This window comes from Falco cherrug, chromosome 9 (genome assembly GCF_023634085.1).
Source record: "Falco cherrug isolate bFalChe1 chromosome 9, bFalChe1.pri, whole genome shotgun sequence".
In the NCBI taxonomy this organism is placed as follows: Eukaryota; Metazoa; Chordata; class Aves; order Falconiformes; family Falconidae; genus Falco; species Falco cherrug.
In genome coordinates, this window is record NC_073705.1 from 10548278 (window position 1) to 10755375 (window position 207098).

The following is a 207098-nucleotide window of genomic DNA, read 5'->3' on the forward strand; positions in this document are numbered from 1 at the left end:
TTCTAATTTATTCTATTTTAATTTATTCTATTCTATTTTTTTGCTAGCTGGGTAAATATTTGTGTTGGGCACTGTGCCCTGGGGCTGTGCCCCAGCAAACAGGCCGGCCCAGCTCCCACCTGCCGGGCCACCCCAGTGCCACGTTGATCTTTGGGTGTCTCTGCTGCAATAACACGGCCCCACTGCAGGAGCAGCCCCACCACAGGGACATCCTGGGAAGGAGCCAGCCACCTCCCCAAAGGGTTAACAGGAGGGGGTCCAGGGGGCCCCCGGGTTCAGCCCCACGGGTGCCACCTGCCAGGAGCCAGGTCTGCCACCATGCAGCCCAAAGCACCCCACAGCTGCGACCCCCCTTGGGGGGCCAGATGTGAGCAGAGCACACGCCACTTCTCTTTTGCTTTTTTTTTTATTTATTTCTCTTCCAAAGACCCCCCTGGGGCACAGGCGCCGGGGGGGTCACCTTGGGGCCGATCTGCAAGACCCCAGGGCTGCATGGATGAGCAGAGATGCCCAGCATCTCTGGCATCGAGGACAGCTCAGCAAAAAGCCCCCTCCCACAACCAGCTCTCCCCCCGCGACGCTCCTCTGCCACCGCAGACACCCAAAACACCAGATTCCCCCCCAGCCAGACCCCAGGGGAGGGTGACACCCCCCGGGCCGGGAGCCCACTGCTCCCAGAGCCATGGTTTCTCCCCAACAGCTCCAGCCAGGCCCCCCCACTGCCCCTGGGCTGTCCCCCACCCTCATTCTCCCCAGCCACTGAGGGAAGTGCCCACTCAGATGTGCTGGGCTTTACGCTTCTCTCTGGGAGCGGAGACTTTGTTTCTCTCGCAGCATCCCTTCCTCCTCCTCTCTCTCCATATGGACTCTCCTACACGAGGAGTCATTTGAGAGAAAAGCAATTAATACTCCCCGTGCGATCCACCCGTGTGATGCTTCTAGCCCCATCATGCTTTTCATCAGGAAAGTTATTCTTCATTCACTAATTGCCTCACATTATCGGGTGCAAAATGTCAATGTGCAGCTCTGCGAGGAGAGGGGTGGGTGGCACAGCAGCGTATTGACATGCTAGGTGATAACACAGGCGTGGAGGAGGAATTATTTAAAACAGTTACGGGGGGGTGGGGTGGGGACAGCGAGAAAAAAAGAAATTAAAAACAAAAGAGAAAGAGCCAGAAGGAGAGAGCATCCCAATCCAACCGCTGCATCCAAATGCCTGGTCCTGCCTGCCCTCCACCCCGGTGCGTTCACTGGGGTTGGGTGGCCGTGGAGCTGGAAGGGCACCGGGACCCCTCCGCCAGCTGCAGAGCAGGGGGGATGCTGAGGCAGAGGCCCCACCACCAGGCACAGGGACAACCAGTGGGATCCCACCCGGGAAAGGGGAGCCCTGGTCCTGGGGACTGTTCCCAGCCCCAGCACGGATCAGTTCTGTGGCTCTGCAGAACTTGCAGCCGTTGCTCCATCTCCCGCCAAATGGCTACAAGACCGTCCTCCATAACAAACCACTTACAACGTGTAGTTAATAGAATAAAACCCAAAACACTCTCCTTCCTTCCCCATCGGTTATTTTTTTCTTGCCCTGCTATTCTTTAACTCCAGAAAGTATTTCAGGGCACAGTGTGTGTTGTAAAACAGAGAATGGGGGGCAGGGGTTTATTTCTGCTGTGACACTGCTGGTGCTGGGAGCAGTGTCAGCCCCCGGGCTGAGCTTCCTTGCCCTCCGGCAGAGCACGGTCCAGATTTGTCCCCCCGCATGGCAGGAGCCTGGCCGGTTGGATGTACCTGGGATGCTGGGAGCTGGCTGCCTTTGGGACAGGCGGACATCCAGGCCAGGGGCTGTGTTGGATCTCTGCTCCCACACCATACCAGACAAGACTGTTTCACACACTCTCTGTCAGAGGACAACTATCTGTGCCAGAGCCCAGAGGGGCTGATCCAATCCTCCTGTCCCTTGCCTGGCACATGCATACAGTGGCATCGTGTCCCTGGCCAGCCCCAGGACCACCCAGCTTCCAGGGACACATTTGGGATGCTGAGATCACCACACCTCCCTCCCTTAGTACTTCTTTCCCGTGGCTTCCACACACCCCACCTCACTCGTTAGTCAGCCACATCCCCTCCTCCTAACGAGGATTCATCTGACTGCAGTTTCCAGCTGCGGCAAAGCCTGCCTCTTCACACTAGATCAAGAGTCTGCTTTTATCCTGCATTTTCTCCCCATGAGAATACATCACAACACAAACCACCTCTTCCTTTTCTTCACAACAAGCTGAGTGTTCTCTCTCCTCCCCAAGGCATTTTCTTCAGCCTCTGCATAATTTTGGGGCTCTCTTCCCACTCTCCCCTTTCCAGCCACTCACCTGAGCACCCACTGGGGATGCTGCCCTTCCCCTCTACTCTTCCAAGATAAAGAGCAGTCAAACTTGCTTCTCTTTGGAAACTCTTTTAGGTCTTACAGGTCACAGCCAGCACTACCTTGTGATAAAGATTTTTTTCATCCCAGCTGCCATGATTTAACATCGTCTTTCATCCCTGCAGGCGCTCGGGCAGGGGGCTGTGGGTACCTGTCCTGGGGCTGTCACACCTGCCCTGCACTCCCAAAGCCGAGGGGGGCAGGTGGGGGGAGGGGGGGCAGGGTGGTGATTTCAGCAAAGGCACCCTTCTGCCTCTCGGGTGCATGGGTCTAGCTGAGCTGCTCCTCCCCACATTCAGCTGCAGCGGTCCCCAAAATGCCACCGATGCTACCAGTCCTCAGTTCCCAACAACTGTCTTCTTAACAAAAAATAAAATTAACCAGGATCTCACATACCTACTGCGACACCGTGCCTCCTCCTCTCGACCCCCTCAGCACCCGTGGGTCTGCTAGGAAGCCCCTTCAGCATCCCGGCATTCCCGGCCGCACCCTGGAGCAAGAGAGCACATGTCCCAAGGGATGTGTCCCCCCGGGACAGGGAGCGTGCAGCACGCCAGGGAACGGGCACATCCAGGGATGCTGAGCACCATTTGCCTGGCCACGTGTGGTGTGTGCACCCACATGAGCTCTGCAGAGTGGAGCCAGCCTCGGGGAGCAGCACAGGGGGGGCTGGGGCGGGTCTCCTGGGAAAGGCAAACCCCCAATCCGTGACCCCCCGAGGGCTGAGCATGGGGGTGGCCGTACCCCCGGCAGGTCTTGGCCCTGGCTGCCCAAGGAAGGGCCCGGCACAGGGTGGCGGAGACCCAGCTCTGCTGATTTAGTGTCTGGGAGAGCAATAAATAAATGTGTGGGAGGCAACAGTGGGATGAGTCAGAGGCAAGAGAGAGAGAAAGTCGTCTTCTGCGGAACGTGGTGCCCGAGTCCAGTGTGCCACAGTGCTCTAGAGCCAAGTGACGATTCCCATCAGGGGGTGTCCTTGTCCTGCTCAAGCTCCCCGATAACCCCCTGACAGGAGGGCAACAGGGAACAGCCCTACTAGCAGGAGCCTTGGCCACGACTGGGGGGCTGCAGGCCCCTCCCCATCCCTGGGGCACCCCCAGGTCCATACAGCTGGAGCACGGCTGGGTCCATCCAGCACCATGGGAGGCAGAGAGGATGGGCTGGGGCATTGCGTGAGCCCCAGGACGTGCACTCAGCTCCTGTTCCCCTCCACAGCCTTGGGCAAGCTTTGCATTTTTGGGTACATCACACACAGGGGTACACCCCCAAAAAAAACCCCCAGCACAAGATGCTCCCCAGAAGCAATGCTCCAGCTTGCTGCTCAGCATCACTGCCACTACCGAGCAGCCATGAGGTCAGGCACAGCAATGCCTGATCAGCTCCCAGCTGCAAATATTGTCAAAGCATGCACTGAATTTAATCAAAGCGCAGCTCGATTCAAGATTCCAACGCTTCGGATGTTGTGCATGTCAAATGAATTTCATGCAAAATGCAGATTTTCCAGGCATAAATACAGCCTGCATCTAACTTCGGGGAATGAAAGGGCAAGGCAAAGCAACCTGCGCAGCACACTTTGAAAAATAATTAACAAGGGGGAAACTTCTGGTCCACTGCAAAATAGGCAACTTTTCTGTCAACTTGACATCTTGGCAGAGAGACACCTCTCAGGAACCAGCTCAGCCCAAGGGCTGGAGCCCCGTGGTCTCACAACCTGACATTTTTCACAAGCTCATGCTCTCTCCATTCAGCTTATATTTAGCTTGGTATTTCTGAGCCTGAATGCAGCACTTAGAGAACACACAGAGGCTTTAAGCTGTCTTTATCACGGAATATAGTGGTAGTTAGTTGTCAAAGCTGTCATTAAACTCAAGAAGTAATAATCAAACATACCCATACAAAAAGATAGAGCTCTGTAACTCTGAGAGTGATGTATGCAAAGAAAAAATGAATGCTAGGAACTTGGCTATAAAAATATGTTTTTAACCCAGTCAACTGAGCCATTAAATAGGAAGAAAAGACACCCTCATTTGTGTACTGGGAGCAGCTAATCTGTCTGGTGTATCAGCGCTCTGGTTTGGCAGCTTGTTTTTAAGTTTTCTACTAATAAGACCCAAAAGGGATGTTAAATATCAAAAACCAAATGGATGCACCCTGTGTAACTCTTACAAACCCTTCTCTTCCGTCATGTCCCAAGCTTCACAGAGAACTTAAGGTGAAGAATTGCCTGCAAGAGCTGAATCATAGCTTCACGTCAAAACATTGCTATTAGGTGACTAAGGCCAAAACAATTGTCTCCTTTTATTTATTGCAGCTGATGCTGTTACTAAAAACCAGGCAGGTCCCTTGGCAGCCCCTTGCACTATCTGGTCCGCGTACACCGGTAAACCACTGTGAAAGGCTGGTTGTAAATAGAGGCGACCCTTTGGTCAAGGTCCAAAACACCTGGGAGTGCTTTGCCCTCCCACAAGCATCCCAGCTGGGGGCCACAGAGGGTGCTCTGTGACAGGGGACATCGCTGACCCTTAAAAGAAGCAGCTAGGCAAGGACACGGGGAGTGCCTCACGGAAAGAGCCTGTTGTGCAAGGAAAACCCACCTTCTCACAGATGGGCTACGCAGGCAGGATCTGGCACATCTCTGGAGCAGGAGTCGTCGAGCAAAGATTTGAAAGCCTGCCTGGGATGGACCCAGGTTTTGGGAAGATACTGGGAGCAGGGGGACTGTGGTGGGGGTGGAGAGGGTTATCCACCCTGCAGGGAAGGACAGCGCGCAGCACGGAGTGACCGCACGGCCACCTGGGGCAGGCAGAGTTCAAGGTTTTTTTATATTGGAGCAAACTTATATTGGAAAAACCAATTTTCACTGGTTTTCCCCAATCCACCCGCCCTCGCCTGCACCAGTGCCTGGAGAACGGTGCGTCATCCAAAGCCTTCGCATTTTCATGAAGTGGAGTCGAGCAGAACGAAACAAGCCGGGCTCTGCTCCCCCCTTCCAAATGTTCATAGCGTTGCGAGGGAAACCAGGAGACTTTAAGAGACATTTTAAGAAGCTGTGGGTACGGCTGCTCCCCTGCAGCACGTTGCACCACAGCTGCCCGCCCCACAGCTCCAGTCCTAGGCTCATCCTGCTCAACAGCATCTCCCAACGCCCTGTGGGCATCATTGCTTTTATCTTTGGATATCACGGGAGTTCAGGGCCCTGTCCTCCCCAAAAAACCAATCTCAAACTCCAAACATCCTTCAGTCTAAGCACTCACTGTTCATATGCCAGTCAGGTTGTCTACAGCGTTATCAGTACATCACCGCTGCCGTAATGAGGTTTGCTCGGACGTACAATTTTAAGGAAAACATGAAAGCGTTTTACATAAAGCAAATTATAGCCCCATGGCTCAGAAAAACCTGTTTTCCTGGTTGTTTCCCTGATTTATAGCCATAGGATTTTTCAGGGCTTAAGTGGAGCTGTAGGAGCAGCACTGCTTTCCCCAGACTGACCTGACTTCAGCCACTCTGGGGTCCTGAATTGACTCTTCTTGGAGTGAATTCTTCTGGGAATTCTTGGATCTCACGGAGCAGGGTGAGATTTTCCCTGAACGTGTTTGACTTTATCCATCTGAAAAGTGAGATAAGATCATCATAAGCTGCTGTGCTTTACTGTTGCCCAAAGCCTGGGGTTTCAAGGCGATGGAGGGATCACCCCCAGGCAAACCCCCTGGAGCTGGGGGGGTTTGTGGCACCCCCAGATGAGTTACTTTACCCTTCAGCAGTCTTTTTGTTTCTCTTCCTCCACTTCCTCCCAGTGGTACTCAGCCAGACCATTCAGATAAACAAAACCCCACATCCAAGAGCTGCCTGCATCCCGGCTGTGGTTGGACAGTGTTAATCTTATACACCCCATATCTACGGCTGTTTGAAGTTCCTGCCGCCACCACAAAGCAGTGCTGAAGAAATGACTTCAGAAGTACAGCAAGCACCATGCTGTGCGTAATTGCAACAGGGATGATACACATGTGGGTTTTATTATTATTATATTATTATTCTAAAAATGCACAATTTTTAAAGCAAGTGGTTTCAAATGCTAGTGTTTATTTGCTTATTAAATGGTTTAGATGGAGACGGAGCATCTTCAAAGGAGGAATTTTTTTCCCAGGATGGGTATCTGGGGCTATAGTGCTATATTATTGTACATTAAAAATATTTCCTCATTAGCTTTTTATTTCAGAGAACACATTTAACTGACACTTCCCATGATCACAGCCTGCCAAGCTTCAAAGCACAACTTCTGCAAGGATTATAATGATTGTGAGGCTGGTCCAGATGAAGCTGTAGCCCAGCTGACACACAAGCTCTGTGAAAGGAGTTCTTCCGAGTTTTGGAGAGCCTAAAGCCCAGGTCCACATTGGGACTTGCACACTCTGTGTGTCTGGGCCATCTTTCAAAGGGACACTATGTACTCCCAAGCTGTGACCACACTTTGGGGACCTGGTTTCTCCTGTCATTCCAGCTGCTCTCTACATCAGTGCAGATTACCCAACATGCATGGGAAAGTGCTCCCCACACTGCCACAGAACCAGGGGCAGGCACTGGGAGAGCTGGGGGGCTCAGCCACAGCTGGAGAATTAACCCTCCATCACCCCAAGCCAGAAATCAAAGTTCTTCTCCATCTCCCTGGGACATCTGGCTGATACAGGTGCAGGAGCGGTCTGGAAACTAGGACCATGCATGGCAATCAGTTAGCTGAGGGGAATGTGCTCGAGCTTGTCTAGACAACAATTAACATGATGGGGCATGTTTGCAGAGCACAGGGGAGTGGGAGACGGATGGCGCCAAGGTTGGCACCAAGGAAAGGTAACACCTTGCGGTTAATTGATGGTAGTTAACCACCAATCAGGGATTGCCTAGGATGCAAGGCTTAGCTTCAAGAACCAATCTGTTTAAAACGCGCAGCTTCTGAAAGTGTATAAAAACTCGTGCTTCTGTACAATAAATTGACATTTGCTTGCATCAAGCTGCATCCCGTCTCTTCATTCGCCGCATACAGGCTCCCCTAAGGATGCTTCAGGGAGGACTGCAACAGTCAGAGCATCACACCCTCGCAAGGCACACAGCTAAGGCAAACCACAGCAACGCTGCATTCTCCTTGCGCCCTTTCACCCAAGGATGCAGTTAACAGAAATGCATCCTTATCTATGAGAAATATTTTCAAAATGAAAAAATAAAAATAAAAAATCACCACCTCTCTCTCTGCTTTCACACAGAGGCTGGAGTTCCCATATTTGTGCTGAAGGAGGCTGACACCTCCTGCCACAATTTGCCCATCAAACAGCATCAGTGCCATCATCCGCCCCTCCAGCTGCCCAGGACCCACGAGCCCTGCTCCCCCGTCAGTGCTCTACGGGCCCCACGGCTCACAGCCCTGCTGCCAAACCCAGCTCTCACCCCTGCTGACACCTCCATCCTGTTTGTGGTGTCTTTGGCACTTGCCCCTCCAGCACTTCCAGTCCCCCGCGGCTCCCCAGCCCAGGCAGCTCCAGCACAGCCCGCGGCTGGGCCAACATTAACACGTGGAGCCTCTGGCACAGCCGAGGCCACCGCCGAAGGCAGGAGCCCGGCCAGGAGTAGATCATCGCTGCTCTTCACTAGGACACGCAACCACCACAAAAGCATAAATACATACAGTCATTTAAAACCACAGGGTGACACTGTGTGGACAGAAAGCAAAGGACCCTCCAACACAGCTTCTTACAGTTCACAGCCTCGCTTCACTAAATGGATGCGAGAGCCGTGAGAGGTGGGGGGGACGCAGCAGAATGTCCCCAGCCTCCTGGCCACAGGCCCTCTGGCTGAGCACCGCCAGCTCCCTGCACAGCCCCTTCTTCTTCGCGCCTGGCTTCAAGGAGTCAGCCTGGTACTGACCGATGCCCTCTGCTTCCTTAACTCTGGAGCAATCAAGACAGCAGAGTGAGGCACCTCACCTGGAGCAGGCTCACAGCTCCTGCAGTTGCAAGCCCAGCACAGGGGGGGCCTCTTGGTACCCCTCTCCCCACATGCTAGGGACAGCCGCAGTGCCCACAGCCTTGGGGCATTCTCCGTGTCCGTGGGGACCTCACACAAGGCAAACCCACAAGTTCACACCCCACATCTCCATCTCAGGAGATGCAGAGTGCTCAATGTGGGGGTTACCTGCCATGGACTGGCGAACCGACACCAAAATGGCACAGCTGTAAAAAAGAAAAGCCCAGAAAAACAGCAACAAACGGGCAGAGCTGGCACCGACTTGCAACAGCACTGGGGGGACCCCTTTCACCCAGCGAGCACTAGCAGTCGCTTCACTTATTTCTCAGATGCCCAAGCCCAAGTGCCAGAAATTAATAAAGGGAACGGCTAGAGTTTTGCTCGCTTTGTGTGTTACGCAGCTGCAATGCGATCGCTCCCTGGGATCATCTTTCCCCCCACCCAGGCGGTTGGAAGCCGGTGTCTGGGTACTGGGCAGTAACTGGATCCTGCAGACCCAGATACAGATGCTGTCCAGCAAGCCTCTGCCAGGGAGAAACTGCCTCCGACGTTAACGTGGACCCCGCCGCAGGGAGAACTCCTGCTGCCATGCAGGTGAGTGCTCGGGCTCGTTACTCAGCTGCAGCACAGGGGCTAGCACGATGCTGCACCCGCACGACAGCGGCGATAACAGTTTCCCCACCAGCTCCTTACCCTGCCAGCTTTCACATGGTGCTTGCCAAAAGCTCTCCTTTGAGGACACATTAACATTATAGGTCCTCATCTCAGGCCTCCAGTAACAGGTTAAACCCAGAAAATACTAATTGCAGGTTATTCCTCAGTACTTCCATGCATGGATGCACAGAAAGAAGCCTTCTCACCTACAGCATAGCAACATCCTTCTCAGTTTGGGATCTCGCTGTGCCACAAGAATAGGGTTGCTCAGGTTTCTAGGAGGAAAAAGAGCCTTACACTAATAACACAAAGACCACAGTCTAAAAGTCGTAATTTTTTTGCATTAATATATTATAAAAGGAAGGAAAGCTTTTCTGTTCTAGTAGCAAGAGAATTCAGTGTCCATGTCTGCTCTTCCCCAGCTGACACTCTGCAGGCTCCGGACTCACCAGTGGTGCTTCATTCTCTTTAACTTCTTGCTTTTCCACGTGCTGCTTTTCGGAGCAGATTTACTGGAGGAATACTTCCTGCGGTCATTGCCTCTTTCTTACACCGATGCAAAGGCTCTTGACATTCGGGAGAGGGCCAGGAAGCTAGATACGGATCCTCTAAAGGCCAATCTCTCTTACACGGTCCGCAGCGCAGCAACATGCTCCGACCAAGAGATATTTTTGCTCGTTCTTGTCTGCAGTAGCCCAGAAAACAGGACAAGGCGCAACGTGATCAGGCAGACGTGGGGCAACGTGACAGACACCCGAGGTTATGCTGTCCTGACTCTGTTTGCTTTAGGAAAGCCAGCTTCAGTAACCACCCAGCAGGAGATCAATGAGGAGTCTCAAAAGCACAGAGACATTATTGAAGGCAGCTTCATCGATTCCCCCGAGACACAGACACAGAAGATGTTGATGAGCGTGGAGTGGATGGTGACTTTCTGTCCCCATGCAAGGTATATTCTTAAAACAGATGAAGACGTGTTTGTCGGTATTCCAAGTCTGGCTGGATACTTGCTTAGCTTAACACAGCTGGAGGACATCTACCTTGGGAGGGTCGTTCATCAAGGAGTGCCTGACAGAGACCCGGCGAGCCCTGGCTTTATTCCCATCCATCAATACCCAGAGGAGTTCTACCCCGATTACTGTGACGGGAGCGCTTTTGTCATGTCCCAGGACGTCGCTCGCAAGGTGTATGTGGCCACCAAGGAGGTGCCAGTTTCAGTGCCCCCCGATATTTTTGTCGGGATCTGTGCTAAAAAAGCTGGCATCGCTCCCATTCATAGCTCTCGGTTTTCTGGGGAAAAGCACATCAGCTACAATCGATGCTGCTATAAATTCATTTTCACCTCTTCCAACATGAAAGAGGATGAGTTATTTAAAGACTGGAAGGAAACAAGTGACGGGAACGATTGCTCATTACTGGAAACTTACTATGGTCTGGTGTCCTGCAAGGTTTTGACCTATGTTGATAAGTTCAAACAGTTTAACTTAGATATACTGAAAAATGAGGTTCTTCATTTCATCAATTAAGTTTTAACTTCTGCAAAGGAAGTCTAAATTTTCTTTTACCAGCTGTTTTACCTGTTAATATTTAGTAATAACGATCTCCTCTCAAGGTTAGCTCTCTTCCCTGCAACAGAAAGTGGATTCTCAATGCTATAGTGTGTTACAGCAGGAAGGGATGAACTGTATGTACTCTAGCTACTTAAGTACCTACAAGTGAATGCATACAATTAAAAAAAAAAAAAAAAAAAAAAAAGTACTCCAAGAAACTTCATCCGTATCCATCCAGTGTTTTCCAGACTCCTGAAGTCCCCTACCTTATGCCAAAACTCCTTCTGCATGTTGTATCTGAGTGAGGCATCATCTCCTTCAAAATTGTTTAGTAACAGAGGGGAATTTTTCTGTCCACAGCCGGGAGCTCTGAGCAGCCTGTTTTACAATACCAGGGAAAATACAGAACAGCTTAGAATGGCAACAGACATTGAACCACCATGGGAATTGCTTAGGTAAACAGCCCGGGGAGATTCTAGGAGAGAAATCTAACTCACTTGTGAAAGAATCTTGTATTTCTGTCAGTCATGGCATCAGAAAAACACCCAACACAAGCAGAAGCTTACTCAATGCCGAAACATTTTTTTTTTTCCCCCTCTTTAAGCTCGTAATTTAAGTAGCTGCTCCACTTGTTTCTGTCTATGAAACTGCTGAAATAGAGATGCTGTTTTCCCTGTTGGTTGTATCATTGATAACATTAGTTACATGTTTTTCCAGTTATGATTATCTGTATTTCAGAAATCATGGTGCAGGGCAGGAGCAGTAAAAGTGCACAGAACAAACAGTAATTAACTGCCAATTAATCATTTGAAGGAGGCCAGCAGGTGACTTTATTTTGGCCTGAGTGTACCCGAGACAGCATTGGACTCCAAGGTCTGCGCATGAAAGCCATGCCAAAAGCCAGTGTCCAGAAGTTAGAGAAACTCTGAACAGAAATAGAGGAATAATTGGGTTCAAGTGTGAGGAAGCGTAGTTCAGTCTACCTGCTAAACAATTTGTTTTCTTGAATGTAAAATTTGAATCAATATTAGAAGTTCAATAAATGCTATTTGATTTCACCGCAGATCATTCAGCTGAGTGCAGATATGACCAGATACCATCATACGGCCTTTGTAACACAGGAGGTCACAGTAGATGATTGGGATGGTCCCTTCTGGCCTTAACACCTGTGAGTAACATTATGCTGGAGAACAGCATCAGCAGTGAAGTCAGAACAGATTCACCAGCACATGGGCAACAACGACCTTACTCTAAATATAAAAATTCCCCAAATTAGGAATCAGTCACAGAACACAACCCACCCATGCCTACGTCCTCCAGATTAACTCCCCCGTTTCAGCTCTTTCAGCAGCAAAAAGGCTAGGTGGACAGACTCATTCTACAGCTGTGACAGACACACATGGGAAGAGACAGACATGTACCTTCAAGAGCCCCACCTACCCTTCCCGCTGTGACCGAAGGAATTGGAGGTATGCTCTGAAGGCTCCACAGTTCTTAAGTACCAAATTATGCTGCTTGTTAACCAGGGTCAAACGAGGAGTTGTCATTTTGGGTTTTTTGGTTGGTTGGTTTTAGTGGGTTTTTTTAAACCAAGTTCATCAAGTTCAGCATGTGACCTCAGTTTTCCTTTTCCATCATTCCTCTTCTGTTTTTTTCCCTCCATTATCCCCACCTGTTAGTTTACAGGGGGGGGAGGACAGGTACAACACACTTACATTTTTTCCATTGTATATAAGATACACCAGCAGCACCATATAAAACCTATGGCAATATACAGGATTGGTAGGGAACAACACATGAAAATAAGGGGTAAGCGCCTGATCAATTAATCAGAATGTTGAGCTCAAAGCCCAAGAAAATAAAGCATATGTGCATATATAAAAAAATCCCTTGTTTGGCATCTCTGTGTATTCTAAAATATTGCATTTGGCAAACGTACCATGCAAAGCAGATGCTAAAGACTTAGCACACAGAGTGGCTTTCAAAAGCAACAGCTGAAAACACACATGGAAGAGACTCATGAATTGCAGAAAAGGTTTACATATTTATTTCTTTTACTGAGAATTTAGTATACAGCTCATACAGAGCTACTAGCGCACAAAGCCACCTCAAACAACAAAGCTGAATTATCCAATACAAGTGCAAACTAAGGACTTCTATACTCTTTTGTTTCTTTTTTAGTGCTTTCATGGGTTTTCTGGATGCAGGATTCATGAAGCTTCTGTGCTCTCTCTGTTCACAAATGAGACACTGCATACCGCACTTCTCACTAGCAGATGTTTATTATGCATATCTAGGATGAAAGCATTAGCAGTAGCGTAATGTTGGATGACAATTTTTGTACATCTTGGATCATAAGCAACAAGGTAGACCACCTGCGTTCAGATAGTGTATTAAACATCAAGGGATCTTCCCCAAATACCCTGCTCCTCTGAGCCCACTCTGACTCCGCGCCAGCGATTTTTGGCAGGCAATGCCATCACCTCTGCTGCAGCTCAAAGCTGCTACAAGGCAAGAGGAGAGTTACTACATGACTAGATCATCCTGCTTCACTTCGCAGAGTGGGGACACAGGACGAGTGCTTTCCACAGCGGTATACCTGACTTGGCACACTACTACAATAAGCCCAAAAGTAATTTCACTTCTTATTTTGCTCCCCCCAGCTATTCCTCAGATCTGCTTCTTACATCCTCAACAAAAATAATAAAAACCTTTTGTATAACATACATTATGGTCTCTCTTTATGGACAAAGACACATCAAGTGTCACTAGAGTGTCCAACTAGTCTTGTTTCTCATCTGCAGCTAGCTGACCATCTTCAAAAGATTACAGCTTCATAGGGTACTACATTTCCATACTCCTAACTCAGTTCATGCCCTTAAACATGAAAGCTTTATGGTTTTACCCTTTTATCTAACTCGGGCAACTAAAATGGCATTTTCAAAACAACACTTAAAATTAAAAAAATTTATCTCTTAAAAAATAGCGTAAACAATTTAAGATTTGGTTCTGAAGTAGACTTGTAGTGCTATGGCTCATGCTCCTTTCGAGCAAGTAACCTGAGCTGCCATACAAAGTCGCAGTCAACAAGGGAGACAAAGCTCCCAATTTGGTTTTATACATTAGTGTGCACTAATCTTGTTTTTAGAAGGGCTAAAAGCTTTTTCTTCATCCTCAGCATAAAATGTAAACAATATTTAGGTTTATTTATTCAAGCAAGACTCACATTCAGCAAGTTGAAAATATAAGAGAATCCAGTTCGTACTCCCTCATGTGGACAGAACGTTACTAACTTACTCTTACCAACAGTTTCTGACAAAATATGACTGGCTAAAAGAGCATTTTCCATGCAAGTGCCAACTTTGGCAGATATTAAACATTTAATAAAGAGAGACACTATGGCAGCATGTGAGGTTACAAACCTCGAGGTGTTTGTGGTTATTTTTAATTGAACTGTAATCTACTGAGAAAACACGATAGGAACTCCAAACCCAAAAACTGTTTAACCAAACAGTAGTAACTTCTGCAAAATAAACACAGGCAGCAGTTGATGAGTGCTTACTGTGGTTACTTGTCTCACAACAGTACGCAGACAACTTCTGCCATGACATTCTATGGGAAACTACGCTGTGCCCTATAGGGTTTTTATTTGCTCTCAAGACTCTCATTTCAAATAGAGTCAAAGTGCTTCAGATTCCTTTGAACAGACAACTTAGAGAGACTCCAGTGTGGAGAGTCTTTACACCTTTTATCTTAACATCTATTTCAGTATCACTGTTTGTAAGAAGGGGAACCAAGTTATCAGTGACATTACTCTGCTCCTTCCACGGCTGTAGTAGAAACTGCCTTAACATAATAAGGGCCTTCACGCAAGTAAGCCCTAAGCCTCAGGTAATACTGATTTCCAAAAATTTCCGCAATCGTTTTAGAGTTTACAAGGGCCTTAACCAGTTCATATTTGGCATCCTTCGAAGCTTTGTCAGGCTCCACAGATCTGTCTACAATGTACTCCACAAACCCTGGACTGTCAAGCATCAACTTCTGGGCCCATGGTTGATTTGCAATAGCCTAAACATGAAGGAAAAAAAAAAAAAAAAAAAAAAAGAAGAGGGGGGAAGGGGAAACACCTCATTTTAAAAACAAATGAAAAAACAGTTACATGGTAGGCTGTTATGCAAATAGCCAAGGAACAGAAAAAAATTAAATTGGATATTTGTTCTACGAATAGTTACACACTCAAATCAAGCAGCAGGGTTTAACACTGGAAAACAAGTACAGCTCAGTGCTTATCTTTAAAGTCTTAAGTGAATTATCACAGCAGTGCCTCTGACATTTAAGCAGCACCCTAGAGCATAGCTTGTGCTTTTGTTTTCATTTTGTATCTCTCCAATTTACAAGAAAATAAGCATTAAAAACATGACATGTCTGCTGCATTATTTAAATGGTGAATGCAAGTGGGGCACAATGAGAAAGGCCTTATTTCTGACTGCTTCAGGGCTTCAGCAAGAAGTCTGTGGCATTCACTTAAAAATATCTGAGACTGAATGGCAATACAATTCACTATGTAATCTTTGAAAACAAGAAGTACTTACAGTAAAAACCCGCAAAGCCCCGCAGTGCAGATCAGGGAACGGTTGAGTACTGATGCTCCTGAAGAGTTCCAGCGGCTGGCTAGACAAGGATGTGAACCATGATTCAGTCATCCTTAAAAGGTCTTCTGTCTGCTGCTCTGGCTACACTCACATACAAAAGTGAAAGAGTTTGATTAGGATTACGAAAAACTTTCAAGTTTTGAGTGTACGTTCAATAGTTAAGGAAGTTATTCAAAACAAACTCCTGGCAGATTAAACTGAAATGGTTTAAATTCTCAACTTATTTTCAGGAATGAAGAAATGGCCTTCTGTACTTCATTTAGCTTGGAGGACAGATTTAAATAAATTGATCTTGATACAAAAGGTAAGTGCTGTGCTGCAGTACAGCTCTGCAAGACAAATGAAAACGGCTTACTCCCTCACTTGGAGCTATGCTATTAAAAGCAGATCACTGGATCTAAAGAACATATACAGGGATTAGAGCAGTTTGCCACTACTCCTTTAACGAACAAGAATATTTAAGTGTTTAGTCTCTTTCCTCACCAATGTCTCTTGACTTTGTGTTTTATAAAGAGATTTCAGAACACCTGGCTTCTTACAAACTCAAACTTTAAGCAAACAAATAAATCAGGGAATTTCAAAATAGCGAAGTTAACGATACAGAATACTAGAAAGCTATCACTACTGCCTAAGCTAGATGCTGCAAAAGGTCTTCACACAATTAGTCAGATGCACAATAATTTCATTCTTGTAGACGTCAAAGAAAAAAAAGAGAGAGACAACAAACCAAATCACAAAAAACTTACAGGCAAATAAAGAAGAGCTGAAATTGCATCCAAACATCGAAGTCGTAACTCTGTGGGGGCATTCTTTGCCTGGTGCCCTATTCTGCTTAACAGATTTTGAAACCTACTTCCTTTGAAAATAAAAACAAAGTGCTTTTAATTAATTCAGACAGACCTCTACAGGAGTAGAGTGTTACCTGTCAGTAACATTATACTACATTAACTGGCACAGTGTTGCACATTAAGCCTGAGAAAGGCAACTTCTTGATCCACTCCAATAAAAGCAGCGTAAGATTCTCTTTGCTTCATATGGATCTAAGACTGGCAAATCCAAAGCTTTTATGTTAATTCTCCAGACTATTCAAACATTTCCAAAAAATTAAGTTGTGTCAATTGAGTTACCTTGGGAAGTATGGACTTAAGTACACTTGTAATTAGAAACCTTCAATCCTGTTCTACAATGCTCCAGTAGCTACCTGCTAATAAAGGTTTTCACTTCAAAACCAAAGGTTGGACTAGCAGCAAGAAGTCTAGCACATATTTTTCAATCCTCTGAACAGTTTTGTAGTAAAGAAGAACAATGCTGTCTTTATGGAAAGCATCATTACATGAAAGTTCATGGTTTTCTAATTCTGGTGAGAAGGTCATGACATCAGTAGACCCAGAGGGATCCAAAATATAACACAACTACTGATGATTCATATGATGCAGCTCACTAGAAGAGAATGATTCTAATCACGCTTGTGATACCAGAATTCTAGCTGCCAGTCGTTTTGCACTGCCATGCCTGGCAAGAGAGTTTAAAAAAACGCTTTATCTGGTATAGCACAGCTATTCAGACACCCTTGATTACTCGATAAATAAATAAATACATTTTTCAATTCCTTTCTCAATTACACCAAACCAATTCACTCTTGTATATTATGACATACTGAGAAAGTTTTATTGGGGGGTGGGGGGAAAAAAAAAAAAGCTACTAACTAGTTTTCTGTAAAACCTGTTTGCCTTCCACATTTGATCCCAGGATTCCTAGTGTGTCCACAGCCACTCCAATCATGGTCGGATCATGACTTTCTGCCATTTCAAAGACTTTTTCCATAAATACAGGGTACCGTTCACAGATCTGCTGTGGACTATCTACAATAGCCAGATTTCCAAAAAATTTAATAAATCCTGAGAGGAAGAAAAAAAGAAAAAAAAAGAATTCAGAATGAAGGAACAGTAACTAGCAATGGCAAAATTAAATATACATTAAATTATTAATATTAATTCAGCATCATAAACAAACTTAAGTCTGAATACTGTTTGTGAAAGGCATCACAGTAAGGACAGAACTAAGGAACAAGCCAATATTTTGGAAGTTACTTAAATTCATGATGTAACAGCTGCCTTTTTTAATTCATAAAAAAAAAAAGACTACAATAACACAAACGTAAAACCTATAGTACAGTCTCTCCAGATCTTACATGTACTACCACTGTTAATGAGTAACGTTACTCATGTGTTAGCCTATCCTTCAGCATTTTTTGTAAACACCCAATAGACACGTTCTAACAGTCAAAGATTCATATGAGCTTTCAAAACAGAGACTTAACAGTCCTCTCAGTTTAACTCCTTAATAAAAGGAAGCAGTAAACACTGGAAACAAGAAATGCATGGTCTAACCTGGTAAATAGAAGCCTGAGAAAGGATCAGACTCCGCACCAACAATGATGTTTGAAATTTTATCGATAACTCCTTGTTGAGCAAGATACTGACGCCCATGTGGGGTATGGGCCAGTGAAGTCACCATCTCTATACATGTAGCTCTGTAACAGACAAACAGTTATTTTGGCCTATTTCAGATGAGGTTTTGCAGTACTCTAAGAAAAACAGGTTTTCTACCCTTAAGACAAAATCCAAACAAACCAAAAACCAACTACCCTAACTGTCCAATGCTCTGCCAAGCTCACTCAGATATCTTACTTAAGGATACAGCTAGAAAGAATTCTCAAGTGTTTATACCACAGCCCAGCATTACAATTATAACAATATACTGAGGAAAGTTCACCTTGGTTCTCAAATTTAAGTATACAGTATTCTACATTCCAGACTATTAAAGAAGAGGCAGATAAAGTGTTCCACAAGAAACATACAAAAATGTGTTTAAAGAGTGTTATGTTAATACCAAACATCAGAGTTTTAACAATAGGGGAAATCTCATTGGCAAATTGACTACCAACATACCTGACCAGCATATCATCTCCAGTCAGCTCTCCAATTAACTCTGATATTAATCCACTGTTTGCACAGTAATTTAGCGAATCTGCTGACACCGAAGAAATCTCAACAATTAACTAAATAAAAGCATGGGGAGGGGGGAAGATTGTTTAAAAAACCATAATGATAACAATTCACAGTAATGACCAAGTCTTCTAATGCTAGCTAACCACACACACACACACACATATATATATATGAAATACAGAATTTCATTATTTTTTCCATAATTAACCTAAATGTTTGCTTCAAACAAGTTCATAAGGAGTTCCGGAGTTGACAGCACATGCATTTGATTTCTATTCACAGTCATCTTTTCTTCAAAGGATCATTGTGGCTATCCCCATTAAGGTCTAGAATAGCTAAACTGTATTATTTCTCCTTTGCCATACACAGCTAGACTGGCACACCTGGCATCTCTCTCTGTTCCTCCCTCCGGAAGTTTCACTAGCACTTCACATCCAAAGGTGGAGTGACTACCGCAGCTTCCAGAGAAGCAAGTACTTTATTACATCTTTAGTAACTGTGTAGCTCTTCCAACGCCCTAGGCACCACAAGTTCAAATACAAGATATAAACAGTACTTCACATTTTTGTACCATAAACTAAGAAAGAGAAGTTATGACATTATTTGAGGGCCAACACTGCTGTACTCTTCCTACTCCTTTCTAGTCTTGACAAAATGTAGGCATAAAGAAAAAATTTGTAAAGCAGTAATGAACACTAATTTGAAAGCAAGCCATAAAATCCAGATTGTAATTCAGAACTACAGTCCAAGAGAACTGCATTATCATGCCATTCCAATGCTAACATGGATCACATCCCTACCTCATATACTCTGTATCGAACAACATCGTTTGTTGCCATGACATTTTTCAAGTCACTCAACAAACTGCTCACAAATAAAGCCTCCAAGCCATCTTGCGTCTGGGCTATTCTTGAGAGAGACTTGATGGCCTGGAAGCAAAACCAAGAGCTTATTATTAAAAACAAACAGCAAAACCAAAGAGAGAAGAAAATCCAAGATGACCGGACTTAGTAAAGAATGTTGAAACTAGCACATTAAATCAAGTTATACATCTAAAACTGTAATTGTGTTCACTTTTCCTTTACAAGAGCTAGTAACGGTTACTGTGATCAAAGTCTCTGGCATCAAATTCAGATCTATGAGTTCACTTTGGCATCAACAGCTACTGGAAGACAACAATTCTAGGTAAATTTTCTATCACATTTAAGTAATTTCTGGGCTTAAGGCACCTATATGCTTAAAACATCTCTCAAGCAACACAAGCGCTCTTTTCTTTATAAAGAGTAGAGGCTGTCATCAGACACTAAAAAAAGGCGTTTTGTGCACTGCCTACATCAGTTTGTAGAGGAAGAAAAAAAAGAAAGCAACGCTTACTTCTTTAGCCACTGCTATTTTCTCTCCACCGATGCAATTTATTATCTGCCGTAATAGTTCAGGACTGTTGAGAATTTCTGTAACAGCATCTGAATTTTCCACAATCCTCCCAACCTAAAGAAATGATTAAGTATAGAAAATAACATTAAACCAAAAACTTTTTGCACAATAAGGGCACAGTGGAAAAAGTTCCAGACAGACAAAATCACCATCTTTGAAGACACTTAAAACTCAACTGGACAATACCCTAAGACACCTGCTGCAAGCTGGCCACAGTTTTAGCTGGGGGCTGGACATGAAGCCTCTGGAAGTCCATTCCAAACCACAACATTGCACAATTCTGTCTTTTTAAATCAACACAGCAAGTGTCAAGTTACTACCTCCTATTCCTCTTCAGTGCTCCCACAATACTGTTCAAAGTATCCTGAATATCAAGATGTTGCTGCAATTAATTCTTACAGCACCTGCTGTATTCTTACGGCACCCACTGTCAGTGCTGGCATAGAAAGCTTTATCCAGAAGACGTGACAGATTCATTTACAAGATACTTCTGTCAAGACATAGTTTTATACGTTGTGTTTAACAGCCACGTCATGAAGCACTGCATACCAACACATTACACGGTATTTATCCAAAATTGCATAAGCACCTAAGAGCACAATTCCTGCAGGTAACACTTGATGTAGTGCTTCTATCACAAATTAAGACATGAAACAACAGTAACTGATTAGGCCTAACCCAACCTGGCTCAAGACAGAGCTCCATCCCCTCCTCCCGGAGGAAAACCCTGTACCTGAGATATGGTGAGGATCTTCACGGAGTCATCGGGGTGGAAAAGCCCTTTCTGAAGCTCTTCTCTGAGGTTCTGAATCACGTAGACCGGGTCCAGGGCCCGCAGGAGCCTCTCCAGGATGGAAACACACGCAGACACTTGCTCCCTGGATGGGACAGAGAGAAACCCAAGCCTTTCAGGAGAAGGACGCCGCCAGCGGCTCGCACAACTTCAGCTGTGCCAGCCCCCGCCCTGAAGGAGGGCAGGGAAGGAGACGAGGCAGCAGCAGGAGCCACCCCGCTCCGGGGGAAGGGGGGAGAGGAGGCGGCGGGGCCGGGCCAGGCCGCGACACCGAGCCGCCGCTCACCGGTTGTTGACGCTGAGGAGGGCGAAGAGCGCTCCCAGGTGGTCGTCGCTGAGGCGGGCGCGGAGGGCCGCGGGGGGCACGGCCTGCACGGCGAGCCGCAGGGCCCGCAGCTCCTCCAGCGGCGCCTCCCGCCGGGCCGCCCGCTCCAGCAACTCCACCACCGCCTCCGCCATCTTGGCGCCGCCGAGAGAACCGCGAGAGCCCGCCGCCCCTAGCAACCGCCGCGCCGTCGCCAGGGGCCCCCTTCGCGTCCGTCACGTCTTAACAAAATGGAGGCCGCGGCCCGCCCCCTCTTGGTCCCGCCCACCTCGCCGTCTGATTGGGGGATGTGCGAAGGGCGGGGTTAGAGCGGGAGGGGCGGGGTTAGAGCGGGAGGGGGCGGGGTTAGAGCGGGAGGGGGCGGGGTCCCGCGTGAGGGGCGTGGGGGATGCTGGGTCTGCGCTGCCCGGGGGTCCGGGGTCAATGGCGGTTTTGCGGAGGGGGGCTGGGGGCGCTGCGGCGACGTCCGCCGCCGACCTGCCGTGCAGCCGTGAGGGTCAGCCGCCGGCCCACCGTGCAGCGAGCCCGGGCAGCGCCGGCAGGCAGCGGCACTCCGCGGGCCGTGGGGAGCAGGGCCCGGAGGGGCAGAGCGCGCCCACCCAAGTGGGGACCAGGGGGTTTCCCCTGGCGACGTTGAGGTGGCTGAGCTGCCCCCCTGGCTGGGAGGGTTTGCAGTGCCGGGACCCCCATGTGCTGCCTCACACCGTGGGGACAGCAGGGCTGTGCTGCAGGAAAACACGGGGTTCGCTGCTCCCACCCCATTTTCAGCCCGTGGACAACAGGGGAGACGCGTCCCCCAGCAGCTGCCAGGACCATGTGAAAGCCCCGGGGGGGGGAGGGGGGCGCGGGGCGGCTGCCACCGGGCGTTGAGGCCCAAACAACCCCCCAGCTCCCTGGGAGTGTCTATCCAAAGAGTACGGAGCCCCAACAGTATTAAATCGGTGAAAATAAGTCTTTTTATAGATGTGAAAATCAAGGCAAGCGTGCCAAACAGCATGGAGAAGTGCCTCGGAGCACCTGAGGTGGCACTGGGGGGACCCCAGCACACCCCAGTGCTTACATTGGAGGGAGGGGTGTCCCCAGCAGAAGGTGAGAGGTGTCCCCAGCAGATGGTACGGATGGTTGTGATAATGGCACCGGTGCTACTGGGGGTTTTGAGCCCACTTCTGGGGGTGCCAGGCCCCGGCAGCTGCCCACCCCAGCTTTGCAGGCCGGGCTGTGCTGGGTTCTAGGGTCGGGGTGACAGGGGAGGGCTCATGGGGACAAGGGAGCGCCGCGGGGACACCGTGCTGGCCCACCAGCCTGTGCATCAGCCCAGCGCTGGGGCAGGCGGGTACCAGCTGGCGAGGAAGAGGAGGAGGAGTTACTGCTCCCTGCGGGCAGCTTTCCCAGGCAGCCATCCCAGCTGGGGGCAGAGCAGGTGGAGGGACAGAGGGGACCCAGCCTCTCGGCCGGCTGGGGGGATGGAGTGGCTGAGCCAGCGCTGCCTGCTGCTGCCCGCTGCCCAGGGCTGCCCCCGACCCAGCCGGGGCACCTTGCTGCTGGTAAGTGGGAGCCCTGCGGCGCTGCCGGGGCTGGCTCCGTGCTTGGGGTGGGGGGACACGGGTGACACGTTGGGGAGCGCGGAGGGTGTCAACCCAAGCCACCGTGGAAACGCCTCCGTCTATAAGGGAACCTCTGCAAAAGCAAAAAAGACCATGCAGGAGGAATGTACTCTCCGTCTCCAGAAAGCAAAGCAGATTTCTTAGTAGTTTTTTTCCACTTGCGCTGAGGAAGCTCGCAGCGTAGTCTGCCGCTAGTTGTGTTTGGGTTTGGTTGGGGTTTTTTTCTACAGAACCTCATCAAAACTAGGCAAAAAGTCCTAACATGGTAATTTAAATTATAAAAGCAACTAAAGCTGGTTTTAGTTTACCAAAGGCAAAACAAATATTGCAGAAGTCTTAGTGACTCCAAACTCAACTGTCATTTTGCTGGTCAGTGCTTTTCGGTGAAATACTTAAAATCTCCCAGCAGGTTTTTTGGTTTTGTTCGCTTCAACATTCAACAGTCGTGAGTTTATTTGGTTTTCCAGGTAGGAATCCTGAAGTTTCACTCCTTCACTTTTGCACCATCCCTTGGCAAATAGGGAGCTTTGTCTTTCTTTTCAGAAAAAAAAAGGGGGGGGGGAACACCCCAAAAAACAAGGGAGTGGTCACTCTTGTACTAATATTCAATCACAAATGTTTCTGAGGATTTGCTCATCACATGCTCATACACCTTCCAAGAAGATTAATGATTGACATGCTGAACAGGTCGGATTTAATTTTTTTTTCTCCTGAGCAGGAGCATGATTACATTCTAATCTGGAAAAATAGGTACACCAGTGTATCTCTGTTTGGCATGTAACTGTGTGAGTAGCTTCAAGGATTTGTTGCATAATATTTGTTAAATGGCTTGGTGGAAAAAAAAGAGCACAAAAGAAGCTCTAAAATTATTATGAGAAACCTTGTGATGACAAAGACTATTTCTTCAAATGGATTGGAAAAGAGGAGAGAACCAACACAGCACATCAGTCATTTTCCAGACAGAAAGGAGCTCCTGTCTTTGTGGTGACAATGAGAGATATTTTTTTTTTTAATTCGATCTTTTTTAAAAAAACAAACAAACTCTGACATTGGCCCTGTAATGGGAGGTTTTTCAGAGGACAAAGCAGGGTGGAAGTAAGGGGGGGAAAAGGAATATATTCTTAGACTTACAAGCATGTTTTTTCTCACTGTAGTTGAATAAGGGCCAGATGCTGTTTATTTCAAAAACGAGACAAAAGACAAAGGGAAGAGCAGCTGTGCAGAGACAGCGAGCGCTGCAGCCCAGGGTGCGGGCACCATCCTTCAGCTATTACTCAGCACACCAAATTAACCTTGCTATTCCAGCAATGTCCCCACTGAGATAATTATATATTTTTACATGCCTGTGTTTATAGCACGTGAGCACAAAGAGCAGCTAAGGGGCTTGCCAGGAATAGCATCTAATGTACATCAAAACCAACTTGTTGCCACTGCAGTGCCAGCCCATGGAGAAAGCGTTATAGTTTTCTGCAGCTCCATCAGACAGAGACAGCCCTACAGACCTGGGCTGTGTGGTCTGCTAAAAGAAAACCTGTTAGGGTTTCTGTGCCCCAAAGGATCCAATTTCAAATAAGAGAAATGGGCTTAAAACCTGCAGTTAAGTCTTTCCTTCCCTTGCCTGCTGTGTGGGTCTGTATCATAGCCTGGGCGGGCTGCACAACATCTATCTGCAGAAGAGAGTAATCATCCCGGGCTGACGGGGCAGGACAAAAGCTCTCCAGGTCCCAGCACACACTGTATTACTGCAGGCTTCCCACAGCTCTGCTCCCGCATCAGGTCCAGCCCAAATCTGTTTCCCATGGCCATACCCCTACCCCTACCCAACACTGCTCTCCTCCTCTCCACATCCCCGGGGAGGCAGAAGGTCCCATCCCCACCGTTTCCCAGAGGGCTGGACATGCCTCACCCTGGGCACACAGCTGAAGGATGGCTGCAGGATGTGTCCTCAGCAGGAAAGATGTCCTTGGTGTGGGAGCCACGCCTGGTGGTTGCCTTCTTGCTCCTTTTTGCAGTAGAAATGCATTTCAACAGAGACCATCAGTGACTGACCTCCTTATTTTTCTTCAGAAAGCCAGTCATGGCTTCTGGGACCTTGCAGTGGGATCTGTAACCGCCGTTAGTCTGGGGGGTGACGTCCCGCAGCAGGGACCTGGGGACCTCTGGGCTGATACAGCCTCAAAACCTGACCCTTTCCTGCCCCAAGCACTTGGCACAGTACTAATTGGCCCCGATGGAGGGGAACGAACCTCCCTATGAGCGTGTTTTCACGTACATTACAGCTAGCATTACTGTGATGTTGAAAGAAGATTGGAGACTTCCCTTGAGCCACAGGCAACGTAAACGCTTGGGCTTACAAAATGCACTATGTCACCTAACATCGACACGTGTTTTGCCGTTAGGTGGTGACTCTGGCTTTGCTGATGTACCCGATGCTGAGGAGTCTCGCTCTGCAGCTGCACTCCGCTGTCACCGGCAGCTATGTCCCTGGGACCCACTCCATTGCCTTCATCAACTGCCTCAACGAGCAGATTGCCAAGGATATTGCCAGGTACAGAGACGCTTCCCTTGCTCGCCTGCTCAAATTGTTCGAAAGCAGCTTCTTGTGGAATAAAGCTTTGCCTTATCCCTCGAGCGGATCGGTAGTTCTCTGTACTTGATACTTCTACCTGAATGGTACTCCTTTTCTGTTTCTGCTCTCTCTGTATCAAATATCCACTTACCAAGAGCTGTGCTTTCTAAAAGAAAGCTGACAATTGCCTCTGAAGTCAATGCCATGGTAACATTAAGCCAATTCTCAATTTATTCCGCTGCCTTTCATTTTCAAGACCTATTTTAAAGCCATGGCCCTAAATCTCAAGGTCCTCAGATGGATTAAGCCCCAGCCCCGTGTTCTCTGATCTGCCACAGTCTTTCTTCTTCTCTAGAACAACACAGACCACAAATTTCAGGAGAGGTGTCGGTAAAAGGTGAAAGTGGTCCACAGCAAAGACAGAACAGGCACTTGTGAGGTACCACCAGGAGGCCAGCACTCTGCTCACCAAGCAAGCTTCAGGGAATGAGGGCTCTACCTTGTTGGTTTGGGTTTTTTTTTTCATCTCTTTTAATGTATGAGATACTTTGCATGATATTTTGCATGCAGAGTTTCTTTCACACATCTGTCAGTCCCTGACTCAATAGATGGTTTGTTCAAAATACTGAAGCCATGTTGACTGGGGAAATGTTTATGATGGACCATTAAGTTTCCTGCAACACCTCCTGCACTGCTCTCCCTGCTACTTGCCAAAAACTCTCCATCTTCTGTAAAGTGTTCCCAAACAGTCATTCAGGAACTGACAGGCTACTGAAAGGGATTTTGTGTCACCTTAAATACTGCAACTGTATTAAGAAATTCAAATAGAATAATATCTGCACTTCTTGATGTCTTCTGAAAAAAGGAGTAACTGTACATGGCTGGTGAAAAGAGCCTCAGTTCTTGAAAATCCTTCATCTAGACGGCTTTGCAAATGTTTTCCACTCTTTGTTCCTTATCTTGCAGGGAAGGGAGAGGAAATAAATCACTCCCCATTGCTGAGATGTATGTACTTTGGTTGTGGTTTTACTGGTGGAGTAGTTGTTCCTTTGTTCCGGAATTTGGATGAATGAGCCATGGTTGTAGGGGATGACACAGGGCTTCTACATGTACTTTCCCACACACCTTTTTCCTGTGCTGTCATGTTTATTCTTCCTCTACATTGCTCAGCGGAGCACTCACTCTGATGGATCAGTCTGCGAGGAATTTTCCTGCTGGTTTTAAGGAAAATGAGCTCAAGGTTTGTAAAAGCAGACTACCTGCAGGTAGAATTCAGCATCTGGCTTGTTTGTTACATCAGTTCTAACCCAGTTTATCTAGATTACTAATAACTTCAAATGCTCAGAAAAAAAACCAAGTCCACACAGGAGACCTAGCCTCTTCCCTGTGCCTGCTGTGAACTGCATCTCGCATAACTTACCTATCAGCCAAGCAGCCCTTCAGCCTCCAGTTCTGCCTTAGATTTGTACATGTCATTTTCTTTGCTTTTCCGCTTATTAATATTTTATCTGTCTCAATTCAGAGCCTATTGTGAGGCAGGGACAAAGAAACACACATTAAGTGCCCAACCCAAAGATATCATGCATTATGCAGATGTTTTCCACAGATCACGTTCAGCTTCTTATAATGTTTCCCGTTCCCATGGTGGCCGCTTGTTTCCGCTCAGCTTGCTAGAACAAAGTTCAGGATCTCAGTTAGGATCACAGCTTATTGGGACAGAGCAGAAGCAATTAGAAGGTACTCACCCAAATCAAAAGGTTCCTGCGCTAAACTGACTTGGAAGTTGCAGGCAGCAAAAACAAAATGATTTGTGCCATGTGTTTGACATGACAAACGCAGCAGGGATATCTCCGCTCATGCTGCTGCAGTTTGTTGGTCTACAGATTAACTCAAGATGCTCTACAAGCATTAAATGCCTAGAACTGGCAACACATGGTGAGAGCAAACAACCCAGAGCCTCCTCGGACGGCTGTTTTCTCAGCTCGTGGTGCCTCTGAGCCGTCGGCTCCGTCCTATCTCCATCGCCTTGCTGGGCTTAAATGCTAAACCCGGTCCCACAAGTTAGGTGGGTCCAGGCACCGGTTCTCTAGCGCACTGCTGGAGCGGCAAGATGTTGGATGATATGGGGAAGGGCTGCTTTCCTCCCAGCACGCAGGCTGCTCCCGAGTCCCCCCTGTCCTGCAGCCCCACGAGGTTGCTCAGAGCTGCAAGGTATAAACCCTACAGACAGGCAGAGAAAGCAGAGCCGGTAATGCAGACGTGCAAAGGAGCTTATGCACATTCAAACAAGAGCCCAGCTTTCCTTAAGGCTCACAGGGCAGATTGCAAGGTATGATGCAGCTGGACATTAGCACCCTGGCTGGGGTATCTTCAGGTGACAGCCATGGGGGAGGCACCTCTTGTCCTTCTGCTCGTCTTGGGGAGTGTGCTAGGCAGCCACCACATCTGTCATATTTTTACAGTTTGTAATTTGTCTTTTTGAAAGCTAGGAGTTTCTTACAGTTTCGTTTGTAGTTGCCTATAGGATGTATCATACCCTGGATGAAAGGATAATAAATTTTTAACTTGCTTGGAGTGAAAAGCATTCTGGAGAGAGTTTGCATTGGAACAGTAGTTAATTGGAATGGTTTTAATTCTTCAGCTCACTAAGAGTTAATTTTTGTAGGCTGTTGAACCGAACCTTCCAATATCTAATAACTCCCATGTTCTTTGCAGTTCAAGGTCATCTAGAAGTTAAATGTTTACATTGTTAAAGCACTTGGTACAAAGTAGTGCCCAGCAAGGCCAGTGTTAAAGAAAACCAAAGGTGAAGTCACTAGCGCGGCGCCTTTAACAGAGCTGCCTGCAAGAGGGATAGGGCTGCCATCTCCGTGAGAAGGGCCCAGACATTGCTGTGGTCAGAAAACACAACATTTGACCTACTTCTTCTAAAAATCCAGCCTGAGATTGCTTCAGTATTCTTTAATCACTTAAATATCACTTCTGCTGGCAGAGCCAAGCAGCTCTGCAATAACAAATCAGCCCACAGCTAAAGGAGGCAGCCAGAGGGAAGGAATTTATTTGGGCTTCAGATTTCTAGGATGTTTTGGGTAGAAAAACCTTGATGTTGTTAATTTAACGAGATCCACATTTAGTCTGCTATGTGAGGAAGAGGCACGGTTTGACTGGGAGACAAACCCCTTTGCATCCGTCCCAGCCCCGGTTCTTGCGACCCCACGGCTCAGCCCTGGTGTCCCTGCAGCCAGATGGGCACGGGGCTGGTGCTGGGCAGGGTCCTTGCATTGTGCAAAGCACAGGTCCCTTGTGCTACTCCAGGCCAGGAACATCACCCAACCTTCCTGCTTAGCAGGGAGGGACAGCAGGAGGGTCCCAGAGCCGTGCCAGGCGGACTGAGCTGAATGAAGCCTTTCCAGCTAGAGGTCACCTTTGCCTTTGCTTTCTCAGGGTAATAATTAACTCCAAATCCCATGTCTCTAATGTCAAAGCTGCTGCTGGCGGTCAGGGGCAGCACAAGGGAATGTCCCCATGGCTGGGGGCAAGCACTGAGGCGCAGCGAGCTGGGGGCAGGCACTGACACCCCCTCCTCTCTCACCCAGGGCCATCATGGATAAGAAGCTGGCTGCCTACGTGAACATCCTGCCGAAGAGCTCAGCCTTGTAAGTCGGGCTGAATATTCCCTAATGGAGGAGGCAAAGCCAGGATCCCTGGGCGGGGGAGGGGAGGGGGGGGAGGGGGAGGTGGACATCCCGTGGGGAGGAGGCAGTTTCCAGAAGGCGACTGGGTCTGTTTGTTGTTACAGAGGGTAGAGATGATCCTCACCCGTGCAAAGTACACGAAGTTTCTTAAGGAGTGCAGAGGCTCCGACTGCCAGAGGGGACCGTTTATTTATTGGTGACTTGGCTACATGGAGAGCTAGCAAAGAGCAAGGTGATTTATGGTCCTGAGGACACGGCACTTGTTTTTAGAGGATCTAAAAAGAAGCTAAGATAGTGACCAGAAAAGGCTTTTACAGTATTAAGCAGCACTTTCAGGAAGGACGAAGTTATCTTTGACCTTGAACTACAACAAGCCATGCTCTGCAGGTATCCTCAGCCACCCATACAAAGGGTGTCAGAGGGGTTAAAGAACAAAGCCCCAAAACAGCCTTTTGCTCATAGCAGCACCCTGACCTAGCCCTGCTGGAAGCGGGGAGTGGGTCCCTATGCCACAGCCTCCCCACAGGAGGGTTTCCTCACTGTGCAGCCCCCAGGCTCTTCCATAGCCCAGCTATGAGGCTGCTAAAATAGGGAAAACCCAGTAATGTTCTTCTCCCCCTTATGCTTCATTCCCCACGAGCCAGAACAGCTGGAGCCAAGTTGCTTACCCACAGCCCTGCAGGTTTTTCCTCTGTGCCCGGTTCAGGAGACACCACAACGTCTCCAAATGCCTATTCATGCAGGGACCTGGCGTGCAGATGAAATCACGATGGCCTTCTGTCAACATAAATGTTTTGAAAGGTCATATCTGACTCACAAGAAGTACATCTCCTCTCCTGCAGGGAAGGAGAGGAAAAAAACCATGATGCTGTCGTGCTCAGCCTCCCAGCTACAGCCATGATACAGTCCCTCCAGGCACCAGCCCCCAGGCACGGCTTGGAGCAGGACCACCACCACACAGCACCCAGAATCACCCCAGTCCCACTCCTTTGCCTTGCCATCCTCCCTGGGCAGCTCTCCCAAGGCTGGCACAGGCAAGGAGGCTCTAGTCTGTAAATCTGGGGTGCTCAGTTATGTGCACGGCAGACTTTTGGGGCCAGCGATGCTTCTCAAGCACTGATTTGCAAAGGAGCAACCACAGGCAGAAAGCACCAAGCAGGAAAACTAACCCCCCTGGGGGCTTGGCATGGCTGCAGCCAGAGCTGTATTTGCTGATGCTTCACTTCTTTTAAATCTAGGTATTTCTGGAAAGGGGAACTGGAAGAATCCACTGAAATACTACTGGTAAGTGACAATTCCCCCCATCACGAAAATCCCCATCCCAGACTGCCCCAGCCAAAAGGGGCTGCAGGGTGGTTTAGGGAGGGTGGCATAACCTGCCCGAGATGTGGGACAGTACCCAGGGACCCCAAGTACCTGCCTGAGGGCATGGCAGTGGCAGCTGGGTGTAGCAGCCTGGCTCAGCCCCTCATGTTGCCACCACAGGGGGTATCCCCTGGGGAAGAGCCCAGGAAGGGCTCCTATTGCACCGCCAGCTATGTTGGATGGGTGCAGTGGAACTGTGCAAGCAGGATTGCTCCATCCCCTTCACTTCTCCCTTGTTTTTTGTTCTGTTTTGTTTCTTTTACTCTCCACAGTTAGTGAAAACAAGGACATCCAAAATAGGCGAATTGTCCAACTACGTCAGGTGAGGCTCTGGCTCTGCAAGAGCACTGGGTTACCAGTCCAAGGTAGGCTGCCATCTCCAGCTCAGCTTTGGGAGTTGGGTTCCTTGAGCCATTTCCCACCCAGGGCAGGTTTTACTCCTCCTAATATACCTTATGAGCCAGAAGACCCCAGAGGTGGCATGAGCAAAAAAGAGAAGGTTGGCAGGAACACCAACAGTTGGGCTTCAGCCAGCCCCTCCTTACTGGGTACAAAGAGGTATTCTCCTTCTCCTAATGCAGGTCATTCCCTGGCTGCCTCCTGGCAGGGTTTCCTGCATTTCCCAAGCACTGAGTGGTGAGTGCAGCCAGCTTCGGGCCAGGGCCCCTGGCAGTCAGCTGCTGGCTGTGGTAAACCCCAAACTCAAAGCAAAATTCTCACATGGCCAAAAGAAGATGCGGGTGCTTTGAAGTCAGCGGAGAGCGTGGTGCAGGGCTGGCGCGCACAGCTGGGAGCAGAGACCTCTGTTCCGCCGCGGGGCTGTCAGTGACACTGTTCCTTGGCGTCTGTTTCCACTTTAGATCCATCCATCCCTTTGAAATTCCTGAAATCATCAGCCTGCCTATTGACCAAGGAAACCCTCTCTACCTCAAATGGATAGAGGAAAGTGTCCCACCGGACTAAGAAGTGCAGAAAGCGCCTCGCTTTTGGGGAGACCAGGTGAAACCTGAAGCCACACCGGTCTCCCTGTACAGGCAGGAGTTACATGCACGTGGGGAGGCAGCTTATAGCTTCACGAGTTTGCTATAATGCAGAAGTTTGGGATTAGAAATTGCATTTGCACTCGAGACATCCCCTCCTTGGCCTGACCCTGTGCTCCAGGGAGCACTGAGCAGCCCGGAGGTGACGCAGGCTGAAGTGAGGAAGGGCTACATCCACCTAGGACTGCTGCAGAGGATACAGAGATGCTCATGTCAGGACACTGCAGCATTTGGGGGCTGTCTTAGGCCACCAGCAGCAAATGCTAGCTGGAAGCCAGGGGCTGGCAGCCCCTCCAGTGCCGTGCATCCCCACAGCCAGCACCTGAAACCCTGCCTGGCCCTCTGCTCCCCTGCAGTGGCTGCTGCAGCATCCTGCCCTGCTCTGCCTCCTGCTTCCCCAGCCCGCAGGCAGCAGGATGTGGCCAGGCACCCTGCAATGTGCCAGCTCATGCCCTCTCCTGCTGTCATGCAACATGCTGGTTCGAGTCTTACAAATTCCAAGGAAACAGCAAACTCGTGTTTTTTTCAAAAAAAAAAAAAAGTGAGCATTTACCAGGAGCTGCAAGCAGCGCATGTGCTGACCCTGCCCTACCTGCCGAGCCGGGGAGAGCCAGGCTGAGCTGGGCAGCATCCTCTGCCAGTTCAGGGAAACCAAGTGCTGGTGGGACCAGGGCATCACCCAGCTGCGGGGCATCACCCTGCATCCCCTGCCCACACCGAGATGGTGGCTTTCTACCCAGGCCAAGTTTAACCTTGGAAAGAAATGTTCATGTTGATATTTTAATGGGCTATAACTTATGGAACAATATTGAGTTACTTATGTGACTGAGAAGGGAATAAACGGGAAATTTTCTTACCTGGGCAGGCTCACGTGTTGTTGCAGTTTGCAGGCACAGTGTCCACAGTGAGCTGGGCAGGAGGAAGGGCCCATCATGAGTTTGCAGCGGCTCTCTCTGGCCTGATGCTGACCCACGCAGAGCTCCCGCCTGCTCATCTTGGGCTTATGGAGAAGTGGTACAAGGCATTTTGCAGGCATCAAGAGCTGGGTCCCTGGGCTTGCGTGGCCCCACCAACCACCAGAGGTAGCGTGGGGAAGGCTCACAGGGGCAGGAAAGGCAAGACAGGAGTGAACGTGGTCTGAACTCTGAGAGCAGGAAAGATTTTAGCGCTAAATCCAAAGAAACAGGGTACCAGCTAGGCACCTCATCTGGCAAAAAGGAACAAAGCACATCAAGTGAACACCAGCACCCCCAGGCCACACTGGCACCGCACCCAAAGCTGAGCTTTGCTTAGCCCTGTCAGTGCTATGTTGTGCAGTTATCACGGCAGCACAGAATGGTCAGGGTTGGAAGGGACCTCTGGAGATCTGTGTCCAAGCTTTAAGCTAAGGTTAAGTGGATGGAGGCTATTTGGGACCTCACCAGTCAGTAGGACTGAGTGAGGGCCACCCCCCTCTACAAAACCCATCACTGCAAAGGGTGTCCCTGTCCCCTGCTGTCCCCACACCTTTCACGGCTGCACCCACATTCCTCCCTTTGCATCCTTCTGCCGTTCTTGTGCTCCACAGCAGCACCTCTCCGGCCGAGGGCACACCTCACCTTGGCACAGCATGACCCAGCAGCACCAGCCGCATTGTGGTGGGCACTGGGCATCTGCCCAGGAGCACACACTGACCTCCAGCGCCCAAACTCAGTAGTCCTGCCACTACAAAGAACCAGCTATGTTAGAAAAAAATGTCTTTTTAATTGTACATCAGACATATTAATTACAACTTGGGTATAACAAGAGTTGGTTATTACAAGCAGCAACCTGAACTCATAAATTTTTAGAAGGTGCACAGACTCGTTATAGTATCTATTACAGCTAATGCAAAATATACTCTGCAACAAAAATATTTTTAAAGGCTCCACATTCAGTTCTCTGCAAGAGGCCAGGGGGAGAGGGAACAGAGAGGGAGAGCAGAGGAACCAGGGCCACGTGTTATGGGTACTGCCACAAGTGCAATGTCCATTGGCACATCCCACGGGAATAACCCTGCTCGGCCCTGGCACAGCTTTTGGCAGCCCCCGGCCCCTCCGGCAGCCACTCTGACAATAACAAGGGCTTCATAGGCACTGGTCAAAGGGAAATACTGAAATCAATCCTTTGGTGACAAAGCCAAGACAGGAGGGGGGTGACCTGGCTGGCTGCAGGAGCTGCACCCCTCCTTGCCAGGGATGAGGGGTCCTGGCAGCGCGTCTCCCAAAAGGATGGGGCCCCTCCAGAGATGCTCGTCCTGGGATAAGCTGAGATGCAGACCCTGAGGGTGCCAAGCACCTCTCCCCAAGGCACATCTGACCCCACTCGGCTCAAACCATCTCATGGCTGGAGCTGGATGGAGCCTTCTCCCCCGGACCTCACCCCGCACCAGCGGTCAACAGCTCCTCCATCAAGCACACCACCAGGCACATGGCACTGGGCAAACTGTCAGAAAGGAGTTAAAATGCTTTTTCCTGCTAAGCCAAATATTCAGGCTCCTACTACAGGACTGAAGCAGCTCGAGGCATCGCCACCTCACAGCTGTGCAAAGGCCTGGTGCCTGCTAGGGGAATTAACGCAACTGGCAACTCCCCTCCACACAGGGTGTCCCACTATGTTATTTTAGCAGTAGCTGAAGCAGAAGTTGATTTTTAACGGCCACACTTTGGCCTCTGGTTTGCAAACGCCACCTACTCTCTCATGCCAATTACACCAACAAATTTTTTTCGGTATATTTTCAATAAAACCGCCTTTTCAATCACCAGTCGGCAGATCCCACAAGCACACACAGGAACAACGATGGGGCTACAGGCACAGGGTGTGCTGACAGAGCAGAACCATGCACCCCCCCCAGCATCGCCACCCTCCATCCCCATGGGACAGCCATGTAGTGATAGGGGACAGACGAGGACAACATTAAATATATATATATATATCTTAGAAAAGAAATCTAACAAATATGTCTGACGATACTAGGTTATTTTTTTAAAAAAAAGACAACTGCTTTGCTCCTGAACAACCTGGCAGTATTGCTTTAGTTAAAGAAGGGGGCTGCTCCTTCTCTTCGGCAGACAAACAGACCCCCCACCCTCACAAACATCGACGCTACGTCGGGAGCAGAAAGCGCAATCGCTCTCCAGCGAGGCACAGCCACGAGGCCATGGGGATGGCCACGGGGACCCCAGTACAACCCTCTCCCCATGCCCCCACTGTCCTCTTCGGCCTTTTTGGTTTGTCTGCTCATTTGGCACGTTCAGAATGAAGATTCCTGGAGGAACAAAGGCCTCGGGCTCCAGTCTGTGAAATGCCCACGGTGGTTTTAAGGCAAGGGTGTATCTTTTGACTCATCTCTTCCAACACAATGATTGTCAGAAGAACAGGGAAATGGCACTGGTGCATTACCACACGCAGTCCAGGTCATGGGATGAGACCCCCAAAGGGGCTTCCCCAGGGGCACCCAGCCACGCTGGGGGGATCCTCTGGGAAAGGCCAGACCCACTCGCTGCTCTTACTGGCACTGCGATGGTGCCCTGGGTTTGGCCAAAGGCTCCATCGGGAAAGCGCAGCTGGGCCACGCTCTTTGCATATACATGGCCACTAAAATAATAATTGTTAACATAAAAAAATTACGGCAGCAAGGCTGGGGGCTTCACCCCTGGGCAGCACTGCCGACAGCGCCAGCTCAGGCACTGCCTCCACCCGCGGTGGATCCCGGGGAGCCGGCTCCAGCTGGGACCCCCAGCACAGAGGGGTCTCAGCCCTCCCAGCATCCCTCCTCTGCTTCACGATGAGACTTTCCCCATCATCCCTATCTCCTCTGGTTCGGCTCCGGGAAAGGTTTAGGGGCGGGTGGCGTTCAGTAAGGGGTCGTGCCTTCCCACTCCACCAGGTACTGCACCTTCCCCTCCAGCGTCACCCGCCGCGCCAGCACCTGGTACTTCTCGCCGCAGACCAGCCTGCCCGCCGCCCCGAAGTAGCTGCTGATGGAGGACTTGAGGTGGGAGAGCGAGGAGTCATCCTCGCTGATGCTCTCGAAGGTGTGGCTGTCAATAGCATCGTCCGGGCGGTCCGGGCCACAGGCTGCCTCGCTGCCCTCAGGGGTGCCCCCAGCCGGGCGCCTGCCCACCTCCCCACCTCTCCTCTTCGCCCCCACCGAGGCATAGGCTGGCACTGCCAGCTTGCGCTTGCGGCTGCCCACGGTCCTCCGGCTGTGAGGGAGGGGACAGAGGAGGGGTGAGGGCAGCACCCAAAAGGTGTCCCCCACCATGCTGGCTGTGCCCGCCGCCCGGCGAGCCTAGAAGGAGCACACCGGGAATTCCACTGAAACCAATGGCTCCAACCCTGCACAACGAGCAAGGCGGCGCTGCTTTGGGACCGCCAGCCCGCTTTGGGAAGCGAGGGGGAAAGGGTCCCCAGTGCAGGACATTCCTGTGCCAGGGCGCTGGGGCAGTCCCTTGTCCCCCTGGCCATGCCACTGGGACCCTTCTGGAAGGGGGCAAGGGGCACAGCCCTCACCTGGACTCGTAGGAGAGGCTCGTGGTGGCGGAGCCTGAGGTGCTGGCAGCATCTGTGGAGTCCACATCTGACAGGAAAGTCTGTCCCGAGCTGGCACTGGGGATGGGATGCAGCATCAGCCCCAGCCCGGAGCAAGGGGCACCCCGGCCCCCCACCGCCACCCCAGCTCTCCCTTCACACTGGGGTGTTGAAACCGCTCCCCCCTCACCACTCACACCCCCAGGCCCAGCCACACGGACCTTTTCAGGCTCTGAATTTCATCCAGTGTGAAGTCAAAGATGCTGGCCAGGTGGTGGTTGGTGCTCCAGGCGGAGGTGAAGTCACTCTGTGCCATGAAAACAAGCTCACTCGTCACCCCTGAGCGGCACGGTGCTGCCCACGGTCCCGGCGCCGTCACCCCCTGCCCTGGCACCACCGCGCTCCTTCCCACGGCCCCTGGGAAGCAGGCTTGGCACGGAGCATTTGCAAACCCCAGGGCGAGGGATGGGTGCTCTCTCTGCCTGCACAAGCCAGGGAACCTCGTGGGGAGCCCCAAGGATGGAGGGGCCAGGGGGGTCCCACTCGGCTGCTAAATCCCAGGATGGCTGCACAGAAGAGGGAGTGAAGGACTCACGCTGGGAATTGCATCCTCCAGCAGGAACTTGGCCCTCTTGCGCCGCGCCGCTCGCCGCTTCTGCTGCTGGAGCTGCCGGGGCAGCAGGCTGCAAAGCAGGGGGGAGCTGAGGCTGCCAAGCCATCCCAGGGGAGCATGGGCATGGGGTGCTGCAGCAGCGGGGGGTGCCCAGGCAAATTTGGCTGCTCACCTGTCTTTATGGACGTATTTGCTTTTTCCCCTCTTCTTCAGCTCGCAGGAGCTGCCGTCACCCATGCCGGGGGCTTTCTCTGGCAGCACCTTGCTAGGGGGGTTTGGAGGAACGCGGATCCGCAAGCGGAAGATGCATTTCTTCTTTTTAATTTCCTTCCCACACAGAAACCTGGGTGGCAGAGGGGAGGAAACAGCCCTCAGCTGGGGGGGGCCACAGGAGCATCCTGCATCCCACCCTGTCCCTCACCCCACCGTGCTGGGGGCTCACCTGCTTTTGTAGCTGTTGAGGGCGTTGAGGAGGTGGGGGCCGCGCTCGGAGATGGGGGTGCCCGTCAGCTGCGGAGATGGCAGAGGTCAGGCAGGGCTCGGTGCCCGCTGTGGTTATGCAAAAACTAAACAGACGGGGGAACCCGAACTCCAGGTTTCGGCTCCTGCCCGAGGTCAGGGAGGGAGAGATGCCAAAGCCCAGAGCCACACAGCCTTTGGCACCGGCGGCCCTCGGTGCAGGGCAGAACCGATCCATCCCGGCACAGTGACTGGCTTCCAGCGACCCTTGGCGTTAGCACTTCTCCTAGCTCTAGCTCTGACTGGGAAACTTGTCAGGTATGGCACCCAAACAAAGGGAAATCCCAGCACACAGAGAAAAGCGATTAAGCTAATTTTGAGCAGGAGCCACTCATGCCAAGTGCTGCACGAAGCAGGGTTTTGCAGAGATGCCCAAACTCATCGATGCAGGGCTGCTGCATGAGCACATCCCTTCCCACCCTTCACCCTCTGCCCATCCCAGCTGCACCCCAGCCCTGGGAAAGGTCCCTTGGCTCTGCCCAGGGTCCGTGCCCAGGGGCTGACACCATTCCCAGCTCAGGGAGCAGCATCCGCCATCCTCCACCGCTGACACTGCCCACTGGGGACACCCCACTGACACCAACCCGGAGCCAGGTGAACAGCACATGGGAGCTGCTGTGTGTTCCCAGTGGGTGCAAACACCCCAGGCCAGGTGCTCCTGCCCACCCAGAGGAACTGGGCAGGTGTTTTAAAGCTCCTTCCCTGCAGGGGACCAGCTGAGGACCAGCTGGCCACAAGTGAGCAGGCACTCCCAAAGCATGGCCCCCTTCCACCCCAGCCTCAGCTGCTGTAGGAAAGGAGGGTCCCATCCCTCCCAGCTGAGGCTTCAGGCACAGCTGGCTGCATCTTACAGCTTACATCCCCAGCAGCACCGGTGAGCCCAAGCTGTGTGTTTTTACCTTCCCAAGCTGCAGCGGATCCCAGTGATGGTTCACGAAAGCCAAAATCTCCTCAAAGTCAAAGTACTTCTTCTTGCTCTGTACACCCAGGTTGTAGAGAGCGAGATGGACAACATCCACCCTGCGGGAGCAAAGTGGGTGAGAGGGTCAGCAGCCTACCCTCAACCCGGCAGGATGGTACCCACCACGATGCTCTGCTCTGCCAGTGCTGCTCCGGTGCAGCCCCCAGCACAGCCTCCCAAAACCCACCCACTGGAAGCTGGGACATCCCCACACCTTGCAGCTGAGGCAACCCAGCTCAGAGGTGCATCCCAGGGGATGCCATAGCCAGGACAGCATCCCTTGAGCTTTGGGGAGTGGTGTGATGCTGCCTGAAGCTGGGGGGAACCCCAGACACAGAGACCCTGAGCCCAGGAGCTGGAGGACATGCCGCTCCAAGGATGAATGCCCAGTTTTCCAGCTTTTTAATAAGCCCCAGCTGTGTGCTCTGGCTGCAGTTAGGTACGGGAGCAGGATAGCTCTTACTCAGACTTACACTGTCTACTTAAACAACCCAATCTATCCAGTGGGATTTTACACCTGCATCTCTGAAAATGAAATCCATGCAATGTATCCTGCAGGATTTGCTTTATTCTTCTTCCAGCCTGCAGCACTGCTCCATGCAACATCCCTGAGCCAGCTGCATCCCAGCAGCTCATTAGCACCAGTAACAGGGCTGAGCACAAGGGGAACAGCAGGGAAAAGCTGGGCTGTTGGCGCTGTTAATATGCGTTATAAAGCGCTTTGAGACCATGAAGGTACGCTAGATGGTACCACTTGTAAACTTGTATTTAATCACAGAGCTTGATGACTTGTCACCGGATTGCCTTTCGCAGTTATCCCCTGGCTTAACGTGTCCCTTGGCTGCCGGACAAACAGTAGGTTTGGGGCATATGGAGAAACAGCTTCCCGGGAAACATGGAAACCTGCAGGGCCGGGCAGGAGGAGCTGCAGACCCAGGGCCCGTGGCTGAGCAAAAGCCCCAGCTCAAGGCTGGGCTGGGGTGAGTAGGAAACGCTCTGTGAACTCATGCTACTGATGCCCTGCGGCCACCCCGGCATGTCCCGAAGGAGCTGGGGATGTTTCTTACCATCTCAAGGGCAGGCGCTTGATGTATTCAGGTCCCTGGTTGCATACGGAGCAGAAAAACACATAGAATCTGGAAAACAGTGGGGAGGGAGAGCACTGGGGGTGGGGGTCATCCCCGCAGTCATGCAGGGCCTGGGGATGGGCTGGGGGGAGGACAGTGCTCCTCCAGGCGCCACCAGTGACAGCACTGCAGGGAGAAGCAGGGCTCTGTGGGATGGGGCCACCCGCCTGCTGCTGGGGTGGCTCATCCACATCGGTGCCCCAGCCAGATCAGGGAGATACAGGCTGGGGATGTGTCTGTGCATGAGCCCCCCGGGGAGGGAGATCCAGGCTGGGGATGTGTCTGCATGAGTACCCCCCTGAGAAGCCAGCTCCAACATGCAGCCCAGCAAGGTCTGGAAGGGACATACCTGTCTCCGAACATCATGGGGTCGCTGAGGCACTGGGTGCAGGCTTCGTGGAACCACTGCCGGCAGCGGTAGCACTGCAGCATCTTCAGGTACCACCTAGGGAGGGAAAGGAGGTGGGTGACAGCAAGGGCAGCATGTAGCAGCCACTGCCCCATTCCCCCTCCCAGGCACCGACCCCCCCAGCCAGGGAGAGAAAGTCCTAACTTGTACTTTCTGCAGCCACGGCAGTGGGTACAAACGATGTCTCCAGGAGTGAGTGGAGACCCAGGTGGCAGAGGCAGCGTGGGCAGCAAAGCCACTGGCTTGAGCATAGTGCCCTGCAAGCTGGAGACTTCCCTTTTGGGGGCAAAAAATCCCCTCCCTCAATCCCATCTTCCTTTTGTAAATGCCTTTCCCCACAAAACCGAGCACGATAACCCCCCAGCAGGCAGGGTCTTACTCGCCGGGGCCCCCACAGTAGCAGTAGCACTGCTGCTGGTTGGTCCGGTGCGGGGAGTCCCACTCGAGCAGGTCGGGGTTGTAGGACAGCACCATCTTGACAGCTTGCAGTGTCTTGGCAATGGCTCCCTTCTTCAGGGCACCCCCCTTCTGCAGGGGCGAGCGGGATGGGGGTCAGCGCAGCTGCCCGGGGGGCCACATCCTGCACCGCCGTGCTGAGGGCGGGTGGTACACGGAGCTGGCAACCCCGGGCAGCCCCACTCACCCGCACGGCCAGGGCAAATATGCAGCGGCGGCAGAACCACGGTGTCCCCAGGGGGCCCTCGCCACCACTCGCCACCGGGACATGGCACTGCTGGTGATAACCTGCAGGAGGGCTCGGCATCAGCACTGCCAGGCTGGCCGGACCCCCACCCCTGGGGGGGGTACATGGCCAACCCCAGGGTGATGCGCCCACACTCACCCAGCCCACACTTCCCGCAGATGAGGATTTCGTTCATGGGACCTGATGTCTTTCCCAGGCAGACGATGCACTTGGGCTCCTCCCCAGGGACACCGGCTGCGGGACAGGGATGGCAGAGTCGGAGAGACCAAGGCACAGCCACATCTCCATGGTACTGGGAAGAACCTCCCAGCACGGTGGTGGGAAGGGAGGATGGGGCAGCACTCACCATGCTGGATGTCCTTCCAGAGGACCCAGTACTTGGAGTTGTCCTCAAACGTGACGAGGCAGCTCTGCTTGGAGCCGCTCACCTGCATGGAGAGCGGGATGAACCACTGGGCATCACCTCCCATTCCCAACACTTCCCCATTTACCGTGGGGGACCAGCCCTGAGTCGGGTGCATTTGGGGTGTGACACCCAGGGGCAGGACATCAACCCAACATCCCCCACTGCCCAAAGACATGCTGCAGCCCAGGCCAGGACCCCTCCGAGCCACAAGCCAACCCAGGGAAGGGCACTAGCTACACCTTGGGTGCCCACATTACCCTTTTGGGTGCCCACATTACCCTTTTGATCTTCCCAAGGTAACAGAGCCCATCGGTCCAGCGGCACAGCACGTACTGCCCCTCCATCAGCTTGACCATGAGCTCCCGGCAGCTGCTGCCCCTCTGCACCGAGGCACCGGCCGGCGCGCGCTGGACACGGCCCGCGGCCGCGTAGACATCCCGGATGATGGGGTTAAGCTTGGCGGTCTCCATCAGCAGAGCCTGGGGGGGATGCACACACTCGTCACTGTCACCGTGCAGTCACCCACGCCACAAGGCGCCAGCGGCCAAGCACAGCATCCCGGAGGGTTATCCCCGGGAGCACCGAGCCTGGAGCTGGTTCAGCACCGCTAGCGGGGGGGGGCTCAGGACCCGCAGAACAAGTGCTGATGAGCCGGGTTTGTTTAAGTGGAATCAAAGGGATCGCTGCAATCTTTGCTGCTCTTGAGCAGGAATTAATTATAGAAACTTCTTAAAAAAGAAATAACCCCTCGGCTGCCTGGGCTCCCGCAGTGGGGCCACCCTGCCGAGTGGCACAGGGACACGGCGAGTGGCACAGGGACAGGCTCGGCCTCGCACAGGGCACCGCAGCCATAATACCTTGACAATTCACGTGGGTTTGAATTGACAATTCCCCAGCAGCTTCGCAGGCTCCCGAGCCACCGGGACAGCGGCTGGAAGCGGGTTTGCCGCGGAGGGGCTGCAGGGAAGGGGGCAGCCCCCCACCCCCCGCCATCCCAACGCGCATCACTGGAACGCCCCAAAAGTTGCTTTACCAGCCCCCCCCCCCCTCTTTGCGCTCCCGACACGGCCCCACGCGTGGGCTCACGCCGCCGGTCACACCGCGAACGCCCCCCCGTGCTGCGGCCACCCCCTGCCCGCGCCCTTCGCTGCCGTTTCCCGGGCGGGCAGGAGCGGCCAAACTTACGGTAAACCGGGAGCGACCGAGAGCAGGCGGCTGGCGGCGGGGGGGGGGCGGGGGCTGGCAGGAGCGAGCCGCGACATGTCCCCCGCAGCGCGCCCCGCCACCGCGATTATGAAAGCGGAGGCGGGTCCGCGCGCCCCCCCCCCCCCCCCCCCCCCGCTGCCCGGTGCCGGGAGCGCGCCCGGCGGAGGGGCGGCACGGGGGGACGCGCGGTCACGGGTGGGAGCTGCCACGCCGCTGCCGTGCCGCGCCGGGCGGCGGAGGGGAGCGAGGGCACCCGGCCACCCCCCGCCCCGCCGCAGTCCCCCGGGGCCGGCGGCACCTGCCGGGCGGGGGGCGCAGCGGGGGACGCAGCAGGCGGCCCCGGGAGCGCGGCCGCGGGCCCCGCCGCCATTGGCTCATTCAAAGGCGCTGCCGGCCCGGCCCGCCCGCCCGCCCGGCCGCGGCCCCGCCGCCCCCGCCGCGCGCCCCGCCGCCCGCGCCGCGCTGCCCTTACCGCCGGCCGCCCTCTGCCGCCGCCGGCCCGGCTCAGCGCCCGCCCGCCCGGGGCCCGCGGCGGGGAGCGGCGTGCGGCGGGGCGCGGGGCGCCATCTTCCCGCGCTTCCCCCGCGCCTCCCGCGGGCATTGACGTCCCGCTTATGCAATTAGCGGGGGCCGCCTCCGCCGCCTCCCACGGCCCCGAGCGGCGCGGCACGGAGCGGCACGGCACGGCACGGAGCGGCACGGCACGGGCCCGCGGGGAGCGCCCGGCACCCCCTGCCGGGGCTCGGCACGCGCCGGGGGGGGTGCCTGCCGCTGTCCCCCCCGGGGGTACCTGCCGCTGTCCCCCCCCGTGGGGTGCCTGCCGGTGTCCCTGCCCCACCGGAGGGTACCTGCCGCTGTCCCCCTCTGTGGGGTGCCTGCCGCGGTCCCCCCCCCCGGGGGGTAGCTGCCACTGTCCCCCCCCGGGGGTACCCGCCGCTGTCCCCCCCCGGGATATCTGCCGCTGTCCCCCCCGGGGGTACCTGCCGCTGTGACCCCCCGGGATACCTGCTGCTGTCCCCCCCCGGGGGCACCTGCCACTGCTCCCCTCCATGGGGTACCTGCCACGGTCCCCCCACCGCTGGGTGCCTGCCGGTGTCCCTGCCCCACCGTAGGGTACCTGCCACTGTCCCCCTCTGTGGTGTGCCTGCCACGGTCCCCCCCCCGGCGGGTAGCTGCCACTGTTCCCCCCCGGGGATACCTGCCGCTGTGACCCCGAGAGGTACCTGCTGATGCTCCCCCTCCCGCGTTGTGCCTGCCACTGTCCCCCCTCGTGGGGTACCTACCACTGCTCCCCCATGGGGTGCCTGCTGCTGTCATGTCCGTGTCCCCCCCAGGGATGCCTGCTGATGCTCCCCCTCCCAAGTTGTGCCCGCCACTGTCTCCCCTCGTGGGGTACCTGCCACTGCTCCCACATGGGGTACATGCTGCCCCACACAGGCACCATCACACCCCAGACCCCTCCGGGGCACACTGCATCACACCATCACCCCACCTGCCTGCCAGCCGTGCCCCCATGCACCTGGGGGTCCCCAAGGGCACCCAGGGCCAGCCCTGCACCCACCGTCACCCCGTGCCATACACAGGGACCTCCCTGCCTGTCCTCCCCCGGCCTGGCAGCTGCGGGCAAGAAAGTGCATCCCCGGGCCCCCCAGGATGGGGCGCAGGCAGGGGTGCCCTGCACGAGGGGCCAACCTGTGGTCCTCGGGATTCCTAGAAACGAGGGTTGCCTTTCTCTGAATCTCAACAGAGAAAATCAATCACTGAAAAAATGCTTTGGTCAGTGCCAAGAAGAAAATCTTGAGGATTTGCTGTTTGTTGGAAAGTGCTGCCAAAACAGAAATGTTTTCAGGCCTGCTAAGGCAGCAGAGAAGCTGAATCCTGGTGCAGGGTCTGGGCCAAGCGCAAGCGGAATCAATACGGATTTTATTGCCTGTAACAGATGAGCTCGGCAGCAGCACCGTGGGGTGGCTTCCTCAGTGCTGGGGTTCACAGCACACCCACGAAAAAGCCCCCCCAGGCATCAGGAATAAATGGCACAGTGCTGAAACGCCTTTTAAACACCTGCATGTAATTGTCATGTTATAAATAATTTTTTTTTAATCAAACTTTCCCATAAAACATTGGTGTCTGAGCATTCCTCGCACTGTGACCGGCCCTTGGCGACGCTGCACCCCTGAAGCTGATGGGGAATGCGGCTCCTGAGCGATGGGTACCGCTCCCCTCTTCTTTGCAGTTCCCCGTGTGCAAGGCAAAGCCGAGTGCAATGTGAAGATGGGGGCAGGGGGCGAACATGCCGTGCCATCCTGTACCTTGCTGTGCCATGCCATGCCAAGCAATGCCATGCCGTGCCAAGCAATGCCATGCCGTGCCTGCACCCAGCGGCTGGGCCTGCGTTTGCAGAGGTTTAGGCAGCTGAAAAAAATGGCAGCTCATTCCCCAGTGTGAAACACCACCCTTCACCTTCACAGGGAACCTGACGCATCTTCAAAATAGTCAAACGACCAAACTCTGTGGTGAGTCATGATGCGTCACCGCAGGATTAAAATAACTCTTGCACCATAATCTCCCCTTGGACAAACACCGCTGCTTGCTTCGCTGCAGTTGGTGGTGCTGGGTTTAACCCAAAGCGGGTCATTTGCTGCACTTGTGGGGCCGCATGCACATCCCAGCCTGTCTCCACATGGTGCTGGTGGAGCAGCTGATGGGGATGTTTACACCCCCCTCCCCAGCCACCGTGGTTTATCTTTGCAGCATCTTGGTTGTTTGCCATGGGAATGCAGATGATGTGACACATAAACACTGGATCAAGTTCACCATGGGCGTAAGCAGGGATAACCTTAGCAAAAACTCTCTTTTGCGGAGAGGGCACCCCAAACACGGCACCTGCTGATGGAAAGAGCACAGTAACATTGCCCTGGAATAAAAGTCCCAAACAATAGGAGAGAAAAAAAAAAAAGGCATTTCAGGTGCATCCTCTATTTCCTGACACAAATGAAGCCACACAATTGCATTTAACTCTGGTTTCTTTGTAGGTGCTCCTGCCACACCATCATCGAGCCTGGCCTCAGCTCCCGCTGCGGTGAGCAACTGGGTCTGCCTTCCTCCACTTCTTCATCTTCCTCCTCCTCCTCTGCACACACCCCCAGCTCTTCCTGCACACCCCAGGGAGCCAGGAGAGCCGCTGGGGGTCCCGTTCCTTTGGCACCATGTGAAGGCTTGTGGCCCCTGGCAGGCACTGGCACAGGGCTGGCGGCAGTGCCTACCGCAGGCGCAGTGGTCAGACACAGCTGAGGACCTGGTTTCACACCCATGGGACTCCAGGGACCTCGGTGGGACGATGCCTGGCACGCTGTGCTGGGGAAGAAGCACCCACCTGGGCCCATGCTGACATGCGTATGTCCATCTCATATCCCCAGCTGAGGAGACCTCAGTGCCCCAGTGTGCAGGGCCGGCAGAAGATGCTGACCTGCTCTCCGTGCCAGATAAGGAAGGAAGCCCCCATTTAAATCGAGTCATTAAAAGAAGACTATTCCATAAGCAAATAAACAAATGAGACCCCAAGCACCAATGCAAAGCTGGCGATCTTCCTCCCTCCTCGGCCAGGGAGCGGGGCCAGCACAGGTTCCCAAGGCAGGTCGCTCCGGCTCCTTCCCCACCACTGAATTTCCAAACAAACCCAGCATTTGCAAAATGACTTGAATGAAGCCCCAGGTAGTTAACTACTCCAACACCCCCTATTTTGCCCTTAAAAACTTTTTGTCGCTCCTCCACACCCTGCACTTGCAAAGGTGGGGAAGGTGCTCTCCTGCTCACATGAGGATGGAGCACCCGGAGCACCATGGCTCAGCCTGGCCGGGAGCTGGCCGGAGCTGTGGCTGGAGCAGAGCCTGCGGCATGCGTGGGGTGAGAGCTGCCAGTGCTGCCTTTCTTTCTGCTTTGAAAACTGCCCAGAAATCAGGTAGCTTCTTTTCACAGTGTTTTTCTTTCTTTGAAAACAGGAGTGGGAGGAGGGGTTGTATGTCGGCTTGTAGTCTTGGAGACTGGAGCCGAGGAATATTGAATGGAAACCCAAACATGAGGCTGCCTATGAACAGGCCTGATGTGGAGATAGGATCTGCAGAAACGACAGGCGCTGGCTGCAGCTGCTCCGGGGCCTCCTGCGCCGAGCGATGCAGGGCTGCAGCGTGGGGATGCTCAGCACAGCTCTTGTGTGCTGTTCAAAACAATCCACAAGCGCCATTTCCATCTGGAGATTCAGCTGGTAAAATAGGACACAACCATGCCAATAAAAGTAGATACCACCAAAGGAGCTTGAGATCTACTGACATAACGCACTCTCTCCTGGCCGGCGCTTCCCCTGCTCTGTGGATCTCTGCCACCTTTTCACTGAAACCACCTGAGTGACCAGCACAACCGAGTTAACCTCAAAGCAGCCATGGACAAGGTTATGAGTTCTTTTCCTGTCCTGAAGAAGGGCTTATAAGCCTACAAGTTTTCCTGTTTTTCTCTCAGCTTCATTAGTCAGGTCAAAAAAAATATTATCTTTCCCTACAAACCGTGTCCTTGGTTATTTCAGACCATCGTAGCTACAGAAGCACTATGCCTCTTTGCCAACCTAGTCATTAAACATGGAGCAACTGGTCCTGATTTAACTCACTAAAACTCTCTTTGATTTTTCTGCATCATTTGATTTGGTCCAGACCAAAAAATTAAAAAAAACCGACTTCAGCTGCTCATTTCCCCAGCAGAAGTGATTTGCTGGATTAGAGAACTCTTGATATCGCTCCGATTGCAGCTTCTTCCCCAGTTAAGTGTCATCCGTTTCCTTATCAAGACAGTTTAGTGGCTGAAGGTCTTGGAGACGAAAATCAGGCGACTGTTCCAGGAACACCAGAGCCTGGAGCAGAGCCCCATGTTTGGAAAGCGCCGTGGCTCAGTGCATTCCACACGGCCACGGTAATGCTCAATGCTCGTGCACTGTGGCACGGGGGGAGTTCGCTCTTGTTCGAGGCCTTTCAGAGAAAAGCGAGACACCCAAGAGCATATTCGAACAAAGGTATGGTTGTAATTAGCGTCAGAGCAGTTAAACCTGACATTCAGCTGGTTTATGCCAGCCGTGCCTTTAAAAAAGAAGAGCATTTAGGCATTGGGTTTCATGTCTTTTTATTGTTTATTTAGCATGAATTTCATCCGTATCCTCTTTTTTTTTTTAAACTTAACTTTCTTTGCGTGCTTCTATGCAATTGCGTAAGACATGAAGAGCTTGTAAGTGTTCTTACAGCTGTGCAGGTTTTATGTTAATGGAGCCCTTACATAGTTTTGACACAGATATGTTGTGTACACGTCTGCAGCTCCTAAGCACAGCTCAGAAACAACATCCCCCCAAAGAAAGAAAGAAAAAAAGAAAGAAAGAAAGAAAGAAAGAGAGAGAAAGAAAGAAAGAAAGAAAAGTGCATGTTGTTCCTGGGGAAAGTGAGAAATGGAGAGTGAAGATCTGTGTTTACAGGGGGATGTTTGTGCTGCTTACCCGGCTACAAAACTCCACTCAGCAAATGCCTGTTAGGGCAACTGTAATTAGTGTTCGAGGCAAATTTGGGCTGTGTCTGTGCAGTGCAGTGCTGTGCAGACAGGGACCCACCACGCCACCGACCACCCCGGGGTCCAGGGCACGGCCCCAGGGGTGGCTCTGGTAGCTCCTCACTTGCCTTGGCGGATTCTGCTTCCCGGCGCAGAGGCGATCGGTGCCAGCTCTTTGCTTTTGTTCTTCAGGAGCTGAGGTGAGCCCGGTCCTGCTCATCCAGCCCGTGATGCTCCTTCACAGGAGCCCGTGCCTCCAGCCTGTGGCTCCAGGGTGCCCCGCTGCTTTTCAGGCCCTCAGCAACCACAAAACCTTTCCATTCATTATAGAGAGCCTGCAAGAAACATGCCACTTTCACAATTTTCACGGTGGTTCACCTTGCTTCAGCTTCTTACCTGCTGTAAACGAGCAGTGCTTCATCCCTGTCCCATCCCGGGGATGGGGTTACATCAACGGGCCGTCTGTCCCACCAGCAGAGCTGGCAATGAACCTCCTCCCTTACAGACATTTGCCATCCAGGCCGGAGATGTGTTCCCATGTCCAGGGCGGGGAGGCACGGGCTGGTGTTGGTCACACCGGGATGGCCAGAGCCCCGCTGCGTCACATCCTTTCTCCAGGGTACATATGTGGCCAGTGTCGATGCTTCTGCTTCCCTGCAGCTTGTGCTGCTCTGGTGCGATCTGACCTCCTGCCATCAGTGAAATCCTGTCTGTGTGCGGGATTTGAAGAAAATCAGTGTGATCAGTCCTGGTAGAATCTCACTAGAGAGAAGCACAGAAGTGTCAGGTCGTTCGCTCTCTGCTGGGTGTCTCTCTCAGCCTGCACATGCACATACGCACACACATTTATTTTTGCTTCTCTCAGTGCAGACACATACACATAAATACTCTCTCTTGCACACACACACATTCACGTATTCTCTCCCACACATTCTCTTCCCTCAGCTCTCATCAACACATGGGTTTTACTCACATCCCCCCTCCTCCATCTGTCTCTCAAGAAAAACCTTCCTAATTATTTTTATGAAATAACAGCTCTACGTGGAAAAGGATTTTGCACAAAAAACTTGACAGTGGAGCAAAGAGGCAGCCGAGCTTCCCTGGGAAGTCAATTCCCACTACGATAAAAGCAGCTGATTAAAAACCCCCAGTGCAAAAGCAGCTCCACGGCCAGCGAGGACCCAGGAAAGCTTACACAGGTATGGAGCGACTCCGATTCCCCTGGCAACCAGGCAGAGCTGACCACTATCTTAATCCACAGTAATTCTTTTACAATCAGCTGCCGCCTCCCTCCCTGGCTGCGGTAGCCGGAAGAGGCTCTGGAAATCGGTTTGCTGTGCCAGATTGTGCTGCCATCACCCACTCTCACCTCCCCGTGCCCACATCCCTCTGGATGAGCCCAGCTGGTGGGGGGTAAAAACCCTTCATTCCAATTTTCCAGGCCAAAACCCCATGTCCTGGGTGCTGCACCTTCCATACAAACACACCAGCTTCCCCAGGCAAAGAAAAGCTGACCCTGTCGTGACGGCACTGATGTGAGAGCAGAGATGCTTTAGGGTTTGGTCCCAAAGGTTCCACCGAGATCCTGCAGGACCACAGGCAAGGCACCGCATCCTGAGCGCCACGGTTGACCATCGGCATCATCAGCAATTTGGGACAGGGACTGGTTATTTCTGGGTCACCGGGCAGCGCACAGCACGGCCGGGCCCCATGCCGGGCAAACCGGCTCGGTGCTACTACAGGAAAAATCAGTGAGCTGTTTCAATAGCAAACGGCTATCATCCTGTCCCCAAGTTGCTCAATTCCCTGTTTTCCAGTGAAAATAACACACAAGCCTTTTTTAAGGTAGTGAGCTTTATTTAGGAAATAAATAAAATTGTAAGAAAATATGAATGATTGTAATAAATACAGCACTTAAAATTACACAGCCATGACAAGTGTAATATTTTGAGGCGTTATTACTCCAGTGTGGTTACGGGGGCTAGGGCATTACTGGAAAAATAACTTTCTGTCCCTGAAAGAACATTTTAAACATGGAAGAGAGAAAAAGACAGAGAGAGACTGTGTGTGTGTGTGACAGCAAAGAATATTCAGTTCCTTCCCAACCAAACTTGATCGGTATTTCTTTATGGGGTGGGGCTTTTTTGACATTTGATACTTCATCACAACTAATTATTTTAAAGGATGCTGTCAAGATAGAAATCAGAGATTTGGCAAATCTCTTCATATGCTGGCAGTCAGGCTGGAGGTTAGTCCCAACACACAACACTTCACCAGCTCTGCTCGCCGGCTGCCGTTCCCATGGTTTGCAAAATGTAAGTGGACAGTTTCTCCTTTCCCTTCTCACGCAGTGGGCACAGCATGGTCTGTCGGCTTTGTGTTTTCAATTGGGACTTGGGAGATACCACGAAGGAGAAATGAATGAAGGAACTGCATAAAGGCCCTTCACTTGTACGTACACACCTGCCTCTGTCTGCAAGCTCGGCCCTTGGGTTGGTGGTACCACTGCTGTCCCACCCGTCCTGCGGAACAGCTCAAGCTGAGCTGCGACACAAGTTTGCTGGAAGTTCAGAAACCACTGCACCAAACCCCAGCTCGACTCCACTCATCCTGGTTAGCTGGTGGTTAAGCAGGGAACAAAGAGGGCGAGGCTCGGTGGTCTCTGGGAATAAGGCATAGCATTTGAACTTCACACACATCCAGATATTTCTGAGCTTGATTTGCTTATAAAAAAAATTAATTCCTTACCTCTATTTTTGAAAAAAAAAATAAAAAATTCTAGCAGTTACTTCTATTTTAGCATGTGAAAAGACTTAAACATCAGAGTACATAAAAAGAACTAAGCAATAAAAAAAAAGATCAGTATTTTCTAGGAAGTCACTTGCCTTGAAGGTTCAGGAAGCAACAGAACACTTTAAAACAAAGCTACTGAGGGGTCCTTACCATGACCTGGACTGGCAGCTCTGGACTTCCCAGGGGTTAACAACCCTCAGAGCTCAATATCTGAAATGGGAAAGTCAAACAACTCCTGAAATACCAGAGGTGATTTCCCCAAGGCACAGTGTAATTTGGTCACCGATCGCTGATGCAATAGAACGCCTCTTTTACAGAGCGCATAAATATAGGTCTAAAATAAATAGCAAGAAATAAATCATCCAGTATAAGGAATTCAAGCTACAAATGCTATCCACAACTCACTGCCTTCAAGGTCATCAATAGGCACAAACAGAGACACCCGATCTGTGCCTCAGGGGAAGGAATCTGCCGTTGTCCCTGGTGGGGGAACAGCCAAAATCCCACAGGATGGCTGCCAGCCAGCGCAGTCTGACAGGTCCTCGCCTCGTACCCCCGGGAAAGGGAGCGGCACACGCTGCAGGAGGAATGGAAAGCTCAGCTTCAGCCCTGGCACCCCAGAAACCTGCAAAGCCAAGGGTGCTAGAAGGGAGCTTGGGCCGCCCTCCCTAGGCAGAATGACACCCACACCAGGGCCAGGTGTGGCCAGGTGTGAGAAAGAATGGTGCCTTGTTCCACAAGTGCATCTGCGGGGTTGGGGGGTGACCGTAACCTACATCTAAAGCGGGAGTATCGGCTGTGCTGATGAAATAATCACAGTTCTCACTCGCAGTAGCGTACTCCGTGGGGCACTGGGCAAAGTACTCGGCATGCTCAGCAGTAGCTAACTCGAGCAGGCAGATTGCAGCTGATGTGAATTAACTCAGTCGAGCACAGGCTCAGGCTCTCTGATTTTGTGTGCACATGAAAACTAATACAAGGTCTCAAGCTGATGTGTGTGGGGTTTTTTCTTGTAAACTAATGAAATTCACTGGGTGATTTACCAGACAGCCATATTTCAAGTTATACTAATTTGTTTCTATAATGCATTTAAGGAAAAGCGTGTCTTCTTTCACATAGGCATATTTAGGTGACTGCAATTTGGACAAAGGGAGGAACATGGGACAGCCACTTGCAACATTCATATCATTCACTGGTCTCTGAAATGAAGCAGAAGTCAAGTCCGGGCGAAATGCATCAATAATATGTTCCCTGTTATTTTGGTCAAGCAACATAAATGTAACCTGAAAAACAAAATGCAGCAATGATGAGTTACTGAACTGAAAAATAAACCAGAAAATGTCAGAGACAGAAGTGAAAACGTGCTGCAAAAGCAGCTGGATGCTCTATCAATACCTAAATACAAATTACAACGAACGTTTTGCAACCTGAAAGGTCAGTTAATATGAACAAGGGAGACTGTAACAGTTTCCAGATGAAGTATTTAAAACTTTGCCACCCGTAAGGCAAAATTAAATAAAGTAAGGAATTATTTCTTGGTAGAGAACTGCACAGCCCAAAGACTTTTCTTTCCTTTCTCTCCTAACAACTTAAACCCTCTGAGTTTGGTTACAGTCATTACATTCATTCTGTTACTGTGGTTTGGAATCAAAAGGAACAGTTCAGTTGCCTGTACGCAAATACATAAAAGGCACAACCTAAATATCAGTATAGAATCTCCCCATCTCATTACTACTTTCATTAACTCACCGTTCTTTAGCTCTAAACGTGAAATGTATGTATTAATTTTTTAATCCAGTGAGGATTGAGAACTTTGATTTCTATTTTTGTTGGCCAGTAAATGGTGGTAAGGCTATTTGTACGAAAAGCTTACAGAACTATTACCACACAGGGGCAAGTGCTAGAACAGAGACAGAACCCTGTGCTTACTTCCACTGCTTTTCTAACCATCATTGCCATTATCAGACTGCACTTACAAAATGAGGGGAAAAAAAAAAAGATCAGGCTCACAGAAGACATCTATGGCACGTTTGAAGTAGAATTCTAACCGCACATTTCCAACACTTGTGCTTCAGGCAGCAAACCATAATCCCCTCATAAACTGATATTATCTATGTAAGATAGAGCAAGAGCCAGGAAAAAATAGGTCTCTGGCTTTAGCCCAGGTGGACACAGGCTGGGATATATCAAACACCAGTATTCTGGTGTCTGAAAATCCTGCAAGGCAGCACATGGAATGTCGGTAGGAGCAGCTTGCCCTGTGTAAAGTCACTCCATTCAGAGACAAATTATTACTCAGGATTGCAGTATAGCTAGCAGCCATCAGAGGGGAAAACGGGAAAGCACTGCCAACTTCCACTAAACTCCAGAGAAAACGTCCCCTTGTGTTCACCTGGAGAAGTGGGTTTATGCCGGGATCAGATATAAAAAGGTTGCCCTTCTTACCTTGTGTCTGAAAGGCCATGGGAGCAAAGCGTCATAGTCTCCTTTCATGACAACAAAGAACAGGGACACGTGGGTTCCTTTGCCTGTCCCGTCCCCATTCAGATAAACCCTCAGACAGACCTTGTATCCATACTTTGCAGTGTAGAAAGCTGAAAATCAGAACTCTTCGTTAGTAAAGCATCCTTTGGAAAAAAAAAACCCATAATGAGTGTTCTGGCATAGGGGAAAAGATAATGTATAATGGGTTTTGCTATCACAGAGATCAGAAAATACAAATCAGTACACTCTGGAGATTATAAGTGATGAAAATCCAGTGGCTGGAATACTTTTAGTGCCTCACACTTTGGTGAAAATTACCTATTATTAGACGCACAAGCATATTTTACCTAATCAAATTACTTTTCATATAGAGGGAAACTGCAGCAGAAAGCCAGTCAGTACCATCAGGCACCAAACTGGGGTTAGAAGAGATGGATCCAGCACATGTCAGGGCAAGTAGCTGCAGTGCAAGGCAAAATGCAAAACGAAAGCCCAGAACAGAACACAACTCTCTGGAAAAGCACATCACAGCTGCCCTGATTTAGAGGCAGAGAGCCTGACGTCTTTGCATAAACAGCATCTTAGTTTAAGGAGCTATTTTAAAAAAAAACTCCTGTCCACATGAGCAGAAAGAAGCACCACTCTAGAGAAATAAGTAGGAAATAAGTGAGTTTTCTAAAGGACTGGGTTCTGCTAACACACATATATGTCATGTGTTTTACCTGGTGAATACAAACTGACTGTTCTTCCAGTCACAGAGTCTTGTAACTTCCTGCCAACATCTGTTATTTTCCACAGAAAGACCCCGTCGTAGGAAGCTTGCTCAGAGAACAGAAGACTCTTATGAAGGCTGCTCAGGCCTGCATCCTTCTGCGTCAGGCACCGGTGCAACTCTGCAATCTAGAAAAAACAGAGCAGTTCTCAATCAACCCCCTCTCTCCAGGCTGTTCTGCTGCAGAAGTAGCAGAATTGTTCTGGAGTCCTCACATTCTGAAGGGTCTCCTTTTACTTTTTTTTTAAGTGACAGTTATGCGTTAATACATAAGGCAAACAACTGGATAGACGGTTGTTTGGTCCTCAAGGTGTAATGCTGCTTTAAGAGGATCAGTCAATTAAATAACTGTCTCGCTTGCTCACAGTCTGATCATGGCAAGCTCTGACATTCAAAACTCTCAGGAATACCTGGGCACCTAAACACACATTTAGATAACAAATATTTGAGATCCCCATTCAGAAATTTACCCAGAACACCAAAAGGATCCTGTAGATGTGTCCAGAACTTAACACTTCACAGCTCAAATTCCTGTGCCCATCCCTGTCCTGATCTCTACAGCACCTCTCACTATGTAAATATTCATTATCTATAGAACAAGCACACATCCAGTGCTTATCATAACTGTTTACCTTCAGCTCAAGGCCTCGTATTATATTTTGATCAAGTTCACTCTGTCTCCGAAAGGCTGTGATTTCCAAGTTAGAAGTCTCTACCTCTTTATTGAGCACCGCCACAATATTCTCAAACACATGTAGCTTATTTTCTAGCTCAGAAATCACTTTCTCTCTCACAAGTTGTTGCAGAACAGATTCATCTTCAGAAACAGAAGATCCAGGGAAACAGTCTACTTCCAGGTCCCCGTTGATTTCCAGCCCTACTGGGATCTGCAGATCAGAGATGCTTTTTCCTGCGCCATTCACATTCAGTTTTGGCTGTGGGATGAAACCATGTGCAGCTTTGGCAGCAGTGCACAAGCTTGCCTTCAGTTGCTTAATGTGCTGCAGCAGAAGCAGCATGTGGGCCCCAACTGCAGTTTTTTCATGCTCCTTTATCTTCTCTTTGCTTCCCTGTAAGAAGACAACACTGTCAACACACTCTTCACACAACTACTGTAACTGGCCTGGGGCCAAATCAAACAACATCCCCTTTAACTTCCTGGGAGAGACAGAGGTAGAAAAACTGCAAGATACCGTCCCAGCCACATAGCAGCCAGCTCTCAGAGGAGACACGGAGAGAGGGAAAGTAACAAGCCCTCTAATCATTAATAAGGCTATGTGTTCACATGTGTACACATGCTACACAAAAAGAACAATATCTGTATTAAATGGGATGCCAGGCAGAGTCCCAGCAAGATTCTCAAATAAGCCAATATTTAACACATATACTGTGCACAAAAGATGAGACATGGCAACAGACGCCAACTAAAATGCAAAGGTGACCCGTTACTGTTTTAAGAGGCGTTACCCTGAAGGGAATATCTGAAACAGCATAGAACAGCGTACCTGATAAGCCAGCACAATTGTAACAAACATCTATTTTTATCTGAAGTGAATGTACAGTGCAGGATACAGAGTATCACTGGCTGAACTGCACCTTACATGCACGGTGCGACCATGGCAGTTCCAACACCACCTCTGCTGGTCTACTAAAAGTGGGTAGACTTTTCCTCTTTTCCTAAAGATATTATTTAAATCAAGGCCTACTACCTCAAACACAAAAGGCTGGCTAGACCGAAGGCACAGTGCTGAGTTGTGCACCACTTGAGACCTTCCTGAAGGCAGCCATTTCACTCACCCTAAATGAACAGCCTACTTCAGAAAAACGACATCCATCCTTGTTGATTAAAGGTGTAGAGCGGTTCTGTTGGGAGAAAAAAAAAAAAGTAAACAAAATAATCAAACACCAGTTGAAAGGGATGCTTTTATTTACCTATAAACAACTAGGGCACAATCCCAGGAGCTACAAATCAGGTTAATTCAAGTCAAGGCATTACCGCAGCTTACATTGTCCAACCAGCTTTGAAAACTCATTGGTAAATCAATCAAGGGTGTGGTTGATTGCATGCTTCTTGCATGCAGCCTGGCAGTTAAATGTCCATCTAACATAATGATATAACATCATTTAACAAACCACAGTGATTCCCCAGTAACAACTTCTCATAAATAAGATGCCAGTAAGTAAAGTGGCCCACCACAGGGGGTTACACCATGCACACAGCCGCTCCAGCTCTCTTCCTCTTCTTAAAGAATTCACAGAAGAGCTGTGTCATGCAGCACGTCCTGGGAATGAACGGCAAAAGCTCTGACTGACTTTCAGATTTAGACCCCCTCCATAAGCAGAAGTGTGTCTCTCTAAATGCACTGTTATACAGCATACTCCTCTTTTGCTCATGTAGGTCTCCCTGGATATTTGAAAGGAAATAAACACTTCCCCACTTTTGTAAGATTAATTGAGAAGATAATTCAACAAAGTTAACTGTGAGAGCGGGGAAGAGAAAATAGCCAGCAGAGCTATGTTTGGGTTTAAAAAGTGCCTAGATACAACTGCCATATCTAAAGATGTTCTCAGATGTTTATTTAATCTAAATGAACAAGTGATACTTTTATTAACTGAAATAAAGCTGTACTGCAGTCACTCATCTTTTACCTACCTTCTCCTTTGCTGGTGTTTCTGTTTGCACAGGGTTTTGGTCCTTACATAAACTGTCTTCACATGAATGTTCCTGTCATTAGCACAAGAAGAAAACAATTCAGTACGTTATTAAAATAACTGAGCATCTTTACCTACCTAGGAGTCTTTGAAACAAAGCTTGTATTTGGGAATGCTATTCCCATTTTACAGAAATTCGGGAATTTGGCAGACTTTTCTACAAGAAAGTCTGTGTTATGGAAGAAAAAGTTTACAGTATGTTTCTTGGTTTCTTCCTGGAAGGTGTGGATTTAAGGAAGGGTAACTTCCTCAGGAGCACTACAAGCTCCCCATGGTGCAAAATCCTGTACCCCCGTCCAGAGAGTGCCTGCTCTGGGCCTCAATACACGACAGGCTGCAAGTTCTCTGGCTTCTTTTTAGAGGAAATAACGTTCAGAAATTTGGGACTGAAGCACATCTGCTAAAAGCAGCTACTGCTGTCCCCTGTACAATGAATTGCAGGCTCAAGAGGTTTCTCCAGCTATGCCTCTAAGCTGATTACTCTCCCTCTCAGCCCAGCAGGCATGCTCGGTGACGGATCTCCAGATGTGATACCTGTTAAGTGAGAGTACAAAGTGTGATCTTTCACTTACGGGGCCCAGAGCTTTTGGAAACTACTTACAGATGCTTTGCAAGGTTAACCATGGGAAATCTGATACAAGATTGGCAATGTACAGGTCTTGCCCAGTTCTAACCACAGTTATGTGCGTACACACACAGACAGACATGTATATATGTGATGACATGCAGGTGGATTACAGAACAGAAAGCAAACATACAGGAAACCCACATATAAACTCTTGCATTGACCTCACAGTCTGCTTAACATGCAGACCCTTCTTGCATCCTGCTTATTGACATTTTGAAGGCTGGAATCCAAATTTTCCATCACAATGTGCTAATGCAAAATGCATTACTGCTAACATGAGACTTCCTGCCGTTTCTGGCTCCAAGAAAGGTAAAGTAATCCTCCTGCCATTGGTTCATGCAGCTGTAAAGTGTGTATTCAAGACAGCAACTGTCAGCTTTCAGTTCATGCAGTTCAGGCGGGCTGTCTCTAGTATTTATAAACACCTTTCTTTGCATGCCAGTACACTTCCTATAGCAGTCTAGAAATTTTTTGATAAAGCCATTCCAGCAACCTTCAAGTCTCCCCTGCAAAGAGTCCTGAGGTTTCTCTTTTGATCCTCAGAAATACAGTGATAGTTTCTTCTCACTCTCTAACTCGTTCTTTTAATACCCTGTATCTTAGCTATTGCACAAAGCATGCCTTTATTTTCTTCCTTTCTGCTATGTGACTCCTTCAGATTACCGATTTCTTGAGGGGGACAGAGGTTGGTGAGAAGTTTATTTAAAATACAGAAATGCAAGCATCACAAAACCAGTAACTGAATGGCAAAGATGGAAAGAGTGAGAGCAGTGCACAAAACTTACTATTTGCTCCCAGAGAACTACAGATACATGGAATGCACACAAATAATCAAAATCCTTATGCCACGTAACTGCAAATTTAATAAAGCAGATCACGTAACCAGCAAAATTCTAATTCGACAAATACTAACTAAGGGAGGCACAGAAAAATCAACATCTTAAGGCAAATCCCCTGTGTGGTTGCCAAGGTTTCCTAGCCAGAAAATTAATTACATAATAGCTAACCAGAACGAGTGGGAGCAACACAGTTCTTCATCTCAGGCAAATGAAGCCTACTGAGGTGGATCTGCAGTATCACAGACCTCTGAAAAGAGAAAGGTGCTCAGGGAACACTTGCACAGCTCAGGTTTCCTCTTCCAGCCTGCCTAGTGCACTTACAGAAGGCTGAAAGGGATTAAGTGTTGCCACCTTCTGGTATTTACTGTCTCCCCGAAACATACACTGGATTTAACACTGGTAAAACTGTGCCTAGGTTCAGATATTCTTCTCTCCTGTAAGAGTTAGTAAGATATAAAGAGCACGTGCAAAAGCTTCCCAAGAAGTATGTGTTAGCAAAAGCACCTTATTCTTACCCTGGAAGGACTGTTATCCCCCTGTCAATTAAATCTCACAGCTCAGTATTTGGAAAGGCATAAATTCATGACAGTTATGACTTGCTAAGCTATCCACTGCTATTTACTTCAGGCTTTTTGAGATATTCACAAACCTCCTGCCACGTTGTAGGTCTTAATATTCCAGGACAAAACTCCAAGGCTGGCAATTACTCTCTTTAAATCATCTGGAGGGTACAATATTCATTATGCTACACCCCAAAAGAGTGTTGCCCCAGCAACATTTTCTGTTATAATAGAGCCCACAGGGTCTGAAGTTAGGTGTGGTAGGGATGAGAATGTTTTCAGAGCTTTCAAATGGAAACACACACAGCAGTGTTAGCATGGGGCATCTCTCATTCATGCTGCTATTGCTTTGTTCCAGGAGTTTTTAATTAAACATCCTAAACAACAGATGATATACCTCCATTATAAGGCTGAGAAGTGAGCCATGGAAGCTGTACCTCTGGCAATCTCTTCGTATAAGAACAGAGAATTTTCTATCATTTCTATCTGCCCCACCACACCATTTCCTTCTTCACCAACACAGAATAGTTTCCATTAGCTCCCTTTATGCCCTCAGACCACTCCCAGAATCTGGACCATGCTGCATCTACAAAAACGTGGGAAAATAAACAGCACCTTTTATTTAAGCTAAAATGAATGAATAAAGGCACTTAAAATCTGCAAGTCAGTAATGCATAACGTTGCCCTGCTATCATAATTTTGAGCATTGACTAAGAAAGTCTTTACTTTTAAGAAAAAATGCAACAGGTGTGGTAACATAAACTTAGAAGTTTGATGATCAACTACAAACTTATGAAAAAAAGAAAAAAATTGTTTTAAAGAGGATTTTGAGCAAATGCTGGGGACAGGCTAGTGTTACCCTGTGTATATACATATATGTGCAGGCTATATACACATAGATTTCACAAGTCCCTGTCACAACATTAGGAAACACAAATTAAAAGTCAGAAATATAATAAAATATACAAAATACAAAATTATAAATTAAACAAAAATATGTTTAAATAGTCACCGAGAAATCTGCGGCAGATTCAGAGTACGGTCTTCCCGGTCCACATGGTCACTGCTGCAAACGTGGAGAGTTACACCTAATAGAAATACTATCTGACAAAATCCTGCCTTATGAGTTTGTGGGCAGTTTTATTTTGAATAAAATTACAGCCACTTTCAAGATCTCTTCCCTGCCACTGTCTGTGTTCTGCTTCTTACCTGTCTCGTACTGGGACACGTGCTTTGAGACAGGAGCTAAAACATGGGCTGCCCAAGTCCTGGATGAGCACACAGATATTTCCCCTCTCTGTTGTAACATCACAAGCAAACTCTCAAACAAAGCTCATTTTTCCCTCCAACACATGCATGGAAAAATCAGCAAACGCAGGAAAACTAAATATTCTCCAAGTGCAATAGCGTTCACAAATCAGAATGAAAAGCGTCATGATCGATTATTTAAACCATTAATATAAAGCCCTCATTTGAAACGGAGAACTGTTCTTACTTGGTATTCACTGCTGGATAAGCTCCGCTTACACTTCTGACACATTGTCACATTATTAACACATCCATTTTCCAAATGATCTGCAAGTTTCTTTCTCATCACCATGTGTCCACAACCAGTGTGACAAGGGATTAAAGCATATTCACATAAGCTCTGATGCTCCTGGAAGTAAAAAGTTATAAACCAAAATGAGAACTGAATTTATCACATTTATCTATAAATAAGGGATAAAAATTAGATAAAAAAAAGGAAAAAATTACAAATCTATAAATAGTCTCCATTCTGCCAACCTATATCTTTGCTTTGCATTTCTTCTAAACTTAGGTAAAGTCCCACTCCACAACATTACTCAGATTACTTGTGAAAAATTCACCAACTTTACTGGGGCATTTTTGTCAATTCTTAACTTAAAAAAAAAACCGCAACAAAACTTTTGAAAAATTTAAATATGAGGTTTCCCTTGAACTGTCTCTTCTCTAGTGCTTTTGTTTGAAAATACCATGATCCTGGTCCCAGCTTTTTTCCTTGTATTAGAAGATCCCTAACTTGTAGCCAGGGCTTTTTCAGGGTGGTTTTTGGGGGGGTTTTTGTGGGGTTTGGGGTGGGTTTTTCTGAGCACTAAGACCATCCTGCTCTGTCTGATAGGATGAATATGGTTAGTCTGCTGACATCTTTGCATAGGATAAAAGAATGGACATCCGACGCCGTCTATGCAACAATTAGGACACAATCCTTACCTATGTTCAGAATAGCTTTTAAAACTTTTCCTTTTCAATATTTGCACCCTCTCTTCTCAACAAGGAAAAATATCAGCATTACTGCTTTCATAACATCCAACAGGTCTACTTTCAGATTCTTAAAAACACAATATTGCAATAAAAACTGTTTACTCTGACCTCTTTTCCTGAAGCTTCTGTAGACACTGTGTCACAACTGATTTTGTCTTTAAAGGGAGATGGCTGTCCCCTACAGAACAGGCTCAGAAATGCCAATTTCAATCACACGCCCAAATCTCAAATCAATTTTGCCATGTATTCATGCTGAGAGGGGCTCCAATTCTCAAAACCATGAAACTAAGCAAACGGGGTGAATTTTTCCTTAAAGAAGAATACGCTCAAACAGAAAATCTGTGCAAAATTAGCAAAGAAAAGGCAGCAGCACTTCAGATGCTTATCAGACACACAGTCACACCAGGTACACAGAGGACTCCCTGTAACAAATGCAGAAAGACCCTCTGTTCCTACACCAGAGGACCAAAATAGAGCTGCTTTAGTATCAGAATTATCTGCCTTTTAGTATCAGAATTATCTGCCTTTTTTCATTGTTCTAGTTTGCATAGCAGGTTCACAAATCTTGCCTATTTAAATACTTTACCTGGGGCATTTCACATCAGTCTGAAAACAATGGTGAACACGTTCAATCAATAGGAGTAATTTAAGCAGGAGGAAATTATTACTCTTATAAAAACATACTAAGGATACTGCCCATAACAATGTTCTGGAGTCGGATGTATTCTGGTCTAGCAAAACTGGCCTGTACTATCTTTGCATGTAAATAATAAGTAAACCCAAGGGAAAAAAGAATCATAGTTGATGTAAATTTGTGCAACATTAATTTCACAGTCATTCATGAAGTTCTGGATTTAGTCAAAGCCCTACTGAAGTTAATAGCGTGGGTTTAGATACCCTGTTGGCATAAATCATGATACCTTCGCTGATTCTAATCACGATGCTTAATTTGTGTTTGCTGAGAACTCAGTTTCATTGTCTTTCTGTCCCCACTCAAGTAAGAGTGCATGTTAATTTAGATAAACTGCCTTTAAACATACTTCAAAATTTTTCATGGTACCAGACCAACTGCATCCAAGGGTCACACAGTGTACTTTTAGTTCAGAAATCTCATTATTAATGGCAGCATCACCAAAAGCCTGGAAAGTAAACACAGTAAGGAAAAAAAACACTGGTCAGAAAGTACTCCAGCATGCATTCTTGACATAGGAATAAAGTGACTTTATCGAAATTGCAGATCTTGATAAATCCCTTATTATTTTTTTAATTTATTGTACTGCCATAAGACTCTCTAACCTATCAAGTTAATCTTAGTGTAGTAGAAGCCCCAATAATTATGAAATAATTTCTTTCTTACAGTTCAAGAATAAACTATTTGATGTGATATAATTTTCCTGAAAACAGGCCTAGCCAACTACAGCTATTATTTTAAGTTTCTTTTCACGGAAGCCTGAAATATGTCACATGCAATGAATGTGCTGACAGGACCCGAACTATAGGGTGCTGCCATGTGCCATGCTTAAAGAATGCGTTTCATTATCGGAGTCATTAACACCTCCTAAACGTGCTGCAGAGAGGACTTGAGACTGTTCTGCAGTGAGAGTACATTTCTCAGACCATGGCTGTTTCCATTTAGTATGGCACTGTGTACTAAAGAAATGTGAACCATATGTGAGTGGGGTTTTTTTTGCACTACGTAGATCTTTTCATTATGTTAACCATGAAGAACTGTACAATTACCATGTAAATTATGAAACACTACACACTTTTACTATTACATCTTGCACAATCAAAACTGACACAAGAACAAGCCCTATTAAAGTTATTGGCATGTTTTTAGGTACTCTTAAGTACACAATATGGAGGACTGCAGATTTCCCATGTAACAACACAGAGCAAGGAAAGAACTGGGGGGTGGGAAGCTTTAAAAATAGAGGCAGGAAAGCATTTACAAATTATGCCCACATTTCAATAAAGTTACTGAAATTCTACACAAGGAGCTAAAAAAATAAGCAAACAATTATCAGAATCAACATTCCTGTGTTTTTTTAATCTAGATACAAGATGTTTGTACTTACCTACATTTGCCGTATTAAATCACACAAAAGCAGCACAGCCAATGCTACGAATAGTAATGAGTTACATTTCCATATGAAGAGTCTCACTGAAATTAATTTCCTAATCTCAACCTGCAAGCAAATTCCAGAACTTTGCACACAAACTGCAAACAACTCCACAAACAAGGAATTAAAAAATAATCATGTAGGGTGTACAAAACCATGTATGGCTCCACCTGCATACATGGAAGAGTTTATGCACTAAGCTAGCAATCAACGTACAATTAGTGACAGCACCCCAGCCTCATCCTCTAAAACATTCTAGTCTAATTTATGAGCAAAATCAAAAAGAAGAAATTCAATTTATCAGGCACATGGTGGCTTTTTCCTCCTGTGTCATAACAGAAAAACTCCAGGAATTTCCTGACATTACAAAATAGATCATTTGAAACATACTGAACTACAGGGTCAGTCCCAGCAGCACATGCATTTCTTACTGTTTTGTGCATTCCCTGTGCTTTTTCTTTCACACTTGTAGTTGCTAAATCATTAAAGACACTATTTGGGTAAAAAACAAGGCAGGAAATCCTCGTATCTTCTTTTATCTGCACAGGCCACTGCTTCTAAATATTCACCTGAACCTCTGCCCTCTTACCTGGGCACATGAGTTTGCACAGAACTTCTTTAGGGACCTGAGTCAGACCCCCATACAGTAAATGAAACGACTCTCACTGACATTGAAGTGCTCCAGGTCAAAGAGAAAATATTTCTGATTTGATATATTGCAGTTGCACATCTCCCTTCTTTCATTTTAGCTATTTCAAAGGAAGATGTTGATGCAGGTGCTGCTGATGTTGATCACGAGTGGCTGTTGTGGCACACATACCTGCCCAGACCTGCCTGCCCCCCAGCTGGCTGTGTCCTACCATATCCCATCCAAAAACCCCTGCCAGACGCACTCCCCTTGGCACTCTGACCCAGACAATGTCTATCTCATGGCTTCCTCCAGCTACAGGAGGACTCTGGTCCACAACTCATGTGAGCAGGAAGATCAACTAGCAACAAGTTTAACAAACAGATCCATCTGACTAAAAGCTTCCCAGGATAAATCCAGCAGTTCTTTCTCTCCAGCTAAGGCTGGGCCTCGGCAGCAGGACCAGGGTCTACAGTTACTCGTAACACAGCCACGAGTGGTTTGTGTTCAGTTCAGAGCAGAGAACTGTCCTCTAAGCCAAGCTCATGAGTGACAGCAGACAGGGTGTGAGCAGAGGCTTGGGAGGATGCCCCCACTCCTCTGACTTCCGTGACAGATGCAGATGCTCAGTAACTGATGCTGATGAACAGCACCATGGTAAAATGACATATACATTGCATAGGAAGGAATCGTAAATCCAAAGTGTAACAGGGAAGGGATGGGAGTTACCACAGAAATAGATCATGGCATGAGATAAAGCAAATACACATCCTGATAGGGCCTTACTTTTCCTTGTGTAGGTATCTTACATAAAATACAAACACATAAACAGATAGCATAGGCAATAAACACTAAACAAAACCACTGCAAAGGTAAAGCCAAGATTATCAGGAACACATATAAAGAATAAACCCGCTAAATGATTTTCATTATTTATGTTGTTTACAAACTCCAACCATTTGCTATAAGTTGATCTACATAGGCAGATTCTCATGCTTTCATGGTGATTGACTTCATCTGGACACTCAACAGGGATAAGAATCTGCCCAGGCAGATCAGCTTGCAAGAGTGGGGCCCTCTTTACAACAACCCAGCCACAGCTTTTGCAGAAAGTCCCAGCAGACTTGGTGAGAATCCCACAGCAGAGAAATCCCAAAGTTACAAGAGAACTAACAGTCAACACAGAATAAAAAGTTCATAAGGGTTTAGCTCTACCTATCTGTGGTTACACGATGTATGAAATTCTGTTACTGGGAAATTCATTGCAGAACGGAGGATTTTTTCCTAGATTAAGTGCAGATTCATTATTCTGCTGCAGCCACTTCCTAAACTTTGTCTTTTACCTCACTGCCAGCTGCCTATTGGGTTTCATTTTTCCCTAAAAAATGTAGACAGAACGTGTGTCTCTTGGTATTCCTGCACGTAACCAGAAAGGAAGGAAAAAGACGAGCTGGGACTGAGCCCTACGGCCCAGTTAGTATTCAGGATATAGAATAATGCAGCTGTCAGCCTGGAAAATCACACAACAGCAAAAGAGATCAGCACCACTAAATTCCAGATGAAACATTTGCCAGTGCACAGCTTCTATCAGCTATTACGTTTCAGCTCTAGTTTTTCCACTGTTTCCCCTGATACCTGGCTGTCAAAATCCTTCTCCGGCAATTTAGCCAGCTAACTGACACCCTGGCTTTTTTTCCTAGGGATGCTCCACCTGTAAGTCTGGTAACAAGTTTGAAGGGTACAGAGAAGGGTATGAGATTGGAAAATCCACTAGGATACTTAATAAGGATAGTAATTACAGCTAAAACATACTACTACAAGTAGGAAAGCAACAGTTTCTTTTGAGACAATAAAAAGTTAATTATATGGTAGAGTGTGGGATTATATGTTGCAGAACCTGACAGACTTGGAAAGCCCTAAGGCTGCCATTATACTTTTTAAAATCAAAAACTGTGGGAAATCCAAACAACTAAAGCATAAGTTAAAAAGTGTAACTGTCAGTTGCTATCTCATTTTATATTACTGCTGCCTAAACTGTAGCCCAATGATGACTATAGAGTAGTCCAGAGAATGGTTAATGATAGATTAATGAACTGTGAACTACAACTTACCCTTTCTTCTGCCAATAGGCTTCCCTCACCTAAAGTGCTGGGATCTTCCTCTTTACATTTCTGGCAAATTGCATTTTTATTGTTTCTGGCAACAAGAAGAATGAAATAACAATCAGCTGGTGTACTGTAGTTTAGGAGGTCTTTGTATAGACACTGACACAAACAAAACCATGGGAATTGTAATTTCCATTCAAAATCCATAGTTCTTGATCATCAAAGCGCCAATCCTTGAACACACTGACATCAAATAAAATCCTGCTGTTCTATTCCTCAAGACTATGACTAGGCCCATAAATCTTATCTGTATTTCAGCAAAATAAGAGCAGCGTAGATCATACAAAAGAATAAAGATGGAAACCTATTTATCTCATGAATTATGCAAAAACACCACATAGGAAAGTTAACATGAAAACTAAACTCTTTTAAAACACAGACAATGCCCATTTTCCCAAAATAGATATATAGACTTCAAATTACAAAGACATAGTAAAACCGGTGCAGAATTAAGTTCTAGAAGTTAACACCCTGCTGCAGCTAAAAAAGGTTTTTATCTCCTCTCAAAGTATTTAGCATAAAGTTTTACAGAGGAAAAGTCAAAAACAAAACTTTACTTCAGAGGTGTTTCATTGCCAGTGCTATTTAGCATCCAGACAAGTAATGAACCAACACAGACCAGGAAGCTCATCAGAAAAGCATCCATCCAACCAGAGCATAACTGATTTCAAACTGTACAAGTTAGCTTGTTTGAGCCAGTTTCCTGTTTGTGCTGTAAGGACAAACTAGTGAGAAGATAAAACAATTCTGGTTATGTTCTGCTGACAGTTTTATGAATTTGTGGTTTAAGTTGCTTCATTAAGGGGCTTTATTCTACATTGACAGTAACGGATTTATGCAAGTTGGTCAAACACATTAATTTCAACCCATTTTTACATTATTATACACTGATTTTCAAATCACATGTGGCCAGTGCATTGATGCAGCTTTTCAGGTGGCCCACACTGCGATGAGAGCTGGGCCTGCGCAAACTGGCATGCACAAACTAGCTTACTAACAACATCCAGGAGGAAGCGTAGTAACAGGCATGAGACTTACTTAGGCAGTACTAAAGCCCAGCCTGGATCTTGACAGCTGCTGTTTTCCAAAACGTCAAAGCTCAAACTGCAATGCAATTTCACCTCTCACCTGCAGGGCAGCCATACCCTTTTCCAAAGGCTCTGGATCAAGGTGTAAGTGTTGAAAGAAAAGGTAGGACAGAAGCAGCTAATCGATCAAAGCAAATTCCCACCCAGCTCCTGGTTTTCAGGTTGTCTGGGACAATGGCTGTCATGGTTTGTCACGAATGGCACAGCACCTTAACATGTAGTGAGTGGCCCAGCTGAGTTACTAAAAATAAAACTTTAAGATGTTTATTAAAATCCTGTAACCTCACTTATTAAAGGAGCGTGGAGTCCCGTGAAAGTATTAAGTCAGTACTAGTTCTTCAAGGTTGAATCAGAATCATTCCCTCACACTTACAGATAGGAAAACTGACTTCTGCCAAGCCCAGTAATCCAGCCTTCCCCACCCTGTTGACTTCCACACTGGAAAAAAGGAGGTAGAGAGCACCCTGCACGCCACCCCAGGTAAGTACTTCTCAACGGTAAAACGACTGCGGCACAGCGGGCTGAGTAGCCACAGACTCATCTGCTGAGCACAGCGGTGTGACACAGCTCTCGGGAGCGTATGCAGCCACAGACTCTGCCACAGCAGCGTGACCCTCTGGAGCCAGGACCTACCGTACAATCCAGGAGAGGCAGGCGGAGCAGTACCTATGGCCGCAGAGCGTTTGCAGGGCTTTCTTCAGAATGTTATTACAGTTGCTGCACAGGTACTTCTGATCGGGCGCATCCTCACAAATGTTAGTGGGATATCCGAAAGGAAATTCATTCTCATCAGGAGAAGAGCCAGGGACATCCTGCGAGCCTCTGGTTGTTTTCTCAGCCATCTGAAGTAAACTGTCAGAGATAAGGAAAAAAAATAGGTGCTCAAACAAGCAGGCACAGGCTCACTTTGATGTGAGAGAATGTATCAGGCATCAAAGTCCACGAGCAGCTCCAAACCTAGTAACCTAGCGATCTGTTTAATCGAGTCTACAAGTGACATGTGTGACTAAATGTCACAGTGGGGTTTGACTAGGTACCTGCAGGAAATTACTGTACAGATTTAAAATTTCCCTCAAACACAACTTGAAAATGGACAATATATTACAATAAGGGGCTGGGGTTTTCTTTCCAGAGTTTTTTTACCTTGTAGGAAGATGAAGTAAATATTGCCATCATCTTAGAGCTACAATCCCATCAGTTCACATCACACACAATTATTTCCTGTAGAGTAAATCCCCAACCACCTTCAATTCCCAGCAGCCAAAATTCATGATTATGCTTCACAGATGCAGAAACCAAGCAACTGATGTGTTTGCAGTGACTTTCCTGAAGTCACAGAGCTACTGGTGAAACGAAAAAGGAAATCTTAAGTCCACAAAGTACTTAAACGCTTGTGCTCTTACCAGATACGCCTTGAGCCACATGTGCCAAGGTGTCATGCACATTCAGTGTAAGGTTTAGTTACCAAGAGCTGTGCAGTTGAGTATTTTTGAAAAAGCAACAAAAAACGATTGTTGTGTCTCCACAGTCACTTGGGAAGTTCAGGAAGGCTTTTCACCCAGGGGCCTGGTACAGTTTGATCACAGTAATGCCTTTATAAATCTGTTTTTTTGCCCGTATATAGTTTGATCACAATGCCTTTATAAATCCATTTTTTTGCCCGTATACAGTTTCATCACAATAACACCTTTATAAATCTATTTTTTTCCCCGTAATGGTACTGACACGCAATAACCCAGCTCAGTATTACCAAAAGCAACACTGACTAATAAAGTCTCTGAAAAAAATGAAGCACAAGGCTGCCTAGGCCAGGCACAGGACAGGGCACACCCTGGATTTAACACACTCCTCTCTGGACAAACAGCATGTTCAGTGGCCTGGTATCGCCAATTCCCTTGGCTTCTCCAGATGTGTGCCGGGGAGTGCAGCACCACTGCAGGGGCTTCCCCATCCGCCCAGAACCATCAATTAAAAACCAGTGACACTACAGGCACAGCCGGCGGGCTGGTGCCCGGTGAGGAGGCGGTAGACCAGCCGCCCGGCTGAGGAGGGGGCCGCCAGCTTCTGGCGTGCCCGCGGAGCCCGTTGGGCAGCAGCCCACCCGCGGGGGCCTGACACCGGTGACACCGGCAACCCCGGCACCACAGCAGCCCCAGGGCACGCCACCCCCGGCTCAGCAGGGCACAGGGGCGGCAGCGAGGGCGGCCAGCACCCCCGGGGGCCCCCCCACACCCTCCGGCTGCCCCCCGGGGGCCGGGCCCGTGAGCCCGGGGAGGCCGCGGGCGGTCTCCCCTCAGCGGGGCCGGGCGCGGCGGCGGGCGGGAGGCGCCCAGGCCGCGGGCGGCTGAGGCGGGGCCCGCGCTCCCCCTCCCGCGCCCCTTACCTGAGCCCGCCGGCGCCGGGCCCGCGGCCTGAGGGGGCGGCGGGGCGAGGGGCCGGCGGTGGGGCGGGGCCGGTGCCTGCCCCGGTGGAGGCCGGCCGTGCGGTGCCGCAGGCGGGGGAAATGCAGGCGGCCGGCTCGGCGGAATCTGGGCGACTGCTGCCTCGCTCCGGCCGGGAGGAGCGGGGAAGGAAAGGCGGCCCGGGGGCCGGGGGGAGCCGGCCTTCCCCCGCCCGGGGCAGCGCGGCCCGGCTCCGGGCGGCGGCCCGGGCCTCGGGAGCCTGAGCGGCACCGACCCGCCGGGAGGACATTCCCCCGGGACAGCCGGCATGGAAGGTGCGCTTGGCTGACCTGTCCCTGACAGCCGCTCACAGCGGCGGTGACCCGACCCTGTCACTCAGCCAGCAATCATGCCTGCCCCGAGCACGATGGCAGGGAAAAATGCCCTGTCTGACCCCCTGCCCCCCCGCCCCCGGGAGCCGCAGCCTTGCCCTCCGCACGCCACCGAGAAGCCCCCCGGCTGCCCCGACGCCGGCACTGACCCCCCCCAGCTAGCACAGGGCAGGTAATACATGCAAAACCTTCTCGGCTGCTCGCAGCGCGGTAAAGATTTCTACAAATGAAAGTTTCGCTCTCAGAAGGTCCTCTTTTCCCCTTGAAATTTCACTATGAAATCACACACTGTAACGCTGTCTGCCAGGATTCGCTTAGAAGAGAGAAAGTTGCAAGCTGCAAATGTGTCAGCTCTTCCTCGGGAAAGAAACTTGGGGAATACCGCTGTGGGGGGAGTCCTAGCTGCAAATTAAAAATAAAAAGCGGAGGTGGTTCTCTAGATGCTTCACTTGGCTCATTGCTCCACTACATTTACAACTATGTTTGCATCCCGGTGCCTTGTGACTGCAGGGAAGCTGCTGGGGCGGTTATTGCTCATCAGCATCAGCCCGAGAGCTTCCCATGGTGTGTGCACAGGTAATAGCTCCACATCTGGAACAGCTGCCCCCTCACCATCATTCCAGATTACCGATCGCAACACCAAACAGACTGGAGCTATGTTGGATAATCAATGAGAAGGATGCTTCTGGCATCAAGACATAGCCCTCCTTCAAGTGTAGTATACTGTAGTGCTTTGTTGCATTGCTAAGAGAAATATTGGAATTAATTATGGAACTTTTTTCCCCTCACACTGTTATAAACAGCTACGTTCGTGTTTTCATGAAGAAGCAAAGACCATCCATAAACTCTGCTCACACAGCTGCATGACTCAACTCCTATATTTGCCTGTATGATATAACATCATTCTTTTTCGTGCATTCCTCTGCTACACACATACTGTATTTATTGAAGATTTTCCAGGAAAAAAAAATCCATTAAACTTCTACCTTTTTGTCTCAAAAGGGCTGTCAAACGAAGCAAGAATAACCTAAACATTTTTCTAGACTTCAAAAGGGCAGTTTAGTTTAAAACCAAATATACCTAAGGAAGAAACCTCTAAAAAGATAGCCAGGTCCCTGGGTAAGATATATATTTATCCCTTACAGGACGATATACTGGAAGTCTATATACACACACAAAAAAATGAATCTTCTCAGGATACAGTACTGTGAAGATATTATAAGCACCAAGCCTGGCACTGTTTGCAGAATACAGGCTAAAGAACCCCATAATAACCAAGAAACAGGATGTAAAATGTTTATACAAAATATTCAAGATTGCAAATTCAACCATCTTTGTGGTAAATTAAAAATAACAGGAAGTATTAAAAATACACTCAGAACACAGTAAGAATGTACCTGGACTCTTTAAGGCAGATAGCTGCTCAGTTTTCTCTGTATGCTGGTTCATTTGTGGGACTTGGAGACAAATAATGACCATCTTCTAGCATCTAGGATTTCTAATAATAAAATTCCCATTCTTGCAAGCAGTTTGTCAAAAAGGTTTCCTACATTTATGTCCACAATCTCTTCAATTTTTTTATTAAAAATTCACCTGTGGGCCAAATGCTACTTTCAGTTCCACCCTGCAGTCCCACAGGAATCAGGATGCAAGACTGTTTCCAAAAGAAGGATTTGATCCTTCGCTTTGCCAGATAATCATTCCTTTGCTTTCCCTTGAATGAGACAGGCTTTTGACAAGTGACATGATTTTCTTCTGAAGGCTTTCACAGTTTAAAAATGATGATGCAAAGGAAATTGTCATTATAGGGGGAAGTGAACATAAGCCTGATGGAGCCAACTGCAGAGCCAGTTTTAGGGAATCCGTCTGGCTTACTGCCCTACATCACCGGAGTGGTGCTGGGTAAACCACTGGCCTACTAAATGCTTCCACCTTCCCCTGCAATGAGGCAGTAACTTTTGCTTCCTTTTATAAAACACTCAGATCTCACCAGATGAAAAGCATCATGTGCAGTTCAGTAACGCTGTCATATCACAAGAAAATGACTAATTTAGCAAGATGGGCGTGCAATTACCTGGTCATACACAGCCACGGTACCTGCATGTGTAACCTTTTTTAAGAGTCAGGATGTTATTAAGATTTGGCAATGAAATTGTGGAAGAGGAAAAGCATGTCAGTTTTACTACAGTTATTTTTAAGGCTTCCAGTTGAAATGTCAACATTCACCTATGTGAGTGAGAAGACTTCCCCTACCAATACTTGCAGAATCACATGTATAGTCTCTTCATTTCCACTTCCCTCTCTCTACTTCTCTGTGCTGTAAACGTACTTGTAGACGCTGCAAGTGCAGAGTCATAGTGCCATGTACTAACTAAAGTTAAAAGTCTATGGGAAAAGTATGATACAGTCTTAGTAGTCCTTACGGCTGAAACATTTCAGTCTTATCATTAGGATTGTTAAAATTCATGGCAAGTTAATCTTGCACAGACAGTTGCTGCCAGGATGTGAGTTAGTTTCTGAAAAAGTTTCAAAAATATTTCTGGAGGTGGCTTTTTAAGCTTTTGTAATATAAAGAGGTGTAAGTTAATAATTTCAGAAAGATCAGTGTTTACACCAATGGGTCAGTTTCTGTTTCGGTATGAAGGGGCACCTATGTCTCCCTTCTGTGCTGTCAGCTTGCTCCTTTTCTTTTGCTTTGAGACTTCTCAAAAAGTATTACACCTCTGTCTGAAAAGGTGCTGAATTACACAAAGGAACTAAAGATAAGTTTTTGGTACTTTCCAAACTAGACATATTTCCTCTGGTAAATTTCCCCCATATGAGATCAGTTAACTGAAAACAGGATGTGGCTCAGAGAGAGATTAACATTTGAAGTTTAACTTTATTGTAGAGCCATTCCACCAACGCGCAGCATTGCAGGGCACTGTGTTACTATTTAAGATGAATGATCATTTTTACAGCCAAGAAAAAAAGGTCATAAGGGAATATATTTAATATGAGTATTTTCTTTCGAAAATAATCCAAGGGCTTGAGATTTTTAATGAAACAGATTTCTTAGTACATTTAAAAATGGAATTTAGGCTCAGATGTTAACTGTCTTAAAGACCATGGCCAATGTGCAAATAGTATTTCCAGGGCTGAGAATCTCATTTCAGAGAGGTGCATGAGATAGGGATGTCTCATTCTACAGAAACATAATTTTCAGTTAGCATAAATTATCTGGAAATATGCATATGTTCTAGGAAACCCTGAAAGACTGTTAAAACACAGAAAGGAAAACTTTTTAGTAAAAGAAGATCCAGGCCCCATGAGATGCAGTACTTCTAGGAACTGGAGCCGAGTGCTCCAAGCCAAGATTCCTGCCTGTTCATAGCTCTGATAGTAAGTAGTTCTTTAACGTCTATGCTATTACTTCTTTTCTGACTTACGCTGCCCATGAAATAGGAGTACAACAGAGTAGCTGTGACATTTCATCAATTGATCTTCAAGATTAGGAAAAGAAAAACCTACATGACATTTGATATATGGTTACCCTCAGCAAATTTGACAGCTTTGAAACAATTAAATCTCTTGTTTACAATAAAATCTTTTAAAATGTTTTTGTTGTATCTGCCTGTGCCCACTACCAGTTGTAGCTCTGCTTTGTTACGGTGATATCCTGAGGACCCAGCCCAACTCGTATTACAGGAGATGGAAAGTTTCCCACTCCATAAGAGTTGGAGTGTAATCCTCAAAGAGACACCAGGAATTAATTTATTTTTTTTCTCCATCCATGCTCTGCCTCAAGATTTTTTCCAGATCATATTCTCTGTAACACAGTATTACCCTCAGCTTCCTAGTAATTTTTTTCCCCAAATAATAGATGTTCTGGAACATCTCTTAAGCATTTGTCAGAAAAAAAGCACCCATAAAATGGATGCTGTATACCATTTATCTTCTTTTAGTCACTTACTCAAGCAGTTTCCACAATACAAACTAAGGAATCACCCTGGAGAGAAGAGGCTAGAGAAAACTAAAGTGTTTTTCTCTGTCATAGTGACCTTGGTAGTTTCCTATAAGCAATACTACTTCAGACTAAAACCTCATTAAGAGATGACTGAGCCTGCCTCTGATTTTAGGCAACCTAACTAGGCAGACCTTCTTTACATTAAGCAGCTTCTTGGTGGTTTACCTGTCTTGGTCACTTTGTCACCATGTCAGGACAAACATGTGAAGTCAACACGGACCAGTTTACGACAGCTTCACCAGATGAAGCTCTGCTTTCTGTTGCAGCCTGACTACATTAAGGGCTTATGCTGGTACTTGTGGTTATGCTTCTGTTTCTCTGAACGTACACAGAGCCTGATCTAAACTGGAAAATTCCTAGCTGCTTATTTCCATTCTTAATGCTTTGGAAAGAACTCTGGGAATGGGAGCTGTGCCCACCAGGAAGCCTGCCAAAACACTCTTCCAAAGCTCTGGATGCAACATGAAAAAACAAGTACAGATTCAACATCTTTTGACTATAAAACAGCTGGCAAAATAAGGATATTCTATCGATAGCTCAGGTCACTTGTACAGTGTGCTATAGAAACCTACGCAATACCAGAAAACTCAGTATATTTGACTAGGACTAATTAGTGGAAATAGAAAAAGAAACACATTATTAAAGTTTCCTTAATAATTTCTTCATTAATCCTCATTAACGGCAAGAATTGAGGGGACAGTGAAGGCTATGATAAATCTCCACTAATTCTTTCTTAAGTTACCCATTTTGCTAATAAAGGCACAAAAAAAAAAGTTTAGAAGATGTTCTTTTACATGATAGAAGCAGAAAGAGACTGACTACGCACTAACTTGCATCTCTGTTCCACTGAGACAGTAATTTACTTTGCTATCATAGAGTGACTGATAGCATTGGGTTTATCTTTCTAATAGTATTTTTCAGCATGGTTCCTAAACCTGAATAATTTCCAGAATACCACTGACAATGTCTATTTGTGCCTGTATTTTATGGGCAACAAACCCAGCGAACATGGAAGTTCCCAGTGTTACCCAAGGTTTCACAGGAAGAAAGTGGTATTGTAAAGAAAACCAAAGCCCCCGTCAAAACATTGCTACAGAAAGAAAACTCCTGAGCGTTCGCAAACCGAGATGTTTTTACAGAGGAATCTGAAGGAGAAAGGGAAATATATTTTAAACATAGGAGAAGCCTGAATGAAAAAGTAAAGTTGGAAGTGGAAGAAAGCAGGCATAGAGAAAGACGGGTCTATAATCTGAACAGAGGCAAGCTTAGTGTTTAAATTCCCAAATAGAGAGTCCTCTCATGAGGCCAAGTGTCTTGGCAGCTTTGCCACTGATGGGACTCCAAAAGCACATCGTCACACATAAGTTTCCAGCAGTGTCCTTGGAATTCAGCCAAGAAAACAAAACTTGTAGCTCCTTGTCAAACATCTGCATCATAAATTGGATGTTGAAACCCCAAAGCAAGCAAACAGGGCACAAAGTGGCTAGGACATGAATGCTCCCAATCTGTTCGGGTTCAGTGACAATGGGTCATCCTGGAAGAAATCAGAATACAGATTGGCTTCATAGCACAAGACTTCAGAATTGTGGCAAGTTTTCACAAGCTAAGGTTGTATTTTCTTTGTGGCAAGATATGCACCAGAAGGAAACTGAGCATTTTTAAATCTGGTTATCTAAAATCACACCTAACGCTTTTTCTTACCATGAATATTTTGCTTCAGAGCCTAAGAAACAAAGAAATGTTTCTGGGCTGGGCTGCCCTATGCCAGGACTCGCCCTGGAGCTGTTCAGAACTGGACACGGAGATGAGCAGGACCACCGCAGCCATGTGGCTGATGGACACACAGGAGCATAGCTTTCTACAAATTTGCTTTGAACTCATGTGAGTTTAGATATGTTCCCCCAGTTTCTGGTATAAATCCATGGAATCCTGTTAAATTACAGATTAATTTCACCCCTCCTGTTTCCCTGGGAAGTTTTTGATCCTAGCTTGTGTTTGAGATTCCTGACTAAAACAGAAGCTTAGCTGATCCTGCCAGGCTCCTGCAGTGGCATAGGGAAACTCTGAAGTGGTGACACTATTTAGCTTTGATGGGAAGCCACAAATGACACCAGGGACATAAAGAAGATTCCCCCATCAGCCTGGCCTGAGTAATTGTGTATAACCACAAGTTGGGCAAGTTTGATGGAGGTTGAAATTTTAATGTGAAAATACATCTCTGACTACGTTGTAGGTACTTGGTGCAGAAAACAACCACGTGCTGTCTTTTCATCCAGTACGTACAAAGAGATTCATTCCAGGAATTGAAATCTCTACCACAAATACATCTCCAGACTTCTCTTGTCACTGGGAGTACAGGCCTTTACAAGTGCCCTTACACCCTGTTGTAAATTCCACCAAACCAATACTTTTTATTGGCTGCTTCAAAAGGTCTTATCTGGCAGCAAATGCTGAACTCTGGGGATTAATGCTGTGATTATCACCCAAGACAGCTGTCCCAAACCCACTGTTGAACGTGGCATGAAGGCTGTGTGGTGAAAGTTGAGTGAAAATCAGGACCAAAACACTCCTCCTGACTTCCAGTTGCGTTTTATAACTGCACCTCGGGAGCACCCACCTTGCACCAAAAGCAACTGCAAATGTTACTTAAAACAGTTATTCAATACATACTGTTCTAACACATCCCAACTAGCTGGAGCTAGAAACAGAACACCTTTTAACATTACATAGACTGGTGACTCCAAACTTTTGGAATTACACCAATGGTGGAAACTAATACCTATTTCTACCTAGCTGTCAGAGTCTGGGGGATGAATATTCTCTAGTACCTTACAGCAGGAGGCTTTTATGGAAAATTTTATGATTTGGGCAGTGAAAATCTGGTTTTATGGCATATTACTTTTTATAAACAATGAAGGAAAACTGGCTAATCAGACTCTGGCAGGGACAGACAATGCAGCCACGTAGTAAGTGGGACTCTTCAGTTACAGCTGCAGTTTATGCCCACTGTCACCAACACTACCATTTATGTCTATACATTGTAAATCACATTTCAGCAGGTATAAACTGGCATAGTGAAATGTGAATCTCCTTGTGTGTGGATGGGCGAGATGTTTAGAAAATATTTTCTCTTTGGAAAGAAATTTTCAAATTTACTTTCTGTGATCCGCTTAGGAAAATACTGTACCTACAGATTTAGGTATCAAGTCTAAAATAATTGCAACAACAGATTTGCATTAGCTGAGGATATGCTCCATGGCCTCACAGTACAAACTGCAGAGAACATATAATAGCCAGTGGAAAGAATGCACTGTTGAGGTTACTCTTGTAAAGCCAAATTAGACAACGCAAGTCCATGACAGGGCTCCTTGAAACCAGTTCGCAGTGTACTAAACCCAGACTTTGAACCTCTCTCTGTTTCTTTTGGAGTACTTTTAACTGGCACCAGTGGGGCTGCTGTCATTAAGAAAAAATTGATTTTCCATTGTAAACCCCAATCTTTGTGGTTTAATATCTCAGCTGATTCAAAATGCATCAAATATAACTTTTTGTTTGTTTTACCTGCAAAAGAAATCACCATTTTAGTTATCAAGCAGCAAATAAATAAAAGAAATGCAGTCTGAACCATGGCACCTTAGGAATAATCTGCATTTTGTGACTTTTAGCTATGAATATGGGTAAATATAGTATGACAAATAACCAGCTGTGTGTAACAAATATTCCCTGGGATGGAAAAGAAATGGTTGAATATAGCAATCTTTACTCAAGATTTCTCTGCTATTGCTTTCTAAACTTGAATGTTCTTTTTATGAAAGTTGTGGTGTTTAATTGAGTTTAGTATTTTCCAGGAAATCAGTTGCTGGTTAAACCTGTATCCAAATTCCAAGTTCATTCAGAACTTGAAAAGCAAAATTTAACACAAGGAACAGAATTTTATAATGACCCAGTAATAGGCAAAACCAAACTCTTAGTTCCCAGGAGAATGAAAGAGCCAAACCCAGATATTTCTCCTAATTAGAGGTGAAAACAGTAAATACCTTAAAAAATGAAAACATATGTAACTCCTATAAGGTGGTTTTTTACTGGAAAATAACTGATGGCCATGCCAAATTTCAGTGTGTTCTGATGTAAGAATTCAGCAGGAGATTAAGAACACATTTTGCTAGGAGACATGCATAAACATTAGCATTTACATAGACTGAAAATAAGCCTCTGTAGGTAGGGTCAAGTGAGACAACTCACGATGGAAGAACACCAAATTGGCAGCTCTCAGAGTGAGAGAGATTTTTATAAATGGCAAAATAATATTCACTCAAAAGAGAAAATAGATTTCCTGGGTATGTTTTCATCATCTCCCCCACACCCCTACTATAAATGAATCTACTGACCCCTGTCAGTAGATTCCATTACTCCTTGTTTGTGGGAGTTTGAGACTATGTATTGAAAAAAGACTTTTCAACTTGAAAGAAATCTTACTAAGGGTTCAATTCTAGGATTTTGTATTGTTCTACCCAATGCAGGATCCCACCTGCTGACTCAGAAGAGAGGCTGTGCCTATAGCAAAGATTTTCATTGCTATACAAATATGGAAAATAATTTCCATGTGATATTCTCACTTTACATTGCTCAAACACACTGAACAAATTGCTCTGTGTGATGAAGTAACTATGTCTCCTCTTCCAGATGACTTCAGATTTTTTGTACCATCATAACAAAATAAAAATTATGCGGTAACCTGGACTTGCATCCTACTAGCTCATGTAAGCAATTACCTCTTTCACCTAATGTTTAATATGGTATGTTTTCAAGTCAGATGAGAAAGAATTCAGACAGCCACTTAAAGGTACTGAGGTATTAAAAAGCAAGATTATTAACCTGCTACAGGGATTTAGCATTCCTCTTCTAAAATTGTAGCATATTCCTAATCCAAAAATATTTTTGACAGAGCACTCATCTGGCTAAGGCTACTTGGAGCTCATGGCATATCCTGAAAGATTATAGATGGAAAATAATTTCTGCACTGCTAGTAAAACAATGTCCAGAGAATGGCACCATTTGGCTCTCTCCCTAAATTAGTCACAGTCATTAGACACAGCACAGCAGCTTTCATGACTAGACCAAAAGAGCACAAGTTTCATGTGTCACTATGCATAATAGGGTGGAATTCGGTCTATTCAAGTCACTAGCTGGGATCAGTTAATTTCTGGTTGCAATCAAGTGAAGGGAGAAATCGGTTCATTTTGTGACACTTTACTATCTAAAAATCAGCAAAATACAATTGGAAGCTTACAGGAGTATATATATGTATTTAGAAGAACCAAAAGGCTTAGTTTGTCTTAACCTTTACAATTGTTATCAACTTGGGAATTCAACCAATTCAGGTCTGATATATCTGCCAAGAGTATTCAAGGAGAATCATGTTAGAATGGCATCTGGTGATTTTTTTTTGTTCAAAGGCTGATGTGAGGAATATATTAAAAAGGAATAAAAGTATAATGACCAACTCATTTAATCAACTTTAGCGGGTCCTGCTTTCAGAGGTTATCTGTGCATATCACTGGGAGCAACTGTGAAGTTCACTTTGGAGGCTAGGTTGACTATAATGGCTATTATGTCGATAAATGACAATAAAAATCCTGTTTATACCTGGCCCTTGGCATGTGCCAGAACAGACAGGCAAGGCCACTTATTTCTATTCTAGGAGATGTGAGAGTAAATTTGGACTGAAGTACACAGCTTCTGGACAAGTGCCTTAATATGTGGGCAGCCCAGTAATCCCACAGAGAGGCTGGCTGGCCTTTTGGTAGACTACAAAAGCGTAGCAGCGGAATGCATGTTTTTCTGGAACCACTAAAGCTATCAATCGGTGATTAAAGCCTGGAACATTTGGAGACTCAAACACCATGGATATAAACAACCAAGGAATAGAAAAACACTGAATACAATTCAGATATAAAAGGACCTTTATAACATTCAGAATCCCCAGTAAGCGTGGAAGTACAGAATGTGTTTTGAAATAATTTCCTTTTCATAATACAGATGAGTCATCTAAGCAGTGATTATTCCAAGAATTTCCACTTTTGCTGGGATTCATCCTGTGAGTTGCTTAGTAGCTCAGAACTCTCCGACTACAAATCACTACAGTTAGCACGGCAGTTAGATTATAAAAATTAATCCCATGTAATTTCCACCTTCTTGTTTTACAACAGAGCTTGGGCTACCTGCTTTCGGAGGCGCAGGAATGGTCCCGGCACATTCGTAGCTCTACTGGAGGGCCAGGGCCATGCTGGGAACATCCTGGACCAGTTCCCACACGGAAGGGACTGGCAGGAGCTCCACTGTTGGCCCTCACCAGGCCTTGGCCACCATGGACCTGCCACAACAGAGCTTGGGCTACCTGGCCTCTGAGGCGAGGGAATGGCCCCAGCGCATTCCCAGCTCTAAGGGAGACCCTCGGCCACATTGGAAACGTCCATTCTCTGCTCCCACAGGGCAGGGCCAGGCAGTAGCTCCACTGCTGGCCCTCACTGGCCCTTGGCCACCACGAACCTGCCACAACAGAGCTTGGGCTCCCTGATTTCTGAGCCAGGAACGGGCCCCAGCACCTTCCCAGCTGTACCCAGGGCCCTGGGCCATGTCAACACCTCCGGCCTCTGCTCCCACCAGCAGGAGCTCTGCTGCTGCCCCTCACCGGCCCCTGGCAGCCACCGGGCTTGGGCTACCAGCTCCCTGAGCCACAAAACGGGCCCCCCTTTACTTCCTCACTCCAAGGGAGCCGATCCCCCACTGACGGGGATGTCCGCAACGCAGCGGGCACGCCCGGTGTCCTGGAGGACCGCCGGGCCACCGACTGCGACCTCGGGAGGACTGAGGGGCACTTCCGGCGGCCTGATGGCCGCTTCCGGGACCCGGGCAGGGCGGGGAGCGCGTTTCCCGGAGCGCCGATGGGCGCTCTCGGTGTCGGGCCGGCAGCCGCGGCGCTGGGGTAGCCGAGGAGCCGCTCCGTGAGGCGGGAGGTGCCGGCGCATCCCCGCGCCTCGGGGTGCCTTGCGCGGCCTGCAGCGGTACCGGTGCTGCTGGGCCCTCTCGCCTCCGCGGGCGCCGCGCTCCACCCCGGCACTGAACGGAGAGCTGGGCGGTTCGTTAATTGTGAGGCGTGACGGAGCCTGTGTGTGGTGGTGGGAAACGCCTGCATTTGCATAATCGCGTTATTTGCATGTGTAAGCAATAATTGCTGTTTAATCCATACAGCTAATTAAAGGTTACAACAGCCTGTGCTCGTGGCTGTTCCGATCAGTAGTGACTCCGAATTAGAAGAGCAGCTGCAGGTCCCCTCACTTTCTCACCCCAAACGGAGCCCAGCTCCCACATACGAATCCCAGTCCCACTGCTCCCACTCCCACGGGGAAGGTGCCAGGCAGGAATTCTCTTCCCGGCTTTCACCTGCCCTGTGCGGCCGTGGCACTGCTCCAGGGAAGCCTGAGCAGTGTGCTTTGTGTGTCGAGAAACGGTCAGGAAAGCAGCGGTTCGTCTGTGGATTTCAGGATTTTTTTTCAATGATGCAGCTTGTTGCCATCAGCTCCGCAGTTTAGCTCTGTGCGGGACAACAGCCCAAATCCAGCAGCACTCGGGCCTTTGTCTTTACTCACAGCTCAGGCTATAGTCAAAGTCACTTTCTACAAGATTCATTTATGCTGAAACAAGCAAAAATAAATATCTGATTAAAACCTTATACTCTCACAAGTAACAAAATCCTGCCAAGGACCACCAAGTGGTCCTACCAAGGCCACAATGGACATCAAATTTGGGAACAAGATACTGGACTGAGCGGCCCATCAGCCAAACCATTATTACTGAACCTGTACCTTTCCTTTCCAGGCTCAGCTGGTCACTCTAGGTAATACTGTAAAAACAACCTGGAAAGCTTTACAATAGAAAAACTACGATAGAGTCCAGCCCTGCAGGGAACCAGGTAACTCTGTCCCTCGGCTCTCCTGAAAATCCAGTCCTATTCTCCATATAACATATTCCAGCATGTTTTTATGGCTTGTATTGCACAATGTCTGGAGGGAGCCAGAAAACCTGGACTGGGCTAACAGTTACGCTTGATATACAGCACTGCAGATAGCGGTGCATGTTGTGGGCGATAGCTTCCTACTCTAAGCTCTGTGGCTGCTTAACTCTGCAGAGTCACTGGGGACAAGTCAGGAGAAAATGAAAATCCCCCACTGGAGAGGAAGGAAGCAAATATTGTTCTGCAGCAGTCACTAAAAAATGGGACATTTGAAGCCTGAATGGGGATAACAGTAGAAGTATATGCAAAACTTTTATGAAGAACCAAATAATTCACTTCACGCAGGTGTAACTTCCAGTTGTGTAACATCTGTTTGGTCCAACAACAGGCAAATTGTTTGAAAAATTATTCTGCTTTTTAGCTGTTGCCATCCTTGCCAGTCTGGTATGCATATCTTCACCAGATGCCCCTGCAGCAAGAGCCTCCTTTGTCCCTTTCCTGAGCACGTTCCTCATCCAACCAGTTGTGCCAGAGCAACCAGTCCCACCTATGTCTCCACTGATCTGTACATGGGAAAATTAGTATCAGCAAAGTAAAAGGGCTTGGGCATTTCCTTTCCACTCTTCAGGATTCATCTGAGCAGGGAGGGTGCAGAGCATCTTCTGCCTGTCCTGTAAATCACACCTCTGCCTGTCTTCCCGGCTCTCAGTGATGAACAGCTTTCACAGATCAGAAGAGGTGTTACCAGAGATTATAAAAAGAGTTAAAAATAGAATGCAGCAGGAAATATCTTGTCGAAGGAGAGGCTGGTAGGAAACAAACCACTGAAATGAAATCCTTTTTGGGTAGGCTGCCTCAATATGCTACTGTAAAGAGAATTAAGCAAAGGCTTAACACCACCTCCTAGAGGAAACCAAGCAGATGCTAAACCAAAGGTTCAGCAAGGTGTGCAGCTGCTGTGCAATAACTGATAGACACTTGTTCTAATTGGGTCTCAAAATTCGGAAACTGCTGTGCCCCAAAATCAGTGTATGGAAGTGTGGGGAAGGAGCCCCTAGATGCAGGTTCAGTGCTCTGTGTTCATAAATCACTGTGCTGCCAGGCTGCCCGGTGTTAAAAACATGCTACAGCCAGCACCAGCTATGGGAAGGTTGGCTTTGCTCTGCCCAGCAGGAACAGTCTGTGGGCGCCAGTCAGAACCAGTGAAACCAGCAGCCTGAGCTCCTCACAGCCAGGACCTTCCATTGAATCTGCCCTGGGAAAGCAAAGAGTGAAACTTCATTCAGCAGTGCAGCATGTGAAACCCAAGGGGTGAGTGGGGGGCAAGCTGTCTTTAGAAACTCTACCAATTATCTGTGCCTTTTTGGAGCCTCAGGGACCTCTTGGAACGTATTTTGTAGTAAGGACAAGTGAAATGTGCAGCAGAGTTCTTAGCACTGAGGGGCTCGGGCACTCCAAGGCGCCGTATGTTCACAAAACCCAGAAGCAGAAAGGGAAAACTAAGGAACAGCTTTTGAAAAAACTGCTGGCTTAGCTTGGGCAAATGTCCCCACCATAGATACTAAGACTAGTTATGGGTTGAGGAAATTGTCGCTCGGAAATATAAGTGTTCATCAAAAAAACCCCTGAAAATGTTGTTATTTGCACAGAGTGAAGAGCTATAAACAGGATAGCCCTCAAAAGGCTAAGCTGAAGAACATCTTTCCTTGTTGCTTTGGATGATAACCTACCCCTGCAGGTTGACATCACTCCTATCCCAGCAAGGCAAGTCTCCAAAGCACATGGAAGCTCCCCGTGAACACCTGCAATGGTGCCAACTCCCGAGCAAACTCTTATTTCACATCACTTAAAGTCAGATCTGTCACAGTTTTCCTCCTGGTTCCCCAGTGCCAACTGCCTGCCCTTCTCACAGCTTTAGGAGTTCGTGGCAGTGTTTGTGGGTTAGCACAGAGCAGAGGAACACAATCCCTGGGGCTTGCTGCCTATTATTTCGGGTACTTAAAGCTTTTGCAGCTCTTGCCATCCTCCCTGCAGAGCTCTAGCATCCTGGTGGCAGCAAAGGCCCAGGATCCCAGCAGGAGCCAGGATTTCACCTACAATTTTGCATGAATCAGTGCTAAATCCCCTGTTATACACAGTTATGATGCTCCCACAGGAACTTTTTGAAGCTCTTCTGCCATCTGGTTGTGCCTTTTGATTTGCTAAGCTGAATTTCTTGGGGATTTGCAGATCAGTTCAGTTCTGGGGACTTCACTCTTGGCATTTATGTCTCTAGAGGTAAGCGATGGGTCACAGTGTTCAGAGGTACTCCCCATTCACCCAGTGTGCTCAAAATTCTTGTTTTCTCATCCCCAAAGTGATCCCGGACTTTTGAGACTCACAGGGGACATTTCCCAGGGATCAAAGGAGAATCTACACAGAAAAAAGGATGGCTGATGGTGTAAAAGATCAGGCCTCTGCCATCTTCACTGGGTCCTGGGATGAGAAAAAGCAATTAAGGACATATTGATCACTGAGCCAATTTCAAAATCTACCCTTGGGGGCCTGACCTACTTTGGACTAAGCTGGCTCATTGTCAGTTTCCCCCCTGCTCCCAAAAGTATCTGCATTCACAAGGACACTGCTGCTGTCCTCAGATGGCAGTGGGGTGACATCTCCAGGTGTCCCCCAAGCTGGGTGGAACCTGCAGCTGGTAACGTCTAAAGGGATGCATCAGAGCTGGGCAGAGAGATCACAGATGCTCCCACAACGTGTGTTCTCAGCCCAACCCAGAGCTGGACCCCTGCTCATGGAGCAACTGGGAAAACCTGGGCAAACCCTTTTTTTTTTTTTTTTTTCTCCTTGGCAGGACAGATCTAACCAGGAGCCTTTGAGAGACTGTGACAATGGGGTAATCTGCAAGGCTATTGCCTTTTGGAGTGATTTACCAAGGCAAACAGCTGAGAGCAGCAGCTTTTACCTCCAGGTAGTTGGAACAAGGTGTTGCAGCCATTTCCAGGCACAGAGCACAGGATACAAGGCGCTGGGTGGGAGAAGGCTTCTTGGTGCTGGGTGCTGGTGCTCCATCTTCACCTGCCCCATGGGACACACACAAGCCCATCCCGGGTGGGCAGCACAGGCTGCACAGATGAGAGAAGTGGGGTGCACCAGTCACCCTACAGCTGCCCTGCAGAGACTTCTCCCTCCCTAGCAGCTCAGAGGCACCTGCTCATCCTTTTTCCCTTCTGAAAGGCTGAAGAAAGAAGATGCTCTCATTTCACCCCCAGAACTGGATGTGTGCTTGCCGCGGACGAGACAGGTACTTTTTCCCATGTAAAGCAAAACCTGAACTTGAATGCAACCAGTCTGATCACAAGCCCTCTGATTTCCCTGGGCTATTTTCAGATGGTTGCAGGAAAGCAAGGTGTGCAGGTGTAATCCCCTGCCAGAACTGGTTCTCTGGAATAGCAATAATCACAATATCTACTGGATTATTATTTTATGTGCATGCATATATGAATATGTATAAGAATGTGTATATGAGTATATGTATGGGCTATTTAGGGGACACAGAATTTAAGTGACAACCAAATACTTATTTCTCCCCTGCCTTCTCCCATTTGCTTAACCTTAAAGCAAGCTGCAAATAATTGGAATTTGGGATGTTACAGGGACCTCATGATAGAAGCAAGTGCTTGAGGGTGAGCTATGTTCTGCCTCTGATGCTCTGCTGGGAAAGACTCCAAGAAATCACAGTCTTCTCTGAACTAGGATGCAACAATAAGGAGAAAAAAAACCCTTTAATTTCTGTCCTCTGCTAAAATTAATAAACTTTACAGGCTCAATGTCTGAAAGTAACATGGGGGTCAAACTTGGTGAGGCAGTTTGGACCTCTAGTAATGGTGCCACAAAAAAGCAGAGCACAGGAGACAGCAACAGCCAAGCAAAACAGAATTCCTGCTCACTATTACAATAAAGAGACTGGAGAAAAAAAGCAGGTGGAGAAAAAAAAAAATAATCAGATATGCTCTGCCCACCTAACCTTGCTTGGAAACATGGAGTTTTAACTCCACATCAGTCCTGGAAATAAACTGATACCTCTGTTTGAAGAGTTGCAGAGTAACCCTGGGCTGCCTGGCAGGCAGAGCATTGGAGCATGAGCCAGGTTGTGTGGCTTCTGTCTGCCAGTGGCCTCAGCTGACCTTGGGCTTTTCGACCCCAAGTGCCTCAGTTTCCCCATATACATGGTAAGCTCTTCTCTTTGTAAAGGGCCACTAGCAGGCAGGATGAGGGAAGCTGTCTGCACTTAGCTAAACCAATGTTTTTGCTGGTTCGTTTCCCATAGAAATACAATACGGGAGGAGAAGGGCATCCAAAATTTGCAGAGGATGGAGACAAGGAAGGCTGGGGCAGCCGGACAAGAATTTGCCCATCAGAATTGTGGAAAGTGGCATGTTTGGGAAACAGCTGGACACCCAGCCAGAGTCCCAGACCCGAGAGCAGGCAGTGGGCAAGCGCAGAGGTGGAGCTTGTGCTGGGTTTTTTGTTTGGTATAAAAAGCTTAGATGGGTCAATGCTAACCACAGCGCCTGGGACGTGGATGAGGGGAGCTGCACAGAGAGCAGACACCAGTACCAGCCATGGGGAGGGCAGCCACAATCCTCCTGGCACTACTCAGCCTAACAGCGACTATTTGTGATACCCAGGACACCTGCCCAGGTGAGTGGGGCACAGATCCTGCTGCCATCCCACTGAGACAGCCTGTTTCATCACCCTCTATAACTCAAGGAGCTTGGGCAAGGGAGGGGATATATGATTTTTTTCCTTCTATGCTTTTTTTATTTCAGCTGCAAGTGGGAGGAAGGTAAGGGGGAGGCTGAAGTCTCAGCAACCATTTTACAAAACTGCTGGCTCCAGCCAAAGGTGTAACATCCTTCCTTACTCACCCGTGGGATCTCCAGGAACAGGCTGTCCCAGTCGAGATTTTTTATCCTGGTTAAGGGGTTTTTGTTCTTGGTGCCTTGGCCCAGTTACTAAAGGGGGCAGAGCAATGCAAAGGATGGGTCAAGTGCTTGCTGGGTGCTGGGCACCCTGGCAGCTTGGGGATGCTGCACAACACAGCTTTCTGTCTGTATTCCTTGGGAAGGCAATAGGGACAATTTCAAACTGTCCTGCTGACAGGAAATTTAGTAGAGCCTTTACTGTCCACAGATGGGTCAATGTCACTTACTCTGCTGTCAATTCCCCCCAGGGCACCTCTCAGCTTTTGTTTTATTGAGCTACAGTCTTTTCGTCATGCACGTAATGTCATATATAACAGCCTCCTCTCCCACTGAACTCCCCTGAAACCAGAGATTCAGTATCTAGCTCCTCTAATATGTAAGCTCCTCAATGCCATCTGTTAATCCATACAACACCTGCAAACTCCCACCCTCATTGCTTTTGCTTGCACTGTTCCTCAAGTCCAGAGGGTTCAGATTCCTCTCCAAGACACTTTCGAGCCCTAAGAATCTACACAAAGACTTTCTTCATTTCCTTAGAGGTGAGAATAGTGGGACTGGGTGATGCTGACCGGCTTGCTGTTCTCCAAGGATGCCCAGGGATCCCAGGTGCCTCTGGCCCAAAAGGAGAACCAGGTCTCCCAGGAGCAAAAGGTGAGAGCCCAAACGCTAGCGATGAGCACTGTGATGTGAGATGGCGTTGTTGCTTTGGGTAGGGGAAGCAAGCTGGGCTGGAGCAGTGGCTGGCCTGGCCCTGGCTTCTGTGTGCAGTTGGAGGGTCAAATAGGAGCAGGAGATAACCCATCTAGAGATGTGCTGGTACACATGGTCTCATCTTTTTTTCCCTGAGTCCTGTCACAAGTGTGAAGTGGTCCTGGGTGGTTTCTTCTACAACAAAAACATCAATTTATTTTCTGAGTCTATTGAACAGTCTGGGTGGGAGGGAGGCTGTGATGCTCCTGCATGTCTACCAGGGGACAGTTTGGGAACTGTACTGGCACTCCCTACCCCAGGAAGCAAGGGAGATGGGGGTCCTTCAGGGTTTTCATAGCCAACTCATAGAGAAGGCGAATCACGTTAGCAGAGGGAGCAGATCCACTGCAGCAAAATCCATGGACTGGCTCCAAGAAGTACAGAGCTCATAGGATTTCATATGTGAACTGCAAATTAGGACTTACATTGGCAGGACCAGTGTAGTGTAGCTTCAACAGGAGAGAAGGAGTAAGATACGTTGCAAGATGAAATCTAATTAACAAAACCCAGCTTCCTTGTTTCCCTGGGCTTCTGCATTGTACCTCCCCTGGCCAGTTTGCAATGTGCACATATAAACTGAGTCCTTCCTTGCAGGAGAAATGGGAGCCCAGGGACTTCCTGGGAAAACAGGACCAACTGGTGCCAAAGGTAATACACAGCATATTCAACTTGAACCCATAAATCTACCCAAGTTCAGGACATGCACTGGGAAATTGGGTCTACAGAGATGAACTGCAGAGCTGGTCATAGTTGAAGAAACAGCACTGAAATAGCATAGGCAAAGCAGGATCTGGGGGGCTGGATCTTGCGTGGGGTGAGTACTAGAAATAGTGTCCTTGAGTCAGACCACACTCATCAGAGGAAGGTACTACTCTTCTTCTCAAAATTCTCCACTGATCCTTACCAGCCCTCTAAAATAAGACCTCTCCCCATTCCTTACTCCCACATTAACCTTCTTCCACCATGACAAACCTGCCCAAATGGCTCTCTGAGGAGCTTTGGGGTGCAGGAGGCATGATGCAGAGACACGATGCTGAGTGCTTCCAGCAGCCTCCAGCCCTGGACTCAGCATGTGATGCCACTGTAGCCCACTTGACCACAAGAGTGGGATCAGACCCCCAAGAAACAGCTAGTGTAGGGTGAAGCAAGGAGGGAATGGGGGTTTGTTTGCAACAGGATGAGCCCCAGAAAAGAGGAAGATGTCTGCTTTCATTCCATCCAGGCTGTACTTAAGGTCTTCAGCAGGATCTGTGTGCTGCAAACACTGAAAAAGTGTCACTTTTAAATAAACTAGTTTGCAGAACAAGGTGGCACCCAGGAACTGAGCACTGGTGCACTGACTAGCTCGGAAAACGGCCCCTTTGCATGCTGAATTAGGTAGCTATTATTTCCTGGCCAAAAGCATCCAAGAAAGTGAAAGATCTCAGCTGAAACCTCAGAGGAGATGGATGAACCCACTGCAAAAGCAGCTATTGCCCAAAATCTCACAGGTGCCTGACTAAAAACTAAAAGCCCCCCAAAAAAGTCGCGGAGCTGGAGCGGTGAACCCCCCATACGCTCCAGCAGATGGAGCAGCAGTTCTCTCTCTGCCCTGTATTTTCCTGCGCTTCCCGAGAGATGCTGCTGATCCGGAGAGCAGCCAGGCCGGGGTGGCAGCACCAGCTGGGACACTGTGGCTTTGCACCACTTGACAGCCTCTCCTGTACATTTGGGACATATGGACAGGCTGGAGCAGCCGCTTGGGGAGCCAAGTAATTCACTCGTTGAATCATCTGTGATGAGCATTTTCCTCTTGTCTTTTGCAGGAGCAGCTGGAGAGCCTGGCTTCCCAGGACCACAAGGTAAATCATGCTGCACTGAATTTATCCTGTGAGCTGGGTTAGTTAAACTTCCACCCTGTGCTGTTCTGGAACAACACACCAGGTGGGAGCAAATACAGAGAAATTAAAGTACCCACCAGGTACTGGATGGGACTGTTTGATGACAGTTGTGCCCCATCATAGGCTCAGCCCTGGCGTGGGTGGTGTGAGCCCCTCTCCCAAACCAGCTGTTCAGCAACAGGGGCTGTCCCCAGCTTGGGGGCATGATGCTGCTGCACAGCACCATCAGCTACAGAACCTACAGGGCTTCACACGCCCCAGCCTGATGGACCAGCCAGATTTGGGCAGACCTCTGGCATTCCCGTGCTATGGCAGCAGGTAGAGACTCGGACGTCAGAAGAACATACCTCTCTACCAGCAATAGGCTGGAGGGAAAACAAGGTTTTGGTTCCTGCTGCTGTCATCCTGCACGCAAGGGCTGCTGGCACCCAGCGCTGAGCACTGGCTGCGCTGCAGCTTCCCACACAGGAGCTTGGCTTGTCATAGCTGCTGGTTGAGCACATTTGCTCCAGCTGGTACAGCTGCTCCCAAACCACTGACTAAAGCCCTCTGCCAGCAGCAAATATTTGACCCTGCCTTCCTGCAGGTGCGTTGCCTCCTCCTTCCCATTCCTACATGTCCCAGACCGATGGGACTAACTGGCACAAAGCGTCGGTACCCAGCTCGGTGGGCTGGCCAGCAGCAGGCAGAGCAGCCAGGTCCAACAGAGACACATCTTGTGTCAGTCTGGCCATTTAGACCTCCTAAACCCAAATCAGATGTCAGGGGAAAATACATCATGCCAGGTACAACAATCCAAGAGAGGCAAGGCTGCTGCTTCTTGTGCATCTATAATGTGTCCCGCTTCCCTGGCAGAGCAATTGATGGTGTTGTTTGTCTAACAGGAATAAAAGGAGAGCCCGGATTTCCAGAAACATGGGGTGAGTTTCGTCCTAGCTCCTTCATGCCACCATTGGCTTCACAGAGCAGATAGATGGTGGTGGGACTCCCTGCACCAGAAGTCAGGACATGGCAGTAAAAAACCCCAAATTCAGAGTGACAATGAAAGACAGAATAAGGAAATATCACTGTTAGCCTATTTGCTTCTCAGAGCCACATGCAGCTTCTCTGTGTCTGCTCTGTAATCCAGCCAGGCCAGGAAAGTCCTGTCCTCCGAACACACTGCACATCACCTGCCCTCTGTGTGTCCTGGAGGAGATCTGCCTTGGGTTTTGAGAGCCTCAGTGTCCTGGTTTCCAAGATGAAACCACTAGAAACACCTCTGTAGACATGCTGCTACTTCAAAGACAGTTATACCATCCTGCTTATAGTAGCAGATTCAGTAGACACAGTGTTCATGTGTGTGACGGCGCTCAGATTAATTTATTCATTGCGGGAGGGAAGGAAAGGGAAGGAAAGGGAAGGAAAGAAGGAAGGAAAAACTTCAGTTGAACTGTCTGTCTCCATGAGCTACAACCAAAGCAGAGCTACAACCTGCTTTAGCTACACTTGGATGCTGTAAGGTCACAGTCACACGCAGAGGCTTGGGCATATCAGAGCTGCTGTAACGCCTGGAAGAGGGAGTCTGTGATGCTCCTGGACTGGCCCCTTGCTGCTCCAGGCACTCCTTTGCCCTTATGTTTCCTGGGCATGTAAAACTATTTGACTAATGAGAAGAGGCCAAGTCCAGGACCATCCCTTCGTTAGGAAGGATGCCCATGCCCACAAGACAGCCTGGTACAGCTGTGCGTCCGTTCATCAAATACAGCACGCTCAGACGCCTGCACTGCCACCACCGCTGCCTCAGATCAGTTCCCAAGGCTTTCCCCTCTGAAAGCCACAGATGCAGCTGGAAGCTGGGATGTCTGATAGTGACCGCTTCAGTCAATCCTTCGGCATCTGTGAATCTGAGCTTCTGTCATCAGGTCTAGTTTTGGGGAAGAAAAATAAATTTATATATCATATATATGTATATATACAAAAGTACTGTCTGTCCAGTCCACAGAGGATGATCTGAACGCTGTTTTCTGTATTACAGGTAAGTGTTTTTCTGTGTCACCACTCCTTTGCTGCCAACTACCCACACACTCCCTGTGCCCCCATACATTCCTGAGCCTGGATCATGACTTTGTCATCCTGCTCAGAGCAGCTCCTCCACCCAGAAGCCCAAAAGAGTCATGGCAGATGAGAGGAGTCTGAGCACCTCAGACCATCTCTTAGCAGGTGCCCATCTCCCCTGTGATGTTTGGATCAGAAACTGCAGCGGGGTTTGGCTCCCAGGAGGTGTGCACCAGAGTTCTGCAGTGCAAAGAGCCAGCTGGGAGGCTGAAGGGCTCCAAGTCTCCTACTTGGGGCATGTGGCTGATGTGCCCCCTGAATACAGTGGGCATGTTATAACTCTTTCCGCTTGATCTCTTTCCCTGACTTGTACAGAAGCCAGGAACTGCCAAGAGCTGTTGGGGAAAGGGAAGAACCTGAGCGGCTGGTACACCATCTACCCACAAGGCTGCAATGCCACCACTGTCTTCTGTGACATGGACACGGATGGCGGAGGATGGATTGTGAGTAGGACGAGCAAAGGGAGGTTTCTATGTCCCTATAGTGATTTTTATTTGGGCTGCAAAGGATGGCACCAAAATAGAAACAAAAAAGGAGGAAAACACACACTGAGGAGACAGCAAGCCTGCATGAATCCCTGTGGATGCAGGGGATGCTCCTGAGAATGTCTCTGGGAGCAGGCTGAGCACCACAGACCCATTCCCCACTTAAATCAGCAAATAATTTGCTCCTCATTTCCAAGGGCAGGTGGAGGAGATAAGTGAGTGAGGGATTCCCCTGGGGTTTGGTCCCCAGAGACCCACAGGAGTGTCCTGATGCAGGGGGAGCATTTGCTGGGTGGGGGGCTGTGCCACCTGGGCACTGCAGATGCTTTTGGTGGGGAGGGAGTGCCCTGGCAAAACTGAAACTCTCCTTTCCTGCAGGTTTTCCAGAGGCGCTGGGATGGGTCAGTGAACTTCTTGCGAGGTTGGGATTCATACAAACGAGGTTTTGGCAACCAGCTGACAGAGTTTTGGCTGGGGAATGACAACATCCACTTCCTCACCTCACTGGGTAAGGTCTGCCTCCATCCCCGGCTGGGGTCCTGAGTTTAACCCCGTACCACACTCAGGCATTAAAGGAATCGGAGCTTCCTGCAGCTCCCTGAGGTCCCAGCAGTTAAACAGCGTCCAGGTTCCTGCTGCCCAGGACACTGCACTTAAAAAAAAAAAAAAAAAAAGGCAATCTTGAAGCCAGGGAAGATAATGAGCTGGTTGCATGACCTCTCCTGGAGACAGACCAACACATCTTCCTACTAGGTGTAGCTGTGATGGCAATCGTCTTGTTCATACACAGCCTTGGAGTCACGGTTGTGTGCAGGGTGCCTGGGCGTGCAGTTCTCAGTGCCCATGACCACCCAAGATCAGATCCAAAAAGGTGCTTCACAAGAAAGCCATCAACAGTGCAGGAGATTCTGCAGGAATTTCAAATAAATCATAATCCCTCAAGTAGTGGAAGCTCCTCCCAAGTTAGCTCACGGCTCCTTAAATCCTCCACCCAGAAGCCCAGGTGCATATTCCCCCTCCGCCCTGCACCACTACTGTCCACTTTCTTTTCCAGGAACCTGTGAACTCCGCATTGACCTGAGAGACTTCGAAAACAACTACTATTTTGCCAAGTATGCTTCATTCAGAGTGTTAGGAGAGTCTGAGAAATACAAACTGGTGCTAGGAGACTTCCTTGGTGGAAATGCTGGTAAGTGAGCCCAGCAGCTCACTGGGCAAGGCTGTTTTCTAGCCCATCTCAGAAGTGTTCAGCATTTATAGGGCAGAGCAGTATCACGCAAACTCCTCGTGCTGCTTACACTTTGGGTCACTTTTTTAAAACTGGCTGTGGTACACCAGGTGCCAAGTGACCTCTGGGTGCTGGGAAGGACAGGGACACCCATCACCCACAGAAGTGTAACGCACAGCATTACCTACAAGCCCAGCCACATGGTTTAGCAATAAATGTGGAACTTGGTCCTGAGCAGCACCTCATCCAGCATAACCTTCCCAACAGTTCTGCAGCAGCTGGGCCAGGTTCTGCTTTCAGTTCCATTGGAAGGAAATATTTGCCCTCAAGGTTTGGCATTTCCAGGGCTGGGATGCTCTTCAATACTTGCAGCATCAGCACTGCATCCTCTTAATGTCTAATTCTTTTGTTTTTCTTTAAAAAAGCAAACAAATCCCCTGCAAAATTCAATACTTTTCATGCAGGAGTGAATGAAACCAACACCTGAGATAACAGTGCTCTGGGTTTATGTAGCTTTGTACATTGCAACTCTGTCTGATAGTCCAGACCTCAGTACGTCTGCAGGAAATCTGAGCAGTGCAGAAGAAGTGGCACCTGTGTAACTGTGAGGAGAATCTGGCCCATTTTATTCACAGGCATAGGTAAGTTCTCCACGTGTTTTAGCAGTCCTGGCAGAGCTCAGGATACTCTTTTTCTCTAGGACCAAGCAACCAAGAGAACAGCAGGATTTATAAAACCTGCCTTGCATCCAGCCATGATGCCCTGCAGTGATGCACAGACACATATAGGTTCCCTTTTGTGCTCTCTACTGCAGTAACTTCTCATGTGCTCTCTGCAGGAGACTCCTTATCATACCACAAGGACATGCCGTTTTCAACAACAGACCAGGACAACGACATGAGCTCCTTTAACTGTGCCACAGAGTACAAGGGAGCATGGTGGTACAACGACTGCCATTACTCCAACCTGAACGGGATGTACTGGCTGGGAGTGCACGGCAGCTACGCTGATGGCATAAACTGGAAGACGGGCAAAGAATACCATTACTCCCATAAGCGAACAGAAATGAAATTCAGGCTGGTTTAACATGCCAAGAGGGTGTCTGACTAGCACCAACAGGCGCCCCTCAACAGCCTAGAGAAGACACAAAACATGATGTTGTTTGAGGGCGAATTTGGACCAGGAAGGGTATTACAGGGTGTGCCTTCAGCCTAGAGCAGGCTTTTAGAGACCAGAAGAAATTGGTGCTGGTTTGAGCTCCTGTAAGCCCCAGACTCTCACCTTGGATTATTTCCAGCAGCCCCACAGATGCTGACTGAGCTCAAGCATCTTTTTTCTGAAAAGTGCGTTACCTTGATTTAAAGACCAAGTGATGGTGAGGCTATTGCATCTCAGTAAAGCTCTCAGACATCACTACTCTATATGGTAATTACCGGTAATTTTCAGTCTAATCCAAGTATATGAAGCCTCCAGTGTTCTCACAGCCTCTTTTTCTGTTGGACCCAAGAGCCACCTGACAGGCACTGAAGTCCCAACTCCCTCTCTCCCTGCAGGCTGTGACGGAGCCACAACACAGGCCAGCATTGAAAGGACTGAGCTTCCAGCACAGAGCTGTGAGCACTGCTACCTCCCCACTGCTTCACACAACACTTGCTCCAGAACCTCAGGTGGGACCTCAGCTCCTGGAACCACAATAGTATTGCCCAGCAATTCCCACCACTCCTCCAGGGCATCTTTCCAGATCTCATTCTTTAGCTGCTGGGGACCAAGAGCTGGGTACAAAATGTGCATGCTGGTCCAGCAACACATGTGGTACCAGGACACTACAGTAGTCCCAAGTCAAGCCTTGCACACGTGGACATCATGTAAATCACTAGCACATGCCAGTATCTTCCTTTTCCCCCTTGTTTCCAGTAGCATTTGAAGATGGGCTACCTGCTGTCCGATGGAGGCAGTTCATCCCGTTAGTGTTGATGTTGTATTTGACTTTTAGCAGAACTGGTTAAAGGGTCTTTTCCCAGACTCCTCCCCACAGCTGACAAAGGGAAGGGAGAGCTCACTGCCAACTCACTGCAGGGACAGCTCAGAGTCACCAGAAGCAGAGTATTCATTTGTGTTACATTCCTGACTGTCCTATGTTTATCACACTTATTGCACAGATGTGCAGCCAAGGCAGCTCCAGCCCTACAACACAGAATTCAAACCCTGTGAGTGAGAAAAGCGAAGAAACCGCTCACCCAGCACACCACAGCAGGTCAGCAATGTGCTACGAAACAAACCTGAGGTTTTGCATCTCCCTGTTCACTAGGTCCTGTCCCTGTTCGCTTCTCCTTTTCAGGTACATGAGAAAGCGTGTGTCTGAGCAGAGAAGCACACACTGAAAGTCCCACAGTCGTTTCCCTATCTCCAGGAGCTCTGTTTTGTTTTTCTCCTACTCCCAGGCAGATTGATATGCCCCCAGCAGGAGCAAGGTCCCACAGCATCCAGCTGTGTCTCACCCAATCCAGGCACTGGTGCTGTTGCCCAGCTTCTCAGAGAGGCCCAGCGTCCTGCCACAGACACCTCTGCAGAACCACAGAGCCCTCTGCAGAGACACACGAGCAGCTGCTGAAATCCTCAGCTCGCTTCCCTTAGTACACAGAAACCTCCAACATTTAAATTTCATTTCTGAAGGACACTGATGTTAAAGGGATTAAGAGAACATCATGAACAGTTTACCCAAGCCCATGTAGCTGATATTCCCAGACCGCCACCTGGCTCCACAGAGGAAACGGTTAGGTATGACAAGCCATCACCAGTGCTAGGTGAGGGGGTTGGACCTGGCTGCAGAGCAAAATTCTCCTGCATCCCCTAAGCTGATGCAGTAACCCGTTGGCTGGCAGCAGCCCCTCCAGCACGAGGGAATTTTGGCTTATGGGCTGCTGGGGTGGAGAAGGTGACTCCAACGCCCTTTGCACGATGCTTGTGCTGCTGCTGTTACCTTGTGCCCACCTAACCTAAGTAAAGAAGCGACCTGAGACACCAGCTGACCCTGCCACAGAGGGCACAGCAAGGCAACGGACCCAAAATACCACTCTTTCATAGCTAAGACTCTTCTGTAAATTACTTTTAACTGAAGGTGTATTACACCAGCTACACTGATAGACCATGAAGCTGCTTGTTTAGTTGTTTGGAAACACAGTATTTCAGCAGCACCACTCAGCAGACCCAGGATGATGAAACACAGCAGCCAGGGCTGACGTGGAAAAGAACCATTAGACTTTATTCCCAAATGGCATTTATAAAACCAAACAAACAAAGACACAATGGAGGATGTGGGAACACCATGGCCCGTGGGGCGCAGCATGGCCAGGTCCAGGCCATCAGCACCTGCGGAGCAAGCGGCCAACAGAGGGAAGAGAGGAGAAGAGGCAGCTGCTGGTCAGGTCCAGCAGAGGCAAGCCTGCTGTGCTGCCCAAACCCTCCACTCACCGTCACACTGACTTCAGTTCAGTGCCAGGACTCTGAGGCATGAAATTCAACCACTAACTTGGACTTTGCATCAGAGAGGTGTGGGGAAACTAGACTCTGTGCTCCAGCGCAGGGGCTTGTACCTGGAGGGCATCTCAGCAGGTTTCCCATGCTCACCTCTCCCTCCAGCTCTCACCAGTGAAGAGAAACTCTTAGTCCATGAGATGCACCAGACAAATTCCCAGACCTGGAACTGTTCTCTGCACGCTCCCAGCATGGGCTTTTCTACTCCATATGGTGCCTGTATACAGTCTCAGTCCCACCTGCCCCTGCAGCAGGCACCAAAGGTCCTTCCAGCAAGGACCCAATACCCTTCAGTCACCTGAGATCCAGCACGTGGCCGCGCTGTGAGAGTGGATGAGGCACATGGCAAGCGCAGAAGGAACCTAGTTCTGCTCCATCGCAGCTCAGACTGTGCTGGTTGATGCTATCCTCTGTGCAGAAAATATCCCCCCATTTAACCCTTGAGCAGGCTGCTTCTGTCCAAGCAGATAAAAAAACCCAAAAGATCTTCCTTCATACCATAGCATCACCAAAGTATGTGCAACTCCACACGCCTTTTCTACAGTGTCCCAGCCTCACTGTTGCTGTTCTGCAGGACCAGAGCCCGATGTCTAACTAGAGGAAGAATCAGCCCAGTCTGCAGCAGGGCACCGCCAGCACCAAGCCTTGCTGGTCCTGGGAAGGAGGTGGCCAGCAGGGCAGCAGCTCCGCAGGGAAGTGCCCCTAGAACAAGACACCTTCACCCCATCACAGGCTGTTTGAGGGGTCGGCGTGTTGAGGGATCTGCCTTTAGTCTGCTCTTGTGCAGGAGGGCCAGAGGAAGAACAGGCTCCAGCTTGTCACATCAGGCAGCACGGGGCAGGCTGGGGAAAGGCTTTGCGAAAGCAACGTGTCTAGCCAGCAACTGAGCTGAGGTGGACAGCTATCCTTCATCCAGAGTGGCCTTTGGAAGACTTTGTATCCTTAATGCCTTGGGTGTTAGGACAGACCGTTGGATTCCTCGTTCTCAAGTCTGTTCCTCTGTGGAAGGCCAGGGGAGCCTGGGAAGCCCTGGGAGGTTGTGGTTATCTCCTCAGGTCCATCTCCTGGTAGGCAAATATACACCCTCTGGTTCTTGTGCAATGCATTGCTGTGATGCTGCTGGTGGCTGGCTCTCACTGACACGCACCCACTGGTGCTGTTTGCACTGCTGTTGCAGTCCATTTCACTTCACTGCTCTTAAGTCCCCAAACTGGTGCAAGTCAAAAAGTGGCCACTTCTCCCTCCTTCAGGCTGAAGAGTTTCCCTTATTTTCAGTCTCCTACTTCTTGAAGCTTTGCTTCCCTGCCACTGGCAGTATCCAGCTGGGATGAAGGTATTTTCTGGGCAGTTTACTGTTGAGCAGGAGGTTTCTTACGCAAGTAAGTCCGTATCCCACAAAAGCACAAATGGCACCTCTGGGGAATGAGGAGCTGCAGATGTCCCCTGGAGATGTGGCTGAGCTGGTGGCCCTGGTGCCATTCAGTGCGTTTCATGCCAGCTCCCAATTCCTTACAATCCCTGGTGAAAATGCACCGTGCTTCTCCACCAAGTCTCTGTCCCAGCACACTGACAGTCCCTTGTGCAGGTACCATGGCACAGAGACACCAGGCTATATGTGACACCAAATCCAGCTCCAAGAGCTTGAGATGAGGCCCCCAGGTGGGTCAACAACTATATATGGGAGAACATCCTTCAAACTGTAGGTTGAAGGCCCATTGAGCTAAACACTGAAATACTTTTTGGTGGACAGATGAATGATCCTTGCTCCAAGAGCTTACAGTCTACAAGAACAGAGCCACAGCTCCACCACTATACAGACTTTACACCTATTTACATCCACAAACGTTTTGGTTCCAGCAGAACATGTCTTTCAGACCAATGGCCCAGCAATCAGCCGATCTGGGGGCAGGGACTCGACTGTTCACCTCTTAATTTGAAATGCCAAACTATTTCTAGGCATTATTATTTCCACCTCTGGTTTGGATCCGCGGCCCCAGCACCCTCCTCTGGCCCACAGAAGAAAACACAGTATCAAAACCAAGTCCCTTCCTGGCTGCCTGAGCCCTGGGGCCCATGAGGGTGTCCCACCCTGTCAAGGAGGTGATGGGTGCTGGACCAGGCAGAGAAACGGGTGACATGCTGGGTGATGCTGGACCCAGCTCTCCCTGTTTTGGCCTCATAAGCTGCTGGCCCTGTGCTCGTTGCCGTGTTTGCAGCAGGACAAGAAAGGGGGAGGCAGACCCCTCCATCTTTGAGCCCCAGTTGAGGGCAGCAGGGAGAAACCCAGACTGCCGTGATGCTGGGACATGTGTCTGACAAAGCTTTTCTGAGAGGAGACATTAGTCAGTTAGTCCGTATCACGATAAGGCACACCCTCCCCATCACCTCGGCTGGCACAGGTCAGCACCCCATGGGTGGCTCTGTTGACTCTCCAAACCCCTGCCAGATGCCTCCGTGCCTGGCTGTGCCCTGAGCACGATGCCAGGAGACCCAGTCAGAGATCTTGCAGAGGGTACCTGCTCCTGCAAGGCTGCTGGATGGGTGCTTTAAGGCTTTAAAAATAAGGCGACACCAAGGCTCACCAAGCACCCCAGAGCCCCTCTCCTTCACACTGCACAGACCCCAGGCCCCCGAGAGGCGATTCCCCAAGGCCATGGGGATGGAGGAGGGGAAGGCCCTGGGTGTGGGGAAGCAGGAGAGGATGATGTTTCTGTTGGGGATTTGGAAAGCATCCTCAAGGGAATTTGGGTCCCTCCAGGATCATTTGCTTTTAACAAGCAAACAGACAAAGGCTGCTTGGTGTCCTAATTACATCTGTTAAAAATCTTAGCTAGGAAAAATATACCCTTGGTAAGTCCCTTCGCCATTTTTAACCATGTTTTCCATCCAAGAAATTAGAAACTGAGACTATGATTAAATAAACACCAGCACGTCACTTAGCTCTTCCCTTCCCCATCTTCCTTCTTCACTCCTGACACCCCAGACAGTTAATTTACAGTTCAGGTGATTCTCTGCCAAGCTTCACAGGAGGCAGACAGCTCAGCCCGAAAGCTGATTGTCCCTCCTAGACTCAAGGCTCTCCGCCACATCCTCCAACGCATCCAGGATTTCGGAGAAAGATGGCCTCTTAAATGCTTCCACCTGGAAGGAGAAGGGAAAGCTGAAGAGGACACCCTGGGAGGCCAGGAGGCGGGGGCTCTGCTGGCTCCCCCAAGGCTGGGCAACAGCATCCACCCACCAGTAGCACCGGTGTGGGTGACACATGTGGTGGTGGAGCCCTCTGGCATCACCACGTGGTGATCCAGGCCTGGGTTGCTGCAAAGGAGCAGCAGCAGGACAAGTCCCATGGTGTGGTACAGCTCCAGCAAGGGCAGTGAGAAGGTGAAAACCAGCTCCACACACGCCAGCCTGGCCAGGCTGCGGGAACTGCTCATCCCAAAGCCCACCCAAAGGGTGCAGGGGCAGGGAAAGGCTGCAGGTGGGCATCAGGAGGGAGATGTATCATCCCCGGAGCTTTTTCATGACAGTCAGGATCTGTCTTCTCTCCCCGATGCAGCTCATCCTTCAGCAGGCTGTGATCCCTCAGCCCTCCCAGTGCCATCGGGGTGTACTCGAAGTGGGGCACATGGCCCAGGGCACCTGTCCCACGCCCCCGCCAGCCCATCCCAGGGCTGCCCGTCCTGCCTGACGCTGCAGAGCCAGCTGGAGGGGCTGCACAGAGACTCCCAGACCCACACATCGCACACAGGCAGAGACCAGCCCCAGTTCTGGCAGGAGCCCGTTATTATATGGACTGGCATTCAGAAGCTGCCTGGCAGAGGTACGGGGTCTGAGCACACACACATCTAAGCCTGTTGCTGACATGAATGACTCCTCTGATTCAGGGCAAGTTATTCACACATCCTCGAGATCCGTGCAAGGATTTACTCCTACTTGCTGGCTTGAGTTCCCAGCAATTAGGTCCATTGTGATGACCCAGCTTCTCCAATCTCTACCTTATGATTACTGCCTTTGGTTTTCTCTTCCTTTCAGAAATTACCTTGAATCCTTACTTTCTCTCTGCTTTGCCTCCCAGAGCTTTGGGCGGCATGGGGAGGCGTCCCAGCTTTCACCATTTCTTTTACGCTAAAGCAAAAAAGGTTGGAGGACTATGCTCCGATGCTATCTGTAACCCAGGGCTGGTGATGGCGAGGCAGCATCCTCCAGAAGCGACCAGCCAGGTGCCTCTGCCTGCAGCCTGGCTTCAGGAGGGACTGGACACCATCACCCATGTGCTTCCCACTCTGGGGTCAACATCCAAGAGAACAGGCGGGACCTTGGGGTGTTTTGGGCTGTAATACACAAACTAAACACTTCTAGGGGCAAAACTGCATGGTGGATGAAAGCATATTACTGGCCCAGGAAGATGTCATCACTTCACAGCTCAAGTGGCAGAACCCCTGAGAGCAGCAGGTGCAAGCTCTCCAGGGTTCACAACAATTTTGGTCTCTGTCATACAACTGTGACACAAATCCAATAAAAGCAAAGCAAAAAAAAAAAAAAAAAAAAGCTAGCAAGAATCTCACCCGACAGCAGCTGGCAGCAAGATCTATCACCTGCTTGGGGCATTCGCCAATCATCCCTTGGAAGGCAGCAACATCCAAGCCGTAATCCTGTGAGGAAAGGGAAAGAATACGTAGACAAGACTTCAGCTATAAAGTCCTTTCAAAGCTCTTCATCCTTCTCAAAGTGTTAAAACACAAAATGCTCATGGTTTAAAGCTTTTTTGGGGTCTCCATCACAGTTTTTACTGATGGCTATACAAAGGTACTGGGTCAACATCAGCTCTGGCAGGACGGCACAGGTGGTAAATCATTAGCAGAGCTGGGAGACTGCAGCATCCTTCTGCTTGCTTTGTGCTATCCCTCTGGGGCTGTATGTGTCCTCCTGGAAAAGCTCAGACTAAGGCAACAAGAGCCACAAAAGCAGAAACCGGTAGAGGAACCAGCACCAGGTGCTGAGCAGTGGCTGCTGAGGACAAGAGCTGCAGATAATCTGGTCTTGCAACAGCAACTGAGAGTCAAAGGGGTCCAGCCAGCTGCTTCCCTAACTACAGCTTTGTCCCTCCAGAATTTGGAGTCTCTGATACATAATTCTCCTTCATCTTGTGAACACAGATGGAGTGTTAGTTCCTGTTCAGTCTCACAGAATCGTAAAATAATCCCCGGTCACTGCAGGTTCTTTGCATTCTGCCTTGGAAAGCAGCAATTTGCTGTTTTCCTGCTGGACTTTTCATCCCTGTTCAGGACAAAATTTCCCTTCCCACTTTGGGAAAGGGAAATGCTGATAACATGGAAACAAAAAAGGTCATGTTTTTAGGGAAGCCCACTGTTTCCACATGAACTCTGTATTGACTGCAATGTATCTGAAAATAAACACTTGTGATGACAGTTGTGTTTAACCTGCCACTTCAACGGAGAAGCTGAAATGGCAAAGTGAAATGAAGGATTTGGAATGAAGGTCTTTAAACAGAAGTACTTAATCTCAAATTGCTGATCAAAGAAAAAGTTTTGAAAGTATAGACGCACTGAAATCTGGTGCACTGAAAACGTGGAGATTAGATTTTCTCACTGCAAAACCTGAGTGTGAATATGTACACGTGTGTGCTGGGCTGTCTGGTCCAGAGAGATGCCACAGTCTGGTACCATGGAGAAAACACCAACAGTTTTGGCTGCAGGAATCATTACCTGAGTCCTAGGAAGCACTTCAGGGTCAGCTGGGATCCTGCCCAGGATTTCACACAGAACAATGCCAAAGGAAAACACATCCACCTGCAGGAGGGGTGGGAGAGTGGGAGCAGGGACAGGGCATGCACAGAAGCGAAGCATGAGAAAGGGGAGTACCAACAACAAGGTCCTGCCATTAGTTACGCAAAAGCCCATCACAAAAGCCCACTGGAGATGGAGGCAGCAAACCCCTAAACTTTTTCTGGGCTTCTGAACCCACCCAAAACCACCACTGCCCCACTTGGGAATCCAGCCTCATCCTCAGGAAGCCTGGCCCTGTGCTCGTTCAATGTGTCTGGTGCTTCTGCCACAGCTCTGGCACCACCCACAGATCCTGCACGGGGCTCATCGGGCTGCAACTCATCAAGCATCTTCCTCAGAGATGCTTCACTCTGTTTGTCCCCAGCAGCAATCCGTTTCCTTAATAATTTAACTTAATGAGGCCACTTAAGGGACTTCCAAGTCACTAAGCAGAGCATCACTGAGCAAAGGTCCAGGGAGCAGGGCAACTTTTCCCGGGGAAGGAAGGAAGGGCTTTTCTGCTGTTGGGACACGTCAGCAAGCAGAGGAGACATCTCCTGTGCTCGCTCAGGAGCTCTGAGGATGACCAAGGCGCTGGGACACAGTGCCATACCTTCCGGTCATAGGGCTCTCCCCGCAGCATCTCAGGAGCCATCCAGAAAGCAGAGCCCACCAGAGATAGCTTCCTCTCCACGTCCTTCACTGGCAGCTCCACCACCTCCCTGGCCAGCCCGAAGTCTGTCACCAGTGCTTCACGGCCCCGCGGCGTCACTCGAATGAGGCAGTTCTGAAAGGAGCCCACGGGGCATGGCGTGAGATGCCTGGCGAGGAAGCACCTCACCAAGTAGCACCTCACCAGCCCTCAGCACCCCCCGCCAGTACAGGCTCTCCCCTTGCCAGAGAACTGCACCCTGGCAGCACGCACAGAGCGCGAGGCAGGTTAGGGAGGGACTGATCACATCTGAAGCCAGGAAAAGTCCTTCAAAGAAGATGGTTTTTATCTGAAAGAGACCTCAAAATGTGCACACCGATTTTGTTCGCCGCTCAGCCAAAAGCAGGCAGGGTAACAGCCACAGCCCTTCTTGCTGCCCATGGCTACGCTCCCCTAACATGGCTTTCTGGAGGAATTCCTGCAACATGATCTTAAGGTTTCTCAACATCCCAGAGGTTTCAGCCCATTCGGTTCCCCAGGATTTTCTCCTCAGCATCTGCTCCCAGGGAGCTACCAGAAGTGACAGGCATCTTCTCACTGACAACTACATCTCAAGCAAGCACACACACTTCTCTCCCATATCTTCAGCCACCATCCCTGTAGGATGAACCTCCTTCAGGGCTGAACCACCACAGCAAGACAGAAGGGACAGGCAGGGACCTCCAGCACTTTCCACCAGCAGATCTAGAAAGTTCCTGAGCTCATCAGCCACCACCAAACAGGAAATTACATCTCACCTGACTTCAGAGCACACTGAGCAAGGAACTGGTGGTCAGAGTGGCTCTTGCCTTGCCCTTGCCTGGTGCTGGTGATGCATGGTTAGTAACTGAGCCAAGTAACCAGTTTGAGATTACAAAGGTGAGATACATTCCTCTGCTGGTGTCCCTCAAGACTGTAACACTTGACTGGCTTCCCTACTGCCAACCTTCATCGATATTTCAAGTTTCTCTTAAAAAGCTCACGGAGCACCAGCAAAAACGGCTTGTAAGAGATACTCCCTATCCAGCATCCACAGCAAGGACCTGCAGGCTCCGTTTCCATGAATCACCGAGCCAGCCTCTGGCATTGGCTAACACCGATACGGTCCAGGCTAGTGGCCAGCCCCTCAGCTCACATTCCCTGTGGTATGGACACACTGCAGATCCACCTGAAGTTCGGATAGTTTTGCCCAAGAAAGATCAAGGAGGCACTCCCTTACCGCATTCCTACTGCCATACCAGTGGCAGAGCCACACCAAAGCCTGTCCCCATGGACTAACCTGAGAATGGCAAAGCCCCAGTGCTGTTCCAGCCCCCACAGGAACCCACGCTGAGGAAAGCGGCCTCCCAGCCGGAGGGCCAGTGCACCAGGAACGTGATGTGCCTTTGTGGTACACCCAAAGCCCATCTCCCAGATGCCAGTCTTCACAGCCGGCACGCTGCCAGGTTGTGAAACCTGCAGAGGTACCCATCCTCAAATTGGTGACCTGGACCCTCCGGATCAAGAAAAACCAACTTCCCTGTGCTTGAGTGAGGAGACAAAGGTCTCCTGAGTTCTGCTGGTGCTCTGCACACAGGCAGGGATCATCTCACATGGCACTTGGTCCCAGAGCCCATGACCAGCTCCAGTTAGCCACAGCTTCCTCCTTGCTGTGAGCAGGAAAGGCACCCTCTAAATCCGGCAGAGCCTCTCCTACAACCGCAGGCAAAGAAAACCACGTGCACTCCTGTACACATTTCCATCTGGCTCCTTTTCTGACAGCAACAGCGCTAGGAGCGATCTATTTTCATCTCTGTCTGGGTCTCCTGCTTGGCAAGTGATGAATGCAACATAATGACAGGTTTTCTCAAGAAAGCTTCCATGCCCGCGGAGGGATTGGCATGGAGCAGAGCACCAGCAGGAGGCCTGTGGCCTTCTGGTTACAGCTCTAAGGGGTCCCTGTACGGTCCCCTACACAGTCATCTTCAGCAGTCTGGGGGTGAGGACCCCTTCCCAGCTGCATACCTTGGAGTTGAGATCCCGGTGGTAGATGTTTTTGGAGTGCAGGTAGATCATGCCTCTGGTGATGTCAGAAGCTAAGTCCACTTTTTCCTTCCACGTCAAAGCAATGTCTTTGCTGGCCAGGAGCTCTTCCAGGCAACCCCCATTCACATACTGTGAACATAGACAAAAACTCCCCGGAGCATCCCGGGTGCTGAGCTGGACTCTCCCTCGCTAACCCAGGAGCCTCTCCTTTGGGATGGAGGGTGGGAATGCAAACGAAGGGGCCCCTCCAGGTGCAAATACCCCTCCTGGTACAGCAAGCGACTGCCAGTCTCTGGGCTCTGCCCCACCGCAGGGATGGTGCATGGTCCTCACTCACGGGGAGTGAACTAGAAGCCAAAATGCCTGGCAGTGGCTCAGGGACCCCCTTCTGGCACTGGTAGTGTAGCAACAAGGTGGGACCTCCCCAGTACCAGCCCAGGCTTTTCCATTAGACCATTCCAGAGCCACTGGAGGTCCTGCCACTCTCAGTCTATTTTACTTTCTACTCCTGCCCTCCATCCCTGGCTCTCCCATTCCAGCCCTTTGGTGGTACTACGCCAACCTGAAACATTTTTTGGCTAACCTGCCTGAATCTCACGGCCCTGCAGTGGCTGTGCCCCACTCCAGCTGCGACCAGCTGTGGGGCAGAAAGGACCAGAAGCCCTTTCGAGGCAATCTTGCTAGTCCAGAGCCACTCACAGGCACAGGAGTCAGAGAGGCGTAGACATGCATTACAGGACATCTGCCATCCTCCCTGCCAAAGAGCCGCAGGGTCTTTGCCTGCCTACAGCACACTTATAAGTAAGAAACCTTTACCTCCAGAATGGGGTACAGCTTGTCATCCTTCACACATATCCCAAGGTACCTGTGCAGAAGAACACATTAAAAAAAAAAAAAAAAAGAAAAGAAGCCATCAAGGTTCAGCTGAATTCCTCACTGCAGAGCTACCTTAGAGACACCAAGCCACCGCCAGCTCCTGTCAGTGCCCACCGCTCATGTCCAGAGGATGTGCCCACCTGACGATGTTGGGGTGGGACAGCTTCTGCAGCAGGCTGATCTCACGCACAATCACTTCTTGGTCCACGTTGTTCTTGTAGATCTTCACCACCATCACTTTACAAGCAGCAGCCTGGGTCACCTGGAGTCAAGGTTGGAGCAGGACATCCCTTAGCTTCCAGAGGTCTGCCAGCCCCTCTGGACAACAGCATCCCTTCCCAAGGCCTGAATCTCATTTCCCTGCTGCCCAGAGCTTTGCAGTCATTTGCACAAGTGCAAGGTGCTGTCCCTGCCACATAAGCTCCACTCCAGGGATGCCTGCCTGGGTGGCTGGGGACACCTAGGTCCCTCCTGTCCCAACATATCACAACACTATTTCTTTGCTCTGCATGTTCCTTGGGTGGGAGCAGTTTCTCAGCCCACACTGGGTTACCGCAGAGCTGACCTCCTTGCATTCAACATCCTTTCCCAACCACAGCCTGCCTCACATCTCCATCCCTCCTTCCTACCTGGGTCTGACCACTGCACAAGGCTGTTGGCCACGCTCCTCACCCCCAGCTCCTTCTGCGCCCCTGCCCAGAGCCCGCGTCCCCTCCACCTGGGCTGTCAGACAGGCACAACAAAGAGCACAGAGCCAGCTCATCTCTCCCCCCATCCCAGGACGGAGGTCCCGTGGCTGCTACCCAGCCGCAAGCTAACCCGGACCTCTGCTATGGACCACCACCAGGGATTTGCTCCCAGGGCTTCCCCCAAGCAGGGGTACTGGAAGGTAAAGAACAGAAAGCAAAATGCTTTTCCCCCTCCTCAGAACACTGACCAGACTGAGTAGGGTTTTTTAAGAGGAAATTTACTGTCCCCTGTGGAGGCACCAAGGCTGGGCAGTACTGACGGCAGGGGTGTCAGGCAGGCTGCAGGACATGCAGGGGTCCCCTGGTGCTCAACCCTGATGGGACCATCCAGGGCCTGCGCTGCAGCTCCTGTTATCTGGCCTGACAATCCAAACAGCAGCTTCCAGACCACATCACAGAGCACTGTGGTACTTTAACCTTTCCATCCTCAATTAACATCTGTTTTAAGGAGATCAGCTGTGATCCATACTGATGTCCTGACAGCTCTGCCAGGGCTAGCAGAGAATCCAGCCGCCTGTTTAATTTTCTCTTATTTTGAGGTTTGTGGGGTTTTGTTTCTTTTTTTTAAAGGGAAAAATACTTTAGACACAGCATGAGCTGGCTTAAGAGCAGCCCTCTGAATCCCAAAGTGTCACCCACTGCTCTCTGTGATGATCACTTCAGGGATGAGGTTACCAGCCCAGGTGAGGAGAACAAAGAACTGCATGTAAGACCTGGCTGGGCTGGAAGGAGAGAAAGGTTCATTATGATCAGGGTCACAAAACAAATTGTCTTGGGAGCACGGTGAACTGCTGCTTCCTTTCTGAAAGAACACCACCTGACAGTTGATGTTATCTCTGGAATAACTGCCTCCCTACTTGAGCAGGTTGTAAGGAAGCCAGGGCTCTGCCACCCTCACCCCGTGGGACTTCATAGCCACAGACTGCGTCACAAGTCAGATGTAACAGATTATTAACTGTAATTGCACAGAGGTAAATATAAAAGATGATATCAGTCATCTTTACCCAAAGCCTGTGAGTGCTCCAATGCCCAGGACGGAGCACTGGGAGCAGCTGAAATCTGGAAGATCTGAAGAACTTTCAGAAGAGCTAATACTGAGTTTCAGCCAGACCTACCAGCTCTGCACAAACTCTGGTGGAGACAACGAGCCACACTGAGCTTCCAGGCCAGGTTGCACATCCCAGCTGGATGTACTTGGGCTGGTGGAGTCAGCGAGTGCTGGAGGTGTTCCTGGCCACAGGGCAATGCAGAGACCAGCTTGGTCTGGAGAACAAATGACTGAAAAGGAAAGGTAGACACCACCCCACCCCACCCCACCCCCCAAAAAAAAAAAAGAGTAGTGGGAGAGATGGGCAAAGAAAGGTAGTGGGCTCAGAAGGTCTCTTTAAGACCACAGGCCCTAAGACTTTGCTCTGGCCAAGTTGGAACAGCCCTTGGCTCACCCTGAATCACACAAAGTGTCTGGTTTTGTCCTGGATCAGTGTGAGAACCAGACAAGGGCAGAGCAGCCTCCAAGGTATTCTCACTTCATGCTAACAGGTGATGAAGGGTACAGACTTGGTGCCAGCCTTGAGCAGAGAAATAAAGATGCAAATCTGGCCCTGGAAAGTTGCAAGCGGACAGGGAGTGGGACTGGGCTTCCTAATGTGCGTGAAGCTTTTTGAGGGCCAACCGAGAAAGAGGTTGCTCAGAGGCTCCCTTTGGACAATGCCTTACACCAGCTTTGGAAAAAAGTCACGCTGCATTTCTCTTCTGCTTTTTGAGCACCCTATGCATGAGAGAGCTGCCAACAAAAGAAGATTTATGCTTTCCCCAAGAGATACTCACTCCTGAATAACTCCTTATTGCACATCAGAAAACTAAGGCAGAGAAAGAGAGAAAGCACCTTGTGCCCAGGCCGTGCAATACATAACCCGCAGGGCAGGAGGCTGTGCCCAGACCTCTTGAATCTGAGTCACCAAGTAGAACCAAGCGAATCCTCCTTCCTCAGCCAACCCACATATAACAACTCTTGAGAAGGGGCTTAACTGAAGGATAAAGGATGGCAAAACCAACAGGCAGCCCACAGAGGCAGTGCCAGAACACCGGGGAGTCCACGTCCTTGCTGCGGGAGCGCTTTGGAAGAGAGCATCTGTTGGCAAAGACCTTCAAAGGACAATCACCAGTGATGCTTCACAGCAGGAGCGCTGCTGTTCAGGACTACGGGTCCACAGGGCACTGGCTGACCCAAGAGGACCATGAGTCATCAGGGCATTCAGCTCGAATCCCAGACAAATGTCAAGCCCCTGCAAAGGACTGTCCTTGTCCCAAATCCTCCTCCACTGTCTTCTGACTATTTGCCCCATAGCATTTCATTCAAACTTCATTTTTTTTCGCATTTCTTTTTCTGCTTCGACTTTAAGAAGTTATTTCATTTTCATTCAAGATCCCTGTCTCCAGCCTGCCTACTGCTGGAATTTCATTCACTGCCAGGGCAGGAGGAAAATGTCACACACGGAGGAAACAGCAACTGTTACTATGAAAATCTGCTAGATAAAGAAAAGAGAAAGTGATGGCAACAGCACACCACGTAGGTGGGGAAAGCAGTTTCCAGTGGGAGGCTGTGGTGGGGAGAGGTATTTGTCATGTGTCGCTCCAGTTTGCAAAGAGCCGCCGCAGACCTTTGGCCGGAGATTCCCCTCGAACAGCATTAGTGCACTGGCCCTGGGCCTGAAGTTCACCCAAAGGCTTTAATTTATCACAGCACCAAGCCCCGATGCCGTAGAGGAAGAAACAGAGCCTTGAGCAAGCAATGTGCACTTATCTATCCGACTCACATAGTTTCTGCAGTTCCATGGCCAAATCCTGCCAGCCTGGCTCCATTAGTTTCCACTGGCCACATGTGCTTACGCCAGCCAAGGATCTCACCCAGAATATGTCAGAGTACTTCTCTGGCAGAAGCATCTCATGCTGGCCCAGGGGAAATGCGCAGTCGTGATGTTTTATCACAGGGCTGCTCAAGCTGAGGAGCTGGAGGCAATGATGAAGTCAGGTCCAATTGGTTTGCACTGGGTCTGTGTCACGTCCCAACAACCAAGACCAGTGCCAGCAGCCACATTCTGGGGGGCTGCTGGGAGGAGAGATAAAGTGGGCAAAGCTGACCATCTTTGCCCTCAGAGGTGGAGGCTGAGTCTCAGTTCCTGATGTGAAGCACCTCCTTCGCTTTGCTGCTCGCAGAGCAGTGATGGCTGGGGGCTGCAGGGAAAGAGCCCCAGGACCTGTCCACTCACCCCAGACAAGCAGCGGCTTAACTCCCGGCTGAGGAGCAGCACTGGGCCGGGGGGGGGGGGGGGGGGGGGGAAGTAAAGCCAGGAGCACCCTGGCTCCTTTGCTTGCTCAGAGTTAAACAAACTCCCACACCAGTGGAGCCTTGTGCAGGGAGCGACTCACAACAGCCCCGGTGAGCAAAGCAGTTTTGCTCAGATGATTTAACATCCCCATCATCATACACTGGCTTGCAGGGAGCCATGGGTCTCTGGACATGAAGGCAGCAGAGGCAGATGTGGACGGATGCAGCAGCAGCCTCCTGTCCCAGGTCCCCTGCTCCTCCCCAGCACCACTGCAGTGCAGGGCAGCAGCTGGAGAAGGGTGACAGCACTGGTGTCTCCACGGGGTGTGGGTGGCAGGTATTCTGGGAAGCAAATGCAGCTCAATTTTACATCCTTTTTCTCTATATATTTTCCTATAGCTTTGATAACAAAACCTGCACAGAGCATAAATACCTGCTAATCTCATTCAACACTCAGTTTAGCTCCCTGACAAGCCTGTTGTATGGCCAGATGACAGTACCAGTAGACGCTGACTGACCAAGTCCTCCCATGTCCTTTGTCCCTGTGGAAGGGGAGATGTGCATCAAAGGCAATGTGCTGGGTGTGCAGAGCGGGGTGCCCTTTCCTCCGTCACCCAACCTGCCAGAGTGAGCTGGGAGGGACCAAGATGAGGAAATAACTCAAGGGCAGGTTCCTCAGGTGAGGCACCATCTACACAGCCTCAGCAGCTGCTCAGCCGCTCTCACGCAGGTTGTGGGCTGCCTGCATGTCATTTACCTTGTAGACCTTGGAGAAGAAGCCGCTGCCTATCAGCTCGGCGTTGAAGTTTTCCCAGAACTCCAGCTTCCTGACAGCCGTGCGCAGCCTCTGCCAGCGGTCCATGTGGTAGTAGGTGTCCGATGACTCACCATAGTACTGCATGGGGCCGGAGGGCTCCGGTGCGATCAGCCCTGCCTCGCACATCATGGGGGCAGTGGCTAAAACACAGAGTAGTACACAGTGAGCCAGCAGCAGTGTTTGGACATCAGACAAACACCTGCACTAGAGGCCAGTACTGGACAAAGCCTCAGGAACAGAGGGAAAGGAGACAAGGCACTGAGATGATGCAGCTTGCAGCACACGTTCCGCTGGAAGCAGCCACAAGCACTGTCTCCTGGATAAATCATCGTGGACTTAAGCCTGCCTTATGCAGGTTGTGTTCAGACTTCTTCAGACTAGGACTTAAAGGTGGCAAATTAGCATATACTCACTTATACTTTCCAAAGGTTTCCGGTAGATAGGATGCATCACCTTCAACACACGATAGTGCAGCCCAGGAGAAGTCCAGAGGACTCGGTCTTGCTTAGCCAGCTTATATTGGGTTAAAAGCCACCGTGTCTAAATTAGGCTTTTAGCACGGGTCATGTGCCACATCCTAAGGTCACATCCATTAGCCCAGAGCTCTAGACAGGGCTTAGCTACTGTTGCAGACAGCGGGTCATAGCTTGATGTGCTAGCAGGAAACAATCTTAAAAGGGTGCTCACTTGGCAGGTTCCTTCTAAGTTCCTTCTAAGTTCCTACAGTTCCTTACAAGCCCAAAAGAATCACAGAACAAGGAAATGCCCCAGCAACCCTCCTCCTGTCTGTGTATCCTGAATTTGACTCCAAGCCCCCAGTGCCTTTGCTCGTGTTCCACTGCTCTGATTCTCACAGTTCCCTTGCCAGCCCCCCCTCCTTCCATTCCCCTTCCTGCCTTTTACAGCACCAGGCTCCCACCCCCCCAAAGCCACATGCTATCCTTTCCCTTCTCCCACATCTAGTTACTTAGAAAAATGCAGGAGAGGCAAATCCAGTGGAAAATGGTCTTCTGACACCCTGAGCAAGGCAAGTAAGGCGTCTGCTCCTGGATAACTGTAAATAACCGTTGGTATGCTACAAAGCTGTCTGAGCACCTTCCACTCATGGCATGTGCTCAGATTGCTGAGCCCTGGCGAGCTGCTTTGTCAGACTGTAACCAGATGAGACAATGGTCAATAAAGGGTAATTCTTCAATGTTGCCAGCTGAAACAAAGCTAAGCTCTGCCCTCCCTACATTTCTGACCAAGGTCTTGCACCAGACAAGGAGCTGCACCAGCATCCCTTGACCCCGTGGATTATTTCACGGCTACTTTCCATCTACAGGGTGAGGCAAAATCTGCACTAAGCCATGCATGAAATATTTGCACCAGTCACCTCATCCACCCACAGCCCAGCCCACATCCAAAAAGAGCTGCCAAACCGGGACAGATGGATGTGGTGGCAGGGCTAAGCAGGGCAGGAATTCGAGCCGAGCTGTGGGGCAGGGATCCCCGACGCGAGCAGCAGGCGAGCTCCAGGCTGAGATGCTGCAACACAGGTGAACAACAGCACAAACTTCTGAAAGCAGCCAGACCCCAAAGCTGCCACCACAGGGCAGTCCCACACAGACTGCAGGATTCCAGTCATGGACCATGACGGATCAAGCACAGATCAAGCAAAATCAGCATGACACACAGGCTCCTACCTAATTGCATGGCAAACATCAGCAGGACAGTGGGCTGTCATGAACAGGGGAGCCCACGGCCACGATCGGTGGAGAGCACTCAGATCAGGCAGGGCACATCAAAGAGGTTACAGGGCCACAGCTTTAGCCCTGCTCAGACCCAAGGACAGGTAACCAAGCAATATCCCAGGATGGGATGCAGCTGCAGGGACCTGCCTGGAGCATTTTGCCTTGGGGCAGTCACTGCTCCTGACAGCCAGCACCATCTGAAACGCACCGTGGCCGGCCCCCTCCCATCCTGCCCGCATCCAGGCACCACACGCTGGCACAAGGGAAGAGGCTCCTGCAGAAGCAGGGGACAGGACCTACATCCATCACGCTCAGCACTGCCAAAGCCACCCTGCTCTGGTTCTGTCACCGAAGGCATTACCTTCCCACAGGAATGATTCCTCCAGGTTCTGCAAGGAACCCTCTGGCATACAAAGTGGCCCAGCTGTGGCAGGGCTTGGGGCACAGGCGCAGCAGGGCAAGGCACTGGCACAAGCTGGTGGACAGGTGCAGCAAAAGGCTTTTATTGCTCAGCATGCAGGGCTGCAGCTCCAGGCCAAGCAAGTGGTGCTTCACACTCCATCAGCAAGACACAGAGGAGCTCCTGCACGACTGGCCAGGGCATAAGGGGATGCTAACAGGGGCTGACAGATCCTGCTGACCCTAAACCACCAAGGAAACATGGAGAAGGAATGGCAAAGGGTCTCCCTGAGCATCAGACCCATCACTGAGGGGGCACTCTCAGGGTTTACCCACTCCTGCCCCTGATCCTGGGACACAGGTTTGCCCTCTCCTGTTGTGTGGCTAGCGAAACAGCAACACAGCAAGCCACAACCTCACCCTGGAGCGCCAGTCACTCAGCTGGCAGAGCTGTGGCGGGTACCCCAAACGATGCTCTAGTCTCCAAAGACACACCCAGAAGGCTCTGAAAGCTTCTCCCTTCTCTTTAGCACCCTTCAGTAACAAAAGAGGAGCCTGTCCTTTGCAAAGCAGCACACCTGCAGGTGCCCTGGTCCCCAGCCACCTCCTTCTGCCTGCAGGGTGACCAGGGCACAGGCGTGACAGGTCCCCTTGGGCAAGGCAGGCTGCCTGGGGCTGCCTCTTCCACAGGGAATGGTTTCCTTTTCAGAGGCCTCTCTGTTCAGCGCTTTTCCCACGTACCATCTCCTCCCGCCATGACCTAGTTCATCAATTGCTTCTTTGTCCAGTAAAGAATCCCTGCAGCATCCCCAGCATGCCGGGAACGGCCCCTCGCATTATGCCACTGAGTGGGAGCCGAGTCTTTATTTTCTTCTTATAAATGCAGCTGTTTGTCCCCAGATTAGTGCTGACACATAGGCTGGGGGAGAAAACAGCCTTTCAAAATGCCAAGATTTATTTGAAGGCTTCCTAGGAGCCAGGGGGGCAGGGAGGGAGGGGGAGAAGGTGGGAGAAGGATGGGGAGCAGGCAGGGTGGTCTCAGGGGCCAGCCCACAGCCGCAGGCAGCAGGGCAAGGCACATCCTCATGTCACCAGCAAGGTTTAGAGCATGCAGAGCTGTGCTTTTTGTCTGAGCAGGCAAAGCGCGGAGGCAGCTGCCTGCTCCCTGGTGCTCCCAGCTCAAATTCAACCTATGGTGGGGAGACCAGGCTTGGGCATGGGAGGAGGCTCATCCCCTTCCAGACCACCTTTGCCTGCAGGGAGGGGGGAGACAGAGCCACTGGCTCCCACCACCTTCTGGGGAGACTGCCCATGTCCCCAGGCTTTGGGCTGTGCCCGCAGTGAGCAAGGAGCATCCTCTGTGCCCGGCTGCCAACACGCACCTCCCAGCTCCCCGGGCAGCAAGAAGCACCAAGGATGCAGCTTACGGGCAGCCGGGAAACGTTTGGATACTGAGAGCACTGCAGGGAACCTACTCCTTGCCATGTCCAAAACATGAAATTAGCAGTCATTTTGAAAAGCAGACCTGGGGCACCGCTTTCCTCTGGACTTTCCTCACCTGCAGACACAGCGAGGCCCCTGCACGCTGCAGGGAAGGGTCAGGCTCCGCAGCAGGGCTCACTGGGGCTGCCCGCGCTTGCTGCCATGCCATGCACCCAGCGATGCTCCAGCAGCTGCCAGGGCCGGCAGAGAGGCCGTAACCAGCCCTGTGCATGCACCCTGCGAAACCAGTCGTGCAGCTCCAGCCCCACCGCTGCAGCTGGCTCCAGCCTGGGGAAGCAGCTGGCAGGAGCAGGCAGGCGGCGGCAGGTTTATTCTCTCTGTTCAGCAATGCAGCACCCACAGCTCCCACCCCCTGCTCAGCAATGCAGCAATGTGCATCTATTCCCTCCGCTCAGCAATGCAGCAATGTGCATCTATTCCCTCCGCTCAGCAATGCAGCAATGTGCATCTATTCCCTTTGCTCAGCAATGTTCATCTATTCCCTTTGCTCAGCAATGCAGCACCCATGGCCACCCAGCCGGCAGATTGACTCTCCCAGACCTGTGCACAGCTGGACAGAGCCCCGAGCATCTGCCCAGGCTCCGCTATGAGGACGCAAACCCCAGGCTTCAAACCCCTCTTCCAGACAGCAGATTTTCCTGAAAAAAGGGAAGACTAGACCCTTCCTCCCCTCACCTGCTGAACAGCCAACCTGCCTCTCCTGCCACTGTTTCCAGGACTTTTCTTCCCATCATCAGAGAGCTTCTCCCCAGCCTCCTCTGCCCATAAGTGGGAGGTTGGACCAGCCCCAGGGGCCTCCCTGGACCAGGAAGCCCAGTGCCTGATGGCTGCAGCCTTGCCCTGGGGAGCAGCATGGAAAAGCTTATCTGCTGCTTGCTAAGCTCCGTGCAAAAACGTTCTGTGAGCGGGATCACTCTGTAAATGAAGTATCTATGCCAGGGCAGCAGGGTGCCACCAGCACTGGGGTCTGCAAACCATGGAAGCCACCTTCCCAGTGGAGCAGGGGGTGTATGCTGACTGCGCACCCGTGCCTGCGTGCAGGATTTGGTCTTGGGGGGAGGGAGATCAGGTACAGAAGTTTAGAAATCTGTAGGTGCTTTCAATATTTTGTAAGCATCTAGCACTGGGGTTTACCTGTTGTGCTGCTGATAATGGTGCTGATGCTTCACTGATGGCCAGTTGTCTACATCTCATCAATAAATCAGCACATCATTTCAGTCCCCAGGTGGTTTACATCTCACAAGTTGAGTGGGTTTCTCCTGCAGGCGTGTGCAAGGCTCCCTCAGCCCTCTCCACCTGCCCTGCCTGCGCCTGGCTCCGGCAGCAGCAGCGGCAGCTGGAGGGATGGGTGCTCCTCGGCTCCCCGGTGAAAATGCAAAGTAAATCCAGATAACAACGGTGACATTAAACAAAACCATTTGCCTAAGCCAGGTGAACAAAACACCTTAGTAGTAGAGTTACTCAGCATTTATCTCGGTCAACAGAAATGGACTTTCTTCTGTCCTGGCTTGTTCTAACAGACACTGGCAAACCTTGTAGTATTAGGAAAATGTACTAGGTTAAGCAAAATCACAATGGATTTGCTTACCAGTACTAGTTTGCCTATCCCTAAAAATATAAACCCTAAAAAAAAAAGTATTTTTTATTCTTGACTCACATAAAAATAGGAAAAACTATTTCCTGAATACTCCCAGCCTGGGAAGGAGGCTAAAGACAGACCACAGCTCCTGCTGCCCAGTGAGAGGATGGTTTCCCACAGATAAAACAGCGACATTCACCAGTGTGAGGATGTCAGGAACAGCCCTGCAGCCAACAGCTCTGGCTCTGCCTGGATGCCATCATTACACAAAATAGCAATTAGCTTTTCATAGACATTCTCACATTCATGAGAACATCTAGTCTAAGCTGGGCTGTTTCCCTCAAGCTAATCCCAATATATTTGATCTCTCCAGTCAAAAAGACAATTTTCTGTTGGAAAAAAAATAGAATAAAACAGAATCAGGGAGGCGAATTCCTCTCTCCACAGGAAGGCAAATTAAAGTAAATTACGCAGCAGGGATAAAGGGATACTTGCATTTCATTTGAGCACAAACATGTTTTTCATAGAATGAAATAAATAAATACAGCCCAGAAAGTAAGACTTAAAAAGCTCAGGGTAAGTTACTGGCAGGATAAATCGTTTTCACTTTGCAAATTTAAGTGTTTATTATGCTGCTGCCAACAAGGACATCTGTGAGCCACAGACCTGGCCGAAATCCTGCCCTCCTGCCATGGCACCGTGCTCACAGGGCCAGGGTCACACCCGGGACTGCAATCCCAGCTTCAATTTAGCTGCTCTGATTGCAAACCTATCCCCTGCCAGGTATGAAAGAAACCTTAGGAAAGATCTAAAATCTGGGATATCCGCTTCCTCCGGAGATTTAAATACAATGGAAAGTCACGAGAGGGCCGACAGCTAAGGTATCCTTTTGCTGAGGGGAAAATGCCAAGGAATAGGGACAAGGACAGTAAGATCCTGCAAATGGGAACTCAAGACGATCCAAGAGGACAGCGGGTTCTTGGCACAGGCAAGTATAGGTACTCACAACTGGCCACTGAGTGACACAAATCCCCTTTGAAACCTGGAACAGTTAAAAGACTCCACACGTGTTATGCTGAGGGTGAACTGAAGCACTGGAAAACCTGATCAGGACACAGTCTTGCTCCCACCTAACTTACCGACAAGATGCATGCCATTCAGAAAGCAACCCAACCAGAAAGCATAGAAGTTTCCAGCTGAAGATCTATGGCTGATGCTACCTGCAAGGGGTACACAAGCTCTTAAGATCTTCTGGCCCCAAAAATCAGCATTTCCCCAAGGCTTTCAACGAAAAGATTGTCTGTACCTTTAGCTTTAGCAAGGAATATTTTTGAAGGTATGTGGAGACCTGGTTCTCCAGCAATTGACCCCTTCCCACGAGACAAGACTAGAGGGGCATGAAAACACAGCCGGCCCCCTCTTCACCCAAAGACCCTTATCTCCAGCCCCCTTGTGCCCAGTGGACCGAGTCCCACTTGAAATGGCTTTCACAAAACTGATCAAAGACGCATCCAGCCAGGATGCATAAGGACATTCAGGCAGCCACCGTGCAGTTTGGCCTCTAGCAGGGTTAAGGACAGCCAGGCACCTCAGTCTTCCAAGAAGAACAGGGCTGTTCTGCACTGTTTGGGGCAAATTTAACCCAACCATCCATGAAGGTCTCTGTGCAGACCCTCCCCATGCACAGCAAGTGCCACGGTAGTCCCTGCCTGGGGGGAAGCTGGTGGGTGTTTTGGAGGAAGAAAAACAAGACAAGAACAAGTGAAAACACGCTCTCTGGGGCAGTAAGCAGAGAAGGTTTCAAGTTGGCTCACCCTGCAAAATGGATGATGATCGACAAGGCACGCGGATTCCTTTGAGATGGAAAGGTGCAAAAAAAGAGTAGAAAAAACTCCAGTTGTAACAACTCAGCAGTCACAAGCCTAATCCCACACATTTACTGTCTATCTCTGCTCCCTTTGCTACACCCTTCATGCATTTTCATTTTAATTCTGAAGACTCACGGTACAAGACCCCTAATTGATGTCATACGGCACTTACTTCACCAGCACATATAAACCTCATTTTCCCCTGACATTTAATTGACGCTATACAAATGAAAAAGCAGAGCAAGGCACGTGGGCGTTTAAAAGGAAGCTCAGCGTGTGGGAACTATCAAGCATTTGAGCTGGCTAAAACATCTCAAGCCCACCCTCTCGATCAAGAAAAACACATTAAGATGAGAAAAGATACCTTGACCTTACTGCTAAAATGTCCGAGCATCATCTGAGAGCGATTGCCATAACCTGCTTGTTGTTACAGCCCAGAGAGGAGGTCTGAGGGCTGTGGGTGGCCCAGGGGGAGAGGTGGGAGACACTGTCACACAGCCCATAAAGGCTGGGTTCAAACATGCTCCACAGCAGGTGAAAGCCGTGCCCGTTATCTTTGGGGTTTCCAGCCAAAATCCCAAAGATCAACCTCAAACCTCAACCACTCTGTGTGGTTCCCAGAAGTCGAGAGATTATTTTTAGCTCAAGGATTGTTCCTGGTACAGATGGCCAGAGTCCTAAGCTAGAATAAAGGCTCAGGCTGGCTGCCACACGCTGCTGGCAGATCACCCCGCGGTGAATGAGCCTCTGTATCCATCTCTCCTCAAATGCCAAAAGCCACTAACAGCACTTTTCTGGCTTTGCAAGACATTCTGATACCTCAGCATGGAAAAAACCCATCTGCAGCGAACAGCATTGCTCTTTGCAAGGGAGAACATGGTTTCCTGCCCCTTGCACCCCTCCTGCGTGTCTTGCTTGGTCTCCCAAAGCATTTCCTACCTCCTGTCTGTAAGAAATCAGTGGGCTGGAGACAGCCACACACTGCACAGCGGGTGGGCACACTGGCAACTCACCGCAGCAGTGATACCTGGCACTAACGGCGCTTTATATATTCCATAAGCAGCTGGAGTGGTACATGGCCTCTGCCAGCTGTTTCTGAGCAATGCAAAAGCCCCCCAGCCGAGCTTCACACACAAGCTCTCACACCTGATGAGTAGTTCTCCCCCTGAACCTGGTCTCTCCCTTTTCAAAGGACTGGACATGATGGGGCTCTTGCCGGCTCTTTTAACACCCACAAAAAATACAACAGAAACAGGTGAATAGAAACAGCACCAAATCCCCTGAAAGTGCTTCATTTCGCAGATGCTTAGGGGGCATTAACTGGATGATGCACTTTGGGAGCCAGGTGGGAAGAAACTTGATTTTACACATGGAAAACCATCAGTAAACAGCTTGAAGTCACAGAACTGCCCCAGCAGCATCTCAGAGAGGACCCAGCAGACCTGAGACCTGTGCTCTAACCATATCCCCCTCCCTCAGAGACAAGGGGATGAGTTGGGTGAAAAAGATAGCTAACAGGGACCCACCTCCTGTTGACTGCTGTATGTACAGGCTCCCAGTGAATCATGGAAAGAATTGCCCAACGGGTCCTCGTGGCATCCTCCAACACTGGGGTGCTGGCTGCCACCGGGGACAAGGACAGCCTGGAGGGACCATGAAACCCTGCTCTTCTGAGACTGTTCCTAGGAAAACACTAACCATGCTAAACTGAATTAAACATTTTAAGATCTTTGATATGTGGAGGTGGGCAGATAGCAGAGTCACCACCGTAACTGTGCTGCTCCATAAGATTATTCATCCTGCAGAAGTGGCACAGCCCAGTGAGTAAGGAGCTGAGTCAGGACATCTAGGCTGCACCTAGGCAACCTAGCCAGTATCTCCTTGGCATCACCTTTCCTCCTCCTTTCTCTTCCTGGCTTTTCTCAGCCCTTCAGGACACAGACCAGCTCCTAATCCACACAGAGCTTGCAAAATGAGTGTGATGTTTGGCCCTGGCTGGACACCAGGCACCCCCCGCAGCCACTCTACCACCCCCCTCCTCAACCAGGCAGGGGAGAAGAAAATAATAACGAAAGGCTTGTGGGCTGACACAGGTACAGGGGGATCACTCAGCAATTACCATCACAGGCAAAACAGATGCAACTTGGGGAAATTAATTTAATTTATTACCATTCAAATCAGAGTAGGACAATGAGAACTAAAATCAAAACTTAAAAACACCTTCCCCCCACCCCTCCCTTCTTCCCTGGCACCAGCTGCAGCCAGCCAGTGAAGGAGGGTCTGCTGTGCCCCTTCTCTGACTCCAAACAGCCAGTTTTGGCCCCGCATCCACTTATAAATCATCGCTTCCCAACACCTCTGGGATGCAACAATGCAGGATTGAAGGTGGTACATTTTCTAGACATCTCGGGCTTGATGAGTTTAAGGGAGAGCAAATCAACCCCTGGCTCATCAGGCATGAAAAGCACTCATGCATCACCTGCATGTCCCATGCACCACTCCCAGGTGAGCAGAGTTTCTCATTTCAAGCCCAGGGCTGCCTAAAGAGCATCGCTATCACCATGGTCCTACCTCTCACACCATGACACCAAGCACCAGCACAAGGCACTGCTCGACATTTACACGGAGTGCAAATGGGGACTAGAATAAGCTCTTCAAACTGCTCCCTGCAGTTCTTTGGTAGGTACGCAAACAGAGCTGAGGGTTCAGCTGGAACTAGCACACAAGAAACTGCAGCTGCCTGTCCTGAAACAAGCCATGGTCCATTTGGGATCCTGTGCATTGGGGCTGCCAGGAGGCTTGAAACTACCAACAGAAGACTGAGGGCTTCTTGTGTGGGGCCTTAAAGGTCTGATCATCATGCTAATTGCAGAGGAGGGACACTGCTCTGCCCCGCAGGGCTCAAGGGACGCTCCCAAGGGACTCCTGACAGTGGGAGCGCAGCCATGGGCACAGCCATGTCTCCAGGGCAGAGGAGAGCTGCAGACTGTGCTCTGACGCAGTGGGGGGGATGGTGCCCACCCACCCTGGCACCCAAAAGGTCCTGGATGAGGTGGGACGCAAACTGTGCCCTGCCAGCGGTGCTGAGGATGCTGCAGAGGGATACCCCAGGCGGTGGGATCAGTCTTCCTTGGGAAGTGCTGTCTTTCCCCAGCAACTGTTAAAACCACCAGGGAGACCCACTCGGACCAGGCACCCCACTTTCAGAGACCTCAACCCGGTGAGAGGTGACCCTGGACCCCCAGTACCCTCGAGGCTACCGGCCTTAGTTTGCCCTTCTACTGATGGCAGCCATTTGGGCGGAGAGGAACAGCACCTGAGAGCCACCTGAGAATTAAAACAAAGCAAATCCAGCCTTTAATTTAAGGGATGATCCCTTGGCTGAGGGAGCAGAGTCTGCTGTTGCTGCCCGCAGGCTTGGCAGATGCCAGCCATACGCCAGAAGCCTCAGCGTGCAGGGAAAGCCAGAGAGCGGTGGCAATGCTTTCGTAACTCAGGCTCACAGCCCTGAACAACCTACTGGACTGTGGTCACAACAGAAGTACATTAAACCACCTCACTGTGCAACCCTCCCTCACTCCAACCATCACAGCTTCCCACCCTTGCCCACGTGCCCTTCCCCATTCAGCAACGCTTAGGGTCTGCTTCATTTTCATTGCAAAACTAAAGAATCATCCTTCTCTTCAGCAGAAATCATTCATCCTATTCCCTTCCTAAAGAGACCCCTTTTCCCCTCTCCACATTTGCCGTCACAGTCTGAGGAAAAAGATGGCAAAGAGCTGCTGAGAGGATGCTGAAAAGCTGCCTCCACGTCTGCGGCAGGTGGGCATGCAAGCAGGCAGCCCCCCAGCTGGCTGAATTTTGAAGGCTGCGTAATTCATCAGTGCATTGACTCATGCTTCCTAATCCTGCCTGCAGCACAAGACGCATGTGCCTCCCTGAGGGGATGGCTCCAGCGTAACATTAATTCACTCCTGATCCACTGTGAGAAGAAGGGCAAAGCTTCCCCTGGGCTGAGGCATGCCAAAATATCCGCATTCCCCAGCCCCTTCTGCTCAGCTGCCTCTGGGGTGAAGAGGTGGTCACTCAGAACAGGGACCTTACATGCCCCACGTTGCCCTCTGGATGTGTTTCTCTCCCTCCATCTTTTCCAGGAGCCTCTGGGGCACCATCCAGATAATTCACAGCCTAACGCTGCATCGCCCATAACCTCTCTGTGCCTCATTCCCCAGTATGCACAAGGAGATGAGCCCGAGCCCTTGCACCGCCCCATTCACTCCAGCACCTTTGCAGATGTGCCACCTCGGACCAAGCCACCCCCGTGCTGGGGGTGAGGTGGTGGTGGGTCCCCAAGCCCCCCAGGTGCAACAGGGATGAGGTGGTGGGTCCCCAAGCAAGAGGCGTCTCAGCAGCAGACCTGCATCCAGCAGAGGACACAGACAGGCTGGTAAACCTGGTGTGGGACCTTGCTAGTTCAGAAGGGTCATCCTGGGAGAAATTCTGCCCTTGTAAGCTTAAGAATGCCCCGACGCATGTCTCCCCTTGCACATTATCTGCTCTCCAGCCAAAGCAGGACTGCAGTAAATATCCAGCAGATAAAGCTGAAATCCAGCTAGAGCATCTCCGATGTTATTTCTCCCAACAGCGCAAAATTAATCACAGCGGCCCCACCAACTCCAGCTGGCTTGCCCCCAACGCTGAAGCCATGGTCTTCAGCAGCTGGACGATTGATCTTTTCAGGCAGCTTAAAACAAATGAATGAAAGACAAAGAATTTGGAGCACATTTTTTCAACCTTTCACAGAAAAGGGGCAGAAAATCCCTTTTCAGCTTCTTGGCCCTCTTCCTGCAAAAAGCTTGAGCAAAATTATTTCAACAGGTTTGGAAGAGACTGCTGTGCTTTGAAGCTTTCTCAACACTGGAAAAACACATTTTCAGACCCGCTTTCATTGCATTATGCAGCTTGTGCACAATAAACCACCCCCTCTCACACTATACAGATAAGGTCAGGAGGTGACAAATCCTCTTAGATTTACTAGCACTGGAGAAGGCTCATTTCAGCCAGCCCATTTCTCAGGCTCGGCCACCAAATCTTCCCAGGAGCTGATGTGACAGCCAGTGCTGGCACGATGGCCAACTGCCCACCTCCACCGCACCAGCAGGCACGCAAGGAAAACACACCGGCTGCATGACTCTGTGTTATAAGAAACACAACTGAGGCTCCAGGTCTCAGCCGTGACACAGGTTTATGCACTGCAAACACAGCTGTATTAATTCGCTTTTTTTTTTTTTCCTCCCACAGTAGACTAATTCATGCTCAGAAAAAAAGCTACAGCTGCTGACGGTGGGAGGCCATCGAGGGAGGACCCCAGGGGTGCTGAGCCTCTCCATCCAGTCTGTACACAGGGACTAAACCCATGGTAATCTACCTGCCGGAGGCTGCATGAGATCAGAAATAATTTAAAAGCCCTTGTGCTTTGAGATGGAGGTAACCAGACCCCTCTCAGCATGGCAGGCGAATGCTTTCTCAGGAGTTCAGCATCTCCACAGCACTTTTTGGGACCACATCCCTGCCCTGCACTTGGCCCCAGCCCCCCGAAGCCAGGCTGTGCAGATGCAGGAGAGATGCTCCCTGCTCTGACAGCCTCCAGGATATCTCCTGCAAAACACAAATCCTTCCCAGGGGAGCGAAGGAGAGCAGCTCAAATCCTGTTATGTCAGGGCAAGGGCTTGTACCGAAACCTGAGTTTTCCTCAAGCAGCCAGGACTGCTCTCCCCCCTCCCTCCAAGCCTTCCTCTTGCCACTGCGTGCTGTACCTAATCCACCACTGCCTTATTAAAAGCCATATGGCTTGCGGGAAGTTGAACTTCAGTTGCCTGACAAGCTGCCCAGCTCCCCTGCATGCCTCCGAAAGTCAGGTTACTCCTGCTAGGGAAATTAATCAATCATTTACCCCCATTAAATCTGTTTCTCCATGTAATGCTATGTAAACAAGCAGTATTTGCACAACGCCACGCATTATAAGAAGCTTCCCAAGGCAAGCAAGCTGCTTCCAAGAGCTCTGCGCATGTCATCACAGCCAGCTAATGTCGGGGACACTGAATACAGTAAAGTCTCTCTCCAGGGAACAAGGGATCACTCAGCAGCTCCCAAAGGGCCAAGGAAAGAGAAACAGATTCACACCTGAGGTGAGCATTTTCATATTAATGTGGCCCAGCAGACTGAGCCCCTAAGGCGATCCCAGCTCTGCACAGATGTTATCTCTTACCAGTCCACTACTGCAGAGCAGGAAGACTTGGCTATTGCTAACAGATGGAAAAACGAAAGCTAAAACGTAAGAAAAACAAGTTAAGTGACTTGCCAAAGGCCACGTGATGAGCCAGTGTCAAGGTGGGGTGTCAGGTCTGAGCTGTGAGGGGTCAGAAGGGACCCCTCACCCCTGGGCTCACAGACCTGGCTCTGCTCATTTGCCTTCCAGGCTCCCACTCCCAGCTCAGCGCAGCCGGGATACAGTGATCTGTATGGATAGTTCTCCATGCACGTTTTTCTTCTCTGACTCTGCCCAATAAAGCTTTTGAAACTACATAAATTTTTAGCCCCGGAACATACCTTGGCCAGAAGCTGCACAGCTCGCTAGCACAGCCCACTGCACAGGGAGCAAGGATCAGACCCGCTGAGCCTCAGCACCAGCCTGGGTGCCTCTGTCAGTGCTGCCCCCAGCAGCAGGCTCTTCCCATCCCCTAATGTCACCGCAGAGCCCCTAACCCAGCGCTGGCAGAGCAGCAGAGTGGCCAGCAGACCCCCCAGCTGGCAGGCTCATGCCCACGGTGGGTTTGTACACTGATTTACTCGCTACCCACTTCCACACCAAGGAGGGAGGGCAGCAGAGAGGAACCCTGGAAGCCAGCTGAGTGGTAGGAGGCTGGTAAAGATGCAGTTCTTGCAGCAGCAAGCTCATGCAGCTTACCTCTCCCAGCACATCAAGGCCTGTTCCCACCCCACTGTAACTCCAGCACCTTACAAACTTGCAGCAGTATGGAGCTGACCCACAGTCCATGCACGTTACCTAATTACAGCTGTCACTGAGGACATGGGAGGACCACAGCAACAGCCAACCACTTGCTAAATAGCGGCAACAGGGACACCTCAGGTTCGGTGGCAGGAGATGCCCATCTCTAGCTTTAGACACTCACGCTGAAGGTCAGATGGGGTAGGAGACAGGGCACTTGCCATCAGTGCTCAAAGTTGAAAGTTGCCTCAGAAACTGTGCTCCAAGTCAAAGCACCGTGGCCCTCACATAAAGTTTTCGTTGCAAAATCTGCCCTTAGGGGAGAAGATTATGCAAGACTGAATTTGAACAGCAGCAATGACCCTGAAGTGTTTTCTTTAAAGCCCTGAATGTTTTAAACTCTGACTGCAGGAAACTGCCAGGCTTCCAGTCTCCAGCAGAAGAAAACCAGCTTCTGTGCTCAGAGGGCAGACGAGCAGCAGCTCTCTCCACACAGCTGGAGAGCAGAAAAATCACAACTTCTGCCATAAATGGCAATTTTGGCATTCCTCCCTTATGCCCCATGCTCTCCAGGTAACTCCTGGACCATTCCCCAGGTGCAGGTACATCAGAACATCTTTAGGTGCAGCCTAAGGATACTGAACGTACTCCCAAAAGCTTTGCCAACTGGTGTAGAAAGGTGTTTTGGTTATGAGAGGACCTCCAGCTTCAAGCCACGAGCTTACACGTTGCTTTGGGATCCTCTGAAACATCACTAGAAAGCACCAGACCTAACAATCACCGGGCGAATAATTTAAGGAGAAATAATCACAGCAGGCATCAGCAGTGGGGACTGCTGAGGGATTTACTATGTGAGAAGGACCTTCCCTGGTGGATCAGAGATGCTGGAAACACAGCTGCACCTCACCCCACACAGCCTCCCCACCCGCTGTGAGCAGCAACGTTCCTGCAAGAGTACCCGTTCCTGGCAGACTAAGATTCAACGGGAAAAGGACAAGCAAATACATGCCAGGCAGGACCGTGGGCCAGGTGAGGACCCTCCAGCGAGGTCCCTGTAGGACCCTCAGTGCTGCCTGGTCTTCCCCACACTGACTGGCCCATCCCATGATGTACCAGGTTTGCAGCCTGGGGCATCCCTCAGCCTCACTGCTCAGGTCCAGCTTGATTTTATATCCTTCTGTTGGAGGACGGGAGCACCCTGACTCTCGTGATTTATAACCATCCACACGCAGATAGCTCCACGTTGAACTCCAGCTCCAGATGGCGTCTGCTCGGCCCCTGCAGGTTCGTGCCAGGCTGTGACTGACCTTGCATGATAACGGCAATCCTTTCGCTACTCAAGGCTGGCTTTTTGCCGTTTGTTTACCCCACAGCTTTACCTACACCCTGCATGAAGGTTTTACACTGCCTCTAACTTGGTTTTCCCTGTTGTGTGAGTTTGTCGGTTGTTCTTTTAAAGAAGAACAAGATACATTTAGGATAGCAGCTGAAAGTAGGAACCTGTAGCTTAAGCGTGCTGTCTCCTGGGTACTGCTTCTGCACTGGAATTGCTGAACTTAGCAGGGAAATGGAAGAAACTCGAGCTGCTGGGGTACAGGTGTGGGACAATCCTGCCTGGGCCACCCCGAGCCATTCCTTGCCATGGCGAGGCCCTACTCCTAGGGCTGCTCTGGGGCAGATGGCTGAATCACAGAATCACAGCATGGTCAGGATTGGAAGGAACCTCTGGAGGCCACCTAGTCCACCCCCTGCTGAAGCAGGTTCTCCTCGAGCAGGCTGCACAGTCACATCCAGGTGGGGTCTGAATGTCCCCAGAGAAGGAGACCCCGCAGCCTCTGGGCAGCCTGTGCCAGTGCTCGGTCACCCTCACAGTAACAAAGGTTTTCTTCACATTCACTTGTGTTGCAGTTTGTGCCCACTGCCCCTTGGCCTGTCGCTGGGCTCCACTGTAAAGAGCCTGGTCCCGTCCTCTTGTCCCTAAGGTGTTTGTAGACATGGATAAGATCACTCTCAGCCTTCTCTTCTCCAGGCTAAACAGGCCCAGCGCTCTCAGCCCTTCCTCATCAGGGAGATGCTCCAGTCCCCTCATCATCCTCATAGCCTCCGCTGGATCCCCCCAGTGGTTCCCTGTCTCTCTCATGGATCTCGGAGATCCACGTCTCCAAGCCAGTCGCACCAAGAAAGGGCAGGGGAAGAGGGACCTTTTCTGCAAAGCAGAGACTGGTCTGAACACCCCCCTCTCCTTCAGCAAACCCACCTGCGCCAGCACCTGCACAGCAGGTACAAGCACCATCAGAGCAGCAGCACCACAGGAAAACTACTTGCTTAGATATAGGGAAAGGTGACACAAATCAACTGCCCAGGAACCGCACACCAAGCACAAACTCTATCCCACCCCTTGGGATCTACATTTTTTTTTTTCTTTCCAGCCTTCCAAAAAGCCCAGAGCCGTTCTCTGAGTTAAAAATGGGGACAGTGCTAGAGACATGGGTCTCTATGGACCACCCAGTAGGGCCCCAGGGCCAGCTGCTGAGAAATCACCTCTGGCTCCGCTCAGGACCATCCCGGGCCAGGAGAACGCCCAGAGTACCCCGTCCCCAGGCTGCTCCCCCTCTCCATCGCCCCCAGAAACTCCTGCCCCTGTCCAGCCGCTCCAGCGGGAGCCTGCGGGACAAAGCGCACAGCAGGCTCTCGGCACCGGGATCAGCTAGGTCTCGGTTGCTGATCAGGTTCGATCAGGTAGGATGTCGGCACCGGGATCAGCCGGGCTGAATTAACCCAACCGTGCCGCCTCGCAGCTCGGTGCCGGAGAGACCCGGCGCGCCCGGGCTGCCCCGCAGCCTGCCCGGGGGGAGCGGGGCGCGCTCCCCGCGCCCGGGGCTTCCCCTGGAGAAGGGAAAGAGGAGCCGGGGGCCCCGGCCGGGGGTGCCCCTTGTCCCGCGGGGGGCGGCCCGCCCGCTCGGACCTGCCGGGCGGCGGGGACACGGCGGGACGCGGCTCGGCGCCCCCCGCCCGGCCCGACCCCCGACTCACCTGCTGCGGCTCGGCCCCGGCTCCTGCGGGACTCGCTGCCCGCGGCTCGGCACGGCCGCCGCTCCCCCGGCGTGAGCCCGCACCCCGGCTCGGCACGGCCGCCGCTCCCCCGGCGTGAGCCCGCACCCCGGCTCGGCACGGCCGCCGCTCCCCCGGCGTGAGCCCGCACCGCCCGGCTCGGCACGGCCGCCGCTCCCCCGGCGTGAGCCCGCACCGCCCGGCTCGGCACGGCCGCCGCTCCCCCGGCGTGAGCCCGCACCGCCCGGCTCGGCACGGCCGCCGCTCCCCCGGCGTGAGCCCGCACCGCCCGGCTCGGCACGGCCGCCGCTCCCCCGGCGTGAGCCCGCACCGCCCGGCTCGGCACGGCCGCGGCTCCCCCGGCTGCGCCCGCACGGCTCGGCCCAGCGGCTGCTCCCCCGGCCTGAGCCCGCACGGCTCGGCTCGGCCCGGCCCCGCCCGCCCCCGCCGCGATGCACCACCCCCGTGCCGTGCACCTGCCCCCCCTCCGAAGGAAGGCGCCATCTCCCCGGGACCCCTCCTGCCCCCAGCGCGACCCCCGGTGCCGCAGCCCCTCCCGGGACAAAGGGCCTCCCCCCGCCCCCCAGCACACGGCGTCGTACACCCACCCACCCACCCCGCGAAGCACAGCAAAGGCGACCCCCAAACATCTCCTCCCGTGCTCCCCTCTAGGTCAGGAACCCCCCCACCCCACAATGGGACCGTGGCTGCCTGAGTCGCCCCCCCGCCCTGCCCCGGGCAGCCCACCAGAGCTCTGGCTCCCGGAGGATGGCTGGGCGCTGGGCAGAGGGAAGGCAGCTCCCATGCCGGACACCACAGGGGCATGTGCCCATCTCGCAAGGACACCACTGCCGGACCCCAGAGCATTCAATGACAACAGACCCCAGCACCAGGACCCCCCAGTCCTCGCACAAAGCCAGCAGAGCTCGTGCAAGCCCAGCCTGAGGAGAGCAAGTGCTTTCCATTCCCAGCTCCTGCTCCCAGCCTTCTCACCTCTCCTCCAGCCCTGGCTCCTCTCCCAGCTGCTACTCTCTCCCCTCACCCCCAGGGTAAGGGTGCTTGTGGGGGGCAGCCGCACAGCACCCACCACCATGCACTCCAGCTCCCCACAGACCCATGGGACAGGAGCAGGATGACCTCTCACTTGCGCAACGGGCACCGCAACATTTCTCCACCAATAAAACCTCTACTGCGACACGGGATGAGGCTGCCCTGTGGGTTACAGCAACCCCAACACGAGAGCACCCAGGGCTCATTTCGGTTATTTGATGAGGTTAAGACAAACAACAATCTGGGTCATGAGCAGGAGGCAGCTGGGACTTGAGGAACGCAGCTGGCAACAAGAGAGATTGGGCAGCCACAGCCAGAAACATCTGTGCTGCACTAGTGACACTAGTGTGCCCCAGGACAGGGGACCGAGGCACGTGCTCAGCCCTCTGTCCCCACCGAAGAGCAGGGGCTAGTGAGAGGTGCTGGCAAAAAGGGGCAGCCAGCCCCCTGCCCTCCTCTCCAGCCCTGCTGGCTCCCTGGGGACCCTCCACGCTGTCGCAGCTGGAGGCACACAGAGGCAGGAGCAGCGTTTATCCCATGGGAGATGCCTGGTGCAGCCCCACAGGCTCTCCTGGGTGAGGGTCCTTAAGTCCCCTCTGCAGAGGGATTAAGCAGCCAGGGTTGTTTCCTCCAATAAGAATGAAATCAGGGGGAGCAGCATCTCCATTTTATGGACCCTCTTCCCCCAAAGCACCACAGACCCCCTCCCTCAGGGTGGCACAGGGCACTGACGTGTGGAGAGCAACATCTAGCTGCTACAGACCACAGGTTTTGCCTGCATGTCCCCAAGGCCCCAGACACGATGTCTTGAAGCCCCTCATACATGACAACCCCCAACAAGGGATGCAACAGCAATCCCTTCTCTGGGATGTCCAGGGGCTGTGCCCACCACGTGAAAGGCAGGTTCCGCAGATCAACAAGATGCAGTTTCAAAGCCACTGTCCAGTACAGAGAGACAGCATTTAGACGTAGCTAGCTGTTAAGGCTGTTAATGGCTTCTAGGTACCTGACTTTAAGAATATTTACTGCCCATTTACTGCTATCTTGTAAACACGGTTGCTAAGATGCAGCTGTACAACGAGAAACCATCTTCAGAAGCATCCTTGCACTGCAGGGTCTGCCAGCAGCTGGCTGGGCAGTTACCGCACCGAGACTCACAACAAGCAGCGGCATGCAGAGCTGCCCGGCCCAGGTGGGCTGGCAAGTCAGGCCACAACTTTGGGCTACAAACTCCTCCCTCAAATGGGTGACCATTTCAGGCACATTCTCCTTACGACCAACACCAAAACACAGTGGGAAGAAGCAGATTTGCACATGTGGCATCAGGAGCTCGTTAGCAGACTGGCACCCCGGGGCTGTCGGTGAGGCTGGGCTCTCGGTACCTATGGCTCCGTGGCTCCATTTCCTTTAGGAGAAACTGGGAAAGGGATTAACAGGGACTAAAATCAACCCCAATGACAGGGCAGATGTGTCAGCAGTCTCAGCAAATCCAACAGGTCAGCCAAGCAGGTCCATTTGTGGAGAGAAGCTCGCATGACCAAAACCTCCCACTAGGATGCAGATGCATCCCATTATTAGTCCCAGGCACGTCTCTCCTCACTGCAGAGCCATCTCTGCTTCAGGTATGGCTGGCCAGGCTTGCTGCCAGGCAAGCTCTGCTGCTTTTGCTGCCCTCCCTCCTGCCTCCTCCTTCCACAACGATCAGCAAGAGCAACACGTTCAGTGCTGCAGTGAGAGAACCCCAGCTCCTTTCTCCCCTGCCGCTCTTCCCCACACACAGACTGCGTACCCGCATGATGCACCTGCCCAAGCTCATGACCAGCCATGCTCCACAAAGCACCCTGCTACGTCATCCTGCCGCACCTGCAAGCACAGATCATTTTCCCTGCAAGGAGCAGCACGCAGAGCAGCCGGAGCAGCAGCTGTCTGCTCTTACAGCCAGCCAGGCAAGCTGCAAGCTACTGAGCAATCCCCAGCGGGTGTCAAAGCAGAGGTGCTGTCCCCATGCTCAGGCCCAATCCAGCTGAACACCACACAGGCAGCCCAACATCAGCCGGATGGCCCAGTGGTCCCAGTGCGCACATCATTAAGGCGAATGAACACCAGACGGGCAACCCAGCGGGATCACCACTTTTAAGTGGACACAGCATCAGCAACAAACTTCACGGTGTTGATGGCTGAGAAGCACCTGCATCACTCTGCAGAAAACCACAAGAAGACCCAGGTATAAGAGCCACTTCTGTTTCCTCTTGTAAAAATTCTCTTCTCTTGTCCAGGTGCTTTTCTCCTCTGGCAACACCTTCAATGATGCCACCATTTCTCCCAGCCTCCTTGGTGCCCCCAGCCCTCAGGCACCCCGGGCAGGAGCAGGGGCTCTGACACGTCTGTGGCAGCATGATCAGGCAGCAGCTCTGCTCTGATGGAGGCTTGCAACACCTTCCTCCAGCCTGCTTTCAATCGCTTTAGGATTATCAAGGACCCTGGGAGGTTGTCAAGGTTGTTTTTTTTCTGTGTGCTTGCTGTCAATGAAGTAATTAAACAAAGGTCAAAGGGTGTCTGTCCCTGGAGGAGCTGAGCAGCCAGTTAAGCCTCTCATCTGAAGCCCAGCCCAGGATGCCAAGCGATTCTGCGCATTTCCAAGCCGGCCAGCAGCCGTACCGCCCCATCGAGAACTTGTAGGGTGACGGCTGCCTGTCCCAAACACGGGAGGTCTCTGCAGGTGGATGCTGAAAGATCACTGACAGAACCACAGATGTGAAGGCCACAGCCAAGATGTGGTCCTAAAGCACCAGACTGAAGAGGAGCCTCTGGCAGGTGCAAGAAAGCCTAGCAGAAAAGGTCTAGCATATGGAAAATCCTGTTGGTGAGAAGGGATGGGACCCAGGTGCATTTCAGTGAATGCCCTGATCTTGAGACAGCCACTTCGCCCCTGGCTAAGGGACCCCTGGGTCCCCCAGCCAGGCCTGCAAACCAGAGCAACAAAGAGAGGAACAGAGAGAGACCTGAGATGGGTCCAGGCACCTGCATTTTTTAGACCCAAACTCACGGACACTGTGTCCTGCAAAGCACAGCCTGACATCACTCTGTAGGTCGCACTGCAAGATATTTATTCCCTTTGTGCTCCTTGGGAGGTATCTCGTAGACAAGACTCGCGCTTCTGTTAGTCCTGCCTTGGACAGTTTTGGGGCTCATTTGTCATTTCAGCCACATTTGACAGAAAGGTCAAGACCTCAGAGGTGCGTGGTTTTGTGAAAACAAGGCAGCAAATGGGGAAGTGAGACCCTGTTTGTGCTCCCAGCGTAGGAGGTGCTGCAGGCTTTAGCAGACATTTGAGAACCCACACCCCAGAGCAACTGCCTCAAGGTTCAGCAATGGGAGAGGCTCTGGTAGGAGCTTGCATCTTCTTAGACACCAAGAACAGCATAGCAGCATACCCAACTGAAAGAAACCCTTGGAGAGCACCTCTAGTCAGCACAAGGACTGCCCGTGTCTGCCAAAACATCTGCTGCAGCTCCTCCTGCCAACATGGGGCAACCAGGAGATTGTTGACACTGAATACAGCGCCACAGAATCGGGTCCTGCCAGAAGGCAGAAGTTTGTAGCTTGACAAATCGTGTGTGCAAATCCTTCTCACACCCCAGAGGAGGAAAAATCTGGTTGACATGACACCCTGCAGGCACTGTGGCTCTGGCTTACTGTGGTGGTCCTTTAAACAGGCCTGAGGTGGCTGCTGCGCCCTGTCCCACACCCATGTCCACCCCTCCCACCAGCCTGCTGCACCCGTTAGTGGCTGCCTCCAAGACCTAGTCCTTGAACATCCTTGAGGACTGGTAACATTCCCGCCTGCTAGCCCGAGCAGGGGCAGATGTGGTGTCCCTCGGCACATTCCCAAGCCGTGGGATCTGCTGGACCCTGTGCCAAAACAGCAGAAGCCTGGACTCCGGCAGGAGCAGCGTGGTGCAGGGAGATCCCTAGTCTCACCTCTCCTGCCTGCAAAACATGATGCTGCCCAACTGCTCTGCACAACCAACCACTCATGGCAGGGACCCCCGCAAGTCACCACCAGCCCACCCACTCCTGCCCACAGGCAAGTTTCCTGGCTTAAGAAAAATCACCCTTAGCTTTTGGTGTCCCTGAACCTTACTCGGGGATGAGCTGTGCCCTTCTCCAAAACAGCCAACTGGCACTGAATCTGCCCCACTGCCAACTGGATTTGGAGGCATTGCTTGCAGAGTAAATTTGGGGCATGAACACCTGCCAGAAGTGCGCAGAACGCTCAAGTTAAGAAAAGCCAGCAGTGAAAGTGCAATTTCTTGGGGGCAGAGCCCCTTTAGCAGCACTCTCACCGACACCTTCTCCAGGCTGCATAGTAGCCGGGTGGTCCCTCCGGTTTGTGCCCCATCCTCCCTGCAGTGTGGAGCTGCGGGTCCCGGCAGCACCTGTCCCGTGGTGCACCCCAGAGCACCGATCACAGCATCTCCCAAGGCTGCAATGCCCACAGCCCCAGCCTGCCACCCCCGTGCGGTGCTGGCCCAGGCCGCAGAGGTGGCCGATGGAGCCAGCCTCACGCCCAGCCGGCTCTGCGAGCCCCAGCTCTCCCGCAGCAGCTTGGCAGCCCCATCACTCCTCAGCTAACTGCCTCACCAAGGTCACGGTGCCGCTAAACCTGACCTCCTGACAAATATTATCAGGAGGCTGGTACTGTAACACCACTTAGCACAGCGCGCACACGTTCTGCTTTGGCAAGCCTGTACATGGATTGGTGTTAGCACCTGGTCACACACAAACTGCACGTCACCTCCTGCATCCGAGGCTCAGCGTCACACCACACCCTCCCTGCTTGCCGTGTTCCTCAGACACAGGGTTTCTTTGTACCTCCAGTGCTGCTCTGCTGAGCTCTGGCTTAAAGCAGCAGCAAGCACAGCCCTGGGAACATCCACCCAGTGCTTTACAGGGATATGAACAGCAAACGACATAGTCAACCTTTCTTCTGATGATCACCAGGCCAAAAAAAAAAAAATTAGAGCAAGCACAATCTCTGCAGGGAGGCCTTCTCCCAGCCAGGCACTACAGCCTTCCATCACGTCTGCGAGCTGAGAGACCTGCCCCTCAGCATTCTCCTGGGCTACACCACTTCTGCAATCCAGAAAAAATGCTGGTGCCGCTCAAAGGCATGGCCGCACCTTCCCCCTGCTCCAACTGCCCCTGCCCTCCACCCTGTGCCAGCACCAGCCTCTGCACCGACCATCCTGTGAGCCAGACCTGAAGACCAATCCCTCTGAAAATTAATTCAAAAGGAGGTAAGGGAAACTATTTACCAGCTGGCTCAGCTGCCTGGTTCTGCTCTTTACTCAAGAGCAAAAAGTCCAGGCCTGGGTGGGAGCATGACAAGCACCTGATCGGGGAGGGGGTGCCCCCCTTCTAGCTCTGACCTGGGGCATACACAAGACCAATAGGTCAAGTAACCTCAGCCTCGCTGCAATTACAGGGCCAGCTTCCCGTCTCCGCGTACACAGGCCAACGTCCAGTGCTCCTCTTTTTGAATCCTTGACCATCTCCTGTATTTTCCTCCACTTGCTCCACACGTTGAAGTATAGGGACTTCTTGCAAAATAAACCTGCATTTTTTTTTGTTCCAAGGGATGCTCCCAGGCCACCAGCTGAAAGCAGAGGTAAGGTCATAGTGCTCAAACACACCATATTCTCACTCTCAGCAAGACTGCTCCAAGACTGTTCCGTGCTGTTGCTGCAAGCAGCCAGAGGAGCAAGGGGAAGGGAAGCCAGGCAGCTCTGCCAGGAACCACTGCAGCAGGCAGAGTGAGGGAGGCTGCGCTCTCATTTGGCTGCGGTTCAGGAGTTACACAGGTGAACACCAACAGCCCTCGGCCTCAGCCATGGCTCATCAGGGAGCTGAGTGCTCACCCACGGCGCCAAACCCCACCGCTGCCCCGACACCTCTACTGCTGCCCCACAGAGCCCCCCGAGCTGAGCAGCGATGAAGGCCTGCTGGGGATGCCTTTGAGCATCAAATAGGTATTGCTCGGTTTCCAAGGCGCTCTGGGAACTTTTGTAAACGAAGATACATAGATCCTAATTCTTCCAAAGAGGGAAACTTAAGTTACAAAATTTACGATGTGCAAGGCTATTTATAATTGACTATATGCTTAACCCCTCTATTTTCAATACATTTGAACATCCCGTTTCCATCCTGCCAGCTCAGACCAAGGGACCTTTACACCAGCCATCCTTCAGCAGACAGACAACAGAAATCAATCCACAGAAAGGCAGCGCAGTGCCACAGGTTATTAAAGCAAGACGTGCTGCTCAGTGCAAACAGGACAAGCATCCTCTCCACTTTCACAGAACAGGAACTTCGAAACAGTTAACCTAGGGTAGACAGAAGGATTCGCATGATTTTAAATGAATCGACAAAATTCAAATGCAGCCTCCAAAATACAGGATCACACTGTTTGGGTACAGAGGTCACTCCAAGCACCCTCTGCGCTTTTATTCCACTGAGGCCAAGGATCTGACCAAGGGAGACTGGAAGGAGCTTGTGGAGCTGGAGCTGCCCAGGTTGTCAGTCTGAAAGTACCACCAGAGAAGGACTTGTCTTTCTCAGTTCAGTATCTTTGGATGAGGTTAATATTATTGACAGGGGAGGGACAAAAGCAGACTATTTTTTTCTTTTTTCAGATCTTGGAAAGCCTTTGGCTCTTTGCCCAATCCACCAGCAAGTATTTTCATTTCTGAAGACACATTTCTGAAGATACTAAGAGCCTTTTTAAAACCATTATTTTATTAGGATCGGTTTATACAAGTGCCTTTGGTGAAAAACCTTTTCCTCGCCCCAGGACAAATGTCATTGCCCATGTCACCTCATAGATTTCCCCAACATCTTCATAAAGCTTGGCAATGAATACAAATCCTTTCTTCTTCCCTTAAAGCCCTGGATTACACACCTCACAGCCATTACTTGTAGCCTAACTCTGCAAAGCTCTTTGGGACAGAATTTATCTAAGCAGTAGTCTAAAAATAAGATCTTAATCTTGCTGCGTGCAGCACAGCCTTCACCCTGAGCCCAAACGGGACCCACTCCAAGGACCAGTTCCAGCCTCTTCTCTCTACTGCAAAAGCAAACAATTTCCTGCTAATGTGTTTAGTTTTCTTCGTACCAGTTCACATTTTAAACTAACAGGTCTGAAGACTATCCACTGGTTTATGAAGCAGAAGAGACTCCTATATTACAGCCTTTCTCTCTCCAGGAAGGCGAGAAGAAAGTTGCTTGAGCCTCATCCTTTGCAGAAATAAACCTGCTCAGGAGCATCAAGCGAAAACAGTTTTAAAAACAACAGCCCCCCAGAAATGAGGGATTTCAAAGTCTTCATTATAACGACTCTTACTGAAAGCACAAATGTGGGAGTGCAGGAAATTAATTAAAAAATAATGTACTTTAAGTACTGCTCAGAACTCCTCTAATATTTTCATTCTATTAAGTTCATAAAGTAAGCATAACACTGTTTAAGTCCTAATGCATTAAAAAACAATTTTTTAATCAGGTGACCAGTCTATCAGGAATAAATCTTATGCACATTTCAGACAACAAGTCGGTAAGATCTCTACCTCCTGTAGCCCTAAAGCAGCCCTGGCCAGACTCACTCACTCACTCAACACTGAAGACTGGTGGTGTTCTTCCATCACGCCAAGGCAGGCTAGATCTGACTTCTACCTGGTTTTGTTACCTTGTGGCCACCTGAACCAGAGCAATCGCCCACGCTGCGGTTGCCACTATGTGGTTGCAGATGGTAATAGCAGGACACGAAAATGCTTCTGCAGCTTCCTACCCATGACCACATCCCATAAATCTTTCTCCTGTAACAGCTCCTTTGGTCTTCATAAGCTAAACCCCTTCCTTTATAAACTTCTACGACGTTCACAGTCATCCTGTAGGGTGTCTGACACATTTTGAATAAGCTGAACCTATGGAGTAAAACCAGGCCTTTTTTTTTTCGCATCTTTATAAAGCACTTGGCATAACAAGATCACACTGAATCACAGGTACTGCTGAATTTACTTACAGCCACAGTATCAGGTCCAGCCTGTCCTGTTTACAATGTGAATCTCTCCCTTTCCCTTTTCTTTCAGGGCTGCATACCCTTTGGGGTACCTGCTGGGGCCTCCCTCAGGAACTAAAAACCTAGAGGAATCACCCAGTAACTGATTTCACGCTGCTTGTGACTGGCTCTCAGAGCAGCACAAGCTCCCTCTCTCACCAGCATGCCCAGCCACAGGGCCACCAGTGCATCACCACCATGGGGGGCCACTCCGCTATGGTCACACAGCTGCACCCTCCAGACCTCCTCTCTTCTGCTGCTCCCTCATCCACCGTTCCTCACTGGGGAGGGGATCACAAGCCAACAAGCCTGATCCTCACCCTGATTTCCTCCTGTGCTGCACTCCCTCTTCCCTCACGCTTACCGGGTACCGAGCTGAGCGGCTTTCACTCCTCCCCAGCTCTTCCCCCCCACCACGGAGGAGCCCAGAGGTACCACTACTTGGTCCTTGCAAAGGCCAGCACAATTCTGCCCCAGGAGGCAAACGCTACAGAGGTTTGAAGAGCAGAAGCCACGAGCGAGGCCAGGGTGGGGACACCCTGTCCCCTACCCTGCAGCTCCCCCCAGACCTGGGGGGCCACCACAGTGGCCTAGTGCCAGTGCTGACCCTCCTCACCCTCAGCCACACGCGGAGGTCCCGGCACCAAGCCCAGAGCCACGACGAGCAGTTAGCGCACACAGCACCCCTGCTGCCCGTGGCAGCCAGCAGCGTGACCGGGGGGCTGTGAGGCACCACACGGCCCCTCAGAGAGGGCACAGAGACCCCCGCCAGCCACCCCACTGCACCTATCGCCACAGGCCCCTCGCTCCTATCGCTACAGGCCTATAGCCACAGGCCCCTCACCACCCTGCCCCACCGCTGCGTCCCGGGACTGGCGCTGAGGCTCCTACCCCGACCCCTGCCGCCCTCCACGGGGCCCAGGGGGGGGCGTCCGGCCCCGCATGGAGCACCCCCAGGCCGCGGGGGGAAGCAGCCCCAGGCAATGCCCCGTCGGCAACATGGCGGCGCCTGGCGAGGCGGTCCGCTCGCGCAGTCACGTGAGGCGGCGGCAGGTCGTCACGTGATGCCGAAAGCCAGGGGGGTGGGGGGTGTCATGTGACCAGCCGCGGGGTCCCACGTGGGAGGGTGGTGCGGTGTGTGGGGTCCCCAGGATGGTTGTAATGGAAACGCTGCTGCCGCTCCTGCTTCTCTTCCCGGTGCTGCTGCCGGCCGGCGCGGCTCCCGGTGGGTGTCCTGGGCCGGGTGCCCCAGCCGTCGTCCCCCCCAGCTCCCCGGGCCGGGGTCCCCCAGCCGGTCCCTCTTTCCCCTCCAGCTCCCCGGGCCGGGTGCTCCAGCCGTCGTCGTCCCCAGCTCCCCGGGCCGGGCCCCCCAGCCGGCCTCTCTTTCCCCCCCCAGCTCCCCGGGCCGTGTCCCCCAGCCAGTCGCCTTCCCCCCCCCCCCCAGCTCCCCGGGCCGGGGTCCCTGCTCCCTTCCCGCCCCCCAGGCCTGGTCCCCCAGCCGGGCCCCGGGCCTGGCCCGGGGGGTGGGGGAGCTGGGGGCCATTTTCCAGGTGCTGATGGTCCCCTGCAGCCCCCCGGGCAGTGGGCCTCGGGCTGGAGGAGCACATCTTCCAGCAGGTGCGGGACCACTTCAGCTTCGAGCCCCCTGGCAGTGAGACCTTCCCGCAGCGGTACCTGGTCTCAGGTAGGTCCCAGGGCTGTGCTGTGGCTGAGCAGCGCCCAAGCCTGGCCGTGGCCATGGCAGGGCCTTGCTGTGGCTCAGAGCTTGTTAAGCTCAAGTTTTAATTGTTCCTGTGCTGAGTTGGAGAGCCTCTCAGCCGGGAGAGCTGTGATGGGCAGCCGGGAGCCAGCAAGCTGAGTGCCAGCCCTTTGTGAGCCAGCCATCCTCCCTGCCTAGGCCGGATCCTCCTCGCCTTCCGCTCTGATGGGTGCCGGTGCGGGGATCCTTGCTCCGCGGGCAAGGGCAGGCCAGGAGCAGCAGCTGCCTGAGGCTGGCACCAGGGCCGGCTCTGTGCATGTGTCTTCACTTGGCCACAGCACCTCCTACAAGTGCAATTCAATGCTCTGAATATAGCAGGAAAAACAAATAGTGACCTAAACATTGCATTCGGTGCCCAGCGTTCTTAGGAGTTCAGATAACTCCTCTTGGGTCAGTGTTTTGTGTTGTCTAAAACCCTGTGACTTTACATAGCTTGAGCCACGCTGAACAAGGAGTGCTTCCAGCCAGGAGCCGTCAGCATCTTCCTTTTTAGCCAAAAAATGAGTTATCTTCCATGCAACAGACAGTACGAGAGAGAAAGCTTTTCCAAACAGCATGTGACTAAAAAGACAGCAATTTCAATAACCAGCATCACATGTTTTTCAATCCTGCCTGCTTGGAGAGATCTGTAGGGATGAACAAAGGTGGAGCTGTGGATAGCACCAGCCCAGCCTGGTACCTGCCTGTGCCTGGGGCTTTGCACGCAGGATCTCGCTGCTGTCCCGTGCCCGGGTTCATTACCTGGTGCGCAGCACCAATTCGCACACCGAGCCAAGGTATTTCTACTCTTTCTAGTTTTTGCAAAGTAGGGAGCTGGGTGGTAACCCACAAATGCCTAGCTCTCCGATGGTCAAAACTTGACAATATTGATGGAGTTCAGCAAGCAAAGACATCAGCCTTTGTTGGTTACAAGTTACATAATTCCTTGATCACCTAATACCCAGTTTCCTATTTGCCAAGTAATTCTTAATTACTTCGTGTGCTCAGTCTCAACTTCTTTTTGGGTCTGGGGGGTTTCTTCAGTTGGTGGTTGTGATCTCCCCCTGCTTTCACCTTTCACCAGGCATGAATTCAAGGATCAGTTCAGCCCAAAGATATGGGAATAGCAGTGAATTTTGATAGTACACCCAAGGCTGAAATTTCAATAATTAAGTGGCCCTTTTTGAACAGAACTTTGGGATCACCTGGTTTAAAGCATTGCATATCTTTTGTTTTCTTTTTAAGGTGTTATATCTGTGTGTCCTGGGCAGAGCTGGCTATTTGTTAAAACCAAAACGTTAACGTTGCAATCCAGCTGGTTTGCAAGTAGTTTCTTACTCAAAACTCCTGTGAGTAGTTCCATTCCCCACTACTGTTTCTTGTGCAATACAAGACTTTTCAGATTATCAGGGAGATACGGAAGGAGCCTTGTTATTTCACAACAAGGCACCTGACACTGGAGGTTTGCTGGCAGTTCCCCAGGATTTCAGTCTAAAAATAGATCCCTTTTTAAGCAACCTGTCTGGTTTGGGTTTGGCTCCTGTGAATGGTTGTTTACTCCAGGAGCCACGAAGCGTATCAGAAGAAAAGCCAGAGCAGAGATAGCACTTCAGTTTCCTACCCGATACCCAAAACAATGCAACACAGGATCAGCCTTGTTGTTAACCGAGCGGCAACTTCACTCATAAAAGGCTTGAAATCCATTTCCAATCCTAATTCTGCTTTAGCTAGTCGGTGTTGAGAATGCAAAGAATTAAATTCAGGCATCTCTGTTAATGGAAACATCCTCGTGTGACATGCTGCTGCAGCGGCAGCCACAGGACAGCAGTTGTTGGAGGGTCCCTGTGGATGATGTGGCAATGTGTCGAAATCAACACTTAACTGTCTGAGGTCTGTTGTTGAAGAGAGCTGTTTGTTATCCCTCTTAATTCCTGTGCAAGTCAAGACTAAGCTAAAACCAAATGTTTATTAAAGTCAGCAAGCATTAAAGCAAGTGTTTGTTAGATACGCAGGTATTGACGTCGTGGGTCAGTTTGTCCTGCCAGTCTCAATTTGCCTTCAGTTAGTAACAGATCTGAGAGTGAAACACATCATCTTCATACATCATCATGTATGGATGTGATATATCATGAGAGATGTGTGTTGTATATATGACATATATCATCATCAGCATATCCTGGGCTGCATCAGAAAGTCGAGGGAGGTGATCCAGCCCCTCTACTCTGCTCTGGTGAGACCCCCGCCCCGCAGTGCTGTGTCCAGCTCTGGGGTCCCCTCTGCAAGAAGGGCACGGACCTGTCAGAGCAGAGCCCTGGAAGTGGCTCTGGAGGAGGGCTGGAACACCTCTGCTGTGGAGAAGGGCTGAGAGAGTTGGGGTTGCTCAGCCTGGAGAAGAGAGGGCTCTGGGGAGACCTTATTGTGGGCTTTCCGTACTTAAAGGGGGCTTATAAGAAGGATGGAGAGAAACTTTTTAGCAGGGCGGGGTGATGGTTTTTAAACAGAAAGAGGATGGGTTTGGATGGGACATGAGGAAGAAATTTTTTATTATGAGGATGGTGAGATACTGGACCAGGTTGCCCAGAGAAGCTGTGGATGCCCCATGCCTGGAAGTGTTCAAAGTCAGGCTGGACAGGACTTTGAGCAGTGTGATCTAGTGGAAGATTTCCTTGCCTATGGAATGGGGATTGGACTGGATGATTTTTGAAGGCCCCTTCCAACCCAAACCGTTCTATGCTATGTGATTTACAGCTTGACTTTACATTGTACATCACAGCAGAAAGATGATGGCAATTCCCTAATGCCCCTTTTGTGGGAAAAGTGATCTGCCCAAGTCTTTTGGGTTGAAAAGGGCAAGTAAATAGGAAATTGCTCTTTGGGGTGGCAGCTGTTTCCAAATGCCTCGCAGAACTTGAGACTGTAGGGATTTTCAGGCAAAAGTGAAAGTTCCAGGTCATGTGCTGATCTCATGGAAGCTCTTATTTACCCCCTGCTCAAATGAGAGATTTTTGTAGCCTGACCTTTCTACCCCCTTTATTCCCCAGCTCAGGTCTGGGGGATCAGCCTGCTCAGAGTTCTCCCTTGTTAAGTTCCTGCCCAAACTCACCAAAAGTAGAGTAATTTCATGCTCATGTGGTTTGTTTTCTTTTTTTCTTTTTTTCTGTTGTTCTTTTTTTTTAAACTGCTTCTGTCAATTGTCTCAGCAAAGTTCTGGAAGAAAGGATTTGGACCCATCTTCTTCTATACCGGCAATGAAGGTGACATCTGGACTTTTGCTCAGAACTCAGACTTCATATTTGAATTAGCAGAGGAACAGCAAGCACTTGTGATTTTCGCTGAGCATGTGAGTATTTTAATCTTTATGCATACGATAGTCTTGTTCTGTTCAGGATTATGGAATTCAGCTTTCTGCAGGTCCAGAAAAATAATAACCTCTCTTGCCATGAAGCTGAAATATACCTGCTGTAAGCTTTCTCCTCGTGGTAGCGGCTCTTCTTTATTTAACTATGGCTTCTGATTTTTTTTCACTATGCCTACCAGCAGTCCAGGATACTACTGTTCCAGTAAAGCCTGTGCCATGGTGTATTTGCTTTAGACCAGTGCTTTTGTAAGATGTTTCCACAGGCCTTGAACTCCACACTGGACTAGAGGGTTATTTTGTTCCGATAATATTTTATCTCTCTAGCCTGTGAAGTCCCAAGCCAACCTTTCCCACACCAGTCTATTAAATCTACTATCCCACAACTTCTGCATGCAGAGATTACCATGTTCCCTTTTCTAGCTGGGGATTTCAGGAGAGACACACATGCCAAGGGGCCACTTGGTACCCACTGAAGCAGCTTATTTTGGGCTGTCCATCCTCTGCAGGATATGGCCTGAAGGTCTGTTTATCAGCTGCAGGAGACAAGGCAATTCCTCAGTTACAAACCAGTCGGAGGACACCACGTGCTGTTATTGCTTCCCGTTTGTGCACGCTGATCACAGCTCTGTAGTGAGGGCAGAGGAGACCCACAGCTTGACACCCACATTTCCATGGCATCTCTCTTTCCTTTTAGAGGTACTATGGGAAATCTCTTCCATTTGGACTTGAGTCAACACAGCTGAAGAAGACGGGTCTGCTTACTGTGGAGCAAGCCCTTGCGGACTATGCAGTGCTCATTACCGAGCTTAAGCAGCAGTATGGTGCTGCCGCCTGCCCTGTCATTGCTTTTGGAGGCAGGTAAAGGTTGCGTGTGCCTCTTCCCTTCTCGGCATCCTTTCCCAGCCATAGTCTTGCTGTTCTTGTAGTTTGGTTCTCAAGCAAGTTCTGAAGGCGGAGCTTTAAGCTATCTCATAGAGGAGGTTTGCCTGTGCCTGAGCTCCCAGGAGCTCATCCCCAGGTCCCGGTCAGCTCTGCCATCAAGAATTAGTCTCAATTTGTGGTTGCTTTGGAGAAGCACCACTGACTAGATGTTTCAAGGCATGTTCAAGGTACAAGTCAGCCAGAACTGCAGAAAATGGAAATCTTTCAGAACGTTTTACATTGGAAAAACAGAAAACTAATAACTGGTAAAACATTCTTTCTTATACCCCCTGTATTTATTAAACACAGCCTCTTTAACAACAACCAGCCGTTTTTATTGTAGGCCCCTTTATAATCCTGCTCTGCAACCTGCTGCTTGGTTCCTTCTCGCTTCCTAGCAGGAGCTCTTCCCCAAAGTGCTAGCTCTGTTGATGTCCTTGTCTCTTGAATGGTTCCCCATGCTTGTAGCAGAGGGATGCTTCCCTTTAAGAAGCTTCCACCACGTACAGGGCTCCTAATTCAGTTGTAGTGACCTAAAAAGCATTTGAACTGACAGTTATCATTAACCTTCCACATAACCTGTGGTGGCGAGTGGACTGTTGATCTCAGGAGTGTTTGTACCGTGGCTATGAGGACAGTAGCTAGTGTAAAAAGAGCCAGGAGCTGTCCTGGGGTGGGGAGATGGGAGAGAGAGTCAGGAAAACCTGCTAGCTGGGCTGGACGTTGGACTACAGCTCCATGTGTGTAAATCAGAGTTGAGGCTGCAGCAACCCAGAACAGCCCTAAACCCAAATGAAGAATATGGAAACACAGCAGCGTTGGAGCAGCACAGCATTTCCCATGGGAGGAAAAAACCCCATCCCTCTTCTGGTGCTTAGAACTTTGCCAAACTTAACCTGCAATTACCTGTGGCAGGTTTCAGCTATAGCCTGTTTCCAAGCCCAGGGTTAGAGAAATGTGTATTGCTTTGCATGTGGGTGATGTGAGAATGGTATTTACTCCAACCACGTGAGGTGGGGGGAAGGGAGACCTGGATACCTGTAACTTGGAGCTACTAATACTTGTAACTTGGGGTTAGACCAGGTTTTACCTGCATTTTGGGGCTGGCATTTGCCACCCCCAGGAGTGACCTCAGAGTTACTCCACAAACGTTGGTATATGAGTAACTTTTGTCGCCTTGGGTTTGTCTGGCAGCTCTTGATATATCTGCGGATGGTGGCCCTGGCACTGAAGCTTCCAAGGTGGCTTTGAGTTTTAACGTGTTATTTGTTAACATCTCCCCTTCCCTCTATCTGTGCTGATCATCTATCAGCTGTTCCTAGGGGTGCCCATGGATAATTCCCGGCCCTAGAGAGGGCTGTATATTCTGGAGTGTTCAGGGACAGCCTTTGCTGAGAGCCTAGCTAGCCTTTATAACCCTGTATGCAAAATGTGTCTCCTTCCCCTAAAGAACAGCGACAGCTTTGCTTGAGCATCACTTGGTCCTGCACTGCAGCTGTCAGGATGGGTGAGTTAAATACTGGGGCAGGGTTTACGTTCGGCTGCAGAAGCAAACTGGGCTGCTGTGTTCCCACTGGAGCTGCTGGGAGTGTTTGGAGAAAGGCCAGAAGCACACATTGTGTGCTGCTCATTGGCCGTAACTGGATCTTTTTTATGTGAGGACAGCAGCTACTAGATGTCCATAAGCTTCTCGTTGCCTGGGGTTAGATGAACCTGTGAGTGCTGGCCTGAACTTTTGAGTGACTCTGTTATAAGTTCTCTGTTAAAGGAGATAACTCTTTTGTCTCTCCTGTGGCAGCTATGGAGGGATGCTGAGTGCTTACATGAGGATGAAATACCCAAACATCGTGGCTGGAGCGTTAGCTGCCAGTGCTCCTCTGTTGTCCGTGGCTGGGCTTGGAGACCCCACTCAGTTCTTCAGAGATGTAACAGCAGTAAGTAGCATCTCTTTTCAGGAGCATTATTTTCTTAAAGGAAGATATATTTTTTTTCTTTTTCCATGCGTTTGAACAGACACCCGTCTTCCCAACATAAGCAAGTGCTGGGCAGGGAGTGCAATTAAATGGGAACCCACAGGGGAAAGCAGCAGCTGCAGATGTGATGGCTGGGCGCTGCCTTGGCTGTGGCAGCCCAAAGGTGAGCTCTGAGGAGCAGCACAACTCCTGTTCCAGCACCTTGCTTTTAGTGGTAACTAAAGATTCACTTTCCCATTTCTAGTGACTTGACCATATTACAACCTGAAATTTATCCTTTGTGCCTGGCTGAACTCCCTTTGGATAATTTATTCTTCAATCCTCTCCCAAAATGCTGTATTTTGTCTTGATTTCAATTATTCACAGCAGCTCCTTAATCCCAAGGTGACTGCATTTCAGTGGAGAGCTTGGAAATCATCATTTCACTAATTAAAGGTATGTAAGGTGTCCTGGGTTCACTTAAAACCAAAAATTAAATGTGGCTTTCACATTTTGAGATCATAGGACCCATAGGAAAGTGGTATTGTGCAGAACTGATATCTAGTTTATAAGAAGCGTGCTACCTGGTAGTACTGAAATCTGGTGACTGTGTCCGTTTTGCCTCTTTTTTGACATGAATTTCTAGATCTGGGTGACACAGGTGGCTTTGCATGAACTACCCGTGTATGAAACCTGTGATCTTTTTGCTCTTATTTACATATATGACAACTTTCTTTTGATGCAGAGACTTAACAGGACAGATAGCATTACCAGTAAGTGTAAAGAAGAGACAATCATATGAAAATAAACGCAATAGCATTTGAAACTCTGAAGTTTATAAGAGAAGATACCTTGTTTTAAAATTATACGTTTTAAAACAAAAAATGTAATACCACTTAGTCATCTAACAGGCCCTACAGTGGGAATTATTCCCTGGTTGAAGCCATTTCCTTCTCAGAAACCCTGTTCAGCTGGTAGCTCTGACTTGCTTCAGCTGCAAATATGCTGTGAGTCATTACACACCCCTGAATTGGGGCTTTGACCTTTTCACGTGAAAAAAAAAACCAACTTCCCAATTCATTTTTAAATATATTCTCTCTGCAGCAGTAAGCCAGCCTCTGGGCTGAGTTCCTAACCAGGCACTTCGTGTTGTTTTCAAAGTAATTCCTTCCACCGTCAGTGTGTTTGCATAAAAGCAATCTGTGCCGCTGAAATCTGAATTCAATGCTCTTCTTGGTGAGAGAACACCCCAGAGAGCCGTTAATACTAACGAAGGCACAAACCTTTGATGGATCATTGCGGGAGCGCTCTCTTCCCCTGAGTCAGAGCGCGCTGCCTCAAAGCAGCTTTCTCTGTGACCGTTGCTGAGCTTTTCCAGCTCACAGGGGAAGTGAGAAAAGGGCAGAAAGTTGATGTTGTGGAAGATTAGGTTCTATATTCCACCTGCCCTACCTGCAACCAGGCAGAAAGCCCCTGTGTGGATACTACACGTGCAGCCCCATGCGTGCTTCCCACAGGGGTACTGCTGCAGGGGCTGTTCAAGCCACCAGCTTGGGTTGGTTTAGGCAGCTGAATTAGGTATAATTAGGTGTGATAGTAAAGCTGGCAGCCTGGGGGGGAGAACAGCTTCCCTTGGAATGGCTGTAATGCCTCCTCCCTCTGCTGCTGTGACGGCTCAGCTGAACCATTCCTGGATCCATAAAGGAGAACGGGAACATGTGGTGGTTCCTTAGTGTGCTGGGCAGCGTGCTGCAGCCGTCCAGCATCGCCTAGTGGGGAGCTCAGTCTCGTGGCAGCCAGAGCAGACCTGCTCTCCTCTATCCCAGGTCAATCCGTCCCCACACTCCAATTAGAACTATTAGTAGGTGAAGATCAGTAAGCACATCCAGAAGGAGATTTGGAACCCCTAAAGGGACGCCCAGGTAAACTGTGGAAAAAGCCACAGTGACTTCTCTAAGCATAACTATTGGCAGAGTTAGGAATAGAAGAAAGGTCTGAAATCTATTTTTAGTTGAGGCTGGGTCTTTGTAAGAAAAATGCTTAGTTTGTGATTTGTGGTTACTTAACCATTGCTCTAGTAAGGGTAAAGAGACCTTAAAAGAGCCCTAATAATTATTTTTATTACAAAGCACCGGTTGCCAGCATATCTCAAACTGCCTTACAAGCTGACAGAAAGAGTTTGGGTTGCTAGAGCCTGCAGTGACAGAGGCAACTTGTTCCACCAGCAGAACCAGCCGCAGCTCTTCAAACATACCTTAAAGTGCTTTTTCAGGATCAGTAATGAAAAATTTTCATATCCCAGGAAAAAGGATATGGCCTTCTTGGTCATCTGGCAGGTCACTGGCAGGTTTAAGAAGAGCAGGTCTTGGTTCCCAAAGCAGCGCTCTACCCTCTGTGCATAACTGACTTCTCCATGGCTCATTCTCATGGACAAAGTGCAGTTGGAAGGACTCTATTGTGTGTTTAAAAAGGAAAAAAAACCCAAACAAAAAACAACCAAGCAAACTACTGGGCTTAGCAGCCTGGCACCCACTTCCCATGTCCTGGCCAGGTATGTGTGTCCTCTCGCTGCTTTGTGTTTGGTCCAGTGGTTCCATAAGTGCGTGCCATTCTGTCTAACAGCCACCCCACAAGGCCTGGAGAAACAGCTGCTGCTTGGTCTGAGCTGTGCAGACCACTGGCTTCTGCTGGGGTGTGCTGCTTGGAGCACAAGGCAGATGCATGGGTGTCACTGCTCCTGGAGGCACGGATGAGGTTCTGACCAGCGGGCCAGTATCCCGGTACTTCTGGCAGTTCTTCCCAGTGCAGCCTCCACATCTATCTCCTCTGTGCAACTGTAATCCTCTGTCTTTTCTGTCCCATCAGGACTTTCAGAAGTCCAGCCCAGGCTGCGTCGCTGCTGTCCGCAAAGCCTTCCAGCAGATTAAGGATCTGTTCCTGAGTGGAGGTAAGGAGAGAGCCCTGCAGGTGGCTTCCCAAGGGCAGCCAGTCCCAGCCGTGCAGAAAACAGTTGTTTCAGTTTTCCTTCGGCTAGGTCCTCCAGCGGTTCAGCTAAATCAATGCAAATGCCCACCTGGCTGCCTCTTTCTGCTTATACAATTGATTTTTGATTTAATGAGCAGTTTCTGTTAGCATTAAAATTAGTAACCAACACCAAAATGAAAGCATCTCTGTGGGGGCTTGTACAGTGTTAATGAAACTGTCTTTTCTGCACTGAAGTGCAAAACCACCTGCATTTTATGGTGGTGAAGTATCATGTTGCAGCAGATACTTGTCCTCAACACCCACACTGTTGTGAACTGTTGGGGTGGATATGACAGCTGCATGGCTCAGCTCACTGGACATATCTGAGAGAGATTTGAGATGCAATCTAGGTCTTGAAGCAGCCCTCACAGTCTCTTTCACCTCCAGCCTTGGACAGTTAGGTGAAGCCAAGGACAGAGACTGGTGAGGATCTCTGTAACATGCCCCAGGTAGGGCAGGTCATCATGGGCTGATGCAGCATCTCCTGGGAGCCCTGTGTGGCGCTGGAACAGCTGTGGTGGGTTCTTGGTCTGCCTCAAGCCCGGGCTGGGTCTGTGGTGCTGCACGTCAGGGGCTGTGTGCCTCCGAGAGCTGCTGTCGCTGCCTCACTACAGCACTGGTCCTGGAATTGCCCAGAGCAGCCAGGAGTCCAAACCTCCTTTTAGCTTTGGGTCACAGCGTGAAAAATACTACTATTAAATAGCCAAGGTCTTCGAGGTCTGCCTTTCCGCAGCGGGGTGGATGAGGTGGTCATATTTAAGGTTTAGGCTCTCCAGTATCCAGAGGCAGGTCCCAGGCTTTTGATTTCCAAGGAAAGACAGCCAGGCTGCAGTGGGCAGCGTGTAGGGTAGGATGGGGACCGACGGGAACTGCAGCTCCAAAGTGTGGAGGATACAAATGAAGGGAGCAGCTTTCTCCAGCAGAAATGCAAAGGTGTATGAGTGCGTCTTGGAAGTGCATCCAGTATATGAGCGCATCAGTCTTCCAAGATGTATTTTCTGACTCCAGCTGACCTCTCTGCATCACACTGAAGTTTGAAGGCACGTCTTGGGAGTCCTTTGTGAGGGCTGTTCTCTTTTCAGTTCTTACTGGAAATGCACCCAGCTCCCAAGGAACATTTTTTTTTATTTATCCACGCCCCACTCCATTCTTCCAGCTTTTGCCAGTTCTTCCAGCTGTTGATGCTCACTGGGATCTGTATACTGCACCATGCTTTCCTGCATAACAGCTTGCCTGGTGACACATCAGACCCCAGGGAGGGAGTCCACAGGGGCGAGGGGGAGGCAGCCAGGCGGGGCACTGATGAGGATGGCTCATACCAAGCTGCTCTCGCTGTGCCAGCGGGGACTGCTTCTCAGTGGGTGCTGGTTCCTCTGGGCTTCCCAGGGAGGTGTTGGCTGCTCCATGGGGCCAGAGTGCAGGGTGCAGAGATGCTGATGCCTGTACATCCACGTGTGTGTAATTTTAAATGTAACGGGTCCTTCCCAGTAGAAACTTCATCTGTGTGTTACAGCATCTCCTTGCTTCTGAGTGAAAGAAGATGCTGCAGCCTGGTATTGTTTCCCTCTTGAAGTCTGTGTCTTTCATTTTCCTTCCCTCTGCAGCCTACGATGAAATCAGCAGCAAAATGGCCACGTGCAATAAGATCTCTAACAAGGAGGATGTTTACCAGCTTTTTGGGTTTGCTAGAAATGCCTTCACCATGATGGCCATGATGGACTACCCTTACAAAACAGATTTCATGGGTCACCTCCCTGCCAATCCAGTGAAGGTGAGTACCAGGACGAGGGTGAGGATTGTGGTGAGAATTGCTACTGTCAGGCACACACCACTGGTGATGGTGATGGGGAGGTGATCGTGGATGCTTGTGGTGTTTGACCTTGGCTGGACACCAGGTGCCCACCAAACAGTTCTGTCACACCCCTGCTCAACCAGAGAGGGGAGAGAAAATATAACTAAAGCCTCATGGGTCGAGGTAAGGACAGGGAGACCACTCAGTGATTACCATCCTGGGCAAAACAGACTCAGTTTGGGGAAATTAGAGCACAAAGAGCTGTGCAAGCTTGTTGACTTCAGCTTTTGAGCACTAAAAACCTGTCGCTTTTTAGAAAAGTACTTTGTTGTAGCCCACCTCAACACACTTTCATAGATGTATTATTTTTCTTGTGGGGAGGGACCGAGTTCTAAAAATTAGACTCCTTGCTAAGCATCACCCAGGCTGATGGGATACCTCAGAGTATAATGTACGGAAAAGTCTGCTGCCCTGGGGACTGGAAAACCTGTACGCTTCCGAGAGAATGGGAGGTGGTGAAGTGTGGGAAAAGACCTGGTTCTCAGGGGTTGCAAATACTTCTCAGACGCTGGCTGCTTTTGAAAGGCCCCAGATCACCAGTTGCTGTTGCAGTTCTTGGTCTCTTCTGGTGTGCTCTCAGCGCTGCTGTTCTCTGTTGCACTCCAGCACACGGTGCCGATGGAACTTTATTTGCCTCTGGCCTTGTGGCATTTATGGTTCAAGTCCTGGAGCAGAACGCATGCTGTGCGAGAGATCGTCCAGGCTGCGCTGTACTGGGAGTCAGGAGATGCTCTCTCTGGCTCCACTGGGCATGGCGTTCCCTTCTAGGGTCTGTTTAACAACTTGTAAAAAGGAAATATTCTACCCTGCCTTTAGAGGGACATTAAAATATTCTGATTGTCAGGGGAAGGAGCTGTTGTGTATCACTGTGGCCTCTGCATAGCTGCTTGACTTGGTAAAGGAACTGTTTGTCCTAGCCCTGTCTCCTTGTTTCTGTGTATTTTGCTGCTAGAATGGAGGAAAAGAAACCTTGAAACCTGTTGCAGTAGGCCCTTGGAAAGTTGCTGAACTATAAAATGTTTAAGTGGTAATTTTAATGACCTTAGCCCTTCCGCGAACGGTTAACTGTTCTGTCTGCAATTTGCCTGTCATTTTCTCACCCAGGTCAGCTGTGAACAAATCCTTGCGCACACAGATGCAATTCAAGGCCTGGCTGCTCTTGTTGGTGAGTTAATATCAGTTTGAAGTCTTGTATTTAACACCCTGTTTTCTAGAAGCACCTGTAAGTAGAGCCTTGCGTTGTTGGCTGGCAACTGCAAGAGTTGTTAAAACTAATGTCTGGGCAAACGCTGTCAGATCTGTCTGATGTGTTTCCATCCTACTTCTTTTCTGAGGTAGAGTGGGACTCTTGTTTCTTTGTGAGGAACAAGCTGAGGGTAGATTTCTTCCTCCTGCCCATGGGGGAGCACTTTGTGCCTCTCCCCATCTCCCCAGCTGCATCGACTGGGGACAGCTTAATCATGCAGGAGGCATGATCCACCAGAGCTTTAGGCAGGCGGCTGGCTTTCTTCCATACCTGCTTCTCTGTGTCGTACAGGAAAACACTGTCTTCTTTCCTCATGTGCTGCAGGGACCCACCTCCTGCGAGGTAGAGCGTGGTGTCATGGGCTGTGATGCTGAACTGGCAGCAGCTGAACGGGGGTAGCGTTAGCGTTGTCCACTGATTGCTTACAGGGCAGTAATACTCAGTCTCGTCGACGGGAATCCATTCCTCCACCTGCAAAGAACCAGACCGACACTCACCCAGCAGATCATACCTCGAGCGGGCTTTACTGTCACGTCAGGCTTGCTTGGTTCGTGATAAAGGAAACCAGCAGCTCAACGTCTATTTGAATACCATGGGGCTCAAGGTGCCGGATTTTTGATCCACATTTAGCAGTCAGAGCCTAAAAAAAACCTCTAATAAAATACCAGAATGGCACAGCTCTAAAGGAGCTTGCTTTTTCTTGGGAAAATCAGAGGAGTGAGCTGAGCAAGGTGCCACAGGGACCTGCTGGAACTGGCATGGGCCAAATCCTGCCTGCTCGCCAGACTTCTACACATTACAAAGGAAATCATCGAAAGGGGGCTGCATTGGATTGAATTGTGGGCAGTAACTGAGATTGTGTCATCTGGAGGAATTTGATGTCAGCCTCGATGTGCAGTTTCTCTCTGTAGGTTTCTGTCTCTTACTCAGTGAGCAAGCAAGTAAGATGCCCTCGTTCCTTCAGAAGAAACTGTACCCATCGTGGTCAAATGGGGCCAGGCCCCGAGTCTTTACACTTTCAAATGGGAATTGATGAATGATCTTTGAAAACTCAGTTCTCTGGGCTTCAGGGAGTGGGATTCTCCTGAAGTGAGCTGGTCAGTCCTTGTCAGGTCTCTTCCCAGAAGGCTGGGCAGCACTTTCCCTCCTCTTTCAGATCTGGAAAATCCAGGTTTGAAGAGATTTCAGTTGCATTCCAGGAATAGAGCCCATCTTTCCTAAAATCTAGGCTGGTCCTCACCGCAGTCCATTCCTCCTCCTGCCTGCCAGTGTTTCGCTCCCTCTCAGCTCAAACAAGGAAAATCAGGTGGTCAGTGTGTTTGGGGAAGGTGCATGGGCAGTTCTACGTTTGGGTGTTCCTGTGTTAGCAGGCTGAGCCTCCACTTTGTTTTCTTTATTGAAAAAACGGCTTTAAACAGCCTTTGTACTCTAGCAAATAAAGTGTGACAGCAGGGCAGCTTCTGATGTACATGATTGTGATGACAGGCACGTTTTCATGAGCTTATTGGCCTGACTTGCCACTGTGCTGGTGCACTAAGAGGCCAAAAATAATAAAGTTACTGATCAACCTGCTGAAATAAACCAGTCAGAGCCTAGCAACAGAGACCCCAGTTTTGGATCAGAGTTGGGATTAAGAGCAAATTAACTTACTCCTTTTAGAGTCCTTCCTCCAATGCAGAAGATCTTGTCCCTGGCTGCGGCCATCCCATGATTGCAGCGGGTAAAAGCCATGGCACTGTTGCCAATCCAGCGTCGGAGGCGAGGGAGGTAGCTGTAAGTGTCTCTTAAGGTTTTACCCCCAGAGAAGCCCCCTAGAAGGAAAGAAGAGATCTTGAAAATCCATCCTTCATGCTCTCTGACATCCAGCAAACCTTCTGCAAACATTAGCAGAGCTGATTTATTTAAATTTTTTTGCCTTTAAAATACCTAAGAAGGTCAGATTTAAAATTTCACCCCATTCTGCAGAGCTGATGCGATGTGAAATCTAAAACCTGAGATTCTTAGGTATTTTAAAGAGCATAAAAAGAAACCCAAACAAAACAAACCAGTTCCAGCTCTTTCTGTAAACTGTTTTCCACAAAAGGCTTTTGAATAAGCTCTTGGGATGTTTCAGGTGTAACCAGGAGCAGCTTTACTTGGGAAATCTGCTTCCAGCATACACAGTCACAGAATGGTTGAAAGAAAAGCATTCAAAGCTCTTTGAACTTTGGATTTTTGTCAGAAGGTCAGAGCCAGTCTGTCAGTGCTGTTGTCAACTTTTTCTCCTTATTAGCCACTTGAGTATTTCAGGGGTGCATTATTGCAGAAGGAGGGTGCTGCTATGGGAAGGATAAATGCCTCCAGCTGCCTGCCTGTTGAATTCCAGCCCGCAGAGAGGCTTTGCAAACAAGGAGGATGATTTCAGGTTGGCCGTAAGCCCCAGCTCAGCTCAGCGTGGGCACTCTGCCTGCATGGGGCTTGTGTTTTAATCTGGTACTGAAGTGATCCTCTTAATTTTTCAGTTTGCTTGGGCAGGGCTGTAGGCTGGCGAAATCAAATTTGCTGTTACCCCACTAGCTGAGAAGGAAATGAAAGCTATAGGTAGGTAAGATACCAGAGGGGTATGGTGTTACCCAGTTTAGGTTTCTATCGTGTGTTTGAAGCTCTGTAAGACAATTTTGTCGTCCCTCTCTGGTAGGAACCAGGGATGACAGAGGTTAAACAAGCTGCCTGTGGCACTGTGGGCCACCTGAGTCAAAGCAGAGACCTGAACCTGAGTCTCAGCCATTCCCCCAGCTGAACCATCACCCATCTGCAGTGCCAGCGCAGGTGCCCTGCTGTTACTGGGGTGCACGTCTGGGTGGGACGGGCTGTGTGCACCTTCCCTGCCCTTAGGGCCTCGGGTGTATGCTCCATCACAGAGGAGCATCCTCCACTGCAGCTGAGGTTAACCTGGACTAGGTCAGCACTGTGATCCCCGCTGGCCGTGCCTGGTTTGCGAAGCTGGGAGCCTACAGCGATGGCACTGGTCCGGTGCTTTTAACACAATGCTTTTCCGAGGACAAACCAAAGATTATCTTTCAAGTCCAAATCAGTAGCTGCAAAAGCTAATGATCCTGCAATGATTTCCTGAAGTGTTTTTAAACCCATGCTGCTTTATTGTTAAACGTCCTGCACCATCTACCAAAGACCCCTGTGAAGGCTGAGGATCACTTGTCAGGCAAGAGCTGCACAGGCTGGGTGGGTAAGAGGGCAAAAGCCCCTATTATCCTTCTTTTTGTACAGATTAACAAAGCGGCACAGTAGGGTTAGTCCCACATCTTCCATTCAGATTAATACCAGTGTTAAATCCCGTCCTCAACACTATGGCAGCCTCTTCCCAGTTTACCTTTTCAGACAGCAAAGCTTTGGGATTTAGCCAGGATTGCAAGGTCAGAAGCGAGCAGGGGTGTGGATTGCAAGCAGATGGTGTCACGTTTAATGTCTTGGAAAGAAAATAATTCCTGCCATGCAGGAGGAGGGCAGTGAGGCTGTGCTAACACAGCAGGAAAGGGGCACTGGAGCTGTGGGTGTTACTGGTGTGAGTGCAGGCTTTGACTCTGACATTAAGGTGCCAGCAAAAAGCAATGAAACTATATGAAAATAATCTGCTATTAGCTCTCTCACCTGAAATATAGAGAATTCCCTTGTGAGTTGCACCTGCGTGATCAGCGATGGGTGTGGGGAAAGGAGCTGTGAACTCCCACTTGTTGTCAGTGGGCTGGTACAATTCCACGGTGCAGGTGAGGGTCCCTAGCAGCGTCCCACCACCCACAGCCAAAATGCGATCAGTCAGCACATCCGCGTGGAAGCGTGTCCGCCTCTCCAGCATGCTGGCCACCTGGAGCCAGGAGGTGTTGCGGGGATCAAATCGGAAAACCTAGGATCACAGCAGATGGGTGATGGTTAGCAGAAGGCCGGGGTTAGCTTGTGTCTTGTGTGGCTTCAAGAGCTGGTAAGTGTTTTCCCTGGTCTGAGGAGGGCTTTATATTCAGACCTGGACAGGCTAAACTTCCAGTGCCAGCCAGCTGATGCAGCAATACCTCCCCAGTGGAGCTGGAGGCTCAGTTATGGCCTTTCTGCAGGTTTCGGGGGTCTGGGAAGAGGTGGTGCTCTCAGCTTGCAGCAGGCAGGAGGTAAAACACATCAGCTTAATGAAATACCTTTGTTTCAAACTCCAGCTAGCATGTGACAGCTGAAAACCATTTCAATGAGATTTAAACAAACCCATTTTCCATCTCTGCTATTGTTTGACTGTGTAGTAAAGAAAGCAGCTGAGCTTTGCCCACTGCTTTTGCCCAGGAGAAGGCAGGAGCGGCTTCCCCTCCCCTCATCCCTGGTGGCATCTCCACAGGGGCACAGCATCTCTGCTGCGGCTGGGCTTCCACTCGTCTCTTGTTCAGCAGTAAATACTTCCTGGAGCTCGTTTTGTCAGTTCTGGTTAGAAAGTCAAGGTCACTGAGCCAGGGCAGTATTTGCAGAACCACATGCAGTGAGTGCTGAGCTGCTGCTGTAGCCCAGCACCAGGGCTTCAGCACCCTCACCCGCTGCTGCCGAGCTGCCTCCTGCCTGCAAGGCAGAGGAGACTTGCTCTTTGCAGCGGCGCTGTTGAACTAAGTACAAGGCTGAAATAAGCCCCCCTTGGGAGCAGGAGAAAGAAAACCACGATGTTTTTTCTAGTAAGCTCACTGAAGCAATCTAAGAAAACGTAAAATCCTGCACAAGTCTTTTTACTCTCCAGGTAGAAGGGGAAGGTCCTGGGAGCTAAAGGAGATTTGCTTTTCAAGGGCAAAATGAAGAAAGGAGCAGTTCTAAGCAAAGTGGTAGGCTTTAACCGTACCCCCTGAGCATGAGTCCTGTGGCAGCAGCAACAGGGGTAGGGTTTGTGGGGTCGCTTGGTTGACTGATGTGGACCTGGCTGAACCTGCACTGTGGCAGTTGTGTACAGATTAGGATGGCAGTTTACCGTAGGAGCAAGGTGAGACCAGGTCAGGACCTGATTACTTCCCAGACAGTTTGGAAGCTGTATTCCCAAGGGCTTTCACTACTGCATGCAGCACTGAGAGATGTATAGAGGTGGGAGGTCTACGGTGGGCAAGAGGAGTGACTCCCTCCCTTCCTCACCCTGCTGTTTTCCCCAAGGCTAAAGGTTTCTTACGTCTCCTTACCTCGTTTGATGGCTGCTTTCCCATGGGATCGAATGTGCACTGTCCCCCGATGACGAAGAGGAAGTCATTGATGACGGCCACACAGTGGTTGTACAGGGGCACGCAGAGGTCCCCGACCTTGCGCCAGGTGCCGCAGCTCTGGTCTGTGACCCACATCTCTCTGCACACGCAGTTGTCGGCGGTTCTGCCACCGGCCACGAGCAGCATGGTGGAACTGGAGCGGAGGTTGGTGCTCCGGGTCTGCAGGACCGGCTGGGCATACAGCTGCGAGTGGTAATCCAGAGCTTCCCGCAGGTACCGGCGGCAGCCTGGATCCAGCCTCATAAGAGGCAACTCCTGGACGTACCTCTGCAGATCCTGTAAATGAATGAGGGGGAGTCTTACGCGCCTTAAAATATCTGCTGCGTCTTTCAGCCGCGTGCAGTCGTGCTGCAGCCAGCTCACAGCAGCTCGGAACAGCTCCAGCTCACTGCATCCCTCAGCATCGGTCCTGTCTAAAATTTCACAAAGGGTTTCTCGGTCCAGGTCTTTCAAGCACTGAGGATCAGCCAGGATCTCTTTGTAGTGCTGCCCTACGTAGCACATGGCTTTCTGTCTCAGCTCTGCTGGGCCGAGTTTTTTAGCGATGTTAAGAACATCTAAGCAGTTCTCACAGTTCAAGCAATCCTCCAGAAAGCGAAAGCACAGCTTCATCACCTCCCGAACCAGGAGGGTTTCTGCAGCTTTGAAGGTCTCCTCAATATTCTGTAGTGAGAGGTCTAGTTTGTTGGAGTAAATGAAGTTGAGAACATTCCTCAGCCCGGCAGCACTGATGGCTTTCAGCTGGATGTGACCATCTGGGCTCCCCGCTCTTGTCAGGTTTCCAGCAAACAGGACCTTGCAGTAATTACTTGCTGATGCTAAAATGATCTTGTGGGCTGGAAAGCGAACCCCTTCCGCCTCCAGTGTCACATCGCACAGCTTGCTCTGCGAGCGAAGGCTGCTGAGCCCTTCCAGGAGTTTCACTAGGTAGGTGTCTGACCCGAGCCTCGCTGAGCTGCCCCGCGAGCCTCGCCGCATCGCTCGGGAAGGTGTGTAACCCTGGCGCAGCCCCTGGACCCTTCACTGCACGCACTCAGTGCATCTCACAGGCAGCCTTCTGCAGCTGAACCAGTGACTTTATGCTTCAAGGGAGCTGGGACTGATCTGCCCATCCCACGGAGCCATCCAAAAGGCTGCAGGCTCCCCCCCGCCCCCCAACAGCCTCCGCTCGGTGCTTGGAGCGCTGCGTGCCGTGCAGAGCCACGTGGGGCTGTTTGCAAGCGGAGCCATTGGTGCTGGGTATTGTACAAACCCCCCAGCATTTGTGGTTTTTCCCTGTGGGCTGTGGCACTGGCAGCAGCGGATGGCCACCAGTGTAGCTGCATTCCTTCTCCTCGCTATCGGGTAACTACCCATCCACACAAAAAACAGCTCATTCTTAGCGCCTCCCCAGCTACGCGCTGCCTGGTCAGGTGCTCTTTTATCTGGGCAAGCCTGCACATGCCGCCCTTCCCTCCTTGAACAACGGTCAAACAAAATCCTGTCTTTGACTGAATCTGGTCGGTTCGGACAACAGCTGCTTTCAGGGCTGCGGAGGGGGAGGTCTCGGCAGTTGTGTGCTGTTCAATTTGAAGCATTCAGCTCGTGTCCTGCATGCCGGCTCCTGGGTGCCGTAGGGACTGGAGGCTGGGCTCTCCCAAGGGTGACTGAGACTTGCTCGGCTTTTGGCACAAGCAGAGATGGCAGGGAGCGCCTGGGAGCCTCTTCCTCCCTGCAGATACAGCAGAAGCAAAGGGTAGTGTGCAGCTGGGCTGGAGACAGGGTGAAAGCTTTGGCATAAAGTTGGGATTCATAATCCAGCGCTGGTGCAGCCCCTCCTAGCCTTGCCCAGCTGGGCCAGCTGCCCTGCTGCTTGGTCTTGCCCATGAGGTCCGGGTGGGAGGCGGTGGGGAGACAGCAGAGAAGTACCGACAGCTTGGCTTTGTGCTGTTCCCACCCGGCAGGGGTGTTTTACAACTCCTCCGGCTCAGCGCAGTGCTACGACATATACCAGCTGTACCAGTCGTGTGCTGATCCCACAGGCTGCGGCATCGGCTCGGACGCTGAGGCCTGGGACTACCAGGTAAGCTGTCAGACACACCAACAGGTTCCAGCGGCTGCCCTGCTTCTCCCCCGTCCGGTGACAGCTCTTGTATGGCTTTTAGGTTTGCACCGAGATCAACTTAACTTTCAACAGCAACAACGTGACTGACATGTTCCCCGAGATGCCCTTCACGGAGGCCATGCGAGAGCAGTACTGTCAGAGCAAATGGCACGTGAAGCCACGAGCACACTGGCTGCGGACAAACTTTTGGGGAGGAGGTGAGTTGTGCTGGCTGCTCGTTCCTTTGCATCACCCCGTAGTCACCTGCCTGTCCCCTGGCTCTGCCCAGCTGAGCTTTGTGGGGACAGGCACAGTGCAATAACGAGTCCTGGCAGAAAGTCACAGCCTTGTGCTGACTTGAGCCAAACAGACCTTTCTGTACCTCCTTAAGAAAGAAGTGGAAAACGAAAAAAACTGCCAAGAATTTTTTTTCTCCTGTGTTTTCTGTTCTTGGCCATGTTTGTTGCAGTAGCCAAACCCGTTTGGATAAATGGGCAGGCAGGAGGCCACTCAAATGTCTTCTCTCTGAATTTCAGACCTGAAAAGTGCAAGCAACATCATTTTTTCAAATGGAGATTTGGACCCGTGGGCTGGAGGTGGGGTAAGCACGTGCACTCCTGCACACCAAGCAGAGAGCAGCCTTTCTGGGTGATACACTGCCCCCCTCTCCCTTCCAAAGCAGCACTGGGGATTCATCTGTAGCCCATTTGAGCTTCTGCAAGCAGCTGTTTTCTGCTGAACCGTTCAAGAGCCTCGGGACATTAATGGTGGACACATTGAATAGTGTTCATCAGCCAGGCACGCTGATGCAGCAAAGGTGGCTTCACTAGTGCAGACCCAGGGTCTGAGCCACAACCCATCATCTTTCTGTGCCGAGACCCGGGCTGGGTGCTGACAGCCGAGCGCTCCTCGCTGTCTCCGGTCTCTGTGTACTTTGGGAGATGTTGCTGTAAGCAACTCGAACCAGGGCGTATTCTGGCTTAGGTTCAACACCACTTCAGAGCGGTGGCAGAGCTCTAGTTTAAAATATAAACCCCCAAATGACCCAGAACAGGATTTTGAGTTAGTTGAGCTCTTGATTGTCATGGAGGAGTTCCTTGGTTTAGGCTGTCTTGGCAATCCCAGCTGCAAGAGGAACAGGCTGCTTAGGGTGCATGAGCCCAAAGGAGTCTGTTACTTCAAACCACCCGGACTGGAATAGGTTTTCATCCTGGAGGAAGCTTCACTTCATTTGGGACAGCTGATTTGGCTCATTAAGACACAATATCAGCTGAACCAAGGACTTCTTCCTGTGCTTTAGCTAAGTCCTGCCCAGCTCACCTTCCAGTTTGTGAACTGATGTCCATTTCTGCCTGGTAACTTGGTGAGAGTTTGTCTCTGCTCCTTCTCCTTCCAGATCAACAGCAGCCTCAGCCCTTCACTAATTGCATTGACCATTAAAGGAGGCGCTCATCACCTAGATCTCCGGTAAGTACTGAACTCTGCTTTGGCTGACAAAAATCTTACTGCCCTGGGTGCTTGATCTCAGCTAGGCACAGCCCAGGGAACCAGGGAGATCCTTCACTTAAGGAGGACTGGATACCAGCTTGTTTGGAAGAGCAACCTTCTTCTCCAGTGCAGGGCTCCTACAGCCCTCAGGGATGTCGGGTTGTGCAGAACTTGGCACTAAGCTCACGTGCTGGCATTAGAGCATGTTCTTGCACAAGGATTGGCACAAGGGTGTGATAGCCTGCAGCCATCAGTCACGCGAAGTAGACCAGTGTCTCTTGGTGTTAGACTATCAGCCCTCAGGCTTGGAGCGGGCAGCAGCCACCGATGCCAGGGAAAGCTCAGGGCTCCAAAGCCTGCCTCCCAGCCTCCTGGCGGGTGTGACAGCATAGCTTGTTTTCCAGGACATAAACACAAAGTACAAAAGAGAGAATCTGTGCTTCAGTTCCCTGGCTTGGCTTTTCCTGTGCAAGAGGCAAAGAGCGGCTGCCCCCTGACCAGCTCCCCCTGCTTTGCTTTCTCTAGAGGCCGCAATCCAGCTGACCCCCCATCTGTCACAGAAGTGCGCAAGCTCGAAGCGAGCATCATCAACGGCTGGGTGAAATCTGCAGGGCTGGAAAGAGCACGGGAGCAGCACCTGGGAGCTTCCGCGGACAGATGGCTGTGACTGTGTCCGTGCCCACAGCATCTGCTGGGCATGCGAGGCTGCACGGAGAGCAGCCTGCCGTGGGTGCTGCTTTGGGAAAGTGTTCTGTGTTCTCTCCTCTGCCGCGGTGGTGGAAATTCACCTTTCTGAAGTGTCTCACCTGCCCCTAATCAAGCATCAAAAGAAAAGCAAAAGGCCAAATGACTGACTGAAACTCCAGCCACGCTGTGTGGGTTTCATGCTCACCTGCTGGAAATGAAAAGGCATTATAAATGGTGAAAATAACAAAAGCTTGCCTGGAAGGCCCAAGAATTATCACTGTCCTGAACAGGATGGTTGCATGAGGCACTGTAAGGTTGAAGCGAAATTATTTTTAGACAAAAAGTAAGCATAAGATGACTAGCAGAAAAGTAGAGGTACGGTCATTACTTATACAGGTTCACATGGGACTCCACTAGTGTGACCAATTATATATAATTTGGAAAAAAAAAACCCCAAACAACTCCAGCAGCCTCATCCAGTGCTGTGGGTTTGGGAGGTTTTGTTTGTTTTTAGTTTGAACTTGCACAAGAGATTTCCAGTTGTTGAGCTGGAGATTTACACAAAGTAATCCCGGTGTGTAGTGCTGTCACTCAAGAGCTGTGTATTAGTGACCAGTAAAGCACACCCACTTGAGACACCTTCAGATCTTTTTAAAATAAATTACAGGTTTATTAAACTGTGTGATATAATTTCATGGCTTGGTAGTACAACCAAAGAAGATAAAAAAAGGAGACTTCTCACCTTTCCAGCTGGAGTAAACTCATCTTTGCACATGAACAGGTGGATCCTTACCTACTGGAATTACACCAATAAATACTAGCATAACTGCAAAAAAATTAAATCCTAGTAATCAACTGGATGCCTCAGTTGATCCATTACAATGATTTTATGGCTTAGCAGAGAAGCCTCCCAGGTCATCAGAGGTTTACATTACACAGGCAAAGTCACAGCGTTGGCTTCAGCTTGTTACACTGCTCAAAGACCAAGCGCTGCACCAAGTATTTGTGTGGCTGGGTCCTGCCTGCCATTGCAGCACGATGGGTTCCCATGCCAGTCACGGGTGTTATTGCACAACACTCGGGTGCTGACAAAAGGGGTTTTTTGACCCATTTACCTCTTCCCTGTTAAGTACAAAAAGTCAAAGCTGCTGCTCCCCAGCCCCCGCTGAGGAGCACGGGGCAGAGGCAGGAACAGATGAAGTCCCTTTATCAAATCTTTGAGATATGTACAAATGAAGGACAACAAATGGAAGACACGATTAGTCAAACTCCAGTCCCCAAAGAAAAATGTTTTAAGACTGTTAGTGGACCTACACCCTCAACGAGACCCGTATCATCTCTATTTGTGCTGATGAAAACCTCTGCCAAGAGCTGTCCCCATCCTTTTTGCTCAACACTGGCCAGGCTTCAGCCTTGTTGCTGAAACCCTGGCTCCTCAATGCTGCCGCTTCCAGCCTTGCTGAGACGCTAGCATCTGGTATTCAGCCTCCATGCCCACAGACATACCCCCCCACTTTCCTGAATTTAGATTTGCTGTACCCCAGCAATTATTCAGGAATAGCACCACGTTAGAAAAAGCAGATGGTGAAGACATGCCTGCAGACAGGATGACATCTGGCTTATGTTACCTTTCTAGCAGCATCCTTAGCTCGTAGCAAGCAGGCACCCTAATTAAACCAACCCCACCACATTCAGCGTGAGTCTTTTGGAAGGCAATCTGCACCACCTTCGCCCAGTGGCTTGTTTCATGCCTGTGGGCAGAGGCCCAGGTGTCTTCTGACCTTCCAGAAAGGTAAGAGTGCTTTAATCCTCTTACAACAGACTATACTGAGCTCGTTTTCCTCTTGCAGATTGTACTTGCCCCAAAGGAATCCACATAGTGGGAGGGCCACAAGTGGTTTGATTTATACGGAAGAATGAACTAAAAGCTTTCAGATACTATGGCAAACAGATAAACAAAATATTCATGGACTTCCACACAGAAGATAGATGAGCAGCACTGAAAAGAATTACAAAGAGGCTTCAGGAACTGTGGCAGAACTCTGAAGCCAATGCCACAAACATCCAAAACCTTTTGAAGCCTTGGGTGTGGAAGAATGGGATCCAAGCGGAAAACCCTGGCTGTGCGGTGCTCTCCAAGCCGAAGGGAAGAGCCCAGCAGCAGCAGTCACTGCTCTTGCCAATCACTGGAACTCGCTTGTGGCTGAACTTCAGGGAACACAAAAGGAAAATGGAGCGTGAGCAAAGTGACCCAAGGCCCCATCCATGGGTGGAGCCCCCATGCTGGCTTGAGATCTGTACCAGCAGGGCTGGTGAGAAAAGGCTTGTTTAGTCTATCATCACGTACCAGCACAAGGAGTATGATCAAGATGCGAACATGGCACAAAACAGTCAGAAATGCCTCTCTGGTCACATGCCTTTAAGTCAGAGCTTGAAAACTGATCACGCAAATCAGCAGGTTCTCCTGGCAAGCCCAAGTCATCCATTTCTGAAGAACTTGGGGTTGGATTTTAATGGAAGCTGAGACCTCCAGACTTTGACAGCAAGTTCTAGCAATACTTCAGAGACAAAAAAACCCCAAGCCACTCTTCCTCAATCCAAAGTCAGGAAACCCTCAACCCTTCTGTTGAAGCAACAAACTTGCCAGACAGCATCATGGAACTACCCTGGCACGTCATTTTTACTGGTCTTGTTAAATATACCAAGTGTGACACTGGAAACTGGGAGCTGAACTGCCTGTAGGGTTCTTTCGAGGAGTTCACAGCTGCAGGAAAAGGGCAAGAGAAATTCGCAACTGCAAACACGTTAGTTACAAAAACCTATCCTGTCTGCATCCCTCATCACTGCCCTGTCACACTGGTATAAGAAACAAAGCAGATTCTTTGCCTAGTATTTGGACAAGTAAATACAGCTGTATCTGAGCTTGGCATGGAAGGTTGAAAACCCTGTGACCAGAAAGCCGTGTGAAATGCAGAGCGGCTCCTGCCAGCCAATGCCTCAGACCTTGCAGAACTGCCAATTTCTACGACCTGTAGTGAGACAGACTTAAGTTCTCAAAAAGTTCCGAGATGAGATGCTAACTGTGGCCCCATCCACCTACTGAATTTTCTCCGAGCAAACAAGTGTTTCTTTCTGAGCTATGGCTTAAAGCCCAGCGTGTGAGACTTCCAAGTCCTACAGCTGTGCAGCACTCCGTGGCTGTGCCCATACCCATCTCTGTTTCTCAGTGAAAGCATAAGCGAACAGTATAGCTGGGTGGGGATGAGTTTTTTTTCTTTTTTGTTTTAATTAGGCAAGGCATTCAAGCTCTTGGAGAGAAACCAGGACAGCTCTTTGTGCAAAAGGACAGAAGAGATGGCCTTTCTGCAACATTTGACTCAAGCATCAGAAGTGTACCGGTAAGCTGAAATACCAAAATGGATTACAGACCCTGCAGTTAAGGCTTTGGCTCAAAGAACCCCAGAGTGCTCAAAAGAAAACTTCTCAAAGACTTGCAAAACTTCTGTTGTGCTGTGGGAGCACACAGTGGAATCGTGACGGGCTGTGAAGCTCCGAGACTAATCTGATGACAAAACATACTATGTTAAGGAAGTAACAATAAGTAAGCAGTTAAAAAGACCTTTGCAAAAGAACAGGAAGAAGCTGATAAGCTTTTATCGTTTTGGTTTGTGCCATTTCACATGTGATACAGGAGTTTGAAACAAACATTTGCTCTCAAATATAGAGCTGAACAATCTTAACTTCAGATTTAAAGGATGAGGACAGTAAAGCCGCACTTTGCAAAGAGATTCCATTTCCCAGGAAGAATTAGGTAGAAAAGAAATCAGTTGGACCAACAGGCTCAGCTAAGACAAGAAGTGTGTTTGGGAAAGTGATGATTTATTATTCTCTCCTTCCTTTAACTCATTATGAAATGGACTATTGCCAATCGTAAGGCAAAACAATTATAATACAGACTCCCACAGTCCCATTTGTAGAGTCAATTACATTAAGACTAGCATAAGACTTCAACAACAGAAGACTTTTGGTGAACATTTATGTGTTCCACTTTCTAAGAAATGTCTTTGTTTCCTCAGTAGGGCTGCCGTCTAGGTGAAACAGCAGCAGAAGTTTTACAATCCATAGCAAAGTCATTAACTAAAGGTTCAATCCCAGCTTCAATTGAAGGCACAAGGCCAAAGCAACACAATTCAGCTGGACCTGAATAGTCTCACTGAAGTTATCTTTTTTTTTTCTTTGTCTCCAGTTTTAAAGCCTTCAGCTTTTAGCCAAGGCTCAGCTCCTCAAAAACAGAAACCTACTCCACAAGCATTAACAATGAAGGTGTTTCCTCCCACATTTCAACAGCATTTTCCTTCTTTACTGTTATGTCAAAGAAAACAAAAGTCTTAGGAGCAAATCTGTTGTGCAGACAAAAGGCTACAGCTACTGGATTCCACTGCACATGTAAGTGAGAAACTAATTTCCAGGGTTACTGGTGGCAGGTGAACTGGAGGAACATGAACACTGTGCACAAACTTTGTCATGTCTTGCAAATCCCAGGGTCTCTTTGATGACAGAAAAAGGTGCATTTAAATAGTTTGTAAAATTTGTCCGTTTCCGTAAGCCATCATTGTACATGGAATGATAAATATTCTTTAAAACACTTAAATAGTGGTCCCAGCTTCTGACTCCAGCGAACAGAACTGATCAGCATAAAACAAATAAAGATGCATCTTCCTTTACAAATACTATAAAATACATGTACCCCCTCAGCCACTGAAAAATTAACCATTACAGTCAGATTTCATTAGTTCCACTTCGCAGCCCTAGATTTGGAGGGGACTGTACCTCACTGTCACTACCACACGCCTGCGTACTTCCCATTGCTCCCATTAATGTGAGGGGAAAGAACATTTTGGTGAGAACAACCTCTTTCAGAAATATGAACAAGGACATTTCTGAGAACTTACTGGCGGATACAGGACTGTCCAAGTAGCTACAAGTAGCTTTTCCAAAAGGAAAAGCACTATAGAAAGCAGATTTCCAAATTCATGGTTTAAAATCTATTTGCACATATAAAAATGAAAGATCCCAGGGCTCCCATAAGATTCCTGCCAAAAAAAAAAAAAAGGGTCTGCTTTGTCTTTGAGCAACTGAACAGATTTCACTAATTCTATTTGGGACCAGGAATTCTTGCAATACGTTTAGATTGCTTGCTTTTAATACTATCAATGAAAATAATTCTACCCAGAGTACTCCTAAGGGGGGAAAAAAAATTTCTCCACAGTCCAAAAAATTATGAAGAAGGTGAACTTTGCTGTACATTTGTACACTTGTTTTGAGTCAACAACCACCTTACAATGCAGTATCTGGACAGGAAAGGATGGAAGAAGGCTGACTTAGAATTATACCTAATGTGCTCACAAGCTTTCCCAGTGCCCAACCTCAGAAAGCAGCTTTCAGTCAGAATACCTGAGTCTAACTGATGCAAATAATATATAAAATGTATGTGTAGTTTCACTTGCGTTTCACATTATCTCCTGCATTCCTGCAGATAAGTTAAAAAACTGCAATACCTCTACAAAATTATATACCACTTTGAGCCAAACCAGCAGCAAATTCTTTTCCATCATTCATTTCAGATACAGCTTCAACAGATTGTTCAAAGTGCTCTATAAAACTAAGACACTGTACAACAGATGCTTTGCTGCCACTTCCTTCTTCTAACGTGATGCAGCATAGCTCGGTAGTTTGGAATGACATCAGAGTATCAGGAGCAATACTGACAGCTTTGCTTCTACCTGGGACATTACACTTCTTTGTTTATTCCTCTGAACACCTGAAACACCACACAGTCTTACGAAGGAACAGTGTGTTTCAGCAAATCCAGAATAAACCAGAAACCTGTAGGCTTACTCCTTCTTTCCAGGAACAATCCTGTGCTGTAAGACTACTTGCTGCATTCCTGATATTTAATGAGCATTTAGTAAGACTGATGTGAGTGCATTCTGGTTCTCCAGAGCCCCATGAATGTCATGGTCCACACCTCTGTTCTCTGAACCTCATCATCAATACCAGCTCAGTATGGCACAGCTTGTCTGTCCCAGAACCAGGGATTAGATTTAAGACTGACATGAGTTCTCCAAACCAGAGATGCTTCCCCCAAAGGTTTCATTTGTTTAAGCCAAAAAAAAGGTGCAATATAGCATCTCTCCTCAAACCCTGAAAAGTATAGGGACTTGAAGATAAAAATGCCACTAGAAGATCTACTGACACCCAGTCTATGCTGACACCCAGATAGGGAGTGGATGAGCTTCTGTGTTAAATACATATTTGTCAAGGTTGATTAAGTCTATGTCGTCTGAAAACAGCAGAAACATGTATTTGAGTGTTTCCCCAAGGAAGAAGCTCTCCATCTTATCACGTGGCTCTGGATTACTGGGATTCTGGACGTTGTTAATGGAAGTATAACCACCTGTAGGAACCTGTGCCAAAAAAAAAAAAAAGCAGATTTTTTTTATATTTCAATATACTAAAATAAATTACTTTTACTTCTTAACATCCAGATGCACTTGGAAATAGTAAGTGCTAAGAAACAGATCAGCATGTTTTTCATTTCAGTCTTGGTTTTCGTTCACATATAAAACTTCAGTTATGAAAAAAAATCTCATTGTTTTTTAAAAGAAACCACAAGGAGGATAAAATGAAGTTAAATGTCCATATGCTTAATTTAAAAAGGTACCACAAAGAGCATCCCCTTGAAGTTTCTGGACAAATGTAGAGAAAGTAGTGCAATTTCCACATTTGACTTGCTCAAAGTACCATACCTATTTCCTCTTAAGAGCAGACCATGGATATTTAATGACCACTGGCATCTAGGCCGCACTTTTACAGCATATCAGAGTGATATCTCCATGAGCACTGTAGTCAGAATGAATGCAAAACCCCCTCAATTAAAGCATTAATGCCATTTCATGGCACTATTTATTTTTTTCCCAACTTTAACCAAAGGGTTCCTTCAATCCAGCCAGGTCCTTCTCAGCTTCTAAATTCTAAAAAACGTAACAGCAGAGATCCTAACGGCTTCCAAGAAGAAGCAGAGACATTTCGGTAGTTTGTGTACAGCTTCTGCATTTTACTTTTTAAGCAATGTAATGAAAGTTCTTTCCCTGAACGCACTAAGCGTATCTCAAACTGTAAGGCACCGCATAAACTGAATTTTATTGTGTGTTCTTGCAAATTTCCCCACAGGTACCTGATGACTCTTGAAAGATAACAGGTTTCCAAAGTTCTTGTTAGAGAGCAAGTGAGCTAATACAGTCCTGACAGAAACAAGGCGATTATAAGTTGACCTTACCCGTGTATATTTATTGAAATTCTGCAAGATTTCCCAGCCCCAGTCTTGATATTTCTTATCACCAGTGAATCTATACATATAAAAAAGGCTTTCCACAGTTTCTGGTCGCAGTAAGTTGTGCCTGTCTGCAGGCTGGAAGAGAAAACAAAAACAAAAAACAAAAAAAAAACCACAAAAAAACAACAAAAAGGCAAGAATAATTCAGACAGGGAATTTCCTCAAGGACACAAGCAGGAAGAAAAACAGCAATTCCCATCTCCACCTATTCCAAAGAGTTCAGTATGCGTAACAGCTTCTAAATACACTACAAGATTAATTAAAAACAAAGGCTAGGATACACCTAGACTAGCGAGGCAGCAAAACAACAAGCTGCTCCACAGAGCACATCACCAATACCCGGCTGGCAGTTTCAACAGCAGAATAGAGACACAAAAGAATCACAGTTACAGTTCAGGCCAGCTATCTGTTCACCTTAATTTCCACATCTTTGTGGCCCTTTTGCGCATGAAGATTGAAGTGCACGATCTCCGGACTCAGGCCTGTCTCTACTTGAGCATACATCTGGTAACAGGTTTCTATAAGGGCTTCAGCCAATTTCATATGATCAGCAGTCAATCCATTGTGTGCTCCCAGTGCCAAAGTACCAGGCAAAAAGCAAACCAAGTGATCCTGCAAGACAAGACAACTCTTACTGTGGAAAAAATGATACATGAATACCTGTTTGTTGTGTGTGCCTCTGTGTCCCTATGTGTGTGTCTTTTTTTTTAATTCTTTCTCTTCTTCAAAACACATTTCAGGTACCAAGAACTTCAGGGTAACATTTTAACAATCTGATGTAATATAGCATAAGGCAGGCAGTGTTATTAGAGACACCATTAATTTGGAAAATGTACAAGACACTGGGTTTATGTAAAGTTCTTGAAAAAAAGGTGCCAGGACAGGGCAAGGAAGAAGAGTGTGGTTTTTGGCACACATTACATACCAGCTCCTGAAGGGGGGGTGGGCAGAATCACCTAAAGGTTTCTCAATAGACACACCTAAAGGGACAAACTGACCATCTGAATTTAATTTTAAACTTAAAATGGTACAGAGATGGGAGTCAGCCACAGAAAACAAAGCTTTGGAGAAAGGGGAGAGGTCAGCTGAAGGAGATTTTCTTCATTCTGAAATAATCACCTTAGCATTACTGCAAGAGAGGTAACATCTGTGCAAAGACCGTTAGACTCACTGACACAACTGGAAAACACTGATAAGCCTTCAAGCATACTTCTGCCTGGAAGCTTGCCCCTTTCTTGAAACTCTATTATTTAGGGTAATAGCAATTTTTTACCCCTCATGTCTATAAAGCACCAAAGAAGCAAGAGCATGATTTTTCTAAACTCTGGGATACAGCTGGTTCCCATTCTCACCACTAGCCCTCCAAGACTCTTGTTTACTGCCAGCTGAATGCCATGGATACCAGGCACCTTGAACAAAATATCACTGGTTCTTCATGCATATATGGAAGAGGGGCACCTGAGGACGATCGTGTAAAGAGTATTTCTGCTTGCTTTCCCAAAACAGAACAGCAGCAATGAAAAGACTGCAGAGACGTTCTTGCTCAGCTTTTAGTTGCTACAGCAAACAATTTGTTCAAAGAACAAGAGGAGTGGTGTTACTTCAAGAACTGTGGAACATAATTTAGTTAAATTTCAAAAAAACCTCAATTGTCAAAGTCAGTTGAAGAACACATCAGAAAACAGGTTGTATAAAATGCCCAAATATTCAATTTGCAATACAAGACTGACTGTCCTCCTTCAGGGGCTAATCCACCACTGATACTCTGAATGTAAGAACTGCAGATTAATGTCACATATGGAATTTCAAATAATTCTTACCATTCAGAATGAAATCTCATGTCTCATCATCCAAAAATGGTAAAAACTCTGGTGGACAAGCAGCACCTGTATGGACCTTTAAAAGCTTTGTCCAGTCCTAAAGGAAATGGTTGAGTGTGGAGACTGTCAACACAGACACAGGAGACAAACAGCCCCTTCTCCAGCTGGCCAGGGTGAGATTCCTGTCAAGCCTTTCACCCAATAATAACTGATCAAATACCAAAACTCCTCCCTGGAACAGAAGCAAGTGTACTGACACATGCAGAAATCTAAGCCAAATCTATCTGTCCGAATTAAACTCTGTCATATCTTGGGAAAAGGGAGCCCCTTTACCCAAAACCCAGACTCCAGCCCCACTCACAGCCGGTTTGCAAAGCATTTGGGAAATTCAAATGCAAGAAGCACTTGCTGAAAAACAGAACTGAACATCTCAAAAATGCTACACCAATAAACCAACCAAGTCAAAGAACTCACTAAAGCTCACTTCAGGAATCGAAAAAGTATGTATAAGGCTACACATAATTTAATAATACACCACTCATCTTAAAAAAAGGCCACATACACACACGCTTTACCTGCACTTACACAAGATCTTTAACTGAAAGATCCTAAAACGCATTCTAAAGAGTACGAATGCACAAATTAAGAGCAGGGAGTTAAGGTCAACCAATCTGCCCCACTGGCAAGCAGCATACTTTTTACTCAATAACTGTACATGTAGGAAAAGAAACAAGTATCACAAATGGACAGAATCCTCCAAAATTATCAGGTTGGGGTTTTTTGGGTTTTTTTGACCCAGTAATACAGTATTAGATCACCTGTTTCTTTTGAAGGTAAACCTGAAAAGCCAGGTGTGTAAGGGTCCACACATATTGAATTACGGAAAATAAATAATACACAGAAAAGGCATTACCTCAACAGTTTCAGGTACTGGAATTTTATGATCAAAAAAGGGGAAGGGGAGGAGAGAGAAAGAAAGTTTGACTCCAGCACCAGAATGTCCAGTCTTACAGGAACAGAAGTGGATTTCCTAGATTAACCCAAAGGGAAGGCCCCTGGTTTGCACAGGTGACTAGTATCTACAAAGTACTGCCATCACACTGGCTATATATAGTCTGGGCTTTTTTTTCTTTTTCTCCTGAGTTTTTTTTCTTTGAAGGGGGGAAAGAGGAAAGACAGAAAAAGCAGCTTTCCCTGTCCATATGTTGATTTTTTTCGTGGTGGTGGTTTTTCTGTTTTCTTTTGTTGTTTTTTTAAATGCAGTTGTACTTCTTACCATCTTGGCACTGAAATGGCCATGAGCAAGCTCTCCTACAAAAGTAAGCTTCTTGGGTTCTGATCGCTGAAGAAGATGCTTTTTCACTCCTTCTATGGCTCTCATATAGTCTTCCAACAGTCTGTGAATTAAAATCATTCCCAGTTGGCTCACATACATGCAGTCAGAACACATTTAATCACAGCTGATGTTCAGCTCAATCCTTTTGGAGAAATTATTTCAGTCTCAAGAACAGTATTTAATCAAATGTGAAGATTGACAAAACGTCTTCAAGTCACCATCAAATGGACATTAATTAGTTAAGTTATCACTACCATGTAGGAATATTGGGTTTACTTTAAGTAAACTCTAAATTTAAAGTATTAAAGAGAACATATCCCCAACTGTTTCTAGGCAGTAACCAGATTCCATTTACTTCCTTTGTATAGATGCACCTGCTGTTATAAAGACAAGCCTCAGAGAGGCATGTTATCGCTCTATATGCATTAAACCCATGAACAAGTCCAACATAACTGGCTTATAAGCAGATAAAAACTGCTTAGATTTTTTGTCTTGTTTTGGCAGAAGCCTTGTTTTCCAGCATCTCTAGTTCCTCTGCTCCTTGCAAATGTTCTCTTCCACCTATCCAGTGCAGGTAAGAGAAACTTAAGAGACCAAAAGCAAAGTTTACACAAACGTCAAACTTCAGCCTCCTCTTATTTCTGAGGAAAGTTATTCCTTATGGATTAAATCTCCCACCTCAACCATCCTGTAGGATTCACCTTTCCCTAACAAGCTCAGAGAAAACATAGACATTGTTGGTGAAACGAAGTATTATCAATATTTCAGAAGTGTCTAATTACACCCCCCATCTACTGCAAAGACTTCATTCTCTTCTCCTGTCTATAACACTCCTCACATCTGATGTGCTGAGGAAGAACAGTTTTCTGAAGAGAAGTTCCACGACTAAGCCTAACTCACACTGTTTTTATATCAAGTTACCACAGGTCCTTATTTCTTGCTTAGCTTGCTTTTAAAACAGTGATATTTTCAGTCAGCTATTGGGCACTTACATTATTTCTCTTTAAGCAGCAAACTAAACCAGAAAGTTTTACAGCTCACATAATTCTCACATCAATATGAGAAGTGGAAAGAACTTACTCATTTTCTTTTTTCCCACCCTGAATCCATTGCTTGAGTAAATACTCATAGTAGCTGTCAGCTCTGGCTCCCAGAGTATAGACACCCAAGTGAGTGAACTGCCCGCTATTGGTGTTTATGAACATAGGCACTAGTCCATCATTTTTCCCTGAGAGGGTGTGAACATGCTTCATCACCTCTTCTACAGCTTTCTAAAAGAAAGAATATAGCAAACATAAGTTACAGGTAGGAATGATACACAAAACTGTGGCTAGTAACTTCAGGCTGATGACAAATCTTTAAATATTCTTCCTCAAATTAGCATCAGGAACATCAAGTTCAGCTTGTGCAATATATTAAATACAGGGTTGCAAACTTTCTGGCTTGCAAAACATGTTGTTCTGGGTACATTTAAGTACTCTGAAAGAATTATAACTATTTCCATTCCTTCACGTAAGCCCACTCAAAAGCCAGTACTACGGCACGAGACTATGACCTCACTTACTCATATTTACAAAGTAGAAGTCCGGCTAAAATAACAACTACACGAATCATGCAGTAGCTATAATTTCTTTAAATAACTGCACTCTTCAAAACTTGAGCTATGGATACAGTTTACAACAGTAAAACAACATTGCCAAACAAAATGAAGGGTGGAAAGTATTCTTTTCCCTGGAATTATTTTTATTTCAGCTAACTCTTCCTTACACTGTGACCTGCTGTGAGACCCTTATCTAGTGAATCACATTTTAGCTCCCTGGATGCAACACCAAGGTTTTGTTCATTGCATTTAGGTAATGGCATCAAGAAACCGCACACAGAATTCTAACAACATTAAGCAAGGCACAGTTTCACAGTCCCCTGTTTAGGGGGAGACTTATTTTTTCAAACCCTGACAACCTAGCGTCAAACAAAAATACCAATGATAACAACTGGGGGCGGGGGGGGGGGGGGGGAGTGGGTTTTGTTGTGGATTAGTTTTGCTGTGAGCTTTTTGTTTGTTTTTAATCAAAAGCTGTTTCTGAGGGAGAAAAATAATTTACCTCCACTATTACTTTTTGGTATCTAAGAAAATAATTGGAATTACTTAGTTTCTATTCCTTCCCTCATCTAAAGTTTCTCAACTCATTTACCATCACTTACAGACTACAGAGACCACGTGTATTGATGGAGTGTCGGTGGTGGAGCTATAGACAGGTGGAAAAAGAGAAAAATATCAGCTGATTCTTCCATACCTGGAATTTCTCATCTCCAGTGAGACGAGAGAGCTCCCTAAATTCCAGCTGAATACTAGTCACCTCTGCCACAGTGCTGTCGGATGTCCAACGAGGTGGATGTGCAGTGCCCCGGCCAATGTTGACATCTGAATATGGTATCTTGGAGGGGGTCTTGAATGCTGGCATAAGCCTGTTCCCAATGTCTTTCTAAAGAAAACCCAAGAGCACAGGACAAAACAACAAACAAAACAAAACCTAAATACATGAACACATGCACACCCCTTCAGATTTTCTTTCACAAAGCAGAAAGAAAAAGAGAGGATAGCAGCTTAGTTTTAGATGGTGCAGGAAAGCCAAGAATTAGAAAGGGTCATGGATCTATTCATAGTAGTGACTACAGATTTTCTACCTTGTTCCTAGTATTGCATGCCTCATTTGAGTCTGCAATCCCTAGCCACGTGTTGTAATTCTGAAGTCATTGGCTGCATCTAGCTAATCTAAAGAGGTGGCTGACGCTGTAAGACACACAGAAAGGGTGACAAAAGACAACTATGACTCTTTGCCAACCATTTATTTCCTCTTTTGTTTCATGAACTTTATTATGGTCAGCTCTTCATCAACAGAAGAACAAGCATATAAGAATACCTGATAAAACACAGCAAGGCTCTCAGGTTATCCAGAGAACAAAAAGAAGCACAGGCTTAAAAGATTAATGGTAAATCCCTTCCCACTGCTTTAAATTTGAAACTATTAAAAAACAGCAACATTTAACTTTCTGATTAATTTTCCCTGAACTTCGTCCAATATGGAATACATAATCCAGTTTCATTTGTAAGAGTAGTCACTCACAGCTTTTTCCAGGAAGAGGCTATCTCCGGTGAGATGGTAGGTGCTCAGCAAGCCCCCCAGAATACGAATAGTGCTTTCAAAGAGGTTCACATCCACATTCTTATCAAACACTAAATCATTTGCTACCCATTTTCTTGCTTCTTCAAACTCTGCAAAGTATGAAAGGTAGTTCAGTTATGAACTTCTGACATGTTCCAACAACTAGACTAGAGACATTAGTATTCCATATATCCATGACACTTACTTATATCTGTCTACAGAGATGATAAAACTCAAAATGAAGAGCACATGCTGGAAGAAGTTTGCCTACCACTGGCTTAATTCTTATTCAGTACACACCACAGATGCACAGACAGAAATACCCAGCAAAATAAAATAAGTTCCTAATAGTCTAAAAAAAAAAAAAAAGAAGAAGAAATTGAGGATTTTTTATTAAAATACAAAATTGAGATCTTTTAAGTCCACCCATTTGACTTGTCAATTAGTTACATTTGCACAAGAGCCTTCTTAACTTTTTAATTAAATCTTATTAAACCAAAGCTGTTATCTACTAAAATCAGTTACCAGCCATTAGTATAGCCTTTAGCCAAGCAAAGTCCTGGGAAGCCTGCATCCTACTTCAGCACTTAACCCATAAAATCCAAGTATGCAATTTTTTCTCTCTAGAAAGAATGGTTTATCACTGATTCAAAAAAGAATGTAAAAGAAAAAGCCATTTTAGATTCAACAGCCAACTTAGCAGTAGCATCATTCAATGACTGCTTTTGCACAGGGTCTGTGTGCATGTGAGTTAGTTTGAGATAGCTTATGCCTTTAACTGTGAAGACTAAGCTAACTCACACCTTCCAGAAACTCCAACTTGTGAGCAGGCGCAGAACAACCAGTTTCCCAGAAATGGAAGGTATTCCACAGGAGATTAAAGCAAAAGGATGCCTCTTTGTTCTCATGAGAAAAAACGTCTTGGATGTTGGGTTAATATTGGGTAAACTGAGAAGAACCACAGAAAAAATTCTGCTGTCACGTTAAGCACAATCTAGCAGTACAACAGAAAAGGTAAGGTCCTCTTTGACAGAAACGTCAGCATTCATCAGCTTAGAAGAAAGATAGGTAATATCAAACAGAACTTTCATTTATATAGCATTTGTTATTCAGAAGAAACCCCAGGAGCTTTCTAAGGCAATCAGCAAAAGAACTGCTATAAAATATGAACAAGCTTTCACAAAGAACCCATTTTCAACACACCTAAATTACTAATAACTTATTTTTAAAGCTCTATGCAGTTCACTATTTTTGTATGAAAAAAATCTGCACACTGTCAACTTGATGAAACTTCAAGATAGCCTGCTCAGACCTAGAGCTGCAGACAAATGATGTGGAGGTTCTGTTCAATTTAATATTCTACACAAACTTCAAAGGCAGAAGAGACAGAACCATGAAAGACTTTGACTGTTCATTGTCCCCTTACTAGCGCTCTGTTCTTCCTATCTTCACACAAAAAATTGCATGATTGATAGAATTTTACAAAGGTGGCTATCTACACCAAGGTTAAATAGATACAGTTCCAGAAATTTTTAAATACCACTAAAAAAAACCTGCACCACAAAAAAAACCAACCAAAAAAACCACAAAACAACAAACAAAAAAATCCTCTTAAATACTGCATAAACAAGTTTTTTTCAGCAGAATTACAAATTTTTGGCTTAGTTTTTAAAAACTCTTTGAAAGTTTTCTAACATAGTCACTTCCAGAATAAATGTGCAAAAATACAGACCACAGAGTAGTTCAGGAAAGAGGTACTGAATACTCTTTCTCCATCCATTGATTCCTTACAAAAACAACTTTCTTAAATCCAGATATGAAATATTAGTATTAGGTGTGACAAAACACAACCTAGGAGCTCACAGGCTAACTACACAAGACTGATGGGTAGAGAGCCTACAATGTATAATGGCACAAAGATAGCACTAGGGTTTTAGGACAGAAACAAAAGTCAGGAGGCTTATTAACACATTCCTCAGTTTCTAGCAGATATACCCATTGTTATATGTAACAGCAGAATATTTTTTTTCTGGCTCAAAATTCTATTCCAAGAAAAAGTGTCCTTTAATATAGTAGAGGGTGGTTTTATATTTATTTTTATCCATAAAAAACTAAACTTCTTTGCCACACGCAATAAATGTTCCCCTCAAAGAACTCTAAACGTGTACTGCCTGAACAGAAAAATAAGGAATTATTTTAGAGGGGGTGGGGAAGCAAGGAGAAAAAAAAATACCTTCTTTTAAGCCTAAAATCCACATAGTATCCAAGGCATCAATTAAGGTAAGCCCAAGTCCAAACCATTCGCTGTAAGACTTTGACAAAGGCTTCAGCTCATCGTGGCCCCAGGCAAAATCTTTGTATCCTTTCCATGCGTGGCGGAAGGCTTCTATCACAGCCATCTGACGCTCATTTATGGGCACTGCAAAAGGAAGACAGCATCTCGCTCAAGACTTCTGGCAGGGGAGTTATGCAGCTATACCAAACACCACTTTGCTGCATTCTACCCAAAATAAACTTTCTTCCACACTACATGATCAGTGTAATGGAAAAACCATGCTCATATTCTTTTCAGTACAGCCTCTCCTCTATGGAATAACCAGTCAGTGTTTCTGGTGCAATTTAGCCAGGTGGAAAGAGAGATCTCTCCCTGGCAAAAAAAAAAAAAAAAAGTCACTTACACAGATAAAACAATCACATGCACAGCTGTTACATGAGTATCAATAAAGCTCAAAGACCTGAAAGTCAGGAAATATCAGAATTAAGATTGCTTAAATCAACTGTAATTCAGCTGCTGAATACATATGCTTAACAATACAATCCTCAGCTAATTTACCACATACCATTTTTTCTTCATCTTCCTGGTCCTATTCATTGCTTTCTTCTAAATTTAAAATCAGTTATGTAAAGTGATTTCTCTTTTTTTTTTTTCATTTGATACAAAAAGGAAGAAAATTTACATTTTCCATCTTGAGCAAAGCCATATCTTTTACCATGGCTCTACTGAAATTTTTGCTCGCAATTTGCCATGAAGTTGAGCTCACGTTACACTTCCAACACGAAAAATGTCATGCCCATTAGCTGTTTATAGTTTTGCAACATTTCAGACAAAGATTTCTAGAGTGGGAAACACCAAGCAGCATAACTAACCCCATATATATTAAGCTAGCAAAAGCCAAATATATCACGTTGTAATATGCCACACTTATCATACCAGAACCTCCTCATATGAGCCCAGAAAGCAGAAAAACAGGTTCTTTACTCCACAAGGACAGCAGCTGCAAAACCAAATTCTACAGCTTTCTGGTAAGCCTTAAAAATAGTTCAGTTTAATTCAGGGAGGAAGTCACTTTCCCTGTATTTGCAGAACAAAAGGAAAACCACTGCTGAAAAAGGATGCTGTCCCCCTTTCAAGCTCTCTTTAGACCATCCTTTCTTGGAGAAAAGATGGGAATGTCTGCCTCCTCACAGAGGCTGTATTTCAAAGATTTGTCACTAAAATTTATTTTCAAATTCTGAAGGCTGTCATGGTGGAATAAGGATACTGAAAGGCTTGGATGTCCTAGGTAAATAACCTTTCCTACAGCTTTTTTTTCCTTTAATTAAAATAAATTAATTAAATAGATGTGTTCAGGGAGGAATCGCACAACTTCAACCACAGAAGTGAACAAAAATAAACTTATCATTAACTGCACTATTTACCTGGTTCCTTCTGGTCTTCAGCTTCCACAGATGAAGGTTTCTCTGGTTCCTTTATTTTAATAGACGGAGGTTCAGTGCTTTGGTCAGGTTCTATCACTGCTCCTCTCCAGCTGCCGAAATTAAGATTTAATTTGATCACAGAAAGCCATGCAAATGAATGAGACTTATCCTGCATTTCCTTTCTCCCCACAATACTTTGATAAAACAGAAGTTGCATTTTGTATCAAGGATCAAAATAATTATCCTGTCCACTAGATAATTTTTCTGTTCAAAGAAATTTGCACCAGATAAATTTTACTGGATTAAGAAATGTGTTTTACAGGCTCTTGGAATTCCATCAAGTATCTTGGCAATGGAACTGAATAAAGAACTTCTAAAAAGAATTAAAACACCTGAGAGTGCTGCACTAAAAGTATTTGGCTACTTACAATTCTGAAATGATCAAAGGAGCCACTAACACTAAATAGTACCACACGAATTATTATCATCAAAAAATCATGAATAAGCACAAAGGACTAGGTGCTTAAAGTACTTGTTTTACTACAAGGGGTTCACAAGCCTTCCCTACCACCACAGATGCATAAATCAGTTTTTACAGGTTTTTATTAAAAATCTCACGAAGGAGAAGTCTTTCAGAATGGATTTGAGTTCAAGTTCATATCAAGATCAAAAAAACTCGACCATGCTATTCAATACATAGATATGTTGACTCTGAGTTTATAATATGCCTCCTAAGGGAACCAGGCTTACAGGACCTTTAAAGTTTATATTGTTTACAGTCAGCATACAGGCTCACACAAATCAAATAATTTCATTTCTTATTTTCATTCTTTAAATTTGTAACTAGTTTTCATTAGGCTTTCATTCCTATCCCAAGTTTTCCAGTTACCACCTGTTTAACTCTTGAGTTTTAGCAGAAGTGGAAGCACAGGGATAAAACTCTTCCAAGTCATTCTGAGAGGTATCAGATAATACTAACAGCCAAAATGCTGATGCAGGCACAGTTCTGACGCTAAGATCAGCTCAGCTGTACCAGTGCTGAAAAGGACACAAACATATTAAAAGCCAAGCCTAGTGTTCCAAATCTTAAGATCCGCTGCTGAACTTGTAGTAGTTTATATCCAACTTACATCCTTTCAGGTATACGCAAATCAAAAGATTTCAATCAGTAATACCTTAGGGAATAACTTACTATAAATATAATCACAGCAGCATAGACTCTCTGTAGAAGATACTACCATAGCTGTATAAGGGGGTCTTTGAACTGTATGATTAATCTTTTTTAAGAAAGAAGTGTATCTCATACAGTTACACGCACACAACTGCGTATACTTCTATGGCTTCTTCCAGTTCAGCTTGGGTTTACCATGTTTAGTGGCATCACACCCCTAACCAACACTGACACTGGTATAATTTTCCAAGTCTGGCCAAGGACAAAGACACTTCTGACAGTATAATTGTATCAATACTGGTACATTAGTATTTACTGCAAAACAAATGGCAGAAACCTACAGACACTGAGAATTCTCCTCAGCTTTAAGGGTGTCTAAGTGTATTAGAAATATGGACAGCCTTGTAAGGCTCCAAATACTCTGCAGTTCTATGATGTAAACAGTAAAAACAGAAAAGCCACACATTCACTGAGATTAAATAAATAAACCTAGCAATACCAACAGCTGTCAGGCCAGACCTGAGAACAAATACATGCAAGGAAAGAAATCAACCTCAGATACAGACAAAAAAAGCCCTTACAATTTCCATTCCAACATCCAATGGGTCTTGACAGGGGCAAGGGGGGAGCACTGTAACTTGCTGGAAACACTTCTACCTGATAACGGATTTCTCTGTTTTCTCTTCTTTATCAGCCTGGACCGGCTCTTCTGCAGCCTTGCTGGCATCATGTCGGGTCTTCAGCCTCACATCCCTCCATGGTGGCTTGATCTGAAGATTGGAAGGACCACGCCGAACATGAGGTGGTTTTGGCGGCTTCTGAGAAAATAAAGAAAAAAACCATGCTTGGTATGTTGCAGAGATGGTAAAATTTCAAACCATAAATGAACAGCATTCCAGTGTCAAGCACAAACTTCAGATAAATCTTATTTTATATCATATCAGCATGCAAGTTCTGCCCTGAATGGAAGGTATGCTAAAGGCCTTGGGTTTTTGTTTGTTTTAAACTTTCGGAAAATTATGCCATCCTTAAGCTTACACTGATAAATCGCTTTTAAACTCCCCTACTGCTACCAGGTATTAATTTAACACAAAGCACTGCCAAAGGACTGTAAAGATATTTGATTCCATTTTACTAGGCACAATGAATTTTTATTCAAACCAGCAAAAAAGCATGAAAAAAAAAGCTTACAATATGCCAGTGTTAGATAATACCAAAAATTACTATATAGTCATACATGTACATTTGTGCACAACGAGGGGAAAAATTAATACAACATTTCGTAGTCATTAACTGGAAATCCCAAATTTCATGAGGTAAATACATGAATAGCAACACAGTCACCAGTATTCCTCTACTCCACTAACCCACACAGTCAGTTCATGTTTCTTTCCCGTCACACTCCACACAAATGTAATCCTTCAAAACCTACCAACATCTGTTCTGTTTGCTGCTATTTTTCAAGCTACAAAAAAAGCTATTCCAATTCAGTGTGACGCTGACTCTACCCTGCATGTCATACTCAGCCACGACTCTACTTAGGCTCCTCACAACAACAGGACTGATGTCCGAGCACTCCGAGTCCAAACAAATGAATCATAGCAGGAAAGCGAAGCCTCAAGTGAGAGGTCACTGTGACCTAAAGTCCTGGCACTCCTAGGTATACCAGTGATTAAGTAATAGTACACTGAACACAAATAAAAAAGGTAAAGCCAAGATATACTATACCAAAGCCCTTCCTGAGAGGAGTGCATTCCACCCAGAGCAGATTTCTATTGCAAGTTATAACTCCTTTCTCCTCAACAACTGCTGGAATCAAGCACCATCTGCAGCTTTTACAAACTTTTGTAGCTTTATAAAACTCATTTCTTCTCATAGTACCTGTGGTGAAAGCTCTGGGTAGTCTCCAAGGTTGGCATCTGCTTTCTGGGGTGCTGGCAGAACAGCTGGATTTGCCAACTTTAATCCAGGAATTTCTGGTTCTGTTCTCTGATCATCCAATGACTTGTTTGTTAGACCTAGACACAAAAAAACTGCTCAACACAAGGAATCAACAGTTTAGGCTCCAGCTAGCAATCTGTAACATTTTGCTGCATTCACATACTAGATGCACCTCCAAAAAGCATTTCCATTCACAAAACTGATAAACACACAGGAACGGTTAGGCATAAAGCGTCTTTTGGTATTAACACTCTCCCTTAACATACAAGGAGGCTGCTGAAAAGCACATGCTTTGGTTTTAATTCCTATTATTTTAGACACTCAATACAGGCAGTAAGATAGTATCAAAAGTAAATGTGCCTTTGTATTGTAGGAAAGCTTGGAATTTCTAATCTGATGGACAATCAAAACCAAGAGAGGATTATCTTATTAATACTGCTTAGGTTTGGGTTACCAATATTGACATAACAGAAGAATCACACTCAGCCTCCAAATCTTAATCAGTTAAAACAAAACATTCTTCTAGTAGAGATAAAACAATGAAAAGGCATATGAAAAATATTTGTGATTAAGCAGAAACAAGTCACTGAAACATGTCACATAATATCATCTCATAGATGTGGTTTAATGGATACACCCAGTCATTGTCAATAAAAATTAAAACTAGTTATAATAAATACAACAATCTCTTAAATATAATGCCCCGCTCTGGTAATTCTGAGCTATATGGAACACATACTTTTCCATGGTTCCCCCATGCTTGTGTATGAAATGACTCCACAGACTGCCAAGAAGGCAAACAGGAAGAGAATTACACTCCGCTGTAGTCGAGACAGCTGCTTCCATTTCTTTAGGAGAGAAAATAAGTAAGAGGAAGAGTATTTAGCACAACATTAAGAGCCTACTCATTTGAAAATAAACTCTTATCAGTTCATTCAGAGCAAGAAACACAAACTGAGTAGGTTTAATTTTACCCTCTGTTTCCAACTGCAGGCATCCATTGTTTATTTTCTTTGATTAAGAGAAAAATAGAAATATAACATGCTAGCATAAGGCACAGCAGTCTCAGAGAAACATCAGAGCCACTTGCTCCAAGAACCTCAGAGACTGCCAAGTGCTGAGATTCCCAGAGAGCATCACCTACAGTGCACAGACTTTCATCACAACCTTTGCTGGCTGACCTGTGCATCTGCCCAGATGTCAACTGGGAAATAAGCCAAAAGCCTCTTTCCTCCCTTCTGGCTGGGGAGGTACTGCAGAACAAACATGCAAAGTAAGAAACAGAAAAAAGTCACAGGAAAACTAAAAATATTACTGCAGCAAAGAAAAAAGGCTCAAATCAGTTAAGCACCTATCACTGGGCAAGAAAAGCCAGGCATCATGCCTCTAAGCACATGGATCTGTCACACAGAACAGGTCCTGCCACCACAAAGTCACCAACCTGCAGCAATACAAAAATGAAGTAAACCAACAGAATAATGAACAAGACAAACCCACAATGTTTTCAAGTTTAGTCCTGGGCAAAAACGTGTTTTTAAAACTGATGTATATACAGTAAGATCCTGCATGTCAGACAGCAAATGCTACATTAGCCTGAGAAAGAAGTTTTGTGCATTGAGAGAGAGAAGTTGGAGTTAAACGTTAACTGCTAACTTACCATCTTGTTAGTTTTCTAACAGTCCTATCAAAATTTACTAGAGCAGAATTTTGCTTCCAGTTACTGGTTTTGGCATACAGAGAGGAACCTGCAGTTTCCTACAAACCACTTTACACCCCACAGTGCTTCTCATAGTCCTTATCCTCTTAATAACAACCAGAGGCTGCAGATGTTTCAGTGAAGAATTGTCAATGTGTTCATGTTTCTGAGCCCCAAAGCACACATTTCCCATTTTCCTCCCACACTGCTGACAGTATGGAAATCCTGTACACCCTTCCCTACACACACCACAAGATGCTGATTCCACACCTTTACCTTCAGCTCTAACTGCACAGCAAACCCCATCATCATCTCCCAATTCAGAAGGATGCTTAAAACCCAGCAGCCCTGTGTTTCCTCAAGGTAGGATGGAAAAAAGAATCATTGACTGTGGTGTCTTGGGATGGGTGGGAATGAGGCACAAGAATACAACAGGGCATTTACCACCATCTTACTTTTTTTTTTTGCTGACAAAGAATAAGGATAAAAGGAAGGGCAAAACATCTTGTGCCCTATCCGCACACTTCCCTAGCTGTTAAAAAGAGAGAAGTTGCCATACGCTGTGTCCCTAAACAAGTTCTTCATATGCTTCATCTGACCACCTGTAAAGCCTCTGTAGTGACTATATACCTCATCTCCTATCTGCAACAAGGGTTATCTTGCCCTTTTGACTCACATTTTCCCACCCTCCCTCTCCAGCCCAAGACTCCCACTCCCTACCCCCAAGCAGACAAGGTCAATTCCACACGGCTCTGCCGGAGACCCTCTTCTCACACTCAGCCTTCCCACCGAAAGCAGAACTGTTCCCTTTACTATCCCAGGGCAGAGGACGGTGGTCCCCCTTCAAACCCTAAAATAGCAGGCAAAGGCACCAAGACCAAATCTCACCCTGCCGCCACCCAGAGAGCGGGGCTGCCTCCCAAATGCCCACTAGCAGAGGGCAGTATTTCAAACACACACCATATCCTCCTGCCTCAGCTTTGTTCACCAAAATTAAGATATAACTTAGAGCACCCTCAGCCAGCCTGCACTCCACAAACCCCTCCCGGGTGGGCAGATGCCACCCAAACACTGCTGAGAGCAGAGGCCCAGCCCGGGACCACCCCTCCCTAAAGCCCAGGGCACCCCCATCGTCAAGTGCTCACAGATTAGGCCTCCTTCCAAGCTCGGAATGGGGGGTCCCAAGCCAGGACCCCACACACACAGTCCAGATGCACTCAAGCCTAGGGTCACACTTCATCGCCCACCCCCTACAGCCCGGCCTTCCCCAGCCCAACGGGGCTCCCTCATTGCCAGGTGCCCCCTGCACCCAGCTTGGCTGTACCGGTCCCCTCACGGCCCGCAGACCCCCGCGGCCCCCGGCCCCTCACGGCCCGGCGCCCGCCCTCACCCGCCAGCAGGAGCGCCGCCTCCAGGCCTTGCTGTTATTGTAGCCGCCGGCCCCCACCGCCTCCTCCGGGCTGAGGGTGACGGAGATGAAGTCCCGTCGCGGCGGCGAGGCGACGGCGGCGGCGGCAGCCGAGTACATGGCGGCGCCTCAGGGGCCGCTGCCCGCTCGCCCGCCACCTCGCGCGCCGGCCGCCATCATCGCTCCTCCCAGCACAGAACCGGGCGGAGCGGCCGCTTCCGGGTGCCGCTCTAGCCCCACAGCACTTCCGGGACTCTATGGCACCCCCGGTGAAGCCGCAACCTAGCAACGGCGGCCGCGGGGGGACCGGCCCGCCACGGGGGAGCCAGGGCCGCCACGGCGGCGGGGGTGGCTGCCGGGGACGGCGGCAGGCTCCGGCCCCCTTGAGCGCGGAGGGAGCGTGGGGGCTCGTTCTTCTCACCGCAGGCAGGGCGGCGGCAGCCACAGCCTTCACCGCCTCAGGGAGCGCGGGGGCCCTGCGTCCCTGCCGCCGGTGCCACCGGGGGCCGCAGCACTCGGAGGGGGACCCTTGCGACCCTGAGCAAAGCCACCGCTCATGCTGGCACGGGCACCCCTTTCGGGCTGAGGGTTAGTGGTGTCTGGGGCTGAATTTCCTTCATTTTCCCTGCTTTTACCACGAAGCCAGGCCCTGCCCAGCAAGGACTTCAGCTCCCTGACAGGGGTAAATGAGACGGAAGGAGAGGCCGGGAACCCCCGCTTTTCCTCTGTGTTGTGAGGTTATAATATAGACACCAGTCAGAGAAATACTGGCATGAAAGAAACATAAATGGAAATGTGTGCATCAGAGGTGATCAGGAAAAAACAATGACCAGTAACAGAACGGCCTGTGCACTCCCATCAGTCAAGCTCAGGAGGTGTGAGCTCCCATCCAGCTTGGAGAACCACACTGGTAAGGCTCAGGACCAACCATGCAGCCGAAGACACTGTGCCCCAGCAAGAGGAGGATGCAGCAGACACTATTGCTCCTCCTGCCAGCCTGCGGGGAAGGCGAGCACAGTGAAGGAAAACCCCAAACAACTGCTGACTCTGAGAGGACAGAGAACTGTCTTATTTATCATCTGCCAGTGAAAACCCCAGAGACACGTTTTACAGCTGGCATCCCTTGTCCTCTACGTCATATACTGGGAGTCCTGGGCAGACAAGGTGGGAACACAACAGGCCTGAGAGTAGACAACTGAAATATCTGAGAGGATGCGAATGGGTGAGTGAAAAAGCAACTTAAGCAGTTGTGTAAATAAACCCTTCTGCAAGACCTGGCACTAAATTTTGGTACTCAGTAGGCTCCACCTGCCCCACACAATTCCTTCTCTCATCTGCTTCTCCAAAGACCCCCAGCCCTTTGTCACTCCCTGTGCAAATAGTTCCCTGCATCTTCACTGGGGAGGAGGAGGGACATTACCAGCGGACATAGAAGAACAGGGAAGAGTGCTGTTTCGTGATATACACATTCAGAGCCACATGACTGGTTTTGTAATAAATGTTCTTTCTAGATCAGGTTCGTAGTCCAACAGGAAAAAGAAAGCATTGAAGCAGCTGCTTTAAGACTACTGCTTTTAGTGCTGGCACTGAATTCACAGTCTGCCGTGCCTAACTATTCAGTTAACATGCATCATTCAAGCCTTTAAATTTGGAATCCACCTCACTAGATTTCCAGAACAAATGGAGTATTTGGCATTTTTCTAAGCATTTCATGATTAAAAAAACTAAGCAAGCAAACAGTTCTGGTAGATATGAACACTGCATAAACAAGGGAAGGAACAATTTAACAGAAGCCTGAAGCATGCATTAATCTTTAGTATTTATTTTCCTATCACAGGAAACTACTGATTCATGTAGCTTAAGGATACATTAAAAACCTCAGCAGCCTTCACATGGGTGCCAAGAGAGCAACATGGGGTGGAATAGTAAGGAATTAAGTGTATCTACTTCTGAGCTTTGCTGGGTTCAGCACTAAACCCCCAAGAGGGGACAATCTCTGCTTTGTGAAAAATTACTAACTTCCCCTACTGATTGTTCTATAAATAGAGCCCAGTTCAGAAAGTGCCTGTCAATGGGAAGCCAAGCAAACGTTGCATTACAGTGAGCGGTCATTACCTACATAACTGTGAAAGGCTGACTCAGATCTAAATCACTCAAATCTACTTAAAAATAAAAGAAAAACACACACACCACCCACAGTTAAACTCCTTCCCCTCAGTAAACTGAGTTGAAAAGCTTGGGAAAAAAATAAGATTGCAGGCAAGAACACAGTCTTCCATTTTCTGACGCAAAAATATATCCCATAGCATCAGACCCCTTCAGGAATTATCCTGTGCTGAGTTCCACATCCCCTTGTACATCTGAAGCGCGGGCTTCCAGCCACGCCCTCAGTGACACTGTCTCAGTGTCCTGCAGCTGTGGTGACAACACCCATGACACATAAGGACAAAGACAACAAGCATATTTTCCTCATGGACGAGACACAGACACATAGAAATCACAGTAACATCTTTATTATAAAAATGCTTAAGTGTCCAAAAGTTTCTGGAGTACTATAGGACCTCCCTTTGTTTCAGGTACTTTTTAAATTTCATAATGCATACCAGAATTATTTTGTTACACAGAGATTTTATTCTTTTTTTAAGTTCTCTCAACGTTTTTTCTATGATCCAGTTTAAAATGTGAGCTGTCATAGAAAAAAACCCAACAGACAAGGCATTCAGCATTCTAATTCAGCTTCTCCTTGAAAACAACCTCTAAAAACCATGTCAGCAGCGCAGTGTACACATGATTAAGGCACATGGGAACCAAAGTTTCAAAAGAGAAAGCATTTTAGGAAGAGCAAAAGAAACATCCTTTCTTTATAGCACAGTGCAATTTAAAACAAGCATGTGCCTGAATCAACAAGCAATACTCACAAAGATACAACACAATTTGTTCTCCAATATAAAACTTGACTGACAGGAATGGAATGACCCATAGAAACACCATGTGAAAAGAATTACAGAATTGGATTCAAGGACAAATGCTTAATTTATACTAAAAAAGGGAATTCCTGGCTGCACGTGCAAACTGAGGTAATCAAAACTGTCATTAGCTGGTTTGCATGTGCAAAACATTCATTGCTGATGTGCACACAGATACACTCTGCCATCGACATTTAGATGCTTGCTTTGGAAAAGATGAACTGAAGTACACACTGTATTTACTCCCAAAGACATTTTTATACTTCCCCAATATTCTGAACACAGCTTCACCTCAGGAATTACAGAAAGCCACAGAAGTTATTAAAAAGATTTATGCTTAATAAAATAACATCAGCAATTCCTCAGTAGAAGCACATGCATGCAATAACACTCCAGATGAGGCATCTTCCTCACCACCTTCCTTAACACCTGATTTAGGGGAAAAGTACAGAGTGCTCCTCAGGCAAAGGCCACCCAGCAGTGCACCTGAAGCATCCTCATTAAGGGTGAGATGACTTTGGTGTGTTCAGTGCCTACAGCAGGCAGGTGCCCGAATGGCACGAGCTTGCCCAGGGCAATGTCCAAAGGCTGAACAAGAACCATCATTTGTGGATCACAGCCACCCTGGGATCCCTTGGCCAGGGCTGAGGTCACATGCTACATATGTTCTGACAATTAACGTCCTTAATTAGCTAACACCTATCTTTACATTATGGTAATATATTTAAAAGGAAGGCATCTAAAGAATTATTTCATAGGTGAAAGTGCTGGAAAACTGCTAGCCAGAAACTGTAGAAGCAGAGGCTGGTGTTTCACTGTGTACACCAGTTATGCTGGGATTAAGTCTTTTTGGTTGTTGTTTTGGTTAAGCATTAAATTCTGCCATCAGGATTTGTTCCTCTTATTAACATTCAGGTACTTTTTAAGAGAGTCCCCTTTGAGGGTATATTGCATACATTAAACAGAAAAATGAAAAGTATATAAATGATTGTTATAGATAGGAAGAGCAGAGGGTTGTGAAAAAAATTTCTCATCGCCTTTTTCTTTTTTTTTTTTAATTAAAAAACCCAGGTCACTAGAGCTCTAAAGAGCAACCAGTCTAAGCTGCATATGTTTATGGTTATGTTTTCTTGGAATGGCACCAGCGTTCCTAGACATACTAACTAGTCTGTTCTGCTCTGGAGTCCAAACTTCAAGCAATGCTTACACACAGCAGCATCCCTACCTGCAGCAGACTCCTCTGCGTGATCTGGTTAGAGGACACAATTGCAGAATTGAATCTTCTAACCAGCATACGATTAGGGAAAAGACGGATCTCTGGAGAGAAAGACCCCAGTACACAAAGTCATTCTGTAATTTTCAGGATGGGACCTCAAACTGATTCTTCAGCTGTGTACACAATTTTTAAAAAACAACAAAAAAACCAAAACAACAAAAAAAACACCCCAAGCAGCACAAACAAGATACCTAACAAGGCACTGAAGAGATTTAATCTTGAATGCAAAGCTGGTTTATTACCACCCTGACTGGCTCTTTTACATACATGTATGCGCAGCAAATAAGAAATATAAAATCTGTTTGGTACCTGGAAGGTATTAATCTTCATTCAAATCCAAGTCTACAGAACAGACTGAGGTAAAAGGCATAGCCTTCAAAGTTACCAAACAGAACTAGTGAGCACACACATGTGTGTAAACACAACTGCTGCAAGGATCTGGCATCAATCCAATACTGCAAAGCAATATTTTTTTTTTTAATATAATGCACTTCATAGCTGACAATTTCAGTGACGTCAGTCCTTATAATGGATCTGACAGACAGGTATCCGATTTGAGGGGGAAAGGCCTCCCTCCTCTTCAAGAATTTCCTAGCATTGCTGCTTTGTTTTCATCAAGTACAAAGGGAGAAGGGAAGTCTTTGTTCTTCATGTACGCCTCCAGACCCTGAGAACATGTGAAAACAGTACCGTTAGCCTGTAAATGGATCTGGCTGGTTACCTGCACTATTTTTAAGTCTATGTAATGTCCTCAAAGAACAACTGACGACCCAAAGTTAAAAGGTCACGGGAAGAACAGACAACAGCAACACCTTCCCTGGTGACAGAGATGGAAAGTATTTCAGCCCCATGCCTGGGGTTCATGAAGGAGAGGCACTGAAGAACCATAAAACAACAGATCTCAGAAACAAGCTTCCTGAGGAGGGGCAGACATGGGAAGGTGTGTCCTTAACTCACATTAGAATAATCCTAGCAAAGAAAAATCAACTTAAATCGTGTTGCTTTCATTTTGTTCTTACAACACATCGATTGCGATGTTTGCCACCTGCACACAAAAACCTAGTGAAGATGTAAAGTATAGTGATCCCATGAATTGTGTAATTTGAATATTCTGCACTTTTCATTCAGAAGGTCTCAAAGTACTTGGGAGTCTTCATGAAACTGTGCAGACTTGTTGCAAATCTCATTTTACAGATGGCTAAAACTGAGATCAAACCAAGTGCTGAAGAGTAAACCACAGTGGAACCATGAAGGATAACCACGAGCCCAAGTCCTAGTTCCCTTGATCTTACAACGTCTCAGCAAGCCCAGGCTAAATACATCCCCCGTGTCTGGAAGGAAACCTGCATACCTGCACACTCTTAAAAATACCTCCCATAGATAGTTATTCTCACCTCTCCAAAGTAAGACACTAATGGAGAAATCTCGCACACGGCTGGAGGATCTTCAGTTCCTGAGAGACTAGAAAACACAGGATTAACTTCTTGCTATGCTTAGAAAACAGTGCATCTTCTTCGAAAGATCATCAAGAACAGGATATCCAGAAGGATAAGACATTTGTTATACTCACATGCACCAGACATCATTCAAACACAAACTGTGAAAATACAAGGTCTCAAATGTTTCTCATCAAAACAAAACCATTGCTTTTATAGAGTGCTTTTCAGGTAAAGTGAACAGCTTGTGGGTTTATTAAACTGTGAGTTGATGAAGTAATAGCCCCATGGAGTAAAAACAGCTTCCTATTCAGTGTGATGCAGGAAATATCTGAATTGGTCATTGTTGTAACAGCTGATCCTTAAGCCCACCCGAGAATCTTGCTGGGCTTTAAACATGAGACTACATTCAAAAAAGCTGGTGAGGACTAAAAATTACAATTCCTTGGGCTGGCTAAATGCAGAATGATGGAAGAGGTTGCCATTGCCCGATGAACTCCTATAGCAAGAGTCAACTCATGACCCCGAGTGCAGGAATCTCTAGCAGCAATAAAGCCCAGAGCACTGTGCATTACCACCTAGAGCACTCACAACCACTACCAGAGCAGGAGGTGTAACAGACATCACGCTGCATGTTCAGAAAAGACCTAAAATCATGCCAAGTCACCCTGTGATCAAAGTAATGCCCAGTTTTGTAAACAACCATACCGTTAGCCAGCCAGCATGGTTGGGTGGCCACAGGCAGAGAAGCTGCAAAGGTGGTCACAGAGGTTTGTACCTGAGTTTCTCTGGTGTCCTGCAACCATTTTCATCCAGAAATCTGGCCCCAGCCTTGAGAGCCCAACGGTAATGCTGGGCCAGGAGGGCTTGCCGAGCAGTGGTAGGAGTGTCTTTGTCAGCTGTGTCTGCATTTTTCAGTGGTGAGAACTCCTCTTCTCTCAAAACTTCAAATGCCACAAAATTCCTACCGAAAACAACGATAATGAAAAACAAAGCTAGTCATCAGCCCTGCTGATGCAACAACAACTTTCATGGGGAAAGGCTCATACATATTTTAGGGACCAGCGATGTATGCAGCCTGGGGCAGTCAAGCTAAGGAAAGCCCACCTCCCACGTGAAGAGCAAAGACGTACCAGGGCTGTACAATGGAAAAACACAAGAAGCCCAATCTCCTTGGGGACATAACAGCAGCTTCACGACCCTCCAAAAGCTGCACACAGGTGAGAAGCAAAGCCACAGTTCTGCAGAGGTCCCACAGAAACCTCTCCAGACACTGGGAGGCTCCTGGACAAAAAGTCTCAGCTAAGAGCATGGCAGGAGGGAGAGAGCAGTGATGCTTGAAGCTCTGAAGCTCAGACACAGCACCGAGCTGTGCGGCTCACTTCACAGCACAGCACCCCTGCTCCAAGAAATGGCCACTCCACTTGGGAGTCTGTAGGCAAGGTCAACTGAGGACACCAGTTCCCAGGGATGAATAAGCAATACGGGAGGATTCACAGTTGAAAGCTAAGTACAGCTGTTTACCAGAAATGAGAATGCAAATTAAAACATCCCACAGCAGCATCTGTGCATTTCTGCATTTCACATGTGAAGAGCAGCTGCCAAGCTGGTTTTGCTGTATTATTAAAAAAGTACAAGGAATCACTACTTGCAAATGAGTCCTTTCAAAGCTCAGAACGTTGAATATTCAGCATGATACTTCTTTACTGAATGCATGTCAGATAACAGGTACCAGTTCAAACCTTGGGCTCTCTGTCCTAAAGTGAATCCTCTCAAAAAAAAATAATACTATCCCCAAAACAAAGATAATTCGGTTTGCCTGAGGTCTCTTTTTGCCATTTATTTAAGCCTAAAACAAAATCTTTACTGCTGAATTCCAGACCTTGAAAAATAGGTTTTATAAGAACATTTATGCTAAATTCCTAAATTATTAAAAGCTGTATTCCCCAAACACAAAGTAAGTACCCCGACTGTGCTAACACCGTGGCACAGCGCACTCGGCTATGTTTCAGAGCTTGGCAAGTCAACACTGACAGTTCCCACAGCAACAGTAACTTGGCCCCACAGTGCTCAAGCAACCTGTTTTCCAAGAACAAAGAGTGTAAGCTGAGCCCTGGCATAACACACACCAAGAACATAACCAGAGCAGCAATTGCCAGGGAAGCCACAATCCTCAAAGACCCAATTTTTGCAAATCTGAATACTCCAACATGGGCTTGTATTAAATGCTGGCTTTGAGTTCGATTTCCTTTTTTCTTTCTTTCTTTCTTTCTTTCTTTCACAGGACTAGCAGATGCCAGGCCAGCCAACACATCCTTGGAAGAAGGAACAGTTCTGGGAGCATGGTCAGAGCAAGCCGGGCTATGCCAAGCACCCTGCAACTGCACCTCTTGGAGCCTGCAGCGTTACTGTTGCGCTGGAGCTTGGTGTAAATCCAGCATCCTTCCTAACAAGCCACCCACAAACCACACGCTCCCTGGCAAGGCCTGTTACAACCTACAGTCATTCAAACAAAACATTGAGAAAGGGAGGGAAAAAATAAAATCATGTCTGCCACTAACTTAGAGAACTGGAACACATCAAACACAAACTTCTCCAGCTTTATCCCGTTTGGTTTTAGCGGTTTTACCAGATTTCCCTCCTCGTCAATGTAGGGCACCTTCTTTATGGCTACATGATGCTTCAGCTGTGGTTCATATTTCCTGCAAAAGGAGAAGAAACAAGTTCATTTCCTTCCTGCCCACTTAGAATGAAGTAATACATTTCTGGGAAGCAGATGGCTTATTACTGCTCTGGGTCATCTCTCAGCTGTTGTGGGTGTTGCTCTCTCCAAACTGATCCAAGTCACATCCAGGAAAAACACTTCACGGAGCAGAGCAGCCCTGCACCAGTGCGACATGACAGGGTAAAGCAAGAGGAGACCAAGAACCTAGCGTAGAGCTGAAATTGCAGGCAAAGATTAAAAAAAAGGTAACCCAATTGTTACCTGACAGGGATGACAGCAGAGCAAAGCAGGTCCCTCACACAAGGGTGGATCAAGCTCTTCAGGAAGGTCGTACAGCTGCTCACTGAATGCCCAGCATCACATCCCCACCTCCCAACACCAAACTGCAGGCTCCTTCCCCCGCTTCATCCTCTCCCCTAACCTCTGTTGCCCCAACGGATGCCATGGGTGACACCTCCATTGAAAATCCTCAGCACGGGGCTGCATCATGGCCAGCACTGCAGCCCGCATGGCTGTTCACCTTTGCAGGCCCAGGGGGTCATGCACTGGTGTATCTTGGTCAATCTAGCTACAGCAAAGCAGGCAACCTCTTCATTAGGTAAGGCCTGAGGAGCACGCTGGGGCTCTCAGAAGGGGAACATCACTGCTTTGGACTGTTTGGAGGAGAGCAGAAGTGAAGAGCAGAGCAGGAGGTACCATAACTGCAATTCCAGGGTGGCAAACGGGAAGACCCACTGTTGGAGGCATTTCTGGGCTGCACAGCTGCCTAGCAGGTCTGCTGGGACTTACTGGGCCACTGCCTCCAGGAACTCGACTGTGAAGAAATGGTTGCAGATATTGCCAGTGCTGTACATCAGTCCCCCCTCGGGGCTTTGCTGCTGTGCAGTCTCCAGGCTGATCTCACTGTATTCCACCACCTGGTAGACCCCATCCACACAGCACAGCACCCCAACAGGCTCCGTGGGGTAGGCTTTCTCCACCACCTGCAGCCACAGGACAGAGGGCTATGACAAGGATGAAGAAAATCCCAGCACTATTCCAACCAGCTCCCACATACAAACGATCCTACAGGACTATTGCACGCTGATCCTGCAGCACCTTCAGAGCACGGGCAGGGCAGTGCCGAGTGTGCAGGGTATCCCAGAGGCACATTCTGCCCAACAACTGGACATCAAACTCTGTATTCACACGCTTAATTGCACAGTTGCTCAGAAGACAAACCAGTTAAAAAAAAATTAGCACACAGGGGGGCACTTCTCTTGTCAAGGACTGGGACCCGGCATTAAATGAAAAACGTCTGCAGGTATTAGCCCTCAGCTCCCCATTTGCATGAACAGTGTTAATGATTAAAGTAATATATACCTGCTGCCTAATGGGGACAAAAAGCAGGCTGGTTTGGCTTTCCCCATCTTCCACAGTGGGATATAAGGAATGCCTCCATTGGACTTAAAGGTACATTTATAAAACGCATTACAACCCAGTCCAATGTGGCTTCTAGATGGCCCAAGTGCCTTTGTAGAAAGGGCAGGGCACAAAGAGGAAGCAATTCCAGTCTGTAGTTTCCTGTGCAGTCACAGTCCCTGCTTTAATTGAAGTTAATTTTCCACAGCACTCCAGGAAGAGCAGAGGAGGACACCCGCAGGTGGGAGCTCTGAATGCAACGCAGGCAGCAAGCAGCTCCTCTAAATCTGCTTGAAGTGAGCCGCTGTTCAAAGGTCTGAACACCTCAGCTCATTCAAGCCAGCAGCTTCCAAGTGTAATCAGACTTTAACTCCCCAGGGGAAAACAGCCCGGCATTAGCTCCGCTTCACCTTTGCACCACAATCTGCCCCTTTGGAAACGCAGAAGCCTATGAAGACTGGATCTGCCATTTTCACGAGGATATTGTCCACACAGTATACATGGACATACTGGATTCCACGCTGCTTCATGTCATCCAAGATCTTATTATCCACCAAAGCACGGTATAAGCCACCATTGCCATCTATAACACAAGAGAAAAGAGAAAGCCCTGGTTAATTAGTGACTTTATGGAGTTTTTGCAACTAACAGTGTAAGTTGAAAGTCCTGAACAAACTTTCTTGAAGAGCAGCGCAGCGAATGCTTTCTAGCCAAGACTCACTGCTACCAGGTTTTATTTCCAGCTCTGCCACAGTTCAGACAAGCCTGTTGCCCTCCACACCCCAGCTCCCTCACCAGCAGCATGGGACTGCGGGGACCAGCCTCGCAGAGAAGAGTTACAAAACTTTATGAAGCCTTGTAAGATCTGTGGAGGGAAAACACTACAGGGCAAAACATGATGCAGAGGGTGGGAAAAGCCTGTTATTTCTTCTCCTCAGTGCAGAGCGAGAGCGTATTTAAAACTCAGCTTGGAGAAAAAGACAAAAATAAGTCTGATTCTGGGGACTTAATAATCTGCAGGGGGAAGATTCTGTTTATCTTCCCCCTGCAACTTCCCAATGACTTTTTAAACGCTTGAACTGCAGATGCACAAAAGACAGTTGCATTTTGGTTCATCACAGATCACCCTTCCACAGTTCCTCTTCTTGACACCCCTGTCACCTCCTCTGACACCCCTGTCAGCTCAGGAATACCACTCTGTAGCCACAAAACCACATCACTGCAAGACAGCCCCAACCCAGCTACCTTCACCGAGCCATTTACCATCTCCAGAGTAAGAGGAGAACCTTACTAGGTGAGACATGGCAATCATTTTAGAAAGAGTTAACCCGCTTGCTGCTTTTTTACCCATTTCCAGCTATCAGCCTCAAACGGGAGCCCAGCTCCCAGCACCTTCTTCCCAGGAGGCAACACCCCAGGGATCCCACGCACAGCCCTGCCGATGCACGCTGTTCCTAACCTGCCACTGTACCGCTCCTAATCCTGCCAATGCTCCCAGACTTTGATAAAAAACATGTGCTGTGGGCAAATCTCCAGCAAGAACTACACAGCAATTGCTACACTCTTGATTACCAGCCTGAACATTTAACTGAATCCTCCCATGCTAATCAGAATCATTAACACTGACCTCCAAAGCCTGCTCCATGTGCCAAGGCTGGCTGATGGCTAGTAGCAATTATCAACACATATTACATCACTGCATGAGCAACGTTAAGAATGAACGGCGGGGTACCTGGAGCCATAGCAATTTTTCCCTTCTCCTCCAAGATGGCCTTCCCATCAAAGGTGACAGCGGGCAGCATCCGTTGCTCAAACATGACCACGTTGGATCTATCCAGGTTGAAGTAGTTGTGTTCTACAAAGAACTCCTCTGTCGGTGCCAGCGTGAACTCACTGGTCATGATGTACCTGGATAGGAACAGGTGCTGAGTAATGAGCGAGAAAAGCACAAGCCAAAGAGAAAACTACAAACAGAACACAAAAGGAAGGAAACTCAAGAATGTTAAATGAGAGACGCTACAGGAACCTGCAGTTTGCAACCAGAGCAGGATTGCTCTCCTCCAGAACTCATCCCGCAGGAGGACTGCACAGGGTCTTCTGCACAACCCCACCCTCAGGCTTAGCTCCAGCCAGGACAGAAATGCTAAATGTGAACTGCATATCCGAATGAGCTGGAAAACAAGGCAAAGGACGGTACAATAGCCTCATTCAGCCTAGATTCAAACTGATGTTAAGTGTCTAAAGAAAGACTGACCAGCACGAGGTGCTGAGAATGAGCTGCAAATCCACAGCAGCTCAGTCGGCCAGTGCCTCTTCTGTGCCAAGGCAAACAGCAGCATTTTCAAATACTGGCTGCATGATTTGTTTTTCCCTTAAGTTTCTCTATTTCCTCATCTCCTTCCACCTCCACATTGCTGCTGTCTCCCCCTCCATTACCCTCCTTCTTCAACAGCAGCTACGAGCCATCTTCATCATCTACTTGTCAAGCCGTCTTCATCATCTACCTGTCAAGCATTTCAACAATTACTAGAATAGGTATACAGGGTCCTTTGTCAGCACACATGGGGAATCAACCCCTTGCAGAGCCTGGACCACACACACACACACAATTTACACTTTTGCAGCACAGCACGGCCTGGCCTCTGCTGTACTGTAGCAGCCAACTGCCTCCTCAGTCCAGGGACTGAAACTGTAAATGTAATCAGATGTTTCATCCTGCAAATAACCTGTCCTGGCTTCCAGTAGCACCAGGGATGGTGCATTTGCAATTCAGGTCATGCATGCATGGCTACAGAAAGAAACACCATTTGTAAAACAATGTGCTTCTCTGAATGCCTCGGGCACCTGCTCTTTCACTCTTCCTAAACCCCAGCTCAGGCCAGACTGATTTCATGAAGGTACCTCTTCATAATCCAACAAAGAGCACTTAGCAGAAAACACTACCAGAAGCATGCTGCAGCACCTCCCTCTCTCTATCTCCCCCACCACATCCCATAGGGTATTCATATTTTGCAACTTGCACAGAGCTCGTCTCTTTTGAAGGCTTTTGAAGGCTATGAGCAGCCAGGAGAAATGGCAGCCAGCTATACACAGCGACAGCAGGAGGTGGCCTGAACACGGAGCGTGACAAGCATTTACTACTGTGAGGGAAGGTGGTTTTTTGCTGTGGCAGAAACTGCAGGCAAGGGGAGGCAGAGGGTCTTGGAAGGCGAGTTCTAGGCGATCTCTCCCTCCATGCAAGAACCTGAGAAAGCACAGCACAAACATGAAATCTCTTGCGAAGCATCTGAAGCAGGCACTGTAAAGTGCTGTTTACTGTTGTCAGGGACTGTGCTTGAAAAGGCAGCATGGTACAGCAGTTAGGGTAGAGGTCAGTGATTCAAGGGCAGTGCACGGTCCCTCAGGTCTGCAGACACGGACCCACCACTTCCCATCCCCGTGCACCCTCCTCTAGCTGCTGGCATTGCAAATCCTGCAGACAAAAGTCTCCCTTTGTATAGCACCCAGCAAACCACTTCTAGAAGACAGCATAGGCAAGAGCACAATGCAAAGACCCCTGCACAGTAGGTCTCTGGCTCCAGGTCACCTACCAGGGGATGGCACACTTGCAGTGGTGTCTCTGGCCAGCGAGCTGCTCCACTTTGCGGATTCTTTCTGCTTGGATCTGATACAAGGTCTTGCCACTGGGCAACCCCACGTTGTACATGCCCTTGGGATAGCTCACTCCCAGGCGAGTTCCTTGTCCGCCAGCCAGGAGCAGCACTGCCACCTTGTTCTGCGCGATCTGATGCAAGCCTGAATGGGAGAAAGAGGAACATAAGAATCACAAAAGCAATCGACACCCTGTGCTCTTCTCCTGAGCCTTTCTGCTGAGCTCAGGCAACAGCCAGCAGCTGCCAGTTCAATGCCCACTGCTGGCAGTTCAGAGAGAAATGAGATGCTGTGCACGATATGAAAAAATTCATTTCACATCTTTGATGTGGCAGTTTCATCCCCTAAAGCAGCAGATGGCATAACAACAGGCAATAGCCACGGGTTGCAACTTAGGAGGTTCAAAATCGACATTAGGATTAAAACTCTTTACTAGAAAGGTGGTGCAGCACTGGAAAAGCCATCCAGAGAGGTGGGGGATGTCCCCTAAGGTTTTCAAGGCTTACTTTGATAAAGCCATACCTGACCTGACCGAGGGCTGGGTATGGTCCTGTTCCAAATAGGGGTTGGACTAGAAACCTCCAGAGGTCCCTGTCACCAACATTTCTACATCTCAAAGAACTGAAGTGTTGTCATCTTCAGTAAAGGACTAGCATATCTGGAATCTGCCTTATCAGCTATCCGTACTTGTGCTCCAACTTCTGTTCTGCTGCAGTCAGGACACAGCCAAGCCTGCAGAAACCGCAGCTCCCACAACCTAATTAAAAACAGTACCATCTCTCCCAAAAAAACAGAAAAGTCCAAAACTTGGGGAAGAACCAGACCACATAATAAACACCCAGCCCATTCACAGCCTTTGTTCCCTGTCTTCTCTCAAGCCAGCATCACAGTAACAACTGACAACCATGAGAAAGGTTCTTCCTTAGGGAACACTTTGTGACTGACAACCATGAGAAAGGTTTTTCCTTAGGGAACACTTTGCGTTCCTCCAGGAATGCAGCAAGCCCTGGGACTGCCCAGGTCAGCGGCTACACCTCTGCTGCTCCACGTTACACTACCAGAGCCTTTTGCAACCTAATGCCAGAAGTCTACCAGACATCGCTGCACCTGCCACTGCTCCCTGTGGTCCAGGGCACCCCGTGCTTCACCCCAACATCCGAGGAGATAACACCCCCCCAGTTTTAACCACACCTGGGACTAAAAAATTCCTGCTTGGACTGGAAGACATAGGGACCAAAGATACTGAATTAGAAGAAAAATTGGTTTTATGTTCATCTTTAAATAATTGGCTGTTTAAAGGAGCAAAATCAACCTGGCTTGGGTTTAATTCTGTTCAAAAATCTAATTTTCAGCAATAAAAAGAGACACAAGTCATTTGTCTCAGTGCAGTTATACTACTGATCTCCCCAGGCTTACAAGTTTCAGTCCCACCACAGCAGTAACAACATTCTGCCTAAACATACCCCTTCCGAAAAGGCTCACGATGCCCACTCAGGCACACAGAAGGAAGCGGTGATGCAGCCCTGCCATCGCTTCACTGCAGAGTGAGCCTCTGAGTCCGCAGGACCACAGAAGCACTGGTTAGAAGCCACCTCTGGAGACCTGTAGTCTACCCTCCCACTCCAAGTGGGATTAGGAGAGCTCTTTAGAGGGCAACCTGTGCTGCAGGTGGAAGTCTGGGGATTTCAGAGTTTCAGGATGTCCTTGGATAGAGGGGGAAGCTTGAATGGGTTTAAACATAAAATTTAAAAGGGACAAACAATAGCACTGGGTGAGCTGTATGGTGATGCAAATAAAATAAGCATAATTTCATGCAACAAAACACAAGCAATTAACGGCTCCTTCACATCTTTACTGAACTTCCCATCACAAAAGTCTTAAAGCACAGAGCTGGGGGGTCTAAGGTGTTAGTTACACCGCAATTACTCACTCCAGTCCCTGGCACACAGTTTGCTGCCACGTGCTCAGCACAGTTTGACAGCATACAGCACCACTGCAGGAGAAGGGAAAGACACAACCAAAGGGCTCCAGGTCTCCCAGTGCCCCAGCTCAGGTGGTGGCTGTTCCCACACTGGGACCCAGTGCAGAGGCAGCAACAGGGAGGGAAAAGGGTGCGGACAAGACCTCTGCTTGGCACACAAGCCTGGCACACCTTCATTCCTACCAGCCTCCTCTCCCTTCCCTTCTCCCAACTCCACACACAGACCCAGAGATCAGCAAACTGACAGCCAGCTCAGCACCAGACCAGCCAGGGGTGCTCAGCTCCCAGCTGGCCCTTGAGCCCACATCCACCCCAGGACCAGTCCCGCCATCACCTCTGCTTGTGCCTTGGAGCCACAGCCATAGGACCAAGCGGGAAGGGATCATGGGCCAGCAGAGTGGCCAGCAGCAATGACAAAATTACCAGTGGGGAGAGAAAAGTAAAATTATTGTGGTTAGAAACCAAAGCCAAACTCTTCAGCTCAGGGCACTGCTGTGGCAGCCTCCCCCTGTCCTGCGGCAGGGAGAGGACACTCACGGCTGCAGCTGAAGAAGTGAGTGTTACCATGGGTGAAGACATGGTTGCACAGATGCTGCCCACTCCCCCCCCTGCTTTATCCCAGGAAAAGGAATAACGACTGTCATGGTCCTGAGCTCAACCAGCGCAGGGAGCTGATTCACCGCTCTGCAAGGAAATGCCTCTCGCTTGGCCAGTCTATCCCTGAGCAGGCTTAATCCTGGCCTCTCCACAGTAACGATAAGCCTCTCGTAAAACAAGATAAACAGCCGTGTCTGAGCGAAGAAAAGCCCTTGGCCACTAACACTGTCAAGTGCACTCGCCGTCATTCCCACAGCCAAGGATGACACTGCACGAGTCACTCTCCAGTGATTCCCAACCACATTTAAAACCCACAGCGGATGGACACGAGCCCAGAGAGCTGGCAATGGCAAAGGTTCTGAATGTCACCGTGCCACAGCCGCCGAGACAGCACCGCAAGACCAGCATGTGCAGCTGTGCAGGGCCAGCAAGCCCAGTGAGCACAGGAACTAATAATCATAGAATGATTTAGGCTGGAAAAGTTCTTTAAGATCATCAAGTCCAACCCTTAACCCAGCACTGCCCTGCCCACCACTAAACCATGTCCCCAGGTACCACATCTACCAGTTTTTTAAACACCTCCAGGGATGGTGATTCTACCACCTCCCTAGACAGCCTGTTCCAATGCTCGACAACCCTTTCAGTGCAGAATTTTTTCCTAATATCTGATCTAAACCTCCCCTGGTGCAACTTGAGGCTGTTTCCTCTTGTCCTGTCGCTTGTTACCTGGGGGAAGAGACCGACCCCCCCCTGCCTACAGCCCCTGTCAGGGAGCTGCAGAGAGCCAGAAGGTCCCCCCTGAGCCCCCTCCCCTCCAGGCTGAACACCCCCAGTTCCCTCAGCTGCTCCCCATCAGACTTGTGCTCCACACCCTTCCCCAGCTCTGTTGCCTGTCTCCGGACACGCTCCAGCACCTCAACGTCCCCCTTGAAGCAAGGGGCCCGAAACTGAACACAGGATTCGAGATGCAGCCTCACCAATGCTAAGTACAGAGGGACGATCACTGCCCTGGTCCTGCTGGCCACACTGTTTCGGATACTAGCCAGGTTGCTGTTGGCCTTATACACATCACCATCCAGTTGCCTCCAGCTACTTGCTCCTCAGGATGCAAATATCTGGCTCATCCACAGCTGCACCAGTTGTGCCACAGCTACAAAACTACCAATACTCACAACTAAAGTTCCTAACAACTGACTCACCTTGATGCACATTCCTGCAGTAAAATATTCACTCCTCTTAAAAAAAAAAAGTCCAACTTATTTCCTGCAGCATATGAAATACAAACAGCTCAACCAAACAAAAAAGGGAAGATGTGCTGGCTGTTAAGATACCCACCAATGCTGCAGTAAGTCTTATTCTGCACAGAAAGGAAAAAACAAAAGCAGGTTTTGCAGGAAGAACAGATTGATCTTGCAAGAACAGACTGAATTTTTCTGCTGAACAAGCACATCAGCCCAATTACAACAGCAGTCAGCAAGAGAAAAATAAAGCAAAAACCCCAAAATCCTTAATTCTGCAGAGCAGTCAGATAACCAGAAGAGCTCATCAAAACCTCTGATGAAATGGGAGCTGGGAAATGCTGTGCAGGGGCACAGGGATGCTCCCAGGAACGAGGCCATATCTGCAGGGACACACATCACCCCAGCACTGCCCAGGTTCAGCAGCACAAAGTCTTGCTCCTGATTACCCTGCTGTGGGAAATAAAACCCAGGGGACGATTCCCATCTCCAGCATTAAACTGTCTGATAAAAACAAACCCCAGGGTACCAGAACCGCATCCCCCTCTCCTGGTAGAAACTAAGAAACACTGCCAGCAAGTCTGACGTGGCTCAGGCCATCTGGATTTCAGGGCCAGGTGACCTGTGCATGGTGCTGGAGATCCCAAACAGACCTTCTGGATCCCTGTAAGCACCGCTTCCAGAGAGCGAGGCCAGCCGCACGCAGCCTGCCGCCCCTTCCCTTCCCTCCCCTTCCTTGCTGCAGGCGGCAGCACAAGGCAGATACACCAGCTCCTCGCTGGCCTGCCAAGGTGGAAAAAAAAGGATCCAATTTGGTAAACTTGTTAATTGAACTGCACAGCCCTGACCTAGACCCATCTACCTCTAGGATTCATAGGTTCACCTCCTCCTTGCTGCGATGCTCTCAAGCAAGAGGCAACCACAGTCTGGGCAAGTCCCCCCCCAGTTACATCTGGGTGGCTGCTACAGTGCTGGCTGGGTGCTGACACCCTCTGCTCAGCTGCAGACGTGAGCGTGGCTGGTGGAAACCACAGTTGGACCAAGCTCACGTGGCCCCTGGGTCACCAGAGTTTCCTCTCGCTCCTTCCATCACTGCTCAGCCCCGTCAGCAGAGTCTGATGTGGCAGAAAAGCTCTGCACTGTGACCTCGCCACTGCTGGTTTTGCTTTTATTTGCAAATTGTTACTCCCCTGCCCGCACCCCCCCACCTCTTTGCTGGCAGGTTTAGGTCAAGGCTGTGTGGACACTTGCCACAATTTATGCAAGTGTCTCTCTGACCACAGCTGGGTTTTTTCTGGCTTCCTGTTTTTTATTAAGATTATTTTTCAACGGTGCTGTTATATTTTATAAAGAAGGAGGGGAAACAGATCTGAACCTTTGTAAATAAATAAAACGGAGTGTAAACTTAGGAAAAAGCGCAGGATGTCAGTGTAAGACGTGCTGCGGGAGGAGAACAGCACCACATCCAGCCATGGACCCCATCCTTCACACACCCACGGGGTGACCAGGGAATACCACCAGCATCTCCTGGGCTCCAAAAATCACGGATGCTGGGTTTTTCTGGGCTTCTTCCACACTAGCCATCCACTCTGCTGCCAGATCCCACCTCCCTCCTGCGCCACACGTGGCACAGCTGGGATGGGGCCCCTCGCCAGCCCAAGGCCTGCCCTCACATCTGGAAGTGATCTGAGGGATCACCCGGGCGCTCCCAGTTGGGCAGCAACACAAACCCTCTGTCCCCAGCCTCGCCAGGGTCCTCACCCCCGCCGGCACCGAGCAGTTGTACCCCGGCCACCGTACGGTGACAGCCAAGAGGGAAAATCCCATGTCCCAGCCACCGTATGGTGACAGCCAAGAGGGCAAGTTCAATGTCATGGCCCCAATGTGCTTGCACAGCCCCTGCCCGCCCCCCCCACACACACACCTCTCCCACCCCACCTGCCCCCCCACCTCCCTGCCTGCTCCCCTTCCCCGCCAGCCCCCCCAACTCCCTGCCTGCCCCCCCCGCCTCCCCGCTGGCCGACACCAACCCCCCAGCAAAGCACGGTGCCGCCGCACGGGATGCCTGCGGCCCCCCCCCCCCCGGGTTAAGCACAGCCCCCGTCTCCGCACCGGCAGGATGCCGCCGGGGGGCAGCCCGGCCCCGGCGCGCCCCGTCGGGTATAAGCCACCCCCGGGTGTTTTTTTTAAGCAGCAATATTTTGGGCACCGAACAGCGGGAGGGCCGCGCTGGGCACCCCGCCCTGTGCCCCCCCTCCCCGCGGCCGCCCCCCGCGCTGAAGGAGGGGGCGCAGCAAGGCCCCCGGCCCCGCTCACCTTCCGCCTCCCAGCGCTCCAGCGCGGCGGCGCCGCTGCGGCGGGCGCTGCCCAGCAGCCGGGCGGGCAGCGGCTCCATCCGCCCGTCCAGGTGCTCCGGCGGGCCCCGGGCCCCGGCCGCCGCCGCCAGCCGGCAGTGCTCGCCCAGCCCCGGCGGCAGCGCTGCCAGCAGCGCCCGGCGCTGCTCGGGGCCCAGCTCGGGCCAGAAGCGCAGCAGGTGGCTCTGCCCGCACCGCGCCAGCCGTGCCCGCACCTCCTCGGGCGGCCCCATGGCGCAGCTGCCGCCGCCTCTGCCCGCCGGCACCGGGCGGCACCGGGCGGGGTCACGGCACGCCGGGCCCGCCTCCCGCAGCACCTCCCGCCGGGGCCACGTCCGCTTCCCCCCGGGCGGCTCCTTCCCGGGGCCCGCGCTGCCAGGGGCGCGGCCTGCGCCCCCCGCCCGGCCCCAAGGCCGAGGTCACAGCCCCGCCAGCGGGAGAGACGCGTTTGGCTGCTGGGGGGTGTCTGATGGGGACCCCGAGGCTGTTGGCGCTGGGACCTGTGTAGGTGGGGAAGCCGCGCGCCCCGTCTTCCGCCCACATGTGCGAATGCATCGGAAAGCTCCCGGGGTTGTTGCAGCGGGCGGGCAGCTTGGGGGGTCCCACCGCACGCCGGCCATGATGCCCGCTGCAGGGTCAGACCCCCTGGCTCCAACATCGGGGAGATCCCACCTCATGCCAGCCTTGATGGCCGCTGCAGGGTCAGATCCCCTGGCTCCAACATCCAGCTCCTCACCAGAGACGCGACACGGGCAGCGGTGAAGTGACAAGATGCGAAGACCCAAAGGCTGAGCCAGTCCCCAGGAGCCAGAAGGCAGGCAGGGGGGCAGCCAGCCCTGTGGCCCATGCTGTGGTCACAGGCTGCCGAGAGCAGGGACAGTGACATGTCCCATGCACCTGCCTGCGAGCCACTGGTATGTTCGGTTCCCTCGTGACGCTGGCCAGCTTGGCACTGACTCCCCATCGCAGCCATCAGCTGCCCCTGTGGCTCCAGCCTGCTGTCGGGGCAGGAGGAGGTGAGGAGAGGGACAGACACAGCCACCTCCCCGTGTGTGACTGCAGTCAGGGGCACTGGACCCCCACAGATGTGACATCGGGTCAGGAGGAGTCCCTGATAGTTGGCCCAAGCTTCTGTTTCACACTCCATTTCCCGTTTAATGTGACTCGACATAGCCCCTGCTTGATGTTTCAAATACTCCTCACCCCGCTCCCATTTACACAAAATCCCTCCCTGCTATGGATGAATTCCCTGCCTGCCTGGCATGGGAATGGGTGCAGGTCCTTTCACACACGTGGTGCCTGCACAACCATCGACCCTTGTTCATCAGAAAAGGCTCTGTCAGATCCGACTGACAAATCCAGCCCTGCCTTTTCCTGCAGGACCCGTTTAGCCCCTGCTGCCTGACCTTGAAGGAACTCCAGCACATAGCCATGGGATCTCATAGCTATGGGATCTGTAGCTGTGGGATCTCAGTTATCATGCTGATGTTGGTGAATGTGATCCCACCCCCCAACTCCAGCCATCCACCAGAACAGGTTTGTCTTGCTGCACAGAGTCCCCTGGGGTTAATTCCACAACCCGTTGCACCTGTGTGGGTAGGAATTTTCTTCTGTAAAGCAATAAAACCACTGGCAGGTTGGATCAGATATACCAGGGAGGACAACCTGAGAGAGCAGGAAGGAGGTGCGCTTGGGCCAAATGAAAAGCAAACATGCAGGTGGAACAGGAAAATCGTCATTAAAAAAGCTCCAGCACTGGGAAAACAGAGAGCAAGCACTGTTCCATTGGGGTAAGATATTCTACCAGGAGAGAGGCAGAGCTTCTTAATTTTAATGCCCTGCTTCAGGCTTCAGTATATAGGTATCCACTAATACATTGCCCAAAGAAATGCAGTTTTACAGTCGTTCCCTGAATAAGATGAAAGGCTGAGTAGTTTATGGCATGACTTACTACACACTGCCCTTAGCCGCTCCTGGGACAGCTGGCTTTGTCGGCAGCAACGGAGTGGAGTTTATGATAGGACAGAGCAATTGCTAGATGGATTCCAATCAGAGGCCTTGCAGCATCTATCACGCTTCCATTTCAACCTCAGACCATTCCCCATGTTTAAACTCATTGTGCTGAGACCCCATCAGCTGAAAGGGCAGGAGGGTGAGACCAGACACATGTGACTGCCATTTCCTACAACACAAATCCTTGCTTTGTGGCCCCAGGCATGTTGCAGGGCAAGCAAACGAAACCACCACCCTCCTGGACAGCTTATTTTAGCTTCCCACTCGCTGCCCTCCCATGCCTCGTGACAGCCTGCGAGCCGCCAGGCAGCCACCAGACTTCCTGCTCACTGGCCCTCGGAGGGAAAAACAGCCGGGAGGAAAGAAAAATGACTGTGGGAAGTGCCGTCCCCCTCCAAAGCAAACAGAGCATGTCCTCAAGAGGCTGTGTAAGCAGCAAGGTGGAAAACACATGGCATCTCGGAGCTGGGAAGATCAAACAAGATAGCCCTCCCGCAAGGGAAAATCTGCTGCGTCTCCGTGACCGCACTCCCCTTGCTGTTTTTATCTTTTCCCCAGAGGTTTCCTGGGCACACATGCATTTCTGGGTCGTCACTTTGGTACCCTGCTGGAAGTGATTCCCTGCACCCCCTCTGCTTTGGGGCTGAAAGAAGAGGTCAACACCAGTTGTACTTAATGAATCGGACAGTAACAGGGAGAACCAGAACCTGGCATCTGGACGGTTGTTTGCACAGCTCCTGGACTGATTTTAACCAAGCCCTGACCTGGGTATGCTCTTGGAATCTGTGCTGGCTGGGGAGCAACCCACTTTGGATGCAGCACTGTTTTGCTTGGCAGTGCAATAGGTAGAGGTGGGCTGTGCTGTTGCTAGCTGGTCTGCATGCCAGGCAGCAGCACGCATGCTCTGAGCCCACAGACACGCATCTGGTCCCCCAGCAGACCTTGCTTTCCCCCACAGCAGCAGAGGCTCACAGCATCCGCCTAAACACTGTCATCAGGGGACAACCTCATGGCCACAATCACCATGTGTCTTCTGCAGAGTCAGGATTTACATATAAACACCTAAGTGCTGCTGAAGTCAGCATAGGGCTTAATCTACTGCCACTATTGCCCAGCATCACCCATTGATGGTCACTGGCACGTAGGAAGGTGCCCTGGTCTCCACCATCAGCACCCTGTTCCCTCAGCTCTCTGCTGGGGTTTGGTGTGGCTGCTGTGACCTCTCCTTCCAGGCCTGGCAACATTGGTCGGTGGGACGTGCTGGCATGCCACCAGCCTTCCAGGGGACATCAGGCACCCTGTGCCCTCCCCGGGGAGGGGCAGTGGTCAGTTGCATCCCACCACACTAGAGCAGTGTCACCGCCAGTGCCTGCAGGCCAGCCTTGAGGGACAGTTGGGCCAGGTTTAAATGGCAGCTGGTGCTTCCCTGTGGCTTGGAGGAAGGAGAACTGAATTAAAAAATTAAAAAACCCCAAAGATGGCTCTGTCAATCAGAAGAGCCTGGGCTGGCCCCAAGATAAATGATGCAGTGGGAGGAAAAAAAAAAAAACAAACCCAAACCAAAAAGCATTTTCCAGGAGTTTCAAAATCTTCCTAACTTCGTTCACCCAGGAGGATAAAAACATCGGC

General features: G+C 49.0%; 10 protein-coding genes, 1 long non-coding RNA gene and 1 pseudogene across 21 annotated transcripts; 5 read left to right on the plus strand and 7 right to left on the minus strand.

The window, feature by feature from the left end:
• Positions 1–5898: 5898 nt before the first annotated feature.
• PSMD5 (proteasome 26S subunit, non-ATPase 5) lies at positions 5899–21071 on the minus strand. Of its 3 annotated transcripts, none has more exons than XM_055720533.1 (10): positions 20800–21070; positions 20454–20598; positions 19661–19774; positions 19087–19215; positions 18227–18336; positions 17666–17808; positions 16982–17173; positions 16022–16131; positions 15216–15356; positions 5899–6020 (listed from the first exon to the last, which is right to left on the minus strand). In XM_055720533.1, exons 1-10 carry the CDS (start codon positions 20970–20972, stop codon positions 5973–5975), a joined length of 1305 nt encoding a protein of 434 aa, XP_055576508.1. In that variant the 5' UTR covers positions 20973–21070; the 3' UTR covers positions 5899–5972. The 3 variants fall into 3 exon arrangements, with proteins under 3 accessions (XP_055576508.1, XP_055576507.1, XP_055576506.1); XM_055720532.1 differs by lacking the exon at positions 5899–6020 and adding an exon at positions 10891–11001 and having other exon boundaries at positions 20800–21071; XM_055720531.1 differs by lacking the exon at positions 5899–6020 and adding an exon at positions 12660–14691 and having other exon boundaries at positions 20800–21069.
• B3GALT9 (beta-1,3-galactosyltransferase 9) lies at positions 6027–10828 on the plus strand. Its single transcript, XM_027809473.2, has 2 exons — positions 6027–7097; positions 7449–10828. Exon 2 carries the CDS (start codon positions 9481–9483, stop codon positions 10597–10599), a length of 1119 nt encoding a protein of 372 aa, XP_027665274.2. The 5' UTR covers positions 6027–7097; positions 7449–9480; the 3' UTR covers positions 10600–10828.
• Positions 21072–22201: 1130 nt separating the features above from the next.
• CUTA (cutA divalent cation tolerance homolog) lies at positions 22202–31968 on the plus strand. Its single transcript, XM_005442142.4, has 6 exons — positions 22202–22382; positions 24842–24990; positions 28608–28667; positions 29945–29990; positions 30344–30393; positions 30932–31968. The coding sequence occupies exons 1-6, from the start codon at positions 22302–22304 to the stop codon at positions 31032–31034; spliced, it is 489 nt and encodes a 162-aa protein (XP_005442199.2). The 5' UTR covers positions 22202–22301; the 3' UTR covers positions 31035–31968.
• Positions 31969–33836: 1868 nt separating this feature from the next.
• PHF19 (PHD finger protein 19) lies at positions 33837–42231 on the minus strand. 2 transcript variants are annotated; one of them, XM_055720803.1, is made up of 15 exons: positions 42079–42231; positions 40679–40879; positions 40341–40422; positions 40133–40228; positions 39935–40035; positions 39671–39819; positions 39232–39327; positions 38823–38891; positions 37694–37814; positions 36718–36785; positions 36448–36618; positions 36258–36345; positions 35884–35969; positions 35645–35740; positions 33837–35337 (listed from the first exon to the last, which is right to left on the minus strand). In XM_055720803.1, exons 1-15 carry the CDS (start codon positions 42205–42207, stop codon positions 34986–34988), a joined length of 1905 nt encoding a protein of 634 aa, XP_055576778.1. In that variant the 5' UTR covers positions 42208–42231; the 3' UTR covers positions 33837–34985. The 2 variants fall into 2 exon arrangements, with proteins under 2 accessions (XP_055576778.1, XP_055576780.1); XM_055720805.1 differs by lacking the exon at positions 42079–42231 and adding an exon at positions 41586–41986.
• A 6788-nt stretch (positions 42232–49019) lies between these two features.
• TRAF1 (TNF receptor associated factor 1) lies at positions 49020–70725 on the minus strand. 6 transcript variants are annotated; one of them, XM_055720569.1, is made up of 11 exons: positions 70429–70725; positions 66892–67110; positions 65117–65201; positions 61295–61393; positions 59467–59628; positions 55886–55957; positions 55030–55095; positions 53865–54302; positions 53183–53360; positions 52422–52570; positions 49020–51259 (listed from the first exon to the last, which is right to left on the minus strand). In XM_055720569.1, exons 2-11 carry the CDS (start codon positions 67098–67100, stop codon positions 51044–51046), a joined length of 1674 nt encoding a protein of 557 aa, XP_055576544.1. In that variant the 5' UTR covers positions 67101–67110; positions 70429–70725; the 3' UTR covers positions 49020–51043. The 6 variants fall into 6 exon arrangements, with proteins under 6 accessions (XP_055576544.1, XP_055576542.1, XP_055576541.1 ...); XM_055720567.1 differs by lacking the exon at positions 70429–70725 and adding an exon at positions 69220–69374; XM_055720566.1 differs by lacking the exon at positions 70429–70725 and adding an exon at positions 68642–69111.
• A 14900-nt stretch (positions 70726–85625) lies between these two features.
• On the plus strand, positions 85626–94738 carry LOC102052160 (ficolin-2-like). Its single transcript, XM_055720645.1, has 9 exons — positions 85626–85749; positions 86571–86684; positions 87378–87431; positions 88589–88624; positions 89548–89583; positions 91076–91203; positions 91624–91753; positions 92300–92434; positions 93312–94738. Exons 1-9 carry the CDS (start codon positions 85671–85673, stop codon positions 93557–93559), a joined length of 960 nt encoding a protein of 319 aa, XP_055576620.1. The 5' UTR covers positions 85626–85670; the 3' UTR covers positions 93560–94738.
• Positions 94739–95714: 976 nt separating this feature from the next.
• LOC102051993 (dual specificity testis-specific protein kinase 2-like) lies at positions 95715–127798 on the minus strand. Of its 2 annotated transcripts, none has more exons than XM_055721124.1 (9): positions 127404–127798; positions 110220–110419; positions 105526–105647; positions 105326–105374; positions 104489–104638; positions 102407–102580; positions 101734–101817; positions 100573–100659; positions 95715–99148 (listed from the first exon to the last, which is right to left on the minus strand). In XM_055721124.1, exons 2-9 carry the CDS (start codon positions 110406–110408, stop codon positions 99047–99049), a joined length of 957 nt encoding a protein of 318 aa, XP_055577099.1. In that variant the 5' UTR covers positions 110409–110419; positions 127404–127798; the 3' UTR covers positions 95715–99046. The 2 variants fall into 2 exon arrangements, with proteins under 2 accessions (XP_055577099.1, XP_014137745.3); XM_014282270.3 differs by lacking the exon at positions 127404–127798 and adding an exon at positions 110693–111171.
• A 9889-nt stretch (positions 127799–137687) lies between these two features.
• On the plus strand, positions 137688–160877 carry DPP7 (dipeptidyl peptidase 7). Its single transcript, XM_055719661.1, has 13 exons — positions 137688–137809; positions 138155–138268; positions 141523–141662; positions 142375–142538; positions 144400–144535; positions 147419–147500; positions 149182–149348; positions 150534–150594; positions 157886–158004; positions 158087–158243; positions 158562–158626; positions 159422–159492; positions 160039–160877. Exons 1-13 carry the CDS (start codon positions 137737–137739, stop codon positions 160178–160180), a joined length of 1491 nt encoding a protein of 496 aa, XP_055575636.1. The 5' UTR covers positions 137688–137736; the 3' UTR covers positions 160181–160877.
• On the minus strand, positions 150582–157879 carry LOC102054632 (kelch-like protein 9; annotated as a pseudogene).
• MAN1B1 (mannosidase alpha class 1B member 1) lies at positions 160847–184039 on the minus strand. Its single transcript, XM_055719660.1, has 13 exons — positions 183814–184039; positions 181467–181575; positions 180668–180804; positions 179444–179604; positions 177616–177725; positions 176150–176335; positions 173878–174026; positions 173047–173235; positions 171833–172023; positions 170693–170813; positions 168011–168208; positions 167540–167671; positions 160847–166667 (listed from the first exon to the last, which is right to left on the minus strand). Exons 1-13 carry the CDS (start codon positions 183949–183951, stop codon positions 166464–166466), a joined length of 2025 nt encoding a protein of 674 aa, XP_055575635.1. The 5' UTR covers positions 183952–184039; the 3' UTR covers positions 160847–166463.
• Positions 184040–184112: 73 nt separating this feature from the next.
• LOC114016628 (uncharacterized) lies at positions 184113–192069 on the plus strand. Its single transcript, XR_003561193.2, has 2 exons — positions 184113–185053; positions 191794–192069. It is a non-coding gene; the product is annotated as an uncharacterized LOC114016628 (long non-coding RNA).
• UAP1L1 (UDP-N-acetylglucosamine pyrophosphorylase 1 like 1) lies at positions 186329–203747 on the minus strand. 2 transcript variants are annotated; one of them, XM_055720731.1, is made up of 9 exons: positions 203419–203747; positions 197226–197430; positions 195368–195543; positions 194046–194218; positions 193024–193217; positions 192071–192211; positions 190288–190473; positions 189468–189534; positions 186329–188740 (listed from the first exon to the last, which is right to left on the minus strand). In XM_055720731.1, the coding sequence occupies exons 1-9, from the start codon at positions 203687–203689 to the stop codon at positions 188654–188656; spliced, it is 1500 nt and encodes a 499-aa protein (XP_055576706.1). In that variant the 5' UTR covers positions 203690–203747; the 3' UTR covers positions 186329–188653. The 2 variants fall into 2 exon arrangements, with proteins under 2 accessions (XP_055576706.1, XP_055576707.1); XM_055720732.1 differs by lacking the exon at positions 203419–203747 and adding an exon at positions 201986–202004.
• Positions 203748–207098: the final 3351 nt, after the last annotated feature.

Excerpts from the sequence above, each read along its gene's own strand:
- PSMD5 (XM_055720531.1), bottom strand. The coding sequence starts at position 20,972 with ATGGCGGAGGCGGTGGTGGAGTTGCTGGAGCGGGCGGCCCGGCGGGAG. Across the intron at positions 18,337-19,086 it reads TTCGATACAGAGTATATGAG|TTAATTGTTGAGATTTCTTC; the intron begins GTAGGGATGTGA and ends GCTTTTATTTAG. Across the intron at positions 17,809-18,226 it reads GGAGATGATATGCTGGTCAG|AGCTACATGTATAGAGATGG; the intron begins GTATGTTGGTAG and ends TGTCTGTTACAG.
- UAP1L1 (XM_055720731.1), bottom strand. The coding sequence starts at position 203,689 with ATGGGGCCGCCCGAGGAGGTGCGGGCACGGCTGGCGCGGTGCGGGCAG. Across the intron at positions 197,431-203,418 it reads GGAGCGCTGGGAGGCGGAAG|GCTTGCATCAGATCGCGCAG; the intron begins GTGAGCGGGGCC and ends TCTCCCATTCAG. Across the intron at positions 188,741-189,467 it reads TAGTGTCTTACTTTGGAGAG|GGTCTGGAGGCGTACATGAA; the intron begins GTGAGAATAACT and ends ACATGTTCTCAG.
- B3GALT9 (XM_027809473.2), top strand. The coding sequence starts at position 9,481 with ATGTCTGCTCTTCCCCAGCTGACACTCTGCAGGCTCCGGACTCACCAG.
- TRAF1 (XM_055720566.1), bottom strand. The coding sequence starts at position 68,949 with ATGTCCTCCCGGCGGGTCGGTGCCGCTCAGGCTCCCGAGGCCCGGGCC. Across the intron at positions 59,629-61,294 it reads GTACCATGAAAAATTTTGAA|GAGCATCAGAGCTTATGTGA; the intron begins GTATGTTTAAAG and ends TTTTACTTCCAG. Across the intron at positions 53,361-53,864 it reads TACGAGGCCTTGAGCTGAAG|ATTGCAGAGTTGCACCGGTG; the intron begins GTAAACAGTTAT and ends TGTTTTTTCTAG.
- DPP7 (XM_055719661.1), top strand. The coding sequence starts at position 137,737 with ATGGTTGTAATGGAAACGCTGCTGCCGCTCCTGCTTCTCTTCCCGGTG. Across the intron at positions 147,501-149,181 it reads GGATCTGTTCCTGAGTGGAG|CCTACGATGAAATCAGCAGC; the intron begins GTAAGGAGAGAG and ends TTCCCTCTGCAG. Across the intron at positions 158,005-158,086 it reads CTGAGGCCTGGGACTACCAG|GTTTGCACCGAGATCAACTT; the intron begins GTAAGCTGTCAG and ends TATGGCTTTTAG.
- LOC102051993 (XM_014282270.3), bottom strand. The coding sequence starts at position 110,729 with ATGCATCCTATCTACCGGAAACCTTTGGAAAGTATAA. Across the intron at positions 105,375-105,525 it reads TCCCACCCCAACATCGTCAG|GTACCTTGGGATATGTGTGA; the intron begins GTGGGCACATCC and ends TCTTCTGCACAG. Across the intron at positions 101,818-102,406 it reads GAGAGCCCTATGACCGGAAG|GTGGATGTGTTTTCCTTTGG; the intron begins GTATGGCACTGT and ends CCCCTCCTGCAG.
- CUTA (XM_005442142.4), top strand. The coding sequence starts at position 22,302 with ATGGAGTGGCTGAGCCAGCGCTGCCTGCTGCTGCCCGCTGCCCAGGGC. Across the intron at positions 24,991-28,607 it reads ATTGCCAAGGATATTGCCAG|GGCCATCATGGATAAGAAGC; the intron begins GTACAGAGACGC and ends TCTCTCACCCAG. Across the intron at positions 28,668-29,944 it reads CTGCCGAAGAGCTCAGCCTT|GTATTTCTGGAAAGGGGAAC; the intron begins GTAAGTCGGGCT and ends TTTTAAATCTAG.
- MAN1B1 (XM_055719660.1), bottom strand. The coding sequence starts at position 183,951 with ATGTACTCGGCTGCCGCCGCCGCCGTCGCCTCGCCGCCGCGACGGGAC. Across the intron at positions 179,605-180,667 it reads ACCCAGAGCTTTCACCACAG|AAGCCGCCAAAACCACCTCA; the intron begins GTACTATGAGAA and ends TTATTTTCTCAG. Across the intron at positions 177,726-179,443 it reads ACAGAGAAATCCGTTATCAG|CTGGAGAGGAGCAGTGATAG; the intron begins GTAGAAGTGTTT and ends TAATTTCGGCAG.
- LOC102052160 (XM_055720645.1), top strand. The coding sequence starts at position 85,671 with ATGGGGAGGGCAGCCACAATCCTCCTGGCACTACTCAGCCTAACAGCG. Across the intron at positions 89,584-91,075 it reads CGGATTTCCAGAAACATGGG|AAGCCAGGAACTGCCAAGAG; the intron begins GTGAGTTTCGTC and ends TGACTTGTACAG. Across the intron at positions 91,754-92,299 it reads CCACTTCCTCACCTCACTGG|GAACCTGTGAACTCCGCATT; the intron begins GTAAGGTCTGCC and ends TTTCTTTTCCAG.
- PHF19 (XM_055720803.1), bottom strand. The coding sequence starts at position 42,207 with ATGCCCGCGGGAGGCGCGGGGGAAGCGCGGGAAGATGGCGCCCCGCGC. Across the intron at positions 40,229-40,340 it reads CTGGAAGGACATCCAGCATG|CCGGTGTCCCTGGGGAGGAG; the intron begins GTGAGTGCTGCC and ends CCTGTCCCGCAG. Across the intron at positions 35,338-35,644 it reads AGCCTCTCCTACGAGTCCAG|CCGGAGGACCGTGGGCAGCC; the intron begins GTGAGGGCTGTG and ends CCTCCCTCACAG.